Here is a 235443-nt window from a genome sequence, read left to right as displayed (position 1 = left end):
AGGCAACCCGCCCGCCTCAGCTCATTCAAATCAATTCCCGCCCACGGCGCGAGCGGCATGACACAGCGGGGGGAGGGGGAGCCGCGGAGGGAAGCAGGAACGAGGCTGGGACCGACTCCTAGCAACAGGGGTTGTTCAAGCCCCCCCCCCCTTTCCAGGTGGCGCAGGCGCAAAGCGCTGAATGACAATAGGAGAGAGAGGGGCTCCTTGGACGAACGGTGGTCGCGCGCATGCGTGCTGGTGTAGCGTGGCCCGTGAGGGGCGGTTGAGGTTTGACGCATGCCTGCGTCCTCCCTAGCAGGGGTGGGGGGAGGGGCATGCGTAAAAGGTGAGACGGGGAACGAGCGAGCGTACATGGCCAGGGGGGAGGGGGAGAAGTGGGACACTAGCGCGTGCGCAGAGCTAGCGGCGCGTGTGTCGAGCGCGGCCCACACGGTGCCTGCTGCCGACGCAGAGGCGGCGGGTGGGGCGGCGAACCGGCGCGTGCACGGCGGTGGCGGGGGCAGGGCGCGGTATTCCCGAGCATGCTCCAAGGGGCGGGGCGCCCAGGGCTCGGCGGCGCATGCGCGGAGGGAGGCGAGTGGGAGGCGGCGGCGCAGCAGCAGCAGCAGCAGGGCCGCGGCGGCGGCGGCGCTCGGCGAGGGTAACAATGGCAGCGGCGGTGACTGCGGGCGGCGGAGCCGGCCCCGGGGCGGCAGCGGGGCTGGCGGCGCTGTCCGTATCGCGGCGGAAGGACGGCGGCCCGACGGGCAAGTTCTGGGAGAGCCCGGAGACGGTGTCCCAGCTGGACGCGGTGCGGGTCTGGCTGGGGAAGCACTACAAGAAGGTGCGGCGCGGCCCGGCACGGCCCGCGGGGAGCTGAGGGGCCCGGGCGGAGGGAGGGGCGGGGGTGGGGAAGGGCCGGACCGGGGGTACTGGGGGGGAGCTGAGGGGATCGGGGGGGGAGGGGAGAAGCGCTACAGGAAGGAGCGGCCCGGCCCGGCCCGGGGGGGAGACGGTCTGGTCTGGCCGGTTAGGCCGGGAGCGGTAACAAAGGGCCGCCCGTTCCTTGGGGCGGCGGGGGCGAGGTCCCGGGCTCGGGGGAGCTCGAGTTGGGTGAACTGGCCAAAACCGTAGGGGCGAGCCCGGCTTCCTGACCGGCTAGCGGGTAACGTCGCTAGCCCCTGGAGCATCCCGCGCCGCTCCCCAGCCGGCTGTGGTGCCTGGCCAGCCCTGCCCTGCCCTGCGCCTCCCCGCCTCAGCCTGGCTCCATCCAGCCCGAGGAGAAGTCTCCAAATCCAGGCTTTCCCCGTCACGCAATTTTGTTAGCGAGTTCTCTTGGTCTTGGTGGTAACTGTAGTTTCTTTATGTGCAGCTGTTGGAGTAGATCATGGGCACTGCACCGTAAACTCGGTCATGTATCGCCCCGCAGAATGAGGTGCCCGTCATGCTGACATGCTCCATTATAATATAATGGAGAGAAACGGGGAGGGGTGGGGGGGGTTAAGTGACCTCTTATTTAAAACTGCATTGCTGATGCTGTTAATCTTAGGAACTTGAACAGTATCAGTGGTATCTGAGCGCAACCCGTTTATCTTCAAACATCTTGTGAGGTAGAAGAGAGCGAAATGCTTTTATCCCATTTTACGGAGGAGGACTGACTCTCTCAGAGAATGACTTGCCCAAGACCACGTAGAATGTCTGTGTGGTAGAGCAGGGACTTGAACCCAGCTCTCCTGAGTCCAAGGCTAGTACCCTAACTATCTGGATCCTCCTTCCTTTCTATAACCTTATTTGATTCAGGACTTCATTGTCTAAATATAAAAAAACCCAAGAATTGAAAAATTTACCAGTGACCACCTGCCTGAGGACTGTGGCTTCATTTGCATATAAACTTGCATTGGTTTAACTAATGATGTTTTTAAGTCAGTGTAGTTAAGTCAGAGCAAAACCCCCTATGTACAGTTTTATTTCAGTTTGAGTGGCTCATATTGATGTAGGCAAATGGATTTAAGCTAAACCAAAATAATCCACTTTTAAACCAAAATAAGAGTGTCTGCACAAGGTTTTGCACTGGTTTAACTAAATTGTTTTTTAAACTGATCTGTAACACCAATGCAGCTTTCTGATTATATTCTTGTGTAATTAATACTCTTTTAAAGCCACACTTCTGCAATTTAAATAAAAACACTTGCTCATGCTTGCTAAACTGTAATTGAAACATGTTGTTAATCAAATTCCTATTTAATAAAACTTTAAAAACTTAACTATATATCTCTTGCTTTTGTTATACCTTTCCCTTTCCTTGCTCACTCCGTGTCTTTCCTATAACAGCATGTAAAGGTATCGTTTGTTCTCCTGCGTTATCCTTTTCAGTGTCTTTTCTCTTTCACCAAGTCTTTCCATTCATTGTGTTCTCTACCTTATTTTCTTTTTACTTCTCTCCATATTGTACTTCTCTAGTTTTTATCACATCAACTTCTTCCTCTTCCCATGCCACAATTCACACGTGGGCCTTTTACCCAGGGGACTAAACCTTCTAGCCAAAGTCCCAGATGAAAACCGAGGAGCATTATCTGAGGCAAACCCCAGATGAGAAGCCAGATATTTCCCCATCCTTCACCTAAGGTGCTGGGAGAGGGGGATTAGAAAATCTGCTGTTCCTGTACAATAATGGGGCTCCATCATTCATATCAACATGAGGCCTAATTGATTTCTGTAAGCCTGAGTTTCCTCTGATATTTCTGGATCCTGGAAGAAAGGAGGAGCATTCTCTTACTCCGTTCCCCAAGATTTTCATCCAAGAGTCCCTGGCTAATGTGAGAGGGGATTGTTTATCTGCAACTTTACCACTCTACTAGCCTTAGTTTGAGTCCTCCTTCCCAGCAATAGACTCAGTGCCTCCCCTGTTGCTGGTCAGAGCTTTCCCCAAGCAACTGCATCAAAGTGATGTTAACTCAGTTCTTGTTAATTTCATGGCTGCACATAGGATTCTGGATTGTAGCTGTGAAAATTGACAACTAGTGCTTTTTTACTCTGCTGTAGTTTGTCAAAGCTCTTAGCATCAAGAGAGGCATTGGAACCGCCATTGTGTGTATTTAAGACAGCAATGCATCGGTTAAATGCAAAGGTAATTTAAACCATAATTGTCAGACACTTAATATTTTTCTAAGGAAAATTTAGATTCTGCAAAGTTGATGGGACTAGCATGGAAAAGATTCCTAATCGTCCTTAGCTAAGTGCCTTTTTTAAAGCCCTCTATAAAAGAGAGGTGAATAGATTGCATAAAAATCAGAAGAAAAATTAAAAATTGCTTCTCCATTTTGGCAAGCAAGGAAATGTATATAGTCAATATATTTTAATGTTAGTAAAACTAGAACATTGGATGTAAGTGTTTACCTCTTTTTTATTAAGACTAATACCAGTTTTCACACGTTACACTTTTTTTTATAGTGAACTATCTTCGTCTTACTAATGCTAAAACTTCCATTGACTTCAACTGGTGCAGGATAGCGTCCTTAATAAATTGAACAGTTTGTGTCTGATTGAAAGATCTGTGGCCCGCATGACACATGCATATTGTAAAAGCTGAACTTTTTAAAGAAAAATTAAGTTTTTAGCTCTTGATTACATGGGTAATCTAACTGTGAATCAAAAGTAAATCAATGCAGTCCTGTCTTCCAGAGTCTGCAGACAACCTGAAACTGACTGTGTGAATTCCCTCACCTCTTATTGGTCTCATTAGGGTATCTGCTCTAAAGACCAATGATTGCACTAACATCAGAAATAACTCTTTCATTGTTGATCGTTTCAGTGGGATACATTGAGGAAGGGCATGGGAATGAAGTTCACAGGAGCAGGGTGAGAATTAGGAATTGCTTTAGTGAAGGAAATCCAGAGAGAAGAATAGAAGATACACACAAACACAGGAAAGAGGAAGAAAAACCAAAAAAGGAGGATGGGGAAGGAAGAGAAACAAAAAGCTGATATAGTGGTCGCCATATTTTTTCAATTGACCATGGTTGGGTAGATGAATTAATGTAAAATTGCTAGCTAAAACTGATACTGCTAGTGATACTGAATTGGTGGCAAGGTACTCAATAACTAAAAGTTTAGTAACTACAAAAAACCATTTTATTCATAATCTGTGTGCAAATCTTCTATTAACTCGGGGTTATGCTGTCGATTGAAAGTAGTAGGGAGTCCTACATTTCTACTCCTGCCCCTTGACCTTAATAAAAAAATGGAATTCAGACCTCTCCTCTGAATGAATTTGATACCCATGATTTATGATGTGCGGTTCCTTGAAGGCCTAGTCACATTCCCACTCTATCCATTGTGTTCGGAGTCTTAAAGCCTTTTGTGGTCAGGACTGAGATAGTCTTCAACCTAATGCACATAATGTGGGACAAATATTATTTTACCTAGAAATCTGTAGTTCAAACAATATGAAAAGTTGAGTAGTTAAATTCTTTAATATGGTTTATTTGTATTTCACTAATGCTCAGAAACCCCAGTTATCATACTGTGTGTGTGTGTGTGTGTGTGTGTGTACACAGCAACTAGCACAATATTATATTAATGTTTACGTAACTAATTGTGTTCTATTAAAATGCCTCTATCCACTTCATGATGGGCCATAGATAGTTCTATTGGAAATGTTTTCTTAAAATCTTGGATGGTCTTTAATTTCCAGCATGCATTTTCTTCATTTAATGTCTGCCACTTTTTGTGCTAAAGAGATCAACAAATAGCTTTGGCATTAAAGATCATGGAATCAAATAATGTAGTTCTGGAAGGGACCTAAAAAGGTCATCTAGTCCATTCCCCTGTGCTGAAACAGAGCCAAATATACCTAGACCGTCCTTGACAGGTGTTTGTCTAACCTGTTCTTAACCTCCAGTGATGGGTTATTCCCCAACTTCTCTGTTCCAGAGTTTAAGTACGCTTATAGTTAGTTTTTCCTAATATCTCACCTAAATCTCCCTTGCAGCTGATTAAGCCTATTACTTCTTATCCTACTGTCAGTGGAGAACAATTTTTCACTATCCTCTTTATAATAGATAGTGAGTTGGTCCTGCTTTGAGCGGGGGGTTGGACTAGATGACCTCCTGAGATCCCTTCCATCCCATATCTTCTATGATTAGCTCTTAACAATTGGAAGACTATCAGGTCCTCCCATCAGTCATCTTTTCTGAAGACTAACTATGCCCTGTTTCCTAACCTTTCCTTATATATAAGGTTTAGAAACCCTGACCTAATTTTTGTAGCTCTCCTCTGGACTTTCCAATTTGTCCACATCTTTCCTAAAGTGTAGTGCCCAGAACTGGACACAGTACTCCAGCTAAGGCCTCACCAGTGACAGAGCAGGACATTTACCTCCCATGTCTTACGAGTGAGACTCCTGTTAATACACCCCACAATATTAGCCTTTTTCATAGCTGCATCACATGTTGGCTCATTCAATTTGTGATCCACTATAACCCCCAGATCCTTTTCAGAAGTACTATTGACTAGCCAGTTATGCTTCATTTTGTAGTTGTGCATTTGGTTTTTTTCTCCCAGAGTTAAGTGCTTGTCTTAATCGAATTTCTGTTGATTTCAAACCAAAGATGTAGTCCATGGGCATGATTTTCAGAAGTTTAAAGCACATCCAAGTCAAGCTGCAGTCTGCAGGTGCTTCTGAAAATCAGGTTCATGTCTACAAAAAGCACTGACAGATGGTATGATGGAGATCTGCAAAAAAAATACACAAATGGGTAAACAGCTGGTGTGCTGTCTCAGTGCAAGGGTAGTTGATATGTGAGGGTTACCAGTACTATATTACTATCTAGTGCGTATGTTTAGTGGGTATAATTTGGTATTCTAACTGAATACCAAAGTGACCTGAGCCGCAAAACTCTCTCTATCAAATTAGTCTAATTTTTACTACTGCAATAGACTAGTTTTGTTTAATAAAATGAGGTTTCTGTTTTTCCTTTAAATTTTAATGAGGAACCTCTGTGCTGGTTGAAAGAGTTGGATTGATAACAGTGGAGCTCAAAATCTGCTATTTAGCGACAAAACAGTTACAACAGACTTGAACAGTGCCAGCTTGCCCCACGCAGTTCTGTTAACATGCATCAACCCTGACTAGGAGGGATGTCCCATCTTGCTTCACTCTTGGCAGCTCTCTTAAAATGTTAATTTTATTGGTTTGTGATGTGGACTGGGACCACCAACATGTTTCACATTAGCTACCACTATGTGGATTGAGAAGACTTGTCATCATTTCCACACTTGTTCCATAGTCTCTTATCAATACCATTGGGACATTAAATTAACAAGTGTGTCTGTGCTGCTTTCCTTTGAGCTAATCTGAAAATAGATTTTTTTTTTAAGAGACTAAGGCAAATCTAGTATTGTTGCTGTTCTGCTTTTTGCTCAAATCATTGAGTCTTGGTATTGTTGATTGTCAGGAAAGTGGTGATCTTTTAAGTGAAAGTGCTACAACATCCAACCACAATTGAGTTATTTAAGGATAGTGATGGCCTTAAAGTTGCGTTTCCTTGCTTTTGTATCTGTCAGACATTTTGGTGTTATTTTTGCATATGTCTTATTTTGTTTCCTGTAGTGCCAACAGTCTGCTAGGTGAGTCTACACACACAAAAGAAGGCATAGTTCTTGTCCTGTGAAGCTTACTCTGAAATTTCCTTTATTGTGTATCCTTCTCCACAGGCTCACACGCTGCCTCTGCTCGTTACGAGGAAAAGGAATATGAACATGCATAATACTTGTGAGCTTCATTGCAATCTCCTTCCCAAAAAATCCAGCTGATTCATAGTGGAGAAAAATAAGAATCTGGTTGGATTAATATAGCTGGCAAAAGCCCAGAGCAAGGCCCTCTTGTACAGCTTTCAAACTTGCAACTAGTGAATGAGCATGAGAGGACTCTCCAAGTTTTTCCTTTGATGTGGTGAAGTGTTCTATCTGTATTGTAGAAGGAAACATTGAGACACAGAGGTTAAATGAAAAGGGAACACAGCAAGTCTGTGACAGTCAGAAATAGAATATAGGAGCCCCTGATGCTATTCCCTTTTCCAACAACTTGACAGCCTTCAAGTTTAATTTGACTCTGTGTGAGGTGGGAGTAGGATTCACAAGTCTCCAGTAAGGAGTAATGACTGTTTTTTAAAAAGAGAGAGAGAGAGTACTCTTCCAAATATATGCAAACTCCCAGGTGCATTTTCAGGGGGAAGAAGACACAGGTATTCTAACAAAAGTAGCAGCTAAGAATATATGATAAGCCAGGGTAAGAATATTTTACTTTTTCTAAATATTGATGTTTTGGAATGAGGTTACGTTTTGTGCTCTTTAAGTTGCTAACTTTGTTACTGTAGGCCAGGGGTCAGCAACCTGTGGCACGCACCGAAGGTGGCACGTGCACTGATTTTCAGCGGCATGTCATGCTGCTCCCGGCCCCAAGCAGGGCTGCGTGGTGGCTGCTCCCCCCTTCCAGGGACCCCGGGCGTGCAGGGGCCAGGCAGCCTTCCCTCTCTCTCACTCCCACTCCCTGCCACCCCTGCAGCAGGAGGGGAAGGGGGAGAGCAGGAAACAGGCTCACAGACACTCCCTCCTCCCCCATTCTCCTACCCCCTCCGCCGAACACTGGGTAAGTTACTGGCCAGGGCACTGGGCCCACAGCATGTGGGAGAGGGGTGGGGGAAGACTTGGCACACCCCTTCCCAAAGATTGCCGACCCCTGCTGTAGGCCGAGGACAGCTTCAGAAACAAAAAAATGCAACTTGTTTTGAGTGCTGTGCAGAAGCAATATGATTTGAAGGAATGAGCATCGATTAGGGAGTTACGATGTCTCAAATTCTAGTCCTAGTTCAGTCACTGATTCTTAATGTGGCCTTGGACACAAGAGAGTGTCTATCTGTACAAGGAATAATTCTGACTTACCTACCTTTTAGAAATTTTAAGGGTAGGTTCACTTTTTTACAGTGCTTTGAACTTGATGCGCTGTATAAAGTGAAAAAAGTACTAAAATTATTTAAAATTACGTATTTCAGGCAAATAAATTGTAATAAAACTGATTTCACATGTTGTCAAAATGTAACAAAGCAAGAACCAGTGATGGCAGAATGGATCGATCCCCCTTGTGAAATGGGTTTTCATGGTCACTGAGCCTGTTCTGTTATTCATTAACACTTATAAAAATTAACTTCCTTTGTACAACTGGAGAGTGGATGAAGATCATACATAAAATGGTCTTTTTGGCAGTGATAGTGTTTTCCTTCTTGGCGTGCACAGTATTACTTACTGTGTTTGGGGATGAGAAGATGAGTTCTAGCTGATGTAGTAATATATACAGGCAAGCTGCTGCAGCTAGGTGCTGTTGAGGCTGGTAGGCCTAAAATTAGACCTACCAGCTTTGTTCTTGGAGCATGTATACACATGCTGTTCTTGTTGAATAAAGAGCAAAGCTGTCTTCATAAACTGGTAGTAAAGTAGAATGGAAACAGGATTATAACATCTGACACTTGACTTCCCATGTTGTCGGTTAACAGTGTGTGAAATCATGTGTTAACTTTATAGCTTAGTAATGCACATTTTAACTACAATTTTCCATATGCAACTTGATTGATACATGTTGAACACTTAAACTGAAAGTTCAAAATGTTATGCAAAATCAGGCAAGATAGAGTGATGACTTTTGTTATGCACAGTTGGCTCAATTTTCTGGGGGATTCTAGGGCTATTGGTGGTCGTAAAATGAAGAGATTGAGCTACGCTAATCAAGTTTTCTTAAACCCATAAACTATAGGAGCAGCAATTTATCACCTTCACTCTTTAATAGCTACATACATTACAACATTGTATAAATATGAAGTGCTTTCCTTCTTAATAACTTCTGTTTTCATGAAGTTTTAAGAATTATCAGGGGGCATAATGGTTCATGGTAGATAACAATAGACAAAGCCGCCGCCTTGTAAGTCACCTGGTAAATCCAGCCAAAATTAGTAGAGCAACCTCTGTGGTGGCCTGTGTGAAATGATTTGATGATTTTTCTAGTTCAGTGGGAAGCTATCCACATTACAAAATTACCACAGTTGTCTCCCCTTTGACAGAGGGTTGAGTAATTGAACAGGATTGGAAACTATCTACCCTTTCTATGTCATGTCTCTCTCTCTCTCTCTCTCTCTCTCTCTCTCTCTCTCTCTCTCTCTCTCTCTCTCTCTCTCTCTCTCTCTCTCACTCACACACACACACACACACACACACACACACACACACACACACACACACACACACACACACACACACACACACACACACACACACACCCCCCCCCCCCCCCCCCCCCCCCCCCCAGGCAACTTGGGAATCTTATGCTGCCATATGATGTTCATATTCTTTGAATCATTAAAACTTCATTCTCCAGATGTCAGCCTGGTCTCTACAGCTAGTACTAAGTCACTTACATGTTTAAGTCTTTAGTTATTGAAACCTCATGGTGACAAAACCATGCCCTTTACAGTATCCTTCACTGCTTATATGCCACTTTGGTAGATGACTTGAGGGGTGGTTTTATTTGCTTATTTAACAGGCTAAATTGAGACTACCAGCTCCTGATGTGTATGTAACAGAATGGTTTAACAAAGAATAGAAACACTTGTAGGAATTCCGACTGCGGTGTAACTATTCCGGTATCGTCAAACTTCTCAAGGTACTCTATATAAGAGTCTGGCAGAAATAAGGCATTCTGGCTGGTGATTATATTAATTGTTCACCGGGTAAATGGCTGACAATGATTAGTCTGTTTACTGACCAGCTAACATTAGCCTCCCAGATTATGTATGAACAGGTCACACACACAAGTGATAAGGCTGGGAAAATAGATATATACTGGAGAAAGTACCTGACTGTAGATTGTTGCAAAATTGCAAAAATGTGGTCTTCTGGGTATATTTTTCCTGATTGTGCATGAACATGCTAAAGGTTAGTGAATAGGTGATATTGGAGGACTTAATGTGGAATTCGCAGTGGAATTCTTTGGTGAGAGGAGTAGACTGTGTTTCCCTAGTGAGTTGTATCTATCTGAGGGCTAGAATTAGCCTTAGAACTCAGTCTGATTTCTGTGTCTAATGAAATATTTAATCCTTTTCTGGAGAATATTGAATCCAATGAACTGGTAATGATACACAGATACTTGCCAAATCTTAAAGTACAGGCAATCGTGCTTTAGGGTTTAAAGCAATAAATGGAATAAGCAGAAAAAATAAATTTTGTAAATGTGACTGATTCTTTATAATTACTATTCTAACATAGCTGCTCTTCGTACAATTAAATGATTGTTAAAAAACATAAATTCCATGAACTTAAAAACTCAATAATAATGAAAAGCCAAAAATAGACAAATGTGTGCTCCTTGCTGCTGATGAGCTGTATTACAGAAATACATACCTCATCCCCTCTCGTGGATTATGGCAGCGTGGTTTAGTTGGGATTGAAATCATTGTCCCTGAGAACTAAAACTGAGTTTTGTTTCTGTATTTTAAAGATTATATGATTCTAAAAGCTAGCAAAAATGTGCCCTGAAGCTTGCTGGAATTGGTCTTTTAATTGCCAAAGGAATCACATTGCCTTTCTCCACCATCTCCAGTAAGTATGTGTTTGTGTCTTTCAGTATGTTCAAGCAGATGCTCCTACCAATAAAACATTGGCTGGGCTGGTGGTGCAGCTGCTGCAGTTCCAGGAAGATGCCTTTGGGAAACATGTCACCAATCCTGCCTTCACCAAACTTCCTGTGAGTATTTGAATGCTATGATCAAGCTGACATTATAGTAGCATACTTCATTCTTGTTCATCCAATATTTTTGTTGCCAAATGACACAACTGAACACTTCCAGCTGAGAAGGTAGATTTATAGCTGTTCTAGAGGTGTTGCCAGTGTTTAATGCGGATGGGCTAACAGCTTGGTCTTTCTGTCTCGTGAAAAAAGCTTTAAGAATAAAACATCCTGCCATGTCAATAGTGCATTCAGCAGTTCATTTGAAAGTGTGGAACGGTTTTAATTTTCAGATGGCATAATAATTTTTGTAGAGTCAAATCTGGGAATATTTTACTGTAGCTTGGTTTTGATCTTTATCAGAGAGATCCAGCAATACTGATAGTATCATTGTATAACTTTCAACTTTGGTCAAAAAATTTTCATCACATTCCACAGTTTATTCCTCAAAATTGCTCCTACATTTTAATTAGACACTATTACATGGATACAATCATTAAGAAATCGCTCATCTGCCCAGAAATTGTTTTCACTGCTAGTATTGCAAATAGCACTTTAATATTACCGTGACTGAAAGATTGAGGACAACATTTATTTTTTCCAGTTGGATTACAAAGTGCACTTGATAGCACTTCTTGAATGGACAATTTCACTGTTTCTTTAATATAGTCAGTTTCTCCTTTCACACTGAAATGGGAGAGGAAATATAATTTTTAAAAATAGGAAAACTAAATTGCAAAATCATAGTCCTCTGGGGGAACATAATGGGCAAGTGTAGTACCCAAAGCCAATTCTACTTTGGATTTAGGTGTAGTGTGTTTCATCTAAGAAACTCTGTAGCAGATTTACCATTACATGTCTTGGAAACGAGCCCACTTTCCAAACAGGCACTCTTGAGGCCTGAATAATCCAAGTCTAGAATTCCCCCCATCTCTCTCTCCTCCCTTTTCCCCGCCTCCTCCAATGGAGCAGAGCTGCTGTATAACTCAAAGGTTTATAAATAAAGCAGGTTCTTAGGTTCAAGCTGGATGGTGTCACAAATTATTGCTCTGGAGTTCTATAGGATTTTTTTTTTTAAACAGGATTCAAGTGAAATGTGTTTTTAAAAGCAACATTAAGGTTGAAGAGGCTGGTGGGCTTTTTCAATAAACCGAGGGCTTTTAGGATATTAGAATTTCAGGGTGACTACTCTTTCTGTTGAAATAGGGCATGCATACTCTGAGACTGAGAGGGAATTTTAAAAATAATGAAGCGTGCTTGGTGAACTGGGGAAAAGCTGTTCACCCTAGCAGTACAATGACATAATCACTCTTCCCAACTTCTCTACCATTAGTAGTTTTAACAGTTATGCTATTTGAGCATATATATTCTGATTAGAAAATACATGACCTGAATTATAAATACATGACATGAATTAGTAACTACCACTAATCCACAGTAACTGCAAAACTGAGATTTTGCTTAACATAATCAATCAGAAAGATCAATGTAACAAAATAACAATACTCTCTGATCTGACTGATTTACAGATCTCCTACTGCTTTAAATTTGGAATCATTAATAGGTTCATTTTCTTTTGTGGGTCAATCAAATACTCAGAACAGACTTTAAAACCTTGATCCAGCCAGTTGAGAAGAATGGGTTAATACTCCCCAATTTACACTAGTGTCACCTGGCTGCATAATTAGCCCACAATACTCTGGGGAAATGACTTGCTTGCAACTTTGCCATGTACCATAGACCACCTAAAATCTCTTTAAAAGGAATGGTGTATTAAATATACAAAACCGATATGGAATAACATTTTGAGGGCTGCAAAGAATTGTCATTATTCAATCTTAATGCCAGTTTGGCAATAATATTCTTAGAGGTTCCAATAAAATATCATATCCGCATTATGCCAGGCACTCTACACACATGTACTAGAATAATAGTCCCTGTCCAAAAGAGTTTACAATCTAAGCATATGATGGGAAGACAAGAAGTGGATACAACAAATAGAGAGGACAGGTAATAGTGAGACAATTATTGTTGTAATAATAAAGAGCAGTCACAGAAGACCGCCTGCCTCAAGCATTCATTTAGACTAAACTCTTATTTAGACTAAGAATATTAGACTAAGATTGTTTAGACTAAGATCTTCAGAGCCAGGGACATTTTCTTATGTAGCTTTGAAGTGTCATGCACAACTATAGAGAGAGAGAGATTTTTCCCCCAAGGATTTTAGCTGTTTACTCAGCACAAAACATAGCTATACACACCTATTGTTAAACAAGTGTTCTTGTTTATCAAATTCTTTATCTATGCAAACATACCAAAATGGCAATTATTAAACACATGCAATTTTCAGTACTTTGTATAATTAAAATATACTAAATATATAGAATTATATGGGTTCAAATTGAGCCTGTAACAACATTTGAACAATTTCTTATTTCTTTTGTTCTCTTAAAATTTCTGTTGACTAACCAGTTCTTTTCACCTTAAATTGTTTACTGGATACTTAAAACTAGACAATTGAGATGGAATCTAAATGCCATAGATGTACAGATCAAGTTGGGAACCTCTTGTACATGGCTTGAGTCAGTCAGAAAATAAATTCCTGTTAATGAATAATTTCCATAGTATTTATTATCATTAGATCCTGTGGTATGCTATGTGTACTATACTGTTTTCTTACCTCAATTAAATATTTTCCATATTTGTTTTACCCACATAATTCCGCTTTTGGCACAATGTAGACTTAGGCTAGCTTGGAAATGTGTGCTTTCTTCACGAGAGAAGTTTTCAAACTCACTGATAGGGTCTTGAGGACCTTTCCCTCACATTCATAGACAGCTCCAGCCTCATTCATAATCACATAGCATCCCAGTTGCAACTACAGTAATATTAGGTTCAGATATATTTATGGCCAGAAAGGATAATTATGATCTAGTCTTGACTTCATGATTCCTACCTGATTTCTGCATCAACATCAACTTCTGTTTGAGTAGTAATAGTTTTTTTTTTAAAATAAGATATCCAGCCTTGATTTAAAGATGTCAAGAGATGCAAGATTTAACATATACATATGGTTCCAATGGTTAATTATGCTCACTGTTAAAAGTTGCTCCTTTTATCTAGTCTGAATTTGACTTGCTTCAGCTTCATAAGAACATAAGAAAGGCCATATTGGGTCAGACCAGTGGTCCATCTAAGCCAGTATCCTGTCTCCCGACAGTGCCAGGTGCTTCAGAGGGTGTGAATAGAACAGGAAATTATCAAGTGATCCATCCTGTCAGCCATTCCCAGCCTCTGGCAAACAACAATCCCTGCCTATCCTGGCTAATAGTCATTGATGGACTCATACTCCATGAACTTACCTACTTCTCTTTTGAACCCCGTTATAGTTTTGACCTTTACAACATCCTCTGGTAAGGAGTTCCACAGGTTAACTGTGCATTGTGTGAAGAAATACTACTTTCTGTTCATTTTAAACCTGCTGGCTATTAATTTTATTTGGTGACCTCCTATTTTTGTGTTATGAGACGGAATAAATAATACTTAATTATTTACTTTCTCCACACCAGTTATAATTTTATAGACCTCTATCGTGTCCCCCCCTTAATCGTTTCTTTTCCAAGCTGAAAAGTCACAGCCTTATTAATCTCTCCTCAAGCATTGGATCTCATTATGCTTTTTTCTATTATATTGAAGCGTTGCCTACTATTAGAAATCTCTCCCATATATAGGTAATTGTAGGCTGTGATAAGTCATCTCTTAACCTTCTCTTGGAAACCACTTGGGAAAGTGGGTTTTTGTAGTTGTCTTTTGATGCAGTTTAGCTATTTGGAACAGGGAGAGCAGCACCATGTAACCAACCAGCTCTCCACAGATGGCAAACAAATACTTCACTGATTTCATAGTCATCTAACTATAGTTTTGAATCTCTGCTTCAGCACTTTCACGGTACCTCAAGAACACATAGGAAATAACCCCCTTCAGGAGATTCTGCTGTACAAAAAGAAGACAATATTCACATTATGAATGAATATAACTAATATGGGCTCCCTTCCTGGAATCATCAGACCCCATAACTATTGGGATTACAGATGTAGCTAGGATGGCCATACGTCCCGTTTTGGCAGGAACAGTCCCCTTTTTATCTCTGTCCCAGACGTCATGACTTTTTTGGCAAAACTGGGCACTTGTCCAGTTTGCTCTTGCCCTAGAGGGGAGCAGAGGAATGTTTGGGTAAGAGCAAATGGGACAAATGCCCACGTATACCAAAAAAAAGTCATGATGTTGACTTGTGCCAGCAGCCCTGCACAGCATTGCTGCTTACCTTGTGACCCTTTTCCCTTTAAGGAAATATGGTCACCCTACATGTAGCTCTTGATTTATTCTTTTCTTACTTCCATTGATTCAGCTGAATCAACTATGTGTTGTGCTGTAATGAATATTTAGTTTTGGTATTCCCATTTTTGCTTTTAAAGTATTTACTTTTTCTCAATACAAAAGAAACTTGCATGTTGGCTCTGCCAAAAACTGCAGGGCTACTGTGTGAATTACTTGAAACAAAAACTTGAAGGGCAAGGCTTCTTTTTGTTTAAAACGCTTCCTGTACCGAAAATTCCATATAAAAGAAAGTGGAGTGGAGATGAAGGCTATTGGGAAATACAGTTTAAAGTTTGATAAAGCACCTATTGCTGAGAAGTTCCTTGAGTACTTACGACATTAAAATAAAGTTTTTTTTTATATAATCACTCTGACCAGTGACCTAGTTATACATCTGAGTGCAAACTACCTTAATCCATTATCCTTTACGCTGAAGGCTAGATAAAAAGTCTAAATGGTAATAAAACAACCCCAACAAGTAGATACATATTGTAGAATGGATTGCTGAAATGCTCTTTATTCAGGACTACACCTAAAGATTACTTGAAACCTTCAGCTGGTGCAGACTGCATGCTTATTCAGTAGCACATCTCATGAGGGACCTGTTAGGTGTGTGCTCCTAAGACTGAATTAGCTTCCACTTTATTTCTGCATGTAATTCAAAATGTTGATTTTAACTTCTAAAGCGTTTTGGCTTGGGTCCTGCATACCATGATCTTGATCTTCCTCCTTGTGTTTTAGCATAGTAATGAAGATCAACTGGAATGCTTAGTCTTACAATCCCTTGGTGTTGGGTAGCAAGACATTTTTGGATGTCTCAGACTCTGGAGTTTGCATTCCACTTGGTCCAGCAGAGCCACAACTTGTTGATCCCTTAGCATGTTGCAAAACTATGTTTGTAGGTTGAGAGGGTTCCAGTCCAAGTGGAATTTACCTGGGTGACCATAGTATTATCCCAGTGGTTGCTCAAGATCAGCACACGGGAGAGAAAACAGACTGAAATTGAATACCAGAAAGGAAGAAGTCATGCTTGTGTATAGAGTAGAATAGTTCAAATGCCCCTTCCAGTTGAGTATGTGCACCTATAGATCAAAGCAGGCCTCAGTTTAGGACAAGGGGGATTGATTTAAATTATGATTTAAATCACCAAGAGAAAATAATTGATTTAAATCAAGTTTCCCACTGATACTACTTCACGTATTTCTTAAACAATAGTGCAAATCTGATCACTAAAACATGTTAGTTTACAACTCAATACAGCATTTTACAACCATTTAGAAGGATGTACTTTGTAATTTTTTAGATAACTTGATTTTTATTAATTTAGGAAATAGTACATAATACTCATTACCTGTGTCAAGCTGCAGATGCACAGCAGTACATTAGGAATAGTAAGAACTAAGTGTCACACACAAACACAATAGCACTTATATTTTATTAAATTAAATCTTAAATGTTACATAAATGTTTCACATTTGCAATTGCAGCAGTCCTCTGAGTTGCCAGCTGACGGCTGTCCTTAAACTCTTTTTTTGTTTTAATTTTCAAATTTTATTAACTCTAACAGACAAGTCATCACAACGCTAAACGTACGTTGTCCTTAAAACTTTTACAACTAGCTCTCATCTTCCCCACTCCCATTGTCATTATTATTCATAGACTGAAACAGAAATGCGAGTTTTCCTGCTTTTTCAACTCCGAATTGATTTCTTAGCTTTGAGTGAATAATACCAAACAATGAAAATATTCGCTCTGTGCCTGCAGAGGAAGCTACTGCTGTGAAAAGTTGTCTTAGCAACTGAAGGAACTCTGTTTCAGGGTGCCTGGCTAATGATTTCCACTAGTTCAGGGAAGTGACTTTGTTCAAAACATCATCAGTAAACATGTACTATTTAAATGGTTCTGCTCCAGCCCTGAAATTTATTATGACTGGTATAACTGAGGAGTGATTTTGAGATGCCCATGCCCTGGCAGCATCATCATCTTCAGAAGTTAGGCATCTACCTTTATATCTGGGGTCGAGAATGTTCACAAGTAAATGAGGTGAAGTTAGTGCTTCAACCAGTCACTTCTTTATTGCCTACAGTTTAACTTCCTGGTGAGGTATTTCTTTCTTCAATGGCTCTTCAAGTGCCTTCTAAATTTCGACAGCATCAGCAATGCAGCAACAATTTCTCTGAAGATTGTTTAAGGCTATGGATATAGGCTTCAGTATGCTGAGCATATCCTCTACATTTCTCTTTAATCCAGTGTTAAATACTTCAGATGAGATACTTCCATGTATTTCACAAAGTTTTATGAAAATAGGCCAATTCTTAATAAATTGTTCAAAACAATCATAGAATCATAGAATTGGAAGGGACCTCAGGAGGTCATCTAGTCCAACCCCCTGCTCAAAGCAGGACTAACCTCAGCTAAATAATCCCAGCGAGGGTTTTGTCAAGCCGCAGCTTAAAAAACTCTAAAGATGGAGATTCCACCACCTTTCTAGGTAACCCATTCCAGTGCTTCACCACCCTCCTAGTGAAAAACTTTTTCCTAATGTCCAACATAGATCTCCCCACTGCAATTTGAGACCGTTGCTCCTTGTTCTATCATCTGCCACCACTGAGAACAGCCTAGCTCCATCCTCCCTGGAACCCCCTTTCAGGTAGTTAAAGGCTGCTATCAAATTTCCCCTCATTCTTCTCTTCTGCAGACTAAACAAGCCTAGTTCCCTCAGCTTCTCCTCATAAGTCTTGTGCTCCAGCCCCCTAATCATTTTTGTTGCCCTCTGCTGGACTCTCTCCAACTTGTCCACATCCTTTTTGTAGTGGGGGGCCCAAAACTGGACACAGTACTCCAAATGCAGCCTCACCAATGCCGAATAGAGAGGAATGATCACTTCCCACCATCTGCTGGCAATGCGCCCACTAATGCAGCCCAATATGCTATTAGCCTTCTTGGCAACCAGGGCACACTATTGACTCATATCCAACTTCTTATCCACTGTAACCCCTAGGTCCTTTTCTGCAGAACTGCTGCCTAGCCCGTCAGTCCCCAGTCTATAGCGGTGCATGGGATTCTTCCGTCCAAAGTGCAGGACACTGCACTTGTCCTTGTTGAACTTCATCAGATTTCTTTTGGCCCAATCCTCCAGTTAGTTTAGGTCCTTCTGTATCCTATCCCTACCTTCCAGGGTATCTACCACTCCCCCTAGCTTAGTGTCATTTGCAAACTTGCTGAGGGTGAAATATACCCCATCCTCTAGATCATTAATGAAGATGTTGAATGAAACCGACCCCTGGGGCGCACTCCACTTGTGACCGGCTGCCAGCTAGACATGGAGCCATTGATCACTACTCATTGAGCCCTATGCTCTAGCCAGTTCTCTCTCCATTTTATAGTCCATTAATCCAACCCATACTTCTTTAACTTGCTGATAAGAATACTGAGAGACCGTATCAAAAACTTTGCTAAAGTCAAGGTATATCACGTCCACTGCTTTCCCCACATCCACAGAGCCAGTCACCTCTTCATAGAAAGCAATCAGTTTGGTCAGACATGACTTTCCCTTGGTGAATCCGTGTTGACTGTTCCTGATCACCTTCCTCTCTTCCAAGTGCCTTAAAATGGATTCCTTGAGGACCTGCTCCATTATTTTTCCAGGGATTGAGGTGACGCTGACTGGTCTGTAGTTCCCTGTATCCTCTTTCCTCCCTTTTTTGAAGATGGGCACTATATTTGCTTTTTTCCAGTCATCAGGGACCTCCCCCAATTGCCAAGAGTTTTCAAAGATAATAGCCAATGGCTCTGAAATCACCTCAGCCAACTCCCTCAGCACCCTCATGTGCATTGCATCTGGCCCCATGGACTTGTGTATGTCCAATCTTTCTAAATAGTCTTGGACCTGTTCCTTCAGCACTGCGGGTTGTTCACCTCCTTCCCTTTCTGTGCCACCCAGTGCAGTAGTCTGGGAGCTGACCTTGTCTGAAGACAGAGGCAAAAAAGGCATTGAGTACCTCAGCTTTCTCCACATCCTCCGTCACTAGGTCGCCTCCCTCATTCTCTAAGGGGCCCACACTTTCTCTAATCTTCCTCTTGTTGGCAACATACCTGTAGAAACCCTTCTTGTTCCCCTTCACGTCCCTTGCTAGCTGCAACTCCAATTGTGCTTTGGCCTTCCTGATTTCATTCCTGCATGTTCGAGCAGCATTTTTATACTTCTCCCTAGTCATCTGACCAAGCTTCCACTTCTTGTAAGCTTCTTTTTTGTGTTTAAGTTCACCAAAGACTTCTTTGTTAAGCCAAGCTGGACGCCTACCATATTTGCTATTCTTTCTGAACATCGGGATGGTTTGTTCCTGTGCCCTAAATAAGGTTTCTTTAAAATACAGCCAGCTCTCTTGGATTCCTTTCCCCCTCATATTAACCTCCCAGGGCATCGTACCTATCATCTCCCTGAGGGAGTCAAAGTCTGCTTTTCTGAAGTCCATGGTCCGTATCCTGCTGTTCTCCTTTCTTCCTTTTGTCAGGATCCTGAACTCGACCATCTCAGAATTCCATCAAACATCTTGAGGGAGAATTAGTTTGGATCCTCCTGCTCTCTTCAGTGAAGCTGAAGCAAAATGGTTGTTATGAAAGTATTTTGCGATTTCAGCATCAATTTCTTTTATTCCTGGACAAGACATATTTAAGTCTTTGGCTAAAAGATTCATTAAATGGGCACTGCAGCCATATGTTAAGGAGCATCCTTCCGTTTCTTCTAAGTATCTTCTCATCTTTGCCACGTTTGCAGCATTGTCTGACAAAACTGCACAGCTGATAGTTGAATTTTTGTTCACAGTTTATTACAGCTTTCACTGTCACTTCTTTTAAATATTCTGTTGTGTGGACATTTCCCGATGTATCTATTGTTTCTGAAAGATATTCAACTCCATCTTCTGTTGTCACACAGGCACATATTACTGGATCATTGTGTACATTGCTCCACCCATCAAGGGTTAAACTAGGAAATTTCCCCTCAGTATTTCTTGCATCCTGTTCAAGTTCCTTCTCATACATTGTATCTAGCAACCTGCCACCAATGTCTGCTCTACCAGGAGGAGTTGTAGCCTGATCGTATTTTAGTATTTTATTGATTTAAAAAAAAAAATCATTGATTTTTATCCAGCCTGGTTTAGGAGCACATTTCGCAGACATTGAAATTGCATGTACCTGTGTCCTGGGGTGGGGGGAATGTTTTATCATCTCTGACTGGCTCAGAGACCATGGCCTTTCCTTACTATTGATGAGCTGTCTTATAGAAATATATACCTCCTCACATGTCATGGATTATGACAATGTGGTTTGTTTGGGATTGAAAGCATTGGCCCTGAAAACTGCAACTAAATTTTTGTTTATTTTAAAGATTATATTTTATATGTATGTTGGTAAAGCTTTTATTTGTAAATCAAAAAAACTTAAATCAGCTACAGAAGATCTCCATGAATATCCTCCCCCATGGGAGTTTCACAGAGTCTCAAAATTGAGATGAGACTACAGCCCCATACTTGATTCATCCTTAAGATAGCAGACAACCTCAGGCCAGCTGAGCTCAATTGCTTTGGCATGATGTAGCAGGAGTCCTACAAGTATTTATTAGATTATGGATATGTCTACACTGTGAAATGAAGTCAATTTAATTTCAGTCGACTTCATTCATTCAGCGGCTGGAAGTTGGTTGGGCGTGATCACACCACGTTCATTGTGTCAGGGGAGTGCGTCCTCACCAGCCATGCTTGTATCGATGAACAGAGCAGTGCATCATGGATAGCTATCCCACAGTGCAACTAGCCACGAGCTTTTGGGAAGATCTTTGACCCTCCCATGATGCATTTTCCACCCTCCTTCCCCATATATCAGCAACCAAACCAATACTTTTTCATGCATATTTTCAAAACCATGACTCTGCTGCGCATGCGCCATTGCCCAAAAACCATGGAGCCCGCTCAGCTCTGCACACTTATTGTGAGCATTACAAACACCTCGTGACTTGTCCTGTAGTAGTTCCAAGGCCAAGGGAGCAGCTGCAGCGCAGAAAATTGCAATGTTACTCAGACAGCCCTGCTACAAGCCATAGAATGAAACAATTCCTGGTTGCTGCTGGCTGTCACGCAGCAGCTGAACATGGCAGAGCACCATTTCTGATCCCGGGAAACAAGCATTGATTGACTGGTGGGATTGCATCGTTATGAAGGTATGTGATGATGAGCAGTGACTGCAGAACTGTCAGATGTGTAAGGCTGCTTTCCAGGAACTTTGCTCAGAGCTTTCCCCAGCAGTGAAGCACAGGAATACTAGCATGAGATCTGCTCTGCCGGTGGAGAAGCAAGTGGCCATCGCTCTATGGAAGCTAGCAACGCCAGGCTGCTACCAGTCAGTTGGGAATCAATTTGGTGTCGGTAAATCCCCTGTGACAACTGTGCAGGGCCATTAATAGACTTCTGCTAAGAAGGGTAGTGAGTGTTGGAAATGTGCAGGACATAGCAAATGGGTATGCCACGATGGGGTTCCCTAACTGTAATGGGGCTCTAGATGGCACGCTATCCCTATCTTAGCACCAGACCACCTTGCCACAGAGTACATAAACGAAAAGGATACTTTTCCATGGTGCTGCAAGCGCTGGTGGATCACAGCAGGTGTTTCACTGACATCAGCGTGGGATGGTTGGGAAAGGTGCACGACGCGTGCATCTTTAGGAACTCAGGTCTGTTCAGAAAACTGCAAGCAGGCACTTCCTTTCCAGACCAAAAAATAACCATTAATGATGTTGAAATGCCAATAGTGATCCTGGGAGTCCCAGCCTATCCCTTGCTCCCATGGTTCATGAATCCATACACTAGTCACCTGCACAGCGACCAGGAGCAGGTCAATAATAGGCCCAGCAAGTGCAGAATGGTGGTGGAATGTGCCTTCGGATGTTTAAAGGCTCGCTGGCACAGTTTTGCACAGTGAAAGCAATATCCCCATTGTTATCTCTGATGCTGTGTGCTCCATAATGTCTGTGAGACAAAGGGAAAGAAGTTTCTGCTGAACTGGGTTGTGGAGGCAGATTAGCTGCTCAAAGATTGTGGTCAGCCTGATACTCATGAAACAAGGAGAGCTCTGCGCCTCAGGGAGGCATTGAAAACCCATTTCTGTAATGAGCCACACTGATGTGCTCCACTTATCTGTGCTGTGCCGTCCCATACCATCCTCTCCATTGTATCACTGTCCCTGCACCTCACCTTCCCCCACAACCCCCATGATTGTAAAAAGTAAAGAGTACATCAACACGGAAACATTGACTTTTATTTTACAACCGTAACAGTAAAGGGAAAGGAAAATAAATTATCTTTGAGCAGCCATCTTAATAAAATATTGGAGGAGAAAAACAAATGCAGCTTGTCTGTGCAGTCACTGAAGCTTGCACATTGACAGTTTTAGAATGGCTGCCTTTTCTTCTTACTACTTTCCCCCAGTGTTGAGTGGAGCACATACTGCACCCTGCCCACTCTCCTCCTGGAACCTTTGGGGGTGGGGGCTTGGGAAAAGGGCATATGTTGCTGGAAGTTCTGCAGAGGGAGTCTATCCTGCTGCTGCTGTTTTTGCAGCTCAACCAGATGCCTCAACATATCTGATTGATTCCTCATTATCCGCAGCATATCATCCTGTGTTGCATGCTTATGCTCCTGGGCTGCTTTCCTGCTCTCCATGTCCATGTTCAGTTTGTCAGATAATGAAATCCTCCAGTCTCTTAGCTCCAAGTCAGCTGTCCCGGATGCATTCATTATCTCATTGAACATGTCCTCTCAAGTTCTCTTTTTACACCTTCTAATCTGTGACAACCTCTCCACAGGATGGAGGATGCAATGAAGCCCACACTTTCCACTGTAAGGCATGCAAATCACAATGCAACCCTTGTCACACCAGGGGTAAGCTGTTAGGTTGATATGTTTAAATCACTCCCCTTATTATTGCCAAGTTCACGGTACAATTGATTCACAATCCCTGCCTATTCTACAAGCAGTTTGGTGTTCCAGCTGTGGTGAGTAAGGGACTAGTGCTTCCAGTTTTGGGAAATCAGAATGTCTTGTGGACAAGGCGCCTCTTCCCCCAGCAACAAGAATAGGGACCAGCCTAAAGCCTCCCTAAATGCCCTTTTTATCTGAGGCAGCTGTGGGAGTGAAGCGGGGGAACAGTGGCCAAAGAGAAAACATTAACATGCATACCCAGATTTATGCCCACAAAAACAACCTAATGTTAGGGAAACTGTTGTTGTGGGACCCGGAAACTGCTCTGGGTTGGGGAGCACCCACACTATTGTTTGCAATATAAGCACATGTAATGAAAACTTCCACTCTCTCCCCTATGTGACCCTATGGGATATTAGCCTCCTCAGGGTAGTACAGGCGGAAAGGGAGCAGATGCTACAGGCTTCTGGGTACAGACCTGGTCCTTATGCTGCTGTGCTGTGTTCTGCGATGATGCCAGCAAATTTAATAATGGAGTGGCGTGGGAAAGTATCCTATTGCGGTGGAAGAAATAAGTCAACCCTCCCCAGAAACCTGCAAAGGATTGCAGAGTACCTCCATGAAAGTTTTCTGGAGATCTCCCTGGAGGCTTCTCAGGTCATCCCTGTGCACATGAGCAAGTCTTTTCCAGGGGCAACCCTCTGCATAGGCAGAGCACCTACAGAGAAGCCGATACCCATTCCACCTAATATTTTATTTCATATTAAATAGAACCCATTACAGGATGTAACTACAATTCTTTGATTGAACTTCCATACTCACCAGAGGTGCCTTCTTCAGCATCACGGTCAGCCAGGATGCTTTCCTGTGCCTGGCTAGACTTCCGGGATTAAAAACAGATTCTGGCTGTTGGGGAGAATGGATTCCCTGCTCGGCTGCCTCCCGTTCTCTTCCTCCTGTTCTTTGTCCACAGTCTCATCATCGTTAGCCCAGGATCCAGGTTGCCCTGAGGTATCCACACTGAGTCTGAGGGCAGTGGTGGGGTCACCACCAAGAATCGCATGCAGCACATCGTAGAAGCAGTATGTTGTTGGTGCTGAACCAGAACGACTGTTTGCTTCCCTTGTTTTTTGGTATACTTGCCTACGTTTTTTTTATTTTTCACACGGCACTGCTGCATGTCCCTGTTGTACCCCTTCTCCAACATGCCCTGCGAGATCTTTTCGTTGATATCTACGTTTCTTCTGCTAGATCAAAGCTATGTCTGAACAAACTCTTCTCCCAGAGACCAATGAGATCCAACAACTCAGGTCTATTCTATGCTGGAGCACGTTTGGGGCAATCATTACCCATAATCAGATGTGCTTGTGAGCTCCCCACGCTAAACAAACAGGAAATGGGAATGCAAAATTTTCCAGGGCTTGACCAGGGGAGAGGTTTTTTCCTGTATACGTGGCCGCGGTGCAGCAGAATTGAAAACTATCTCCAGAGCAGTCACAGTGGAGCATTGTGGGTCACCTGGAGGCCAGTGATGTTGATTTAGGCAAAGCTCCACCTACACTGCCACTCAGTCGACCCATCCACTTCGATTTTAGCTCTATGCCTCTCACGGTGGTGGATTAATTAAGTCTATGTTTACGGCCAGCTAGTCGGTGGAAGGGACCTGGCAGTGGAGATGTATACATTGTGGTTTACGGAAGGCAGCTTCTGTTGACCTAACTTTGCAGTGTAGACCAGTCCTAAGGATTTTCTGTTGATTAATAAGAACCTGAAGGGTATTTGGCTGGATGGATGGTGGGGGTGTGGGATGGGGGGGTATGGGAAGGAGGGAGGGAGAGATTGTGGCAAAATCTGCATCTAAGAAGACACTATTATTCAGAAATAGCCAATCCTCACCCAGAACTACTGTCAACATCAGCTTTTGTACAGAGAACAGTCTTGAGTGACCCCTAAATTCCAAAAGCGTTGTTAGAAGAAGAAAAAGAAATGTTATATGATAAACCCTAGTGTTTGAGTTGCAGAACTTTATTGAAGGACTGACCTTTGAACTAACAATCACAATGAATAAACGGATAGTTTGGAAACTTGTCCAACTGGTCAGCTTTGAACTGGGCTGAGCAAAGAATTCTGTAACATCTAAATACATGATAAAAGAAATCAAAGTAACATCCACGTGGAGTTACTGGAAAACTAGATAGCCTTTTAGAATATATATACTGAAAGTTCCTGGAAGAGATTAAGAACCAAGAGTTTTGTTAATGAAAAATTGATCCTCAAAATAGAAAAGCTTGACAGTCCAGAAGAATCTCTGTATATTCAGCTTCCCTACCGTATGACCATGAAGAGGAAGGACTACACAGTGTCTTACAAAAGTAGTTCTGTACCTAAGAATCTGTGGGGTGCTGGAGAATTTGAAAGAAATTAAATATAGAATATGAGGCCTCTCAGTTATGCGACTTTGCATCCATGCTAAAAAACGTGCCTTGCTACTGAGCCAGAAGACCTTTGTAGATAAGATAGAAGTGACAATATGTAATCCACTTATCCAGCCAAGCGGAGGGTAAAATAGTACAGGAAATTTTAGGAACTAGAATCCACAAAGTTACCGCTGTGACTACCCATTCCAGAAGAACTCTTGTTTTGTTCTGATCTGAAATGAGTTTCTGTTTGACATTTCTTCCTTTACCTGTTGAGTTTGCACTAAATTCTGAGCTTGTTGACTTCAGGTTTATATAAATTTAACCGGAACATAATGTGACCTTCATGTTTTGATGGATAAATATGCTAAGAAGTGCTCCATTTAAAATGGAATCTGTTGCTGTTTCACATGCAGATGGTTTCCTCTTGCCTGCTATATGAATAGCCTTATCTCAGATTAATAGATGGTGGACTGGGCTTGTCACAAACATAGCTTACTCCTTTGAGTTTTAATTATAGATAGAAACAAGGAAATATTTTTACTAGGAGGGTCTTGTTCAAGTCTGGGTGCACATCTCTGTTCTCCTTTTCATATAATATCAAATTTAGTCTTCTCCACCCACTCTTTTTCCATCTTAAAAGGACATTGTTAACCAGTCCCCAGTGCACCTGTGAGACTGGTTGGCGGTGGTATCCCACAGCATTTAAAGGAAGGGGAAATTTTGGCAGATAGGCTGCGAATTGGTCAAGGCCACAGATTTATTGTCTGAAGTAGGCACATCAAGGACTCCTGATTACCACGGCTGTGATTGAACCACTAAACTATCCCTTTTAAAACATTCTTTGCTTTGTCCTGAATTGGACTGGCACATAAATGAACTACTGTTTGGTTCTCAGTGACACAGGAACATAATATATGTTTTTAGGATAATTTACAATTGTTTGAAAAAACCTACAGACTAGAAGCCTTCTCCTATCTCACCGCCCCCCCCACCCCCCATGCCTTGCTCCAAACATTCAAGGTAACTGGGTGAAATGGGACCTAAAGGAGATTATAACTTCTCACTCTAATCCTTTCGTCCTCTGTGGAAAAGTAGGATGCCAGTGCTGCTTGATGGGGCACAAGAGAGGCCAATGCAGAGGACACTTACACTTTTGGAACCCAAGTGTGTTGCCTCATGATGCCTTGTTTCAGACTATTGAAATAAATACCAAGTTAGTCTTCATCTGTATTGCTGTGATAGCTGCTCAGCCACTAGGTTAGCCAGCTACTGTACTAGAACATCAGAAAAAGGCAATACTATTTAACGCTTCACATGTGTTCATTATTAAAGGCAGTGGCATGCATAACGGCAGGAAACCTACCTTGTTTTGGTGAAGCTCTTACCATAGTAGCTTTGATAAGCATTTCAGACCATTCCACAGTTCAGACTGCTTTTGGCAGTCTGCTGAGAGAAATCTCTTTGCTGAATAAAACTAACTTTAACTGTTTTGAAATTATTTTAACTATGTCTGATACGTCACCCAGTATGTTGAAGTACCATTTATAAGTAGTTTATTACTGGTTAGCAAATGATTAATAGATGTTTTAATAAATGGTTAACTGTTACAGATCATTAGTTCAATAGATTGACTATGACTATAGCTAAGGATAAGATTATGTTGCAGAGGTCACAGAAGTCACGGACCCTGGAGCTCCAAGCCGCTGCAGGCGGGGGGGCCCACAGCTCTCAGCTGCCACAGAACAACCCCCCACATCCACCGCAGCGGGGCTCAGGCTGGTCTTTTGTGAATTTTTATTTATTGCCTGTGACCTGTCTGTGACTTTTTTACTAAAAATAACTGTGATAAAATCTTAACCTTGACTATGGCTTACACTACTCTACTGCATCTTCTTCTGATGCTCTTATAACCATCAATAACACATACTAAAGTCTAATATAATTATAACATCTCTTACTCATTTATTCACCCTTTTATAAATCCATTTAAAATGGAAGCTTAATACAAAGAGTGATCTCTGAATTACAGGGCCAGATTTTTTGAAGTTAGGCCCATGCAATTGCACACACCCACTTATATACACCTAACGTGTGTGTGTAACTAGCCAAAGTACTTGTGCAAATCAGAACTATATAAACTCATGGTTAGCAACGCATCTGGATTTGCATGCATGTGTCAAGTCTTTTAACACTTAAGTTTAGTCACATGTAACTGGTTTTGTCCCCTAACCTTGTAAATCTGGCCCTGACTCTAAATTTAACTTTAAGAAATTTCCCTAAAGGTTCCCTTAGCCAAGGTCCTCACTTCTATGTATCGACTTCCTAACATGAGATGAACAGAAGTTCTCTAGGTAGTTTTGACCCTGTGGGTCAAAGCAGGGTGGAGTATATGCCACATGCCCAACTTAACTGCTGCAGTTGGAACCGTCCAGCTAGTTGCTTCTTGACAGCAGAGAGTTTCTGCATTGTCAGCAGTCTTTGTGCCTCTACCAGTCTGACTGGTCTGACTTTTGTTGTACATCTCTGCAAAGTCTTTTAGTAATGGTCCCGGCTTTCTAGTTCGGTCCATTAATGTAGAGGTTTTGGTGTGCGTGTGTGTGTCTGAGGCAGTTTCTTTCGAGTGCTTCAGTGAGTGCTTTGACTCCTTACCTGAACAATGATGTGGCAAAGTTTGCAGACAATGCAGAATTACTTGAAGTCCAAAGCTGACTGCAAAGAGTTACAAAGGGATCTCGCTAAACTTGATGATGGGGTAACAAAATGGCAGATGGAATTCCTTACCTTGCACATTGGAAAACATAATGACATTTATACATATAAATAATGGTGTCTAAATTAGCTGTTACCACTCCAGAAAGAGATCTTGGAGTCATTGTAGATTAGTTCTCTGAAAACATCTGCTCCCACACCCCCCCTCCCCCCCCCACCTAGCCAACTGGCTAACGGCAATTCCTCAGAGGAGGAATCGGATCCTGAGGAGGGACCCTCCCCGGGGCCCCTTCCACAATCCTCCTTCTCTTCCCCTGATGAGGCGGCTGCCAAGGGCCACAGGGCACCCCTCCCTAATTTCAGGGCCCACCATGAGCTCCTTAAGAGGGTGGCCAACAACTTAAATATCGACCTTAAGGAGCTCTCCGAGGAGGTGGGCCCCCTCTTTGGGGTGGCAGGGTCATCAGGACCATCGAGAGTGGCCCTACCGGTACGTGAGAGAATCCTTAAACTGGCCAAGGCTCTCTGGCAAACCCCTACCTCAGTTGCCCCCACCTCCAAGGGCGCTGAGAAAAAGTACTATGTACCCACCCAACCCTGGGGATCCTGGTGGTCAATGCGGCCAACCAAAGAGATAGGCAAGGTGGCTTGGGCACCACGCCAAAGAACAAGGACAATAAAAAACTTGACTTGTTCGGCCGCAAAGTCTATTCCACTGGGGCCCTACAGCTGAGGATAGCGAGCCATCAGGCCCTCCTAGGTCGTTACAACTTGAACCTATGGAACTTGATGAGGAGGTTCGCAGAGGGGTTGTCCCAGGACCAGGCGGCGGACTTTGCCACAGTCCTGGAAGAGGGCGTCACAGTGGCAGGGGTGGCATTGCAAACCACCAGTGACGCTGCAGACACCGCCAGCAGAGCCATGGCCTCTGCGATTGCCATGAGGCGGTGTTCATGGTTGCAATCATCTGGTCTGTCCCAGGAGGTGCAGCAATCCATCCAGGACCTGCCCTTTGATGGGGCAGGCCTATTCTCGGACTATGGTGAGAGATTGTGTCACACACACTCAAAAAAAACTACAGAGCCACCTGATCAGTGTTCTGTACAGCAAACGAGAAGATCAAGAAAGAACCCTCAGTGCTGGATAATCTCATGAAAAACTAAACTTCCACATGGTTGATCTTTACAAAAACAAGACTGGCCATTTACAACACTCACTTTGCTTCTCTTCAGAGGAAAAAGGACTCCTAAGCTCCTACATGCCACAAGGGACCACAACTGTGATACCCTTGAATCATCCAACAATATTATAAATCTATTCAGCTATACACTTAACCCAGCAGAAGAGTCTGTCTTGTCTCGGGGACTCTCTTTCTGTCCCATCACCCCCACACACATGATACAATTCTGCGATGACCTGGAATCCTACTTTTGCCATTTCCGACTCAAGGAATATTTCCACCACACCACTGAACAACACACTAACCCACAGATACCTTCCTACCAACGCTACAAGAAGAAGAATTCTGCATGGACTCCTCCTGACGGTAGAAACAACAGACTACACTTTTACATAGTGTTTCCGCTGACATGCACAAGCTGTGATTGTAGACAATTAACATCGCTTGCCCCATAACCTCAGCCATGCAGAACACAATGCCATCCACAGCCTCAATAACAACCCTGACATTATAATCAAAGAGGCTGACAAAGGAGGTGCCGTAGTCATCATGAATAGGTCAGATTACGAACAGAAGGTTGCCAGACAACTCTCCAACACCACATTCTACAAGCCACTACCATCCAATCCCACTGAGGAATACCAAAAGAACCTACAACATCTACTTAAGAAACTCCCTAAAGAAACACAGGAACAAATCTACACAGACACACCCCTGAGCCCTGACCAGGGTTATTCTGTCTGCTACCCAAGATCCACAAACCAGGAAATCCTGGACGCCCCATCATCTCAGGCATTGGCACTCTCACAGCAGGACTGTCAGGCTATGTGGACTCTCTCCTCAGGCCCTATGCCACCAGCACTCCTAGTTATCTTCGTGATACCACTCACTTCCTGAGAAAACTACAATCCGTCAGTTATCTCCCAGAAAACACCATCCTAGTCACTATGGATATAGAAGCTCTCTACACCAACATTTCACACAAAGATGGACTACAAGCCATCAAGAACATTTTCCATGATGATGATATGGCACACCTGGTAGTTGAGCTTTGTGACTTTGTCCTGACCCACAACTACTTCAGATTCGTAGACAATCTATACCTTCAAGTCAGTGGCACAGCTATGGGCACCTACATGGCCCCACAGTATGCCAACATGAAATGGCTGACCTAGAACACTGCTTCCTCGAAACTCATCCCCAAGCACCTCTTCTTTACCTACGCTACATTGATGACATTTTCATCATCTGAACCCACGGGAAAGAGTCCCTCGAAGAATTCCACCAGGATTTCAATAATTTCCACCTCACCATCAACCTCAGCCTGGACCAGTCCACATAAGAAATCCATTTCCTGGACACTACAATACAAATAAAGGATGGTCACATTAATACCACCCTATACCGAAAACCAACTGACTGCAATACATACCTTTTTGTCTCCAGCTTCCACCCTGGACACATTACACGATCCATTGTCTACAGCCAAGCCCTAAGATACAACTGGATTTGCTCCGATCCCTCAGACAGAGACAAACACCTACAGGATCTCCATAAAACATTCTTAAAACTACAATACCCACCTGGGGAGGTGAAGAAACAAATTGACAGAGCCAGATGGGTACCCAGAAGTCACCTACTACAGGACAGACCCAACAAAGAAAACAACAGAACACCACTGGCCATCACCTACAGCCCCCAGCTAAAATCTCTCCAACACATCATTAGGGATCTACAACCTATCCTAGCAGATGATCCCTCACTCGCTCAAGCCGTGGGAGGTAGGCCTATCCTTGCTTACAGACAGCCCCCCAACCTGAAGCAAATACTCACCAGCAACTGTACACCATACAACAAGAACACTAACTCAGGAACCTATCCCTGCAACAAATCCCGTTGCCAACTCTACCCACACATCGACTCTAGTGACACCATCACAGGTCCTAACCACATGAGCCATACCATCAGGAGCTCATTCACCTGCACATCTACTAATGTAATATATGCCATCAAGTGCCAGCAATGTCCCTCTGCCATGTACATTGGCCAAACCGGACTGTCACTACACAAAAGAATAAATGGACAAAAATCAGACATAAAAATTGGTAACATCCATAAACCAGTAGGAGAGCACTTCAATCTCCCAGGACACTCTGTAACTGACTTGAAAGTTGCCATACTTCTACAAAAAAACTTCAAAAACAAACTTCCACGAGAAACTGCAGAGCTGGAACTGATCTGCAAACTTGACACAATCAGACTGGATCTGAATAGGGACTTGGAATGGTTATCTCATTAGAAGAAGTAATTGTCACTATTCACACATTCTCATCTTCTAATCAACGATTTTGAATAGGCCTCATCTACTCTAACTGAATTGACTTTGTTAGCACCTACCCTCCCTATTGTTGTTTCTTATCCTTGGATGTATATATATACCTCCTATCTGTGATTTCCACTTCATACATCTGATGAAGTGGGTTGCAGCCCACGAAAGCTATGTCCACAGAAATTTTTTAGTCTTTAAGGTGCTACAGGACTCTCGTTGCCCTTAAGGGGATTCCTTCTGCCTTGTTTTGGGAGCAGTCTGAGTTCTTGGGACAGTCAAAGTATTTTCTGTGCCAAGACCAGCACCTGTACCTAGGGAGCTGGGAGGCAAGTAATGAAAGCCCCACTTTGCATCAGTTTACCCATCGGCAATGAGGTCACGAGCCTTGCCCAGAATCGTGCCTCCAGTAAGCAGCAGAGACAGGAATAAAACCCTGGAGTCCTGACTTCTATGCTCTTGCTCAAACCATGATACAACAAGGCTCCTTATTTTTGCCAAATAAGAGCAGGATTGGAATACTCTGCATATGTTAGGGCTGAACAGATGAGTTGACAGGTATACACGTAGCCACTTTGAAATCTGTACCTTACCATTTGTTTCTTGTGTATAGTAGGATTCAGTGTACCATCTGTTAGAGCCATCCTTTTCTCCTTGATAAATGCTTGTGAAGAATCCTTTTTTTAGATTATTCGTGGACTCTGAATTTGATCTCTCTGAATTGCTCTTCATTTTGACTAATTCTATACCAAATGTAGGAAATGTTTCTTTTTAAGTCCCACATTAACATTTGTGCACCTGACTGAGAAATAAATTCAAGAAGTTTTAGTCACTGAAGCTAATACATCCTACCTGTAATGTGACATTAGGCCTGTTCTGCTAAATGCTCCTAACGAGCAATAGGCTGACAGTGTAAAAGGTCAGATATACTCCTAATATAAATAAACTATGAGCTGATAGCCAGTCTACCAATGCTGTTTTCAACTTCATGCTTCTAATAAGTGGCTGCCAGTAGGAGGCAGCTCATAAAAAGCCAATTTAACTAGGGTTGGCTGGAAAACAGTGTTTCATTTAAAAAAAAAAGTTGAGGTTTTTGGGTGGTGGGGAGAGACTTTTCATTCTGATGTGGAATGAAAATGAAACCTTTGAAAATTTTTCCTGAAAAAACAAGACCGACTGATTCCAAATCACCAAAAGCCTGGTGTTAGGGCCCTCATCTGGGATGTGAGAGACCGAGATTCACATCCTTGTTCCAAATCAGACAGAGTAGGGAGTTGAATCCCACAGTGCCCTAATCACAAGACTATTGACTATTCTGGGTCTGGGGTTCTCTCTCTCTCTTCCTCCCCCCCTACTTCCCTAGTAATTTCATCCTTTACCTGAGAAACCTTCCTGCCAAATCTTGCTGAAAATGCTATTTTCAGTGGAACTATTGTCATATTTTTCAACCAGTTCTAAACTTACAAATATCCTGACTAACATTATTTGCCAGGATCACTAAACTCTGAAGCAAGCTTTCCAATTTAAAACTAGAGTCCTCTCCACTATTTTGTCCATACTGTAGAAATTAATCCTCTATTGACTCCTTAGAGCAGTGGTTCTTAACCTTTCCAAACTACTGTACCCCTGAAGCCTGAGTCCCACCCCCACAGGGCTGAGGCATGTAACTTAGTTTCATGGCGCACCTGTGGCTCCAGGCAATTGCCTTTCTTGCCACCCCCAATACCAGCTCTGCACTTGCGACCCCTCTAAAACCCCAGGTTAAGAAACACTGCCTTAGAGAGAGACTAAATGCAACCTAATGGACCTTTTTAATCTCCAACTGATGCTGTTCTTGTTTTCAATTCTAGATTTTTATCTAAAATGTCATTTTTTTTAGAATGTGTGATATGGTATACCCAGCTGATTGGCTGAATTGAAATGGCGCCTTGTACACTTGGGGCACTGTAATAAATGTAATAAACTGTAATAAACTTAGCTGCATGGATTAAGCAGTAAGTCTGCAAAACAGTTTGTTTTGTTTTTTTGCTGGTTCTCACAAATTAAACGTTTTTTGATCTTCGTTTAAAAAAAAGGGACACTGAAAGGGATTTTTCAGGACATGCCCCATGCAATCTTCATGTTGCAGAAGTGGAGCCCAGCTGATTATTTCTTTCAACTTTTGTGATTGATTTACTTCTCTATTTTTCAAGGATACATTCATTAGGAAAATAGCTGGAAATTTCCTTTTTAAAATGAATACTAAGATTCTCCTTTATCTCTTTAATCCGTTCCACTCCTTTGTTTCTATTTGTCATAAATCGGACTCAATGGGCAGCTCTGATATATTATGTTCTTACAAATATATAAGAATCCTGTGTCAGATGCCTTAGGGAAGTGGTGCTGCATTATACATCAAGAATATATATACACTTGTTCTGAGATCCAGAAGGAAGTGGGAGACGAGTTGAGAGTTCCTGGGTATAGGTAAAAGCGTTAAAAATAGGGGTGATGTCATGGTAGGGGTCTACTGTGCACCACCAAGTCAAGAATAGGAGGTGGAAGTGGCATTTCTAGAACAAATCACAGAGATATCCAAACCCCAAGACCTGGTAGAGAGTTGTTGGGAACGTAATACAGCAAAACATAATATTTCCATTAAGTTCTTGAAATGTATTGGGAACAATGTTTTGTTACAGAAAGTGGAAGAAGTAACCAGGGGGATTGATTTTGACCAACCCAGAGGAATTGGTAGTGAATCTGAAGGTGGAAGGCAATTTGGGAGAAAGGGGCCATGAAATGATAGATTTCATGGTCCTAAGGAAAGGAAGAAGTGAGTGCAGCAGAATAAGGACAATGGACTTCAAAAAAAACAGACATTAACAAACTCAGAACTGGTAGGTAAGGTCCTGTGAGAAGAAAATCTAAGGGAAAAAGGAGTTCGCAAGATCTGGCAGTTTGTCAAGGAGAGAGTTTGCAGTTGTGATTTTAATACTATCCTGAGATGAATAATGGTAACAGGCCTTTATGGCTCCATCAGGAGCTCTTTAATGATCTGAAAATCAAAAAGGAATAGTACAAAAAATGGAAACATGGACAAAGTGCTTAGAGTACAAAAGAACAGCACATGCATGTAAGAACAAAATCAGAAAGGCTAAGGCACAAAATGAGTTACACCATGTAAGCGTCATAAAAGGCAATAAGAAGAGATTCTTTAAATACATTAGGGAGCAAGAGAAAGATGAAGGAAAGTATAGGACCTCTACTTAGCGGGGAAGGAGATCTAATAACATGATTTCAATAAAGTTGAAGTGTTTAATACCTTTTTTGTTTTAGTCGTGACTGAAAAGGTTAATAGTGATCAGATACTCATCACCACAGTGTTAATGAAGAGAAAGGAATACCAGCCAACATAGGGAAAGAACAGGTTAAAGAATATTTAGATAAGTTAGACGTGTTCAAGTTGGCAGGGCCTGATGAAATTCATCCTGAGGTACTTGAGGAACTGGCTGAAGCAATTTTGAAATCATTAGCAATTATCTCTGAGGTCCCAGAAGACTGGAGAATAGCAATATTACCTAACTTTTAAAAGGGGAACAAAGAGGACCTTGGGCATTATAGACCAATCAGTCTAACTTCAGTACTTGGAAAGATACTGGAACAAATTATTAAACAATCAGTTTGTAAGCACCTGAAGAATCATAGGGTTATAAGGATTTGCCATCATGAATTTGTCAAGAACAAATAATGTCAAACCAACCTAATTTCCTTCTTTGACGAGGTTATTGACATTAGTGGCCCTATTGGATAGGGGGAAGCAGTAGGTGTGATATATCTTGATTTTTAGTAAGGCTTTTGACAGTCCAAGATGACATTCTCATAAACAAACTCTGTAAATGTGGTCTAGATGAAATTGCTATAAGATGCACAACTGGTTGAAAGACCATACTCAGAGTATTTATCAATAGTTTGCTGTCAAACTGGGAGGGTGTATCTAGTCCTGGGTCCATTATTAGTCAATATTTTCATTAATGACTTGGGTAATGAAGTGGAGAGTGTGCTTATAAAATTTGCAGATGACACCAGGCTGGAAGGGGGTTGCAAGCACTTTGGACGACAGGGTTGGATTTCAAACAACCTTGACAAATTGGAGAATTGGTGTGAATTCAATAAGATGAAATTTAATAAAAACAAGTGCAAAGTACTTCATTTAGGAAGGAAAAATCAAATGCACAACTACAAAATGGGGAATAACTGGCTAGATTGTAGTACTGCTGTAAAGGATCTGGGGATTAGAGTGCATCACAAATTGAATGAGTCAACATAGCGATGCTGTTGTGAAAAAGGCTAATGTCACTGTGGAGTGTATTAACAGGAGTGTAATATATAAGGCACGAAAAATAATTGTCCCACTCTACCTGGCATGGGTGAAGCCTCAGCTGGAGTACTGTATCCAGTTCTTCGGGCCACATTTTAGGAAAGATGTGGACAAATTGGAGGGAGTCCAGAGGAGAGCAACAAAAATGATAAAAGGTTTAGAAAACCTGACCTGTGAGGACAGATTAAAAAAACCGGGCATGTTTAGTCTTGAGAAAAGACAGCTAAGGGAGGACCTGAGAAGTCTTCAGATGGTGAAGGGTTGTTGTAAAGAAGATGGTGAGCGATTGTTTTCCAGGTCCATTGAAGGTAGGACAAGAGGTAACGGGTTTAATCTGCAGCAAGGGAATGTTAGGTTTGATATTAGGATAAACTTCCCGACTGTAAGGGTAAATGAGCTCTGGAATAGGTTTCCAAGGGAAGCTGTGGAATTCCGATCATTGGAGGTTTTAAAAAAAAAACCAGATTGAACTAACACCTGTCACGGATGGTCTAGGTTTACTTGGTCCTGCCACAGTACAGCTGGCTGAAGTCGATGACTGCTCAAGGTCCCTTCTAGCCCTATGTTTCTGTGATTCTATAGAACATACATTCACATACCTATGAAAATACATATCAGTGTTGGCCTTTGAGCCCCTGATATGTGAGAAATAGAAACATAAAGGAGTGGAATGTATTAAGATGAAATTTAGGATACATTTGATCTCTCCATGTGTTTACAATTAAACTGCTTAATATTAAATGTATATATATTTTTTACTACTTTGAATGTTTTTAAATGAGTGAAGCATAAAGCTTTATGAAGTAAGCCCTAAATGAAAATGGAATGGTACATTTGTGAGTTCATTGGATTTGTGTTCTATACAGAGTTGTGCATTCAATGATAAAAAGCACATTTTAGTTATCATAGCATTGAAGTGTATGTCACTTTTGGTCAGTGTTCACACTTCTGTCTCCTGTTTCTAGGCCAAGTGCTTTGTGGATTTCAAAGCTGGAGGTACATTATGTCATATTCTTGGTGCTGCTTACAAGTATAAGAATGAACAGGGCTGGTAAGTTTTTACTTGAATTTAAACACCTTTTGCATGAAACTAAACACATGAAATGCCTGTTCAAATGACTTGCAATTTAACCCACTTCCTTGAAGAGGTGAGTGAGAAAGGGAGTTGAGAAGAAGAGTAAATTTGTTTTCTATTTGATGCTCTATTTAATGTTACCTAAAGACGAAAAGCATTGAGAGCTGGTGGATGGAGCTCCGGGCTAGGAGTCAGGCTCTCCTGGCTTTATAATCCCATTTTTGCCATTTGTTTGCTGTGTAATATTGGCCAAATTTTTGAATCTACACCTCAGTTTCCCTATCTGTAAAATGTGGATTATTCTTACTGATCTCATAGGGTATTGTCAGGATTAATTAATGTCTACAAATATGAAGCACTTCGTAGATACTAATAAATAGAAAATGCTTTGTAACTGCTCCTCTGTGTTTATAAATGAAGAATGCAAGTTATATAAAACCCTGCCTATATAAATATTGAGGTGTTCAAAACTGTCCATTTGGAGTCCCAAGTAGCGTTTGTACATTTATAATTCATGTCTCTTCCCAAGAGGGGAGTTACGTAATAGCTGAATTATTATTGAGAAAATTGCAAAATCTCCAATTGGGAATTTAAAATAGTAAATATAAAAGAGTGATGATTCATTTACAAATAAGGCAGAAATTTTCCCTTCATTTATGGAGTTCTTCCTCTGATGTGATCTGTGATTGTACCTGGATTTAGATACCTCCTCAAGAGCAAATCAAAAGGCAAGAATAAACCATGTTATGGTTTGACCATAACCATGTTTTAGTAGTATTTTTGTAGAGTGGATGGTAACTGCATTTGCAGGGCATGAAAGAGTAAGAAGCTGCCATGAGTTAACTAACTGAAATGCCTTCTCCCATTCCTACAATGCTAATACCCAGCCATAGATACCCAGAATATCCCAGGTAGCAGTTATGTCTTTCAGGGGCTTTGTGCTTCCTCTGAGCTTAATGGAAAGCACCTCAGCTAGCTCCCACATAGTAAATATTCTTTTCTTTTCAGGGAAACTTCCCAGTTACAGAAATCTGAATGAGAACAAAACTTGACATTTGGCTGCATCTTCTCTTCTCTCTCTCTCTCTCTCTGTGATCCCTCAAAACTAGCTGGTAGTGTCTTGTGTGTGTGCATGTGTTGTGGGGAGGGAAATGATACTTGAGAATTTAACTCTGAGAATCAGATTTAGAGCCTGGAATGTTTCCTTCACTCACTTGGCCAAATAATAATATGATGTGCCTGACGCATGATTCTTTGTTTTTCAATGGTATGCATTGTCGCTCTTGGTTAACCTGTTTGTGACTGATCTGTCTTATAGGAGAAGTACCTTTCCTGGTCACAATAGGTATGTCTGAAAAATGCACTTATCCAGTGCAGCTGGACGTACCTTATCATTGTAATTCAAACAGATGGTCTCTAAAACCTGTTGCTCTAGACTTCGTTTCAAGAAATAATTAGTTAAACAAGAAGACAGGAAGACCGCCTGGTGATCTTTTAAAAAGTGATTTTAAAAAATAATGCCCAATATAGTATACGCTGCTGTTAATATGTTAAGAAATGGCATGATTCGTGCTTTTATATAGAAGATTAAATAAAATGATGGTAAAAATGTGAATGTATGAACAAAGTGAAATGAATCCCTAATGTTGACTTAAACCAAAATTTTCAGACATGATTGGTTAAAGCTAAGCACCTAAATAAAAGACCTGATTTTAAGACTTAACACTTGTGTTTTGAAAATGGTTGAAATAGTAGAGTCTGAGTTTGAAAACTTGCTCATGAGTATGATCAACATTTTAATTTTCTATGTTTGTGTCCACTTTCCTGATGCTTACCTTTATCCCATTAATCTCAGTCAGAACAGATATATGAAGATCACATTTTTACCAAAAAAAAAAAAAAAAGATTGTGAAATGATGTCAATGTGCGTATATTGGGGCAAGATTTTTTGATCAAGGCAGTTAAAATAATAAGTTATAGATCGAAAATATCTTAAAACATCAAGCCTGCCCTCTACCGGTCCAGAAGTATTCCCTACACAACATTTTAAGGTGTCTTGTTCTGACAATCACTTTAAGACTTTGAGATTAAATTTATGTCAACATGTAATATTGTCAATTTAATATAGAGAATTTAACCTTACTTTAAAGTTGAAAGATAAGCATAGAAAAAATTAATGATTACACTTAACTCCTTTCCGTTATGTTGATCATTACAACAAACTCAGTCCTCTGTGGAAAAAATTCCATCACACTGGTTGAAAATAGAAATCCCTGGGGAAAGAAACAGTCTTTCACAAATGTGAATGTCTGGTGATGTGCACTTCTCAGGTGCCATGGAGAGGACCAGATATACTTCAATACTTAAGGGCCTCAGATAAAGGTAAAGTGGTAGCTGTAATGTCCTTGCTTAGTTTAGTAAATTAACATAAAATTATGTAAAATTGTGAGCGTATAATTATGTAGGTTAATGTTGGCTTTTGAAGTTGTAAAAGTCAAACTTTTGCACATCAAGATGTGTAAAACTGAATTTAACGTCCTTACATATTTTACAAACTGTGACAATCCCTTAGGTGTTCTACTGAAAATAAATGGTGCTTTTTGTGTTTAAAGTATACTGCCACTTACAATGCTTTGTATACCAACAACTACTTATTCCATTTTATTGTGTGTAGTACTGTAGTACTACAGTAGTAGTACTTGGTACTAGTAGTACTGTAGTACTTGGACAGAAAGTCATGCACCCCAACTAAGAACCTGATATTGAATTCTTCATCAGCAGCTTTTTTTCTAATCCTTCTGGATGCCAAAGTGAAGCTGACAACCACTTACTTTAGATAATCACACTGCTGGCATTTAACAAATTGATAATACAGGCTGAATTGCTGGAGATCAGAAACTCCTGGAGCCTGTCAATTTGCAGACTCTTGTTTTATCTAAATATATATACTAACCTTTAAAATTCTTTACAGATGTCACCCAAATTCTTAGTACTGAGGTGGGGAAGTAAATCATTTAAATGAATCCATCCCATGATTTTTGAAAGAAATCACATTACTATGTCTCTACATCATCAGATCAATAACTTGGGTTACTTGAATGATTTCCCGCTTAACAATAGGCCAAGGACAAGATTCCAGTGTGAGGATGGATGTAATGTATTGTTTCAGCTACATCCGCAACATGTATGCCATGCATGGAATAGTGTTTTTTTTTTTTTTCAGATATGTCTAGTTCAAAAAAGCACAGTAATGGATTTATTAAGATGTGCTGTGTGCTTCTGAGATTAGAACATAGGCCTACAACTAATTGCTCAACATAACCAATAGACTAGTGATTTCAACAGAAATATAAATAGAAAGCATTGTTTAGAGATGTGAAAATTGATTTGCCTGTACTCCCTATGTTGCTGTCTCTTGTCAGCTGCTGATGCCATTGTGGGCTCTGTCTCAATAAAAGCAAATGACATTCTCAGATGCTCTTAATTAATTGCTGATGTCCGATCACACTAGAGAGTATAGTAATGTACTTAATTGGCTACCTGTCTTGCACCAAAGTTTTATTGCTAGTCATGTTGTATAATACGTCTTCAGTCTTGGATCCCATTCTGCCACTAAGAGTTTATAAATCAACTGCATTTTGTTGATCGGGACTGACTGTTTCTTTTCTACGAGGACTCCTCAGTGGAGCAAGAGTAACACAGTTGAACCATTACTATTGTGCTCTAAAACTCTGTTTGCAATGTGTGTTCATGCATGCAGATGCTATAAGAGTCTGTTCTCTGTTAATATTAAGTGTATCAATATAATTTGCTGGAATGTGCATAGTTTTAAATATCACTTCTTGAGCAAAACCAAATATAAAAAAGGTCTAAAGATTCTTTGCTGTTGAAAGTAGGCTCGTTGAAGTATTTAATACCTTTAATCATTTTCCTCATTTACAGGCGGAGGTTTGACCTGCAGAATCCATCCCGAATGGATCGAAATGTGGAGATGTTCATGAACATTGAAAAAACACTCGTGCAGGCAAGAAATTGTACAATCATAAACATTTTCTGTTTTGTGTGTCAATGTATTTTCCACTTTCTTCAGGGAAATGGCATTCTAGCTTTTTAGCACCCCAGAGGTGTGACCTGCATAAGAATTCCAAATTTTGTATCTTTTTTGAATTTCTGCTGGAATATAATCATTCTTTTTTTCAGTCCTTCCTTTCCTCTCATTGAGAATCTCTGAAACTAGTTAGCATGGATGGCAAGGGGGTACACATAGTACAAAAAACCCTGTTACTTAGGGTGCGAAAATGATTTTGAGCTTTAAAATTATTAGACAAGTAATTTTTACCTTTAAAATAAAATTGAGGATCTGTACAGTGCAGCATCTTTAACTGGTTGAAACATTGTGCTTTAGAATTTAGGAAATGAAATTATCAAAATTTGTGAAACAGAACTGTTCTTGCGAAAGACTGGACACTTCAGTTAAGGCAAAAAGGGAATTTACTGCTGTTGAAAGGTGCTGGGTTATCAGGGCAGGTGTGGAAATACAGTACTGGCAGCAGCAATAGAAGCTTCAACGTCCCACCCAAGTGCCTCAATCCAGACTTGGAGGGACCATCTCTAGGAGTGAGCAGATAGTTAATTTTGTTCCTCAAAGTCCACTTAATCCTTGGTTCCTCTGTTGAGACTGCCAGCGAGGGTGGAAGTTCTCATTTTGTTTTTGATGAGAATACCTCTCCACTAATAAATGGACTAAAACTCCAACTCATTTTGTCTGAGCCACAGAACAGCTACCATAAAGCTCATTCCTGTCCAGCGTCAAATTTGAATCACTGACCTAGAGGTGGAAAACCTCTGTATCCCATCACTCATCTCTTGTACCATCACACTGATCTTCTCACTTCCCCACCAGAGGAGGTCAATTTAAAATTAAATGTATTATTGCTGTCTGTGTCAGTGATTGTTTTCCATGATAATCTGTAGGGCCTACCCCAATGCTCTTGCTTGTACTTGTTTCAAGATATACTTTTCAAGTACTTAGCAAAATCAGAAATGGGAGGAGAAGAACCAGAAAAGTGAGCATCTTCATTGACTTTTTGGAATACATGGTTTTGCTGTGATTTGATAAAGATAACTGGACATTCACCTTACTTTGAAATAAACATTTAATATGGCTAAAGCCATTCTTCTAGGTAGTGTAGGAATCTGTAGACACTAGTGCTGTACTGTGAGATCCTAATCTAGGATGTATCGAACAGGTGTTTAGCTTTCAATTTACAGTAGCATACTCAGGACTTGATACAAAGCACATTGAAGTTAAGAATCTTTCAATTTCCTTCAATAGATCAAGAACGTGTTGGTCCACAGAACCCTTGCATGAGTGTTTGTCAAGCAGTAATGTTTAGTGCAGTAATCCCTGATGGGTTCATGCCTTTGATCCACTAGTTTCTGATTTAAAGTTTTGTCTTTTCTCCTCTAGAACAATTGTCTGAGCAGACCAACAATCTACCTCATTCCAGATATCGAACTGAAGTTGGCTAATAAACTAAAGGACATTGTCAAACGTCACCAGGTAACAGATATGAAACTTGTAGCAGCCTTGTGTTTTTGAAGATCAAGTTTTGGAGCTGCTGTAAAGGACAACTGTAGATATATTACTTTGGAATTGGGCTCCTAAAAATTAAATAGTATAGTGTAACAATGGGCAACTGGTGGCCTGGGGATTGCATCCAGCTTGCCAGATCATTTTATTTGGCTTGCCAACAGTTAACAGATTTATCCTGCTGTGACGTTTCTTATTTTTATTTCTCAACTTTTTTTAAAGTTTGTTTTGTTTTTTGCTCTGATAAACATTCTGAGAGTATAAAGTGCTTGTTTTAGTGTGGAAGACTGATCATGAAGGGGACTGCTTATGCACTTCTTTGGGTTGCATGTATGCTGAATACAAGGAAATTCAATACCCTTAAACATCAGGACTGTATCCACTGCACTGCAGGTGTGGTGGGAAGTGTTGCATTGACAAACCCGTGGCCGCTGCTTCTGACTTAATTTTTTTTTTCCACTCACGATAAAACTAAAAAATATCTTCCGTGAGCAGTGGGAGCATGAATATCTTTTTACTGAAAGGGACAAAAGCCCCCGTGCTTCATATGTTTGCAAGTCATGGCAGTGACAAAAGAATATAACTTGAACCGTTGCTCCAGCACCAAGCACAAAGCAAAGTATGACACATATATTGCTGATGCTTGGAATGCCATTGTTGCTGATCTAAAAGGCAAAGTTTTTAGTCAGCAGAGTTGTTCTGCCAAAGCTGCTGCAGTATAAACTTCAAGTCTTACTGTGTCCCACACCTTGTTGCTTTTTAGCCGTGACCAGCTCGAGAATCAAAGTGATGGTGAAACAGTAAAACGATGTGCAGAGCAAGTGGAAAATGCATTTCCATTTGATGAGAAAACAGTTAAAAAAAAAAATCAAAACAGTATGTCTTTCTCAATGTACATTTTTGCAAAGAGTTTCAGATATACATGAACATGTGGAAGAAAAGGTAACAAAAATTATGCACGATTGTTCTTATTTTCCTTTGGTACTAGGCTTGAATGTTGATGTGTCAGATGCAAGTCAGCTACTGATATATGTCCAGACAATTGACATTAGTTTTAACGTGCATGAACAACTTATGAAGTTAGCCTCATTACAGAACAAGAAAGGGTCCAGATATTTTGGGGGCAGGAGGCTGTTACAAATTTTCAAAGTTGTCTGCTGCTGTTACAGATGAAGCACCTATTATGTGTAGATCAAGGGTCGGGTTTGCACATCTGTTGAAACCCAGTGAGGTGAACTGCCCAACACTTCACTGCATTGTTCATCAAGAGTTGTTTCTTGGAAAATCACTGAACTTTGATCATGTCATGAATGTGGTCATGAAAGTTACAAACGTAATCTGAGGTGGCAACAATAGCAAATTTGTGGCTTTTCTCAGTGAATTGGATGTAGAGTATGGCAATTTGGAGCCATACAGTGAAGTGTGATGGATGAATCGCATGATGAATGCTTTGAGAAATTATAGTATGTGGTGGTGGTGTAGCCATGTTGATCCCAGGATATTAGAGAGAGAGAAGGTGGGTCAGCTAATATCTATTGTTGGACCAATTTCTGTTGGTGAGAGAGAGAAGCTTTTGAGCTTACACAGAGCACTGCTTCAGACCCGAAGACCTCTGTGACAGCTCAAAAGCTTGTCTCTCTCACCAACAAAAGATGATCCAATAAAATATATTACCTCCCCTATTTTGTCTCTCTTGAGAGATTATTTGCACTTTGAGCGGAGATTGTCTCCTTTCTGAAAAACACTGCAAGTTCTGATACTAGGGAGTTTCAGGAAAAACTGAAAGATTATGTTTTTCTGTAAAATGGCATTTTTGGCTGATATCACCTGACATCCGAATCTGCATGGCATGGACCAGACTATGTTGGACCTCATTGCTCACCTGGATGGTTTCGGATTTTGCCCACTTTGCAATGTGTGCTGCACTTGCATTGGAAGTGCAAGCGTTTAGCAGGTACACTATTGACATTGAAATGCTGCTGCTTAATTTCCACCAGCGTTTAAAGGATTTTGAAAGTTTTCAACCTCATCTCATCCTTTTTAATGATTCATTTGTATTTGTCAATGAACAGCCTTCTTTACTGCAGCTAGAACTGAGCAGATGGCAGGCTGATCCTTTCTTTTTTGGATGAAAGGGGCATGCAGTTTTGGAAACTGCTTCCTGAATCCCATATCCCAAATCTGAGAAAGTGATTGCTGAAATTGTGTTCTGTGATTGGGACCACTTGTTTGTGAAAGTTCCTTCTCTACACTGAATCATTTGGAGTCGAAGGAAAGGAACCAATTGACTAATGAAACTCTTCCATCTTATGATGTGCCCTTAGTGCACAGGCAGGCTTAGGCTCAAGTTTCATTCTGGCAGGCAAGATACTGTAAGCAGCAGAGAAAAAAACATAGATGGTTTTTATTTTTAGTTTTCATTTATTAATCCTCTACTCTTCTAGACACTGAAAAACAGTTAGTGAAAGATTCAGATTTAAACTTTAAAAAAAATTATTTCAAGGTTATGTTATAAGGGACTTTTATTTTGAATAACACTTTGGTTTTACACTGTTAATACATGGTTAACTATGTTAACATGCTATGTTGTAGTGAACATTTCTGAGTTATGCACTACATAACCTCTTAAAAAAATGTTTGGCCCACCAAAGGGTTTTAATGAGTTTTATGGCCCTTTTCTTAAAGTTGACCATCCCTGGTATAGAGAAAGGAGCATTTTTGTGGCCAGTGCACACCTGGATACAGGTCTAGGTTCTATTCCTGGCTATATCACAGACTTCTGTGTGTTCTTATGCAAGTCACTTATGCATCTACCTCAGTTTTCCCTTCTTTAAAATGGCAATAATATTTACCTTCTTCACAGGGAAGATGAGGGTTAACTCCTTCATGTATGTAAGGGAATTGGAGATCTGAAAAAGGCTATATAAGTGTAAAGCAGTAATTTTACGAGTATGGGATTTACTTTGCCGGTATATGTAGGCTTCAGTCTACAGCAGGTTTAATTTTTTAAGCAGCGTGTATGCTTTAAAGTTGTACAAAGCAGAATCTGGCAGTCTCTCTGAATTGTGGACCCAAAAAGTTAAAGGTAAACCTTAACATGTTCTGAATGCTTCCCTTACTCTGGATGTTTGAGGGTTCTCAGCACATAATTAAAATGTTGATTAAAAAAAACAAACAAAAAGCAGGACATCGCAAAGCTTACTTCATTCTGCATATTTGTTCTCAACATTCGGTGTTGAATGTGAGATTTTTTACTTCAAATAATTAGCAGATTCCTGAGAGAATTCTTTTTTTTTTTTAATTTAATATATCAAACAAGGGTATGAACAAGACTAATTATTTTCCTTTCTTAAAATAAAAGTTCCTTTCATTTTATAATTAAGTTTTGTGAAAAGTGGTTCTGGAATTTGCACACTTTACAGGCTCTCTGTTCACCTCAGGACCTAATTCAAAATGTCTTTATTTCTAAAAGCTTTATTCCTATTTCTCCATCCTTCATCTCTCTGTCTCCTTCTCTTTTTGCTCAAAGAGCACCTGCCTCCTTTCTGTCTTTCCACAATCTCACCACTGTTGGTGCAGAGACCTTCTCTTCAGCTCCTGCCATCTGAAGAGAATTTTCTGGTGGTATCTCTCTCATTCTCTGTTCTCATCTTAAATGCATCTCTTCTCTCATGCACAAGTCTCCTAACCTTTTTTCCCCTCTGCTGGTGGTTGTCTTGTCTGCTGATCGATTGCTTTGATTTATTCACCATTCTGTTTCTTGTAACTTATACTTTATGCCCTCTGCTGTCCTATATCTAAATATGTAAAACATGTTTTGGGATACAGTTTGTGTGTAAAATGCTATACATTTCCATTTCTGTAAATACAACTTCCTCCACCGAAGAAATTTATCTGTAGATACTATTGTCCTTTGGGTATGCTTCTGTCTGCTGTGTAGTATGTTGCATAATTTTGATGTTTTAGTGCAGAGAAAAGGCAGTTTGTATTTTAGATACGACAGTGAAGCAATATGGCATCCTCTGTTAACAAATATCTAATTTTATTAAAAACAATAAACAGTTGAATACTCTTATATTTAAATGGAGACCATCAGCATAAAAATACAAAATTTCAGACAGGCATGTTTATCTTTTACAGTTACAAGTAACACCTAGGATTACTCTGACAAAGATGCCAGTGAAAATAGATCTTTCACAATTTAATATGAGCGTTTGACAGACCTTTGAATATTGTCAGTGTCATAGTTTTCTCCTTTACATTTCTGTTTTCCTTTATTAAACATATCCTTTTAAACATTCAAAGGGAAGTAAAAAAGTTCTCAATTTTTTAAAGGAACTTTTTTTGTAGGTTTGTTTGTTTTAAAGTTCAGAACATACTAGTTAAATGGGGCTCCATCAGAAACTGACAGTTTTTTAGTCTATTTTAAAAAATCAAGTTGATCACATGCCTTTAAAATTACGGTTTGGATCAAAGTGTGTTTAAATATAAACAAAGTTATGGGTATCTTCTCATAGGAAGGTACACAATAGACTTGCATAGACTGAGGTTTGAGAAAGTGAAGAATGAGGGAAGGAAAAGAGGGAGGCAGTGAGAGGAATGAAAAGATTAAAGGTGAGAAGAGCCAAGGCAATGCCAGATGGAGACAGAGTGATGCGCCAGAAGCAATCCTTCTTAAATATAGAAAAGCATAGTTAGGGGAAAGAGGTAATCTCCAAAAGATGAACAATAATCTATTTTTCTGATACCTTTAGAATATTGGAAGTAACTAGGATGAGCTCTTATGTTCTGGATCGTACTATATTGTAACTAAAATCACCCATTAATGTTTCTGAAATGGAAAGTTCTTTCTGTTTGTCGGAGGTAAGTTATTTCCATGTGGCTATGGATTCTCATGCAGTGTTTCATTTTTTTTCCCTAGGGAACAGTCACTGATGAGAAGGCAAAGGCCACTCACCATATTTATCCAAATCCTACCTCACTGGATGATGGTAAATCATACGGAATTGATCTCTATGAATCTTGTAACTAAAACACTTAGCTATTAAAATGATGGGCTATACAAAATCTCTATGTAGGAAGGTGCACTCAGCTTACTACTGAGAGGCATTCAGAAAGCAGTAACTTTCAAGATTTGATTTTAAATGGTTTGTAGTCCATTATGTCCTGTGTCACAATATAGGAGTGGGGGGTGATACGAGTGTTTTTGTAGATTGGAAATATATTTTCTGAAAAGCATATGATAATGTAGGCCTTGAGTTGAAATACCATATTCTAAGTGATTGAGTGAAAGTCTGTGCTATTAGCATTAAGTGTTGATAGTGTGCTCAGTGCTTTGCAAGACAGATTATCACATTCCCTGCCTCACAATTTTATAATCTAGAGGAGACTGAAAAGAAAATCAAGACTCTGGGAGAGCCAGAGGAAGGAGTGGCCTTAGATTATAAAACTTTGATGAATTGGTAGTGTAAGTGGGGCTTGAGACAGAACCTACCGTAGGCAACCTCTCCCAGTGACCTCACCTTGATGATTACCATTTTCCCCGATCTCTGGGTGGTAGAGCTAATTCATAAAGTCATTTATTTCAAGCCACATTCAATGGGGTTGTGGCTAAAATAGCTCCACAGTCAGACTTCCATGACTACATACAAAAATGACACTGAAAACTAACTTGAGACAACTGATACTGTATAAGAATAGGCAAAAATGTTAATTGTTCTGCACTTTCCTAATAGTACCTCCTAAGAGACAGAACTAGATCTGTGGTAGAGAACTGTGGAGACAAAATAAAACAGAATTTAAAACTACTTTATATAGTTTTGTAGGGATAGAAGTGTGGTCTTGCTTCCCAAGGTGTGTATCTGCATTGCTTACGCCACAAGCGGCAGTAAAAGCAAAATCAATGAGTCAGTGAAATGAGTGCGTTAGATAAATCAAGATCATATTGCAGTTCTCACTGAGACTCTATTGTCTGAAGTTACATGGTTTATATAGAAGCATTTCATCATGCTTGTATCGTACAACATCTCTGTAACTATTGAAGAGTCTCTCCCGTTAAGCTAAGACTACAAAAAATACCTTTTTCAAATTTCATTGTCCAATTTAGCCTTGTTTCTTGGGGTCTGGATTTCCCTAATGGGACATGTCCCAAAGAAAACTGAAATATTGCTGAGTTGTGCCCGGGCACATGATTCCCAGTAGATGGCAGTGTTTAGCTCTGTGTAGGCTGAAACCTGGTATGTTTTATCCTTTGTCATTCCCTGTTGGATGTGTTTAGCACTCCCAGAGGTATATGGCTGATACAGAACTTCCTCATTTGTGTTCAGAAGCTCTCTTTAATCCATTTCTTTTCCGAATGGGGTGAGCACAGTTCGACATCTGCGGTGAACTTGCAACTGTATTCTTGGAAAGTGATAGGTGGCTCTGCTTAAGTCCTGACTTGATTGAACTGCAAAGATAGCTGCAGTGCAGCCACAAGCTCAAGAAATATTGTTACATAGTTCAGACTCCCAATCTGACCTACCTTTAAAAATCAGTGTGAAGGATAGTGTTCGTCAGATTTCCAAATGCCTCTCCCCCTTTTCCATTGCCATGGGAAAAAATGTAATATATATTTTTTTTAAAAACCAGTTAGAGTCCTGTGGCATCTTAAAGACTAACACATTTATTTGGGCATAAGATTTCATGGTCAGAAACCCACTTCATCGAATATTTTTAAGACACCTTTTAGAAACAGCTGGCATCATTCAGAAAAATCACTATTGCCTCTGTATTCCAGATACATATCTAACTGTATTGGAACCAAGATCACACTCTTATTTCAAGATAAGCAAACACTCATTTTCGCTGTCCCTGGTATGGACAGTACAAGTACAATTTGTCATTACCGGTGTCTTAGTAACAAGCGTTCTGCACTGCCCTGAAGGAAACAAAAATTGGATTACTAGTCTCATTAGGCCAGCATTGCCTTGGAAGTTTTGCAGAGTCATCACACTTTTCCTAAACGTTATGCCTTAGGAATTATTTTGGGGGTGTTCTCTGGCCTGTGCTATATAGGAGGTCAGACTAGGATGATGATATGGTTCTTGCTTTAGAATCTATTAATTTTCTCTCATGTAAGGCTCGTATTTCTCACTTAAAAACCATCTTCCTGAAAGAGCAGCATTTTAAAGAATTGTATTTAGTAACTTTATCTGGAAGTTTAATGGCTGGGAAACAGGCTAATGGGTGTAAATCAAACTAGGGCAATGAGTGACTGGCTATTCAGAGCTCTGACGGGTGCAGTGAAGGGGGTATTGATATTTGCCAATTAACAAAACTTTTGGAGGGAAAGGGTTGGGCTTTAAATCTTACAACAGTTAGGATAGATATATTTGTCCTGGGAGACTAGACTTCCTGGTTCTCTCCATCTTACTTCTGCCTTCTAAGCAGCCCCTTACTCATACTGCAGGGGCTGTTCTACGCTTCATATCAGGTTCCCACACTGAGGAAGAGTTAGAAACTGGCAGCAGGCAGTGAGAGGTGACCAGCCAGAATGGGGGGCAGGCTGGAAGAGGGGAGAGTTTTCAAGGTCAGGCAAGAGTCTTAACCCAGGTCTACCTCCCATCAGCTAGAAATCCTCCCCCTCTTCTAATGCAGTGCCCTCAAGTGACTGCCTCCAAGCCTTTACACACTGGCCAGTCAGCAGGGTGCTAAAACTGGGGATTAGCCAGTGACCTCAGGGTTAAAGTCTGCATATCTATGCAGTGCCAACAATAGAGACTTTTAAGTAGGTTTATTCCTGTGGACAATTGACAGTGGGTCCATTTTTTAATCTATAGGAGCCTAAAAGGAATACAATAGACCTTTGTTTTTAAAAAAAATAAATTAAAAAATGCTCTTTAAATTGGAATGTGACAACAAGGCTGTTCAGATGCCCTATGTTTGCAGCAGCTCTACTCTACTGTCTCATATTCTGCTACTCAGGACTGCGGATCTTGCATTCCTAATAGCTCACTGCAGATATCATCCAAAAGCCAGGAGTAGGGTTTTTCGGAGAGATGCAGAGTCCAAAAGGAAGCTAATGATATCTTACGACTTACCTTGAGCACTCTGTAGCTAGATGCTCAATTAAGGAAATTAATCTTAAAAACAGCCTGTAGCTTCTCTGCCTCATCTGACATTTGGTAGAGGTAATAGAAATAAACCCTGCTCTGATTATGGCAGGGACAAACTATTTGAGTTAGCTCACTATCTAAATCTGACTTTGTTTTTTGGTTTTTCAGATGAATGGTTGAGACCTGTGATGAAGAAAGATAAACAGGTGTTGGTGCACTGGGGCTTTTACCCAGACAGGTAAAGAAAGGAGAAGGGGAATGTACCTTCATTTCTAAATCCTGCAAAAGCTTGTTAAAAAAAGAGAAATATTAAGTTTTAGCAATTAGAAATTGCAGATGATTTAATCCGTCATCTCACACAGATGAGTTGTTCCTTTTGCTTTATCAGGTTTTATTTCTCCTGATGTCAAACCACCTTCTGCTCTGCAGCTGTGATTGAGTTGAGTGAACTTGCACATTGTTTTCCATAACCAAATGGTGACCTCCCAGCTTTATCTGGCCTGCAGTTGTGCTCCTCTTTTCTAGTCCTACAGAATAATGCCAGAGGCTCAGGACTGTTGGTTTCACATGAAAGAAAAGTTTAAACCCCCATTTTACCATTTTGCACACCATCTGATTTGATTGTTCTTTTTTTAATGACTGTACAACACGGGCTAGAACACCTAAAACACCCAGTGGTTTAGAAATTTTTGCAATATCAAGAACTAGAGAGAAGAAATGTTGTTCACTTCTGATAACACTTGAAAGTTACATTGACGCAGTTTTGTGTGTCGGGTGTGAATAAAACACCCCCCTGACTGACAATGCTATGCTGACAAAACCTCCAGTGTAGATGCAGCTATGTTAACAGAAGATTGCTTTTGTTAATGTAGCTAATGTAGTTCAGAGATGTGTGTTCCTACACGGACAGAAAAACTTGTGTCAATATAGGCTGTGTGTACTCTCTAGGGCTATGCCAGCGTAAGCTCTCTAGTGCAGATATAGCCTAAGACTAAAATCTACACAGTGATACAGCTGCTTAATGTGATACTACCAGTGGTTATGGACTGGGAACGTGGCACATTTTCTTCAATCATAGAAGATGAGGGTTGGAAGGGACCTCAGGAGGTCATCTAGTTCAACCTCCTGCTCAAAACAGGACCAATCTCAACTAAAGCATCCCAGCCAGGACTTTGTCAAGCCAAGCCTTTAAAACCTCTAAGGATGGAGATTCCATCACCTCCCTAGGTAACCCATTCAAGTGCTTCACCACCCTCTAGTGAAAAGGTTTTTCCTAATATCCAACCTAGACCTCCCCCACTGCAGTTTGAGACCATTGCTCCTTGTTCTGTCATCTGCCACCACTGAGAACAGCCTAGCTCCATCCTCCTTGGAACCCCGTCAGGTAGTTAAAGGCTGCTATCAAATCCCCCCTCATTCTTCTCTTCTGCAGACTTAACAAGCCTAGTTCCCTCAGCTTCTCTTCATAAGTCATGTGCTCCAGCCCCCTAATCATTTTCGTTGCCCTCCACTGGACTCTTTCCAGTTTGTCCACATCCTTCCTGTAGTGGGGGGGCCCAAAACTGGACACAATACTCCAAATGTGGCCTCATCAGTGCCAAGTAAAGGGGAATAATCACTTCCGTCTATCTGCTGGCAGTGCTCCTACTAATTCAGCCTATTAAGCCATTAGCCTTCTTGGCAACAAGGGCACACTGTTGACTCACTCAGCTTCTTGTCCACTGTAACCCCCCAGGTCATTTTCTGCAGAACTGCTCCCTAGTCAGTCAGTCGCAGTCTGTAGCTGTGCATGGGATTCTTCCGTCCTAATTGCTGGACTCTGCACTGGTCCTTGTTGAACCTCATCAGATTTCTTTTGGCCCAATTCTCCAATTTGTCTAAGTCCTATTCCTTATCCTATCCCTACTCTCCCCACCCTCCACTCCCCCAGCTTAGAGTCACCTGCAAACTTGCTGAGGGTGCAATCCACCCCATTAACCAGATCATTAATTAAGATGTTAAATAAAACTGGCCCCAGGACTGACCCTTTAGGCACTTTGCTTGTTACCAGCTGCCAACTAGACATCGAGCCATTGATCACTACCCGTTGAGCCCGATGATCTAGCCACCTTTCTATCCACCTTATAGTCCATTCTTCCAACCCAGACTTCTTTAACTTTCTGGCAAGAATACTGTGGGAGACCATATCAAAAGCTTTGCTAAAGTCAAGCCAAGCCTTTAAAACCTCTAAGGATGGAGGATATATCATGTCCACTGCTGTCAATGTCTGTGACAGACCTGGTAATTGATCCAGAATCCCCTGAGTCCCAGTCCAGTGCCTTTTCATAGATCAGAAACCCAGAAGGTCTCTTTAGATCATTGGGTCTGATCTCCTGTATATCACAGGCCATTACATTTCACCCAGCTACTCCTGTATCAAGCCCAATAATTTGTTTGACTAAAGCATGTCTTCCTGACAGGCATCCAGTTTTGATTTGAAGATATCAAGAAATGGCAAATCCACCACTTCTCTGTTAATTTGTTCCAGTGATTAACTGCCCTCTCTTGTTAAAACCACAATTAACTACAACTACAACTGAGGCATTCTAAGTACCCTTTATTTTTACATCAGTTATATTCAGTTCTATGTACTGACTGTCTCCATATGAAAAGCAGAACAATCCAGCCAGGTAAAGTGGGAGCAAAGAGATGCTGTGGCCTGCTCAGGCTCTTGATCACATGTCTAGTGTTGATTACAAAATTATCTGACTTTTTTTGGTTGTGCTATTGCAAGCAGCCATTCTTCGGGACGGCATGTAATTTGGTGAAATGGGAAAGTAATGGTCAGATGGATTCCACACAACTAGAAGCTTGTGAGAAAGATTGTATTGCTGCCCTCTATTTTCGGAATCTAATGAATCTTAATTAGAATAGATAAGGTTATGAAACCTGGGGGCAACTTAATAAACTAATGGAGCATGGAAATAAGTAGCCACTTAGAAATTCATTGAACACCACCAAAACCTGAAATTATCAGAAAATATATGATTTGTGAGCTTTTATAAAGCTCTAACTCAGAATGTGAATTTCTGTATTGCATGAGCTGCATTAGACTGCTCCTTTTTCCACTGCATTTTCTTGGGATATTCCCCTGACAGAAGCCAGCAAATGTTCTTTTGATGGAAAATAACTTGACACTTTTCTGTCCCAGTGGTATGATTTGAACATGCTTTGATGGCTCAACAAAAGCTCTTGCCAGTGATTTTTGGGATGAATGACTAAGAGGACCAATTAATTTTTTCTCTTCTGATTTCCCTCTTAGCTATGATACTTGGGTTCATGCTAGTGACATTGATGCTGAAATTGAAGATGCTCCAATTCCAGAAAAACCATGGAAGGTGAGAGACTTTTTTTTTTTTTTTTTTTCCTTTTTAATTTGTCCTGAAGTGCCATTTAAGTATATTTCCCTTGGGTGCTGTAATGGAGGATGTTTTGGAGAGGTGGTGTGTGCACGCAGTCTTTCTCACTTACATGGAAAAATACAATTCTTTGATTTGGAGATGACCCAAATATTGCTTCTGGTGATTGTAAAGAATGGGAAAGAGGAAGTAATGCATCCCTGTTAGGCCAAGGATAATCTCTTACATTCAATCCTGGTCTACGCTACAGAGTTTAGGTCAATGTAAGGCTCTTCCTCCCCCTCCTATCCCGGCCCCTGAGCCAGGCCGACCCTTTTTCCCCCCAGGCCCTGAGCCAGGATATGCCCCTGTCCCTGCCCCGCTCTGAGCCGGGCTGCTCCTCTTCTTCCCCCTCCTCCCTGGGGGAGGACTGGACTCTGAGCCAGGCTGCTCCTCTTCATGCGCCCTCCGGGGTCCCATGCTCTGAGCCGGGCTGTGACCCGATTCGCCCAGGGGGGAGGCAGCAGAGCTTGCAGTGGGGGCAATGTGGAGGGCTGAGGGCACGCACCACTGTTAGAGGACATGAATCACTGCAGTAATTACTGCGATGGTGGTAAGTCAAGCTATTTTTAGTGTAGATGGGCCCTTAATTAGACTTCATCCAAAGTGCTCTGTACTATCAGAATCTCTTAATTCACCACTGAACTGCAGCTGCCTCTGAGGTAGAACCTGGCAACTATTTAGTTGGGCGCAGCAACATCATACAACTATTGAGAACTGAAAGTGGAAAAATACCATTTGTGATCAAATTTCAGGAGGACCTCAGGTAGACTGGAATATACAAAGTATGATCAGCCTGGAACACCAGGGGTAGCATCCTTACGATTGGACCCTGATTTGATTGGTCCCTAGGCATTACTGTAATGTAAAGATCAAAAAGAATCCCCCCAGGAATATGATTAGTATCCTGGGAAGCAGCGACTTTGAAAAAGATTTGGGGGTTGTGGTAGATAATCACCTGAACATGTGCTCCCAGTGCAATGCTGTGGTCAAAAGGGCTAATGCAATCCTTGGTTGCATAAACAGGAATCTCAGCTAGGAGTAGAGAGCTTATTTTACCTCTGTGTTTGACATCGGTGCAACTGCTGTTGGAACACTGCGTACCCTTCTGATATCCACAATTCAAGAAGAATGTTGATAAATTGGGGAGGGTTCAGAGAAGAACCACAAGAATGATTAAAGAATTAGAAAATATGCCTTATGTTGATAGACTCAAGTAGGTCATCTAATTAGCTAAACAAAGAGAAGATTTAAGGGGTGACTCTGATTACAATCTATAAGTACCTACATGGGGGATAAATATTGAATAATGCACTCAGTCTGGCAGAGAAAAGTATAACACAACTCAATGGTTGAAAGTTGAAACTAAACAAATTCAGACTAGAAATGAGGCATAAATTTATAACAGTTAGAGTACATAAACCATTGGAACAATTTACTAGGGGTTGTGATGGATTTTTCATCACTGACAATTTTTAAATCAAGATTGGATGTTTTTCGGAAAGATCTGTTCTAGGAGTTATTGTGGGGAAGTTCTGTGGCCTGTATTATACAGGAGGTCAGACTGGATTATCACAGTCGTCCTTTCTGGCCTTGGAATCTATGAAAAGTGCCAGGATGTTTTTAATCCTCATAGGTAATCCGTATCTCCAGCCCAGGAATGATCAGTGCCATGCCTGAGTTTGTTTCAGGCCCTGGCCTCATAGCACAAGTTTTTCTTTTAAAACACAAAATATAAAGTAACACAAAACAAAGCAATTCCCCTGACCAAAGCAGGCTGCAGTCCCCAGAGGCCTTTCCCCTGGCCTCTCAATCTTGGAAGAATGACACACCCCTTTCTTCAGTCCCAGCTGAGTTACGTGACAGGCAAGCAGCCCATAACCCTTTCCTGTCTGTTTCACCCCATCACAGCATGTCTTATCTGAAAGTTGGCAGTTCCAGCAGCCCAGCTCCTTTAACGCCATATTGGGTATTCATGGAACCACAGGGTTAGAAGGCACCACAAGGGTCATTTAATCTAACCCCCTGCCGATATGCAGGATTTGTTGTGTCTAAACCATCCACAGCAGATGGCTGTCCAGCCTCTTTGAGAACAGATTTGTTCAGTACTGATGGAAGAGTACTTTTTGAATCACCAACACCACTTCCTGCCATACTTGAACCATTGTACCTAGGGCATTACGTATAATTACAGGCAAATATCAGGTCTGCTGATTTTATTTTTTTCCCTCCTTGCCTAAACTTGCTTTGTACTTTCAGTTCCTTCCCTTGATTGTTATGTAGCATTGCCATGCTCTCTGATAAACTACTTTGTCTCATCCAAGAAGTAGCTGTATTTCAGTGATGGTAATGTGATCCTTATATCACTTAGCTCATAGTGGTGTTGAGACTGTTTGTAAAGTGGTCTGAGGAGATCCTTTGATGAAGGGTGTAATAAAAGCAGAATGTCCTGCAATAACTGAATTTTCGTACCGTATTATGAAGGCTTGCTGCTGTAAGCACTGCTTTAAACCCCTCATCCCCACGTACTATAGCAGTAGTCAAAGCATTGGAAATGAAAATTCAGATTTCTTCTTGCATAGAGAAGTTACCCATTTTCAGGTATTCCCTTCCATTTTAAATGTGCTGATGAAAATAAATGCTTGATGTGGTCTTTGACTTTATTGAAATAACAATCAATTCTTAGCTATTTTGGGGTAATATCTCTAAAATCAGTTAAGGGCTTTCTTATATTTACCACTTTGCTGTGTTCAGCCTAGTGATTTAAGTTCTTGATTCTGGTTGTGGTTTGGCTCAGTTCTGAGATAGATGCCGATTTCTGCAAGCTCTGCTGAGCACACTGCACAGTTCATGTTCCTTGGATTGATTTCAGCTTGCCAAAAGCATTTGGACTCCTACAGAATTGTGCCAATTATATGAATGTAACATTGGAGGTGTAGCGCCCTCAAATATATGTATGAAAATCAGTTATATTGATGCTTGCACAGTTATTAATACCTTGCTTTCATTAAAAGGTTTACGATTTAACTGGAACTCTGACCGTAGCTGATGTTAGTTAGTTATGAAAACTGAGTCAACAATTTATGGTCTATTGAACTTGTAAGAGCTCAAAACAGCAATGGCAGCCTTATTTAGGTCCTTTCCATGACTAGAGGTCTGTGTGTGGCACAGTGGTTTTTCTCTGATGTAGTTCATTGAAAGAGAACAAGATAAGGAAACAGAATTATAATAAACCAGTAATAATGGTTGCTTTACTGTTCAATTATTATGCTGCTTCATTTATACATAGAGAAGAACTTTTCATGCTGTGGTGTTTTGTTGTTAATGTATCGACATAGGGAGGAGGATTTTGTGGTCAGATCAGGTGAAGTAAATTAGCTGATTCTTGGATGATTGGAAAGGGATAGAGTTGATTTATAGATAGCTCTTTAAAACTTGTCTTAAATATTAAAGTCAAGCTCAAGAGCCCATTTTTATTACTCAGATATTTAAATTAAAAATCCATTCAGAGAGATTATCCAGACAAGTCAGTATCTGGTCAAGGTTTTCTAGACAGTCTTCCATAGCTAGTTGAAACCTCTTTCACTTCTTATTCTGGTTCCTCCCCTCCCCTTTGCTGCTTTTGTTGTGGCAGAATATATCTTGGTGGTTCTTCGAGTGCTGGTCTCTGTGTGGATTCAATATGTGGATGTTCATGCACACTATGTGCCGGAGCCGGAATAGTTTGAAGTAGTCTCCGTTGACCCACACGCCATGCGTGGTCCATGTGATTGCATCCGAGGTCTTATGAGGCTGCACTGGTCAACTCCCCTGAGTTCCCTCTTTCTGCTGCATGGCCAGAATTGGAACACTTCTGTTTGCCTTCAAAACTGCATAGCTTAAAAAAAAATGTTAATAGTTATAGTGTACATAGTTTGTTCTTGTTAGTAAGGTTGTTAGCATAGTTAGCTGCTGTCATAGTTCAGAAATGGTAAATAGATGAGGCTGCATTACTGAAACTGCCTGTCAAAAGATGGCATTGTCCAGAAATGTTGACATTACATATGTTTCGTCAATTTTTTCCCTTTTCAGCTAGCTTCTTAAGAAACATGAATCATGGTCCATAACAATAACTCATTGCATGGTCTCCTGTAGTTACAAATCAATCTTTAGAACTGCATGGGAAAAGCCTAATAAGGCTTGACAACTGAAACCAGTGGCATTGGTGTGTCCCTTTCAGAATCTTACAAGGCTCTTAGTGCTGCTAAGAGATAGAGAAAGGTAGCGGTTTCTTTCCCAGATCTCTGCTCCATAAAGTCACATATATTTTAGTTCTGGCTAAGACAGTGACTGCCAGAGGAACGCAGTTCTCTCTCCATTCACAGAACAGGCCCAGCATCAGTGCAAGCTTCCCCTGTTTCTAGGAGTGAGAAGAAAGATCAGTCCGTGGGCTTTCTGTTGAGACTTGCAAAAAAGACACAGTTCTGAGCACTTTTTGTGTGTGAGAGAGTGTGAGAGAGAGAGTGATGGGGACATCTATCCACCGGGAACTGGATTGTGACCACCAAAAAGTTCCCTGTTGTATCTTGAAGGTTTTTGTACAGAGTGCAGTCTTGGTATCTTTAGTCTCAAGGTGACATGTTCATACCGAATTGTCCCAACAAGAGCTCTCATCTGCCAGCACAAAGGGTTTAGAATAACTAAGGAGCAGAAACGAGGAGGAGGTCAATAGACTTGTTACTTGGCATAGTTACCTTGTTGTATTGCTTTATGCAGTTATTGTGTCTTAAATTTCCTACGTAGGAAACCAGTAAGTGTTTTCCAAAACCTCCAACCTTGATAAGCAAATTATAGTACTCTCTTTTTTCATAAAATCTTACTGGATTGGTCATGGAGGCTTGTGTTCAAGTTTAAAGCTAGTGTAGAAACTTTGACATTAGTGAGACTCTACTTACTGATGTAGATATTTGTTGGATTTGCTGTTAGGTTCATGCCAAGTGGATTCTGGACACAGATATATTCAATGAATGGATGAATGAAGAGGATTATGAAGTGGATGAGAACAAGAAGCCAGTGAGCTTTCGCCAGCGAATCTCTATGAAGAATGAAGAGGTATGGTGTTTCTCTGTTGTTGATGGATGACTTGTTGATTTAGCAGTGTTAATTATGTTCTTTACTGTCATGTAAGTCAGACTTCTTGGGAATCAAAGCCGCTAAACTTAAATTAGTTGCCAGTTTCTCAGGAGCTAATGGTAACAAAATCATATGTAAATGCATATATATGGCATCCTTCTAGAAAATAGATGCACTTGGTGTTTCCCTTTGACTCAAGGTCTTTTTTTTTTTTTTGCCCAAAACATAAAAGGGGCAGCCCTACTTTGCTTTTTCTTTTCCTCCCACCAACTTAAAGGGGCTAAATGGACACAGAAGCAATTTAAGATCTTAATTGCCAAATTTCTTTGGCTTGAAGTACATGTTGAGACCACTAACCCACACTTGTCACCACAACTGGGGAAAACACTGCACACATTAGCTATTCCCATAAGTTACTCAGAGTTCAAGGTTAAATGCAGTCATTCCCCATTGTGAATAGGCAGAGTGCTTCAAACAAGTCAGACGTTTGCATTTGGATCCTGCACCGTTTTAAAAGCCTGTTTCTGTGGCAGACAGCCATGCCAGCAGTTAAAGGTTAATTGTGGAAATATGGTACAGCCACTTTTCACATTTTCACAATATGGTACAGCACTTTTCATGCAATGTGGGTATTCCGGAGATGAACCTGGTTGTTAGTGTAGTGCTGTTGAAAAGAATTTTACTTTTAGCACCCTGGGTGCCTGGCATATTAGGAGATGTCTACAGTCTGCTTTGTTTCATTGAGCTGTGGTAATTGGTACTGACTGACAACTTCACTTCTCTAACAGCCTGTCCGTAGCCCTGAGAGAAGAGACAGGAAAGCAGCGGCAAGTGCCAGGAAAAGAAAACATTCACCTTCCCCTCCTCCCACTCCAGTGGAATCAAGAAAAAAGACTGGAAAGAAAGGGTGAGTGTCAGGATCAGACAACTGGAAATGAACTTTTCTCAGTCTGAAAGCAGGGAGCTTTCTGGAGCAGGGAAGGTTTTAGAAATAGTCATTTTCCTCCATTCTCCCCCCGCATCAGACTCTTGTTAACATAACCATGTTTTTACAATTAGATTTTATGAATTTTTAATGCTGTACATTGATTTCTGTGATCACCCAAGAGGAATGTGTTGCTTGCAGATGGAGCAAAGTCCGGTGCAGTCATTTATTCTAAACCTAATGAGAACTCCACCATTGAGATGCAGATATCGTTAACATGAGAATTTGTCCATATTAGAAAAGTATTCCTGGTGTTCCTAGATTGATCTAATAACACTGGTGCAAACGCCTTATGTAGATAGACGTACTTGTAAGCAAGATTTAAAACTTTATATCATTTTAGCTTACACCTGTAAATTACTGAATTAAGCTGAAACAATTTAAATTAAGCTGAATCAATTTAAGTTAAATTTAATGTTTAAAACATTTTAAATGTCTATAAGGAGGCGTTTGCACTTAAATAACTATAGAGATTTTTAATCCAGTTAGTTGCACTGGTACTCTTTCCTAATGCAGACTAGCCCTGGCTGATTACAAGTGACCTGCAAATGATTTTTTGTTGGGTTTTTGCCCTCCTATGTTGCTTTGATCTATGAAGAAAGCCTGAAATGTTTTTTGCAAGGTAAAGGTCTCATTTAACCTAAACCTCTGAATAGTGAACTAGTGAAATGACAAGAACCAAGAGATTTAAAGTTGGGCAACTGAGAGGGAGAAGGGATTTGTAGTTGACTGTTTAAACTTTTTGGCGGTGTTTTTTGGGGGGTTTCTTTCCACTGCTCCTATTTAACTTCAATGACTAATGAAAATTTAGGATGAAAAATTTTTTGTTATATATTTAACCTCCACCTCTCCAGATGAGGTATAAGAGCTCACACTGCTGTGAAAACCCCAAGATGTGTCTGACAAAATGAGAAGAAACGAGACTTGTATTCCAAACCCAATTTTTAAAAGATTATTTGTAGATCACCAGCAGATTGTTAATTACATAACTGTATAGTAGCATCTTCTGTGAACTTCAGGGTCCCTTACAGATTTAAAAAAGATATGTATAAATGGGTCACCAGCCTCTCTAATTTTACTAACACATGAGGGTTACTAACATGCTATTTTTAGCACCTCAAATTATCTGAAGTAAAGCTGTTATATCAACACTGTAAAGTAACACTGCATAAGAAAGAAAATTAAGAACACTATTCATTTGAAACTGTGGGAGTAATTTAAATGGACAGAGTATAATTTTTTGAGCTGGAATTTGGCCAGGACACAGGAGTTACATGTAGTCCTACTGGGATATTTCTTTAATACTTACTTGAAGAGCTGGCTACCATCTCCTAAGTCACCAAGGCCACTTCCTGAATCAACTAGGTGTTTCCACAGAGGTACCATCCTGACCAAACCCCCTTAACTTGAGAGATTTAGTTTGGTTATGACACAATATGGTACATCTTCACTTGAAGAGTTATCACTTGAAGAGAATTTATTTGTCTTATCTGTTTTAGACAAGCAGGACTGTATGGGAAAAGGCGAGGTCAGAAAGAAGAGGATGAGCAAGAAGATCTTACCAAGGACATGGAGGATCCAATACCCGTACCAAACATAGAGGAAGTGGTACTTCCCAAAAATGGTAAATGCTCACACATCACATGTTAGCTGCACTTAGTTTTTTGAATAGTAAACCAGTAACTGAACAGCAGACACAATATTTTCACCGTATATTTTCACCAAATCTTGAGATATGGTCCTTTCTTTTGGACTCTGTGGCCATCTGGTTTTATTTAGGCAAGGTTTTGGAATGTGGCACTCTGCTGAAATGGAGTTTATCCCTTTTTATTTCAATTTTTTTCTTGAAATAAGTTTATGAAAATTCATTGAAGATAAATGAATAACAAGCTAAATATTGAAGATTGCCCTCGCTTTGCAACTCAAGTTGGATCATTGCAAACAGAATGGAAGGGCCTTCTGCTCTCTTCTCAAAGAATTTTGTTGTGAATCTCCTCTTCTGTACATTTGTGTTACGATACAGACAGTATAACTCCACCAAGTAGGGTACTGCTCATTCAATCAGATCTCTCATAGCCTCTGTAGCCTTTCTTGCCCATGTGCCTGTTCTGAACATTTGCAGAGCTGCTACTTGGTCTTCACTGCACACTTTTATCTCTCATTATGCCATTTGGCAACAGTCTAGAGATGATGCTAGATATGGATGTGTAGTCCTTCAATCATTATTCAGGTAAAGTCCGGTCCCACCTCTGAATTGAGCAACTTGTGTGGTACTTGAAGTGTAACTGACTTGTGCAAATCACTCAACGAAGAAAAAATGGTTACTCACCTGTTCTGTAACTCTTGTTCTTCAAGTTGTGTTGTACATATCCATTCCATGACCCACCCTTGTTCCTCTCTTATCGGAGATTGCCCAGTAAGAAAGAACTAATGGAGTTAGGGCCATGTCTGCCCTTTATACCATCTTGCAGCAACACAAGGCAATAGAAGGTGCCTGTACCACCCCAGTGGGTACTGCTGAGGGGAAGATCTCCAACATCAGTGCACTGGGCGCACATGCATCTGAGGTGTAATGGACATATGCAACACATCTCAAAGAGCAACCATTACAAAAAAGCTTAGTAACCAATGTTTTCACACAATACAAAAACCAGGGGACACTCAGTGAAAGTGATAGGCAGCGCTTTAATATGGACAAGAGAAAGTGCTTTTTCCCATGGTGCATAACTATTTGTAGAACTCATTGCCATGAAATGTTGTGATGGCCAAAGTATAACCGGGTTCAGAAAAGAGCTGGATAAATTCATAGAAGACAGGTCCATCAATGGCTACTATCCAAGATGATCAGGGATGCTACCCATGCTCAGGGAACCCTAAACCTCTAACTACCAGAAGCCAGGAATGGAAGATGGGTGGATCACTCTCTAATTGCCCTGTTCTGTACACCCCTCTGAAGCTCTGGTATGGGCCACTGTCAGAGACAGGATACTGGACAAGATGGACCATGGTCTGACCCAGTATGGCAGCTCTTACGTTCTTAGAGAGGTGATTTGCCCATGTTCACACAGCAGGTTAGTGACAAAGCCAGAAGTAGAACCCAGCTCTCTGGATCTTATTACTGTACTATTTACTAGACCGCACTGTCTCCTAAGGAGATCATAAAATCTCTCTTGGACAATTGGTTAAGAACAGCAGTGTGATGAGGGATAGATTTTTGAAGGCAACTTTAGGACCCTAACTTTAGGAGTTAGACTCCCAAGTGCCGTTTTTGGCTTTAGAAATCTACCTCTGAGTCGTTGGTTTGTTTGGGATTTTTTGTGTTTTTCTTCCTCCAGAAACAAGTGTGGTCACTATCAGAAGTAAGATACTGGACTGCATAGAGAGACCATTGTTCTGTTATGTGTTGGTATTTCATATGGCAGTCAGTAGTTCATTTATTTTAATTTTTTTAACCTGAAGTACAGTAGGTCAGTTCCTGTGATATGGGATGTGGAACATGGTAGTTTGAGGTAGCTTTGGTGGCTTAGATCTAAGGATACTGCACAGTGTGCACCAGCAATAAACTTCTACCACAGCATGGAGAGCCCATCTTATCAGTGGGGTAATTTGTGGGGGTTGGCCTTTTCTCCCCAATAAAACAAAAGTATGCTAGTATATGAGTATATGAGTATGTGAGACCTTTGTGCTTACTAGAGAACATTGTATGCTTGTGAGGATTGTATCTTGACAGAGGGGTCACAAATGTCACATTTTTCAATCTGGTTTACTTCCACAGTGAACCCAAAGAAAGACAGTGAAAACACTCCAGTGAAAGGGGGAACAGTAGCAGACCTAGGTAAAAAAAAAAATTATATATATATATATATTTAATTCTTCTCAGTCATTGTCTCGTATAATGGACCCGTTTGTGAGGTTGTGGAATAAATGTTTGTAATTTTTATTGTATTTAAAAAAAACATGGGTGAAACCATAAATACTTGAGGTTTTTTTAGATGTTCTTCCATCTGTGGAGTGTCCATTTGGTACTTACATTCTACCTTCTAATGCAAATTTGTGTGATAGAAGGTATCAGCCTTTTCCCTTGAAGCTGCTCCCTTGTAAATTTCCTCTACACTCTTACTTAACTTGGTATATTGGGACAGATACCTGCCTTTCCAAACCCCTTCTTTGCATGTACTGGGAACCAGAGTGATTCACTCTGTGACATGCATGAGCACTGCTGGGCTCTAGGCATTAGAGACCTAAATGAGTCTCCTGTATTCTGGTGTGCAGGGCTGCATATAAGGGAGTAGGCCAACCAATAATTAATTGTGCATTCCCAGGTATTGAGATTTTAATTGTCCTTGCTGTGTATTCCTGCTGTTATCCTATTTCTCTGTGGCAGCTCAGTATGTACATGAAGAAGAGAGTAGGCTTTAATGATTCACAGTCCATGTTCCTTTCTCTAGTCTCTCCTCCGTCCACCCCAAACAAACAAAATCCTGTCCAGTCAAACGAGTGTGTTGTACAAAGGTTCACAAGTAATCCAGCTGCATTTTATTAGAGTTTAATTCTCTTTGCTCTTTACCTTGCAGATGAGCAGGATGAGGAGACAGTGGCTACAGGCGGAAAGGTAACAGCAACTGTTCAGTTAGAAAGTTTAGAAGCTCAGATGAAGGTTATTCCCTACATGGACTCAAACTAACTTGCTCCTAAATTGTGTATAAGAATAAATCCATCCTTTTGTAGGGTCTTCCGCTCATATGAAATTCTCCTCTGTATAGTAAAAGAAAATTGATTTAGCATTGTACGGTTCTACATACCTTTAAACATAATAAGTTAAATGGAATCTGAGGAGACTTAAATGAACTGCGTGCTTTCTAGGCTTTTAAAAACCTGAGATGTGCCCTTTGTTCTTTAGACTTGGTCCTGCAGACCTAAACACAACGGGAGCTTTGCCTGTGGACAGACTGAAGGATTAGATCCTCTGTTTGTGGGATAAATGTATTAACTGACATACTGCCGTACTGACAGTATTCAATCTTCTTCTCTTACTTCTTTTTCCTTTATGCTGCTTTTCCTGGTGAGGGTCGTGGCAGCATCCTGGAGAATAGGGAGGGATCAGACCTCCCTTTCCTCTGTAACAGATTCCAGTTCCTCCTGGGGGATTCCCAGGCGTTCCAAGGCCAGCCGGGAAATATCCCTCTAGTGTGTCCTGGGTTGGCCGTAGGGCCTCCTCCTCGTGGGACATGCCCGGGAGAGTTCCAAAGGAAGCCTACAGGAGGGCATCCTTATCAGATGCCCAAACCACTTCACCTGACTCCTTGATCTGGAGAAGTAGCGGCTCTAGAAAGAAGCTCTCCTGAACAACTGTGCCCCTCACCTTTTCTCAGAAAGTCAGCCCAGCCACCCTGCGGAGAAACCACATTTCTGCTGCTTATACCCATGATCTCAGGTACTCAGAGTTCATGACCATGTGAGGATGGGTATGTAGACGATCCTGTAAACCGAGAGCTTCGTCCAAAAACTCAGCTCCCGTTTTACCACCACAGTCTGGTATAGTGCCTATCACTGCCGCCGCCCCAATCCACCAGTCAGTCTCATGCTCCCGCTTATCGTCACTCGTGAACAAAACCCCTAGATACTTAAACTCTTCCACTAAGGGCATCTACTCCCCTTTCATCTGGAGAGAGCACTACACTGTCTCCCAGGAAATAACCATGACCTCTGATTTGGAGGTGCTGATTCTCATCCCAGCTGCTTCACACTTGGCAGCGAAGTGTTCGAGTGTGCATCAGAGATCACGGTCAGAAGAAGCAAGGAGGACAACATCATCTGCAAACAGCAGAGATGCCTCCTCCAAGTCTCCATACTGGATACACTCCCCAACTCAGCTGTGCTTTGTCCATGAAGATCACAAACAGGAGTGGGGACAGGACACCCCTCAGTGGAGTCCAATGCCCACCTTAAACAAACTCAACTTAATGCCAAGAACGTGAATACAACTCTCGCTCCAGGAATAGAGGGATTGGATAGCACACAGCAATGGCACCTCATACTCCTGCAGCACTTCCCACAGGACATTTAGAGAAATGCGGTCGTAAGCCTTCTCCGGGTTTACAAAACAATGATAGACCAGGTTAGCAAACTCCCACAACACCTCAAGTATCTGTGAGAGAGCAAAGAGAGCTGGTCTGTGGTTCTACATCTGGGATGGAAACCATATTGTTCCTCTTGTATCTGAGGTTCAACTAACGGGGATAGCCTCTTCTCCAACATCCTGGCATAGGCTTTGCCAGGGAGGCTGAGAAATGTGATTTCTCCTGGTGGTTGAAACACACCCTCTGGTCTTCTTTCTTAAAGATCAGGACCATCATCCTGGTTTGCCAGTCCCAGGGTACTGCACCCACCTTCCATTCAACATTAAAGAGGCACGTTAAACACAACACCCCAACTTTGTCCAGTGATTTCAACATCTCCAAATGAATCTTGTCCACCCCTTCTGCCTTACTGTTGCAAAAGCACTTTACCGCCATAGCAACCTCATCAACAGAAATAGATCCAATCCCACTGGGGATTTCCAGCATTGCCTCCTGTAAGGAGGACATGTCCACTGGGTTGAAGAGTTTCTCAAAGTGCTCCTTCTACCTCTCAACAATCTTCTTAATTGTGGACAGCGTTTCACCCTTCTTGCTGAAGTTGTTAATGGACTTCTGTGCTAGCCATAGATTATCCATAACAAACACCATGTTTAAACACAAGCTTGCTCATAAATGTTCTTGGTACCAGAGCACCTTGTGCCGAAGATCAATGATAGACTTCAAAGTCGTTTCGTCGGACCTAAGACTATATGTTCTGGACATCTGGGTCAAGAGATGAGCAGAGCTGTCAACCAACCACTACTTGGTGGTGAGCTGGATCCGACGCCCGGGATGCCAACTGGATAGACACAAGAGGCCCAAACGATCAGTGCAAGTCACCTGGGAACACCTGGGAGGGGACTCTTGAGGAAAGATTTCAATTTCCAGGTTAAGTGGTCTATAGTAGACACCTGCCATGACATCACCCTTTTTTTCCTCTTTTTCTTTTTTTTACCCAGAGATTTTCAACAGGTCTGTGTCTCACTTCTATCTCAACCTCAGTGCAAATGTATACATCTTTGATATACAAGGCAACAATTCCTCCCTTTTTTCTTTTTTCATCCTTCCAGAACAAGCTGTACCCTTCTATACCAATATTCCCATCATGTGAATTATCCCACAAAGTTTGTGATGCCAATTGTCATAATTGTGATTATTCACTAGTATTTCTAGTTCTTCCTGTTTATTCCCTGTATTTCTTGCCTTAGTAAACAGTCATCTAAGATGCTTGTTAGATTCCTCTCTGTTCCATCTTGTCTCTCCTTTTTCCCTATTGAGATTGCCCATGTTCCCCCCCAGATTTCGACTGTTCACCCAGGTCTTTGTATTTTGGACTTATCTGTGAGCTTTTGTCTCCTGCTCCCATCGAATCTAGTTTAAAGCCCACATCACTAAGTTAGGCAGTCTGTATCCAAAGATACTCTTCCCCTTCCGTGATAGGTGGAACCCCTCTCTGCTCAGCAGTCCTTCTCAGAACACGATCCTATGGTCAAGGATGCCAATGCCGTCCTGGTGACACCATCCTTGCAGCCATGTGTTTACCTCCAGGATATAGCTGTCTCTCCCTGGGTGGCCCGTACCCTTGACTGAAAGGATCAATGAGAACACCACCTGCGCCCCCGATGCCTTCACCCTCACTCCGAGCCCTGTAATCACTTCTTATCTGCTCTGGATCATATCTTGTAGTATCATTAGCCCCCACATGGATGAGCAGCATGGGGTAGCAGTCAGAGGGCCAGATGATCCTCTGCAATCTGTGTGGCTGACTGAGAATGGTGTTTCATGTATTAGGAGAGGATGAAGTACATTTCTTTTTTTATTCCTTTTTCTTGACCATTATCCCCATTGGAATGTCCGCCTCTGAGTCATGCTAACCACCAGCAAGGACTTCCTGGGATCAGTAGTGCTAGAGATAGAAACTTGCAAGTCCCTTGATAGGCTGATTAAGATGCTGTATTTACCGTGCTTGTTGCCATTGCTGTAAGGGCAGAGTTAAAGTTGTGGGTGGGGGCAAGGTGATGTGGGAGAAGTTACCTTAACTCTGCATCGCCAGTTTTTCAGAGGTTTAATTTAACCACCCTCCACAGTATGGAAGGGAACAAGAGCGTACTAGGCAACCTTTACTCTGTTAACAAGGGTTTTTGGAAGTGGACATAGTAATGCTATTGTGGTGTATCTGATGGCTGTTCTTGCTCTTTTCAGATATCACATTTACATCAGCTTTGGTCAAATACAAGATCAGTTTGTTCTTGTTTTGCCAAGAATATTTCCCTTTATGATGTGCTCATAGCAACAATCTACTCTAAACACAAGTTGAAAAGGCTTACCTTGTTCTAGTGTTACATCATGCTCTAGGTCATGGTTATGTTCTGAGAAAGCTGGCTCTGCGTGAAAACCTAGGGGAACATGAGCCCTATGTAAAGTTCTGCTGTGAGGTTTAGATCAAGTCTATACTGTGTTCACTGAGATTTTCTTCATTGAGAATTACACCACAAAAAGCTTGTTCGATCTGGGAATGGAAAAGCCTTTGTTTTAGTATGTTACCATGTGCTTAATCAGGACCACTGGCACTCTTGCCCACCCCCCCATCTCCCAGGCTTCTCTGCACAGACTTAGTGCATGGCAAGAGTGTGAATCTACAGCGCACTAGCTTGGAGCACATGAACTGGGCATACGGACCTTGCTACTGCACACTGAAAGTTCCACAACGTGCTTTGAAGTACAGTACAGCAGCAGGGTGAACACAGCCAGTTAGTACACTGTAGATTCACACCGCGGCTTGCTGTGCACTAGATCACTGTGTAGACAAGTCCTTACTCATATTGTACTCCCCCATTTTTAATGCTTTTACTGTCTTTCTCCTTTTGTAGGAAGATGAAGATCCCAACAAAGGTGATCAGAGTCGATCAGTTGACCCAGGTGAAGACAATGTCACAGAACAGACCAATCACATCATTATTCCAAGCTATGCATCATGGTTTGACTACAACTGGTAAGAACCAAACTGTGGTGTGGGGAGAGGATTCAGAGAGTTACTGAACTTGTTTCATCATTTAAATACCTGGGCTGAAATTCTGTTGATTTGCAAGCAGAAATGAATTTAGATTAGGTCTAGCCCCTTCTGGACCGCTGTCCCCACTGCATGATGCACCTTAATATAATTAGAAGTTCTTTGTTAGTCTTGCAGGGCTTGTTGCAGGTTCGGATTTAAACGGGGAAGCTTGTAGAGCACCTGTCTTCAGTATGCCTTGCCTTGGCTATTGTTGCTTAGACTTATTTTCATGAGTTCCATATTTGCCCATAACCTTCCCTGCTCAGCCATAACTTATCTTGGCCATTAAGTTTTCTAGAAATGGGTGATGTTTAACCATCATGGGTTTCAAATATTGGCTCTAAAATTAAAGAGTGACTATATCTAGAATTGTTAATCTCTGTTGTCTGGAAACCCAGCCTTTATTATAGTGGTGGTGGTTGGTTTTTGTTTTTGTTTTAAATGTTTTCGAAACTCAGGTGAGAGATTATCAGGGGCCTCATTCGAGGGGAAGGCTTTGCCTGTGTGCCACTTTAGGGTTATGACACTGATGTCTCCTTTGTTGAAATTCTAGGCTGATGCAGCTGTGATAGTAAATTTTAATCTATACAAATGCATCCTTAATACGTGTTTCTGAAAATTCAGAAAACGACCATCTTTGTCAGATATCTTTTCTTAGTTGTTGTCTTTCATTATTATAATTTGAAAGAGATGCAGTGGTTAGGGCATTAGCCTGAGACTTGGGTTGTGTTTTCTGCCTTGACAGCTGTGATTGGACAAAGTCACTGAGTCTCTGTAAAAGAATACTGTCCTAAACCACAATGTTGTTGTGAGGATAAATACATTAAAAGATTGTGAGGTGTTTAGGTACTCTGGTACCTGAGAGAGAGAGAATATTTTATACTATGGGACCACCTAGAGGCCTCACTCAGGATCAAGATAGCCTGCTGTTGGGGCTTTCAGGCAAAATCCTGGTCTTTCAGTTGTAGGTTGTCTACTGATCAACCTGTTTCTAGCAGCAGCAATAATAATCCTAATCAAGTCTCACAGGCAGCTAAATCAGTTCGTGGAACATGGCTGGCAGAAATTTGTGCTGCATATCCATAGACCCATACAAAACTGCTCATTAGATCACTAATGTCCACCGTGATACTTAACAGAAGATACTTAATACAAAGTCTGTGGTGAGGGAGGCCTGACATCCAGACAGCAACAAGTTGACATAAAAGAAAGTCCTGGATGTTTTGCACTTTTACTATTTTGAACAGCTATTGCTTCACCAGGCTGATGGATTTAGTGCTAAAATAACCATCACAGCAGAATAGTTGCACAAGCTGCTGTAATAAAGCAATAACATTGATTTTTTCCAGTCTCTGGGAACTCTGGGATTCTTCTCAGGGATAGATGTTCCTTTCTAAAGAATTAGATAGCAGATACTTGAATCTGTCCCACCCATAGACTTCTGTCAGTAGTACTACACTAGGATGCTAGTTGAGTTATTTGAGGATGTGAACAAACTCATCACTGCTTGGACATATCAAGTCATAAGTAATCTAGTAGCTTTCTGGCAAAGAATATCATGATCTGAAGCATGCTTAAGCACTTTAGATTAAACACTATTTTCTAAAATATTTTGTAAATTGTAATGGAAAAATAGTCATTCAAAGGCTGCTATCATTTGGCTCCAGCAAAAAGAGAGAATTTTTATTTGCACTTTACTTGGAATTGAACTGCACAAAAGTAAGTGGTATTTGATATTTTTATGTTGAAAATCCTGGACTTCTATTATGGCATGGGTTTACTTGGGATCTTTCAATACATAAAATGGATAATTCGTTTACTATTTCCCTTGTCCCACCTACCTCCTGCCTTCCTACTGTTTTTTGTTCACGCTGCATCATGTTTCAAATTGGGTTGTGTTCCTCATAGCAGAGACTCTCTTTGTGTGAGTGTATAGCACTCGCATAACAGGGCCGTATCCTGACCAGTGTCATTGCATACTACTTTAATACAAATAACACTTGATAGAATGAGTTATCTGAAGGAAAAATTGCTATAATTTTCTTTTACAAGGATTGTTCGTTCTCCACCACCCCCAATGCCTCCCCCCCTCCAAAGAAGCTATATCTAAGGGTCGTCATAACTGTTCCCAGTTTTTAACTTAATACAAAATAGTTGCCCTTCTGTGAGTTTATTAAAGTGATTTTATGGATGGAATCTCTCATTATCATGTTGTTTAAGCTTCTTTTGCAAAATAGAACTGACATTTTTTATCATTGTTTGAAATAGAAAAGCTATTTCATAGTTCAGTTGATGGTAAAAGGATTATATCCAGAATTCCTTGCTGCTTACTATACATAACCCAGAAAAAGGCTCATCCATTAAAGCATGGAAAAATGAGCTGAATAATCAAGTTCCATATAAATTTTGGCTGACAAGTTTGTTTTTTAAGCCAGATGAATTTCTATTTTCACTTTATATTTCATAGCCTGATATAAAATTGTTTTTCATATTATATTTACCCTATATGGATTGCATAAAATGAACTGACTCGCTTTATCGTGATAGAACTCTGGAGATGGAATTATCTTAAAGCTGAAATGTCTTGGGATCAATTTGCTTTGTATTTTTTAAAGTAACAGATCAGCTAACCATATCACTTCCCTTTTATGCTTTATTTGAAGGATGAGAGGAACAAACTGAAATCTCATCACCTTCTACAGCATTTGTTACTTGCAGCGAGACTAGTAAAATCTGTAGAATTGTGAATTCTTCTTTCATCCCCTTTTAAAGAGACACTGTCAACTAAAAAATTGCACATTTATTTGAAATTTTTCCCCATAGTTGTCACAAGTAATACATTAGATAACTGACTGAAAGAAATTAGAGAATAAATTGAATTTTTTCTTTATCCTTTGAGCTAGTTTACTTTGTGTGTTTGATGGCACTTTGTGTATTCTCAGTTTTGCTGCTTCCACTGAACAATAAATCACTTTCCTCTTTTATTTGTGTGGATCTTTCACATGGCAACAGAGGAAAGAGAAATTTTTGTAAGGAAATGAGATTGTAAAATCCCCCCAATACAGCCAGAGTTTTGATTCATTTTTTAAAAATTCACTAGTACAAAGATTTTGAAATATAGGATTGTAAAGTTATGCTCCTAAATCCCTATTTAGACATTTGCCTGACTTTCAAAGCGATGAACACCCAATTCTAATGCTGCATGACTTTAAAGCAGTTATTTGCAGGCTTATCATTACACATGATTTGTGATTGGTTTCTTTTGAGGCAATCAGACTCATGCTGAATACTCATACTGATTAGGCTGGGGTGCAGGTGAATGCATTTATCAGCCTATAAACTTTCAAAAACATTAGCGTAAAAATGTGTTTTGTGGGTTGAAAGTCCTTTCCCCCCCACTCCCTTCTCCCCATGTCTGATTAAGGGAATGCAGAACACGTACCTTTTGGTCACGTGAATTAAACACAATCTTTGCAGTTCATGTCTAAACCACTCTCTTTATGTGGGTAAAAATAAGTAATTAGTGGATTTATTTCACTAATATACGTTGGGATATTTGTGTGTCTGAACAGCAGCGTTCATTTTAAATGTTAGCACTTTTAGGTGCACATGTTAAGGGTGGGTAAAAGTTCTTGAAGGTGAATTCAAGCTCTGGGCAGCTGGATTTGTATGTTATCTTCAGTAACCAGGTTGCCCATCACACTTTCTTGCAGTATTCATGTAATTGAACGCCGCGCTCTTCCAGAGTTCTTCAATGGGAAAAACAAGTCCAAGACTCCAGAAATGTAAGTAAAATGTATAAATATAGGCATGTGGCTGTGTACCCTAGTGAAGCCTAAACAATACTTTCAATTCCAGAAAAACTGTAGTCTTTTTTCCTTCATATACAAAAAGCTGAACTGATGTACTATTTTCTGATGCAAAAAGGTATCAAGAGGTATTCCTGATCTGTCCATTGTCAAGAAGTATCTGTTCGTTTATTCAATTAACTTTATTGTGATTTAGGTAAGAATTGTACATATCTAAATAATATTAAGCAGGTAGATATCTAGGAAAAATACAACTGATTAATGGTTGCAAAGCTAATACTGTGACAGTTAAATACACAGTATAATAGTTTCTTGAAAGAATGTTAAGGTTTTTTTTAAGCACCCATAATAAAACAAAAAACATGAAAATAGCTAGCTGCCATTGATCTTTGCTTACAGGTATACAATACCTGATCATGTGGTTTAAACATAAAAGTTCATAGTTCCTACCATAGAGTGCAGATGTTCTGCAGTTCCATTGTAAGCATAAAAAATAAGAATATTCCAAGCCATCTAGTGACCATTTTTGATTTATAACATATCCGTTTCATGTACCTGTAGTCATTCTGTTCTGACTTGAACTAGAATTTCCATCTGTCATTGTGATGTCTAGTGCCTATCATCTGCTGCAGAACTTTACACAACTGTTTAAAAATAACAAAACCACTTCCCACAGGATCCTCCATTACAAATGTTGCTTTTCAGAGTTGGAGATAGCAGTTTTGTTGTCTTTTATTTCAGTGTAAAAGTCTCTTTTGCTGTAATGCCTTCTTGAAATGTGCCAGGTTGCTCTGTACATCAGATTAACTTCTGTGTTCAGTTCAAGATGTAACAAGATAAACGTTTTGATGCAAGATCACTGGCTTATCTCAAGAACCACTCGTTTATCTCAACAATTTGCAGTTGTCCTTGCAGTCCATCTGTTTAAGAAAATCTTTCTATTAAAATAATAAACTAGTTATGTTTGCTCATATATACTAGCAACTGGTAATGCAAATGTTGCCTTTAATATGAAAGGTTAAAAGGAGATTGTCAAAATAAATCTTATTTTTTGTTAATAATTCTTTAGATTATTGAAATTGAGAGAATTACATTTATTCTTCACCAGTTGCTTTTGTAAAGTATTGCACATCTATCAGCACAGACAGTGAAACTATACTATTTAGCTTTTATTTAACGTGTATTTCACTGTCAGATTTTTGTGGAATAGCCACAAGACTGTTTATTGAGTTTTCGACAATACAGGAAGATGTTTAAATTGACAAAAATTTGTTTTCGTTTAAAAGGATTGAAAAACATGACTGTTCATAATAAATCTTAAAATCTATGGTAACTGTGTAAAACATTATGGCACCAATTTGGGTAGCTGGGTCTTGAATGGGAATTTTAATATATATTTGTGTACTTGCTGCAGTTTCAGTGAATGCTGCATATTTTCCGCATTGGAATTTAAAACGGCAAGTTGAATGCCAAACAGAATACAAAAACCTGTTTTTTTTTAAATAGTTTGTTTGGATGTTCACTTATGATACAACTTATCCCAAACATACACTTAGCATTTCTGTTGTGGGTTGAAATAATGTGTGAGCATCACTGGTGCAAATATGTGTCTGAAAGGGAATTTGGGCTGAAGGTAAAGACTGCACCTAAATACTACTTTAATGTAGCTTTCCTCCTCCATCACTAGTATTTCATTTAGTTAGCCTGCTAGAACAACACACAACTGATTATATCTGCAAAAATACACCTCCTTTAAAAATTGCAAACATAGAGTTCTCAGGCTTGGTCTCATCTTCCCAGGGCAAGACAAGACCCAACACTCACAGCTTTTAAAACTTTTGATCTTTTTGAGGCAATGTGTCTAGAGTGCAACACATGCACATATCACCTACTGTTAAAGGCATATCTCAAACTGCCACTACTCCAGCACAAGCAAGGACAACCAGTAAAACCCAATTAGAAATAAGGGGAGTAAAAATTCATAAATTATTTTCTTCGCCCCTTGGCTCTTTCTTGAATCAGTTCCTCTGTGATCTCTTTCTCCCCAATTTCTTGTGCTACCTTTGTTTTGGTGCTTCATTCTTTGCCACTTCAGGTGTTTTTAAGGTGCTTTGAAATTTTGTCTCTGCTTTTGCAGGTTACTCCTCTGCATTCTTTGGGCTCACTTTGACTTAGTACAACTTTTCCTTGTCAGCATGTCATCTTCTCCTTCCCCTGAGCGATAGAAAGGTGCCCAGCAGCTTTACATAATGTACTTGTAGCAAAAAGATGTCAGTCAAGAATAAGCACAGCTGTTGCATTCCTGTGCTTTGGCATTGAATGTTACATCCATGGGTGTCAGAGCTGCCTGGATTTGTGTCTCAAAACCATTAAGTTTTATGAACCATTTCAGTCCCTCTTAGAAGCTTTCAGAGGGTCTCTTGTAAGTGTGGCCTTCAGTTAAAGCATGAATTGGCCAACCATCACACAAGAGCTTGGGGCAGAGGTATTCATAGCTACACAGAAGACTGATACTGACCTTAGAATCTTAGCTTTGAGGATGAGAACAATTTGGAAGTAGACTTTACCATTCAGCAGCTGCCACCTTTCAGTGTGGTGAATACCTGGTTTACAAGGCTAAAAACAGGTTGAGCCGAGGAAAAAGGCTTCACAGTATGGCAGTCACCTCCAGGAGCTGTGCAAAATTGAGTCTGAAAGCATAAACCTGGCCTGGCAGCAAGTGTGGAGGCCTTTTAAAAGTGGTGAAATGGAAGAAAGATGATGCTTCAGAGGTGGAGGGTTTTGTGTATTGTTGGCTTTAGGCAGCTGGATTTCAACAAGAGAAATTAAAAGCTCCGAGACCTGCTTTGTGTAGGAAAGAATGTTGTGGGTACTAGGCTGAGGCCACATTGTCAGGTAGTGAAAAAAACAATAGCCACCCAGTGCCTTTGTGTTAGTATTTTGTTCCTTTGCACTGCACTGGTGAGAGCTTAGGAAGGACATCTGCTCAGAAACTGCATGTCTACGCTACAAAGTTAGTCGACATCCAGCCTCCGCAGTAATTAAGTCAGTCAGGTTTGTCCACACCACGCTTGTGTCGGTGGAGTGGTTGCATCAATGAGAGCAGTGCACCATGGGTAACTATCCCATAGTGCAACTAGCCACAGGGGCTTTTGGGAAGGGCTTTCAAAGCCTCATGGGCCCAAAACATTGTCAAAGGGGGGAATGGGAACAAGGCTTCAGCCTCCCATGATGCAGTTTCCTCCCTCCCTACCTTAATATCAATATCATGCAACCCATACTTTTTTGCGCCTTTTTACGAAAGCCTAGCTTAGCCGTGCATATGCCATAGCCCAAGAAGCATGGAACCCACTCTAGTTATGAGCATTATATCTTGGGCCTTATCCTGCAGTATTTCCAGAGCCGAGAGAGGAGCCCTCACGCCGAACATTGCCATGTCATTCAAGCAGTCCTGCTGCAAGCCATAGGATGAAACAATTCCCGGTTACTGGCAGTTGCGCAGCAGCTGAAAATGGTGGAGCGCTGTTTTTGGTTCCAGGAAACAAACACTGACTGGTGGGATTGCATCATTATGAAGCTATGGGATGACGAACGGTAGCTAAAGAACTTTCAAAAGCAGAAAGCTGCTTTTCAGGAATTTTGTGAAGAGCTTTCCCCAGTCCTAAAGCACAGCAACACTAAAATGAGACCTGCTCTGACAGTGGAGAAGCAAGTGGCAATCACTGTGTGGAAGCTTGCAACCCCAGACTGCTACTGCTCAGTGGGGAATCAATTGAGTTGGTAAATCCACAGTGGGAGTTGTTGTGATCCAAGTATGAAGGGCCATTAATCAACTTCTGCTAAGAAGAGTAGCAACTCAGACAATGGGCAGGACATAGCAGATGGTTTTTCTGCAATGGGGTTCCTTAACTGTGGTGGGGCGATAGATGGCACGCATATCCCTATCTTGGCACCAGACCACCTTGCCAAAGAGTACATAAACCGTAAGGGATACTTTTCAATGGTGTTGCAAGCACTAGTGGATCACGGGAGCGTTTCACCAACATAAACGTTGAATGGTCAGGAAAGGTGCATAACGTGCGTATCTTTAGAAGGACAGGTCTGTTCAGAAAGCTGCAATTAGGGACTTTCTTTCTAGATCACAAAATAACCATTGATGATGTTGAAATGCCAGTAGTTACCCTGAGAGACCCAGCCTACCCTTGCTTCCATTGCTCATGAAGCCATACACCGGCCACCTGGACCACAATAAGGAGTGGTTCAACAATAGGCTGAGCAAGTGCAGAATGGTGATGAATGTGCGTTTGGATGTTTAAAGGGTCACTGGCGCAGTTTGCTTACTAGGTTATACCTCACTGAAAGCAAAATCTGCATAGTTATCACTTCCAGAGGGGTAGCTGTGTTAGTCTGTATACAGCAAAAACAACGAGCTTTCTGTGGCACTTTAAAGACTAACAAATTTAAATTTTGTAGGCATAAGCTTTCGTGAGACTCAGCTCACTTCGTCATTCTACCTCTGCATCTGACGAAGTGAGCTGAGTCTCACGAAAGCTTATGCCTACAAAAATTAAATTTGTTAGTCTTTAAAGTGCCACAGAAAGCTCGTTGTTTTGTTTTGTTTTTATAGTTATCACTGCATGCTGCATAATATCTGTGAAGCAAAGAAAGAGAAGTTTCCACATGGGTGGAGTGTTGAGGTGGATAAATTGGCATCTAATTTTGAGCAGCCAGATACCAAGGCAATAAGAAGAGCCCAACAAGGAGCTCTGTATCTCTGGGAGTCTTTGAAAACTGGTTTCATTAATGAGCCACAGTAATGTATGCTGCTTATCTAAGTTGTGCCTTTCCATACTTTCCCCTCCGTTGCATCATTTTCCCTGTACCTCCGCTCTCCCCTAAACTCCCATGATTGGAATAAATAAAGAGTATTTCATTCGCAAAACATTGACTTCTATTGCACAAACATAAAGAATTTTAAAGAACAGGAAAATAATTTAACTTTGGACAAATGGTGTGATAAAATTGGGAAGGGAGAAACAAATATAGCTTGTCTTAGAAAGCACAGAAGTCTTGCCCATCAAAGGTCTTCAAATGGCCGCCTTTTGTCCTTAGTATCCTTCCCCTATGTTGAGTGGAAGGGATACTGTACTCCCCTCTCTTCCCCCCACCAGCCTCCTGGAACTTTTTTTTTTTTTTCCAGGGGGGTGGGGGACGATACTTGCAGGCTGTTCTGCCAAGGCTGCAGAGGGACTCTAGCCTCAGGCTGCTTTACTTGAAGCTCAGTCAGATGCCTTAACATGTCTGATTGTCCCTTCATAATCCATAGCATCTCATCATGCGTGGCACACTCATGCTCCTGGGATGCTCTCCATGTTCATGTCCAGTTTTTCAGACAATGAAAACCTCTTCGCTCTGTGTCAGCTGTCCCGGAGGTATTCATTATCTCATTGAACATGTCATCATGCATTCTGTCTTTCCTCCTTCTATATGCAAAAGCCTCTCCTTAGTAATTAGTCTTAACATAGTTAAAAAAAAAAAAAAAAAAAAAGGTAAAGTAGTAGTTAAAAGTTTAACATTAGAATTAGATAAGTTCCCAAGTTTTTTCCCCCACCCCATTCATGTGGGGGAGTATGCCAAAACAAGTGGGCTTTAAGAACTGCGCCACGTGCCCTCGGTCCTTTTCAGTAAACAATGAGCACCAACGCCGCTTATACTGTTTGGGGGAATCCTGTATAGTTTCATGATGCTCTATCTGCCATTCCTTCCTATCGAGGACGCGGGATGTGAGACAATTTAGACTTTGAAAATTCTTTATGGAAGAAGCTATGCGTCCATGTGTGCACCAGCAGGTGGCACTGGCAGACCCGCTGGAGTGCCAATCCAAACCAGTGGCACCAGCACCACCAGCCACACTGTCGACACTGGCCAAAACACATAAGAAGAGACATGGCCACAGACATAAGAGCTGATCGCTGAGAGGGACCCCCTCTAAATGCCACGTTCCCTCCTTGAGCCATGATCAGCCAGGTTAGAAGTCGCGAGTGGATAAGGCAGACAAGAAAATGAAGCACGTTGTCAGCCTGCTCATCTCTGAAGCGCCTATGGACTACAGACCGTCAACGAGTCCACTGGACTCGATACAACGCACTCCATGCTGCCTATCACCATTGAACCCCATGGCAGAACTCCTGCAACCGATGGAGGACTCCACTCACAAGGAGACTCAGAATGCCATATGGAACCATTGGAATCTGACTGGTCATCTTAACCAGAGCAGCATTTCTCCCCAGAACGCAGCCCATGACAATACTATGCACCCTTACAAATGCCACCACAACAACAGTGGTTTAGATACTCACAGGGCCTGCATACAAACTCAGACAGACACATGGCAGCATCTACTTCGGTCACCCCGTACACCCGACTTCACATGCGCTGCCTACAACATTGGTTACGGATGGTTTACGACCCCCAAAAGGACAACCTGGACAAATGGGTTTCCCTCCCGCCAAGAGTGCTAGCCTCCTTGGCATGGTGGGGAGACCCCTCCAAACTTCTTGTGGGCATACCTTTCCACTAACCCAAACCAGACATGATCCTCTTAAAGAGACATGTTGCTCGTGGGCTAGGGGGCCCACATACAGGGCTACGTAGCTCAAGGGCTGTGTTCTCCCAGAGAGGCAAGGATGCATATCAACATCCTAGAAATGAGAACGGTTTGACATGCCTGCCACAACCTCCTTTCCCTACTCCGGGACAAACGTGTTCACCTCTTTATGGACAACATGTCAACAGTATTCTATGTAAGCAAACAAGGAGAAATAGATCCCTATGCCAGGAAGCAATCCACCTGTGGAATTGATGTCTGCAGCACAGTATAACATTACAAGCGACACACCTACCCGGAACAGACAATGCCTTTGCAGTTGAACTGAGCCACTCTTTCCATTGCTCCCATGAATGGGAACTCCACGACCCTATTCTCTGGGATATCTTCTGGCAGTGGGGAACCCCCACATGGGACCTCTTTGCCTTGGCAACAAAAAGCAAACTCCCCCTCTTCTGCTCCAGGGGCTCCTTAGGACGGGGGTCACAGAGGGATGCCTTCCTCATCCCATGGACGCTGGACCTCCGGTACGTTTTTCCGCCTTTTCCACTCATCCCCCGGGTACTCAGCAAGCTGAAACAAGATCAAGCACAGATTATACTCATAGCCCCATCCTGGCCCAGACAACATTGGTACTCGTATGTACTACACTTGTCGATCCACCGTCCAATCCCCCTCCTACTGAGCCTACTTACCCAACAGCGCGGCTGCATCCAGCACCCCAACCCAGCACCACTCCACCTCACAGCTTGGTATTTGGATGGGCCTAACAGGTAGACAATGCTTGCTCCTCCCCAGTGCAGCAGGTCCTCACACACAGCTGCTGTCCCATGACCAGGACTTGTTACCAGGCCAAATGGCAACGGGTTTACTCAGTGGGCTTCAGACAGTAATTACTCACTATTGACCATGAGTATTCCAACCATCTTGGACTACCTCCTCTACCTATGATGGCAAGGGCTCGCTCATTCCTCCATAAAAGTTCACCTAGTGGCCATTAGTGCTTTCCCTTCCACCTGTGGATGACTCCTCTGTCTTTAGTCATAGAATCATAGAGTTGGAAGGGACCTCAGGACCTAGTCCAACCCACTGCTCAAAGCAGGACTAACCAGGACTAACATCAGCTAAATAATCCCAGCCAGGGCTTTGTCAAGCCGCAGCTTAAAAACCTCTAAAGATGGAGATTCCACCACCTCCCTAGGTAACCCATTCCAGTGCTTCACCACCCTCCTGGGGAAAAAGTTTTTCCTAATGTTCAACCTAGACCTCCCCCCCTGCAACTTGAGACCATTGCTCCTTGTTCTGTCATCTGCCACCACTGAGAACAGCCTAGCTCCATCCTCCCTGGAACCCCCTTTCAGGTAGTTAAAGGCTGCTATCAAATTTCCCCTCATTCTTCTCTTCTGCAGACTAAACAAGCCTAGTTCCCTCAGCTTCTCCTTATAAGTCTTGTGCTCCAGCCCCCTAATCATTTTTGTTGCCCTCTGCTGGACTCTCTCCAACTTGTCCACATCCTTTTTGTAGTGGGGGGCCCAAAACTGGACACAGTACTCCAAATGCAGCCTCACCAATGCCGAATAGAGAGGAATGATCACTTCCCACCATCTGCTGGCAATGCGCCCACTAATGCAGCCCAATATGCTATTAGCCTTCTTGGCAACCAGGGCACACTGCTGAATCATATCCAGCTTCTTATCCACTTTTACCCCCAGGTCCTTTTCTGCAGAACTGCTGCCTAGCTCATTGGTCCCCAGTGTGTAGCTATGCATGGGATTCTTCCTTCCTAAGTGCAGGACTCTGCACTTGTCCTTGTTGAACCTCATCAGATTTCTTTTGGCCCAATCCTCCAGTTTGTTTAGGTCCCTCTGTATCCTATCCCTACCTTCCAGGGTATCTACCACTCCCCCTAGCTTAGTGTCATCTGCAAACTTGCTGAGGGTGCAATCCACCCCATCCTCCAGATCATTAATGAAGATGTTGAACAAAACCGGCCCCAGGACTGACCCCTGGGGCACTCCGCTTGTGACCGGCTGCCAGCTAGACATGGAGCCATTGATCACTACTCGTTGAGCTCTATGCTCTAGCCAATTCTCTATCCATTTTATAGTCCATTCATCCAACGCATACTTCTTTAACTTGCTGATAAGAATACTGTGAGAGACCGTATCAAAAGCTTTGCTAAAGTCAAGGTATATCACGTCCACCGCTTTCCCCACATCCACAAAGCCAGTCACTTCTTCATAGAAAGCAATCAGATTGGTCAGACATGACTTTCCCTTGGTGAATCCATGTTGACTGTTCCTGATCACCTTCCTCTCTTCTAAGTGCCTTAAAATGGATTCCTTGAGGACCTGCTCCATGATTTTTCCAGGGATTGAGGTGAGACTGACCGATCTGTAGTTCCCTGTATCCTCTTTCCTCCCTTTCTTGAAGATGGGCACTATATTTGCTTTTTTCCAGTCATCAGGGACCTCCCCCAGTTGCCACGAGCTTTCAAAGATAATAGCCAATGGCTCTGAAATCACATCAGCCAACATAAATCAGTGTTGCTTGATTTATGAGAGGTTTACTCAACTTGTTTCTGACCATCAAGAACCCCACCCCGGCCTGGGACCTTAACCTAGTCCTTTCAACGCTTATAAGGCCACCCATTGAACCCCTATCCTCCTGCGTCCTCACTTACATATTTATGAAAATAATCATTCTGGTGGCTATTACCTCAGCTTGACGGGTTAGTGAACTAGCGGCCATGATGGCAGACCCCCCTTTTTACCATCTTTCACAAGGACAAAGTCTCCCTGCGACTTCATCCCAAGTTTCTTCCTAAAGTAGCCTCCCAGTTTCACCTCAACCAGGTTATTCATCTCTCCATTTTCTGCCTTAAACCTCACTCTTCTACCAAGGAGAGGACCCTACACTCCCTAGCCTTCTACCTCCAATGCATCCGCCCCTTCAGGACCTTGCTGAAACTCGTTGTGGCGATAGCGGACCGCTGCAGGGGGCTTGTGCTTTCTTCCCAATGTATCTCTCACTGGATCGTTTGCTGCATCAGGGAATGCTACTCCCTTTGCCAAGTTCAACTTTCACCTCATATCGGGGCACACTCCACAAGAGCACAAGTGACTACAATGGCCTTCCTTGCTGACGTTCCAGAGCAGGACATTTGCAGAGTAGCAATTTGGACTTGTACATATATGTTCACGGCTCACTATGATTTAGCTAATGCTGCATCCATCGATGTGCCAGTGGCACCACACTCCTGCAAACTCTGGCATCCACAGAGCTAGCCCTGCCTCCATACTGATTACTGCTAGCTAAGCTTCCCAGATGGAATCCACAGAGGGACCAGCACTCGAAGAAGAAGGGGAGGTTTCTTACTGTAACTGATGGTTATTCGAGATGTGTGGTCCCTATCTGGATTCCAGTCCCGCCCCCCCGTCCCCTCTGCCTAGGGCTAAGTGCCTGATAGTAAGAGGAAACTGAGGGGGCGTCAACCTGCGCAGACACATAAGACCTTGGACATGGGTGATGTGAGGCGTGCACAAGGGTTGACAGACACTGCTTTCAGCAGTTCCGGCGCATGGCGTGCATGTGCACCCACGATGGAATCCAGATAGGGACCACACATCTTGAAGAACCATCAGTTACAGTAAGTAACCTCCCCTTTCTTAAGCTGTATCAGAGTTGTGCCTGCATAGACTCCTTTCTGTGCACCAATAAGATCCACCATCTCCTGTATACTCCAGGCTGGAGCATGTTTGTGGCATTGAGTCGCCATAATCAGCTGCGTTGGCAAGCTCTCCGTGCTGATCAAACAGGAAATGGGAATTCAAAATTTCCTGGGGCTTTAACTGGGGAGGGGCTGTTTCCTGTGTACCTGGCTGCTGTGCAGCGGAGTTGAAAACGATCTCCAGAGCGGTCACAGAGCATTGTGTGACACCTTCTGGAGGCCAATTCAGTCAACTTATACAACGCTGCATCTGCTCTGCCTCTCTGTCAACCCATCAACATCAATTAAAGCCTTATGCCTCTCATGGAGATGGAATAATTAAGTCAACGTTACAGGTGAGTTAGGTCAATGGAAGGGACATGGTAGTGGAGATGCATACATTATTAGGTCAACATAAGGCGGCTTCCGTTGATCTAAGTTTGTAGTGTAGACCAGGCCTAACTTTCAGTATGACAGCTGGATTCAGACATGCCGGTTTCCCTTTTCCTTAGATGAACAGCCTCAGCAGCAGCAAAAGCCACGAAGGATCCTAAGCTGTATTTCAGTTAGCACCAAAATCCAACATTTGTGACTCTGGGATATTAGCCAGTCTGTACATATTGGTAGCATTGATCAGTGGAGCTACAAGGGGGAAAAAAGCCCTTCAGAGTATATGGGACTGAAAGTCTGGCCACTGCTGATCATGTTGACCAAATGAAAGACTGTAGAAAGTTCAACCAACTTTTTTCTTTGGATGCCAATTCCTTGGGCAATTCTGTCATCGAGGACTATATCTAAATGGCTCTGATTTACCTCTCTTACTTTTATGGACTGACAGAACTCCAGCTGGCAGGTCATGTCACTGCACTATCCAGAATAGCTTGGTTTCAGTATGAACCTCAGGCTTGTTACTGTCCTGGGCTTACACAAAACAGCCACATTACCCTCCCTGCATGCATTTAAAAAGTGTGATTGTATCTGGCCTCTGGAGAGTAAATCCCTCTTGGGTCTCTTGCCTGCAAAATCAGTTTCCAAAATAGATGAGCCCAAACTCTCCCAGATCTTCAAAGTTTTTTTCATGATGTCCTTATTTAAGCTGGCCAGATTTTGAAAGTGGCTTTTTTTGAGGGATGCATCATTGAGGCATCTGTCTGTTTATATTTCTTGTCATTCAAAGGCATCTTATTCCTCCTTTTGTTTAAACAACTTAAATTCTGGGTGCTTATTAGGCACTGACCTCTTTTCTTTGTACACTAAGTTTGGGATGTCCCATACCTATTTACTATACACACACGTTTAGAGTGCACACATACTCTTATGAGTATTTTTAATGAAGAGCTAGTTACCTATACTCTGTATTCCCATACTGGAGAGTCACTCGCCCACTAGTTTGGAGGTCTGTTTTTGAGGTGGTATCCCAGGTTTTTTTTGCATCCCTTTGGTGTGTTCTGGTATTCATTTTATGACTTTTACTTCTGTAACTTCTAACTGGCTTGTATTGGGAGGTATTGCTTCTCATGCAGTTCAGGAACTGACTGAAAGGGGCTGAGAATAGAGAGAAATGGTGACACTTGCTGACCAGCAGATGAGCAAGTATGGCAGCAGGCACTGCTGCTGCATCAGAAGCTCAAAATATTAAGGTCCTAGGGAATTCTGCCCTGCCTTGTGTTAGGAAGCATGAAAATCCTGCAAGTTGATGGCTTCAAAGTAGAATTACAGGTAGAGACTCATTTTCAAACTTGTCTGTTCAACAGTTCTTAGGTGGGAAGATGATCTGGGGCACCAATGTGAGGTTCATAGTCAATATCTGTCTTTCCCTCCGCATCTTTGTTCTTTTTCTCCTCTCTGTTCTCACGCACTTTCTCATAGTTTGTATGCGTATTCCCCATGTCTTTGTTTTGCTCTTTTCACTTCCTTTACTGTTACACATAGAAGTGCTACAGAGAGGAACTGTGTAGTGTCCTAGTAAGTGTTCTTCTTCTGCTCTTCCAAGTGTAAGATGCTTTCATACTTGATGCAGAAGGGGGAAATGATTAGTCAGTTTGTTTTTGCATCAAAGAGTTACTATAGTTTCCCTCTGCAGCCAGCCGTCTATAAAGCTCTACTGAACTGGAATGCTGTTTCAGCTGCTAGTGCCTCCTTATATGGTGCCCAAGCTGCAGCCAGGCTAGCAGGCGGATAGGGAAGGGCACTGGGAGGACAATGTATGGTGGCCCTCTTGTACCTTTGTGAATTAAAAGCAGATTCCTTAGCCATCTTAAATGTTTGGGTCAATGGCCCAAAAGCACATCTGCCCCTGTGACCACAACAAAAATTTAAATGAATTGTTAATGATTCTGGCATTTTATATGCCAGGTTTGAGCCGCTCATTTGAATAAGAATTTTTTTTTTTAAATTAATTTTTTTTTTATTTGGTCTGCTTATATTTCGCAACAATGAGAAAGGACTACTTTGGTAATGGGAGAGTTACTTTTAATTTGCATGTTATTTATTAAACACACAAAGAATAGTTGACACTTTGGCAATGCAGAGAGGAAGATATGGTCCCTGATTACAATCTAAATAGACACAAATATAAAATGTGGAGGGAGTGGATGAGATAATAGCACAAACAAGTTTGATCAAAAAGAAATACACACAGACTTCTTGTGCTTTTTATTGATTGCTTTGTTGCAAAGTTCACAAGGAGTAAAAAGAAAACGCTGCAAGTCTTCAGCTTCACTGTCACCCTGCAGTTATAGGTGTTCATTTTAGGATTCTGTAGTCCGTGAACTAAATATCAGGCATCCGTGGCATGCTGTATATATTGAAGGATGGAGATACGTTAGTAATGGTCAGAATTTGAAATGACACTATGTACCTATGTCAATTTTCAAATATCTATGAACTGCCTTCTCTTTCCAGATACCTGGCTTACCGTAACTTCATGATTGATACGTATCGCTTAAACCCTCAGGAATACTTGACCAGCACTGCCTGTAGAAGGAACCTGACTGGGGATGTATGTGCAGTAATGAGGTAAAATCTTAAATCTTGCAGCCACTAATCTCAGCTGTAACAATACATTTTATCTCAGCAGAGCTGCTTCGTTACAAATTGTAAGTTACACCTTCTGCCTAGTGAGGTAGAAGACTTGGGGCCTGGGCTATATCAGTTATGTTTCTATTAGCAGAACACCATATTTTGTAATACTATTATTTACAGTAAATACAATAGCGCAAGGTAAATACTGTGGGCATGGGCTTGGTGACCAGCAAGAGATTGCATGTTAACCATTACAACGATATTCAGCTTCTACCATGCTGTTTTTTAAGTATGTTTTCAGAATTTTCAGTACGGCAGCTCACTTTGTGGTTTTGTCAAGTGTGCATGTTCTATCTATATCGTGATACATTTTTTTTTTTTAAATAGCACTTGTCATACAAGAGTCCAAAGCTTGTTTGACTCCATGCATATAGCATCACTGATGCACAATCACCCTGAGGCAGATGGTAGAAGCCAACTGATGCATAGTATGGAAACCATCACATTTCATCCCACTCTTCTCCCTGCCACCCCACCCCTCAAAAAAGTTTTCATATCAGCAGGCCTAGCTTTATATTTGTTTTCTGAAATGGTTTCCCATTACCCATAATTGAAATTGTCTGTCATTTGTTTTGTTGAATGCAGAGAAGTGGGATGTCAAGCCTGCATGGTGAATTCACAAAATGCGTTATGTTTTCCTGTCTGTGATAAAGGAGAATTGTAGGCAGCCATAGAACAGCTCACACCCTGCATGTGTTTGGTTAGCAGCAAACTACTTGAACTTTCTCCCTAGTATCTTCTTTCTACAACTTCAGATGTTCTTGAGTGTTTGTTTCTTCAGACTTTAATCATGTAATATTGTCCCGTAGAGTGCATGCTTTTCTGGAGCAGTGGGGTCTTGTTAACTACCAGGTGGATCCAGAAAGCCGTCCAATGGCAATGGGCCCTCCTCCTACTCCTCACTTCAATGTGCTTGCTGATACCCCTTCTGGACTTATGCCACTCCATCTCCGAGCTCCTCAGGTAAATCCTACAGGTGCCACCACCGTGTGCATGCACACCTGCTTATTCAGATAGAAATAGTGGTAACTGTGTTTTGGGAATCGCTTAACGTAGTTGTAGCCAGTCTGTATTTGTGACTACAGTCAGTGCTATAGTGTACCTGAATGGAGTAGGTAGCTCATGCACATTCTGAAAAAATACTTCCTTCTCTCCATACCCTCTTCAGTCTGTGAGATTCTGTGAGTAGTAGATTTTCCATCTCTTCATCATTCTGTAGAGTAATGCTGCAACTATAGTTACAGAACTCCAAGCCCAAATTTGCTAGTTTTGTGTGTAGGTAGTGGTGAGTTAGGGAGAACGCTAGTTCAGCGCACACCTGCATATATTCATCTTGATGATAATTTGTTCTTTTGCTCAGTCTTGGTTGTTGGGAGCGGAAGCAAATCACTTCCTTAATCTCTCTCCCCTATTTTCAGTTTGCTTTTTTTTTGGTTCTTAGGTCCCTGCTGCCCAGCAGATGTTGAGTTTTCCTGAGAAAAACAAAGAAAAGCCTACTGACCTGCAGAACTTTGGGCTTCGTACAGACATTTACTCAAAGAAGACCTTGGCAAAGGTAAAGTTGCTTGGGTTTTCCTTTCCCTTTGGCTTCTATTGAGCCTCCTTCCACAAACCTTAGTAATTACATAATCACTAGGTTGGATGTTGCTGTTTCTCTGTCCTTGTCCTATTCCACCTGGACAATATTCTAAATTGTGGCCCCTTGTAGTTGTGCCAGGTGCCTGAAACTTAATTAACTCAATAGAAATACAAACCTTTACACTCCCATAAGCTCATCAGCACTGTCCCTCTCCAAACATTCTGGGAATTCCTATCTCATCGTAGATATCACACACTGAATGCTGAAAGTTTCCAAATAGATTTCATGGGCGGTTGGGAGAGAAATTCCTCTAATCAGAATTTTTTTTTAGAGACTGTTCTATTTTGCCAATTCGTATGTGTCAGTGCTCCTCAGTCTTACAGAACTGGACAGCAAAGGGTGGCTCAGAGAGCCACAGTCATGAAGTGATGTTCCGACACACCATCATTGCAGCTTTCCATAAACTGGTCTAATACTCTGACACACCATTGCAGTGTAACGTCAAGACAAAATGCCATGCTTTTGGGACCCCCTGTTGTATCTCACACTGTTCTCTCCCTCTCACCCGTCTGGCTCCTTAGGGAGGAGGTATTTGGCAGTACTCTCAGGTGTCCTAGAAACCCTGGTGCATTTATTCCATGCTGCCTCATGTTGGTAACCATACAGGATTCTCCTCTGATCATTGTTTCATTCACCTCTACTTGAGACAAGACTAACTGCTTGGACATGGATTCCATAGGAGCAGTATGTATTATCCCAAAGAGCACACAGATTGAGGATTACAACTGAAAATGTCACACTATTCTAGAGACTGAATTTTGGAGGGTAACTACTAGAAGTCAGTATTCAATCCATACCAGATTTCACTGCGAAACTTATTCACTTATTTTTAACTGATACACTCATTCAGTGAGAGTTTCTGTCCTTTTCTCTAGGTGTTCCTCAACACTTATTCAATACAATTATAAAAATGGGCTTAGGCTATAGGGTTTATTTTTCAGAAAGTGATTTTATTTTGTGTATACACAATTGCTTTTCAAGCACTCATACCAACCTGTGTAAGAATTGTGAGTGTCTGACGGCTGACAATTTTAATTTATGTGCAGCACAGATATCTGGGGAGAGAATAAATTATTGGCACTTATTACACTTCTCTGAAGGTGGTGTCTTACCCAGAACTACATAAACCCATTAACCTTCCCTCATAAGTAGGTGGTACGTCCCTCCTTATGAGGGAAGCTTTGACATCTATGATGGAGTTTTTATATCAGCTGAAGCTGGTGATAGTATCCTCTCCAAGAGTTCTGTAGTTTCAAGGTTCGAGGGAACTTTTAAGTAACTCCCAAATCAGTGTGGTATAGATACAGTAAGCTCAAGAGTGATGGTGTGCTAAATACTCATTCAGAGGACAGCAGTTATAAGGAGGGAATGTATCTCTTTCAGAGAGCTTGCATTTCATTATTAGTTATCTTTTGAGATTCTTTTTTCACTCCAGGTAATTTCATCTCTTTTTGAGTATTATTTTTCTAGTAAGAATCTACTACTTCTGTCTCTCAAACTGTCCATTACTGTAGCCACTATCCACCTAATACAATCCAGCTGGACTACTATGCAAGTGTTGTCTTAGTTAAACACATTTTCCTATCCTCCTGTGTCTCTTGAAACTCTATGTAGTGTAATTCTTGCAGACTGGACAGCTGCCTGCAGTAAGCAGCGATATGATCAACTATAGCAGGATCGCTGTGAAGAATGACTAATAGACTGTGGTAGTGGACTGAACCATTACAGCTGCCTCTTTTGCAAGAAGTGCTTTTGCTCAAAGTAGTGCCCTGCAAAGATAAGTAATCTATTTTGACTTTTCTTCCTTTATAGAGTAAGGGAGCCAGTGCTGGCAGAGAATGGACAGAGCAAGAGACACTGCTGCTACTAGAGGTAAGAGCTGATGAAGGAGAATGTTGGGTACTGAAGGTAATCCAGAGAAAGAAGGCTTTTGTATGTGAGATGAAATGTAATCAGGCTCTTCTTCCAGTGATTATCCATGTGTGTCCCCCACTGGAGATGTGCATGTGCTCTTAATTCCAGATTTTTACTAGCAGTGTCTCTTTAGGCCATAAATGCACTGTTGCCTGATCTATTGATTGCATATTGATTACCTAAGAATTCTCAGTTGGCACTCTGACATTTGGTAGGGTCTTGTTCCAAGATCAGGTCCAGTATTATTAAAATTACTCATCAGTCAGGAACCCCATGTGCATGGCTGCAATACTGACACTTAGGAAAAACCCTCTGTAATAGTTTTATTAACACAGTTAGCAAAGTTACAGACACTCCAACCCAGCAAGGTAGGTAGAGAATGCGCCTCTGAGCATCCACGTACTCTCACCAACCCTTGCAAAAGAACCTGAAGTGTTAGTCATTATCTTCCTTGTCACCACCACCAGTGGTCATCATCCCGGCCCCTCCCAAGAGTTGCATCTCCCAAGGCCCACAGGCTGGGATACAACTTCTATAATGCTGACGCTCTATGCCTAATGCATATTCAGTAAGGGATTCTCCACTTTTCCTTATTTGTATTTTCTCACCCTACTAATGTTGGGGTGTCCTTCTTTCTTGGTTACTATGCCTCTCTGCACCTCCTCCCTTCCCCCACTTTCATTTATCAAGAACAGAGTTAACCTTTTTCTTATGTGGGGATGATGTCTCTTACAAAATCCCCTAGTTTCAAGTACTGCACCTCTTGTGAGAGAGCCTTTCACTAGAATGGCTGACACTGTTTGTTTGGCCAGGGGAATCACGTATTCCAGCAAGATGTGGGATATGCAAGTCTTTTTCTAGGCTAGAAGGGAAAAAAAAGTCCAGGAAAGGCTGTTTAAAAGTGGATCTCTTTGGACTGTTCCATGAGGTTCCATAATATTAGGCCGATTCCACTAGAACTGTGGTCCCTTGAGCTCTATCTTTAAAAAATGTCTCCACCATGATTGACACTTGAAAAGCTGACACCTGGGGTTCCATACATAGATTTTTAAATGCTGTGCTGTGACAGGCATCTCGAGTGGACGCTTCTTTCGGTAGAACAATCCTTCATTCTCTATTTGGGTAAGACTCTAAGCTCCCATCTCCTTATTCAGGTCACTGCTTGGGGCTCATCTCAAATAGAGTACACATAGGAACAATCACTCGAAGAAGAAAAAGAAGTTACTTACCTGTATAGTAACCAGTGTTCTTTGAGATGTATTGTCCATGTGTGTTTTCAACAACTTGCCCTTCTTTCTCTCCGCTTAGGAGTCCTATTACGTGCCAGGGCTCTGCAATAGAGGGGGAAATAGAGAGGTAGTTAGTCCAGCTTCACTCTTTGTACTCTTGGTACAGGGCATGAGGGTGTTCAGGGCGCGTGCATGGACCGAGCAGACATTACTAGCAAAAATGTCTGATCATGTCCCATAAGCATATGCGTACCTTGATTGGAATCCACATCTGGATAATACATCGTGAAGAACTCCAGTTACAGTACAGGTAAGTAATTCCTCTTTGTTGATTTTGAATTTAAAAACGGGTGTAGTTTAGTGAAATGGAATCAGACAATTGAGGGATCCCCTGCAGTTTAGAATAATGGATGGTGGTGCCTCCACTCCTGAATTCATGAGGATACTTTTCATGAGGAAATTTGTTTTATCTTCCAGTAAAATGTGATTCCTATATCTGCAGCCCCAGGACCGTAATGTGCACCAGAGCATATCTTACGGTGCGGTGAGGTCTTAAGGCGAACAGATAGTTGCAAACCTGGTTTTACGCTATGAAAGAAACACCCTTGGAGTGATGTATATATTTGCAAGTAGGTGAAGGCTGAAAGTTCTGATAATGTTCACAGCTGCCGGGCTATGCCACAGAGTGTTAGAGGAAACTGCTAACATTCCTTTTTGAAGTGTATCTGTTTCTAGAATGCAGATGATTCTGTTAAATGTTTACTAACTTTTCTCCTTCATTACTATTAATAGGGGAGGCAAGTTAAGAGGTAGCCACCTAGTCATGTAATTATATAGGAAAACCATGGTGTGCGTTGACACACTATTCAGACTCTAGACTACAGAACTGTACTTTAATGTGTTCTCTTAGACTTTCTGGAAAAAGCTTCAGCAAATGAGTGCAAGAAGGTAGTGTTAGGCTGATTCTGTATAAATAACGCAAAAAATATGTTCTGTTGGGGATCCCCTGCAGGGCTACCACCTGGTCATCTGTACACAACTTCACATCCCACTACGCCATTGTCCAGCAGGCGTAGGACAACGCAGGCTTCGGCAGAGCAGTGCTGCAGGCAGCTCATCCGTAACTCCGGCCCACCTCCAAGGTATTGCTTTTGAGTCACCTACATTGGAATGGACATGAGCAAGCACTCGAAGAAGAAAAGACGGTTACTGACCTTGTAACTGTTGTTCTTCGAGATGTGTTGCTCATGTCCATTCCATGACCCACCTGCCGTCCCTGCTGCAGGAGCTGGCAGCAAGAAAGAACTGAGGAGGCATAGGGCTGGCAGTGCCTCATATACCACAGCATGTGTGGGGGGTTCCAGGGGGCAACGGAGCCAGCCTACGGATACTGCTAAAGGGAAGAAAGTTCTGATAACCATGCATAGAGGCATGCACACACCTACAATGGGATGGACATGAGCAACACATCTCAAAGAACAACAGTTACATGGTCAGTAACCTTCTTTTTCATGTTGGTGGAATAACTTTCCACCAACATTCTATTGACCATTTCCTTAAGGTATGTCTATACTGACAGCGGCAAAGTCGCCGCCATCAGTTCGATCTATCTGGATCGATTGAGCAGTCAGTGAAGACCCACTCAATCAATCCAGAAGTTGACACTGGTAAACCACCCCCTCAAGTGGCGTAGCGCTGCGTTGACAGGAATGCGGTTCCCATTGGCGCAGTGCAGTGAAGATGCTGCGCAGAAGGGAAGCACAGCAGTCACAGGAGTTACCCAAGCTACTCTGCATAACTTGGGTAACCCCCATCAACTGCCGCCAAATCGACAAGTATGTATAGACCAGGGCTTAGTGTTAGTTCATAACTTGACTAGCATGGAATGTTGTAGTTCCGCTAGAATGGAAGAGAAATAATAGAATGACTTGTGAAAATCCAACATCTGGATTGCAAATCTAACATTGCAACACCTCACTGCAGTAAATGAAGTTTTATACTTGGTTAAAACTGATTGGAAACTATGGTGATCCAGCCATGATCCTTTAATTTATACTGAAAGGTACTATACCTTTATGGTGTTCAAAAATGGCAAGAAAATGTCCCAGAGGAATAATCCAGATACATTTTCTGTGGCATTTGCTCACCTAATCCTGTTTCCTACATTTTGTGTGGAGAGTACAGCAGTGGACCAAGGTCATTCTGGAGGTCTGCAAATTTTTTTTTTTTTTTTTTTACCACTTATAGATATGCTAGGTTTAAACTCTGCAAGATAAACTGATTCAAAAGTTTCAACAAGGCAAAACTAAACCACTTATAAACCATCATACAAAACAAGCCTTCAGGCCACCTTGTATGGATGTGTTTCTTCAAATTGGTCAATGCACAACACATTTATCATATTTCAATTTTCAGCTCAGCTATCCATCTGGCTAGTCTCTTTCCACACCTTCCAAAGTGCTATTCAGCTTGTATTTTCCCTAGCTGACTCTCAGCATCCTTGACATCCCAAAATGTCCTGTGACAATAGATTACCATGGCTTTGATGAGAAACAATCATACCTGAGGCACTTGCTACTGCAAAAACACTTCCTTCCAGGCTTGTGAGGTCAGGACTCCAGTCTGAAAAGCAATTCATTCTAGGCTTAAAAAAAAATTAGTGCTGGAGAAAGGTGCTATACTTATAATCCTGGAGACTGAGGTCCTCTTTACCCCCAGCCCACAAGTGACAGCATATTCAACCCTTGTACAAGCTTCCCTCCCCTCAGTCCTAAATTGGAATAACTACCTCAGAGGGTGAGAGTGATAGTTCGATCTTCGGTCCATTTTAGTCTTTGGCATATCTACTGAAACTTCCAATGTCTTTTTACTTTTTGCACTTGTGTGTCTTAGAGTTCTCACAAGAGAATATTCTATCTAGAAATTTGACGCACCCATCACCATGCTATTGCAGTGCCTTGTGGGAATCGATATGTCAAGTAGTCTATTCAAAGCTGATCTACCTTTTGAGTCTCTCTCCTTCCCTGCAAGTGAAGAAAGTCCATGTAAATCTTCCTTGTGTGAGGGGAATATAAACCAGAAAACCTTGATGTTGTCCTGAAGATGAGGAAATTTCTGATAGTTCAGATATCTTGTAGAAGGGAGTTTAAAAGCAGCTGAGCAACGATTGTTTTCTCTTGCTCTAGACTTTCACCTTTGTAATGGGTGCATCCAGTGTTTTGAGAAATGCAATTGTCATAGGAAGTCCTGGTTGTAGTGAGAGTGGTCACTGCTGAGGTAGTCTGAGCCCAGTCTATTGAGGCCTCTAACCAGAGCCTTACATAAGATCTTGTCATCAGTGTGTGGGGAATGTAATATCCACAGGATCAGGTGAAGGACTCACATCTACCTGTTTGGAAGGAAGGCTGCTGCATTTAGAGCTACTTGAGGCTTTTTCAAGGCAGTTGTTGTTTCCAAGTACAGTATATTTCAGTAGTCCCTCATGGAGGTTACAAAAGGATGTGCCTAAATTGATATCCATTTGGATAGGGTGTTGACTCCTGGCCAGTTATAGATGGAAGAAGGTGGTCTGGTAGATACCACTATTTGTGAATCTGGTAGCAGTAAAAAAGCACTAGGAGGATCCTGAGGCTGAAAATTATTTTGATGGAGGACAGATCCCTCATTTCAAATTGGTGACAAATTTGATGGGGTCTTCAGAATACTTCCTTCTCTCAGTAGCATTGTTTCCATCTTGTCTGGGTTTATCTTCTCCTGGTGCTTTTCATTCAGATGCTGACCCACCATTTAGGCACTGGGACATTCTGGCAGGAGAATAGGTGGAGCTGAATGACGTCTGTATGCCGTTGACAAGTGAGTTCGTACTTTCTCATTGAGGGTTCTAGATGTGAAAGTGAAGGATCAGTGAGATCACTCAGAGGAAGGGTCTGAACACGCTCATAGCATTACCGCTCCCCACTTCAAAGGTAATGTGCTCCAGCAGTATCTTGTGATCAGCTGTGTAGAAAGTTGATGAGAGATGATGCAGGAATCTCAGTATGGATCTTGTTTTTGTGCGTGTAATGGCCAGGAGGAAATCTTCCATGAGTGCAGCTAGTGCTGCTTCTGTACCATATCCTGGGGTTAAAGACCCAATTGGGAAGTCTTGGATATTGAGAGAGGCCAAGTGTAGTTGTGAGATGGCTGTTCCCCGGCTTCCCTAACTTTGGTTATAGTGATCAACAGCATCTTAGGTACTGATCAGACAATAGAATGCTTTAAGGTAGATAGTTGATTTTTCTGTAAAGGAAGGCAATTTCATTTTTCGCAAGGCCCTTTATGGCTATCCACAACTGGTGGGAATCTGAATCCCTTCCTGGAACAACATTCCAACTCAGTCTGGTCCTTGGAACCAGACCTTTCAGTATATGACGAACCATGGAGCACCACTGCACCACTGGAACCATCGGACCCACCACTTTCCACCAGTGCATCATCGTCTCTGGATAAAGCACTCATCCACCCCATCCCTGTCCCCACTGGATGACCATGGGCAATACCAGGACCCCCCTGCGACGTACGGCCACTGCACTTAATCTACTTATAGAGGATGTCAAAGACCCCCAGGATGAGTTTTTAGACATCCTGCAGCCAGTGGGTCCGTCACGTGTTGTATTACTGATACACAACGCAACCCTCCAACATGCCCAAACAATGGGGGATGCCCCAGTCTACTGCACCTCAACTCCAAAGCGTGCAGAGATATGTTACTTTATTTCAGCCAGGAACACTGATTTCCTGGTCATGCATCCACCACCAAACTCGCTAGTGGTGTAGGCAGCAATTCGACAGGCTAGGCAACTACATTCCAAGACCACTCCTCCCGGATCATGCCGCAAAAAAGCTCGACCTGATTGAACAGAAGGTCTACTCATCAGCTGTCCTGCGGTTCCGTATAGCCGGCTACCAAGCAATACCAGCAAAGTATGACTTCAAGTCATACTCAAAACTAGCAGAGTTCCAAGCCTCCTTTCTGGAGGACAAACAAATGGACTTCAGAGCCCTTATCGAGGAAGGCAAACTGGTATCCAAGCTCTCTCTCCAGGAGGCGATAGATGCAGCAGACACAGCAGCATGCTCCCTAGCATCAGGGGTGGTGCTTAGAAGAGGCTCTTGGCTGCAAATATCTGGTTTCCCCAAGGAAGTCCAAACCACCCTGGAGGACCTCCTCTTTGACAACCAGAAACTATTTAGCAACAAGACTGATGAGAGCCTTCGTTCCCTTAAAGACTCTCGAGCTACACTTTGATCATTGGGCCTATTCACTCCAGCCCCTACCCGATTCCAAAATCGACAAACTTTCTGATCCAGATACCCCATCTGACCTACCTGCCAACCCTACCCTCCTTGCCAAAAGGAACACCACCACCACCACCAATGTTCCCAGAAACCCCAACACTCTAAAGCCTCTACTTCCACTACATCCACCTCCCATCAATGTCCTCTGAGACCTCCCTTTTGACTCTTCCTCAGAGATCCACAAACCCCATCCCAACCTTTCCCCAGCTTCCCCAGTCATTTTCGGGGGCCAAGCTCTCTTCACCCACAGTTGGAGCAAGATTACCACCGATCGATGGATACTGGACATCATACACCAGGGATACCTTATAGAATTCCACACCTTCACACCCCCACACCCTCCATCACCCACCTCACAGCTGCCTTGCAGATCGAACTCGAATACACCTCCTTCAGAAGAAAACACACACACTCCTCCTAAAGGGGGCCATAGAACGAGTTCCTCAACACTGGCAAGGCTATGGCTTCCATTCTCTCTACATCCTCACACTGAAAAATGGAGGAGACCTTTGGCCCATTCTGGATCTACAGATGTTAAATTGATTCATCCACAAATTCCGCTTCTGCATGGTTACACTCCCTCAAATTATCCCCTCCCACGCACGTGGAACCTGGTTCGCGTCTCTCGATATGAAGGATGCATACTTCCGTGTGGCCATTCATCCCACCCACCCCAAATTCCTTTGTTTTATGATGTGGCATTCTCATTACCAATTCCATGTCCTCACCTTCAGGATAGCCACCGCTCCTCCCGGGTTCACAAAGGTCTTTGTTGTCGTCGCAGCATATATGCACCTCCACATGAGGTGCCTCCAACAGTGGCTAAGATTGGTGGTACAACCCACAGAAGAACCATCTCAACAAACGAGTCTTCCTCCCACTATCAATAGTAACTTCCCTGTAATGGTGGTGCAACCCGTCCAAGGTCCTGGTGGGCACCACCTTTATCTCCAGTGTACCTACATCTTCTGAGCTTCGCCCAGACTCTTTATCGCTATGGCGGAACGCTATAGAGGCTGCGCTCTCTCTTCCCAATGCATCTCTAAATGGATTTCCCACTGCATCAAGAAGTGCTACTCCCTTTCCCAAGTCCCTCCACCACCAGGCATCATAGCTCACTCCACAAGGGCACAAGCCACCATGTCCACCCTCCTCGCATTCGTCCCATGGCATGACATTTGCAAGGCAGCAACATGGGCTTCTATTCACACGTTTACTGCACATTATGCCATTGCCAACTCATCAACCATGGATGCACCAGTGGGCCGCGCAATCCCACAAACTCTCACATCTGCTAAGCCCTTGTGCCCACCTCCACACTGATTACTGCTCGCTACACTACCCACCTCTGGAATCCACAGAGGGACCAGCACTCAATGAAGAAAGGGAAGTTACTTACTGTAACTGATGGTTCTTTGAAATGTGTGGTCCCTATCTGGATTCCGGACATGGGTGCGCATGTGTGCCATGTGCCGGAACTGTTTGGAGTAGACTCCATTGACCCGTGTGCACGCCTTGCATCAGCCACATGGTGCACCCAAGGTCTTATAAGGCTGCGCTGGTCGCTTCCCCCTCAGTTTCCTCTTACTGACAGGCATCGAGCCCATAGCGGAGGGGATGGTAGTAGGATTGCAATCCAGATGGGGACCACACATCTCAAAGAACCATCACTCCCCTTTGCTGCAGTCTGTTACAAAGGTTGGTGTGTTTAAATAGTCTCAATATAGGTTGTGTGTTGATTTACAAATTAAACAGTTGTTTTGCAAAATCTTCCAAGTTTTTGAACTAGTAATAAGAGAACCAGCTTGTGTGGTTGGAATACAAAATAAAAGACCAGCATTATACTGTCTACTGGTTCCCATAGCCTATAAATTCAACGTGGTGTTTAAGTGAGAGATCGTCCACTGTCTAAACAAGTTTTGATGAAAAATCAATGTTTATATACTCCCCTTCACATAGTTCCCCTTTCTTTACTCACTCTTCTGTTTGTCACCGCAATGGATGGCAGTGAAACAATACAACTTGTGTATACATAGCAATATTTGCAAAACAATTCTTACTCCTACTCTTCCTCTGTTGCAGGCTCTGGAGATGTACAAAGATGACTGGAATAAAGTCTCTGAGCACGTTGGGAGTCGCACCCAGGATGAATGCATTCTTCATTTTCTGAGACTTCCCATAGAGGACCCTTATCTGGAGAACTCTGACGCATCTCTAGGTCCATTGGCTTACCAGCCTGTACCTTTCAGCCAGTCTGGGAACCCAGTGATGAGCACTGTTGCTTTTTTGGCATCTGTGGTGGATCCTCGGGTGGCATCAGCTGCTGCTAAAGCTGCTTTAGGTATGGAGTCACCACGGCTGTCTTTCCTTATGGTTTTGTCTGGCATGTAACTTTGTGCTTGGCGCTGGCTTCCTCTTGAATTTCAGAAAGATCGGCTACTGTCTTTAGTGTTCCTCCAAAATGTAGCCAACATAAGTTGAAAACCAAATCAAATATCTGTACAATTATTCAGGGAAGAGTTACCAGTATGGTTATCATCTGTTTTGCGTTTTACCAGTGCTACTGAAATAAACTGACAGTGTATGGCTGACGAAGGTCTTTGGAAACCCTTCTGCTTTTTAAGGATGCCTTCATCTCCCTCCAGTCTGTTGCCTTCTATCATTAGGAATGGCCTAGTTATTACTTAGTCCTGTCTCGAGTGTAGGGGACTAGACTAGATAATGTATTGAGGTCCCTTCCAGTCCTACACTTCCATGATTCTATGAACCATTAATGGGTTAATGTTTGTAAAGCACTGTATATGTGCCCAGTATTATTTTTTATCATAATTTGGTTTAAATGTACATTAAGAAATACTGCTACAATGTTAAATCACTTATTTGGAATCTTGTAGAAAAAAAGATAAAACAAAAAGATCCTAGCTGTTGATTTCAGTTCTGTTAATTTTAACTTGTTGCTTTCCTGGTTGTGTATGCAATTCATGGTTGGATAGAATAGTTCCTGCATACTCGGTAACTGATCATTTCATTTTCTGTAGATAGGATAAATGTGCTGATTTGCATTTGTAGAATTTGGAAGAGGTGTTAACTCTCACTACTGCTAACTGCCACATTTAAGGGAGGAAATGAGCTTCTTTATATTACAAGTGAGGAGGAACTTCAGAATATATTGAAAATTCATTTTGTCATCATATTTACGTGTGGGTCTGTGAAAACTGTTTATTTTTGACCAGTGACGTGCAGACACAATAGTATTTCCTCTACAATTCTTTAACAGAGGAATTTTCTCGGGTTCGAGAAGAGGTACCACTGGAACTAGTTGAAGCCCATGTCAAGAAAGTGCAGGAGGCAGCAAGAACCTCTGGAAAGGTGGATCCAACATACGGGCTAGAGAGCAGCTGCATTGCTGGAACGGGTCCAGATGAGCCAGAAAAGCTTGGTAGGTTGAAAGTCTTGAATGCAGAAATTTCTGCAAATCAGGTTTATCTTGAGTACTTTTTATCAGCCAGAAACCAGCATATATATTATCTATATAGAGTATGATAATAGCATGAATCTGTTAGTCTTTAATATACCATCTCTCTCTTTGGTCCCCCATTACTTTGTCTGTACTTAATAGGTCAGAAAGAGACCTAGACAATTATTGAACAAATAATTGTCAGCAATACGTCTTGCATATAGTTTATCATAAATCAGTTTTGTATCAACAATTCCAGGAACGTTGAAGCTAAATGTGTGACACATTTGTCTGCGGCAAAGTTATGGTTAGTGTCCAATAGCGTTTAGGGTCTTTTAAACATAAACATTTTTATAATGTACAGCTTTCCTGCATGGAACTTGGACTACATTGTAAATGCCACCCATTTATTCCTATTGCTAACATTTGAATATAGAAAGTTTGTAGTGTTTGCTGATGAAGTCTTAAACATTTATATAAAAGTATAAATAACTGGTACCTGACATGACTTGTTAGTAGTTGTTGTTAGACCTGTGGCCCAAACAGGACTCTTACTGACACAGTAACTGGTATGCACAATTGTAAGACATAAAAGGGTTAAGAAGAGACATGATAAAAGTATATAACATAATGGATCATGTAGAAAAGGTATATTTGGAAATTTTGTTCTCCCAGTCCCGTAACACAAGAACAAGAGGACACTGAATGAAATTAAAAGATGGGAAATTCAGAACTGATAAAAGAAATGTCTTTTCACACAACACTTAGTTAGACTATGTAACTCATTGCCACAGGAAGATGTTGAAGCCAAGAATTTAGCAAGGTTCAGAAGGGATTGGACACTTATAAGTAACTAGTATATCCAGAGTTGTCATAATAAATTATAAACATTTAGGAAGGAATCTTAAATTACGTGCTTCAGGGTTTAAGCCAATGTCTAAATATCAGTAATTGGGATGAGACCTACTCGGGGGGGGGGGGCAGATTATCCCACATCTGTCTACTGCAGAGTTCTTACACCTACCTCTGAAGCCTCTGATACTGGACAAGATGGACTTTGGTTCGGATCCAGAATGGCACTTCAGATGTTCCGATTCATAAGACTCAAAATGAAAACACAATCACTTGGGAAATATACAAGCAGACGAAACAAAACACTTAAATATTCCAGAGGGAACAATTCTGCATTAGCCCCATGGTAGTGAGGGGGGTTCAGACCATATGAGACATAATGCCTTCCATCTCTAATAGCTATGATAAAACCAACTGGATTGTATGGCTTTGTCAAAATGGAAGTACAGATGTGTTTTTCTTCATCTCCATTCTATTTTCATGACTTTCTTCCCGGTTGTGTTTTGAGCATGGTGTTAGACAACAGTAATGATGAGAAAAGTGTTTCATTAGACCTGAACTGCAGATTGATGGCGTATATTGGCTAGTGATGATTTCGTGTTGCATAGTTTGGGCCATTCTTAGACTTTAAAAACTCTAATGTAGTTAGTAACTATCACAGTTGAGCTGAGTTTCTAATGTGCAGGTGCTTTTGCTTTATTGAGTTACTTCAGTAGATACTCTGATATACAAGAGTAATATTTTAGGCTATAATTATTCATGCTACAAAAATTATCTATTCTGCAGATGTGTAGAAACTGTGCAGCTGTTGCTTCTCCTAGAATACATGGAAAATCCCTGTTTGACTACCCTTTTCACTAAAAACTAACCACTCTTTAAATCCCATTCTTAAAAGGAGAATGTAAATTGTATAACTCAGATTTCTGTTTAGTTCCTTAATTCCTGCAGCATAGCTGCTCTTATTTCTTCCATTTGGTTTACCGCACAGTGTGCCCATGGGGACTCTGCTATATACCCACTAAAGTGCAAAAAGATTTTAATCTTTAAACATTCAGTAAAGATCTGGCAGCACTGTTAATGTTTGTCAGTACATTTTTAATATCTCAGATTTTCTGTGCAGCATTGGTTGGCTGGTGTCTTGTTCATGCTCCCACAAATAATTTGTGGGTGAAACTAGGGTTTGTGCCAGAGAAGCATGTCTCGTACCAGATAAAGCTGAGCATAGTGTAATCTGGATAGGGGGCAAGCTTTGCTTCAAGCTCTACCAGCACATCTCATGCCTTACCTGCTGTATCCCCATTACTCCAGACCTGAGTAGAGTACCAAATTGTGTAGCAGTTTTGTGAGGTGGGCTCATGGGAACTAGGAGCACAAAAGCACACTAAACACCTTCCGCTCTGATCCTTATTCCCTATTGAAGTAGGTATATGTGTACTGTGTGCACTACTTATTTTTAAAAATCTCGTGTGTATAAACTGGACAGTGTTTACTTTAAACTAAAAATACTGCTGAATACCCACTGTATTTCACGTTAGACTTGTCAGATTTTTTTTAAAAAATAACAGAAACTGTAATTAGCAAGCTATTCCATAGTGCTCTGTCGCCTCTTGTCAGTTCCACAAGGTGGAGCAGGGCACAGCTGATGTGGAGAAGCATAGACCTTTGAAATGACATGACAGATAGACGCTGAAAAATAATCATGGCATCTGGAATACCTGCTGTCTGTGTCTGTGTCGCATTGTTTTGTTATGTGGAATTGACAAGAGGAGTTACAGTCCTCTAAGTCATTAAAGGAAGAATGGTTTCATTTTTCTTATCTGAGAGTCTCATGTAAAACAAATCTAAATATCCTCCATCTTAGATTAAAGTTAAATTGGCAGTCACATTAAAATTATCAATGGACTTAATCCTATTTTCACTTGAGTCTTACAGTTTGCTAGTGAGTCTTGCCCAGCAGGATTTGAGATTACAGGAGTGGACTTCACTGGGGCATGAGCCATTAAATTAGTTAGTCATACATCATTAGTATGTTAAACTGGCCCATCAGTTGCCCTTTTCCCCCAAAAGATTTATCCACTAGTTGCAAATACAGATTTTGTAGCCTTTGCCATTTAATAAGGGTATGTGGAAAGTCAACAATCAGAACATGATTATTTCTGAAAGATATGAGAACTGGGTTCTACAACTAATACTGGCCTGTTATAGTTAATGTGATTTGTATTGGACTGTGACTAATGGAATAATTTAGGACAACAGCAGATGGTTCTCCCTGGGGGAGCTTCACAGCAAGTGTAAACTGGGTCACTCGACAATCTGCATGGCCTTTCACCTCAAAACAGCTTTGCAGTGGAAGGCACAGGGGAAGAATCTACCGAGGTTGCATTTGCAGTGGTGTTTTTAATATGCTAAAGTACAGCTGCATGGCATTTGCTGACTGAAAAAGCTAGCTATGCTTGCATGACTTGAACTGAAGTATTACACCTAAAGATGTCATCCTTGAAAACTAAATTATCTATTTAGGAAACACTATAATTAAAGTTCATTAATTGATGTAGTCTAGAAATAAAATTATAGCTCCACTAGTCTCTTTTGAAAACTATTTTAATATTGATATATTTCATTGTCACATGGGCAATGTGAGTGGAATAGACTGTGGGAGCTGCAGTTAGTCTAGAATTCTGATCTGTAATAACCTTTGTGGTTTGCTGTATTCGAAGCTGACAACCAGCTTCCTTTACATCAATACGTGGAGCCATTATAGATAATTAGAGTCGAGCATAGATCGGATTAAATGGTTAACATGATAGATGCTGTGAATCAAGGACATCTATAATTTCTCTTCCGAATGCACTGGGAGCCCTCATCATAGGAGCCTTTGTTCACTGTTACATTTAAAGGCAGGATCAAGCCCTTAATAATCAGCCTCATCTTCCTGTATTTCATGGTTTTTAAGAAATACATAATAAAAACATCTACTTGTTACCAGTTTTGTTTGCACACACACTTTGCAAGATGCACATTGATGTTTGCCCAGATGCACTGTGGACAGGATTAAGTTCTAATTGCTTGTACAAAGAGCCACTTGAATGCCAGAATCTTAAAGGTACGGCCAGCTCCATTCTGGAGAGATGCAAGATGTCTCGAGAAAAGCAGTTCCCCAAACTAACTCTTAGTATGTTTTTGCTATCTTGTAATCTATACAAAAATTAACTTCCACATACATTCTTCAGAGCCTCTTTGACTTTGCTCCAAACATTCCTGTACCCAAATCCAATAATAGCCCTGCACTTTCTCCTCCCCTTCTGTCCCTGCCCACACACCTGTCCATTCCAGAGGCAGAGGAGCTAGCTATACGGGTTTTTGGAGCAACAAGACCTTATATCTGAGTGTTAGGCAAGTGTGGGGAGGAGGGAGAAAAGAGCACCACCCAGCGCCAGCAACTCAGCATTTTTGGGTCAAGCCCACCAGCTCAACACCTGCCCCCACTTCTAGCAGGCAGCACCCTGTCTAGCCCCCAAAATCTCCTACTGGATCTTCAGATGACCCAAACCCCACAATCATTTTTTGGCTGCAAAAGATTGTCTCTCCATAACGCCTTTCTGTGGTAGAGTCCAGGATGATTGAGCTCATGAACCCAAGAAGGTTAGGAACTACTGGATTTGATCAGTAACCTGTTGACTGGAGACAGTGCCTATATATTACTCCACAGTGATGTTTACACACTTTACAGCCAGGTACAGCCCTTGCCCATCTATCTCAGACTTTGTAAATGTTTTAATTAATAAATGCACTGTAACTATCATTGGGGATTTCAGTGTGGGTGATATTGAAGAATGTTGAGTTTGCTGGGACGAGTTATAGTACTCTGTTCTTCTGCAATGATTCCATTCAAGGATCTCAAAGCACTATACCAAATATTAAGCAAACCTCCGTTCTGTTTTGTTCTGTTTTATACAGGTTCTTCTCCTGCTCTATTACTGTACTCTCTAAGCCCCTTAAAGTAGTGCATTAAGCGATGTGATTAACATCTGTCACATGTGCTTGGTTCTTTCGCTTTTCCTCTTCACACAAAAAAATTGTATGTGCAGTACAGTGTGGTGTTTTGGTATGAATGTGGCTGGAGTTTTTTATGTTTTTAGTGCTCTGTGTGTGTGTGTTAGAGAAGGCAGGTCAAAGAAGTTCACCTTGCACTTGGACTAGTAGGTGGTGAGACTTGTGATGGCACTTAATTCCTTTAGGAGCTTTTTCTACAGCTTCAGACCAGCCCTGGGAAAGCTCTGTCTATGGCACAGATAATCTTTGCCCTTGTAGTAAAAAGTTCCATTGTGCCTGAGGAGTGGCGTTGTCTCCCTGGTCCTCATCCCAGAGCATTAGGTGATCTTTACTGTGTGCAGACCATTGAGTGCCTTCAGGATCAGGACCAAGTCCCTGAACTTGATGTCATATTCTAGGGAATGTGTTCATGGTAGCCTGTGTTGCTGAGGAGATGTACTTCAGCATTCGGTACTAGTTGGAGTTACCTAAAAGCTGAAGGTTTCATGCCCAAGTATACTGCATTGCAGTAGTCCAGATAGGGAGGTGACAAAGGACTAAGACCTAGGAGCATTTGCTCTGACCACAGGAGCACACAGTTCTGAGCTGTAGCTTGTCTGTTACCAAAAAAAAGTAGTCAGGAAATTCTAATCTAACTTACTGTGGACATTATAATTACAAATTAATCGGTATGGAGCTTCATCAGCTGAGTAGCTGCCTTGGGGATTTGGCCACTTTGCATCATCTCTCTTCTAGGCCTATTTGAATTGAGTTGAGATAGATGGAGTGTATTGAACAATAGTTTAGGTTTCCATAAAGACTTTAAAAAAAACAAAAAACAAAAAACCAAACAGGAGCAAGTTGTTAGCCCACTCCTAACCCCCTACCAAGAAGGACGGCGGACTCCCTTTAGTCTGGCTCCTATCCATCAACCTGTCTGGCACGGGTGGCCTGTCAGGAGTTATGCTCTCGCCATCATAACTCTTCAGATCATGGGGGCACTCAAGCCTTCCGGCCATGTGAAGACATAGTCCATGGAACTGATGTAGAAGAGGTCTGACGTTTCACGTCTTGGCAACACTGTGTACCGCAGATGGAACGCATGAAGACATTAAATCCAGAATAGCAAAAGCCAATCATGCCTTTGTAACTTTAAAGCTGAACTGAAGAAACAGAAATCTTTGCCCTCCAAGCTAAACTTAGAGTATTCAACACCATTGTAAAGTCAGTCTTACTCTGTGGCGCTGAAACTTGGAGATTTATTAAGATCTTGCTATCTAAACTCCAGGTTTTCATAAACCATTGCCTTAGACAAGTCCTTATTATCAGACGATGAAAAAAATCACAAATTACAGAACAAAAATGGAGATGGCTAGGATATACATGGAGGAAAGACCCAAATAACGTAAGACAGGCATTGGACTGGAGCCCCCAGGTCAAGAGGCAAAAAGCTAAGCCATGGATAACATGAAAATGCCCAAGAGAAGAACTGAAAATTCTCAAAATGAGATGGAAGAAAACAAAGAGACTGGCAAAGATGGAAGGCCCTGTGCTCTGCATAAAATAGAGAGGCATAAGAGAGAGAGTGTTGAACTTCACCACTCTTGTTTTTATGAATGGTTTTGCACCAGCTCCTCCTGCGTCTGTGCACTTGAAAGTTTCACAGGCAGGATAAACATACATAAAGATGGTCATTTTATCTCCTGTATTTTTGGCAGGCACATCTCCTGGTGTGACTTGACTGAGTGCAGATGTTGCTAAAATGAACAATCTGGGAATATTTTACTTATTCATGTCCTTGCAAGAGCTCTCTGAGCTAGTACAGTGCCTTTTCAGCACTGGTGATAAATATCCATCCTTTCTTCATGAAAGTGTTCACAACTGCTTGCACAAGCTTTCAGTGAACGACCTATTCCTCTCTGGGGAAGGTTCATCTGTTCGTTGCCTTGCCCACATGTTCAGGCTTTAGTTGATGGCTATATTTGGGGTCGGGAAGGAATTTTCCCTTGGGGCAGATTGGCAAAGGCCCTGGGGTTTTTCGCCTTCCTCTGGGGCATGGGGCCACTTGCTGATGGATTCTCTGTAACTTGAAGTCTTTAAACGATGATTTGAGAACTTCAGTAACAAGTTAAGGAACTATTACAGGAGTGTGAGGGGTGAGGTTCTGTGGCCTGTGTTGTGCAGGAGGTCAGACTAGATGATCATCCTTAAAGTCTATGAGTCATGCTGAGCAGGTAGACGTTTCACAGAGTACAAGTATGGGGAAGCTCTAACTAATGTGCATTCCTACCTTTCACCAAGCCTGGAGAAAAAATGGTGCCGGTTACTAGCAAGATTTCCATAACTTGGGGCCATTCATCATTCAGTCCAGATCTCCCTTTCCATTGCTAATACTTTGTTTATCCAGAATCAGTTTAATATTTGTTCATATTAAAGAGTGTTATAATGAATTGTGTAAATGGGTCCTATCAGTGAAAATGAAGGGAGCCAACCTGGTCTAAGGGCACCTCTGAATTACTCATCAAGCTTAAACACATTTTAAAGATAACTTTGCATTGATGCTTGGTTTTGCTTATTGTTCTACTGATGAGAGTGGGGAGTTCATTTATCTGGTTAGGCTGAGTGTGTCTCATGTAGCTTGCTCATAATCTGATTAGAGAAGTAAACAGAGTTCAGCACTTCATAATTTCCCTGTTGACTTGAAGTCTGTTTCATTTCTCCAGTTTTAGAGTCAAATGGAGTTTCCTTAGAAGCCAATCATAGGTTCCTCATTACTAACCAATAGGTGGTGCTACCTAACTATGCAGAGCAGCCTGTTGTTGTCTTTTACCATTAAAACTAGGAATGTCTGATTCCTGGGGTACGGGTGAGGTGTGCTTTTAGGCTGGGGGTGCTGTGTTCCTCCTTGGGATGATTCCTTACATTGCTTGAAAGCCATCTAACCTCTTGCTGCTTAAGAAACATCATTTCCTGAACCATATAGTTTTTCTCCACCAGAAAGATGAGTGCTGTGATGCAGGACCTGCTAAAGGGGACTGTGGAGACAGAAACCCATGGGGCCCTGTAAGAGGGATACCAAGCACTCCCGATAGAAGGGAAGGAAGGTTATCACCATCAGTTTGTGTTGGGGGGACACGTTCTCCAGATGACTAATTCCCATCTAAATTGTCAGTTTTGTATATTTGTCATTAACCTGATCAGATTTTGTTTCTGGTTTGCAGCAAAATCAACCAGGGCCATGTCTGTATCTCCCTGGAATACAAGCATCCTTTGTTTTGTCATTTGTATCCAGAGAGTCAAAATATGTTATTCTCAGATCCACGTACTTTTCACATTTGGTTTTAATACTTATTTTTTTACAGGAGTCTAGTCTCCTTAATACATTAAATTCATTTTGAAATTCCCACTATTATGATAGTTGAAATGGCTTAAAATGTAGAGGTAGAAACCTGCATAACCTCAGATAAATTAAATTCGGTTTCCCCGGAAACTAATAAGCAGAGACTTTTTGAGTTTCCTTTTTCATTTCATTCATTTAATATTCCTGCATGCCCCCTTCAGTATGAGCAAGAAATGTAAAGTGGTTCGTGCTGCCTGGAGGCCTGCAGTCACAGCACTGTCACTGCAAATAATGGCTCTGTAGCCAATGCAATAAGACAGTTTTCAAAAGCCATCAACTACTACCTGGCTAAACTTGTCATCCTGACTTTTTTATTTTTTATTAAAACAAAATTTTATTATTACAGTCACTACTACACAACCTTGGTTACATCAGGAATTATGAACATGTGAAAATGCGACTGTAATCAAATTTAATTAGTAGTCAAACATATCCATGTTTAGTCTCATCCCAGAGGGGAATTTTTTTTTGGAATTTTGAGGAAAATTCTTTTAGTTTTGTAATGAAAGGGAGGGTGGGAAATAAACCAAACTTACAGTGGGGAAGTGTAAAATGTATTTGTGTACTTTTTTTGTTGCTGAATTTTAAAATGTAACATATTTCAGATAGTCTAGTCTCACTGAGAACTAATCCTTTACTTTGCAACAAATACAGGAGTTACAATTTAAAAAGTAAACCAGATGAGAATGATGTTGCCTCAAGGTGACATCATAACTAATAAATGCATAGAAAGATTTAAATGTAGAAAACTTTCTCATAGGCAGTTTGCAAGTCAGAAATATTCTTTTTAAAAGAATAAATGTGTTTTATGAGTGAAATTTTATGCCACTGCAAAGATGGCACACTGTGTTGGGTAGAGCCTTTCTTCTTTAGATCTGATCAGCTACACAGGTTCAGAAGGGCATATAGTAGTTGTTGTAAGAGCACAATGAAGTATTGGTTGAGCATGTGAACTCCACAAGCATAAATAGATTAACTGCAAGGAGTTCACAAATTCACACCAAAGAGCTCTGGATTTTTTTATAGGTGAGTTAGATAAGTACAGGAACAAATGTAAATGCTTTATAGAAAATTGAAGTTCAGAGTCTTATTGTTCATTAATTCAATCACATTGCTTGCATGGTATATTTTCTGTTGACCACATCTTACATTTACAGTGTAACGTGGTAAGAAACTGTTTTAATAGAATGAGATGGAGTATTGTGTATAAGTGAGAGCATGATACTGGGAGTTGTGACTCTTTGGCTCTACCCTTGCATTTTCATTGACTGATATTGGGCAAGTTTTCCCTTTTGTAAACTGGAGGTAATATGTACTGCACAAAGGTCTGGGGAGGCCTTGTTTAATGTTTGTAAAGAGCTAATAGGGCCTTTGATAGCAGTTGCTATAGAAATGCAAAGTATGTTTATAATAGCCTGCTTGATGGGTAGAAAGAGCAACGGACTGGAGAATATGCTGTAGGAAGCAATGTTGCACTAGCCCCTAAGACGTGAACTAAATAGGAATTAATGAGCATCAGTAGTCTCTAATTTCTGTGATTTATTGGACTAAAGTGTATCAGTCACCCAAGTGGTGATCACCATTTTCCTGAAAAGTATTATCCTAAGAATTTCATTATTTTGAAATCAGGATAACATGTTTAATGGGGTTTTTTTTGTTTGTTTGTTTGTTTGCCAACTCAGTATTAAAGCAAAATGGAAACTTAATATTACTCGGGGGACAGAGGAACATGCAGTACTGTTGTGAGTAGAGGAAAAAAGGCTGTCTTACACGTTGTATATTACTTTTCAGTATTACGGTGGCTGCGGTTAGAGAGCTCACGTGATTATTTTAATTATAACCTTTTATTATCAAATGCAATTCAGAGTGTATAAACAGCAGGGAGTTCTTTTGCCACTTAGTGAAATTTCAAACTGCTGAGCAAAGCGAGATTGGTCATTCTGACTTGGAGAGCTACATGAATCAAAACTTCAGAATTGCTTCACTGTTCCTCACGGCCCATTTTCTAATCAGTCATTTTTGTTTTATACATAATGCAGGCATCCTGTTTTGCTGCCGCTTTTGCACATGAATTCCTTCGGTTCCTCTGTACTGAAAGATACTTGGGAATTTTGGGTTGCCAGCAGCTTGGAGCTCTGACTAAGCTGCGCTTAAACAGAATTTTATATATTGTTTCTGTAGAATTTTCTGGTTTGACTTCTATTAGCTTTACACCCCATTAAGCTCACCACTCTCAATTCCCTATTCTTTGGTTCTCGTGTTGCAAAGGACAGACTGAAACTTCCTTCGTAACCTACCAGTGCCACTTCTTTTACCAGAAAGAGTCCCACCTTTAAGCACAGCCTGGAATTCTGCTCTTAGGCTGCAGACAAGGGTCTCTGAGACAAGCTAATCTCTGTCTTCCATATGGCATTGCTAGACCACCAAATAATTCCTGAATAGATGCACTCCTTTTGAGAAGGCATATTGACCAGTCTGTAACGTGGGTTGAGTCCCCTCTCAGCGGACAAAGGCACATACTTCAGAGGGGCAGAGTTGTCTGTCCCAGACAAGATCAATTGAAAAATGATTAAAAGGTTTTTCTCTTACTTCTTGTTCTTCTTACATAATGTATTTGTGTAATATGTGAAGAATTAAGTTGTGACACAACATCATTGTGAAATTATCGCTACATGTTAGAGACCAAGCTGTCTTCACCAGCTTCTTCTCTGTTTTAGGACATCAGACTTATACTATCATTAGAGTGGGGGATGGTTTAAAAAAATCAGAACATTTTGCATCAATTAATACTTTAAACTGAGATTTATGTAGCTGGGTTGAGTGTTGTTAATTATTCCTGCATTCTTGAAATCAGCCTGTGGTGCCCAATAGCTTTAGATTTAAAGGCATGGTACCATAGGTCAAAGCCTGTGATCTAACACTAAAAATTTCTCTTTAATGCCTTATAGAGCAATTGGGTACATATATATGGTGCTGGAGACTCAGATCTGGTGGTTTTAAGATGCCTATGGGATTCAGACTTGAGGGGTATGCTGTTCTTTTTTGTTACATGCTGATATTTCCCTCTCTATGTATTTTTGGCGTTTTTAGGTGTTTCTTAGCCTTCTAAATAAATATGTGCAAAGCCTTAGGAACAATTAAGTCCATAATGAAGTCCAAATAAAGTTTCACAATATTCCAGCTCTGTACGTATACTTTTCCTATCCCTGAGAGCCCAATCTTTATTAGTGGAAACTTTGTATAAACATTCATTAAAAGAATAGCTTAATTAATGAACTGGGGGTGGCCTCAAGAGGCCTATCCTAAGGACAAGTTTACAGTGGTATACTAATTAGCTTGAAATAAAACTAATTAATGTTAAAACATTCATACTTTATAGAGATACCCATGCATCTAGCACTGGTAACAATTTTACTAACTTTTTTTTTTTTTTTTAACACTTTCACTTTCCTCCATGTTGTTGTCCTCCGCATACTGTTGATTAGATTATTGTGCAGCATGACTTTCTTTGTAAATCACAAGGTTGGGTGGGATACTAAGATAACTGGTCAATAATTATTTAAGCAGAAAATTTCTAACTAAACAGTACCTGGTTGAAGTTTTGATGAGACAGTTAAGATATTTTTGTTGATATAGCACCGAAAATGTAGTAGATGCTTAGCATACATATATATGGGAAAGATCTTTGGCCTGAATAGCTTACAGTCTAACCAGACAGCAAGTGGTCTGTCATTAGAAGAGCTTTTGGAACAAATTGATAAACTAAACAGTAAGTCACCAAAGCCAGATGGTATTCATCTAAGAGTTCTGAAGGAACTCAAATGTGAAATTGCAGAACTACTAACTATGGTATGTAACCTATCATTTAAATCCGCTTCTGTACCAGATGACTGGAGAATAGCTAATGTGACGCCAATTTTTTTAAAAGGCTCCAGAGGCGATCCCGGCAATTACAGGTGGGTAAGCCTAACTTCAGTACCAGTTTACTTGTTGAAATTATAGTAAAGAACAGGATTATCAGACACACAGATGAACATGATTTGTTGGGAAAGAGTCAACATGGCTTTTGTAAGAGGAAATCAAGCCTCACCAACCTACTAGAATTCTTTGAGGGGTGAACAAGGGTGATCCAGTGGATATTGTATACTTAAATTTTCAGAAAGCCTTTGACAAGGTCCCTCACTAAAGACTCTTAAGCAAAGTAAGCTGTCATAGTATAAGAGAGAAGGTTCTCTCCTGAATCGGTAACTGATTAAAAGATAGGAAGCAAAGGGTAGGAATAAATGGTCCATTTTCAGAATGGAGAGAGGTGAATAGTGGTGTCCCCCAAGGGTCTGTCATGGGACCAGTGCTGTTCAACATATTCATAAATGATCTGGAAAAAGGGGTAAATAGAGAGGTGGCAAAATATGTGGATGATACAAAACTATTCAAGATAGTTAAGTCCAAAGCAGACTACGAAGAGTTACAAAGGGATCTCACGAAACCGGGTGACTAGGCAACAAAATGGCAGATGAAATGCAGCGCTGATAAATGCAAAGTAATGCACATTGGAAAACATAATCCCAACTATACATATAAATAACAGGGTCTAAATTAGCTGTTATCACTCAAGAAAGAGATCTTGGAGCCATTGTGGATCATTCTCTGAAAACATTGCAGTGAAAAAAGCTCACAATGTTGGGAATCATTAGGAAAGGGATAGATAATAAAGACTGAAAATATCATATTGCCTTGATATAAATCCATGGTACGCCCACATCTTGAATACTGCATGCAGATCTGGTCGCCCCAGCTCAAAAACGATTAATTGGAATTGGAAAAAGTATAGAAAAAGGGAACAAAAATGATTAGGGGTATGGAACAGCTTCCATATGAGGAGAGATTAATAAGACTGGGACTTTTCAGCTTGGAAGAGAGACTAAGGGGGGATATAATAGAGGCCTATACAATCATGACTTGAAAGTACATAAGGAAGTGTTGTTTGCTGCTTCTCATAACACAAAAACTAGTGGATCACCAAATAAAATTAATAGGCAGCAGGTTTTAAAATGAACAAAAGGAAGCATTTCTTCACACAATGCACAGTCAACCTGTGGAACTTTTTGCCAGAGGATGTGGTGAGGGCCAAGACTATAAAGACAAGAAAGAACTTGATAAGTTCATGGAGGATAGGTCCATCAGTGACTAATAGTCATGCTCTGAAATGTCCCTAGCCTCTGTTTGCCAGAAGCTGGGAATGGGTGACTGGGTGGATCATTTGATGATGACCTGTTCTATTCATTCCCTCTGAAGTACCTGGCATTTGCCACTGTCAGAAGATAGGCTATTGGGCTATATGGACCATTGATCTGACCCAGTATGGCTGTTCTTCTGTTACTAACTGCAACAAAAACCAAGTGATTGAACAGTGAATTCTTTTATGAAACCCACACGTCTTATCATTTTTTAAAAACTGTTTTTGTCCCACAGCCCTAGTTAGAGCTGTCCAAGTTATACTCTCATCAGGCTGCTGTGTTTGAGCCCCATCCTAGACCAGTGTGTGCTTGTGCTTACGCTTTCCTTGGTCTCAGCTGGCTGCAACACTGTCTCTCCCCTTGGCCTCTTTTGGGTGCCTCACATTTCCTCTCTGTCTGTTACCCCGTCACAGAATTGGGACTCTGTGACCCTGCTTCCCTAGGCCCCCAGGACTAGTGCTGACCTCTTAGACTTCCCAGTTGCCTAAGCCCTTTCCCAGAGCCCCTGCCTTGTGGGCACTCAAGTTAAGTGCACCTCTTCGGGGACATGTGATAGTGAAAGCAGATTACACACAAGTTTCGTAAGGATTAAAAAAACCAGTTGCCCTTTACTTTGAGTTTCACAAGAAATATATAGATCTAGACAAAACAAACACCTACCCACATTTCCTTGCTTCAGTTTCTCAACACTCTTGAGCATTCTTTGGGCTTAGGTCAGAATCCTCTAAGGAGTCCAAGATCCTATCTCTTTGTATGTGGCAGCATCTCCGAATCATAGAGTTTCTCTCTGGTGCAGTCTGTTTACTTCTTTCCTGGCTGGTCTCTCAAACAAGACTTCTCTACTATAAAACCATGCCCCTCTGTTCATGTCCCCTACCCAAGCTTCCTTGAGTCTTCCTCAAGTCTGTCAGGCTCTGTGGCCTTTAAAACCCAACAACACCACTTGTTTTTTCTTTGTTCTGCTTCTGCAAAAATTCTGCAGCTTTAAATCTCAGTCCTGCAGACACATTTGGTCAGCCTGATTTCCCCTATGCTCAGCCATCCCATTGGTACTGAGGTGCTCCCACCTGAACGGGAATATCAAGGTTTGACAACCCTCCATTGCCCTTGGTCTGGGGAATAGATGACACACCCCTGACAGCATGGCGCCGACTCCAGTTACCCTGAGGCATTTCAATAAGCAGATTCATAATTTCAGCCAGAATTCAAGTTTTAGATAGATTCCTTAAATCATCAAAATTCTATTATCTGTTTTAGCACTTCTTTGATGGTATGACTAGGTCTCGCGGTCCTTTTGAAAGAAATGTGTTTTGAGGAGCAAGATCTGGAGATAGGCATGAAGGGGCTGGTTAGTCATGAACAGGGATCCTTGAAATCTGTTTGCCACAGAAAAACGCAGAATTTGCATTTTACAGAGAATCTTTAGTTTCTACATTTGTGAAAAAAAACAAAACATATACAGTGGAACCTCAATTATCTAATCTAATTGGGACTTGGCTAGATAGGATAATTAGGAGAATGGGCGGGGCTCGGGCTGTCAGCTTAAAAATAGTAAATAATCAATAAAACATTGTGTTCATCTGATACCTATATATATTGTGGCTAAGGAAACTAAAGTTCAGCATTTCATTTTAATTGCAGAAAAACACAGATTTTTATGGGGTTTTTTAATTGGAGAATTTGGGGGAGGAGGGTGTTTATGATGGGAAAACTAAGGTCCCTGGTTATAAACTTAGGCAAAGTAACTGGTTATAGGGACTGAAAGAAAACATTCAGAGAGGTTTCTTGAAGTTAGACATCAAGGTTCGTTGTTAGCCTGTCTTAAAGAACAATCCATATCAAATGCTAAGGCAGGGAAATAATGAGGAGAGGGTTTCTTGTAAATGTTTAATGCTTTAACACTGTTTGTAGAGTTGCTAGAACTTAGTGTGAGAATATTTTTACAATGCGTAAATTATTCTTCTGCTGTCAGATTTAGATAACATGATAAAAATAGACTCTGATAGTGTTTTTATCACCTGCAAATTGGAAATAAAGTCTTCTATTGACTTTCCATGCATGCTGACATTTATGTGTGTAGAGTTCATAAAGCAGTCCAGGAAGTTTGTGTTGAACAGTGATTATATTATAAGAAAATCTCAGGTGAGTCTTGCATGCCTGAGCAATGAAATATCTGCACAGACAAATCGACTGCATTGACAGAGCATGTTGTTATAATATAGTCAACCTACAGAATTCTAACATGGGTTGAACATGTTACAGAATTAGAGTGTAGCCAGGTGTATAACAGTTTGAGTTCTGTCTGCATTAGGCTAACTATGTAACTTCACAGAGCATAGCTATTTTAATATTGTTGGCCTCACATACTCTGGCTGGCCAAACCTGCAAAGATGAAGCTGCATTTAAAACTGATTTTTAAGCTAAGTTCATAGCATAGTGTATAGTGCAGCCAAGCTTTCCAAGTGTCCGGTGTTATGGGGCTTTCTTACATCTTTTAAAGAACTATTGTATTAATTTAGGTGGAACAAATGGGCCAAAGTTATTAACGTAACTCCATCACTGTCCAAAATTAAACAGTGTTAAAAAGGTCCAGGGTTTGGCATTCAGAGACCTCAGCCTGCTTAGTACCATGGTGCAAACACAATTAAAAAATCTTTTAACATTTTATTAAAGATACAGAAAAGAAACAAAACAGTTAAAGCATTTGAAAGGTAAAGAATTAAGTAAGATTTTTATTATAACAACATGTTTTGTTTCCTTTAACTGGAGAGCATTATAGAAGCAGGAAACCCCTTGTTTGAGAGTCTCTTAGATGTTATTAAAGATGGTAATAACTTAGGTTAAGATTTTGTCTCAGGAATTTTTAGTAAAAGTCAGGGACACGTTGTGGGCAATAAACAAAAATTCAAGAAAGCCATGACTTATCCCTGACTGTTACTAAGAATTCCTTATCTCTGACTGTGGGAGGGAACAGAGCTGTGGGGCTTGCAGGATCAACTGGGCGGCGGCAGCCCCACCCCCAAAATCATGGAAGTCCTGGAAAGTCACGGAATTCGTGGCCTCCGTGACTAAATCTGATCCTTAGAAATAACCATCCTTCTAAGGAAAAGAAAATAAGTTACTTGAAATGAGCTGGAGCTGCTATTGTTGCTACTGTTTTTAAATCCAATCCCATTTCATCCCAGGTGGTGGTTGGGATTCAGTTGGAGCCAGTAGAAGTGGCAGTGTTAACTGTGTCCCTTTCTCTGAACTGGTCTGGTCAGGACACACTTTAGGATTAGAATAATAAAGGTCTGGGGTCCCAGGAGATGGTGGAGGTGGCAGCCATGAATTGGTGAAGTTTGCATCAGTATCCTCTGTCTGTTCTTTCACTTCATTTTTTCTGTTCTTTGTCTCCTCTCCCACCCAAAAAGATCTTTTTAAGGACCCAAAAAAAGAGTGAGGGATCTCCTCATTATTTTGTCCACCGATTAGCCCTAATGTCTGACATGGCAATTTTGATTCATTAACTTCCAGCTCCACATCATCTATTTTTAACGAGCATAATTTCAGTAGTCCTTGGATTATATGAACATGGCCTTTTTGGTTCAGATTAATCCAGTTTCTCTCTCTGGTTTTCTTGCATCTAGCTAGTCCCATCAGCATTTGTTGTTATAGGTTGCGACATCTTATGAATTTACACTCAAACTCACAATTAAGGTAAATTTGTAAGCCCAGTTATCACAACAGAGCAGGAAATTTGTTAGACCTGTAATTAATTTTCAAGCATAGTAAATGGTCATTATAGCACTTTTAACCACTCTACTTTATGTGATTGTATTTCTTCTCACAGATGGAGTTGAAGAAGAAAAAATAGAAACTGAGACAGATGGGCAACAGTCAGAAAAGGTAAGTGCCTGAGATGTGTCTCTGATACAGTGATTCTCTTCATGAAGTTCACAAATCTGAGTTATTTGTATTACAGTTACACCTAGAGGCCTTAATCAAAGATTGGGGCCCATTGTGTTAGTCACTCTACAAGTGCATCATAAAAAGATGGGCCTTATCCCAGATGACTTAAATTTTAGTAAAGAGCTCCTGATTCTCAGCCTCATCTTGTGCAGAGTGAATTGAACACTCCTGTCATAGGAGTGCCCCCCACAAGTTTATTGCTGAGCAAAGTGGGAGGAGGTGTCAGTATCTATTCCTGTCCTTCCCAACTACGAGGAAAGGGTCTGAGGAAGGCTCAAATTGGAGATGTGAAATTTAATTGTAGAGCTGTAGAAAAACTGCAGCAGCACATCCTGACATGTTGCAACATTTTCCTTGTAGTGTTGGATTGATGATACCGATTCCTGATTGTGCAGTGCTAAGACATTTGTGGCCCTGTGCAGTTTAATTCAGTGACAAATTGGCTCTCCAAGATTAAGTACCACTGCTTTAATCTGACACCAGATCAGTAAAGAGAGCTCATAGTCCTCCAAATTCCTAATTTTTTAATTTAGTGTAACTCAGTTGTGTTGGACTGCCAAGTGTTGTGAGCAACCTATTTTTAGAGAACAAATACAGACCAAGAGACATTGAGAGGATGAAAGACACTGAAAATAGTTCTTGTGTTTCCCTTCTGGGTGCCAGCAGGAGTTGGATTGAGTTGCAATCTGAGTGAAGTCATTTATTTATAGTTGCCTCACAGATAACAGCAGTGCAAGCTTCCCTTCTTTGTCTAGCGAATGTGACTCGACTCTGACTTAAAGCTGAAACCTAAGCCCATGATAGTCAGTTGCAAAATCATCATTGGCTTCAGTGTGTACAGGATCAAACCCTTAGAGAGTCGCTGTTTAGGAATGTGAGAGGAGTTTAGTCTGTCTGTTCACGCCTTCATCTCTCCTCCTGAGATAGTCCGCAAAAGAGGGCGATTGCAGTGGTGGGTTTTGTGATATAGATAAATGTCCACTAAGATCTGGAGTCTAGACTGTGACTTAGCAGCTCCTTTCAAATAGGTAACAGAACTGTCAAGTGGTACTGGCAATGATTCTGGTCAGTACCGACCTGGACTAGAATCAAACTAGTGCTCTAGAACTGATTCATCATTTTGTTGAATATGCAGTAACTTCATTGTGTCTGCAGATACCTGTGATACTTCCCTGTTACCACACTTTTTCAGTCAAATGAATGATACACCAGTAGTTAAACTAATACTTACAGTACATAATCCTGAATGTTACTCCTTGTTTGCTGTATTCTTCTCTTGAGTGTTTTTATATTGCTTTTGTGAAATAAGATATGTAAATACAGTGCAAAGTAATCGTGGGCATGAAAATTCCTGTTCCAAACTTACTGGAAAATAATTCATAGTCTAGTAGAACAAGAATAGGTTAGTCAGTCAAATAAATCCAAATTCTTTGCCAGTGTTAAAGTATTTGCCACCTCCATGCTTACATATGAAATCACTGCTCATTTCATTAATACAGTTAAGGCCCTTGAGTTTGAATAAGCTAGAATCCATGAGGAATGCCATTTCACCGAGTAGTGTCCCGCTGAGTGCTTCATGACAGGATATGTGCACACCAGTGCATTTTTGAGCAGAGATTTTTGTCAGCAGTGTCCACGCCTGCACGTTACACACCCTCATGCCCTGATACGAAGGTATAAAGAGAGGAACGAACCCACCGCCCCTCCAGTTCCTTCTCAGCCACCTGCGGCTTAAGACGGAGCATCACAGTGTCCATTAACTGAGCCCACTCAGCTCACTACATCTCGCTTTCTTGTAAGTTTTTCTAAATTATTTATTTTTTTCTATTATTAGCACAAGTTTGTGCTTTGAGGGGGGTCCCCCACCCTTTCCTTGTTTGCCCACTTTGGGCCCTCAATGTTTTTTTTTTCCCCCTGACCTTCATCCACAGCGTCAAGTGCAGGTTATGCCCAAGACCCCAGACTTCAAACATTGCCACACATGTCAAAGGTCCTTTCCCAAAGAAACACACATTCAAGCTGCCTTTGCTGCTTGGAAGAAATCCACGTTCCCTCTAAATGTAAAATATGCTTAGGATTCCAAAGCAGATCTAAAAATTGAGGGAGGACAGATTTAAACTCCTACTTACGGAGCACTCTCTGAGACCTACTTTGTCTGAGTCACCCACTGTGCATTGGTTTCACCAACCACGTCTGCTTCTGCTGTAAAGCAATGACCCTTGAGGCTCTGGTGCACTCCCCAGACCGTCCAAGAAGAAAAGAGCCATTCTCCCGAACAAAAGAAGAAAATGGAAAAGTCACGTATTCAATTGGGGTCTCAGGAGACCTCATGCAAATATGGGTACCTCTTAGGTTCCCTTTCCCTCTGATACCATGACCACAGTAACAACTAAGAAGGCCACATTGCATACCAACAAGCCATCTAGAGCACCACTGACATTGGCACCTGCCCTGTGCCTCCCCAGAAGTGAAAAGTATACCATACCTCTTCTGGTACGGTCTCCGATGCTATCTGATCTTTCTCTGGAGGAATCACATCCAGGGTTCCTGGTACAGTCCAAGCTTCTATCTCACAAGGATAAGATCCTCAAAGAGCCCAAATCACCGTTACTCAGAAGCACTGAGAGGTATCCCCACCAGTATCGACCCATCAGTATCAGCCCACCTCATTAAGCCTACTTACCCTCTGTCCATTTCATCAGCGGTGACTCGTCCTTCAGTACCAAAACAGTCCTCACGCAGACTCTTTTAGAGTATCAAGAGATACTTCCAGACGGTATTGTTATAGCATTCTCTGGCACACCTCACTAGCCTACCTTTCTAACCTTGATATCGATGCAAATGCAGGTCACTTCCCGGTACCAACCCGACCACTGGTACCCCGAGCTCCTTATGGCAACCCTTTCTATGGGGTGCCATCTTCAGAGGTCACATCAGGAATGTCAACTAATGTCCTTAGGTCCTGTACCACAAATAGATCCTCTGGAACAGGAACCAGTGGAAGAGGAAGAAACACTGCTGTCCCACAAATCTTCCTCATCACCAAGTTAAGATATCGTACCTCCCCTGCCACCCTATGTCAGTGACATCAAGGCTGTTCAAGAACTCATAAAAAGGGTAGCAGACACCTTACAAGTCCTGATAGAGGAGATTCAAAAACCTAACACTCCTTGTTGGATGTTCTTCATTCACTTCAGGGCAAGATTGCTTTGCCCATCAATGAAGCTTTGCTTACTTGAGCACATGTGGTGTGGGATAACTCCAGCTAATGTCCCACCTACGTGTAAATGAACTGACAAAAAGTATTACATCCCCAAAAGGCTCACAATATTTTTTTTCCTTCCACCTGACTCCCAACTCTCTGGTGATGGAGGCTGTTAACAAATGGAACAGGCAACATCAATCCTGTTTGACACCATCTGATATGGAGCTAAACAGCCTGGCCTGCTGGTCCATAAGAGAGCTGCCTTTCGTATTTAGCTTGTGATCACTATGACCCCCTGATCCCTTTCTGCATAACTCTTTCCTAGGGAGTCATTTCCCATTTTGTATGTGTGCAGTTGATTGTTCCTTCCTAAGTGGAGTACTTTGCATTTGTCCTTATTAAATTTCATCCTATTTACCTCAGACTATTTCTCCAGTTTGTCCAGATCATTTTTAATTTTAATTCTATCCTCTAAAGCACTTGCAAACCTCTCCTAGCTTGGCATCGTCTGCAAACTTTATAAGTGTACTCTCTGTGCCAGTATCTAAATCACCGATGAAGATATTGAACAGAATTAGACCCAGAACTGATCCCTTCGGGACCCTGCTCGATATGCCCTTCCAGCTTGACTGTGAAGACTGATGATTACTTTCTAAGAACAAATTTCCAACCAGTTATGCATCCACCTTATAGTAGCTCCATCTAGGTTGTATTTCCCATTTGTTTATGAGAAGATCATGCGAGACAGTATCAAAAGCCTTATTAAAGTCAAGATATACCACATCTACCACTTCCCACATCACCAGGCTTGTTACCCTGTCAAAGAAAGCTATCAGGTTGGTTTGACATGAATTGTTCTTGACAATTCCATGCTGACTGTTATTTATCACCTTCTGACTTCGAGGTGTTTGCAAATTGATTGCCTAATTATTTGCTCCATTATCTTTCCGGGTACTGAAGTTAAGCTGACTGATCTGCATCTATACACCTGTGACAAAAAGAAAATACAGCAGGTGGCAGACAGCTCAATAATCTTGGCCAATCCACTACCAGCCCAGGAACCTCCCAGAAACTATCAAACCCCCAAAGAAGCCCAAAGAAAGCGCCATCCTCTTCAGCAACCTCCCAGCCAGCAACATCTTCAAAACATCCATTTTGACCCATTGGTCAAGGGTCACAAATTACTTCCTGCTCCAGATACTACATTGTATCTATTCTCCCTCCCACACTGATGGGGCTCATGTCTTCCATTTCCTTCCTTTCTGGGAGCTCATCACCTCAGACAGATGGATCCTAGAAGTAATTTCCACAGGCCATTCCATTTATTTCAGCTTCTTACCACACACCCCATGCCTCAAAAAGGGCCTTCTCACATAGATCTGTTAAGGTAGGAGGTACAGTCCCTCCTGTCTCTGGGAGTGATCGAACCTGTCCAGTCAGACTTCATAAGGAAAGGGTTCTATTCTCAGTACTTCCTTGTCCCAAAGAAAAACAGGCTGAAGGCCAATTCTGGACCTCAGGAATTTTAAACACCTTTGTCCACTCTCAACAGTTGAGAATGGTGACCCTAGCAACAATAATTCCCTCTCTCAATCCTGGAGACTGATTTGTTTCCCTCCATCTTCAGGATTCTTATATTCATGTTGCCATTCATCCCTCACACAGGCAATTCCTACTTTTCATAGTAGGCAAGGATTGCTACCATTAATTGGCTGCAGTAGCCTGTCTGTGCCAGATAGGAATCCTCTTTTCTATACCTGGATGACTTGCTCCTGAAAGGCCGATCACTCCTCAAAGCACAGACGACAGCCAGCCAGGCCCTGTCTCTGTCTCAATTTCTGGGTCTCTACCTCAATGTGGAGAATTCTACCTGGAAAACAGACAACATAGAGACAAAGAGGCCAGTCTGGACTCCTCTTCTGCCAGAGCATACTTCTCCAGGGACAGATTTATCACAACGGCCAACCTTCTTTCAACTATTCAGTGGAATCCACAAACACCCCGTAAGGGCTTTCCTACAAATTCTTGGCTATACAGCAGCCTGTACGTTCATGACTTCCCTAGCAAGACTTCATTCTTTGTGTCTTCAAGCATTGTTGAGAACCATCTACACTCCCAACAGACTGTCTGCTCAAGCACGTCTGTACCTTGGAAGGGCCTCAATTCTCTGAACTGATGGAAGGAGCCACAAAAGAGGTGTTTGGGAGTTCCGTTTGTACAGTCTCCTCCCAGGAGGATTATCACCACAGAAGTCTCCATCGTAGGCTGGGGTGCACAATTCCAAAACATTAGCGCTCAGGGCAAATAGGCCTCTCAGGAGGTGACCCTCCATATCAATATATTGGAGCTCAGAGCAGTCCCTTATGCTTGCTAATATTTCCTACCACACATCAAGGACTACCTCATCAGAATAAATGCAGGACAACAGAGCAGCGATGTATTACATCAATCATCAAGATCCCAGTCTTTATGCGCTGAATCCATAAAACTATGGAACTGGTACACGTCAAATCATGTGCAGATCTCAGGGGTTTATCTTCTGAGACATCCAAATACAATCACAGATTCCCTCAGCAGACATTTCAGCGTCAACACAAGTGGGAACTGAATAGCAAAGTGTTCTGAGAAATATATCTTGCCTCTCTAACCAGTCTCTATCTATTAGGGATTAGAATGAAATCTTCGTGGAGGGACAAGATTATTCCACCTCTCCCTATTGTGGGGTTTCTTGTACTGTCTGCTAAAACAACATCTGGTGCTGGCCCTGTTGAAGTATGGCAATTGCTTTGTCCCCAAGAATCTTGACCATGATTGTGAAAGGAAGCTAACAGGCAGTCCCAAATTTAGTCCACCTTCCCAAGGATGATAGAGCATTTCAAAGAGAATCTGTGACCAAGCTAACAAATAATTTTTTCTTATGTTTCCCTTTCTCTCTTCCTTCCCACCCCTCTAACATTCTAGGTTGAAAACAAAGGAGAAAGTGAAATCGAGGAAGGTGATAAGGTGCAGGAAGGAGAAAATGAGAGAAATCCAGAAAAGGAGATGGACAATGAAGTCACTGCTGATACTAAGTCAGGTAATCGACAACAGCTGTTCCTTGAGCTGCATTTTAGTTTTAAAAGCCTTTCTGCAAAGCTGTAGGAATAGATTATAAAGTTAATTGTGGCAGAAATATTTCCTCTCACACATCAGGTCTGCATCTTGGTTCAGCAGTAGATATTCCACTTCATTTCACAGAAAAGCACAAGCACTAAATTCATATTGAAATCATTTCAGACTTCAGTTTAGGGACTTTTTTCATCTTGGCTGTAGGTAGTGGGTGAGCAGATTGCTAAACTAAAGTGAGCACAAGCCATATAAATGAGTTTTCCCCTATTGCTAATCTGTTGGCCCATTTCTAATGTAAAGAAGCAGATGAATGGGGCTACTATGAACTCAGCTCTGTGTTTAAAAGCTAACAAGCTTTCTCAGTTTCCTTACGAGCTTGTGCAAATCATTTCATTTGTCTGGTTGAGGATAAAGTACTGGAAAATCAAAGTATCTTCCTATATTTTGAAGTACCATGTCATTTCTTTCATGAATCTGTGTTCTGATTGTATCATATGGATCTGCCACATCTTTTCTGACAGGGATTTTAGGAGAGGACAGAGCAAGATAATAGGTTCCAATTGCATCTCAAAATGGAGGTGATCATGAAATTTGTTTATTGGAAATACAACTTAAAATTGTTTTGATATTAAGAGTAAGAAAAAGATGGGGAGAGAACAGGGGTAGAAAATGAAAGCACTTTGGGAGCATCACCCTGGAAGGTTTTGGGGGGATCCTCTGGAGTATACATTTTGTGGAGGTGTTCAAACTGCTTCTGTGGCAGATGTGGAGAAATACTGAGGTGCTATAATAACTTAAAGCACGTAAGTGGGAGTGTTGAAATGGGTTGATGTATGGATTTGTGCTGTGTGAAAACAGAAGTACGTGCTATGTAAATCCTGTCCCTTGTGTGATCGTCATTAACACTGAAGAATGAATGTAAAAATTATTGGGTCATCTCTTTAGAAGAGAAGGAGGCAGAAGAGAACAAGGAAAACGTTGATGCGTGCAAAGACAAGGAAAGTGACACTGGAAAGAAGAAAGTGGAACATGAAATCTCTGAAGGAAATGTAGCTACAGCTGCAGCTGCTGCTCTTGCCTCAGCTGCCACCAAAGCAAAGGTTTGTCGTACACAAATACCCACTGCAGCTGATTTCCAGTTTCAATTGGGAACTATTCAAAAATGGCCCATTGTTCCAAACCACTGGGACTTTTAAGTGCTAATCCCTTGTATAATAAATACAGTGTTTGTGCTCTTTCACTTCCGCTGTTTGAACACTCTCATTTAATGAAATTGTTTCCCTGTGAATAGTTTAATGCTACCATTGTAAACTTAACTAATGTGAGCATCCTAAAAAAAGAACTTGTCATCTTTTCCATGTGTGATGTGGGCAGTTATCTCTGTTGGGTGTGCCCATAACGGTTAAGGAACAGGACTGGGAGTCAAGATTTGTGGATTCTTTTCCTGGATCTGCCACTGACTAGTTGCGTGAATTAAGACAAATCACTTATCTTCTCTGTACCTCAGTTTCTTCATCAGTAAAATAAATGTAACACTTACTTGACAGACCATTGCATATTTATAAAGATCTTTTGAGATCCTCATGTGAAAGGTCCTCTATTATTGTTTTTCAGGGCTGAATATTGAGAGAATGGTATTTTTCCACTTTGTCTTAAATGGCCTCTTAAACTTTCCAGCCCCGAATCTCTCAATGTATTGTTTTTGGTCTGCTTTTTTTGTAATGTATATTTTTAAATCCTTTGTTTCTCACATATTAAGTTGTCTGCAGATTTTACCTAACAAGCCATAGCTTGAATCAGTGTTCCACATGGCAGCTCTCCCTTACAGCTCTTATTGTAAATGCCTTCTGAGTATTCTGCTTCATTCAATTTAATGAATGTTACACCCATCTTCCTCCTTTCCTCATATTTAAGATATCTCCTCTACTTCCCTGATAATTAGTTTCACTGTATTCCTTTCTCTGTCTTTTTTTTCTTTTCACTAGCTCTGCTGAATGCTGTGCATCACAAACTCCAGTTCAGGTTTTAGTAATAAAATGTATTATCAGGTCCAATTGGATGGGCCACAGTACTGAAATTGCTCAGACAGTAAAATACGCCAATAAATGCCACAGATCCAGCCTACAGCAATAATTTACCTACCTCTCTGACATGCCCTTATTACTGTGACCCCATCATGTGCATGTTAGATCAATTAGATTATCTGCCACATCTCTTGTTTGTTTTGCTTGTGATCATGTTTTGTGATTTGTGCCTCATCCCCTGTGTGTGTGTGTGTGTGTGTGCGCGCGCGTGCATGCATGCGCGCACGCACGCATGCTCGTTCATTCGTTCATTGGCAGGTCTCTTGACCCTCTTTGGGATCCATACTTTCCAGTGCTGGATTTCTCAGTCCTCCATTTTTTGACGGTGTCTGAGTAGTCATTGCCATGCTGATGATGCTTAGAAGAGACGAATATAGTATTCTGGTAGAGCCAGGGAAAGCTGTGAGCTCCTCTGGAAAAGGAACTCCAGTTGGTTGCTACATATTTCTCTAAAGGAAAATGACCACAGATTATTGTTTGAACTTGCAAAGCCCTTACTCTTAATTCAATGACACTTTTGTAATGTTTTTCTTTCTATATGTAATGTGTAACTTTTGTAAGCCACTTCTGATCAATTCCAAAATTTCCAGGAATATTTTAGACATCGTTGGTCATAACCTTATTGATTTGGGGGGAAATCAGAAAACCAAAAGGGGGAAAAATAGGGGACACATGAAATCCCTACCAGCTCTTTAGCACAGCATCTAGCACCTCTGCAATTGTCTATAGATCAGACAACTTGTTTAGGCACCCAGGTATGTCTTTCAACATAACAACACTTGTACATTATCTCTGCCTTCCTGAATGACTTATCTCTCCCAAACAGAGAGTAATGGTGGCAGCATGCACACAGACCCCCTTCCTTTGGAGGAGAATTGGGGACCCTGGTATGGGAGGTGGAGAACACAGCCTCTTGAATGGAGGGGGAGAGGAATAGGAGACAGACAGACAGCCCCTGTCATGGGGGAAAGGAAGAAATGAGGGTTCACACAGCGCCCCTGCCTTTTTGGATGAATGGGGGATGCTAGAATAAATGGGGGATTGGGACAAACAGAAACTCTGATGGGATGTGATTGGAGGGCCCAGACATGTTGGGAATAATGGGGGTGGGGGAAGGGGGGCCACAGAGAACCCTTGACATGGAGGGGGAATGGAGCACAATGAGCCTCTGCCATGGGGGGAAGATTAGGGGACCCTGGTATGGGGGGAGAGAGAATGGGGGCATGCAGAGAACCTCTGCTGTCGGGGGGCGCAAATGAGGGACACTGGTATGGGAAGAGGAGTTATGGAGGGCGCACAGAACCCCTGCAGGTAGAAGATGAAGGAAGTTGCAGGGAGGGTGGCACACAAGGAATGCAGGGACCCCTGGCATGTGCAATAAAGTTGGCCAATACAAGTTAAGTAGTGTGCACCCCACCCCAACTCCACTTTTTACTGGTGCGTCTGTTTCTGGAGGGGCTCAGCAACTCTTGACAGGCAGAACAGTGGAAACCCCCTTCCAGAACATGGACTTAACCTTCCTTTGAGCCAATCTGTACTCTGGGAACACCCTAGATTTTTCTAGCCATAGATGTTCTTACACGCTTTGGGTGTGTGGATGCTGTGGGTGCAACCTTGAAGGTAAAATAAAGTAAGCAGATCGTGTTCAGATGCAGGGAGCAGGTATTTTGAGCCATTTAAAGAAGCTATTAAAAAGTCATATTCTGACACACCTTCTAAATCTCTCTGCTGTGATTACCCACTCAATTCTGAAAAAATGTACAAGTACCCTTTAGTTGCGCCTCTCACATCTGGAATTCCTTTCATCATGTGGTGGTAAAATGATCAAAGTGGTGTTTTTAATTCTGATCTAATTTCTATAGCAACTTTTATCTGAGGATCTCAATGTCCTAGCAAACACTAATTAAACTTCACATCATACCTGGGAAATATGTATTATACCAATTTTACAGATGGCAAAACTGAGGCATGGATATGATTTGTAATATTGTAGTATACAATGCCTTGGGATGCATAATAAATGCTGCACACATGCTGTGTGTGTGACTTTGAGTGTAGCATTCTGGACTCTTGATCTGTTAGATACCTATATCTGTATATTTATTTCTGGTGCAGAAAAGTAGTGCACAGTGGTGAGGGGAGAATGTCACACTGTTGGAGGTTCTCTGATGGTAAACTGAGATCCTTGCTTCATGATCCCATGACTTTTGGTGATAACTATAGTGAATGTTTCCTTTCAAAACAAGTTTTAATTTCAAAGGTCCAGAAAAGCTACCTGATTTACTTGTACAGTCAATGTTCTACCAGTGACTAGATATCCTGAAGTACTTTACAAAGCAGTCAGAGCATGAAAGGCCTTATTTAAAGCCAAATTCTAGTCTCATAATATGGGACTATTTCACAAAGAGACACTGGTTGCTTTAGACCACCTGGCTTCATTGTGGATAATTTTGGATGTCTGCATCTAGATCTGAAGGGCAGAGATGAGATCGTCTGTAAATGGTAAAACCCCTTATAGTTTGAGCACTATGCACTTGTATTAAAAGTTACTTCATTTCAGCACACTGTGGATCAATGGGCATTTTCAGGCAAGCAATAAAAATGTAAATAGGAGTGAAATGTAATCTTTTATTTTGATAGGTTTCCTGCTCCCAGTAAAGCTCATGTCCCCATTTTCTTTCTTTAGTGGTAGACAATGAAGGAAGAAAGGGCTTGGCTAATGCAGTCATTTTGATTTTAACAAAGACAGAGAGAGAGAGTTTATATTAGAGGAAATAATGTTGTGTAATTGGGACCTTCACACTCCGGAGTAGAATTGGAGTGCAACAAGGACTTCTCTTCCCATTTGCAGTAAAAATTCAGACAGCGTTAAGGTCTTGAGTGAGTCATGTCTTGTCTGAGATGGAATAATTTCAATTTTAATATTAAATCCCAGAGCACTAACTCTGGATTATATGGAAAGCTATTATAGTATTGCAAAGTTTGCATCAGAAATAGACGTTTAAGTGTCACAGGAGAAACCTTGCAATTAGCTTTTCTGAGGAAGGTTGGTGTCTGTGTGACAATGTTATCAAAAGAATGCATCAGTATTTTTTTGATGCAGCACAATCTAGTAGTGAGTTGGGAGCTGGTCATCAGGAGATACGGCTTCTGTTCACACATCTGCTAGTAACTTGGAATTTGGGCAAGTCATTTCACCTCTGCACTACAGATTCCCGCATGTAGAATGAAGCTAATAATCCGGATACACATGCAGTTTGTAAAGTGCTTTAACACTTTTGGCGAAAGACTCTAGGTGGTAAAAATTAGTTTTGGGGTAGGGGCGGGATGTTGTAATGTGCACCATTGCATTTCTTCCCTTCTCAGCGCCAAATTGCTGAATTAATTTTCCCTCATCATGAAAATGCATTTCAGGACCTATGGGTCCTTTTCATTTTTTTCCACTCCTGGATTTCCTTTCCACTGCAGATGAATATAGTGCCCTTTATCTAGTCATGTGGTTGAGCAAAACAGGCTGTGATAAGATTGCTGTTTCATAGATTATAAAGGCAGAAGGGATCATTGTGATGATCTAGTCTGACTTCCTGCTTAACACAGGCCATAGAACTCCCATGAAATAATTTGTTTGAACTAGAGCAGATCTTTTAGAAAAACATCCAGTCCTGATTTAAAAATTTCCAGTAATGGAGAATCCACCACAGCCCTAGGTAAGGTCCTCTCATGGATCAGTAACTGGTTAAAACACTGGAAACAAAGGGTAGGAATAAATACACAGTTTTCACGGTGTGTTACTGCTAATCTGAATTTGTCTTGCTTGAACTTCCGTTGGATCATGTTATACCTTTGTCTAGTACATTGAAGAGCCCATTGTCAAATATTTGTTTCCGTGTAGGTACTTATAAACTGTGATCATCACTCTTTAGTCTTCATTTTGATCAATTGAATAGATTTAGCTGCTTAAGTCTACCACTGTAAGGCATATTTTCCAATTCTTTAATTATTCTCGTGGCTCTTCTCTGGACCCTTTCCAATTTATCAGCATCCTTCTTGAATTGTGGACACCGGAACTGGACACAGTATTCCAGCAGCAGTTGCACCAGTGCCAAATACAGACCTAAAATAACCTTTCTACTTTTACTCAGCAGTCCCATGTTTATGCTTCCAATGATCGCATTAGCCCATTTGGCTACAGCATTGCATAGGTGATTATCCATCATGATGCCCATATCTTCTTCAGAATTAGTGTTTCTTGAGGTAGATTCCCCCATTCTGTAAGTATGGTCTACATTCTTTGTTCCTACATGTATGACTTTACATTTGATCATATTGGAAAGCATGTTCTTCGTTTGTGCCCAGCTCACCAAGTGATCCAGATCGCGCTCTATCAGTGACCTATCCTTCGTTATTTACCACTCCTCCAGTCTTTGAGTCATCTGCAAACTTAATCAGTGATATTTTGTTTTCTTCCAGACATTGATACAAATATTGAATAGTGTCGGACCAAGAATTGATCCCTACAGGACCCCCCTAGAAACACACCTGCTTGATGATTTACATTTACAATACTGTTTGAGACCAATCAGCTAGCTAGTTTTTACTCCATTTAATGTGTGCCATGTTGATTTTGTTTTGTTCCAGTTTTTATAATCATAATGTCATACAGTACCAAGTCAAATGCCTTACAGAAGTATAATGGAATCCCCGGGGTACAATCTGGAACTGTGGGACCCTTGTGCCCCCTTAACTCTCCAGCCTGAGCTGCCTCTCAGTCCCAGTGACAAGCAGCAAACCCCTCTAGGCACTGTGATCAGTCAGCCATCAGCATGTGGAGCACCACATCCTATTAAATGACATGAATACTCTGAGCCACTCCTGAATCATATAGAGAAAGGCACCAGTCAATCACCGCAGACTTGCACCCCAGAAATATACCTTCTTACACGGCTCAAGACTACTTTGGAAAGTAAGTGTAAGCTCATTAATTAGTTCGCCACTTCATCACAAGAAAGTGGACATGCACCAGCCTTTGTAATCTGAGCTAAGATTCCCCAAGCACTTCAACCAAAATCACTCTGTTTTAGGTAAAATATAAAAGAGATTTATTAACTACAGGAAGATAGATTTTAAGTGATTATAAGTAGCAGGCACAGAGATCAAAGTTGGTTACCTAAGAAATAAAAATAGAAACTCAGTCTAAATTTTAACTTTAGCAAACTAAGCAAGATTTGAATCAAGCCGCTTTTCTCACCCTAATAGTTGTTATGGGCAGCTCTCAGTTCCTAATACACAGACTAGATTCCCCTCCTAGCGTGGGACCAATCTCCCCAGTTCAAAGTCTTTGTCTTCCAGACGATCTTCCAGCTGTTAAGATGGGGGAGGAAAGCGGCCCAGTGATGATGTCACTGTCCTTCGTTTATACTTTCTTCCAGCTGCTAGAAAGATCCTTGTGGTGACATGGGGGTTAGGCTGCACTCATTGCATACCTCATCACTCTGAGGATGGTCTTGGAGGGTCTTGATGGGCAATCAGTGCCTATCTGGCCAGTGATGTTTGCTGCTTTGGTTAGGCTAAAGAAGCCAAGCTCTTTGAGTCTCCTCTCATAAGGCAGGTTTTCCTTTCCTCGGATCATCCTAGTAGCCCTTCTCTGTACCTGTTCCAGTTTGCATTCATCTTTCTTAAACATGGGAGACCCACATTGATTGGCACTAATTATAATATCCACCATGAATTCTTTATTAATCATGTGTCATATCAGCTGTTCCATTATTTTGCCTGAGATCGATGTCAGGTTGATATGATTCCACATTTACCCAAGTCATTCTGTTTACCCTTTTTTAAATATTGGTTCAACATTAGTTTTCTTCCAGTTTAGTACAACTGTTTTTCCAAGACTCCTAGGCCAGCTCGTTCAAAACTCTTGGATGCAAGTTATGTGGACTGGCTGACTTTAGAATGTCTAACTTCAGTTGTCATTGTCGTTACTTCAGTCATTGTCAGAAACAGAATTAGAACTTGGGAAGTCCTGACTCCCACTTCAATGGTAAGATCACTGATCACCTTTTCCTAGTAACAATTCCCTATAACATGTCCAGTGGGAGATTCTTGTTCAGCAGAATCAGCTATTTTCCCTGCTCTTCTGATGCCCAAGCAACATGGCACTGCCACGTTGTACCTCAACTTAGTGAAACCAGAGCATAGGATTCTCAAAGCCATCCCCAGGCCCAGTTCTGCAATATCATCAAGCTGTGCAGCTGGCTTCTCTGAGTTCTTTACTTTGTATTTGAGCAATGGGTTGTAATGATAGCTAGTATATGTGATCAGTAAGGTGTACATCCTTCTGCCTTTTTTTTTTTTTTTTTTTTTTTTTTTTTAATGTTTTAAACTTAAAATACTTGAGTAGTGCTTGAGGGCTGTCTCATTTAGATGTCATGTATTTAAATGATTAATCATCCCTAGACATGAATCTGATTATCCACAGTAGTAAAGATAAAGCTTGAGGAAAATATTTTAGACCGTTGGTTTTGTCTGTAATATCTTTTTTTCACTCTTAAATTTTGAATGTAGCTTCAGTTTCTCATAAAAGAGCAATGCTGTAAACTGTTTATAAAGGGAAACTGGGGTTTCTTTTATAGAACCTTTCAGCAAACTTTATACACTGATAATCAAGCGTAGCTACTAAAAGCTGTGTAGACTTAGTCCTAGATTGAAATGGAACTGCCACATTGGGCAGAACTGTAATTTTACTTGTTTGCTGTTGAATATTGTTGTAATGGGATCCACTTTTAACTAGTTACATAACCTGCAGTTCAATTGAGCAAAGATCTCTAGACTAGCAGCAGTATTTCTATCATTTCCTCAGTCTTCCTAAGTGTTTTTCTGTGTAGTAGCCTCGCAAACACCACAATAATGAAGACTTTTTAGATCACATGTAACTAAGCCACCATAAATCTTTTACCCTTTGACCCATTGTTAACCCCCTGCTCCCCGATTATAATACCTCTACTCCAGTGGCTCACAAATTCATAAGGTTTTAACACAAAATCACATTGCCATGGGGAGTGAGCTCGTCCAGTATTCATTTATATACAAGCTTCACATCTATCTACTTTGAATAAAGACTTCAGAAATACCAGAAGGATTATCATTGTGAAGATAAAGAATTGAAAATGAAAAGAAAATAAATGTTTGGCAAAAGTGAACAAATGGAAAATCTAGGACACAATTCATACTTGGTTTCTCAATCCTTTCAAGCATTGAGCTGTCTATTTTGTAAAGGTTGTGTGGGGGGGGTGCTAAAATGGTGTGTTTTTTACCCTCAGCACCTAGCAGCAGTGGAAGAAAGAAAGATCAAGTCCTTAGTAGCCCTTCTGGTGGAAACACAAATGAAGAAACTGGAGATCAAACTTCGTCATTTTGAGGAGCTGGAAACGATCATGGACAGAGAGAAAGAGGCAGTAAGTGCAGAAGACTAATTCTCTATAATATCCTAGAGCAAGCCAAGGGCTGGAGAGATCTCTGCATGTCAGAACAGTTGGTGTATTAGCAATTGCATCTGTTCCTTACCCTTTAAATATACAGCTCTTGTTAGCTCCTCTCGGGTATATCTACACTGCAGTTAAAAACCCACGGCTGGCCTGTGCCAGCTGACTTGGATTCGGGCTAAGGGACTGTTTTAACTGTGGTGTGGACTTTTGGGTTTGGGCTAGAGCCCGGGCTCTAGGACCCTGTGAGGTGGAAGGGTCCCAAGTTTGGAGAGAGCCCAAATGTCTACACTACAATTAAACAGTCCGTTAGCACCAGCAGAGTCGACTGTCACCAGCCAGCCACAGGTTTCTAATTGCAGTGTAGACATAGCCCTAGAATTGAGTTACTCGTATTAAGCTGTTTAATTCACCTCGCTGATGTATCTACCCAGAGCCTCTTCTGTAGTGTAAAAGAGTGAGTTAGTACTATGTGTTCTCCATTGGCCCCCTAATTTGCCTCTCCCTCCCCTTCCCACTCCGACCTCCGCCCCAGGATTAATTCTTTGATGATGTGCAGAGATTACATCTGATGAGTAGGTAGAGAGGAGCAGTTTGTGATTCATGGATGGCTGTTCTTTCCTCCACAGGGAATGGTGTCAGGAGAAGCTTTTCATATGTAGCTGGGTTATGGTCTCTAAGAAACCAACCCCATGCCTTTTCTCTCCTGCTGTGATTTTAGACCTAGTTTGGTCTTTCAGTCTGCTCCTCCAATTTTTTTATGGGATTTGCTTTTCCAGCTCCACTGAGATTCTCACTTGCTCTGTGCTTTTATTCAGTATTCTACTCAACCTGAAGTGCACTAGCAGAGTGGGTGCATTCCTGTGGACCGCATTCAGCTCCCTGATCTTCACAGGCACTTTAAGCTGTGGAGGAACTACCTGAGTAACAGATCTCTGAGCAGGAGAAAGAATGGGCAGCTCTAAGAGGGGAGAGAGCAAATGGAGAGCTGCCAAAGCAGAGCAAAGAAGAGGATGCAGTCATAGGGACGAATGGGAATGATAAAAAATAATGGGGAAGTGGCAGGTCAAAGGGGACAGAAAAAGAAAGCTAAGAAAATTAGACCAGCGAGAGGGAGCCAGGAGGACAGAGATCTTGGAATGTGCTCAGATTGGCATGGAAGGTGAGGAGAGACAATGGAGGGAAAAGAGGAGGAGTTGGGCAAGCAGGATAGGGTGATTACTGATCAAAGGAATCATCATTCTGTCTCGGGGAAGGGATTTAGCATAATAGGAGGGGCTAGGACACAGATTTAATTTGGTTTCTGCTCTTTTGAAACATGACAGTCCTAATAGAAATTAATAGTAAGTAAATGGGTGATTTTTCATGGCTTCCTGAGTTTCTTATTTTAACACCCAGTAATTTCTTTGCCATGCACAGTTAAAATCAGAAATATCAGGGGAAGAAATGTTGTCTTTATAGGATATGCAGCATTCCCTGAACCAGCCTCTATTATATTGATCAGCTGGTTTTTGAATGAGATATGTTATCCTCCCAGCTACTTCAGTGCTGAGCTCAAAGTTCAATTTTTCATCACATTTTTTGCATATTCTGGTGGAGTATTTTGTTTTTTCTCTTAGTAGGCAATGTGGTGGTGGAAGTAGCTGAGGTGATGGTATATTGACCTGTAATTCCTGGGTTTTCCACACTTGCCCTTGTGACATATATTGCAATAGTAAGCAATGCTTTTGGGTACTGTATTATATTAAATGGTTTCTGTATGATTATGATCTTCTCCAGGGGGGAGGGTTACCATAGCTCCTACAGGAACTAAAAACAGTGCAGAGTCACTAAGGTGAATCACTTAGACTAAATCACTCTAGAGAAGTTCCACACACTGAAGTGGTTTGCATACACTGGTTCAAGCTGGATTTTCCAGAGACTGTGAAAAAAAGAAAGCCCTTTTGTTTAAAAAAGGATGAAGCTTGAACTGACTCAGGGCTTTCTTTCTGATCCAGCAAGTGGACAGGACTTTCTGTCCAAGCAGGGCCCCAATCCTTGCAGGAAGTTTGGAATGCTTTGGCCTGTTAAGGCTCCATAAGACTGATGGGTAACTCCTGGAATGTTTAGTGTATGTTTACATTTCTTTATTATTTTATATGATTTCTCTTTAATGCTTTTATCTTAAGAATAAATGTGCTTGCTTAGAGCGGGCTGTGTGGTAACTTGTAACTGCTGGCAACACGCTGTTTGTAGTCCTTGAAGAACATTGCACAGGGGCTGGCCTTTAGGCAGACTGGCTTGCTGAGGGTATCACAGTGTAAGGCAGGGAGCTGTGCAGCCCAAAAACCTCCGGTCAGAATGCAGCAGGACAAGGGTCTCTGCCCAGATATGTGACAGCTGGAGACCTACCTGGACACACCTGGAGTGGACTGTGGGGTGGGGGAGATACAGGTGCAATTCCTGTGAAACAGTGGCAGTCCTGACATGTACATTTAATGGAATCTTAGCATTAGTCAGACTGATTGAATTTGACAAACGGTGGTCTTTTATCACAGCAGAATGTCAACAAGAGTTCTTTGCTTAGTTTCCTCAACTGTTCCTCCAGGCATTTCTGCCTCTGACACTGATTGGCAACTAAAGAAATGGCCATAACTAAGTTGAAAAGGTTCTCTATAGATTTTCTTATCTTTAGGGGAAATACTCCATTACAGTGACAGCCTTTCTTTTTTTCTTTTTTCATTTTGAGGCATCCTGACATTTTCCTTTTTAACATTTTATGTACGAGTTCCCCTCCCTCCCTCCCCGACCCCTGGCTCCTGGTGGCCAAAATTCAGCTTTATTCTGCTGACACTCTGGATATTTAGTGGAGTAATCATGCTGTGGCTGGTTCCATACCCACATGTCCATACGGCTCCACTTGAGCTGTCCCAGCCCTCTCTTATAGTAAAAGTCACCTGCTTGTAAACTCTTAAAAGAAATCTGCAAGTGAGGCTCGGAGGGAAGGGCAATGAGATTTTATGCATAACACATTTTGTTCAATTTGTAATCTGAAGCTATTTCAGTTCTGTCAGCTCTGATTCTGTGTAACTGGAGATTTTATTGATAGCAACATTGTCGACCCAGAAATTGTGGTAATACATGATTGAATGCATTCTTTTTACTGTCAAGAAGAAAGGGTGTGGGAGGTAGATGATGAACCAGTGATGGCTACTATAGTGTGCACATATTAGATATTTATAAGTCATTTCTAATTGTTCATCATTGTGAGGCAGCTTGAAAACGTTACGCCATTCTAAACCTTTACCTGTTACAAATGTTTACAGCAAATATACTGAGGAACCTTCTGTCGCTCCTGGCCATAGCACGTTTTTTCCATTTCCTGTCACCTCCATGAGTCAAGTCGTTCATGCATTGGTTTGTGATGTGGACAGATGCGCCCTGTGATCCAGGCTGAGGCAATCTAATTTAGCTCCTGTGTGATTTTTCATTGTCAGATTATCACCTGGCTTTGAGAGCTGAAAGGTAAATGCCTATGTACTGATGTACTGCTCTCCTGCCTCGATGGAAAATGTGTGTATTGACGACAAACTCTCTTGAAGCCTAACTCCATATGGACATAACAATCTGTTACGTGTCTTTTTAAACCAGTCTCTTTGTAGTTCTCCGGGAGGGTGGCTCAGCAGTTTCAGAGCTAGCATGTGGAACCTGCTGCTTTGGGCTGTGAATCATTTTTAGGCCTGACCTGCATCAGTATGTTTCACCCTTCATCTTTCATGAGTCTCTTTTTCGTGTGGCTGGCTGTCTGTTGTCCACCTATCCTTTTTGCTATCCCAATGGGGGAAATGTGTAGAAGAAACACTTTCATCAGCATTTAGATCTGATGCCTATTGCTAGACATTTCTTTGCATTGTGAGGAATTTTGTAATGACATTCTACTGGATTGCCCTCTTTACATGTATGGCCTGCGGATGGAAAAACAGAAATGTGTTAGAATATAAAAGTAGGCTGCAGTGGTATCTCTTTTTATTAAGCCTTGCTCTCAGGGCACTTGAAGCAATTCTGCTGTGAACTGCCTGCCACCTATTGTTTCTGTTTTCACACATGCACCATTACACCATTGGTGTATTTGTCTTTTCATTTTAGCAGGTTCCCCTGGTAAAGTGTCAGATTGGTCAAGGACAAAGAAATTATGGCAGCATGAATAAACACATTCTGGTCATTACAAGCTGAAAAACAGCCTCCCACAAGAGCTGTGCATTATTCATTAGCTCGGGTCCCCATCTGGTTGTTGGTGAATGCATGCTCTGTGGTGGAATGGTTTTCACACACGCTTTGGTAATGAACAGTGTGCTATATAATGTTTTGTTTGTGGAGTGGGTTCTTCTAGAAATTTTATGTTTGCAAAGAGCAAAGGATTCTGAATGCAGACAAACTGATTTTAGACACATAACTTGGATTGTAGCTTTAAATGCTTCTATTTGAACACTGAGAGAAAAGATGCAAGTTTATACAATATGGGTATTTGGCTCCTGGGGTGGGGAGAATGTTTTTGGTTTTTTTGAGTAATCACAACTTCTCTCTTTGGTTTCATTCTTCCTGGGGAAGCAAAAGAAGAGTTTAGTCTATATCCAGACATGGCAGTTCTTCACAGAGCCTAACTCACCTGTGTTGAGGTTACAGGGAAGCTGGGAAAGGAATTTATTAGCAGTGTGTCTCAGAGATTGATATTTGGTCTCTGATCAGCTTCCTGGCTAGCAGGGAGGATGTGTTTTAAAATAATGTTATCAAGCTGGCAAACTTTATATGTGACTCTCCAGAATCCAGTTTCCCCGTGTTTTTGCTGCTTCTTCGAGTGCTTGGTCATGTCAATTCCAGGTAGCTGTGCGCACACTGCGTGAACAATCCGCTGGAAAGTTTTCCCCCAGAGTACCCATAGGGTCGGCTGCGGAGCCCCCTGGAGTCATGCCTCTATGGCCTCTATATAGGGCTTCGCTGACCCAACTCGCCTCAGTTCTTTCTTACTGCCCATGACAGTCACCGGAACAACCAGTTTCTCTTGCTTCACAAGTGAGTCCCCCCTTTATTGTTCTTTCTGTTAAGTATCTTAGTTAAATAGTTAAAGTAATTAAGATTTAGTTATTGTTACTATAGCTTAGGATAGTACTCCCGATTAGCTTCTCCCCTCCCCACCCCGGGGTTAGGGCATGCCTGGCTTCAAGCTGTGCGAGTCCTGCAAGAAGCCTATGTCCAGGGACAACCGGCACTCCTCCTGCCTTAAGTGCCTGGGAGAGTTGCACCTGCAGGAGCATTGTAAAATTTGTAGGAGCTTCCGTCCAAGGACCCAGAAGGAAAGGAGCCAAAGACCTAAATTCCTAATGATGGAAGAGGCTCTTCATCCTACGGACGGACGCTTCAGTGGAGCAAGGTCCCAGCAAATCCGGAGTGCTCCGGCCTTGGTGAGAGAAGGGCCGCATAGTAAGGACTCTACTAAGAAGCTGTGGTACCGACATAACTCCCCGGCACCAAAGACCTCGGCACATGGAACACAGCGGCACCGTTCCCATTCCCCGGTGTCTCACAAGAAGAAGAGGTCGGAAAGGGGGCGCTCACCAACAGCAAGATCATCGGGAAGAGAAGTGGGAAAAGTGAGACCCGTGCCAGGCCACTTAAGCCCTGACCCACAAGGCATGGCACCATTGACCCTGGCCTTGGCAAGGGGTTTGTTGAGTCCGGTGCCTGTGGTGTCTCCGCCAAGGTAGTTACTGGAGGAGGATTTCATAGAATCATAGAATATTAGAGTTGGAAGGGACCTCAGGAGGTCATCTAGTCCAACCCCCTGCTCAAAGCAGGACTAACCTCAGCTATATCATCCCAGCCAGGGCTTTGTCAAGCCTCAACTTAAAAACCTCTAAAGATGGAGATTCCATCACCTCTCTAGGTAACCCATTCCAGTGCTTCACCACCCTCCTAGTGAAAAACTTTTTCCTAATGTCCAACCTAGACCTCCCCCTGCAACTTGAGACCGTTGCTCCTTGTTCTGTCATCTGCCACCACCGAGAACAGCCTAGCCCCATCCTCCCTGGAACCCCCTTTCAGGTAGTTAAAGGCCGCTATCAAATCCCCCCTCATTCTTCTCTTCTGCAGACTAAACAAGCCTGAACTCCCCTCCACTCCTGAGTCTTTTGAGATGGTGAGGGAGCTGATAGAAGAGACAGCCCAACACTTTCACAACACAGTATATTATTATGCAGCAGGGTAGGGATGATGCCGCTTTCGGAAGAGCAGTGGTGCAGTCTGGGGGAGTTTAAGTTCTGACCCCTCCTCCGGTGGTACGGTTAGGGAGTCACCTACTTGGAATTGACATGAGCAAGCAGTCGAAGAAGAAAAAACAGTTACTAACCTTCCATAACTGTTGTTCTTCAAGATGAGTTGCTCATGTCCATTCCAAAACCCACCCACATACCCCACTGTCAGAACTATTCGGCAAGAAGGAACAGAGGAGGGGAGGGTCGGCGGAGCCCTATAGAGCGCCATAGAGGTGCGACTCCAGAGGGCTCCACAGCCGACCCTATGGGTACTCTGGGGGAAAACTTTCCGTCATACTGTACACGCAGCATGCACACATCTACTTGGAATGGAGATGAGCAACACATCTCGAAGAACAACAGTTACAGAAGGTTAGTAACCATTCTTTCCTTTCATGAGTATCTGAACAAAAGAGGATCTGGATGGATCTGGTGAAAGCTATGTTGCGGTATATCTCACTAGGCTAAAATGTAGAGGACCAAGGACTCTTATACCTTGCTGGTCTTATAGTTAGCTAAGGTTTATGGATGAGTTTTTCTAACCATAATGAGAAGATCGGTCTATTGACAGCCTCATAGTAAGAAACATCTTCTGCAGCTGGCTTATTTATTCAAAATCTAGGTTACCTGTTACAAAGCTTTGTATCTAAACCACAATAACACATTTTTAAAAAGTTCAAGGAAAAGACAACTGGCCCAAACACGAAGCAGTACTAGCCTGAGCAATCCAAATCAATAGTTCAGGTGTGTCATGAACCATAGATTTCACTCTGGAAATCTAGGCATAGAATTAGGACCCTGTATGATCTTTGTGAGCACCTGCTGTTGGGGCAGGATTTGGTGGTGAAGTCTTTCCATAGAACACTCCTCTGGTTGTATCCAGTTCCTTCTTACTGATTGTCTTGCCCACAATGCAGCATAGGGGAGAAACTGGATCAGAAGAGAGAGCGATAGCAAGTGAAAGTGGACGGAGGTGAAGAGTTTACACAGTCTATCTTGGGTTAAACTATAGTTGTAGTGTCAAGGTCTTCCCTGGAATGGAAACACCATGGTGGAGTTAACTAACTGCTGTGGGTTGTAGTGGACATTGTCCCTTTTCAATGGCGCACAGTATCATCCTGACTGGAAAATAGTGGTGAGCTGAGCAGGTAAATGGCCAGTCAGCAATAAGAATTCCTTACATTGTGGGGAACACGTCGTACATCTTTTCATATTTCTAATTTGAACATTTTTCTCTTGTTCTGACTGCAGTTAGAGCAGCAGAGGCAGCAGCTGCTGACAGAACGCCAGAACTTCCACATGGAGCAGCTGAAATATGCAGAATTAAGGGCCCGCCAGCAAATGGAGCAGCAGCACAGTCAGAACACACAATCGCACCAGCATTCCAGTGGGCCTGGCATGAACCCACTTGGGGCCCCGGGTCATCCAGGCATGCTGCCTCATCAGCAGCCCCCTCCATACCCTATGATGCACCACCAGATGCCACCCCCTCATCCACCACAACCTGGTAAGGGTTTGTAAGAGAAGATCAGTTCATGATTGATTAAAGCCGGAGGAAGAAGTGATGGCAGATAAAACTACACAGAGAGCCGCTTGTGTACTTATTTAATGTAGTGTGTGTTTTTATTATAAAGGGTGTCTGCTGTTATAAAAGGGAAATGCAGTTTGAGGCCAGAATGGCTAACATTCATGTATAATGCAGTTTCATTTGGTAACTTCTGTGACTTGCCACAACTTCAGCCTTTATGAGCTAATCCTTTTACAGGCAAGCAGAAAATACCTTTCATTCTGTCTCTAACTGCCCTGTACTTTACTCCTTGATTGCTTCAGGTATCTGTCAGTGGAGCTTGGAGTCGCCTCAGTGTTACATCCATTCATTTTTAGTGCTGCTAAACCAGGAAAAAAGCAGATGTAAAACACAACCTGAAATAGTAGTTAATTTTCAGGTAGTCTGTGCCTCATAAACCAGCAAAAAGCAAGAGACTCGCTTTTCTTCTTTTTTTTTTTTTAAATTCTTTGCAGGTCACCTTTACAAGTGATGTTGACTTTGAACTATATATAGGGAGACATTAAAGGATCTCTGGGGTTCAGAAGGTGGTGAAATGGTCAGAGCAGGTGGAAAGAGATTGTGTTAGTTGCTGGATTTTTAGACTGAAGAGTGAAGAAGTATGAATCAGGGAGGATTAATGGATAGAGTGATGATAGGGAATGTTGTAGTAACTCAGGTATGAGAGTTACAGTGTGGGACTATGAAGGGAAGAGCAGATTTAGAAATGTTTTAGAGAGTGAAATGACAAGATTTGAAGAGAGTCTAGATGTAAGAAGAGAAGGACATAAGAGTCCATGATAACCCAAAGTTGTGAACTTCAGAGACAGGAGGATAATGAAAACTAATTGTAATAATATGATAAATCATGGATTTATTCTGCTACAGAGTGTTTTGTATTCTACAGTGATGCTCCAAAATATGGCATTTTACAGTAGTAATACTGCAATGTTTGGGGCAATACCATAGTATTAAGCTCAAGAGATTTTTTTGAGCCAAACAAAAATCCTTCAAAATTTGGAAATCTGTTCTACGTGAAGCCAATAAACAGCATAAATTACAGCTGGCAATAAGTAATAGGGAAATTAGGAAAGATGTGGACAAATTGGAAAGAGTCCAGAGGAAAGGAATAAAAATGATAAAAGGTCTAGAAAACCGGACCCACGAGGAAAGGTTAAACATGCAGTTTTTTATTCTTGGCAAAAGAAGACTGAGGGTGGACCTTATAAGTCTTCCAATATTTTAAAGACTGTTATAAAGAGGACTGTGATCAGTTGTTCTCCATGTCCACTGAAGGTAGGACAAAAAGTAATGGGTTTAATCTGCAGCAAGGGAGCTTTAGGGTAGGTATTAGGAAAAACTTTCTAACGATAAAAGTAGTTAAACTCTTGAATAGTCTTCCAAGGGAGGTCAAGGAGTCCCAGTCACTGGAAGCTTTTAAAACAAATTGGACAAATATCTGTCAGGGATTGTCTAGGTTTACTTGGTCCTCCCACAGTGCAAGGATCTGGCTGTTGATGGCTTCTCAAGGTCCCTTCCAGCCCTACATTTCTATGATTCTAAAGTGTGTTTCTAATAGCATTTCCTTACAGACCTGTAACGTATCTCCACGTGCACCACCTGGGTACCTGAGACATGGGGGATGGACAGAACTGAGTGGGAAATCACTTTTGGTTAGGAACATTAGCGTGTGTGATCATGTGAGCTAGTGTGCTTGCCTATAGTAATTAAAAAGCATAATTAATATCTCTAATCGTTTTCATCAGTGAATATTTTTACTGATGATATATTTCTCTTTTCTCACTATCCGGCCTCTGTGGAGCACCCAGGCTAATGCTTCAAGTCTCTGATACAGCAGAATTACCCACCAGGCGTCAAGTCCTTGTGACTGCATATTGCTATTCCTAGGACTCTCTACATTTCCCAGTTAGATTGTCTACGGCCTAATTACAGCATTTGTCATTGTGGCTGGCTGCATAATGGATCCAGATTCTGTCTGGATCAAGCTGGGGAAAGGAAGCCTCTGAAGTTTCTGATCCAGACTCATGTGATAGGTTGCATTGACATGGGGCTGAAAAGGGGGCATGAACTAAAGCTAATGGCAGAGTGTCATTGAGAAAGTAGCAACCTCAATGTATCACGTAGTAGGCTGGCTTCCCTTCTGCTCTGGAGAACAGTTACAACGATTGAAAGGAAAAAAGAAGAGAAGCACCCGGTCTCCTCTGTCCTCATCCACTAAATGTCTCTAACATTCTTCCATAAAACCTTAACAAACACCTCTTCCAGATTCTACCATCAGCAAGTACAGCACATGGTGTGCTGCATGTCTGTATTGGATAGAAATCTGCATGGGGCAGGAAGGACCAAACACGCTGCTTGCACTTATCTTGTATCTTTTTTTTTACACACTTACAAGGTCTTCCTATCACATAAATGGGTACTTTTCCAGAGGTTTTGAGAGGAAAGGTATCATGTTCCATCCTCCCCCAGGAGCTCCACTTTCAAAAATCCTTAAATCCAAGGAATGGCAGGTTCTGGATCCTGACCGTTCCTCCAGTTTGAGACAGTTCATCTGCATCTCTTTTCCTACAAATACCAGAGCTATCTCAGATTTGGCCATGAAGCCTCTTCTAACCCAGCAAGCAGAGCAGATAGGTCAGCTCTCCCATCCCTGTTATCATCCCATCTCTTACAGATAAATGTTGGGGCAGCAGTGAGCAGTATTCTTCTCCCAGCAACCCTCCCCCATCTTCCTTCTAGGGAACAATTTTTTCCCAGCCTTCATTCCTGAAATGGGATCACCTTCCACATTCCTTCCCTCTTTGTTGCCCTCTCCCTCAAATAGGATGACTCAGACAAAAGGTGAAGTGGTGCTCTGTTTTAAAGGAGAACCTCTAAGAGGCTTCAGAAGGGGAGCTGTGCCGCAAGTGTTCCAGCAGCCCAGCCTGCAGACTCTTCCGTTGCATAAGCAGCTTAGACTCTGGATGGGTTGTTGGGATTTGGCATTTCTTCACCCTTCCTCCACTTCAGACACTGCTTGGAGACCCTATCACAAGTGCTTCAGACCCAGCAGGCAGGTCAGTCTTCATTGATTGGGGGATTCTATGACAGGGAGTCCAAAAATCCTTTTGAAGTCCCAGCCCATCCTCCTCAAAGGGGAAAAGCTCTGTGATCCTCTCTCACTTTTTCAAGTGGATTTTGGTGTCCTTTGATTGAGAAGATGGGGTTTTTTTTCTTTCTGTCCAAAAGGAGGGTCTGGGTTACCTCATGGATGTTTCCCTTTGTTTCCTCTGTAATTGCTTATTGGACAGAGGGGCTCAAAACCCTCCTTGTGGGCTAAGGGTCAGATTTTCAAAGATATCTACATTTCTAAAGCTGCAGGTAGGTGCCATTGAAATGAATGGGAGTTAGGCACTTAGGGCTTGATTTTCAAAAACACCTAAGTCCCAAAAAGGAGACACTATCTAGAAAGAGGGAGAAATCTCCTGATGGAAATAAGTATATTCCTTCAGAAAGGCAAAAGAAAAGCGCACACGCAAAAAAAAGCCAGAATATGCAGTAAAAGTTTAAGAATCATTCCAGATTCTCCTCCTCTGGCTCTAGCTTTTCCTCAGAAGATATCAGGAACTTTGTCAGTTTTCCATGATAATCTCAAGCCAGTGAGGCAGAAGAGGTGCTTTCCACCAGCTATGATTGAGCTTTGTGGCAGCCACCATTGAGATTCATCGGTAAAAGAGGGCAAGCAGGCGAAGTCCAAAGGCAAATATCTTCCACGGATCTATTTTGTTCACCAGTGGTAGAGGAGATGATCTATGCAATTCTCAAAGACCACCTTCCTGCTCATTCAGACAGTTTTGGTGAGCTCCCCACAGTGAGAATGCAAACCCCCTGCTGTGGATAAAAAAGGTCTCCATGGCTGTCACCTCAGTATTAAATTAACTAAAAATATGCCACAACAGTTAGGTAAATAATTGTATTATCAGTTATTAAAATTTTGCCTTTTCGTTCAAACGTCATCCAGAACCAGTTTTCTTTGATGTGGAGGTTGAAATTATTTAGTGAATAATTTTTTTAGTAATTCTTGTCTTGTAGCATGTTTGCAAGCATTTCACAGTGAGCATCCAAAATTCAGAATTTGAGCTATTTTTAACTGTGTGGACATGAGTCATATGGTATGTTTCATTTTCCTGATTGGCTTAGTGTAACTCCAGGATTCTCTTTTCCTGTGCAAATATTCAGGCTCTTGGATTCATAATTTTCTTCTTGCTAATATTCTCCAGTGTTCACTTAAGTTACTGTTCTGTTGAATGCTCCTGCCATTAAATTCATTGTCTAGGATCACAGGAGGAGTTCAAACTGATATTGGTGGGAAATGCAAACTGATATTTGCAGAATTCTCCATGTTACAACCTGATAAATAAATGTGTAACTATGGACTTACTAATTTGTGTTAACACGGTCAGTCTTTACAGTCTTGTGAAGCCTGGCTGGTGACTATATTCTGTGTATTCTTGATTGCTTGGTATAGCGGTAGCTGTGCTAATTCCTGTTTTGACAGAATGACCAGAGTTAATTCTACTTAAAGCCTGGCTTAAAGGTTACTTTACTGTGGCTTTAATACTGCCTGGTGAAGGCTGTTGACACAGCAATAGGAAGGGGAAAATGTTATGCACATGTGTCTCTGTTGCAATGTAGACAACCACTGGAACCCTTGGAAGTAGAGGGTTTGGGTTCTTTCCAATAGCAGTGTGGTGGCCATGTCATCTCACCTAAGCCTGACCATGCAAAAAGTACTCTGTAAAATAACAAATAACGGAGTCAGCCAAGGGGCCACAATTCCATTGAGGTTACTATATGATGCTTTAACTGCTTGACTTGTCCTGGCTTTTTGATGTCAGCAAAGCCTTTCCAGAGACTTTAAGCACCTCCTAACTCTGTACAAGTATATATTATTTAAGATGCATACATATTTTAAGGTAGCCAGTGCAGCCATGCGTAGCGATTGTCCTCTTTAATGTAGCTGGGTAAACAGCTTGTCACTTCTTGCAAAAGAATCTTACAATATATGTGAAATGTAGAGAAACAATGGTGAGCCTCCGGTTGCTAGGAGTCCAGTCTAACCGAGCCCAGAGAGCCCCGGCACAGTGCACCCTGGCGTTCAAGTTGGTGCTTGTATAATCAGCAAGTTGCAGCCTATGTAGTCTCCGGTGAATGAATTGTGCTAGAGGGAAGTGACAGAAATACAATATGCAAGTGAAGCGGAACCACCTCCTCCTCCTCCCCCCCCCCCCTGAGATTTGATGCTAAACGAGTTAGTGGTTAATTATTCACAGTTCTTGACTCTAGAATTCTGTCTGCAGCAGCATATTGGAGAGGACAGGCTGAAGAAAGGATGTGTCTTGAAGACTAGTTAGCAATATGGGTTTCTGACTCTACTTCTGAAAATCATTCACCACGGGAAAGAGGCATGTCTAGTGACACCACAAAATTGTTCTGCAGTGAAGCTTGCAGACAGTGCCCGGAAAGGATTTTCCTGCTCTAACCATCCTCCAATCTAAATGTCATGAGCATCTCAAAAGTGATTTATTTGCTCAGGTGAGAGCATGATTTCATGCAGAAATATCTTTTTCTGCTCAGCCAAAGAGCACTAGAGTAACTTCTAAGTGGAGAGTCATCAGCTTCATTCTTTTTCTGAACTCCTATCCCCAGGAGTTGATCTTCCTTCACTTAGCATTGATTGCGTTAGCAATTTGCAATTTGTTTAAGGGGGGTGTACTAGTGCGAAAGAACTTGCAAGTGTTAGAAGACTACACAGCTTTCCGCTTCTCTTCCTCCTCACCACCACTTTAAAATAAAATCAGTGAAATATTGCTAGAGATTAGGAATCAACTGGCTAAGCAGCAGTTCTGCAGAAAAGACTTGGGGGTTACAGTGGACAAGAAGCTGGTTTGTTGCCAAGAATGCTAACAGCATATTGGGCTGCATTATTAGAAGCATTGCCAGAAGATCAAGGGAAGTGATTATGCCTCTGTTCGGCACTGGTGAGGCCACATCTGGAGTATTGTGTCCAGTTTTGGACCCCCCACTACAGGAAGGATGTGGACAAATTGGAGAGTCCAGCAGAGGGCAACAAAAATGATTAGGGGGCTGGAGCACATGATTTATGAGGAGAGGCTGAGGGAACTGGGCTTGTTTAGTCTGCAGAAGAGAAGAGTGAGGGGGGATTTGATAGCGGCCTTCAATTACCTGAAGGCAGGTTCCAAAGAGGATGGAGCTAGGCTGTTCTCAGTGGTGGCAGATGACAGAACAAGGAGCAACGGTCCCAAATTGCAATGCGAGAGGTGTAGGTTGGATATTAGGAAAAAGTTTTTCACTAGGAGGGTGGTGAAACACTGGAATGGGTCATCTAGAGAGGTGGTGGAATCTCCATCCTTAGAGGTCTTTAAGGCCCACCTTGAGCCCTGGTTGGGATGATTTAGTTGGGGTTGGTCCTGGTTTGAGCAGAGGGTTGGACTAGATGTCCTCCTGAGGTCCCTGCCAACCCAAATCTTCTATGATTCTATGAAACCTGTCTTAAGACCCGATCCTAGAACCCTCAAATGGCTGCTTTAACGGAGGTTTGGGACATCTAATAAAGACCATGTGGCAGTTCATTAAGAATGGCTTCACGTATGTGTTTCACTGTAACATGAATGTGTCATTCAGTACTATTAAAAGTAGCGTTTCATCACTGGAGAATATCTCAAATCTATAAACAAGTAAGGATTTTTCAGCAAGCTAAATCTCATTTTAGTGAATCTTTTGGTTTTATCTTCTCAAATGTCTGCTGTTTTTAAGCTCTCTCCCTTATGTAGGTCACACTTTGACGTTTTCTGCTTTAGCCTCTGTCTTTTTGAAGCTGTATCTTTCTTATTTAGTGAAAAGGCATATTATCTCTGTAGAAATAGCAATTCATTTTGCCATGCTGGTGATTGTAAAGCCTAATTGATTAATCCAAGTTTGGCTAGGTACTATTAGTTGAATGAACTCTTAGTGTGAGATTAAATGGAGATATGATAGGATCATCTCTTGCAACCATTGTTAGCTGCCTTTAAAATAAAATTGCATGCATTCTGCTGCAGTAAGCTAAGGAATAAAAAGATAACCTTGCCCTTAAACACAAATGCACAGAGCTTCTATTGGGTAGTGTTAAAGCCCACAACTTAACATTCAAAATTTGCACACACAAAAATTCACTTGATCTAATTGTAACATTAACAGTCAGACACACAGCTGTCTTCTGGGCATCAGTATATAGTAGGACTCAGGAAATAAACTCATGATACCAATAGATAAGCCTTTACTCCCCCATATAAAGCTCTGAGTTAAATTCTCTTTAACAGTAGCTTAACCAGCTGTTAATATAACAAGAATAAAAAGGGCTTTGATTTTTTCCTTCCATCCAAGAAGCTCCTGTCCACAGTTAAGCTTAGAACTTTATTTGAAACAGTTTCCATACAGTTTTTTTAAACTGTATTACGCTTTACTGTAGGTTAGCTAGAATGGCTGTCTGTAGCATGAATTAGTTGAAAGTGTTTTAAATAATGGTGAATGTTCTTTAATGTAGACAGAGAAGCTTTGTAATACAATGCAAGGACGGGAGGAAGAGGAAAGCCAGCCTACACTTAGAGATTCTCATACTTCAAGGGGGGGGAGATACTACTTGAGGTACATCTCACAGGAGAAGATGGAAGAGCCCAGGTGCCCCTTCCAGGACCATATCTTTGTTGGGTGGGGTCTCTTCTTCATCAAATGGTGGTCCCCAACTGGGGGAGGGGGGTTTCTTTCTCCTTTCCATCCTCCATCTTTTTCCATACAACACACATGCATCCATCTTGGCTTTCTTTACTTGGCTCTCTCTTTTGGACCACAAACAGTGTCTGAATTTTGCTGTTCTTCTTCGAGTGATTGCTCATGTCCATTCCATTATAGGTGAGTGCACGCCACAGTGCATGGTTCCCAGAACTTTTTTCCTCTTAGCAGACTCCGTAGGGCTGGCTCTGGCGCCCCCTGGAGTCCTGCACGCATGCCGCGGTATATGAGGCACTACACCCCCTCAGTCCTTCTTTCCGCCCCTGACGGCTGCTGGAACTAGCCTTGCTCTCTGCAAGTGCCATTCCTTTTGTTTGGACTCTTTGTTATTCGAAGTACTTTAGTTAGTTTTAAGTAGTTGTTAAGTGGTGTTAAGGATTAATGTAAGATCTGCAGGGCTTTTAAACTGCGGACCCAGAAGGACCGAGAGATCCGGTTAACAGCCCTACTCATGGAGGCAGCACTCTGCCCCGGCGTCCGAGCCGTCCCGCTCCACGGCACCGAGCGTCACCTCAGTTCAGAGTGCACCACTGGCACCGGGATTGACTCGGCACCGAGCAACATCCCCAGTGCCAAAGAAGAAGAGGCAGCGCGCGGAGCGCAGACACTCCCCTGCACCATCGGTACAGGCAGGCTCGAGTGCAGAGATGCACTGACTACAGCCTGTCAAATCTTCTCCAGTGCCTGTACTTCTGAGCAGAGAGCCTCCCCCGACTCCTGGAAGTGGGAGAGTGCCTCTGCCAACGCCAGAGGCATTTCAGGCGGCAAGAGCCTTGTTGGCCTTGCCCACACAGCCTCCGCTTCCCCCTCCACCCCTTCCTGCTGAGGGAGAAGGGACCGGTGTTCTGGGACAAGCCTGCGTTGGGTCCCCCCGAAGGGCAGTGGAGATCCCCAGTATAGGGAGGAAGATCTCCCGCCGGATGGCACCAGGGATAGAGCGAGGACGCTCCCCCAGAAGTTGCTCCAGGTCGGTGTCGTCGTGCCGGCCTGCTTCGACTCGGGATGCGGAGTCTCCCTCTCGGAGCTGACGTCAGTCCTTAGCACTGGAGGCAGCACAGGCCAAGAGGCGGCACTGGTCGAGGTCCGCCAGGTGACGCTTAGACAGCTCCAGCTCCGCATCCATGGCACCGAGTTCGCCCGCACCGAGGTGGCACAGAATCCGGTCACCGTCAGAGGATTCGGCACCAAGGGGCCGCCCTGCACCAAGGCGCCGCGGAACCCGGTCGCCAAGCAAAGACCCCGCATCGCGCAGTCCCCAACGCGGAACTCGGTCACTGGAGTCAGGCTCGGCATCGCGGAGTTCGGAGCGGTGCCGGTCTCGGTCACCAAAGGGTAGGCAGTACCATAACTCCTCGGTGCTGAGATGGTGCTCCAGTACCTCGAGCTCCTCAGAGCGCACCTATACTCGCCAGCACCATTCACAGCGACAGAAGCGGTCCTCATCGTCCTCTAGCTTGGAGGCGTCAAGAGAAAGGTCCCTGGCACCAGGCAGGGCCCAGGACCGATGCCATGCACAGCACCGCAGGTCTAGTGGCTCGGGGTTCCACGGGGGGACAGTCGTCGGGACAGCCGACGCCCCCACAATGCGCCACAGCCAGCAGCACAGTCAGCCCCAGCTTGGCCCCAGGGTCAATGGCCGCAGCAATGGCCTTATTGGGCCCCATGGAGCATCCAGATGGGACAGGGGCCACAATCCATCCTGTCAGCGGGGCTTCAGTCCATGCCTCCAGCTCAGGAGAAGGCCCATACACACCACTTCTCGGACGAGGAGTTGGACCCCATGGAGGGACTCTCTACAGGTGCATCCCTCCGTCAGGTGGGGAAACCCCCCCAGGACTTTGACCTCAGAGCTGCCTTATACAGTATTCTATAAGGGTACGGTGCAGTTGAGGTTGCATCCAACCTTCCTGCCCAAGGTGGTTTCCCAATTTCATTGTAACTGAAATAAATTTCTCCCCGTGTTTTTCAAACCGCACGGTTCGGAGGAGGAGAGGAGGTGGCATCTCCTCGCGCGTTATATCATGCATCAAGTTCTGCGACTAGCAGGCGAGGGTGTCCCTTCCGGGAACCATCACAGCGCACAACTAGAGGTCAAGCGCCTTCGCCCAGCAGGCGACAGAGGATGCGGGATTCGGCAGAGCCGTGCAGACGGCAGCTCACCGTTAACTCCTACCCACCTCCAAGGTATTGCTTGTTAGTCACCTACATTGGAATGGACATGAGCAATCACTTGAAGAAGAAAAGACGGTTACTGACCTTGTAACTGTTGTTCTTTGAGATGTGTTGCTCATGTCCATTCCATGACTCACCCCTCCGTCCCCACTGCCGAGTTGGCAGCAAGGAGGGACTGAGGAGTCATAGGACTGGCTGTGCCTCATATACCACGGCACATGTATGGGGCTCCAGGGGGCAACTGAGCCAGCCCTACGGATACTGCTAAAGGGAAAAAAGTTCCGGTAACGTGCATGGAGGCATGCACACACCTACAATGGAATGGACATGAGCAACACATCTCAAAGAACATCAGTTACTGGTAAGTAACCTTGTTTTTCTTCCTGCAGAGCATCTCCAAGATCCTAATGTTCCTTTCCATCAAAATTTTCTTATCCAAGCTCTGATCAGCTTGTGCGTTGGCTAACGTTATCTCCATCAGACAGGCCTGCCTGCCTGAAATCAACCCCTGTCAACTCAGTTCAGAATGTTGCTGCTAAAATAATCTTGCTCATTGCTGCCCACACCCTATTTAAATCCTTCCACTTGGTTCCCTTCTTTGTTCCATCAAACATAAACTTGTTGTCCTTACTTACAGAGCCCTCCACATCTCACCCTCCACAACTTACCCTCACACTCTCTCTCTCTGCTTTTTACCTTAGCACAAATTTGGCTCTTGCCTTCACTCCACCAGCTTCATTCGCCTTATTCTCCACTTCTCTGATGAAATCCTCCTTTATAACCCTTTTAGGTATGCTTTTGTGTCAGAAAGTGGATGTGTAATCCTGGATGTGGTGGTTACCCAGTTCTTGATTTTTTTTGGGGGGATAGATTTTAGTGCTCATAAAAATAACCATGCATTGGCTTGAGCCGGACATAGTGTGAACAGACTTCCCCACAGGTCTGACAAAGCGCTTCATTCCTGACCTACCAAACCCCTGCTGTTCAGGGCCATGCAGAGCAAAAACAATCAAGCCAGATTGTTGTGTTGATTATGTGATTTGAACAAATTTGCCTGCAACTAGAGACCTTCACCCCCAGCAAAGCATGAACTCTGCTATCAATGTTTTACAGTATTGGGTTTCAGGGTATAAGCTATATTGCAAAGGCAACCACTGAAACTGCATGCTGTTATTTAAGGGCTCATTGCCATAAAGATGTAGGGGAACAGATAGAAATGTAGCACTGAAAGGAACCTTGATAGGTCATCGAGTCCAGTCCCCTGCACTGAGGCAGCACTAGGTATTATCTAGACCATCCCTGACAGGTGTTTGTGTAACCTGTTCTTAAAATCCTCCAGTGACAGAGGTTCCACAACCTCCCCAAGTAATTTGTTCTGGTGTTTAACTACGCTTACAGTTAGGAAATTTTTCCTAACGTCTAACCTAAATCTCCGTTTCTGTAATTTAAGCCTTTTACTTTTTGTCTTACTTACAACACTCCTGCTAATACATACCAGAATCACGTTTGTTGTTTTTGTGACATTGTTACATTGTTGGCTTATATTTAATATGTGATCCACTAAAATCCCCGATCCTTTTCTGCCGTACTCCTTCCTACGCAGTCATTTCCTATTTTGTATTTGAGCTATTGATTGTTCCTTCCTAAATGTAGTGCTTTTCATTTATCCTTGTTGAATTTCATCCTATTTACTTCAGACCATTGCTCCAGTTTGTTAAGATCATTTTGTATTCTAATTCTGTCTTCCAAATGGAGTAGAAGAATATAAATTTGAGTCCTAGAAATCAATATTCTTTAAGAGCTGAAAGTTGCAGGATGCTTTGAAGGAAATATCGTGGTTAGAAGTTTACTCAAAGACTGTTCGTGGGTAGTTCAGGTTAATGGCCTGTTCTCCTGTCTAGATTGCTGAATAAAATAGGATTTTTCTTGTCTAATTTTTGTATTAGTCTGATTTGCCTCAGCGTTTTAATAGCTTGCCACCAGGCAGGTAAGCTTCCACATTTCATGCAAATCAGGGAAAATCCTGAGTCATGGTGCTGACCAACTGACCTCAGCTTATCTTGTGTACTCCTGTTTTCAAATGGGCTTTGCTGCAAGGCTGATGTGCATTTTTCACCTGTGGTTGTTACAGTGTCTGGGAGATGGGGAGAAAGTACAGTGGAGCTCTTACGTGCCGTTAAATTTGTCTGTGATGCACCTATACTGCCTTGCAAAAGGGGACAAGAAGCAGTTGCTTCCCATCTTCCTGCCCTATTCACCTGTTTGAAGCCACAAGCTGAAATTTCCCAGAGGCTACACACAAAATGCAAAATGCAAAACAAACTACAAAATGACGCCAGGAATTGCCCAGGGGGTTAATCTGCACTCTTTTGCTTTTGGTGTTTGTATGGGAGAGGGTCTGGAAAAGCAGGTCCTTGGTGGTGAGAGAATGAGGGTGTTCTCCTTCTGGAGCCTCCTGCTACCACATCTGACCTGTACTGACTACTGTCAGTATACTGTCTATACCGTACTATACATCGTGACCTACTTCTAATGCTAATGGGTTTCCATGACTTGAAACTTCAGCCCCAGCCTGACAGTAGCTTTCTCGCAAGCTGCCTACTGTGCCCTTGTCGTCTGCTCCTCACCTCTAATGAGAGTGATCTGGACCAAAACAAATACAGGGACGTCAGTAGCAGTAAACTCATGCTGTATCTGCTTAAATCCTCTGTTATCCGACTGAGGGTAACTTCATTGCTCTTGCTGTCTGCTTGCTACCAAGGGGGGGGAGGGGAATGAGCCAAGCTGGGTAACTTCTGGCTGAACTTGTTTATGGGGGGAATCTGATTCCCGATATCTGCAGCTGTTGTAAGCAGTGTGCACTGTACTTGCCCACACAGCTCATACTTATGAAGGGTCACATCACGTGTGCGCTCAGGAGTTTGGAAAGCCGCAGTGAATCCTGTGGCATGTGGAAGTCTACCGGCTCCAGTTTGCTCTTTAGATCCTTTACCAGACAAGCCAGAACTCATTGTGGTGGTCTTCCATGTCCACCAGTTCACAATCACCAGAGTGGAAACTATTTTGCTGATGGGGGAGAAGAGGATTCTCAAATCTAGTCAGCTTTTCTGGTCGGCTGCAGCTGCTCTTTCATAAGTGATGAGGGAAATGTCATAGATTTGTATTACAGGCCACTGACCAGAGACTGAACTTAATGTGTGCATGGATGGATTTAGAAATTTATCTCCTCTTTGTGTAAAAGTTCCTAAAAAACCCTTGTTTTTTCCTTTTGATGTTTTTAAAATTTCTTTACTGCAGTTATAAGGAAAACTGACATACGATTGGTCAATTTCAGGCTTTCATTCAGTTGAAGGGTTATTAGAGCAGTTGGTCATTATGGTATTACATTAACTTAATCCTCTTTTCTTCAAGGACCTCTGTGCATTCCAACTAATGGGCTTCAGCACTTCTGGTACTGAGCTGTGCACAGCGCTAGGGTGGGGCTAGGACCACTCTCACACAAAGATGATGTAATCAGCTTGATATAAGGAAGCAAACTCCCCATCCACCTTAGTTCCACTGCCACAAGATAATGGATCTTCCTTTCCTATACGCAAAGCTAGTCAGCCTGCTTTTTTTAAATAGCTAGATTATTTGTGACCATTGGCTTCTGGTTACCCCCAGACCATGTCTGCTCCTGAACTATATAGGGGGTCATGACCTGTTAAGTATCTTTCCTAAGACGGATGCACACGTTCAGTGCCTTACGTGCCTGGGAGAAACACCTGTAGTTTCCTAGTGAACAATTTGCCATGCTTATACTCCTTGGGCAAGGAAGGATAGACTGCAAGTGTATTTTGCTTCGATAAGCCCCCAACCAGCCTGTCCTGATACTGTTTGAGGTCTGCTTCTGTGCTGATGTCTTCTGTCACATGGCACTTCTGCCTCCTTTGATGTTGGGCTGAAGGTCCACCTCCCGGAGCCTAATGCCTACAGTGTCTGAGCTTCCCATCCGGCACCAAAAGCTCCACCTACACTGTCTGCAAAGACTCCTTTGGTGCCATTAGAATCAATGCCAGTCAACTCTGTAAGCGAAATGCAGGCTTCTAGATCTCTGTGGGAACCCTGTTCCAGGGCCCAAGAAAAGAAAGCTTTCCAACTTGTGGAGGGAGTCAAAGGAGAAGACTCCACTAGTGACCCATGTTTCCTATGGGGACTCCTTACCATTGCCGGTATCACTTTCCGCGCACACCTCTCCTTACCTGGAGGCTCCAGTTTTGAGTTAAGTAGATTCCTCCTTGGTCGTCTGTGTATCACCTCTCTTGACTATTTCCACTCTTATTGGGAGACCACAGTCAAATCTGTTGTTTATGCCTTGGCTGCTTGACTCTGCACAGCAATATTCACCACCAGTTTCAATCAGGAACCTCCTAGAGGAACACAGGTTTTCCTTGGAACCACCCATACAAATTCCACTGGCTTGTTCCAGAAAGCCCAGTTGGCTTCCTTCACCTAGGACTCCATGGGCATGGAAAGATATTATGCAGAGTCCTCTTCAATTACGCACATGGCCCTACATTCAGGAGTCCATGAAAGCATGCTTAGATGCTGCCAAACACAGCACTGCGTCGTCGACTGCTCTGGTACTAACACTGACATTGATACCCTCCTGGCACCTGAGGCACTTGCTTCAGTGTAGAAAGTTTTCCTGGCACCAAACCTCCCCCAGTGTTACTGTCTTCAAGAACGCCTGTGTTCTGGTCAGTGCAAATACCATCAGTCCAGCCTCCTCAGGAAGAGTGGCAAGTATATGATTGGCAGGAAACTCCCTTTGATGAAATGAACCATGGCATGCTGCTTATGCCCATTTTGGATAATAACAAAGGTACCTCGCTGCCTGATGACATGATTGGGGCTTCCTCTGTATCTTCTGCAGATGAACAAAAACAATTCTGTGAGCTGACAAGGAGAATGGCCAACATTCTCCAACTACAAACAGGTTTCAACAACTGATTGCTGAATTGCAGACCCAGGAGTTCCTAACCCCTGGCGTTCTCCCTGCCTGTTAGTAAGTGGGCTATTAGAATGTACCTTGTGTACCCTCAGAAAGTCATCAATATTTGTATCAGCTTCCATCTGCCAATTCCAGGCCATCTCCGCTGTGTAGGAAATGTCTAAGGTAAAAGAGCATCCCTGTCTCCTCCCTCAGATAGGGAAGGATGTAGGTTAGATGTGGGTTAGATGTGGTTGGAAGAAAATTATTCCTCCACCTTGTGAGGCTCCACAAACTACCAGACTGCTGTGGCACGATACAACTACACTTGATGGGACTCATGTCAATCCCATCTGGGCTTGTTACCTGAGAATTAAGGAGAAGATACAAAGAGCTTGGTTGCTGTGTGGGGGGAGAACGGCTAGTCATGCTCTGAGGGCAGCGTTGACACCTCAGATGCTGTGGCCCCTGGGATAGCTGTAAGGAGATACTCATGGTTCCAAACGTCAAGATTTGCTCTAGCCTCTCAGAAATTAATCAAAGATTTGCCCTTTGAGGGCTCTGATCTCTGTAGCACCTTTGGTGCTGAGCTGTGGGAACTGTATAGCAAAGCTGTGCCTGCTAGGGGGTGCTGGAGAGCTCTTGTACTAGTCTGACATCACTGGCTCTGTCTAGATAAGGGAGTACACCACACCATCCATCTCAGTTTCTTTTCCCTAGCCTGCAGAGTCTTCAAACAGAAAGAACTCCACGCTGGATGGGTAATGTGAATACACAGAGCAACTCTTGAGGAACAATGGTTAGAAGTAACTCACCCCTCTTCATCAAGTGCATGTGGGCATTCCCACTAAGGGGGCTTAGCAAGCAGTGCCCCCAGGAGAGGAGAGTGGCAGTGGAGCTCTAGGCAGAAATGAACTGTAGCATTGCTCTACCAAACCATGTATCAGAATGATGCCAAGTCCAGTGAATAGTGTGTAAAGAAAGTATGAACTCCACTCCATGCTGCTGCTTTGCAAATCTCTACTAGGGGAATCTGTCAGACAAACCACAAAGATAGCTATGGCATGTGTTTTTAACCCCCATGGGTGCTGTCTTCTTGGCTAAGGAGTAGCCGTGTTCAATACATCTCTTAAGCCAGTGGGAAAGTCTGCTTACCAATAGGTTCCCCTCTATGGTGAACCTTCTATGATGAGGTGACTGGCATTGTGGATGTGATATACCTTGACTTTAGCAAAGCTTTTGATACAGTCTCCCACAGTATTCTTAGCAGCAAGTTAAAGTAGTATGGGTTGGATGAATGGACTATGAGATGGATAGAAAGCTGGCTAGATCATCGGGCTCAACGGGTAGTGATCAATGGCTCAATGTCTAGTTGGCAGCCGGTAACAAGCGGAGTGCCTCAGGGGTCGGTGCTGGGACCGGTGTTGTTCAGCATCTTCACTAATGATCTGGAGGATGGGGTAGATTGCACCCTCAGCAAGTTTGCAGATGACACTAAGCTGGCAGGAGTGGTGGATATGCTGGAGGGCAGGGATAGGATACAGAGTAACCTAGACAAATTAGAGGAAAGGGGCAAAAGAAATCTGATGAGGTTCAACAAGGACAAGTGCAGAGTCCTGCACTTAGGACAGAAGAATCCCATGCACAGCTACAGACTGGGGACCGACGAGCTAGGCAGCAGTTCTGCAGAAAAGGACCTGGGGGTTACAGTGGACAAGAAGCTGGATATGAATCAGCAGTGTGCCCTGGTTGCCAAGAAGGCTAATGGCATATTGGGCTGCATTAGTAGGAGCATTGCCAGCAGATCGAGGGAAGTGATTATTCCCCTCTATTCAGCACTGGTGAGGTCTCATTTGGAGTACTGTGTCCAGTTTTGGGTCCCCCACTACAGAAAAGGATGTGGACAAATTGGTGAGAGTCCAGCAAAAATGTGTAGGGGACTGGAGTACGTGACTTATGAGGAGAGGCTGAAGGAACTAGACTTGTTTAGTCTGTAGAAGAGAAGAATGAGGGGGGATTTGATAGAAGCTTTTAACTACCTGAAGGAGAGTTCCAAGGAGGATGGAGTTAGGCTATTCGGTGTGATAGTAGATGACAGAACAAGGAGCAATGGTCTCAAGTTGCAGTGGGGGAGGTCTAGGTTGGATATTAGGAAAACATTTTTCACTAGGAGGCTGGTGAAGCACTGGAATGGGTTACCTAGGGAAGTGGTGGAATCTCCATCCTCCTAGGTTTTTAAGGACTGACTTGACAAAGCCCCTGGCTGGGATAATTTAGTTGGGGTTGGTCTTTCTTTGAGCAGGGGGTTGGAACAGATGACCTCCTGAGGTCCCTTCCTGATCTTCTTTGATTCCCTCTCTCTCTCCCTGTAAACCACGAAGAGTTTGATTCCTGAAGGGGTCGGACCTTTCCAAATAACAGCATATGGCTCTTAACATCCCATAAGTGCAAACAGCATTCCCCTGGGTGAACATGGAGCTGGGATGAAAACGGGGAAGGAGATGCACTGTGAGAGATGAAGATCTGAGACAACCTTAGGTATAAAGCTAGGGTGCTATGACCGCTTTCTCTCTGTGTACCACCATGCAGGGTGGTGCGGCCATCAAGGCACTGAGCTTACTGCCCTCCTAGCATAAGTGATGACTTTAAGAATGCTGTTTTGATAGACAGGTGTTCTAATGGTTCCTGAGTGAGGGGCTCAGAGTGTGTACCCATAAGGATAGGAAGACAAGTCCCAGATAGGTGGAGGTTCTCTCGCAGTGGGTAGGCATTAGTCAGTCCGTAAGGAAATATGAAATTGTAGGGTGAGAAAATATAGGTTTAATTTCTGTGGTAAGCAGAAAGAGCTGCTTAAATGATCCTTGAGGGGAGTTACCACTAGCCCTCATGAGTTCAAGCACAGCAGATATTTTAAAACAGCAGAGATACCTGCCTATGACAGAGTTATCCCTTTAGTTCTTGTGGGTGTGGGGACAAAGGATGTCAGCACTGAGCCACATTCCTGGGGAGCTGGGGGTTGGGCCCAGGCTTTAGACACACATTGTTCTCCGTGGGACCCCTGACTTGGACTGAAAAGACCATGTACTACACAAGTAGTAATCATGTGCAAACCACAGCACTTTTCTAGCCTTGAAGTTGGCGGGAGGGGGGGGGAGAAGCAAACCACAGCAACTTTCTAGTCTTGAAGTTAGAGACAGAGGGAGCACATCAGGGCAACTTTCTAGCAGTGGCTGGAGCAGAGCACACCTACCCGATAGGTACCATGGTAACGAGGGCATAATATGAGTAGGCTATGTTCTCCCTTTCATTCCTCCCCCCACCACCTGGACAAAGAATGTAGTAAGAAGAGTGTTCTCTCTTCTTTCCCAGACCTCTGGTTCTTCCCTTGTTGCTAGTTTGTTAAATTTATAGTAAGAATGCATACGCCACGCAAATTTTGTGTTAAATAACAAACAGGAGCGGGTATGATTATATGCCTCCCCGCGCCATTAATATTCACTTTATAATCATTTATATCATCAAATAGGGGTTTTATGGCGCATTGTAGAAGTGTGTGTATTTATATATTATTTTAGATAAAATGTTGTAAAGTAGTGAATTCGGGGCTCACTTTATTGGACACGTATGACAAAGAGGAACTGTTAGGTTTCAGACCAGCCCAAGCTCTGCTGCAGATGAGTTTGTGTGTAATTTATGGAGAGTTGGCTCCACTGGGATATTAGAGTTGCATACCGGTGCAGTTGCCTGAAAAGCTAAGGCAATGCTGTCCGTGGTGCTGACTTTCTTTATAAGTTTGTATCACATTTTAAGTTTCTTTATTAAGAATAAGTTTGATGAATGCTAAATGAATAACAGATGCTTGGCTTTTAACTTCCATCATAGTCTTAATGCTGCTTTATATATGTTTGGTTGTTAGAGAAGGTGGGTGTAGGGCTACTTTTAAGGGATTCTGTAATCAGACATTTTGTGTTACGTAATTACCTGGGGTCTGGGATGAAAAGGGGTCTTTTAAAATAATCCTTACTTACATTTGTAAGTAGCTTCAATCCATGGCTAGTGGCAGCTCCGCCAACTAAAGTGCTGCAGCTATAAAATGTGTGCGCATTGAATCCTGCAGAGTAAATGTAATGGATTATGGACCACTCTCTTTAAATGGGGTTTAAAAATCCAGTCAGTGGGTTATAGGTGTTCTGGCACTATAAAATTCTAAAAAAAAATTTAAAAAACAGCAAGAGTCCTATGGCACCTTAAAGACTAACAAATGTATTTGGGCATAAGCTTTCGTGGGCAGAAACCCACTTCGTCGGATGCAGAAGTGGGTTTCTGCCCATGAAAGCTTTTGCTCAGATAAATTTGTTAGTCTTTAAGGTGCCACAGGTTTCTGGTTGTTTTGATAAGAACAGACTTAACACAGCTACCCCTCTGGAACTCATCAACATCCAAGGCACTAAATTTTTCTTGATGCTCCTGAAACTTAAACCACAAAGGGGGGCTGCGCTCACACAGGTATTTGTAAGTAACCTTATTTGAGTGCTTGCTCATTTCAATTCCATTTTAGGTGTGTGCACACCCTCGTGTACAGTTACTGGAACTTTTTTCCCTTTAGCAGTATCCGTGGACCAGTTCCAGCACTCTCTGGCATTGCGCGCTTATGCCACGGTATAAGAGGGGCTGCCAGCCCTGCGCCCCCTCAGTTCCTTCTTTTCGCCAGTTGTAGGAACTCCCTTCTCACTTGCGACTGCAAGGCATTGTGTTGGAGAGAAGCTCTCTTCAGTTTCTTTGTTCTGTTGATAGTTTAGATTAGTTAGGTAATTAGTGTAAATAGTTAGTTGGGGCTCTTGCCCGCAGTTAGGACATGCCCGATCCCCAGGGTTTAAACTCTGCATGGCTTGTAGTAAGCCATTCCCGCTGAGTGACTCCCACGACAGTTGCCTTAAGTGTCTGGGGGAGGCGCATAGAAAAGACAAGTGCACTATCTGCAAAGGGTTCAAGCCCAGGACAAGAAAGGATAGAGAAATTCGCCTGAAGGCGTTGCTCATGGAGGCTGCGTTGAGTCCAGCCTTGGAACCCGCCCGAACTGCCTCGGTGCTGAGTATGTCAGTTTTGCTGCAGAGCGCACTGCCGGCACTGAGCACCTCTCGGCACCTCTCTGCGTCGCCAGAGTCGGCACGAGAAGAAACACCATGCCGAGGCATTGCTCACCGGCACCCAAGAGGACCAAGAAGGGGGCTCAGGATATAGCACCTGTGTCGGGCCAATTACCCTCGCCAGGACACCAAGTGACCACCCCACTAATGGAACCACCTCAGACTCCAGCCGGTGCAGGGAGTGCCGTCCACCTGGCCATTCCATCGACGCCCAAGGCATTTCAGGCAACAAGGGATCTGATTACCTTGCCTGTGCCTCCAACACTGGGATACGCAGTATTGGACATGAGCAGGGTACCAGCCTCCAGGGGAAAGCCAGCAATAGGACTGCCTGGTGTCCGTGTCGCTTGCCGGTCCCTCTCGGCTCACCGAGATCCTCAATACCGCGGTCACTGGCGCAAGGGAGATCCCCACATCTTGACACCACTATTTGAGACTCCGCTCCAGATCTCCCTCGTCAGCGCGAAGATCAAACAGGCACTGGTCACACTTTCGACGACGACGCTCCTCTACCCCACGGTACCAGTCACCAACATCTTGGCACCATTCAGGGGATTCCCCGTTCTGGCACAGCCGCTCCCCAGTAGCATGGAGGGGTCAGATGGTGGAATCAACAGCCCCACTTTGGTCGTCAAGGTCGGACTCCCATTCCTCTGCCTCAAAGAGGGAGCACAGCGCTGACCCGAGCCAGCATTGGCACCGTCATAAGGAAAGTAGGGGAGGAGCGATGCCTTCAACATCTGTCTGGCCCCAAGGTCAAAGGCCAACTCATTGGCCGTATTGGAAGCCATGGGGATTCCCACAGCACCGGAGCCCTGCTCATTCCACTCCTCAGTACAAGAGTCGGGAGTGCCGCCTACCAGACAGGGGTCACAGGACTCAGAGTCAGAGGGCGATTTAGAGCCTCGGGCTTCCACCTCTGCCCAGTACCAGAAGAAGAGTCCATCACCGTTACTGCCTTCATTGTCCTCATCTCTGGATGAGGCGGTGGTGGTGGAACCTTCTGTGCCTCTCGATGATTTCAGAGCGCACCAGGACCTGCTGATGAGGATGGTCTCCAACCTGGCTATGGAGGCTGAGAAACTTCGACACCTCGGACACCATGTTTGATGCGTTGGCCCGGGTTGCCCTACCTGTGCATGACAGAATGTTAAAGGTGGTGAAGGCCCTGTGGCAAACTCCGTCGTCATTGCCTCCAACCTTGAAAAGGGCTGAAAAGAAGAATTACGTACCCACTAACGGGTTCAAATACATTTTTTACCTACCCTCCTCCGGGATCCCTCATAATGGCTGCAGCAACAAGAGGGACAGACAGGAGCAACCGAGTTCCACCCCGAAAAATAAGGAGACAAAACACTTGGACTTATTTGGCCATAAGGTTTATTCTATGGCTAGCCTTCAGTTCCGAATAGCTAACTTTAATATTTGGAATTAATTGTCTAAGTTTTCTGAGCTCCTCCCTCAGGAACATTCCCAGGATTTCACCCACCATCCTGGACGAGGGTGGCGGATTCGGCGACACAATCAATGGCAGGTCATCATGACTGCAGTCCTCAGGGCTATCTCCAGTGGTCCAGAACTCCATCCTGGACCTTCTATTTGATGGCACTGGCTTCTTTTCAGACCAGATGGACATGAGGCTACATAGCTTGAAAAGACTCATGGGCCACTTTCGATCCTTAGGCCTGTACGTCCCTCAGTCATCAAGAAGGCAGTTTCAGCCTCCCCCGCAGCAGCCTCGGTTCCAAGGACCCACACGATCCTTCTCCTATAGAAGGAGAGAGAGGGACAGAGGGTTTAATCATCGCCGTCAGACACTAACCCCCGCGACCTCACAGCAAGGGTCTTCGTGCTGCACCAGTGGCCGCAGGCAGCAGATTTAAGGCTGCGCCCAAGGGCAATGTAGCAGTCTCATTTCAGGATCCGAACTCCAGACCTTTCCTAAACCGCCTCATTCCCGTTGCATTACATCGGAATGTTTGGTCCTCACCATCACTGCAGAAGGATATACTCTTCAATTTTCCTCAACCCCACCCAACCACCCTCCTTCCCCATCCCTCTTTGGGGACCCCTTTCACGAGCATCTCCTTTTCCAGGAGGTGCAGGCCCTGCTAATTTTAGGGGTGGTGGAGGAAGTCCCTGCAGACTTCCAGGGGGAAAGTTTCTTTTCCTGCTATTTTCTCATCCCCAAGGGTAAAGGTCAGGCTCAGGCCTGTCCTCGACCTGCAACTTCTCAAAAAATACCTCAAGAGATTGACGTTCTGCATGGTCTCCCTAGCCTCAATTATCCTTCCCTGCATCTGGGAAACAGGTATGCTGTCCTCGACCTGAAGGACGCCTATTTCCACATCTCAATATTCCGTGGACACAGGAGGTTCCTCAGGTTCGTTGTAGGTCAGGGCCACTACCATTTCACAGCACTCCCTTTTGGCCTTTTGTTGGCCCCATGGGTGTTTACAAAATGCATGGCTGTGGTGGCCGCATATTTGAGACACCAAGGAGTTCAGATTTCCCCTTACCTGGACGATTGGTTAGTCAGAGGCAGATCCTGTTCCCAGATTCAATACAGCCCGGCACGTGCCGCCGACTAGGTCTGTTGATAAACAAACAGAAATCAACATCGTCACCGGTACAACGGATAGAATTCATAGATGTTCTGGATTCCATGCAGGCCAAGGCATACCTACCAGAGTCACGGTTCCACTCTATAGTGACCTTCATCGTGGACATCCAAGTGTCACCTCTCACTACAACACAGGTGTGCCTCCAATTTCTAGGACACATGGTGGCCTGTTCCTACATGGTGCAGCTTGCCCGTCTGCGGCTCAGATCTCTGCAGTCATGGCTGACGTCGGTTTACTCCTCGAGCAAGCACAACCTACGCCGAGTAGTGAACGTTCCCTCCAGGGTATTGGTTTCCCTGAACTGGTGGTCCGACCCTCGCTCTGTGATGCAGGGAATGCCATCTGGGGGCCTGAGTTCTTCGCTAACCCTTGTGTCTGATGCCTCAGACCAAGGGTGGGGTGTTTATATCAGCAAAGGGCTCAGCACACAGGGAAACTGGTCCTGAAAGGATCGCGAGCTTCACATAAATGTCAAAGAACTCAGGGCGATAAGTTTAGCATGCCAGGCGTTTCTTCCATATATAGAGGGCGAGGTAGTTCAGGTCCTGACGGACAACACCACTGCAATATATTATATCAACAGTCAAGGCGGAGCCCGCTCTTCAAAGCTGTGTCAGGAAGCGACTCACCTGTGGGACCTGGCCATTCTCAACAATTTCCACCTCATGGTTTTTCACCTGCCAGGGGTCAGGAACACAGTGGTGGACAGACTCAACAGGTACTTCTTACCTCGCCATGAGTGGTCGCTTCATCCTCACTGTGACACTGGCTGGATTGGCACCGGAGGGGGCATTTATTATATTATTTAACATCAATATGTCAAAATCATAATAATTAATGAGATATGCCATGTCAGGTACCGTTAGAAAGGCTGTAATGTGCTAAATAAGATGATAATGTTCATGTTCATGTGTTATATGAGTATTGGAAGTTATGGATATGTTTGTATCTATATTTCAACTTGTGCTGTGTTTCTGGGTGACACCCCAGACAGGATGGCTGCAGTACTAGCCTGCTTAATGGCCCATTAAGGAAACTCACAGGTACAATGGGCCCAGGGGGAGAAGCCAGGGATGTACCTGATGAGTCACCAGAACTTACTCATGTGACGCTGGACTCCATCTTATTCCTGTAAATTTCCACAAGCAGCATGGCAAAGGCCAAAGGACATAAAAGGCAGCTGCACCACATCCATTTTGTCTTCAGCCTGCCTCTGGACCAACTCATCTACAACTGAACTGAAGCTGTGAAACAAATGACTGAGACCCATCCAGGTACTGGATGTACACCAGAGGGACTATACAAGCCTGCAAACTCCACAATTCTATTAGAAACCTGATACATATGGAATTTCAAATCCATTGTGTTTGTCTGATTGCTTTAATTATTTAACACTTCTCTTATAGTTTGTTTCTTTCTTTCTTTTTATAATAAACCTTTAGTTTAAGTTACTAAAGGATTGGCTGGAAGCGTGGTATTTTGGGTAAGATCCAAACTTATATTGATCTGGTACTGTGGCTGATCCTTGGGGGTCAGGAGAAACCTTTTTGGTAAAGAGCATAGAGTTTTAAATAACTGGTCTCTTTACTGGATCTAGTGGCTGATTGGGAGCCAGAGACTGAAATGCAGTAAAGTGGGCTGTGTATATTTTTATTTTGGTTTCTTGATAGCCAGTGTGGGGAATCAGAAGCACTGTTTGTGGCTGGTTGGGAAGTCTGACTTCAGTGTCACTCAGCAGTGCTGGGAGAATCTGCTCTCCTTTTGCAGCCTGCCCTGACCTTGGCATTTTCAGGTGGCTACCCTAGCCACGGACAGGTCACACTCACATAGTGCCTTCTCTCTTCTGGAGGTGGGGAACTCCCCAGGTGGACCTCTTCGCATCCAGCCTGAACAGGAAATGCGACCAGTTTTGCGCCATACGAGGGCTCAACAGAGGATCGTTGTCTGACGCTTTTCTCCTGTGTTGGATGGGAACTCTCTTGTATGCGTTTCCACCAATACTGCTAATACACAGAGTCCTGTTGAAAATCAAGAAGGACAAAGCAAATGTCATCCTAATAGTGCCCGCGTGGCTGAGACAGCATTGGTTCTCCACCCTGCTGGAGCTCTCGATTGCCCCTCTCCTCCCCTGCTGCAACTCCCATATTGACCGGACCTATTGTCACAAGACAAGGGCAGGCTGCTGCACCCGGACCTGACTCTCTTCACTTGATGGTATGGAGGCTGGTTGGTTGAATGAGGACGAGCAGGAATGCTCTTTGCATGTCCAAGAGGTTTTTAAAGTAACAGAAAACCCTCTACTAGAGCATCATATTCAGCCGAAATGGTGGAGATACTCTTTCTGGGCTCACGAGCATGGACTCCAACCTATGCAAACCTCGATACAGACAGTCCTGGATTATCGGCTGTCTCTAAAACATCAAGGTTTAGCAATTTCTTCAGTAAGAGTCCATCTGGTGACTCTTTCAACATTTCACTCCCCGATTCAAGGGAGCTTGATCTCTCCCACTATATGATGGGCAGATTTCTGAAAGGCTTGGAGAGGCTCTTCCCTCAGGTATGAGACCCTCTCCCCTTTTGGGACCTAAATCTGGTGTTGGCACAACTGAAGGGGCCCCCCTCTGAGTCTTTAGCAACTCGCTCTTTAATGCTCCTGTCATGGAAGGTGACTTTCTTAGTAGCTATCACCGCAGCACGCAGGGTCTCTGCGTTGTGGGCCTTGGCCTCAGAACCACCATACACCATCTTCTACAAAGACAAGATGCAGCCACACCCAGTATTCCTGCCTAATGTCATGTCCCAATTTCATGTTACCCAGGACATTTTCCTGCCAGTATTCTACCCTACACCGCACAATTCGGCTGAGGAGCGTAGATGGCACACCGTCAACCTTAGGTGATCACTGACCTTCTATATTGAAAGAACTAGGCCCTTTCGTAAGTCTTCTCAGCTCTTTGTCACCATAGTGGACAGAATGAAGAGCTCTCCAGTTTCATCCCAAAGGATCTCCGCATGGATATCCACCTGTATCAGACCATGTTATGACCAGGCAAGAGTGCCGCCTCCTCAGTCTATCACAGCACATTCCACCAGCGCTCAAGCCTTGTCAGCGGCATTTCTGATGCAGGTCCCTGTGCAGGATATTTGTAGAGCCGCTACCTGGTCATCGGTACACACCTTCACGTCCCACTATGCTGTAGTGCAGCAGGTAGTGGTGATGCCAGCTTCGGAAGAGCAGTACTGCAGACAGCACATCCAGGAACTCCGAGCCCACCTCCCATGGCACTGCTGGTGAGTCACCTAGAATGGAATCGACATGAGCAAGCACTCGAAGAAAAAACGGTTGCTTACTTGTAGTAACTGTTGTTCTTCAAGATGTGTTGCTCATGTCCATTCCATGACCCACCCTCTGTCCCTGCCGTCAGAGTTGACGGCAAGAAGGAACTGAGAGGGCGCAGGGCCAGCGGCCCCTCTTATATCACAGCATAAGCACGCGACACCAGAGGGCGCCAGAGTTGGCCCTACGGGTACTGTTAAAGGGAAAAAAGTTCCGGTAGTCATGCAAAGGGCGTGCACACACCTAGAATGGAATGGACATGAGCAACACGTCTCGTAGAACAACAGTTACTACTGGTAAGCAATCGTTTTTCCTTGCACTGAGATCAAAATGTGTTTTACATTGTGCAGGTATTTCCAGTATAACGTATAGCTGCATGACCGCAGCTCCACTGTTCAGTAAATCCATTAGTCCTTGTCACTGCCTTTTTTACTGAGTGATTGGCTATTTTGAAGCCTTGTTCTCCCTCTGCAGGTGGTAGTGGCCTTCATGAAGATACACTAACAATCACATCTTTACCCAGACTTCATCCATTTCTTGAGGCAATTGTGGATAATCTCCTTCTCTAGTTGCCTGTTGTATTATAAGGTTTAAGAGACATTAAGATCTCACAGCAGTTCCTCCTGAAAGAAGCGTGTTATTCAGTGGTCGGAGGCTTTTCCTTTGGGACCATCGCAGATGGCATTTGGATTGGAAGCGCAGTTGATTGAGCACATGAGATTTCTTTCTCTTCCTGCTCAGAGAACAATTAGGTCATATGGGCAGTTCGGCAGAAAAGAACCTGGGCTTTACAGTGGACAAGAAGCTGGATGTGAGTCAGCAGTGTGCCCTTGTTGCCAAGAAGGCTAATGATATACTGGACTGCTTTAGTAGGAGCATTGCCAGCAGATCGAGGGAAGTGATTATTCCCCTCTATTCAGCACTGGTGAGGCCACATCTGGAATATTGTGTCCAGTTTTGGGCCCCCTCCACTACAGGAAGGATGTGGACAAGTTGGAGAGAGTCCAGCAGAGGGCAACAAAAATGATGAGGGGGCTGGAGCACGTGACTTATGAGGAGAGATTGAGGGAACTGGACTTGTTCAGTCTGCAGAAGAGAAGAGTGAGGGGGGATTTGATAGCGGACTTCAACTACCTGAAAGGGGGTTCCAGGGAGGATGGAGCTAGGCTGTTCTCAGTGGTGGCAGATGGCAGAACAAGGAGCAATGGTCTCAAGTTGCAGTGGGGGAAGTGTAGATTGGATATTAGGAAAAAGTTTTTCACTAGGGTGGTGATGAAGCACTGGAATGGGTTACCTAGGGAGGGGTGGAATCTCCATCCTTAGAGGTCTTTAAGGCCTGACTTGACAAAGCCCTGTCTGGGATGATTTAGTTGGGGTTGGTCCTTTTTGAGCAGGGGGTTGGACTATATGACCTCCTGAGGTCCTTTCAGACCTCATCTTCTATGATTTTGTTTTTCCTCTTCTGTTCACTTATGTATTTCAAGTGCATTTCATTGCAGTCTCTCTTTAATGTCCCTGCAGGACAGATGCCAGGTCCAGGTTCAATGGTACCTGGGCAGACCATGCCAAGCCGGATGATGCCAACTGTGTCAACCAACATCCACCCAGCCAGCAGTGGCCCTCCCCCATCTGGCATGCCACCGATGACAGGAAATATAATTGGACCTCGCGTTCCCCTAGCAGCTCCAAATGGCATGTGTAAGTTGGTTTTCAGAAGTAGCTCTATCTGAATGTACCTAGTGTTTTCTTCCATTGCTTGTCTGATTATCACTGGAAAAGTGATTGTAGTTTAAACCCTTTTTTCATCTGCTGTGGGAACCATCAGATCTGTATGTTTTTAGCAGCCAAAAATCTCTGTCGAAGGGGTGTTGGAAGATTTAACAGTCTTCCCCTCTTCCCCCTCTCGTCCTCAGCACCCTAGCATGTGCTACTGTCCTTTTGTGATTAACTTGTAAATGTTGTGAGGCACTGTGGTCACCATGAAAACCATTCACAGCTTAATTTGAAATAACACACAGGAGAGGGTTCAAGACATCACTATGACTGAATCACTAATCATTAGTGACCACAGTATCATTAAGTGCACAGCATCATACCAAAAACTAGCTATGTGACTTTCATCCCCAGAAAAGGGGAGATTTAAAATAAAAGGAAACTTGTTAGAAACTAAAGATCTATGGGCCAGATCCTCAGCTGGTGTAAATCCAGATGGTTTGGTTGATTGACGGTACACTGGCTTGCAGCCTCCAAAGATCTGGCCCAGAATTCTTTAGATTTTGCATGGAAGTTACTTAAACAGCTGCAAGAGACATAGAAGTTACGCATGCCCGTAAGCCCCCCCAGAAAGCAGGAATGCTCATCTAGTACAGGGCTCCTTGCACCTTATTTAAAGTATGTGGTACTATCCCTTTGCACTGATGAGCGAAGGGACTGGATGAACCACTGGTCTGACCTGGTCTGACGATATTTGTGCTCCTAAAATGTGAGCCCTCTATGAGCACTCTCTATAAGGTGGTACCTGAGACTATTGCAGTTACCTATTAGCAAAGAAGGATCAAATGCTGCTGTGACTCAGATATGGGTGCAAGGGAGTTGTTGGGAAATGCCGACTCTTTAATGGTAACTACTGTAAACAGAAGTGCGTTTCGGTCTAGTGCTACTTTTGCCAGGATTTGTCTCTTCTTCTTTTCTTACGCTGTTTTTTCCTTTGTTTTCGTTCTCCCATGTTATTGGACCTCCACCAATGTCCTCTCTATGCTGAATTGACTTCCCCATTCTCTTCTTCCTCACCTTGATTCCTGACTTTCTCCCTCCCCTGAACCAATCCAGTTTTATTCCATTAGCATCTGTTTCCCTGTGCTCTGATCACTGTGCCTGAAACCCAGCCTTTGTACCTACTTTCTTTCTTCCCTCCCCACTGTACCACATCTCCAGATGTCTGCCCATGTTGGAACCTACATATACTTCTTGAATGTGTATGTGCAGAGCTCTGCTTGTAAAGTGTGTTGTTACATCTGTTTTAAACAGACAAAAGGCTTGGTCTAGTGGTCTGAACACAGAACTGGGAGATGGGAACAGTGAAGTGCTAATCCCAGGGCTGACATAAACTCCCTATGTAATCTCGGCAAGCTACTAAACCTGTCTGCCTCAGTCACTTGCTCTGTAAAAGACAGGGATAATGCTTCCCTACCTCACAAGAGGAATGTGAGTTTGTACAGTGCTTTGAGGATGAAAAGCATGGTGTAAATGCAAAGTGTTAATCGTAGAATTTAGAGGTGGAAAACCCTACATGGTCATGGCCATCTCCAGGGGCCAGTGCAGTTCACAGCTGTGCCCAGACTAGTGTAAAAGAATTCTGGTGCCAGGGCCACCCCTGTTTCCCTTGGGAAGCCATGTATTACTGCTAGACATAGATGGATTTCATAAAGAAAATAGCTCCCTTTCTTATGCATAATTGAAGCCTTTTGATTAACTTTTCTACCTCATCTGGTTGTATTGCTCACATTCTTCTCTTCACTGTATTTGCAGATCCTCCTCCATCACAGCAGCCACCGCTGCCAACTGATGCGGTGACCCCATCTACCGCGGGCACAGCGCCGGCCTCAGCAGCTCCCTAACTCATCCAGCGACAAGCAACTTCTAGATCTGATCCCTAGAACCGAGATAGTGGTGACCAAAAATGGATCTCCTCAGTTTCCTTCTGTTCCTTTCAGGGGTTTTTGGCTTCCTTTCAGTCTGCCTGCACCTCCTCTCCCCTTCAGACTTGATAGTCCGGCATTATTTGGCCATACTCCTTACTCTAAACACACAGAGCAGTAGTCAGAATACCTCCGTATTGCTGACAGGACGTCCTTCGCATTTGTCAGTTTACCCTATGGAATGAGTGCTCTGCTCTGGTTTTCCTTTATCTTGGTGCTTCTGCTGTTTAACCTTTGGATTCTCTTTAGAGACAGGGAGGGGCTTTTGGGTTGGAGGCATAGCTGAATATTAGGATGTAGTAGGTGGCATTTCCATCCATAGTCTCTGAGGTGCAATCCACTGTGTAACGTGCAAAGCATCAAGACCAAATAGAGCAAACCAGTGGCTTGTGCGCGTAAGGGAGAGCGAGAGAGGAGTTCTCTTTCCACTGTCTTGGAGCGGAAGCTGTGTTAATTCGGACCGTGTTCATTACAGGTGGATAATCCATTGAGATCAGTAGCTGAGCCCAAAGGCTGCCTTGCTAACTTATTAAAGAAAATATTGATCCGATGTGAATAGAGCCAGGCGTGACTCAGTTAGAATAAAACCACTCTCTGAGCGCTATTGCTCCAGTTTCTATTTTATTTTGTGTTTAATTGGAAGGAGGGGGAGTTTATAGTTCAGTCCTCCTCCTCTTGAGTAGTTCGGTACAGTAGCCAACTGAGGAATAAAACAAATTTTAGTCCCTCTCTTTTTGGAGCATAGACTTTTTGCTTTTAAAATTGAACTTTAAAAAAAAAAGTAGATAGCAGTGAAGTGCTAGTGTATGGGATCGGGTTGGGATGGCTGGGGGTGTGAATGCCAGAACTACCTCTTGCAGACAGCCGGGGGAGTGGGAGGGGGGCCGGAATTCAGTGAACGTGGTACTTTTTCTTTCTGGACTGGGATTGGAGGCGGGAGAACACTCACTCCTCTGTTCACACCTCACCCTGCACTCACTGAGCTTTATCGTTCTTCGTAGGGTTGTGGGGGTACCAGTGTGGCAGTTAACTCCAAGCAAGCTCCATGTTTAGGGGCGACTGAGAAGGCCAATACAATGCCACTAATATGGCCTGAGATCAGACCCCCGAATGCTGCTCCTTGCCCTTGTCATTAGTGACTGCATGGTTCAGACCCTCTCCTTCCAGAGAAGGCTTTCTAACAAGCTTTCCTCACCAAAGTTCTCAGGCTCATTCGGGGGTGGATCTCCGTGATCGGGAGTGGTGGGCTGTTTGTTATTAAACTTGACCAGAGCTATTTCACTAGTGGGTGTGAGGCAGGGAGAGATTGCCCAAAGGATCTGAAACCCACAGAGCTATTTATTTCATAAAATAAAACAAATACAGGTTTGCCTTGAAGAGCACTCGAGTGCTTGATGCCTCGAAATGTTAACGGTTGAGCTTTCCAGGCCCTGAGAATGTGCGCACACACGTGAAGGGGCCGTTTTTGGGCTGTCTGTACACCAACTCCATGCTCATACCATTGTACATGGCCTTGTTACTTCCAGTGTATAGGAATAACACTTCCCATTGTCAATCTCGAAGAATCTACAGTGCCTCGCAGAAAATGGTCAGGGTCTCCCCTCTCCCCACCTGTCATAAAAGAAATCCATTTCAAATGTTTCCCTCCAGGGTCTTTGGAGCGAGCGTGGAATTCTAGTTCAGGCCGTGGTCCAGTTTAGAATAACCTCAGGTTGTTTTTAGTGTGATCAACTTCAAATGTAAAGGATCCAGATGGAGACTATTTTTTACTGTACTAGTGCTGATCCTACAAAGTACCTGAATTCTTAACCCTGTTGTGTTTCTGTATAAATACATGTGGCAACTTTTTCATCTGATCCTATGTATAGGGCCGGTTTTATTCCTGCAACACAGCCACCCAATTTTGTGAAATAAAAAAAACGTGGTTTTTGTACAAAACTGTTTTGTAAATCTGTGGGGAGCTGAAGTAAATTCTCCTGCACGATATTCTGAGGTGTGGACCTGCTGAAACCCATTTTATATGGGTATCAAAGTATTTTCAGATAATGCACTGGTTAAAGCTACATATATACAAGTCTAAGCTTTTTACCCAATAGAGATGGGGGACCTCAAAGTGAGGGAGGGTCCTTACCAATGCATCTGATGTACCTTTTTTGTATTGATGATTATTTTACATACCAGGTGTTAGATAAACAACATTTAATGGAAGTGGTGAAATCAAGCCACACACCACAATAGATTAGATAGAACAAGCCTCGGTCTGATAGGCAGGATTTCCAAGTTCTGTTTCCAGTTCTTTCACTGACCTACTGTGTGAACTTGGGCAAGTCACCCTTCTTCCAATTCAGGAGTGGCTTTGAAGGTCATCTACTTTTCTTTTAACTTTCACTTTAATGAACATATTTTGTCCTTTCCTACAGTGTTTTAAGGTTGCTGAGAAGGATCATCTTGTGGTTAAGTTGTAGGACTGGAGATCATATGTGGGTTCTCTTCGTAATTTTGCCAAGTTAAGAAGAGAACCGAGGGACCTAGTTCAAATCACTTAACTTACCTGCCTCTGTTTCTTTTTCTGGAAAATAAGAATACCTGCCTTACTGTTATCCTGAGTCTTAATGTACTTTGTTATTATATAGCATCCACAGAGTGCCAGGCACTTTGAGACCCTGTGATGAAAGATGCTATAGAAGTGAAAAGATGCCCGTATGCTACAATGATGTGTAGTAAAATACTTAGGAAGGTTGGATAAAGAGAAATGGGACCTCATCCAAGCTCTGCTGAAGTCAGTGGGAGCCACTGCAGGATCAGATCTCTGATGGTACCACCACATTTATATCCTTCGGTGATATTTTGGAGATTGCCACATCTAATCTGTTATTGTTTATAAAATGGAAGGGGATTCAAATGCAGGAGAGACATCCATACAGAGAGAGAGAACTGACTTGGACCGCTTAGAGTGAAGACATAAAGGAGGACATGAGATGTACACAATAATGGCTGGTGCAAAGACAATAAATTGACTCCCATTGGCAACCTCATAATACAAAACCAATTAAACTGAAAGGCACCCCATTTTAAATAGCTATAAAACCTTTCACACAAAGCATAATTAACCTGTGGAATTCACTGCCACAAGAGGTCATTGAGACCAGCAGTTCATTAGACTAAATGAGACGCTCCATAGTTAGGATATAAACCAGATTACTGCCTAAAAGAGTTGGGAAGAAACTTCCCCTGCTGGCAGGTTACACCATCATGGGTATTTTGCACCTTCCCCTGAAGCATCTAGTAGTGGTCTGGGGCTGAATGCTGAACTAGATGGGCCCACTGCTCTCATCCTGTCTGGCAAGTCCTGTGTTCTTAACTTGCCATCCAGGTTTCTCTGCTGTCTTGCTTTTAAGGGCTGAGTAATAGAAGAGTGAAGTTTGTTTATAAAGATGTCTTCCTTCCTTCCCCCGATCCCTGCTCATTGGAAACAGCTTCAAAAGGGGGGGCATCCCTGGGCAGTGCTGGATACTCCGCCCCTTTAAACTCCCTGCTGCTGATTTAGGTTGGAGACAATAAGTGTAACGGGCTCCTCCCCCTTCTAAGTTTGAGCGACTTCAACATCAAAGCTCCTCCAGTGGACTAATAAATACCATTGAATTTAAATATCGCATTTACTGCGCTGCGAATGGACCGGTTGCAAACCGGGAATCGGGGACGCTCTTTCTCATCTGGGATTCAGAATGCGCTCCGAATGGCTTGGCTAATCCAAATCCAATCCCTGCCCGGCTCTCTAGGAACAGTGTCACTCATTGTCTGTGCTGTCTCCCTCCAGCTGTGTGTGCAGCATGCATAGACATTTCCCTTTTCAGTCAGACCTCTGGGGTCACAGTTCAGGGAGCCTTTTCAAGGGCTCTGTGAATCCTCTGCTGCCAGTGGGATGTTGAATAGGGGATCTCCCTGTCATCTGGGTAGTCCATTCACTGAGAGGTCACAGTGCTGACACTTCAGCACCCCTCCTGGGAAATGTTTAGATAATTAAGAGTTGCTGATTTTTGCAAAGCTCCTGTGGTTCCTCTCAAAATGGATGCAGTGTGCACTAGGGCCTTGTCTGTAGAGCCCTGCAAACCCGGAGATATCTGCTTTATATCCACGGACCGTTTTTGAGGATTGTAGATTGAATGCAGCTATGCTCAGGGCTCTAAATATAGTATCTCAAAAAAGGCGGGGAGCAGCTCTCTGCAACTCATAGCCTACGAGACGCTTCCCTATCTTCGAAATCCTATATTCCCTCTCCCCTCAGGCAGCAAAACCCCCATCACCTCCCCTTTGTATACAGGGGATGGGGGGGGGAGGGAGTATAGGATCTTGAAGGCAAGGAAGAAGCCTCATAGGCTATGAGCTGCAGACAGCTGCTTCCCCGCCTTTGAGATCCTATATACAGAATGCGCGCAGGCACACACACACACACATACACACACACACACACTCCTGAGAGGCAGTGCGAGATCATGTGCTGCTGCAGGTGCAGTGCAGATGCAGATCCAGATAAAAGGCGGAGTGCGGATGGCGGGTCAGATGCAAGGTGATGCTTGCGGATGCAGATCCATAGTTTTGTATCCGCGCAGGGCTCCACTTGTCTGTTCTAGTGACAACACTCTGCTCACTGCCGCCCTCTTCAATCACAGTTCTCACAAGCAGGGTTCTAGCCCTGCTCCCCTGCTCAGGACAGACAAACCATGTGTGGCCATGCCTCTGCTGTGCGCTGCACCATGCTTCAGCCCCACGTCGAACACTCAGGATGCTACTGTATTGCCATGGAAAGTGGGATGGCCTAGTGGATAGGGCACGGCACTGCCGTCCAGGAGACCTAGCTTCTCTTCCCTTCTCTGCTGCTGGGTGACCCTGGGCAAGTCATTGCGTCCCTCTGCCTCGGTTTCCCACCCATAAAATGGGGTGATGATCCTGACCGCCTTTGTGCAGCACTTTGAGATCCATGCATGAAAAGGGCTCTCTCTATATATAAATATATATTTACTGTTGTTAGTTTGGCTTTGCCCAGCTTGTAAGAACCATGGTAAAGAATCATGCTCCGATCCTGATCTTTACTGAGGAAGGATGGTCTTGCAGTTACAGGCCGGGGCTAGGAGTCCGGAGACCCGGGCAGTCTCTTAGTCTGCCAGTTTGTAGAATGGCGCTATTGGCTCGTCATGGGATCTAGTCTATGCCCCAACCTGTAACCAGTCTCTTGGGAGTGACCCCTTTAATGGGCCAGGCCCCCAGGTCCCACCCAGTTTCACGCAGCACCCCCGGAGCTTCCACAACTGGGCCTTCAGCATCAGCAATCTCCCTGGCTCACCACAGCAGCCCAGCCCAGCCCAGCCAGAGACCAGGGAGACTTGCGCTGTCCTCATTTAGGGCGCAGCGCTCCCAGGGAGGACTTGCCCCGACACAGGCAGCCTCTGCAATCAAGGTAACAACTCGTTAGTTGCCTGGCTACAGAATCTGAAAGGCTGTAGGTGAGCAAGGAGAGGCAGACGTTAACCCCTAGTCCATCCTGGTCAGACCAGTCCCCTGATGAGCCAGCCAAGCGGTGACACTCCCTTTCTGGCTCCCTCTCTTGTCCCTTTGCCCTCCTGCTCCAGGTGAGAGCTCCTGAGTCCCCCTAAGGGCATGCCTCCTCCCCATCACCTGACACCTTGTCCTCTTCATTCTCTAGCGTCGTTCACAGGTCCTGCCCGCCGGGGTTTCCGGCTGTTCGCTGTGGATTTTCCAGGTGCTGGGACATCTCTTTGTCTTGCTGGAGGATCCTCTGCTGATTTGGGTCGGCTTTTTTTCAGCCTGTTCATTGATGGCCCAGCCGCCTCGTGGACACTTGCCCACCTATGGCTCCTGTTCTGCCCCGAGAGCAGACTTAGTCTATTCTCCCTGCCCCTCCCCCCAACAGCCACGCACCGTGTAGAAGGAAACTGAGGCGTAAACACGTTACAAAAAAATTCCCACTTCATCACAGCTTGGGAAGCCGGTGAGAGGGACAGAGGAGGAGGGGAGACGCTAGGATCGCATTAAGGGCTTGGAAATCCTTGAATGAAGGGTGGTTTTTTTAGGGCAAAAGTTGTGGATTAAAATCTAAAAGGCATTTTTTCCACTTCCCGTGAATCTATTGATCTTTTCTCTTAGCAGCCACCACCAGCTTAGGGGGATGTATTTTTGTAAGGGTCCCAATGCGCCCAGGCTGAATGGTTCAGCCCCTGTACCGCACCATGGGGCTGCATGTCCCCTGGTCTACGTGTATAACCCCTGCAAGCAGCGAGTGACTCCCGAGGGGACACTCTTCCCGCTGACAGCACGCCCATATCCCAACACAGCACTAGAGAGCACTTCACAACTGGAGGCGGAGCCATCGTTTGGATGAGACGTAAAACCAAGGTCCTGACCACTTGATGTCATTAGATTCTGTGATGCGTTTCATGAGCGTGAAGGGCTTTTACCAGTCTGTGGGCCAGATACCAACATGGCTAATTACATTCTGCCCGCCTAAGCTTCCCCTGCGGTTTCAGGTGGATAGAGCATCCTGTCCACGCCTTGCCCTGTTAAATATCTGCCATGTTCTACCTTAGCCGTGGCTGCATTTCAGCAGCAAAGGGATTTGTGTGCACAATCGCGTCTGTGAAGTGCATCCTTCAAGACGAAAGGCACTTACGAAATGTCAGCGTTATTTGGTGACACCTCATCTTCTTGAGACTGAAACAGGTCATCTAATGCCAGTGGTTCACTTACCTGCATTTTGCTCATCTTGGCCAAAGAAACCAGACTGGTGGTTCTGATTTATGCAGGGTTAGTCAGTTTCTCTTGCAGTACCAGCCTGATACTGTGGTCTAGTTTTCAGCAGTGCAGAGAAATGTGTAAGTGTGATGAACTGCTTTATTTGCTTTCTGTTCAAGCAAACCTGACGTGTTGGGACTAAACTCCAGGTCTATCCCTTCTTAGGCTAATACCCAGGGCTGCTTCTCCCACCAGAGAATTCTAGGTAGGCTGCAGCTAACCTGGAAGGCACTGGAGGGAGAATAGTTCCCATCTCAGTGCTGCTGGAAATGCTCCAAGCCTCTGGAGCGCTGTGTATGGCAGACGTCTTGCGAAAGGAATCCACGGGGAGCCCGGTTAGATTTGCTGAGATAGATAGGTAGGCACAAATCCAGCAGGCTCCCTGACTGGGTGGCATGGTGCCATCTTGTGGAGCCTGCAGGTATCCAATAGGAAATAGGCCAGAGAGAAATGGAGACAGAATTGAATTGGGTGTCATCCATCACGTTTCTGCAACGTGATGAACAAGATGATTGTGGCCCCTGCTTGCAGGAGTTCATGTGAAAAGGGACGGGGATGGAGATGCCTGGTGCGCAATGTAGCTTAGGGGAAGGTGCACTGAGATGCAAGCCAGGAGACCATAAATTGCAGCTCCGGCTCTTCTGCCAAGAATATATCTGTGCCCCTCACAACCCTATTACTAACCAAGGCCACGTACTATTACGTTCGGGGAAGGTACTTGTCATTCGCCCCTTTAACTATACAAGGTAACTTCAGGCAGAGCTCAATAAAGCCCAGGTCTTTCATATAACAGAGTAAGGCTCATCCGCTTTGCCACACTGCCTTTCAGAAAGGACATACCTAGCCTTGGACGGGTTAGATTTTTGCCGGTAAACATCAGTTTCACCAGACACACACACACCAGCGAAGGGACGCTGGGCAATGAGAGGAACACTTTGCTCATCCACAGCTGCCTTTGAATTCTCCCGTGCCGCTGTTCTCAGATCTACTCAGGGTCCCTTGCCATGAGCTGGAGCTAATGTCTGTGGGCAAGTGCCTGCATTCTAGGGTGGCAGCTGAGAGACGCTGGATCAGCTGCAGGGCAGTTCAAAGACAGAGGTGTGCACACAATTAAAGGGAAAAGGGCGGCATGGTTCAGGGTGTTTAGGCATCTAGTGGGATTTTGCCTTTAGAAATTTGGTCCCACGGGACAAAGCCACTCAGTACAGGGCACCTGATGGTTTTGAATTTGCTACAAGATTAATTGGGTCCCGTCCCCTCACTTGGAGTGACCAGGATGCAGCAGAGTCTTGTACTGAAAATGCAGCGGTGCCTGGCAGACGTCTCAGGGAGCGGCCGGTGGGTTGGACGTGTTGGGGTTGCAGGATAAACCCATTGGCCGGACGTTCTCCTGAAAGGGCTGCTGGAAATTGTTACTGTTGCCAGTTGTAGTTTCATTCGTTAGGTTTGCGTTAGCAGCCCATTGAGAGGAATGGGGCAGTTAGCGCCTCCCAGCGATCGTTCTCCTCCGAGTGCTTGCTCATGTCCATTCCACTATAGATGTGTGCACGCCTCCCTGCATGGCTACCAGAACTTTTTTCACTCTAGCAGATCCCGTAGGGCTGGCTCCGGTGCCCCCGGAACCCCGCCCACATGCCGCAGTATATGAGGCGCTGACGGCCCTACACGTCCCTTCTTTCCGCCCGTGAGGGTTGCTGGAACTAGCCTTGCTCGCAGCAAATGCCATTCCCCTTGTTCGACCTCTTTGTTATTCGAAGTACTTTAGTTAGTTGTGAAGTGTCGTTAGATAAGGCAAGTCCCTGAGGGACTTAGAGCAGCCGGGCTATGCCACGGTCGCCAGGATTCAAGCCGTGTGCCTCCTGCAGGAAGGCCTTCCCGCTCAGCGACCCCCACGATCGGTGCCGTAAGTGCCTGGGGGAAGAGCACAGGAAAGATAAGTGCAAGATCTGCAGGGCTTTTAAACTGAGGACTCAGAAGGACGGAGCGATCCGGTTGAAAGCCCTGTTGATGGAGGCAGTGCTCCGCCCGGCGTCCGAGCCAGCCCGCTACACCTCAGCACCGAGCATCTCCTCGGTACAGAGCGCATCTCCAGCACCAGCCTCGACTCAGCACCGCGCAACATCGCCGGCACCGAAGAGTAAGACGCGGAGTGCGAAGTGCGGACACTCCCCTGCACCGTCAGCACGAGCAGGGTTGAGTGCGGAGATGCACTGGACCTGGCCCGTTGAGACTTCTCCGGTGCCTGCATCTCTGAGCAGGGAGCCTTCTCTGACTCCTGGGAGTGGAAGAGTGCCCCTGCCGACATCGTCGGCACCAGAGGCTTTTCAGGTGGCAAGAACCTTGTTGGCCTTACCTACGCCACCTCAGCCCCCCCTCCGTCGAGGGAGAAGGGGCCGGTGTCCCGGGTCAAGCCTGCATTGGGTCCCCCGAAGGGCAGTGGAGATCCCCGGTACAGGGAGGAAGATCTCCCACCGGACAGCCATCGGGGGTAAAGCGAGGACACTCCCCCAGCAGTCACTCCAGGTTGGCATCATCAAGCCGACCTGCTTCGACTCAGGATGCGGAGTCTCCCTCTCGGCTCCGACGTCGGTCCCTGGCACCAGAGGCAGCGCAGGCCAAGAGGCGGCACCGGTCGAGGTCCGCCAGGCAGCGCTCGGACAGCTCCCGCTCCAGATCCCCGGCACCGAGGAGTTCGCTCGCACTGAGGCAGCGCAGAACCCAGTCGCCATCCAAGGACCCCGCACTGCGCAGTCCTCAACGCGGAACCCGGTCGCTGGAGTCCGTCTCGGCACCATGGAGTCCAGAGTGGCGCCGGTCTCGGTCACTGAAGGGCAAGCGGCGCCGCAAGTCCTCGGTACCGCAACGGCGCTCTGGTACCGAGAGCTCTTCGGAGCGCACCGCCGTCGGTCAGCACCACTTGCAGCGACAGAGGTGGTCCTCGTCATCCTCCACGTCGGAGGCATCAAGAGGACGGTCCCTGCCATGGCACCCGGGATCGAGGATGGGCACGGCACCGCTGGTCTAGTGGCTCAGAGTTCCATAGGGGGGGACAGTCGTCGGGACAGCCGACGCTCCCACAAGGCATCGTAGCAGGTGGCGCAGTCAGCCCCGGTTTGGCCCCTGGGACAATGGCTGCAACAATGGCCTTATTTGGCCCCATGGGGTATCCAGATGGGACCGGGGCCACAATCCACCCTGTCAGCGGGGGTGTAGTCCGTGCCTCCAGCACAGGAGAAGGCCCATAGACACTGCTCCTCGGACGGGGAATCGGACCCCATGGAGGGACCCTCAATGGATGCAACCCTTCGTCAGGTGAGGGAACACCCGCAGGACACGCCTTGGCAGTCCTCTTCCTCCTCACCGGACGAGGCAGTCTCCTGGGACCATATGGCGCCACTGGAGGATTTCAGGGCGCACCAGGAGCTGCTCAAGAGGGTGGCCTCCAACTTGGGGCTGGCGGGCAAAGAGTTAGTGCAGGCTGATGATACCCTCTTCAATGTGCAGGCGACGGCTGCCCCAGCGAGGGTGGCCTTACCAGTCCATGACAAGGTCCTCAAAATTGTAAAGGCCTGTGGCAAACCCCTTCCTCGGTCGCCCCTATTCGAAGGTGGCCGAGAAAAGGTATTATGTCCCAGCCAAAGGGTTCAAGTATCTGTTCGCTCACCCGGCCCTAGGAACCCTGGTGGTAGACACAGCCAATCAGAGGGACAGGCAAAGTCGGTCAGGTTCCGCTCCCCGGGACAAAGACAGCAAGAAGCTGGATTTGTTTGCCTAGGTTGGTGCTGATGTGGGCTCCCCATCCTACGTCAGAGGTGTTGGAGATAGGGTGACCGACGGGACCCGTTCCCTGAACGGAACGCCCTTCATCACTGTTCTGGGAGTCCGCCACCAGTTTAGGGAGGCTAGGACAGGCGGGGGAACTGTGAACACCTGGTCCAGCGGGTGTCTGCTCGGCACATATACCGAGGCCAACCACGCCTGAAGTGGTCTGAGCATCCGGCGAGCTAATCTCACTAGGTACGTGCAGGCTGCCATGTGGCGTAACAGCTGTAGGCAGTGCCTGGCTGTTGTCATGGAGCATCGGTGCAGCTGGGAGATGATAGAGACCATCGCCTCGAAACGTGGCTGAGGCAGGAAGGCTCTGGCCTGGGAGGCGTCCAGGGTGGCCCCAATGAATCCTGTGTGCTGCACTGGGGTCAGTGTGGACTTCCTGAGCTGAATGGGGCAGCTCCCCCGTCTCAGAGCGAGCACCTCCAGTTCTCTTCAGACCCCGGCAGACATCGCTGCTCTGAGCATGTTTTCAATGTCCTCCCGGCAACCTCGACGGCGAGAAACATGGTGGCAAATGAAAGTGGAGATGCTGGCACCCAGCGCTGGGGAACTACATGTCTCTGGGGTCCCAGCATACATGGGCCTCCCAGCTCCCAAATTCTTGTAGCCCCGCATGCGATCCGCATGTCCCCAGCCAACACCCAGCAGCGGGGGTGCAGTGTAGGGCCACTCAGGCCGGCCCTGCACCACTCCTGGACCTGGGGCATTTTCCTTTGGCCTGCTGCAGCCCCTTTCGTGATGGAGCGCCGTGTGGAGAACAGAGCAGAGGCCAGAATCCAGGTCTTCTACTCTAAAACCACAGCCACCGGGGGAGGAGCAGGGATGGGTTTTAAACTCCGAGCTGTGAAGACTCCCTGCTTTTTTCATTCCTGCTCCCGAGCGTGATCTCAGCAAGCGCGACCTTGTCTCAGAGGCGGCTCTGAGGCAGCAGGTGTGCTCCCTGCCCCATGAACTCAGTGACCGCTGAGCCCTGAATTCCTTTGGCACCCAGAACCGCCACGGCCGTGGGGTGAGCCCAACGAGACGAAGTGTTTCTCCCTGGCCGTGCTCCTGGTCCCGGCGACGCGTGCCTGGCTTCGGATCGCTGTAAGAAGCGTCCGGAGTGATGAGATCAGGTTGGCGCTCTGTGCCAGGGAAGGAGACCCGCTCCCCGTCCTCAGGAGCCTACACCCAGCTGCCAGGTCAAGCCAGAAACCTGCTCTTCGTGTTCAAATCATGAGAAACGATGCTGTCGTTGTGTGTTTACCCAGGCTGTGTGTTTGGGAGCATGGACACGCTGCTGCAGCACCTGTGGGGGGCAAGGGCTGAACTAAAACGATGGCATGTGCCCGGCTTTTTAAATTCCTCCCCTCTCTGGCCACCTTTCCTTGGTTTCTGGTGGGGAGCTGTGCTGGCAAAACACCTTCTCAGGAGAGAACCATCCCATGAAAGCCGCCTACCGGGGCCAGGGGTCAAGCCTGTCTCCCCCGTGGAATGACCTGGGGGGTCCAGCCCCACGCCCCGCAGGACGGGGCAGTAGGAGTCCTTGGGACCCTTGCTGGAGGCGAGATCTCGCTTGTTTGCACAGGCGGTGGGGAAAGGATCCTCTCAAGAAGGACCGTGTCCTTGCTCTCCCCTGGCCTTTGCTGCATCCACCCGCCGACCCTCGTCTTGGAGAGCAGCTGCCAGGTCTTTGGGCTACAGCCACGCAGCGCCTTAGCCCGGCTCCTGTTTTTAGCCCGGCTGGGATGCACAAAACTCCCGCTGGGCCGCTTCCGAGCCCTGTAGGCGCCTAACCCCTCACTTGGCGCCCACGCATCTGCAGTGAACGGTCCCTGCCTGCGCACGTGGGGGCTGGGACCGGCTCGCTGTGTGTCTGTGCCCAGGTACCCATGGTCAGGGGGCCCTCGAGGCGCCGCCATAAGACACGGAGTTCATCGTCCTGACCGGGAACACGGGGATCACTGAGTCCTGTTATATTTCAACACGGCCCGCAGTGCACCAGGAGCTCTGGAACAGGCTGGGGGGACACGCGGCCTGTACCCCGAAGAGCTACCCGGCCAGCTGCCAGATCCCACCAATGCATGGGAGGCAGGCCCGAGTCTGCAGTGCTAGGCCCTGCCGTGCTGCTTCCCTTGGCTGCAGGGTGTGTCTAGCCAGGCACTAAAACCGCGGGCGGGAACGTGACGTGAGCTGCATGTTCTTGGCTCACGGGCCGGCAGGTGAGGTGGGTTCTTGGTGCTGTTCTGTCGGGGAGCGTCCCCTGCATGGCTCCACCGTGGCCCCTGCAGCGTCCCCACGGTGGTGTTCATTAGCCGTGTAGCTGGTAGTGCCGGAGGCCGCGTCTGGGACCCAGGTGCGGCACAGCCCTCGAGCGAGGGGAGAGCCCCACCTCTGCCCACCTTCCACCGCCGCAGCGGGCCCTGGCGGACAAAGACACCGCCCCGGCCCCAAAGAGCTCATCATCTCCAGCAGTGGGGCGGCCCCATGGAGAGAGACGGGGAGGCTCATCCTCCCACTGGGGGGGGCGGCAGGGGCCGTGTCAGATGCCTCGGCGATGGAGAGCGGGCGTGGCAGCATCGCACGGGGATGGGGCGAGCCCTCCAGGAAGGACGTGCGGGGTGGGCTCTGCAGGGAATCGTGCTGCGACCCTTCCCCAGGCACCCGGGGCCTGTAGCGCCTTCCCCCACCTCCATCCTCCCAACCCCCCACTCCCCCCCAGCCGCAGCAGCAAGGCTGAGGCCTGGCCTCTCCCTTGGTCCCCTTGGAAACGGCGCCAAGCCGTGTCTGCAAGCCGGGCGTCTGGCAGCGCATTCATCCCGGCGAGGCGGAAGCGCCGGGAATGTTAAGCAGGTGCAGCCCCTTCAATCTCCTTTTGAAAAACCCGGTGTCAGAGCAGACAGAGCCGGGCTTGTTCGCAGCGCGCGCTGTGTGACGGGCGCCCGCTGGGGGAGCTCAGCGCCCCGGCGGGAGTGACGTGTCCTTGTCCATGGCCGCGGGCTGGCTCGGCGTCTCTGTCCAGCTAGAATCCGGCTGAGCATGGGGCCAGGGGTAGTTTTTGAGGCGTCTCCTGCACCCCTTGGCTTCTGTTCCTATCAGACAGCTCAGCCCCACCGCCCTTGAATTCTCCGCTACTCCCCCAGGGGAAATGCACCAGTGCAACATGTGGCACCCAGACGGACAGCACCTTGCACGGATTGCACATGTGGGGTCTCAGGCCTCGCTGAGCTCAGGAAAACAACCCTGGCCAAGCAGAAGAGAGGGACGGCAGCGTTAGAGGGGTTGGCAGTGGCTGCTGGTGCTTCCCATCGCCGGGACCTCTCCGCTCAAACCCGCCCAGCCCAGCTTGGTGCAGACTGAAAGGTGCTAGCCTCCTCAGTTCTGGCCCATGTGAAATGAGCGTGTCGGTTCTCAGCCCAGCTCCCAGTACGCAGCTGTCCCCCACCGGACACCACCATCACAAGTGGCGCTTACTGGGCCCCTTGGTGGTAGCCACAGGTCAAGGACTAAATAGGCTGCAGAAACCAAACGGGTCCCTTGAGAGAATCCCACCAGGGCAAGGTGAAGGCACGTGGTGGGGGGCGCTTGCCCTGTAGTCGGGTGACTCCCCCCCTTGCCCCTCCATCAGTGCAGCACCAGCTGGGGAGAGGCGGATGCATGCTAGGGGAGCTGACGCGTGTTGAAGCAGCAGCTTAGGAGGCCGAGTCAGTACCCGGGCAGCAGCTGCGCAAGCACTGAGCAAGGAGAGGGCTGGGGTTCAGGGTGGCCCCAGGGCAGCAACGCTGGTGAGTCAGTAGCTGGGTCCCCCCTCCCCCTTCTGAGTGAGTACTGAAACCAATGCCCCAGTTTGGTATCCGGGGAACCCGTGGGGCTGGAGGTGGCTTCCTCTGGACACCAGGGGACAGGGTCGTGTCCTGTCCACAGGCCAACTGAGGAAATTGCCTTCCACCTTTTGAAACTCCCCCACGGTTTCAGGGGGTTGCACTATTCTTTCACACCTCGCTGAACTGCTGTGCTGTGTTTCCTGTGACACCGCTGCCCTGTTCCAGCCCAGAGGTGGCTGCATTTCAGTGGTAGGTGAAGTGGTGGCTTTATATAGAAATCCTTCCACACAAAGGAAGCTCTCTACATTATGTGGTAAGTTGCTTCTAATGGAATGAAATGAAACAAAGAAAAAACATCCTCATGTTGACGTCTCCTGGTCTCCAAGAGACGTGGCAGAAACGCCATCCCTTTGACTATTTCAAACGAACGGTGGAGCAGATACCGTAGAGAATGATCCAGCATTGGCTCCAGGCCTAGACTATCTATGGATTTTTATTTCTAGTCCGGTAACGCCTAGCGGCCACAGTTGAGGGTCAGGGCCCCACTGTGCTAGATGCTGTGCAAATGCATACAGCGGCCAGCGAGCTGATGCCTAGCAATGAGGTTTGCTCGATGCCTTGTGCTGGGAACTCTTGCAGGGGAACCGCAGGCTCCTGAACTCGCATCTTGTCTGGTTCGAGCAGAGAACTAAGAGTCTGGACGCCTGGGATCGCTGTCTCCCTTAACTTCGAGAGCGTCACTTAGGGTCTGTCTACACGGTAGTGGGGCGCGAGCTGCCCAGTCCGGGCAGTCAGACGCGCGCTAGCGGGGCTTAGCATCGTGTGCTAAAAACGGTTTTAATCCAGTGCATAGGGGTTGCGTTAATTTTGTATAGTGCTTCTTTTATATTGGCATCTCATGTAGAATGCAGGCAAATGCCGTACGGCAGTCTAGGTACATTATGTCAGTACATTTACCTTTATCAACCAACCGTGTGGTCTCATCTAAAAACAACAGCACAATTGGCTGACAAGACCTATTTTCCTTAAAACCACATTGGTTGCCATTAATTGTGCTACCTGCCTTTAAGTCTCTGATTGCAGCGCAGAGCAATTTTGCCATGATTGAACCAGGGATGGGTGGCAGGCTAACCAGCCTGTGGTTATGCAGCTCATCCCGTTTACTTTTTTGAAATACTGGCACAACCTGGACTTTTTAACCAAGCCTCTGGAGCGTCCCCAGTGCACCAAGGTTTGGTAACAGGCATGGCTGAGAGAGGACCCAGATTTGCAGCCAGGCGGTTGGGCCCATGTCCACTCTGGAGTCAGCAAGCCTGACTCCGGTGCGGCAGGTTCAGGGCTAACTTCTATCCTGACTAGTCAGGCACCGATTTCCGTGGGTGCACAAGCACTGAGGGGGAGGGGGGGTGCACATGCGCTCACACACTACACATGCATACACTTATACTCACAGATCTGTGCAATCACAAGCATGGTCGTTCTTATACACGCCCATGTGTGTGCAGACAACAAACTCCGTCTTACACATGGGCGCACGCACACAAGTGCTCACTCATACACACCCATGGACACACCCTCCACACACACGCACTCATACATGCACACACACTGACACTCTCTCGTATGCATGCTATTAAGTGCACATTCACAGGTTCACTCAGACACACACACAAAACACACACACACACACTGTCATCATAGCATGTAGATGGTTCGGCTCACAGCTGACGGGCTGCTTTAGATCTAATGGCTCCTAACATTGCAGGGCCAAGTTTGTTCCCAGCATTATTTCCTTGGAGCCGGCGGAGTCACCCCAGGACTGACTGGCCGCAGACGCCCGCAGCCTGCTGCCCGGAGCCTGACGGGCAGTGAGCCACCCTCTCTCCCTCTCGCCGATTGCTAAGCCGGTCACGTCGGCACGGCTCCTCTCCTCTCCCCTCTGTTCTCCGTCTCAATTCAGCCTCTGTGTGGGCTCCCAGCAGACCCCCTGCCCCTTCCTCCCACGCTGCAGCTCAGTCCCTTTTCAATGTCGCTAAGTTGCAAGTCTGGAATCCGGCCCCCTCCCCCACCTGCTCTCCCGGCTGTGGGCCCGATCCGTCCACTGCCGCACGTGTGTGAAGTCCCCGGGGCTCAGGGGAGGGAATGGGGAGAATCCGGCCCCTTAGCTTCACCTGCTGTGGGTCTTCTGCACATTGCTTCCTTTTCTTCCACGCCCTGCGCCCTGTGGCCGGAGGGGGTGTGACAACCCCAGGAGAGAACAGGTCAAATGGACCCATCTCCACCCAAGGCCCAGCCTTTCTGAGCCGCTGCGCCCCTTCTCTGCAGGATGCCACAGCCAGAGGCAACCTCTCTCCGGGCAGGTCCCCAGCCCAGGAAACCCCCTTGGTTCCCCCCTCCTTCTGCATAAGATCCACCGCAGGAGCCCTGCTCTCTCTCTGAGAATCCTGCTCGCCGGTAGCTGAGGCCAGGCCTGCTCTTCCTCCAACGGACGCTGAACTGGGCGGCGCCAGCAGGGCCAGCGCTGAGCAGGCTGCGATCCTTAGGGGGCATGTGTCTGCGCGCCTGGATGGCGCGGTCAGCCTGGAGGCTCACTGAAGGGGAAATCAGCTCTCCAGGAAACCTACCATCTGCCTTAGCCAGGCTCTCCGGCCGCAGTGTCTGCTGTACACCGACCTGTTCATGCGATCTATCTGTCCATCCATCCCTCCCCGGGGGACAGGTCTTCAGCAGGTGTCAAATCAGAACCGCTCCATTGGAATCAGTGGGGCGAGCCTGATTTGTGCTGGCGGAGGCGCTGGCCCCATCTCCCTCTGCTGCTTTGTGCACACCAGGGTGGGCCTCGGCGGTCCATGGCCTTGCCTGCTGCTTGGCGTTGTGGTGGCAGGGCTCCTGCCAGAACAGCAGGGGCAAGGGGTCTCCCAACTCTGGAGAGGCAGGGTTGGCCGCAGGAGGCCCCCCCGCCAGGAGTTACCCCAGCGGGTGGGGCATATCCATTTGGGAAGGGCAGTGGGCTGGGACCACTACTCTCTTTTCCTGGCCCCCCCCCAGACACAGTCCTCTCTCTGCTAGGCTGGTGTTGGCTGGGCCCGCCAGAGCAGTTGGTCTGGGTGTTAACACCCCGCTGAGATGCCGGGGGGCAGTTTACCCTATTGTTTCAGGCTGTCTGCAGGCTCAGGCCTACACCATGGCATTGGATACACTCAGGTCACGGTTCCACACTTTTCTCTACAACCACGAGGATTAGAAAGGTTTAAAAAAAAAAAAAAACACCCTGAGAGTCTCACTTAATCACATGATTCCAGGAGCTGGTGCCCTATGCATGGGCCTACGGTATCTATGCATTAACCCAATCTTGCTTGCCTTGTGTCACCTGTCTGCTGCTCACTAATCTCTGCACCAGGTCTATTTCAGCAGCTTCAGACAGGCACCATTTGGGATAAACATAACCTGACACAAAAATCTTTCTTTTCCTGCCTTTTCCGCCTCCAGATGATGTCTGTCTGATGGGCACCATTCAGTCCTGAACCTATGAAAGGCTGGCAGGCTGGTGTTTTGTAACCCACGAGGGCTAACAACACATGCTGAAGCCCCATGATGGAGTAGCACTGGGACCGTCCCTTTTATCTTGAGCCTTGACTGGTTGTGTGGTGTTGGAGCTTGAATCATGACGTAGAGACAAGATATTGCGGGTCACTTTTAGAGGTGTGTTACTCCTTGTCCTCTTCTGAGCCCTGTACACCAGCGCTGGGGTAACTAAGGCACTTAGCAGGCAGAGAGATACATGAAATAGTCCCAATAAATGTTTTCAACTGCTCCAAATTGTTTCTAAGAATAGTCTGGCTGTGACACACACAGGTATAGACTAGGGCTGGCTGAAAATGTCTAAAGGAACAGTTTTCCGTCAGAAAACGCAGTTTCATTGAAACTGAAACATGTTTGTGGGAACCTGTCAATTCTGATGCAATTTTCGGCTGGCATGCTTTCGAAGTGAAGCATTTTGACTTTCTTGTTGCAATAATGTGGACTGGGTTTGGTTTTGATAAGGGGTAAAAAATGTCTTGTCTCAACTTTATCGTTTTTAATTTTGTGTTGCCTTTTATAATAAGGTCAGTATCTATTAGACTGTAATAATGTTTGCGTGTTATTGGAGGGAAATGTTTTAATCTTATTGAAATGAAACCTGTCAACAGACATGTTTTTGGGATTTCCATTCTGTGGGAAATTTTGACACCCCCTCCCCCTTCCCCCGATTTGGAATGAAAATCAATGTTGAAATGTTAGAATTTCCCTGGGCTGGAAATCCTATTTTCTGAGCGGATCTAACACACAGCCTGCATGGGGTAGGCAGGTTTAATCAGCACGCGTTGGGCCTGAGCCACATCCCTCACTCGAGTCTTTGCCTCTCCTGGCTGATAAAACCTGTCTAGCATCCCGCGGTGGGCTCGCATTGTGTCCACTAACGTGCGGTGCTGCTTCATCTCTCGTCCTGGTGCAGGGAGCTGACCTCTGCGTGCTGAGCGGTGATGGATTTGTCTCCTGCTAGAGATGCAGGTTGCTCCTCTGCACTGTCCCCCGCAGGACAGCGTCCCTCGGTTTCTCACGGAGGGACCGCAATGATGTCTGGCTCTCTGTGTTTCACGCTTCTACATGCAGGAGGTGTGCTCATACGTTGCTTGTGGTGCGTGTGTGTGTGTGTGTGCGTGTGTGTGTGTGTGTGTGCACAGCTGTGGCTATGGAATGTGCTGGGAAGGGACGTGTGTCTCGTCTGACTGCACAGACATCTCAGTCCTGTAGCCCTCGCTTTGTGTCTCTGCAGGGCTCACGAGCCGGCTCTCTCCGCCCGTGCTCATGGGTGAGCTGGCTGCGGCTCTGCCAGCGGGGCCGAGCCGGGGCCCGTCAGGTCAGCAGGGCCCGGCAGGATAATCCGGGCTGATCTGCTGCACCGCCCGGAGCGCAGCATGTCACCGCTGAGCCCAGACACCTGTAGTGGAGCGAGCGCCTATGTGTGCTAGACAGAGACACTCGTGTGTGTGTGTGTGTGTGTGTGTGTGTGTGTGCGTGTGTGTGTGTGTGTGTGTGTGTGTGTGTGTGTGTGTAATAAAAAGCCGGGCTCGCCTGGCCTTCGCCGGTGGCCGCTGGCTAGTACCCGCCGCCCGGGAGCTCTCCGGGCCGGTTCTCCCCAGCCCACCCGCGGCGGCGGTGCGGTCCCCGGGCCCCGCTTGTCTCTGGGGCGCCGCGCCGGTGGCAGACCGACCCCGGCAGGCCGGAGGGTGACCCCCAGCCCTGATCTGACGGGGACAGTCCCCATTTCGGGGCTCTGTCTCACCCAGGCGCCTGTCCCCCCCCACACACCCCCTTTTCCCACGCTCGCTCTCCGGTCCCCGCCCCGGGCCGGGGCCGGCAGCCGGCAGGGATCGGGGTGGGGCAGGGGGCGGCGGGGGCTGCGCTGGCCGGCTCCCCACCTCCCCGCCCCGCTCTCCCCGGGCGGCGGCAGCCCAGCCCGCGTCAGCGCTGACGCGTGGCCGGGAGCCCGGGGCTGCATCGCGCTGTCTCGCCTCCGCCAGCCGGGCACCGGGCGCAGGAGGACGGGGCGCTCCGGCCGCGCAGAGGAAGGCGGGGAGCCCGGCCGCCGCCCCCCTTCTCCCGCATCGGGGGCTGAGCCGGCTGCAGGGGGCCGGCGGGGCGGGAGGCGGAGCGGAGCCGGGAGGAGGGGGCGGCGGGGCTGGGGGTGCGGGGGGGGCGGGTTGTCCGGCCAATGCCACGATGCGCAGAGCAGCCGGTGCCGCCGGGGCTCCCCGCGCGGGACCTGCCCCGCGTCTGCTGCTGACCCTCGCCCTGGTCCTCGCCGCCGGCCCGGGCGCGGCTCCCGGTAGGTACCGGCGGGGGCGGGGGGGGTCGGCGGGGCGCGGTTCCTTTCCCGGGATCCCCCCCCCCCCCGCCGCGCAGGGATGCCGCAGCCCCTGGCACAGACGCAGCCGCCTCGTGTGTGTGAGTGTGTGTGTGTGAGTGTGTGTGTGTGAGTGTGTGTGTGTGTGTGGGTGTCTGAGTGTGTGTGTGAGTGAGTGTGTGTGTGTGTGAGTGTGTGTGAGTGTGTGTGTGTGTGTGTGTGTGTGTGTGTGAGTGAGTGTGAGTGAGTGTGTAAATGGGGGGGGCAGCCCCCAGACATGGAGATTCGGCTGCAAAAACAAACAAAAAATCGCTATTTTGTATTGTCAGGAGGTGGGGGGGATCTGGGGGGGGCCCCTCGGCCGTGGGGTGCAGGATGCGGCGGAGGGGGGCGGGCGGTGCGAGACACCTTCACCTCCGGCTGCCCTTCCCCTTCCCCCCCCAAAAAACAACCCCAATCCGGGGCGAGGTTTATTTCTGAAGGATCCCCCCCCCCGGGCTCCGCGCCCCTCGCTCCCACCGCAGCGGTGACCCCGGGGCGGGGTGCAGCCCCCAGCCCCGCGACCTCCCCCCAGTGCCGGGGGCTGATTTCCCCCGCGCCCGGCTCGGGGCAGCCTCTGCGGCGCGGATCCCAGCGAGCCCGGGCTCGGGAACCCGCCGCCAGCGCTCCAGCCTCGGGAGAGGATAAAAAAGCCCCCCCGCGCCCCCCCCCCCCAGTTAAAAACGGGCCGAGGGGAAATAGCTACAGCCGCCTGGTTCAATAGCAGCGCGGAAAAGCGGCGCCCGGTCCCGGGGCTGAGCCGGGCATGGTCACAGCTGCTCGCTGCACCGGCCCCCCCCGCGGTTCCCAGGCCCGGGTAACCCCCCGAAACCCGCCCGCCCCCGGCACGTTGTAAGGAGGCGGCAGGGATCCGGCTCAGCCCAGAGCAAGCCCCGGCCGGGCCAGGGAAAGGGGAGCCGGGGGGGGGACTGGGAACCAACTTCCCCGTTGTATTTCCGGCGGTGGATGCCGCTTTACCACGCTTGAAATGTGTGTGTGTGTGTGTGTGTGTGTGTGTGTGCGCGGGGGGGGGGGGCATGAATCAAAGCGAGAGGCCGCGTGTGTGTCTGGGGGGGACGGGGAGATGGGGGGGGGGGGGGCAGCCTGCGAGCAGACCTGGGCTGAACTGAGCCGACGCAGCCGCTGTTTGCACCGGCGGGGCTGTGGTTCTGCAAACCGTGATCCGTTTCCAAACGCTGCCAGTGGCTGGCGGCCCGGGTTCGGCTGCGATGTCCTGCACCGTGCACACGCGAACACACACACGCGCGCGCGCGCCAAGCGGGGTGGTTTGAAGCGCTGCCTGACGCTCCTTCTCTCCCGTGTCACCCCCCCAGCGCCCGAAAAACACCCCGAGCACCACGACCCCACTGGCGGGGCGGGGACCCCCTCACCCTCGGAGAGCGGCTGGGGACAGGAGCCGACGCGTGCAGAGCTCCTGGGCAACGCCCCGGGGGCCGGGAGAAACGCCGCCGAGGCAGGCCGGGTGCAGGAATCCGGGCGAGAGACACCTGCTGCTCTGCCGAGCTGGGCGGCAGAAGGCGGAGGCGCAGCTGGCGCAGCTTCCACCCCGCCAGTCCCCGGAGCCGGGAGCTCGGCGCTGTACCCTCCCGGCGGGATGAGCGCGCAGAACAACGCATCCTCGCTCTGCTCCGGCTGCCCCGGCGGGGCTGACAGCCAGGGCGCCTGGAGCCCGGGGCCTTTGGACAATGAGGGGCCCGGGGAAGCCTCGTCGGCCGTGACGAGCCTGGCTTGGCCGGGCCACGGGGAAGCCCTTCTCCTGGGACTGAGCGCCGCGAAGGGAGCGCCGGAGAGCACCGCCCGCCCTGTCCCTGCGAGCCAGGAGGAAGCCGGGAGCGGAGAGCAGCCTGCCGGAGCCTCTCCGGGGGATGCGGGGAGCCGGGGGGCGCACGTGGCGCTGACTGTCCCCCCCAGCCCGGACCGGCTCCCCACGGAGGGGACAGCTGCAGCCAGCCCGTCGGCAGGGCCAGGCCTCCGCTCCGAGGCAGCCGAGACCCAGCTGCTGCTGGAGGCCTTCGGGGAACCGGTGCTGACACCCCCCACCCCAGGCGGCGGGACCCCCGAGCTGGGCACCCAGGCGCTGAGCAGCCCGGGGCTGGTGCAGGACTCTGCGCAGAAGGAGGAGCCTCTGGAGCTGTGGGTGGCCTCGTCCAGCAGCTCCCCAGCCCAGGGGACCCCAGGCCGCACGGATCTAACCTGGCTGGACAACCCGGGGCCCCTGGGGCCCCACTTGGCTGCCACACCCCCTGTCGCCGCTCTCAAGACCCCCGAGCCTCCCTCGGGCCAGTCGGTCTCTGAGATCATTGACATTGACTACTACGACCTCTTCGACGGGGAGAGCCCAGGCCAGGTTGGGGGCCGCGCGGGGGCAGACCCCCCCAAGAGGAAACCGGGGCACAAGCCGACCTCCTGGGCCATCCACGAGCTCTACGACGACTTCACGCCCTTCGAGGAGTCGGATTTCTACCCCACCACCTCCTTCTACACGGACGGGGACGAGGAAGGTGAGGACGAAGAGCTGGACGAGGAAGAGGACGAGGAGGAGGAGGACAGGGGAGGTGGGCTGACCAGGGGCCTGGAGGATGAGAACAACTACAAGCTGCCCACCCCAGCCACGCCCAAGATCCAGACCATGGTGCAGGTGGCCGAGCCGACCAGCCGCCGCTACCTCGTCCCCCCGCTGCAGACCTTCATCGTCTCGGGGGCCGGCGCCACCTCCGGACCTCGCCCGGTGGAGAGCAGCAGGGACCTGGGCCCGCTGTCCGGGGCGGCGGGCCCCGGCGGTGAGAACGGCACGGAATGCAGGGGCGGCTACATCCGGCACAACAGCTCCTGCAGGTCCGTGTGCGACATCTTCCCCAGCTACTGCCTCAACGGGGGCCAGTGCTACCTGGTGGAGAACCTGGGCGCCTTCTGCAGGTGAGCGCTGGGGGCTGGGCTGGGCGGAGGGGCCTGGGCCCCTGCTGGAAGGGGCTAGTGTGGAAGCAGGGATGTATTATCCAATAGGCACAGTCCCTAGTGTGGAAGCAGGGCTGGGTTATCCAATAGGCACAGTCCCTAGTGTGGAAGCAGGGCTCTATTATCCATTAGGCACAGTCCCTAGTGTGGAAGCAGGGCTGGATTATCCAATAGGCACAGTCCCTAGTGTGGAAGCAGGGCTGTATTATCCATTAGGCACAGTCCCTAGTGTGGAAGCAGGGCTGGATTATCCAATAGGCACAGTCCCTAGTGTGGAAGCAGGGCTGGATTATCCAATAGGCACAGTCCCTAGTGTGGAAGCAGGGCTGGATTATCCAATAGGCACAGTCCCTAGTGTGGAAGCAGGGCTGTATTATCCATTAGGCACAGTCCCTAGTGTGGAAGCAGGGCTGGATTATCCAATAGGCACAGTCCCTAGTGTGGAAGCAGGGCTTGATTATCCAATAGGCACAGTCCCTAGGGCCTACGAAACTTTCAGGGCCTACGAAAAAAAAATGTTATATATCATTTTCAATTTTTATTTAAAAAACTATTTAATAGCTTAAAATCAAATCAGTTATTTCGCTCGGGGGGGGGCCTACGAAGGCAAGTGTGCCTAAGGCCTACGAAGATCTTAAAACGGCCCTGTGTGGAAGGGGGGCTGAAATTTATCAGCCCACTGGGCTCCATGGGGAGGGGCTCCCACGGAAGCTGTGCCCCCCCACAATGCTTCCCAGGATCAGCTTGTGCGGCTGCGGGGTCGTGGAGAGGGAGAGCATTCAACAGGCCGCGGAGCAGGGAAGCGTTTTCAGCTGGGCTCTGAGAGGGGGTGTGGATACGCAGGGCGAGGCGGTTCCAGGTGCGCAGAGGAGAAAACTCCTGCAGCACCAGAGGCGACGTTTTGAGAAGGGGCGAGCAGAAGAGGTTGGTGTCTCCAGCTCACTAGGTTTTGGACCCAAATGCGTGACGTGGCTCGAGGCATGCTGGGCCGAGCTGGGAGGCTGCCTGGGCAGTGTTTGCCCGCCTGTATCTTAAGCGTGCAAAGATCCGGTGTATTCAGTTAGAGGGAGTGTTTCCCCTGGTACACGCTCCTGGCGATTGCCCTCCCGCTCCTGCGTTCTCAGAGCGGTCGCTCTGAAAGGCAGTGTGTTGGTGGCTTGACCCCAGTCCTGGCTTAAACAGGCCGATCAAAAGTTGAGAGAGGGAAAAGGCCCCAGCCAAAATGTGGCGTGCGTGGGACCAGCAGGGCGCCCTGCGGTTCGGATTCTCTCTGAGCTACTCAGCAACCATGGGGTAGAAAGGCAGGTGGCATCTGATGGGAGAAAATGTATAACAGGTTTTAATTACTGTTATTATCTGGGAATGCTTGAGCCAGCTTCTGATCCCTGCCTGGGGTACCCCATTACCAGCGTGGCTGAGCATCTCACAGCCTCGCTGAGAGGTAGGGCAGTGCTATTATCCCCCATTGTACAGATGGGAAACTGAGGCACACACCAGTTAAGTGACTTGTCCAAGGGGACACAGGAAGTCTGTGTCAGAGCAGGGAGTGGAATGCCAGTTTCTCCAGTCCTAGACTAAGGTCCTAGCCATGGGAACATCCTTCCCTGTCACTCCAGGCATAAATATGGAGTAACTCCATTGCCTTCGGCCACACGAATCGTAACTGAGACCCGAACCCCACCGCCTGCATATAGTGACAGGTGTGCATTGGGATGGAAGTCTTGAACCTGTGATGCTGGAGAGTGAGGATTGCGGTCGAAGGGGGCAAAGAGAAGGGAGATGCAACCACTGCGGTGGGTGGGGTGCGGATGGCCTCCGAGGTGCAGCTGTGGGTGGGGAGGGGGCCCTGCAGGGATGATGTTGCAGATGACGCTGAGCAGTTCTGTAGACATGGAAGGCTCCTTCATTTCCAGGGAGCTTTTGCATTTGGTTCATTCTGCCTGAACGCACCGGGTCCGGCGTGTCACGTTCTGAACGCGGTGAAGCTGCCTTGTGCATGGCAATGAATGCGCAGGGCGCCCATCCCAGGGCTGCAGCTAGCACGGCTCTGCTCCCAGCGGCATGGGAGCTTAGATGAGAGACCAGCCTGGCGGGAAGGCTCTTGTGTTAACGTTTCTGTCGGGCTACGTGTGGACGGGGTTGTGTAGCGGGTCCATTTGTGGGTTGAGTCATGAGTCAGCCGGGCTGCGGTCCCAGCTAATGGCTGGTGCCAGGTAGGAGAATCTTCCTGCGTCTCCTCTCGTTTTTATACCGCCTTCAGCACCAAAGCAGCTCAGCGCTTCCCAGTCGTGCATTAAGCCACATGGCCGACATCTGTCCCAGGGGGTTGGCTTTCTGTCCTCTCCCTGGGCAGAGCATTGTGTGTGCAGAGGAGTATTTTGGTAGGGTTGTGTTCACGCTGCTGTGTGTTTATATCGAGAAGGCTGGTCGGCGCAGCGCGACTGGCTGTTTGTGACGGCTGAGTCGGTTCCACATGCTCGGACCAGCCCGGGCACCAGCTCTGCCCCTTGCCCAGATGATCTCTGCCCTTATGCTGGAAAGCTCCATGGTGCCTGCAGAGCCGAGCTGGCAACCCAGGCCTAAATCCCTGCACTTTAGGCCATGGAGCATTTGTACGATGGGGACTGAGACTCGACGCCGGTTTAGTGTGTGGAGGACAGGGTCCTAGATTCAGACATTCATGCGCCAGAAGGGACCACTAGTGATCATCTAGTCTGATCCCCTGTATGACACAGGCCAGTGAAATCCCCAGAATAATCCCTGGAGCAGATCTTTTAGAAAGACCTCCGGTCTTGCTTTAAAAACCGCCTTCACTTCCCTTCTGTATCAGGTCGCTTTTTCAGGCAATATGGCCTTCTTTCTCTGTTGTGGGACTGGGGCTTTTGTCCAGCTAGTGAAGTATTCTCAGACAATTCCCAAGTATCAGTCACATTGTTTTTATTACATTCTTCCTCCTTGCTGATTTGGCTCTTAATTGTTTTCGGCACTGTGAAATTGAAGCACTTTTGAAACACCAGGTCTGTATCTATCTCTGGGTTGGACTTTATTCTGTCTGCACATTGTAAACGTGATCAAGTCATGATCATTTGTATCTAAGCCACCAGTCAGTTTTGGCTCTGTGATCTGTTCTTCTTTATCTGTCAAGATAAGGTCCAATATCGGATTCCCCTGTGTTGGATGCAACAGTTTTCGAGTTAGGAAGTTGTCATCTCTAATATTTAGACATGCCCAGGCTGTGGGAATTAGTAGTGGTAGCATGAGACCTCCAGCCCCTTGCACTCAAATTGAAGTCCCCCCTGATCACACAGCTTTTCTTCCTACACATGTTAGACAGGTGCTTACAGATCTGGTCGTCCTGCGGTGATTTGGGGGTCTGTAACAGACTCTCATACCCCACCTTGTGCTTGATTTGTTAGGATGCTGATCCATAAGCATTCAAGATCATTTTCTTCCTAGTTGTCCGGGACTCGGAGACAGGTAATGCCATTTTGGACCTAGAGTGCCCCTCCCCCTGCGGCCCTGCCCTTTTGCCCACTCGACCCTTCCCCAGTGGGTTATAACCAGTGATTTTCACATCCCACCAGGTTTCAGTGACACCAACTAGATCGCATTTATGCTCATAAATGAGCAAATCCCGTTCCTGTTCCCCAGGCTCCTAGCACTGGCGTATAGGCAGCTCAGGCATTTCTTCTCTGTCCGCTCCTTGATTAATTGGGTTCTCAGCATTTCGATTGTGTGCTGATCGAGTGCCCAGCTCTTCCCTCTTTTTACCCTCCCCTTTTGTTATCAGTTTAACCCTCTCCGGACTGCTCTAGCCATCCCGCCCCCCAGGAGATCAGTTCCCCTTCTACTGCGGGGAGCCCTGCAAACCATGCAGCCCCTTCGCCCCGTCGAAGGCGAGCCAGTGTTCCCCAAAACCCAGACCCGCACTGCTGAGCAGCTGCATGGCAGTGTGCTCAGCCCAGGCTGCGGAGGGGATGGTCCAGTTCTGGCTCATGGGGTCCGCGGTGGAAAATCCCTGTTCATAGACTATCCAGCCCAGCTGCCTGGGGCCAATACAGGACCATCCCCTTCCCCTCCCCCCAGTCTCTTCTCCCATGGTGTGTCCTGTCCTGTTGGAAAGGAAGCGAGTGCACAGCTGGTGTGAGCCAATTCCTATTTCCCTTTGATTCCTGTCGCCCCTTATTGACGCCTAGTTATATTAATAGGCATCTGCGCCTATCCCAGGCTGCCCTGGAGAACCACCTGGACAGCGGAGCCGGCGTACAATTCAGCTGCCATCCTCCCCAAAGGGGTGCCTGCCCCCCCGCGCGTGGCACCCAGGCTCTGTCTGCTCGCTTGGCCCCCCCGGCTCCATCCACAGCGCTGGCTTTTGTCTTTAAAGTCAAAGATGGAGCTGGGCCCGAAGCCTGGATCCAGACCCTCCCGGCGCTCAGCAGGAGCTCAGACCTGGCGTTGACCTTGGTGCCCATCTTGGCTTTCGAGTGGGACCCGCTGGTCTGGGAAATGCTCTCTTCCCACATGTCCTGCAGAGAGGCCGAGCTGGGCGGGGTCCTGCTGGGTCTAAACTCCCTAGGACAGGAGCTGCGTGTGCTCTGGCAGGTGGGTGGGATGGGGGTTTCCCCAGCCCAGCATGGGTATGCATTGTTTAGTTCTGAATCCTCGTGCAATGTCCCGGGGGGGAGCACCCCAGAGACATCCCCTGTCGGACCATCCTGAGCCCTTCCTCTCCCCCAGGCCTGGGGAGCCTGTGTCCACAGTGGGGTGTTGGCATTTGGCTCGCAGGTTGCTCTCTGCACAGCCATGCGGGGAGCGCTCTGGGGGTAGCCAATCACCTGTAGTCATAGCCCTGGGGGAGAAGAGGGAGGTGTCTTTCAGTGGGGGCGGGGGAGGCAATAAAACCTCCTAGCCACAAGGTTGGGGGGTGACCCGGGGCCCACAAGGGGCGGAGCCACATCCCGACCTTGTGAACGGTTTCACCGCCCCCTGCACCTCCCCAAGTCCTATTCACCCCACTTTTTTGGGGGGGCGGTGGGGGGTTTGCTTATTGCTGGACCGATCTCGGCCTCCCGACGTGGGTCAGTTTCAGCAGGTACAATGGCTCCCCGTCCCCCTACACCAGCTTTTCTTCACCATGACCTCTGCAGCCAGCAGCCCCGGCCCTGGGGCCCCAGGGAGCTGCAGTGTGGGGCAGGGGATGGGGATGGGGCAGAAGAAGGCCCCTCTCCCCGGATCAGCTGGAAGGCGGAGGGAGCAGCCAGGGAAAGAGAAGCACCTGCCGCTCTCTGCCCCTCTTCCGCTCCCGGCCCAGGCCCCGGGGGGCTGACACTCACTTGGGGATTGAGCTGAACCGTGGGTGATGCCGGGGAGGAGCTGGTGAGTGCTGTACCCCTGCCAAGCCCCCAAACCCCTCTGGTCCCTTCACTGCTCCCTGGGTGCCCCGGGACCCACAGCAGCCAGCCAGGAGGGTGGGCCCCCTGGGCCGGCCCCCCTCTGGCTGGGGCAGCCGGTTCCGCTGCTGTCTGGATGACCTCAGCACCCCGCAGAGCAGCCCCAGGTCCCCGTGTGCCCGCAGGGCGAGGATGGCGAGGGGGAGGGATTTCCCCATCCCTCCCTGCCCCCCAAGCACTGCCATGGGCTTAGCGGGGCGGGAATTAGGTCAGTGCTGCTCTGCCGAGGCGTGCGCTGTGATGCTCCCGTGTCGCTAATTGGCACTGACAGATTGTGCTGCAGGAAAACTCAGGCTGGCCATCGATGGGCCACTGCCATGTACCCTGTGTGCACCGGGGGAGGCCACGTGTGTAATGTGTGCGATGCACTGTATGTGCACGGGGAAAACCATGTGTGTAATGTACAATATATACCCCATATGCACAAGGGAAGGTCACATGTGTAACAAATAGCACGCACCCCATGTGCACAAGGGGGGACACACGTGTAATGTCCAGCATGTCCCTGGTGTACACGGGGAGGGCCAGCATGCGTCGTATGGTGCACGCAGTGTACATGTCTCCTGTGTGCAGATTTAGAGACAAGGAGATTGGAATCTTACGCTCATAAATGTGAGTCGACCCCGTCCAGGGCAGACGTGCTGGGTCGCTGCTCTGGGCAGAGTGACAGGCCCCCTCGACCTGGGCTGACGTGCTGGGTCGCTGCCTGGATGGACATGATGGGACCGCGCCCTGGGCTGACGTGCCGGATCACTGCCCCGGGTGGACATGCAGCCTGGTGCCTTACAGGTTTGCTGTCTATCGGGGTGGGACACGCCCCCCTCCAGCACCGCCATCTCCGGGGCGGAAGAACGGCCCAGTGGATTGGGTGCTAACGGGGCCCCGGGAGCCAGGGTTCAATTCCTGATTCAGCCAGAGACTCGCTGGGTGGCCTTGGCCAAGTCACTCCCTCTGCCCTGTGCCTCAGTTTCCTGAGAGGTGAGGATGATGCCCCTGCCCCAGAGGGCTGTGCGGAGAAAAGCGACCGTGTGGGGCTGGGATGCTGCAGCGACAAGGGCCTGGACAGATAGCGCGAGGTGGCCGGGGAAAGATATCCCCCGCCCCGCAGGGTGCAATCCGAGGCCAGTCCTGAGCAGGTGGAGGTTTGCCCCAGCGTGACCTGGGGCGTGCAAGCCAGACCCAGGGAGAGGTTTGAAGTGGGTGTGCAGAGACACTTAACGCAGGAGGACATTGCCGGGCTCCCGGCACAGGCTCTGCCCGCCGTCAGGCAGGCCCCTTGGGCTGGGACTCTGTCGATGGGGAGACGGGGAGTAGTTTTCAGCGGGGGAGAGGGCTGGGTTTCCCTCTACCTCCTCCTGGGTCATGGCTTGCTGAGGGTCTGGGGCGACCCAGCTGGTCCCACTTGTGTTTCCAGCCAGCTCCACCTGAGGAGAGGGGCTTGTGTTGGGAGCAGAGGGTGTTGCAGAGCACGGGAGGCCCACGCTAGCCCTGTCAGCACCTCCCCTGGGCAGCTCATGTTTTTCAGCCCAGGCTGGTGTCACATTGTCACCGGGGGTCGAAGCAATTCCTGCTACCTCCAAATCCAAAGCCCCTTTTTTCTGCGTGGTGTCTTTCCTGTGCCCTGTACCCGAGACCCCATGCGGGGTTAACAGCAGAGAAGAGCCAAGGGGGAGAGAACTCCAGGGGCACTGACACTAAGGGGAGAAAAGAGAGGTTCATCTGCAGAGGACGAGACTCTCGCCCCAGCCACAGGACAGCAAGGAGGCCAGTGCTAGACCGAGCCATCACTTGATCTTCCTCGTCCGGCATCCTACCTCCTCCACCCATTACTCAGCGCTACCTCCTCCCCCCAACACTTCTCATGGTCTCTTGGATCCCCGCCATTTATCGCTCCACTCCTTAGCTGTTCCTCCCCCACAGGAACTCCCTCCGTCTCCCCTCCACGCGGCATGGCTGCTGTCTGTGTCTGGCGGCACCCACAGAGTGACCAGTGCGACGGGGGTCAGAGGAGAGCCGTGGAACCGGCCAGGGGGCTGGAAGGCCTGGCTGGAGAGGGGCGAATGAGGGAGGTTGGCCAAGTGACGAGGCATGGAGGGGGTGATAACAGTCCAGCAGGTGGATGTCAGCCTCAAAGGGTTATTTAGGGTGACACAAGGGGTGTGAGTGGGGGCAGTGGGATGAGATGAAGACTGCTGGGCTTGGCTAGGGAGGCCAGTTGCTTGAGTCACTTCCGGGTGGCCTGGACCATGCTGTGGAGAGCAGGCGGGGAGACGATCCACGCGATTCCTTGGGGTTCTGCCCACGTGTAACGTCCGGGATTGCGTGGACTCGCCTGGGACGTTGTGCTCCACGGTCTACTCTCATTCCCACCGGTGGAATGGAGCCGCCCACCTTTGCCCCGGCTCAAGAATCGGACCCTCGGGACTGGGCGAGGCCCCCAACCCGGCTGTGTTCATTGACGTAACTGCCATCAACGTTCCTAGGGCCGGCCCGGCCATTCACAGAAAAACGCCCCATGTGAAACAAAGCACGGAGGCCCCTAGCGGAGCCCGTGTCACCCTGTAGCCTGTCAGAGCATCTGAGGGGCCATTACAGTCGAGGAACGAAAGGGTCTCCCGACCGAGCCTGACACCAACCGTGCCTCAGCCACGCTCAGTAAGGAGTATCGACGGAACGAGGAACCAAAGCGCGTTCTCGCCGCCTCTTCCCCTGTCCTTAGAATCCAGTGGGGGAAACACCCTCTGGGTCCTTGTGTCTGAACTTCAGAACTAACCCGAAAAACACATTAACTAGGATGAGCTCAGACAGTGTCCTCCATATTGGTGGGACACACCATAAATGCAGTGGCAGGGAGTCCCTTGTCTCTGGCGCCCTCTGCAGAGTTGTGGGTGTACACGCCGGAGCACATGGCGGGGCCCGCGGGCTTACAGGGGAAATGAGTCCCATGGCCTGTGCGGAGGGGTATGTTTCGCCGGGTGAGAGCAACGGGGAGAAACCGAGTGGCCAAGGACAGACTCTGCAGAGGATGGAGAACGGCTGCAGACCCACAGCAGAACCGACCTGGCGGATCTCAGATCGGAGCAGCTGCTCTGATCCAGAACAGGGCTGTAGGATTCCACGGGCCTGGTCCCAGACACTGCGGCTTGCAGCGGAGGTCACGCAGTGCCTGGGACTCTGACTGTAGCATGCTGTACTATATCGTCATTAGCAGGGGGGCCTCCATGCCATGTGTGTGTAGGGGTGGTGGTTTGTGTAGGAGCATAGAACTGGAGGGGGCCTATTGCAGGACATCTGCTCCTACACTCCCATTTCAAAACGTATCCATTTCAATAGCCCCCGCAGTTCACATGCAGATGGCTGGATCCAGAGCCTTTCACTCCCAGTGAGAAGCACCTTTGTCCACAAGTGGTCCCACTGAAGTCTATGGTACTGAAGAACATAAGAACGGCCATACTGGGTCAGACCAATGGTCCATCTCGCCCAGTCTCCTGTCTTCTGACAGTGGCCAGCGCCAGGTGCTTCAGAGGGAATGAACAGACCAGGACAATTATCGAGTGATCCATCCCCCGTCGTCCAGTCCCAGCTTCTAGCAGTCAGAGGTTTAGGGGCAGCTGGAGCATGGGGCTGTGTCCCTGACCATCTTGGCTAACAGCCATGCATGGACCTACCCTCCAGGAATTTACCTAATTCTTTTTTTAACCCAGTTCTACTTTTGGACTTCACAACGTGCCCTAGCAATGAGTTCCACAGGTTGACTGTGCGCTCTGTGAAGAAGAACTTCCTTATGTTTGTTTTAAACCGGCCGCTTATTAATTTCCTTGGGTGACCCTGGTTCTTGTGTTAGGTGATGGGTAAATAACACTTGCTTAGTCACTTTCTTCGCACCTTTCATGATTTTATAGACCTCTCTCAGATCCCCCCTTAGTTGTCTCTTTTCTATGATGATCAGTCCCAGTCTTTTTAATCTCTCTTTCTAAGGAAGCTGTTCCATAATCGTTTGTGTTGCCCTTCAGTGTCCTTTGCCCAGTTCTAATTATGGCTTTTTAGAGATAGGATGGCCAGAACTGCACACGGTACTGACGGTGTGGGCGTACCATGGATTTACATAGTGGCCTTATGATATTTTCTGTCTTATTATCTGTCCCTTTCCTAACAGTTCCTAACAGTCTGTTAGCTTTTTTGACTACCACTGCACAAGCAGATGTTTTCGGAGAACTATCCACAATGACTAAAAAATCTCTTTCTTGAGTGGTAACAGCTAATTTAGACCCCATCATTTTGTATGTATAGCTGGGATTATGTTCTCCAATGTGCATTACTTTGCATTTATCAGCATTGAATTTCATCTGCCATTTTCTTGCCCAATCTCTCAGTTTTGTGAGATCTCTTTGTCACTCTTCGCAGTCTGCTGTGGATTTAACTATCTTGAGTAATTTTGTTTCATCTGCCAATTTCGCCACCTCACTGTTTATCCCTTTTTTCAGATCATTGATGAATATGTTGAACAGCACTGGTCCCAGTACAGAGCCCTGAGGGACACCACTATTTACCTCTCTCCATTCTGAAAACTGACCATTTGTTCCTGCCCTTTGTTTCCTGTCTTTTAACCAGTCACTGATCTAGCAGAGGACCTTCCCTCTTATCCCATGACAGCTCACTGTGCTAAAGAGCCTTTGGTGAGGGACCTTGTCAGAGGGTTTCAAAAGGTCCAAAGCACCCTACATCCACTGGATCACCTTTGTCCACATGTTTGTTGAGACCCTCCCCCCCAAAGAATTCTAGCAGACTGGTGAGGCAGGATTTCCCTTTACAAAATCCAGGTTGACTCTTCCCCAACAACTGTATTGGATCATTCTGTTCTTTACTAAAGTTTCAGCCAATTTGCCTGGTACTGAAGTTGGGCTTATCAGCCTGTCGTTCCTAGATCACCTCTGGAGCCTGTTTTAAAACTCGGCATTACATTAGCTATCGTCCAGTCAGCTAGTACAGAGGCTGATTTAGTCGATAGGTTACATACCACAGTTAACAGTTCTCAAATTTCATATTTGAGTTCCTGCAGAACTCTTGGGTGAATACCACCTGGTCCTGGGGACTTAGTACTGTTTAATGAATCAATTTGTTCCAAAACCTCCTCTAATGACACCTCAATCTGGGACAGTTCCGCAGATTTGTCATCTAACAAGAATGGCTCATGTGTGGGAATCCCCCTCACATCCTCTGCAGTGAAGACCGATGCGAAGAATTCATTTAGTTTCGCTGCAATGGCCTTGTCTTCCTTGAGTGCTCCTGTAGCACCTTGGTTGTCCAGTGGCCCCGGTGATTGTTTGGCAGTGTCCTTGCTTCTGAGAGACTTAAATTTTCTTTTTTTGCAGTTAGGCTATGTCTGTACCATCACTTATGTTGGTATAACCTATGTCGCTCAGGGGTGTGAAAAAACACCTCCCCATAGCGACATAAGTTACACCGACATAAGCGGTGCTGTGGACAGTGCTACGCTGGTGGGAGACGCTCTCCCACCAGCGTAGCGACTGCTGCTGGTTTAGGTGGTTTTATTGTGTCGGCAGGAGAGCTCTCTCCCTTTGACACAACACGGCTACACAAGCGCTCTGACAGCGGCACAGCCGTACCCGTCCAGCTGTGCCGCTGTAAGTTTTAAGTGTAGACTGGGCCTTACTTTCTGTATCTTTTGAAAATTGCTCTTCAAATTCTTTTTTGGCGTGCCGAATTATACTTGTACACGTGACTTGGCAGTGGTTGTGCTCTTTTCTCTTTTCCTCACTATGATCTGAGTCCAATTTTTAAAGGGTGTCTGTCTTTCTGTCTCTAATTGCTTTTTTTTCTCCATTGCTTAGCCATGGTGGCATTTTTTTTGGTCCTCTGACTATTTTTTTTTAATTTGCCTTTTAATTTCCATGTAACTAGCTTCCTTGTTTTTGTGCAGCTCCTCTTTTTGAAGTTAAATGCTACTGTGATGAGTTTCTTTGGTATTTTCTCCAAATAAGGGAAAAATTAATTAAGGATGCTTTAACATGCAAGGATGTTAACTTTAATTACATTATGGTCACTGTTACCGAGTGGTTCAGCTGTAGTCACTTCTTGGACCAGATACTGTGCACCATTTAGGACTATATCAAGAATTGCCTCTCCCCTTGAGGGTTCTGGGATTAGCTACTCCAAGAAGCAGTCATTGATGAGGTCTAGAAATTTTATCTCTGCATCCCGTCCGCAGGAGAGGTGTACCCAGTCAGTATGGGTGTAGTTGAAATCCCCTATGATTACCAAGTTTTCTGGTTTTGTAGCTTCTGTCATCTCCCTGAGCATTTCACAGTCATCATCACCACCCGGGTCAGATGGTCAGTAGTGTATTCCTACTGCTATATTCTTATAATTTAAGCATGGACTTTCTATTCAGAGAGATTCTATAGCACAGTTTGATTCATTTATGATTTGTACTATATTTTACTCTGTGCTTTCTTTAACATAGTGTGCCATCCCTCACCAGCACGACCTATTCTGTCCTTCCTGGAGATTTTGTACTCTGGTATTACCAAGTTTCTGTGATGCCTGTTATAGCAATATCCTCATTTAATGCCAGGCATCCTAGTTTACACACCTTAGTAGTTAAACGTTTCAAGTACTTGTAGAAATCTATCAATATTTTGTTGTCTGCCTTCCTGTGATGTAATTGAATGAGACTCTTTTTGTTTGACTGGTTTTCTTCAGTTGCTATCTGCACTTTATCCACTTCTATCCTCTCCTCTTAGTAGGATATAGAGAATCCTCTTTAATAGATCCTCCCCTAAGAGATGTCTCTGTCCAAACCACGTGTCCCCTGCACCTGTCAGCTTTCCCCCAGCCCTTAGTTTGAAAATTCCTTTAGGACCTTGTTAATTTTACGTGCCAGCAGTCTGATTCCGTTTAGATGGAGCCCATTTTTCCTGTACAGGCTCCTCCTTTCCCCAAAAGTTCCCCAGTTCCTAATAAACCTAAATCCTTCCTCCCAACCTCATCATCTCATCCAGACATTGAGACCCTGCAGTTCTGCTTGTCTAACTGGCCCTGCGCATGGAACTGGCAGCATTTCAGAGAATGCTACCGTGGAGGCCCTGGACTTTAATCTCTTACCGAGCAGCCCAGATTTGGCCTCCAGGACCTCTCTCCTGCCTTGCCCTATGTCATTGGTACCTACATGTACCACGACCACCGGCTCCTCCCCAGCACTGCACATAAGTCTGTCTAGACATCTCAAGAGGTCTGCAACCTTCGCACCCAGCAGGCAAATCACCATGCGGTTCTCCCGGGCATCACAAATCCAGCACTATTTCTAATAATCAAATCCCCCATTACTATTATCCGTCTCTTCCTAATAACTGAGATCCTCTCCCCCAGAGAGATATCCTCAGTGTGAGAGGAGACCATGACATCATCTGGAAGGAGGGTCCCAACTACGGGATCATTTCCTTCCGCTCTAGGTTGGTGTTCCCCTTCCCTGAGACTTTCATCCTCTCCATAGCAGAGAGGCGGTCAGACTAGGGTGGGCAACCCCTCCGCTGTGCTCTGGAAAGTCTCTGTGTACTTCTCCGTCTCCCTGAGCTCCTCCCGTTTAGCCACCCTGGTCTGAAGAGCCCGTCCTCGTCTCTGAGGCCCATGAGCTGCGTGCACCGAATGTCCACGTATGCCACCTGCCTGCCCACATGCTGCATTCAATGCAATACGCTGGCTAGCCCCCACTCTGCTGCCGGCCCTCTGCCAGCCTTATTTTTGCTCTTGCAGGGTTTTGTTCTTGGTTGGGTTTTGGGGGGAAAGGGAGCTCCTTGCAACCCCCTCCTTTTCGCTAGCTCCTCCAGTCGCCTACCAGTTGGCTTTGGAAACACCTGTTCTTTGAGCTAGACCTACCCCCACGATCCATAGACGAGACCCCCCCCCAAATCACTAAGTAGACGGAGACACGGGACAGGAGCGGTGGAGAGCGGGCGTGTGGAGGATAAGGCTGGGGGCTTGGGGGCTGGCAGGTGGAAGCCAGGCAGCTCCGGGTGGGAGAAGGAGAGGAAGGGGAGTGATAAGGGAGGAAGGCAAGGAGCCAGGAGGGGGAAGTGCGGAGGGAGGGGGAGGTCAGGATTATGGCAGGGCCTTGCAGGGAAGGGCGAGGAGCTCGGCTCGGCTGCTGTGAGAGGCATGGAGGCGTTCGCGTGACTGGAGCAGTGCGTGTTGGACAGGCGCGGGGGGGACAGGCAGGAGAGGGTTACAGGAGTCGAGGCGGCCAGCGAGGGGAGGGCCTGAGAACCAGAGGCTGTTTGTATGGGGCTGGCCCTTGCGGTGCTCGGAGCTGCCTGTCCCGGGGCGGCAGGGGTGAGGACCCATCCAAGGAGCACCGTCTCTGACAGACTGACTCCGCTGGAGGCCCGGCCAGCCTAGGCCAGGCCCGTTAGCCCGGGTGCTCACAGCACACACAGCTGGTCCCCAGAACAGGTGAGAGCCCACATCCAGGAGCCCAAAGAAATCTCCACCCATGGCTGCCGGGATCCTGGGGGGTGCTTCTTAAACAGGGAGCGTTTCCGTCACCCCCGAACGTTGCCGTCCCCCCCACCCCAAGGAGACGGGAGCCGCCCGAGCAGGCAGCTGGGGGCGCAGGCCAGCCAGGCGTCGAGCTCGCTGGAGAAAGCTGGGCGCAGAGCAGGCAAGTCCGGAGCAGGCTGCCCTGTGACCCACCTGGTACAGCCTCGGGCTAGTACAGCACCACAGCCATCCCCCACCCGCCCGCCTGCTACGTTTCACACCTCAGCTCTCCCCTAGCCCATCCTACGTCTCCTCTGCTGGCTCACTGAGTCCGAGGTGGAAGCCGGAGCAGAAGGAGAACTATAGGAGCATCCCCTGCCGTCCGTTCTCCAGGGCTACTCTGTTTGCCTTCACTCCTCGCAGCTTTCCCAGCTCCTTGGGCCCCGGCGCGTGCAGGATCCACGTACAAAGGAGCGCTACTCCGGCCCCTCTCAAGGGAAGGCAGGACCGCCTGGGTTCTTTGCCAGGCTCTGGCACAAACTCACCATGTGCCCTTGGGCAAGTCACGCGACTTCTAGCCTGCCTCCTTTCCTGTGTGTGCAATGGGGATGATAATATCTCCGGGGGGTTGGGGCTGTGAGCTCAGGTCCTGAAGGTCTGTCAGGTGCTGGGAGATCCTGGGAGGGTGCTAGAGAAGGGAGCATTTTATTTGTTGTTTCTGAACTCCTCCACGCTGGCCTCCTGTTTAATCCAGGTCCCGGCTCCACCCTGCCTGCCTTGATTTTACATCCTTCCAAGGAAGGACTTGCCCCAGCTGATTTTGTTGGCATCACCTTTCTGCTACCCCAGACCCCTCCTTCCAGCTAGTGCCAGCTTCGTACCACTCCTGAGCCTTCTCCTCCGCCGCTCACGCCATCTAGAACAGCCTCCCGTCGCGTGCGGCCTCATTTTCCACATCTCAGCTGGGGAGCCCTGGCTTGTAGCTCCCCTGCTTTCTCTCCCCCCAGCTGTGGGTATGAGCTGCAACCCTGCAGTGTTGTCTGGGATAGGCCGTCGAGCTGCATTCCGAGGTTTCGTGCATTGATCATTGGGTTTGTCAATCGTCTGGAGTGCCACAAAGGTGCAGCACGTCAGCGCCTCACAAGGAAAGGCGTCCGTCCCAGGAGACTTCAGCCAACAGTTTTCAGACTTGGAGGTTTAAAGTCAGGCGCTTTCATCCGGACCCAGCCGGCACAGGGGGCTTAGCGGCCAGACCCCCATTGACTCTGGTGATCAGCACCTCTGAGCACCACGTCGCTTTCCCTGAGGGACCTAACAGGGGAGGGATAAATCTGACTTTAGGCCCCTGCTTGGAGCAAGCTGGTCTTAGCTCTACGTAAAGGCATCTCCGCTGCCTTAGGCAACCCTTGTGCAGACCCCACCATTAGGAACCATTTCCTGATACTCAGTCTGCGTTCTCCTTTGCTTGGTGTAATCCCGGGAGACCCCCTGGGTTACACCCTGAATAATCCCTCGCCCTCCTTGGTGTTCAGCCCTTCAGACACTTGTGATCTCTGTGCTTGGCCCAGCCAGACAGGTCGTCTGGCCTCGTAAACCCTTCAGCTGCTTGTCTCCAACTCCCCGGGTGCTGTGGGTTGGTGGACTGTCCCCTCCTGCCTCTCTCCGCGTAGGCAACCCTCCACGGTATTGGCTTCGACCGCCCCTCTCTTATCCTGCTCGCCCCCTCGGCCCAGCCAGCTCTCTGCACGTCCTGCTGACTCCACTGCAGGGTGGCACTTGCTGAGCCGGCCCCTAACGAGTGGCCTGGGTCCCGTTGCAGGTGCAACACCCAGGATTACATCTGGCACAAGGGGATTCGCTGCGAGTCCATCATCACCGACTTCCAGGTGATGTGCGTGGCCGTGGGCTCGGCGGCGCTCGTGGTCCTGCTGCTCTTCATGATGACCGTCTTCTTCGCCAAGAAGCTCTACCTGCTCAAGACTGAGAACAACAAACTGCGCAAGACCAAGTGAGTGGCCCGGGGAGCGGGCGAGGGCCCGGTGGGGGGGAATAGCCCATGGGGGCGGAGGGGAAGGAGCCCCACTGCCAGTTCACAGGGCGCAGGAGAGGGTCCGTGTGCTGTCAGCTTGTACCATGCCCACCCACGGCCCTGGCCTGCCCGCTTGGAGGAGCATGCCGGGGGTCAGGAGGGCACATGCAGCTAACCTGTAGGTGACCATCCACTTGTCTAACCCATGGGGAGTGGCGGGGGAACTGGGCACATGCCAGCCAGCCCCTTTGGTGCCAGCACTCCTCAGCCCATGAAAAACTTAAGGTGCCCACCTTCTGTCCAAGGGGAGTGACTGCCTGCAACCCCCCAGGGGGCAGGAATGCCCCTGGCCGTGCCAGCCGGGTTGGCAACACTGTGGAACGAGAGAACTGACTGTTTTTAGGCCAGCTCTACTCCCACCTTTGGTCCAGTTGTACCCAGTGTCCGTCCTGATGTACAGGAGTGGAGCAGAAGACTGGCTCATACGTACACATGCCTTTCAGCCAGCAAGGCCCCGCACGCCCAGGGGTTGCTTCACCTGTTGCTGAAGTGCAGCCACCTCTGGGGTGGGACACAGCAGTTCCAGAGTCAGACAGTTGGGGGACCAGCAGATCATCTTGTCTGTGACTCCCTGTATGTGACAGGCCACCATCACCACCTTACACCCACACACTAAACCCAGCCAAATTAGACCAGAGTATTACAGCCCAGAGGAGACTCGGGATGCGCCAGGGCGCTGTCGAACAGCAACACTGTGCAGTACGTTAGGACGGGACTGACACTGCCGGGAAGAATTAGGAAGGCAAAATGTGTGGTTTGAATCTGGCCAGGGCCCTGTGGCTAGGACTCCTGTAGAACAGCCGGCAGCCAGCCGTGTTTGGGCTGTATTGGAGACTCTTGGGGGGTTGGTACTTTCCATGCTCCGGAGGCCCAGGGAGGGCTCAGAGAGCAAGGCACTGCCCTGCGTCTCTAGGCTGTCCTTGTGTTGTCCTGGCTAAGCCTTTGGGAAGGGGGTGCACCCTGCCCTGCAAGGTGCCAGCCAGGGGGGACCCCAAAGGGAGAAACCTGGAAGCTAAGGGGGTGACTGGGCTGTGAGAGCAAAATCTGGATCCTGGAATCAAGGAACCTTGGGTGGAAAGAGAAAGTTCTGAACCTTCAAGCAGGATTCACTGGAGGAAAGGAGGAGCTCACAGCGACTGCCGGACTCCCCGAGCTGGCGTCTGTTGGGAACGGTGTAGCACAGCAGGGTGTAGGACAATTCCCAGTACACTGATCCCAGCAGGAGTCTGTTGGGAACGGTGTAGCACAGCAGGTGTAGGGAGCTCCGCAATACCCCAGTCCCGGCTGCGTTCCCTCGTACTGTGCAATGTGCAGTCATCCACCCACCAAGGAATTCCCCGTGACGCAGGAGGAAGTGGCTGGGTTTGTTAATGGCGCTGAGTAATGGGACAGCCCCATCAGATGCTGCATTGTGCTCCCCCCGCCCCACAGCACAGCTTCACATGCCAAAGACCCATGGAATTTCTGCAGAGACTGTGAGTTATGTGGGGAGCCTTCATACTGGGCAGAGGGCGGCCTGGCCGTGAGCTGGAGCAGTTTTGTCTGTCACTGTTGTTCTCATCAGGGTGAAATCCCAGACGTGCGTAGCAGTGAGCGGCGAGGGAGGGCCAGGGCCAGGCTCTACCCCTTCAGTGTGAACAGCCCGAGCAGGGAGGGTGCTGGGATCAGGCAGGAGCGGCCGTGGGGTATCTCTCACTCTCTCTGGCTTGACCTTGTTACCATCTCAGCAGGCTGAGAGCTCTGCAAATAAGCATTCTGCTAGGAAACCACCCAGGGAAACCCCAGAGGTGTGGGTGATTCCACAGGTGGGACACTTACCACTGCTAGTACTAAAGCAGCGCTGCTGCCTGGTGCTAGGGGTGCTGTGCGGCAGGAGGTGCCAGTTTTTGAACAAGCCGTGAAACAAGCGCTGACAATTTGCCGTTATTGAAGATCCCTGGGTGCTTTTTGTGTGTGCAGGAGTTGAGGTGTAAACCCGTGTCCTATTTGGAATCCAGTCTGAATAATTAGCCTGCCTCTCTTAAATCCTCTGGCCGTTTTAACTGGAGAAAGCATTCTTCACATCCTGTGCCAGGCTGTGGTGTAGCGTTGCTGTGCGCTGCTTGTCAGCTGCTGCGCCCCCACCCCAGAGGTGGCTGCATTTCAATGAGCGGGCACTTTGGCATCTTTGGCTGTGGGGCTTTATAGAGATGTCGTTCATCACTGTTATCCTGAAGCATTTTTAGTAATTTAAAGTTCCTTTTAAACATTATCTCACTAATCCTCATGGCCCCCATGGGAGTTGGAGGGTAGTGAACCTCTCTGGCAGTTCTCTGGCCTGAATTATGCAGGAGATGAGACAAGATGATCATAATGGGCCCTTCGAGCCTGCGATTCCCAATCTTAAATATGAGGAAACTGAGACACAAGGAAGCAAAGACACTTATGCACTGGGTTAGTGTCATAGCTGGGCTTAGAGCCCAGGAGTTCCTGACGCCCGCTGTTGGGCTCAGACTTTTAGCCCACACTGCCTCTTGCTGCTTATTGCAGAGCTGTGTGCAAAGCCATGCACCCCTTAGGGGTGGCTCTTGGTTTTGTGTTCGCAGGTTAATGGGATGGGGCAGCTTTACAACTTCCACAGCCCCAGTGACTTCTGGAGCATCAGAAGACGGCCTCCCAAAAGCCATCAGAGACCAAACTGAGCTTTGCCTTTTAATGCACGGAGTGTAGGTGCATGTTACTCTCCTCTCTGCCCTGAAGAGCTCGGAGAGGAACCGACTGAGCCAGCTGCTGGAGTCACCCCCATCCCGTGATCATCCAGCTGCTGGCTTTTTTGACCTCCGACGGTACCCTCACGCCGCGCCATGCTATAGTGCAAATGGTCCTAGAATCCCCTCGATTCCGTCTCTTCCTTCCCCGAGGCCTGGGCAGGCTGGCTCCCCAATGAGTCGTTAATTAGTGTTTGTACAGTGCCTAGCGTATTTATTAGTGAGTGCTTGTCTCTGCTGGGTTTGAATGTCCCAAGCAATGAGACTCATCTCACTTTCCCTGGGAGCCAATTCCACAGCCCGGAGCGCTTCCCAGTCAGGCCTCTCGCCTAATACTCAGCCTCATTTTTTCTCTTTCTCAATTTCATCCCATTGCTCCAACTGGTGCCCCACAGCCCCTGCATCCCATGCACTAAGCCCACACTATGTACACCTTGCAGGGACAGGCAGACTCTGCTCACGCTCCCCTAGAGCTAGACATATATAGCTCTTTGTCCCAAAGAGCCCAGCAAACTCTGCAGTACACAGCATATATGTTAATTGCTTCAGCCCCCACAGAAATGCAGCCAGCTCTGGAGTGGTGCCTGGCAGCTGTTAACAGCGCACAGCAACACGACACAGCAGTTTAGTGCAGGAAGTGAAGCATTCTGCATCCAGTGAATCATAACCTCGGTGGTTAATTAGCACACCTTACATCTTCAGAGCATTTAACAGGCAGTAACCATTTTTGTTAACCTCCCCCGGGTCATTAAAGATTATCCCCATGTTACGGATGAGGAAACTGAGGCACAGAAGGGCAATGATTTACCTTCAGGCTATGAAGAGGGTCATTTTCAGAGCGAGGCGGTGTCTCAGCTGAAACACAAGAGGAGAGTGAGGAGCAGGATATACATTTCTTCCATTAGAATTTGACCAGGCCGGACACTCCAGCTCTGACCCCAGTCTCTGTATCGCAGGACACGGGGGAATTACTGGGTAGAGCTGGCCAGGATCCTGGCTTTCTGAAGCCATCCACAAGAGAGCAGCCTGGCCCACGCTCCCACACACTCGCCAGCCTGCGCTCAGCTCCATGCTGACAGGCACCCACGCTCTGCGCGGCTTTCAGATGAGACCCTGATGCAGAGGGGCTGTGGGTGGACGTGGCAAATCCTCGGGCAACTGGGTCATAGCGGGGGTGACCCTGATATTTTGGGGTGTGGTACCCCCTCTCCCCACTGCAGGCAGCTGGCTGGCTGACTGGTGCCCGTTCAGGGCTTGAGACTCCCGCTGGGATGAAAGGGGCTCTGTAAATTGGAGCTGCTCCTTTCAGATCTAAATCCAAGCTCTCAGGAAGCCCAGCTGCCGGGATCGGTGCCTAGCCGCTGCCTCTCTCTGATCTACGCAGGGGAGCCTCTGCAGCCTGGGAACTGCCTTGGACTCTCCCCTTGAATGACGGGGGGTCATGGGACCGGCCTGCATGTCAGTGCATGCGGCGCTTTCTCTCTTGAGCTGTTACAAATGCAAACGAGCCGGGTCCTGGGTCCTGCCTGAAAGCACAGCCACAAAGCGGGCGCCCCTTCCGCTCCTCCGCCCCCTCCTCCAGCGAGGTAAAGAGCTTTGCAAAGCCCTCGGCAGCCCTCTGCATGGGGCTTCTTATCCTGGCAGCGGCAGATGGCGTTTTGTCCATTCCCAAGGCCAGGGAGCCTCAGGGGGAAGCCTGGAAGGACAGATTCCACCAGTCACCATCCTCTGGGCCTCAGGTCACCGGGGGGGGGGGGGGGGCCAGCCATCAGCACAGCAGCTTCACCAGACCTGTGTGAACATGCATGCACAAGAAGGGGCTGTGCACACGCTAGTGTGGGGCGGGATGGCCCGCAGGGAGCAAGACTGGGTGTGCTAATGTGTCTGGAAGGATTTGTCCGCTCCTGCCAGTGTGGATGGAGGGGTATGTGTGCGCACCAGTGTCCGTGGGGGATATAAGCCTATATCAGGGCAGCTGCCTACTGAGTTCCCCCCTCGTGGCCAGCGGCTCTTCTGCAGCCCCCTGTCTCTGGTTCCTCTCCACCATCTCGTGGCTAGCAGGGCCGTGGAGAACCTTTGTTCCTGTGACCGACCTGGGTTAGTTGGTCCCTCGAGTATATTTCCTAGCGGAGCCACGAACCGACGCGTGGCCCGGCAAGTGACCGTTCAGCTTGTCGCCCGGCTGCTGACCTCTCTCCCTTTGTGTCTCCTCTCCCCGCCGGCAGATACCGGACGCCGTCCGAGCTCCACAACGACAACTTCTCCCTGTCCACCATTGCCGAGGGCTCCCACCCAAACGTAAGGAAACGTTGCGCCACCCCGCGTACCCTCTCCCCTCCTGCCCGGGCGTTGGCTCGCTATGCTAACGTTAGCTGTCAGGTAACTCGGCTTCTTCACGTCTCCCCCTGCCCCGCAGCCTGCACTGGCCAGGGGCTGCTTCGGAGAGAGCGGATGTGGCGCGATGGCCCGGAGAGCCGGGGGCTGCGGCTAGTGATGCCAATAGGCCGGCCCTGGATGGGGGCAGTGGTGAAATCCCCTTGCTCATCTGCACAGCCCTGCCCCGGGGAGCAGAGGAGAGGGGTGCGGGGGGGGCAGGTGACTCTCAGGCCCCTGCAATAGGCTGCCTAGCGGGACACGGCCACGTGTCATGCACTGCAACTCACCCAGGAGTGTGGCAGTGCCCGGCGTCCTGCTAGTTTGTGCGCGCAGGAGCCTGCGGGGCAGGACGGCGGGCGGCAGCCAGGAGCAGGTGCAGGACTGAGGAGGGAAGGGCAGGGCCTGAAGCTGTCCGAGGTCACACAGGTGGGAGGGAGCCAGCCCCCATCGCGAGGCTGCGGGGAGGGAATGCAGAGCTCGGGGGCCTGCCGGGGGGCACAGAAAGGGATTGCCGGGGGAGTTTACTGCCCTTCCCCATGCTGGCCCCAGCACAGCTGTGCAGCCTGGTGCAGGCCGGGTCTGGGGATCCTGCCGCAGACACGGCGCCGGAGCAGGGCTGCCAGCTGCCGGGGTTGCCCCAGGATTGCCCCTTTCCCCTGCCGCCGTCCTGGGAAACGTGGACGGTGCTCAGCCCACCCTGCCAGCCAGCCAGTGCGGGGGGCTCAGCACCATCCCAGCGCTCCCAGGATTCGGCAGCTCAGACCTGGCAGCTCTCAGCCCGAGTGAAGCCGGCCGGTCCGGTCCGCGCTGGGTGATTCCCCCCTTCTCAGCGGCAGTGCCCAGAGCGGCCCCTCCGGCCTCGCCTGGCCCCACTCCCGGGTCAAAACCCAGCACATCGAGGGAGGGAGTGAGACGAAAGCCCGATTTCCTGGCCCCCGGCCCCTGACCCGGGGTGCGGCAGCCCGGCCTGCGCCTCGCCCTCGGAAGCAGCCTCCGTCGGTGCTGCCGTGAGCCTGTCTAGTCGGCGTCTCCCCCTCGTCGCTCGTTTCTGTGCTTGGCTCTTTCCCCTGCCCGCCCCCACGGTGTCCATCCTCACGCTGGGCAGGGTGGAAGGGCAGCGGGCTTCGTCTGCCCGGGCGGGCGGGCATGGGTAAGATCAGCCGCTCAGCGCCTGGCCTGGGACGGCAAGGACTGGAGGCGCTGGGGGAAATGACGCCGCTCAGCCCCTTGCTGCCCCCCTGCTTTGCCCACAAGTGAAACTCCCCCTGTCGCTGCTGCACCGGGGGAGGCAGCGCCATGGTCAGAGTGTCGCTTTCCCCAGCGAGATGCCGTGGGGCCAGTGAGCCTCTGACAGCCCCGTCGGGTGCAAACCCCGCTCCCACGGCTTGGGACCTCCACGGGCTGCGGCGTGGGGGGGGGGGGCCCTTAGAAAGGGACAAGGCCCTCAAGGCATGGGACACAGAGCCCAGAGTGTGGGCATGGCGGGGGGGACACTGACCCCTGAGCTGAAGGAAATAGGGGACGTGGGGGGGTCTCAAGCTCTGAAACGGGCCACGCACAGCCTGGAAATGGGAGATGCTGATCCATGCCATAGGAGATGCTGTGGGGCCCCGCGCCCCGAACCGTGGGGCATCGCGGGACCCTCAGTGAGTGGGGCATTGTGGGCACGGCGCCCCCAGCCCTTGGGCATTATGGGACCCTCTGGGTGTGAGCTACTGAGGGGCCCTGTGTCACCACGCGTGAGACCTTGCAGGTCGCTGCCCCCTCCATAGCCGGGATGATGTGGGTCACTTAGCCCTGACATTCAAGAAGCATTTTTGCCCCCCACATCATTTCCCTGCCCTCCCTCCCCCTCGTCCCTCCCTCCTGTCCCCTCCCTCTTGCTTTCATTTCCCCCCCGTTCCCGGCTCGCCTCTCCCCACCCCTGTGCCCGCTCTGCCCCCTCGCCGTGGGCAATGCACAGTGCTGACACAGGAGCCTGGGAGCAGAAGGCAGGCGGAAGGGACACAGCCCAGGCCAGGGTGCCTGAGAGATTCTGCATGGCCCCTCTCCAGTTTTCCAGCCAATGTGTCGTAACGCCGGAGGCCGCTCCGGGCCTGTCCACCTGGCTCAGCGGGCTGGCATCCTGCTGTATCCTCCAGAGGCTGCGCTTCCTCTCTGTGCCTGACGGGAGGCAGCCCTGAGCTCTCCGCTCCCTGCCAAAGAAGCAAACCACAGGGCCCACCAGGCTAAGGGCAAGTACAGGACCGGAGCCCAGAGTGGCAGCAATTTATTGCTCACCCAGGGCTTCCCCTTTGCCTTTTGCTAGGAAGGTGCGGTAAGGATTGGACGTGGGTGCGGAGAACGCCACCACAGGGGGCTAAATCTAAACCTGAATCTGTTGGTCTCTTCTCCCCATTCCCTGACTCACACCAGAGTGAGCACTGACTCACCAGCCAAAGCCCTGAGACCTGGGCAGCAATGGGCAGCGTCCCAGCGCCAGAGCGTGTCCTGTGCAGTGCTTTAGACAAGACTCACTGAGAAACCCCCGCCAAGAGCGGGGTGGGAATAGGAGAGGAGGACAAGGGTGAGCTGCAGCGTTTACTGCGATTAATCTAGCTCTCCTAACGATTTGGACTTTTGGTTAGGGCAGAGAATGATGCTCACTCTGATATAGCTCCCTTCATTGAGGATCTCAAAGCACTTGGTTCACACACTCCCACAGCACCCCTGAGAGAAGGGGTGGATACATATGGATCACTTCACCTACCACTGAAGTGCAGCCATCTCTGGGGTGGAGCCTGGCAGTTGATTGACAGCACACAGTAACACTGTGCAGTGCAACTATTTGAGGCTAGAAAGCGCAATGACCCCTCTCGCTGATTGTGGAACAGCGCTGCTAGATATCAGTCTATGGGGGTTTGCACTTGTCATCTAGATCTCAAAAACACTTCCCCCTCCGGTCAGAATTATATTGCCGTGTGTTTCAGATGGGGAAAATCAGAAAGGGTAAGAAGCCAAGTGACTTGCCCAAGGTCATGCCGTGAGACTAGTATCAGAGTTGGGACAAGAACCCAACTTTCCTTCTCTCTCTCCCCACTAGACCACAACTGTCCTTCCTTGGTCTATATCCATCAATCTCCATGTCATTAGGACCGTGCGCTAATCCTCTGAGCTGAACGGCTACCCAGAGGCAGGGGAGGAGAGATCCTTAGGGCTCCACTAGAGAAGTGAAGGGGCCATTCATTTCCCCACTCCAGGGTGGAAGACATTGGCCACACCTTGAGAATATGAGAGAAATTTCCCAGCATCTGGATCTCTGAGGATGGGGGACCATCAACCACCAGCATGGCCACGTCCTCTGTCTTCTCGCTGCTTTCCAGCCCCATCAGCTACCTAAGCTGGCTGGGTAATGAGCTGTGCGTGTGGGCTGGTCCCTTCTCCTGACTGCTCTGCAGATCAGTGTCCTTGTCACTGTTACATCCCACAGGCTTGCTCCTGAGTAACGGGAGTTCGGCTCAGTGGAGAGGAAGGCATGCAAGGATCAGACCTGTTCTAACACCTCCCCGCTGTCTTTTCCAAGCTTTGAGCTGCACCATTTGCTTTCTTTCCCTTCTCACCGGCACAAACCAAACCTGGCAGCAGTAGCAGACTGGATGGCTCCAAGGACTGGGTCCAGAGGGTGGCACCTTTGCCTTCCAGGGCATGGGTTTGAATCCAGTCTAATAGCCTGTGGGAAGCAGGATGGGGTTGCCTCGGTTTCTCCATCTCACTATCCACCATCACAGAAGACCAAAGGTTTGAACAGGCCCTGGGAGAATGAATTACCGTCTCTGCCCTAGAGTGGGGCTGAGGCAGGCAGACAGGCAGCGCCGTATGTGAGAGGTTAGGGGCTCACCGAGTCAGGTTCTCTGGCCTGTGTTATACAGGAGGGCAGACTGGATGAGCACAGTGCTCCTCTCGGCCGTGGAATTGATGAATCTTCCTCTGAAGCTGTCCATGCTGTACCTGTCCTGTGCGCACACAGGGGATTTCAGGCTCCTGGGATGATAACCTAGCACTTTCACCACGCTCAATTACATGGGGGAAACGTGTTAAGGAAAAACTGGCCTGAAGAGGGATATTTTGTGACACAGCACCTACCACTGGACAAATCTGATCAGGTTGGAGCACTTTGAGTCTCAGTATTTGCATCTCTTCAGCTCTGTTAGCCTCTCTCCGCACAGCAATGTGAACACGGTTACTGGATGTGCAAAGCATCGATGGTCGTGACGGCCTGTCATGGCCATGCAGATCTTCACAGCAGCACAGGGGACAGAACTCAGATATGCCACACACCATAGCAGTACTGGTACCATCCAGAAGAGGATAATGCTGCAAATACACAGTTGGTTCCACACGGTATTGACCTTTCACAGGGCTGGGGTCATCTCACCCTCTCGCGGCTGTGTTACCCAGGGTTCCTCGACCCAGTGACTTTTAGTCTCTGCGATTCAGTATCAAGAAATAAACCAAAGGAAACGCAGTACCTCCACCTGCTATACGGCTGGCACAGACAAGTCAAAACCAAGCGCACTTAACCTTAGAGCTTTACTTCATCTGATCTCCAGCAATTCCTATCAGAATCACTTTTACTGAAAGTCTCCACTTACTAGGCTTAAGCACATACAAAAGCAATAGGTATTAGAGTACCCCAAAACTTGTTAGTTGCCTCACACATCTGAGGCAGTCTTGGGTGAATCAGTCATAGATTTCTGGACGGCCGGTCCTGCCGTCTGTGCCTGGAGATCCTTCCAAAGGTGGCCATGAAGTGATCTGTCTGACTCTGACTCCCTACCTCCCTCTTATAACACCAAAAGTTACAGCGACATCTCAATCAAAGGAATGTCACACAGCTGCCCAAGCAAACCAACCACTGGGCAGAAGCAGGCGTTACAAAGACATGTCACTAAAAAAAAGATTGTTAAGCCAGCTGTCTTAAGCTGTTAGTCTGATAGCCATGTTTCCCCATGCCGGCAAGTCTACAATATAGCCAGACTTCCTGGTTTTCAGACATCTGCCCCAGCATATTCAGAGCGAGAGAAAACGCATACAGCCAGGCTCACGGCACAGGTTCACTGTCTAACCCCCTCTCCCTGTTTGCCTCGTTACGCTAAGTTCCTGCACATGCCTGGCAATGGCTAGAGTACGTGGCAGTCCATCCCAGTAACTGGCAGTGGCTTGGACACCTGGCGGGTTGCTAAAATGCCCCTGTTCAGCTGGAGGTCTGGCAGTGATGTTAGTTCCCTCCTGAGTTCTGCACTGGCTCAGGGCAGCGTGTTCATGTGGAGGGAGCAAACCTCCAGTGATTGTGCTTGGTTCATTTTCTGTAGAATTCTTATTACGCAGAGTGCAGCCTAATCCCCAGAAATCCCCGAGGGAACTGCTGGTGCCACGATTGAACAGCACAGCAGAGCGGCAGCATGCGCACACGTCATTGCGGTAGGCCCGAAGGCTGACTGCCCTCCAGTCAACTGAGGCTCAGCTGTTACAATCTGTGCATCCAGGAGAGACAGAGGGACGGCAAACCAGAGGCTGTTGCAAAGCGGCGTGGAGATGGATTGGCAACGCTAGGGCCCAGCCAAAGAAGCTCCATCAGGACCATGGGGCTGCAGGAGGGGCTGGAGAAGGACCTTGTCCAGCTTCGGTGCGGCACTGAAGTATTTGTCAGCAGTGATTTTTCTTTTTTTAAGGAGGGGGTGAGGGATGGCGTAAGATGCGGGGGCTGGGAATCAGGACTCCTGTGTGCTGTTCTTGGCTCCGTGACTGACACACTGATAGACACTGTGCCTCAGTGTCCCTGTCTTTAGAAGATGAAGGTGATGATACTGGCGACCTCTCTCACCAGGGTGTTAAGGGACTTAATTCCTGCGGCTTACCTAGCAATACCGAGCAGTGCAGGGGACTGATATTGTTAATCCCTCCCCTCACTTTGTAAAGTGCTTTGACATCTGCCGGTGGAAGGGGCTCAGTCTGGTTCTTTATTAGGGGTTGCAGCATTAGAAATATGAGCATGGGAGCGAAGTCTGGGCAAGCCCAGTAAACAATAGGGACCTACCCAATCTGCACCCACAACACGAGGAGGAAACAAAACCCTCTCGAGCCTTCCCCCGAAGGGTGTGTGCCCGCGTCCAGGGGGACAGAATTCCACAGCCCGGCCTCTCAAACCCGATCCCAGCTCTGGCAATCTCCATTGCCGTGACAGGCCGTATGGCAGCAGCTGGCCCCTAAGGCAGGCACGGCCCCCTGTATATACGCTGTGGCTTTCCGCGGTGATAGCAAAGCCATGAAGTAACTCACTGAGCGCAGACTGTGGGTTTGTTTCAAAGCTGAGTCACAGGGTGTCAGGGCCCGACACGTCAGAGAGGATGGCGGACGGGATGCGCTTGGGTGACAGGCCGGCTGAGATCCTTCCCCAGTGATTCACAGAGAGGGAGCCCCTCTGCGTCAACCTGCGATGCTGTTACTCCTGTCTGATCACCCCCTTGCTTTCTTAGTGCCGTGCTAATAAAGAGGGAAAGGTCTCTCTGGCTACTCTGACCTCTGTCACTGCCCCCTCTGTGACCCCTCTTCTCCCCGCTTTCTTTTCTAGGATGACGCCAATGCGCCCCACAAACTGCAGGGCTCTGTGAAATCCTGCGTGAAAGAAGAGGAATCGTTCAATATTCAGAACTCCACGTCGCCCAAGCACGACAATGGCAAAGGCGAGCAGGATGACGCTGAAGTGAACTGTCTGCAGAACAACTTGACATGAAGGAAGCTGAAAGAACTAGCAAGCGAGAGCACACTCCATTTCCTATTGTACAACTCTCATTTCTAGTCACTGTTTGTTGGTTTGTTTTCCTGGCTCCATGGCATGCTTTGGTGTGTTTTGTACAGAGAAAAAATAATACAAAAGAAGAATCAAAATGCTCTTCAGAATAATTGTGTCCATTGGGTTGTTTGGTACGTGCTCTGTCTGTATATTGCGCGGGTTAGTTCCACGGCTGTGATTTCTAAACCTTTGCTGTTACTCAACTGACTTTTTTTGTACTTTTACCTGACTTTTTTTGAAATATGAGTAAAAACAAAAAAAAGAAAGCTCTTGAAATAAAACATTTTTTTAAAATTAAGCCCCGGGGGTCGCCTCTTGCTGTTGGGTGAGGGCTCCAGAGAATTGTCATCTCTGGCTCAGAGATGGAAAAGATCAAGTAGATCTTTGATGGGCCAAGATCGGTTCCTGGTTCCAAGGGTCTGCCCATTTCAATGCTCGGCAATTACTCATCACAAACAACCATTGGTGTAAATTTAGCCCTTCTTTCCCTTTGCATATCGAGCCTGATATCTGTGCATATATTTGTAAGCCTTCACCAAATAGAATAGGGGTGATAAACCGCACCTGCCCAGAGATCCAGCACAAAGTCTATGCAGCACTTAAATCCTCAAAGTAGTGGTGCTTTGACCTTGAATTGCACCCTACATGAAAAACTGTGAGCGCATGGATTGGCAGTGAGCTGTTTGCTTCATCCAGCTGCTCTCCATTAGCCATGGTCTGGGATCACCCATTCAAGTCATGTTATATAGTTTCTGCCCACTACTGGCTGACTGACACACGTCAGACAGAATAACAAATAGCAGATAATGTCCAGCAGAATGGTACCAGCTGACACCAGGCTGGAGTGCTGATTGCTGACTCACCACAAGCAACGCCTCCGCTGAATCCCCCAAACCACTGCCTAAAGCCACCCGTGTTCTCCTTGGAGGTCTCCCATTCAAGAGCTGGCCAGCTTGCCAGGATCCTGGAGAAGTGTCTTTTAGAAGGGGTAATTCCCTGAAGTCCTTAGTCAGGGACAACCGCCCATTGGAGTCAATCGGGCTTGGCTGTTTGGCTTTCTTGGTTTGGGTGAAACTGAGTAGGAGCCTCAATTCACATCATTGCACGATGGATAAGTCAAAAGGCTCCAATGCAGCGTTGTGCAGTCGCTCTTGGCTAAGACTGAGTGTGTTTTGATATCATTGGGAGCTTTGCCCTTCATGAAGCCTTCAGCATAAGGCATTTGTAGGAGACTCTCCCGTTCTCATACCAACGCTGCAGCGTCCAGGGTACCACGGGAGAGATTTCCCATCTTCTCCAGTCGTCAGTTGCTGGGGTGGGGAGAGGCGAGAGGGCTGAATGAAGCATCCGTTAGCGTGATGCCAGGCTGGTGTTTATGAAACACTGCCGGTGACGGAAATCAGTGCTGCAGTTTACTGCTCTCCAGGGAGTTGTGCACGCCAAGGAAGGGCAATTCAATGAGACAGTGGCGCTTGAGCCCAGTCAGTTCTCTCGCTACTTCCTCAATGGAGTCAGTCACATAGAGGATGACTGCAGAGCTCTGGCTCCAGCAATAATCCCTTCCCCTTCCTTGTGCTGTTGCAGGCAATTGAGCCTAGAGGAGACACCCAGCTGGGCCAAAAAACAAACAAACCCCCCATCAGTGCTATGAAACTTCCTGCCCAGTCTCAGCAAAGTCTTGTGAGATGGGCGTCATGGCCATTGGCTTCTTTGTAAGTGAGCTGAGGGGTGAAGCATCAGGGCAAACTGAGCTGCTTCAGCGTTCGGGTGTCCAACTTCAGACACCCTCCAGGTGTGAGTTCAGCACTGCTGAGCACACAGAGCTGTCAATAGCAGGTAAGTGCCGCAGCCAAAAGCATTTTGTCCTTGTGCCGGCTCAGACTCAATACCGCTCTCATGCGCACCGTAGATTTCCCTGTGCCCCCATGCTGTGCTGCTCCCCCATGCCTACTGGGGGCCTGCATCCAGCTCTCCTCCTTAGCTTAGAGACGTGCTATGGCCTGTGTTGTGCAGGAGGCGGCGGCCAGACTAGATGAACCACAATGCTCCCGTCTGGCCTTGGAATCAAGGAATCTGTGCTGTGGGGTCTGGTAGCTGGCAGGTGTGCCCGGAGCATGCCTAAAGCCTCAGAGCCTGCTGGCAAGCGAGATGTTCCTTCGACTAGTTCGAGAAGTCCATTTAGGGGCCTTGGCTGAGGCCAGGCCTCTCAGCAGCTCGTTATGGGGGTGGTGTCACGGGTTAGGCAGTTTTGTGGCTGTTGACGAGCAGAAACTTAGACACCGAAGGGACTTAGGTGCCTACGGGGTTAGGCGACCACTGAGTGCCTAAATGGTGGACGTAAGCACCCAACGAGGTAGTTAGACCCCGCAATACCTTTGAGGATGGCTCAAGGTGGTCATCTAAAATCAGAGGCTGCTTTCTGTAAGTGCCACGAATCAGTCAAATTCTGAAATTGACCCCTCCCCCGCCCCCCGCTAATACAGATGCTGCTGCTGTTTTTGTGTGACCGGCTACGCACCGTGAAGATCCCATGTTGCTAGATTTTTTTTCAAAATATGATATTATTCCCAAATACTTTTCTCTCAAACTAATATTCAGAGAGCGAAAGAAAGAGTTCATAGTTATTTGCACCCAGTCCACCAGTTAATTCACTGTCAGTGTCTATTCCAGTGATGGTAGATTGTTTCCAGAGAGCAGCTCACAATCTTCTAATGTTGCTGCTTTTTTTCCTGAATGGTTTAACATTACGGAAAAAGAATTTAAAAAAAGAAAAGAAATGCTGCTGCTGCGTACCTAGTCGTTACATTGCATTTATTCATGTCTTAGTTCCCTCTCCTGATCAAGTTCCAGGGCACTAGGCAAATTGTTGTGCCCAGATTTTTCACCCGGTGGATGCTGAAGGAATTTAACCACTTGATCAGGATAATGAAACGGAACCATGTTGCCTGGTGTGAGCAATCGTGATGTACATAATGTCCCTGGGGTGCAGTGTGTTGTACAGATAAGGAAGCCAAGGATGTGATAAGAGGACTGACATCATCTTCTGGAGTCGTATGAAGGGGAGAGGCGAGGAAACCAGCTCTTGGTTATTGTTGTTGGACATAGAACCCAGACTCAGCACTGCAGTGAAGGACAGAAGGGGCTTATTGCCTTTAAATCTCTCCCCGACCTGCCTATCTATTCTGTTAACACTTCCCAGCATTGGCCACTTGCTTTCGCTCTGTCAGCATCCCCAGCCTTCACTGTCCGATGCTTCACTTCGCTCTCAAACGGACGAGGCCTTTGTGGCACGAATGGGAAAAAACTCTCGCAAACATCAGCCAGACTTCTGCCTTCTCCTTTGGATCCTTCCCTAGGACTCCGCCTGCCATGGTACCTGCAGAGCTTAGCATAGGTAGGCAGGTGGGGCGGGATCCTCTGAAATCAGTGGGAGTCGAATCCATTGGGCTTTGGATCAGACCCATGGTGAGCAGAGACCACCGTTTATTGTACAGTGACTGACTTAATTTGCCTCATCCTCTCCCTCTTATTGGTTTGTTTCCGCCACCTGTTGTATGCTGCCCTAATCTAGTCTGTGTGCTCACTGGGCAAGGAGTACCTTTTACTGCTTGACTGTACAGAGCCCAGCACATTGGGGCTCTGATTTTTGATTGGTTCTCCTAAGTGCTACTGTTAAAGCTTGATCATCTGTTGACCTGCTCTGTGTTGCTTACCCAGAGAGTGAGGCCACCTGGCAGCCTTTCATTATGTGACTATAAACAATAGTTCACTATAAACACATCCTCAAAGCCAGCTTCTGCTCTCAGTTACAGTGGCGAAGTCGAAGGCGTTACTCTAGATTAACACAGTGTAAGCGAGAGCAGGAGTTAGCCGAGTACTTTTAAAATCAGACGTTATTGTTTGACATAGTGGGGTTGTGTTGGTAACAACTCTGTAGTTCAGGTTGCATTGAGATTTGCACTGAAATCAGCACTAAAATCGCAGTGTTACACATCTTAATGGTTGAACTTGATCTTCCAAACTGGGCATGATGACTCTTCAGAGGACACGGGGAGTTGGCATTATTCCTTGTGTTATATGGTTTGCATTGGAGGGACATACAAGGTAACAAACCTAACTCAATGTTCACACAGGTGGGGGCGTTTTCTGTAGGAATTGAATACAGTTGGCTCCAATCCTGCCACCTTTACTCAAGCAAAACTTCTATTAACTTCAATGCCTTTGCACCAGATTCTGCTCTCACCCGGGTGTAAATCAAGACCAACTCCATTTGTTTCAACAGCATTATTCCAGATTTGTGCTCGAGTTACTGAGATCAGAATCTGGCTTTCTGTGTGAGGGGGGATGGCACAAGCAAGCTCAGCATTTGCAAAGATCTTTCTCCCAGCTGTGGGGAAAGCGAAACCATTCCTGTTACTCTGTACCCTTGTCCGAGTGATTGCACAGCTCTACTGGTTTCTCCTAGAGGAGGAATTTGCTCTCAAGCCAAGCCTAATATATCCTTTGGAAAGCGAAAAATAAGCCATTAACATGCTATTAGAAAAATAGCATGTGTTAAGGATGACCAATCCCGCCAAGTCAGGTAAGAGAAATAAAACAATCACAAAGCTTAGAATGGTCCCTGGGTGCATAAACAGGGCACTCTGGAGTAGCAGCAGCGAGGTTATCTTGCCTCTGTGTTTGGCACTCGTGCTATTGCTGCTGGAATACTGTGCTCTGTTTTGGTGTCCAGAATTCAAAAAGAATTTTGATCAGTTGAAGAGGGTTCAGAGCAGAGCCGTGAGAATGGGTAAAGGATTAGCAAACATGCCTTATAGTGATAGAGTCCAGGAGCTCAATCTAGTCATCCGACTAAAGAGAAGATTAAGGGGTGACTTGATTACAGTCTGTAAGTACCCACATTGGGCACAAATATTTGAGAGTGGGCTTTTCAGCCTAGCAGGCAAATGTCTAACAAGATCCAATGGCTGGAAGTAGAAGACGACAAATTTCACTGTGTGGGTAATTAACCCTGGGAACAATTTACCAAGGGTTGCGGTGGATTCTCCGTCACTGGCAATTTTTAAATAAGAATTGAATGTTTTCCTTAAAAGATCTGCTCTAATTCAAACAGGAATTGTTTCACGGAAGGTCTCTGGCCTGTGTTATGCAGGAAGCCAGATTATATGCCTGCAATGGTCCCGTCTGACCTGAGAATCTATGAAGTGCTTTTTAACCACTGCCAGTTCATTCATCCTCAACCCACTCTAGGAGGTAAGTACGGTACTAATCCAGAGGGGTAGCCATGTTAGTTTGTATACAGTAAAAAAAACAAGAGATCTGTGGCACTTTAAAGACTAACAAATTTAATATTTGCAGGCACCTGGATATCTATAAGATGCCTCTGTGTTACCTATTTTCTGTATTACTGCATCTGAAGAAGAGAGCTGAAGTCTCTCGAAAGCTTATGTCTGCAAATATTAAATTTGTTAGTCTTTAAAGTGCCACAGAACTCTTGCTTTTTTTTGGTACTAATCCAGTTACAGACAGGCTGACAGGAGAGGTTGCATGACTCAACTGAGCCTGCACACCATGTCAGTGGAAGACCCAGGATTAGAGACCAGGATTTCCTGGCCCCAGACCCTGTGCACAGTACATAGTTCACTACGCTCCCTCTCCAGCTAAACTTGACAGCACTTTCCTATGATCTCAAACCAGTACCTGGCTAGATGGGAGCTTCCAAAGCACTCTCCCGTTACTCCTTCACACATTTAAGGGGCTGACAAGTACAGCAGGTGAACTGCTCACTGTCCCCTGAGTGTGTGTGAAAGAACCCAGCGCCTGGCTGTATTTATACGGTAAGAGTGCATGTCCCTCGAGAGCAGTGGTTCCCAAACGTGGGGTCATGACCCCAAATGGGGTCATGCCATCAGCAGATGGGGTGGCAGCAACCCCTCGTGCAGACGCCGCCACTTCACTCCACACAGCGTGACCTTGCATGTACGGCGCACGGGTGGTCACGATGCAGGAAGGACTCCATTTTGCTCTACAAAATGGCCTGCTCTGGACAGCGCGATCATGAACGCACCGTATGTGCAGGGTCTCGCTGTGCGGAGGAGGCCGTTTTGTAGCACAAAATGGTCTTCTCTCCTCCCCCCCGTGTGTCATGACCGTACAGATGCCACGAGTGCAAGACCATGCTGTGCAGGGGACTCCATTTGGCTCTACAAAAGGACATCCACCATGCTGCCTGGGGTCCTGGAAGGAAATAATTCATTAAAACGGGGTCGTGCTGGCAAAAAGTTTGGGACCCGCTGCTCTAGAGAGCATTGGTAAGAGTATACAGCAGGTAGCTCCAGCGTTACTCCTGATCTCGCCGCGATCTCTTCTATACGAGTTCTGGTACCCTCCTCCTCACCATAGTATCTGAGCACCTGCAATAAGGGTACTTCAAACCCACAGTCCATTCGCTTTGCTGATACCTGCACTTAGAGGAGTTATCAGGGGCGAGGGGGGGTGGGTTTGGCTATCCAGAGGATTCAGTTTTGCAGGCGAGGAAAAAACCTTCCTTTGCAGGGGAAAACCAGGGAGTATAAGTAAGAGCCCCAGTAGCCAAAGGGACCCACTCTGTCCCCGCTTCCCTGGCCAGCCCCAAGGAGATTTCCCAGTTGGTAGCTGGGCTGTCATCACCTTTTGGCTCAGAAAAAGACAGGAAATTAGCATCTCGGTCTTAGGTTTTTTTATTTTGTTTGTTTAGCGGTTGGTCGACCTGCCAGGAGCAGGCTGGCTCAGCCCTCATTAATCGTGGTCTGAACCACTGCCCTCCTCCCAGACAGCCGCTGCTCTCAGCGCCTTTGTGCGACTTGCAGGATTTCTGGTGGGAAATGTTTGTAACTGTAATTGACCTTCATGTTGCAGACTGCATGACCCATTTTTCTATTCCTTTTACTCTGGCTGCTAGTTTGCCACTCAGAAAGCAGCTCAGGCTGTAACAAGCATAGAAAATATAGCGGATAGCAAAAAACCAGCACCCATTCTTCACCTACCCACCTGTTTGAGAGAACCCCCCGGCGAACTCCTCCAAACCTCCTCGGCTTCCAATACACTCCAGGGGCTAGATTCGGAGGCTATCAGTAAAGGGGTCTAAATGGGTGTGAATCTAAGATCCAAATCCTGTCCACTGTTACACCCATGCATCCCCATGGACTTCAGTGGGGTATGTGGCTGTAACTGAGGGCAGAATTCAACCTGGAGTAAATCTAAGGGAGTCCATGTTCATGTAACTTCTGTGTTAAAAGCGACAGAAGAAGATGTAAATGACATCGTCGTAGGTTCCCCGTAGACAATTCTATTCTATTCTGTTCAGTCCTGCCTATGTTCTTCTACTGCACTCATTGACATAGGATCTGAGCCACTAAGTTTCCCATTCCATTGAGCTACATGGAGTTCACCTGTTTTCCCATAAGGCAGACAAACTTCTTTTGCTATCCTACCCCGTGTGCCTGCCAAGACCCAAAGGTGTGGCAATACATGACTGGGAGTTCCTGAATTCTAATCTCATCCCTAACACACATTCCCTCTGGGGTCTTGGGTAAGTCACATCACCGCTCTGGGTCTGAGTTTCCCCATCTGTATAATGAGGTTGATGATCCTTCTCTAGCTGGTGTGAGGGCTAATGTTTATAAAGTGCTTTGCTAATTGTTACCTGCAAAGTTTTCTGTAGCCTCAGGTTTACTGATCCAGTGTATCTGATATCAATGACATAGGGGAAAAGTGAGATAACAGCAGATCTTGTGTGGGACGGGGGGTAAAGCTAGTGCTAGAAAGGAAAGCGATAGCCTGGGTAATCAGGTACATTTAGTTCCCATCCAAGACCTCACTACAATACAATGGGACACCGGCGAGAAAGGACACAGGCGAAGCAGGGACGGGGTAAGAAGTGCCACGCTGTGTTAAATTGGTCACTTGAATTGATTTCACATTCACTGCAAAGGAATGTGCTTCCCATTCAGTGAATGACACATGCGCTTTAATAAGATGCTTAATCATTTTTAATTTGCGAGGCTGCAGGCAGCTATTAAATTTAGATGCTTGGTTAGTTTGCCAGGAGGGGAGACTGTCTTTTGTGACAGGGCAATGGTTGGCATAGGAGAAAGGGTATAAAAGCGAGGGAACTGGCATACAAACCAGGCCTGTGCTTTTCACTCTGTTGCTCTCTTTTCTGTCCTGGACACATGAGAGGATTAGAACCGTGAACCTCAAGACAAGGAGCCTTTCTTCTCTTTGACTAGCTCTGCCTGCTCAAAACCAAATAGCAGCGAGTTCTGATTCACCAGCTAAACCCCCAGAGCAAGGGACAGGGGGAGAAAAGAAAGGAGAGGAAGAGGGGCTGAGGTGGCAGCTTCCCTTCCCTCCAGGGTGGGCACTGTTGGCGTTTTTTTATCCCCTTCCCTCATTAACAGTGCCCACCCACTCCATTGCCAGGGAGCGTTTCTCATTTCAGACCCAAGTTTACCTCTGCTCCTCCCAGATCTGCTGCGGGTTTTTCTCCCCAGCTGTTTAGTACTGCCAATGAACTGATAGACAGAGTGGGCAGCCAACAAGCTGGTAATTGTTCTACGCTGCCTGAACAGAACGGATCCGGTGACCTTTCTAGCTTCACTCCTTTGTATCCTTCATTTTGGATCTGCAAAATTGCAAGGGCCTCCCGCTGTGACTGTGCTGCACACAGACACGGGCACAGTCGGGTGAGAGGGGCTCTCCTGTCTCTAGGTACCCCACCTCTCCGAGAGGCAGTAGCTAGACTGATGGAAGAATTCTTCCACTGACCTAGTGCTGCCTACACTGGGGATTAGGGTCAGCTTAATTACGTCGCTGGCACAACCCTGAGCGACGTGGCTGGGTCGACTGAACATTTTAGTGTAGACCAGGCCTCAGTGTAACCTCTCCTCCCACATCAATCCCTGATCCCTGATTGTCTGTCTTGCTCTCAGCTTCCTCCAGTTTGTCTTTCAGGTACCGAGATGCCTAGAAATAAACCCAATACTGCAGAGGCAGCAGAGCTCTTTAGAGAAGGGCTGTAACTGTCCAGATGTGTGGCATGATGCCACTATGTCTGCAACTCCCAACTGTCAGCCATCAGCCTTTTTCACTGCCACTCCACACTGAAAACTCGAATCTAATCCTGCTGCCTTCAGCTTCCATGCTCAGCACCTGACAGAATGAGGCCCTTGCTGGCCTCCGTCACCCTGCCCTCCCACCCCCCCTTCAGCATTACTATGTCTCAGGATCCAGGAATGGGTGAAGAAAGTGTAGGGCTGTGGGACTAGTTCTGATTTCTTCTGATCTATTTGGGTCACCACTGGGAGCTGCTCTGTCTAGCACTCCTGCAGGGCTGGCTGAGCGAGAGGCATGCTGGGCGTTTCACTGTACATCAGCATTCCTTTACTGCCCCGGCATGGCGTCTTAAAGGAGATGCAGCAATGAAAGACCAGCCTCCGTCTGGAGGAGTCCACGCCCGTAGCACAGTGAGAGGGAACCTTTGTGAGCATGACATTTTTCTGTCATTGCTGGGGTGCCCTTCGGGCATGTATGACTCTAAGGGAAGCTTGTCCCTCTCATTAACATAATGATCTGGTGCACAAATAGCCAGACAGCATTAGTTAGAGATCGAGAATACCGATTAGATCATGATGCTCGTCCTCCCCCTGACAGGGGATATCTCAGATATTAAAGTGATACTTACCTGGATCTAAAGATGGGTTAAAGCAAATCCCTCATTCAAACCCTCCCAAACTGGAAAACACTCCAGGTAGACACAGACAGCTGTGCTTGTTTAACGCTATACTTGCTGGTGTGGTTAATCCCAGGAACCAGCCAGGAGGATTTCACATTTTCTAACATGATGCATTTTCCAAGTGTGAACAAGCCCTGACAGAGGTGAGACTGTAGCGTAGGTGGATCTGGCCTGTCTGGATGATAAAGCTCTTAACAATTGATTCCTTTGCTTTTGCCGTTTCCCCCAAATGCTTTGACTCTGGCACATTATTCAGATCTTTCTTTCTTTCTTTCTTTCTTTCATGCATGAATTGGGATCCCAGTGTGCAAGGCGCTAAACAAACACAGAACAAAAAGATGATCCCTGCCCTAAAAGCTGACAATTTCAGTATCAGACAAGAGATAACAGATGGAGACAGGAGAGTCCAATGAGACAATATTGGTCAGCATGATAAGGCAGTGTTTTCAGCACACCAGCGGTCAAACCATTGTCCAGTTTTTTGTAAGCATCATGGCAAAGGAGAGTTTTTAAGGCAGAATTTGAAGGAGGATAATGGAGTTTGGGATGTTTACAGAGAGGTCATTCCAAGTGTGAGGGACAGCATGAGAGAATCCACAAAGGTGGTCTTTGAAAATCTGACGGCACCTGACAGGGCCAATTGGTGGTGGAAGTTAACATTTTGATGGTGAATGAGAGATGGTAGATAGGGTGTGGACAGGCTGTGAAGGGCCTTGAAAGTGAAGACATGTAGCTTATGTTTGATGCAATAAAGAAGAGGGAGCTAGTGGAGGGATGCAAAAAGAGGAGTGACATGATCAAATCAACAGGCTAGGAGAATGGTCACTGTAGCAGCATTCTGAATGGAGACAAGAAGGGAAATATTTTGCATGTGTCAAGGCCAGAGAGAAGGATGTTGCAGTAATCAAGATGTGAGATGTTGAGAGCCTGGACAGGAGTTTTAGCCACGTGGATGGATAAGAAAGGCTGTATTTTAGCAATGTTATGCAGAAATAATCAGCAAGACTTGGACATGGCATGGCTGTAAGGACCTAGAGAGAGGTCCAAATGAAAAATGACAACCAGGTTATGGGCCTGAGTGACAGACAGGATGGTGGTTTTGTCCACAGTAATCAAGAAAGGAGGGAAGGTTTGTTTGAGGGGAGAAGATTAAGAGCTCTGTTTTAGTCTGTTGTGCTCAAGTTAACACCAGCTAGGCATCCACAAGAAGATGTCAGAGACAGGCCAAGATTTCAGTTTGGATAGAAGGAAACAGGTCTGCAGTAGAGAGGTCGATCTGTGAGTCCTCAGCAGAGAGATGGTACAGTAGAACCTCAGCATTACAGACACCAGAGTTACGCACTGGCCAGTCAACCACACACCACCTTTGGAACCGGAAGTACACAATCAAGCAGCAGCGGAGACCAAAATACCGCCAACCAAATACAGTACAGTACTGTCTTAAACAGAAACTATTAAAAAAGTAAAGGGTAAGTTTATATTAAAAAGATTTGACAAGGTAAGGAAACTGTTTCTGTGCTTGTTTCATTTAAATTAAGATGGCTAAAAGCAGCATTTTTTTCTCCACAGTAAAGTTTCAAGGCTGTATTAAGTCAAAGTTCAGTTGTAAACTTTTGAAAGAAGGACCATGATGTTTTGTTCAACGTTATGAACATTTCAGAGTTATGAACAACCTCCATTCCTGAGATGTTTGTAACACTGAGGGAGACGAGCAAGGGGCCAAGGATGAGGACGGTTCTGATTTTTGGCTAGGAAGAGGTCATTAGAAACTTTGGCAAGAGCAGTTTCAGTGGAATGCGAGGAGCAGAAGGTGGATTTTAAAGGGTCTAGGATGGAATTGCAGGAGAGGAACTCCAGACAGTGATTGTAAAGAGCATGTTCAAGGAGCTTAGAGCTAAAGGGAGAAGGGAGATGGGGGTGGTAGTTTGAGAGACAAATGGAATCAAGGGTTGGTTTAAGATGGGAGAGACCAACGCATGTTTGTGTTGTGAGCAGAAAGCTTCAGAAGAGAGTGAGAGATTAAGGGAGGGGATGAGAGTGGGCACAAGAGAGACCAGAATATGTGATGTGAATGGGATGGGGTCACTTAAAAGTGTGAATGAAGGACAGCAGATGAGAAACTTCTGTGACAGGGAACAAGGAGGAGAGACTTTCTCTCTGAGTACATTGAGTCCCTTTTATCTCCAGTGGTCCCCAGAGTCTCTCCTGTCCTCAGACACCCCCTCTCTGATGACTCTTCCTGCTCCTTTTAGTAGTACACTTTCTCACTTCCAAAGGAATTTTTCAATCTACCCTGGACGATGTCATGGTGCCCCCTGGTGGAAGGTTGGCTGGTATCTCAGCTTCCACGCTCAAAAAGCTAATTTTAAAGGTGACCTGAAGAAGGAGGCAGAAATGTTGGATTTGTGCTATTTTTTTCCTGCTTTATGATGACAGTCCAAAGGTTTTTTGCTTGTTTGTTATCAGAAATGCCAAGTTTTGCCTTCCCTGATTTTGCTGGAGGATTTTTTGGAGGCCTCAGAAATGAGGTTTATCTGCTTTGGCAGCTCTTCACTGGGGGCAGATGGGATTGTGAATCATTAACAAATATGTCTTTTATCTATGTGTTTATCTGGTATTTGAGATAAATAGGAGTTATACAAACAAACAAAAAAGCAGAGGGGTTGAAAATGACAGAATACAAATCAATGTTCTTCTCAGTTAATAGCTTTATTTACATTGTAGCTCTGATGTCACAATCCTGCTAGTTCTTCATAGAATCTTCCAAGAAAAACAGGGTAAACAGGACCAAAATGTCTAATGTAAAAAACAAGGAAGGAAAACCCCCTTAAAATAGCTTCCAGGCCTTCTTTAGCCATCATAAAGAAGGGGGAAAGGGTGCATACTCCATTTTGTTCTACTTTGCAGATCACTTTTAAAGGACATCTTTTAAGCTACCGTTACCAGCAGGGTGTTAGATAACTCAAGAGATGCTCCATCAACAAAGGACTCGACTGGCCTAG

General features: G+C 45.7%; 2 protein-coding genes across 4 annotated transcripts; both read left to right on the top strand.

Annotated features, from left to right (window-relative positions):
* The first annotated feature begins 562 nt into the window (after window positions 1–562).
* SMARCC1 (SWI/SNF related, matrix associated, actin dependent regulator of chromatin subfamily c member 1) lies at window positions 563–173335 on the top strand. 3 transcript variants are annotated; one of them, XM_067544506.1, is made up of 29 exons: window positions 563–826; window positions 10652–10771; window positions 37061–37146; window positions 38489–38515; window positions 41113–41194; window positions 42641–42733; window positions 47685–47754; window positions 51028–51097; window positions 54161–54236; window positions 59262–59387; window positions 60197–60315; window positions 61893–62017; window positions 64169–64228; window positions 64968–65005; window positions 69383–69504; window positions 73278–73349; window positions 86594–86707; window positions 87583–87736; window positions 88215–88328; window positions 90225–90284; window positions 98975–99233; window positions 100170–100331; window positions 117703–117758; window positions 123988–124102; window positions 125080–125234; window positions 133538–133672; window positions 141238–141493; window positions 169157–169333; window positions 171164–173335. In XM_067544506.1, exons 1-29 carry the CDS (start codon window positions 563–565, stop codon window positions 171250–171252), a joined length of 3396 nt encoding a protein of 1131 aa, XP_067400607.1. In that variant the 3' UTR covers window positions 171253–173335. The 3 variants fall into 3 exon arrangements, with proteins under 3 accessions (XP_067400607.1, XP_067400608.1, XP_067400609.1); XM_067544508.1 differs by having other exon boundaries at window positions 629–826; window positions 125083–125234; XM_067544507.1 differs by lacking the exon at window positions 38489–38515.
* An 18170-nt stretch (window positions 173336–191505) lies between these two features.
* CSPG5 (chondroitin sulfate proteoglycan 5) lies at window positions 191506–222964 on the top strand. Its single transcript, XM_067544562.1, has 5 exons — window positions 191506–191643; window positions 193035–194637; window positions 210442–210630; window positions 215684–215756; window positions 222445–222964. The coding sequence occupies exons 1-5, from the start codon at window positions 191538–191540 to the stop codon at window positions 222604–222606; spliced, it is 2133 nt and encodes a 710-aa protein (XP_067400663.1). The 5' UTR covers window positions 191506–191537; the 3' UTR covers window positions 222607–222964.
* The last annotated feature ends 12479 nt before the right edge of the window (window positions 222965–235443 follow it).

Source organism: Emydura macquarii, unplaced genomic scaffold (genome assembly GCF_026122565.2).
Source record: "Emydura macquarii macquarii isolate MOO-44397 ecotype Brisbane River unplaced genomic scaffold, CSIRO-AGI_Emac_v2 contig_973, whole genome shotgun sequence".
Taxonomy (NCBI): Eukaryota; Metazoa; Chordata; order Testudines; family Chelidae; genus Emydura; species Emydura macquarii.
This window is presented reverse-complemented; position numbering and strand designations above follow the sequence as displayed.

Bases quoted from the DNA above. Each gene is read 5' to 3' on its own strand.
- SMARCC1 (XM_067544506.1), top strand. From the start codon at position 563: ATGCGCGGAGGGAGGCGAGTGGGAGGCGGCGGCGCAGCAGCAGCAGCA. The intron at 99,234-100,169 runs GTATGGAGTCAC...ATTCTTTAACAG, and splicing joins TGCTGCTAAAGCTGCTTTAG to AGGAATTTTCTCGGGTTCGA. The intron at 141,494-169,156 runs GTAAGGGTTTGT...ATGTCCCTGCAG, and splicing joins CCCTCATCCACCACAACCTG to GACAGATGCCAGGTCCAGGT.
- CSPG5 (XM_067544562.1), top strand. From the start codon at position 191,538: ATGCGCAGAGCAGCCGGTGCCGCCGGGGCTCCCCGCGCGGGACCTGCC. The intron at 191,644-193,034 runs GTAGGTACCGGC...TCACCCCCCCAG, and splicing joins CGGCCCGGGCGCGGCTCCCG to CGCCCGAAAAACACCCCGAG. The intron at 210,631-215,683 runs GTGAGTGGCCCG...CCCCGCCGGCAG, and splicing joins AACAAACTGCGCAAGACCAA to ATACCGGACGCCGTCCGAGC.